This window comes from Schistocerca cancellata, chromosome 2 (assembly GCF_023864275.1).
Source record: "Schistocerca cancellata isolate TAMUIC-IGC-003103 chromosome 2, iqSchCanc2.1, whole genome shotgun sequence".
NCBI classification, from domain to species: domain Eukaryota; kingdom Metazoa; phylum Arthropoda; class Insecta; order Orthoptera; family Acrididae; genus Schistocerca; species Schistocerca cancellata.
In genome coordinates this window covers 1,151,428,539-1,151,677,198 of record NC_064627.1, presented here as the reverse complement: position 1 = coordinate 1,151,677,198, position 248,660 = coordinate 1,151,428,539, and the positions used below count along the sequence as shown (strand labels likewise).

Below are 248,660 nucleotides of genomic sequence, written 5' to 3'. Positions count from 1 at the left end.
CAAAGGTATGTGAATGGAAGGAAAACTGCCAGTTTTATTGGGATGCAAACAAAAATGAATCTGAACAAATTAAAGAATGAGAACCTTAACCAATAAATAATTTATTTGACTTCGAAATTTGAGGAAGAGTCAATGGCTGTACACACCATAGGATTGATTACTGTATTTCTTTTGAAACATATCAAGCATTAGTTGGATGACGCTGTCTGAAACTGCAGAGTGGGTGATGACTGAAAACACTATCATAAACCTTACTGAAAATGGAGTGAAGATTTTAGGTGAAAATGTACCTGAATAGCCATTTGGACACTAAGCGCGGCTCGGAAGAATAAAAGTCTAAACACTGCGTGAAAGAAAGACGACCTACTTTCTTAAGGAAACCGAAAATCCTGAACTCAAATGCCGACCGCTGAAATTATGCAAGTATTCGTTTCCTATTTCCGCACACGTCGCCAACGTGGAAAGAGTATTTTCGCTGATGTCGGCCCAGTGGACTGATGAAATAAATCGACTGCTGCTGGGGACAGTGAAATGAATCTCACATTATAACAACAAGATCACTTGCACGGCGTTTTATGAACACTATAAAGGGAAGACTGACTTGCTGAAAAATGTGAAATCTCCTGAAAAGTGTGGTGTACCAACTGCTTTTGCTGCAACAAGTTCCATGTAATTGTGTTCTAATAGAAAGTAGTTATACTACATAAACCTTTTACATCTCTTATAAGCATCCATCTCAGGGTTTCCCGACGAGGTCCCGTATGGCAACTCTAATGAAGCAGACAAATTGCAAATAAAACACTGTGCATAGAGTACATAAGTTAATATCAATATGAGTTCCACGACGAATATCTAGAGATTCGTTTGAATCTTCCTAACATTACTGATATATGAGTGATGTTGATTTCTACGAACTGTTGGGTGTTTACTGCGTGACAGTGCAGTACCAAAGAGGAAGAAAGCAACAGTATCCAAACAGTGATAGACGTCTTCAACACGGAACATCGTTTAGGTACTTAGAGAATGTGATAACTGTGTATTTAGATTTATTAAGATGAGTTTCTGGGAAATGAAGGACGCTAGTGCGATCAACTGTAGAGATTCGACCCAGCTTTTGAAGTTCTTATCGGATAGGTGCGACAACAGACATCGGACGACTTCAGATACGCCCTGCTAGCACCGCAACAGCCTATTTGAATGTGTAACAGAAATGCTTATCGAACTTAAATGGGACTCTTTGGAAGCAAGGAAAATTCAACGTCCCATCGTCATCGTGGTCATAAGAGGGGAAGTGCACGCTCGGAATATATGACATGTATTCGAATTGGTGGATACAGACAACTATCAGCTGTATAGTGAGATGATAGGAGTGAAAATTTGTGCCGTTCCGGGACTCGAACTGGGAATTCTGGATTATCGCGAGTGGGCGTCGTAAGGCTACCCGAGCACGGCTTACGACCAGTCCAGAGCTTCCGTACGTCGTGAAACACGTGTCTAGCACCAGTACCCGTACGTTAACTGAGCATATTCCCGTACAGGGGACACATTGTAACTGAAAGTCGCTAGCCCGGTGTCGATGAACAAATTCGATATTGCAGAGCCTATGTTCTCCCGAGATACGGTGGAAAGCTCGCTAGGACATGCACACATGTCTTCCCTGTAGGGAAATATACATACATTTTGAACGTACAAGTGCAGGTTGTAGACACATGCTTGATGTTATATGGAGGTTTGGGTGTGGCTGTGAGTTGTGCTTCGATAGCCCACTTATGACGCCGGCACGGTAGCTCAGCGTGTTCGCTCACAGGGTTAGCTGCTCTTTGTAATAATACAACTGAGTGAACGGATCAACGATGAGCCTGCACAGGTGTCGTGAGACGCCCACCCCGGACAAATGCAACGAACAATAACGACCAAAATGAGATAAAAGAGAACTGCTAGCGGACCGCTTGTTATAAGCATAGGAGAGAGGTCTGGGGAGGGGGGGGGGGGGGGGGGGGGTTGGGACCCGGTCGGGTGGAAATTTTCACTGTCGTCATTCTGTTATAAAGTTGAAGGCTCTCCATATTCGCAAATGCGAATCCATTTTCTGAATTTCATAACGGCTGTAGTCGCTATAGTGCCCTGCATGCATGTCCGAACGAACGTTGTATCGCACTTCCGAAGAACACGGACACTACCACTTCACATACACCCACGAAATGTTTCAAGGATGAGGAAGAAATTGGCGGTGCCCTTTTAAGGGAATCCTTCCTGGCCTTCACCTTGAGCGTTTTAGGGAAATCATAGAAAATCTAAATATCGGTGGCCTCACACGTATTTGAACCGTCGATCTTTGTAATGCGAGTGCGGTGGAAAACCTTGGAAGGAAGACGACAGTTCTCCCGAAATCCTAAATAGAGATTCTGCATTTATGGAAGACTTTGCGACCACTCTGCTGCCACCATCGTATATTTCGTGTATGGGTCATGGGAATAGTGAGAGATTAGGGCATCTCAGACTTCAAGAAGAATATAATAATTCCAGTCACAAAGAAAGCAGCTGTTGACAGATGTGAAAATTACCGAACTATCAGTTTAATAAGTCACAGCTGCAAAATACTAACGCGAATTCTTTACATACGAATGGAAAAACTGCTAGAAGCCGACCTCGGGGAAGATCAGTTTGGATTCCGTAGAAATATTGGAACACGTGAGGCAATACTGACCCAACGACTTTCTTAGAAGGTAGATTAAGAAAAGGCAAACCTACGTTTCTAGCATTTGTAGACTTAGAGAAAGCTTTCAACAATGTTGACTGGCATACTCTCTTTCAAATTCTGAAGGTGGCAGGTGTAAAATACAGGGAGCGAAAGGCTATTTACAATTTGTACAGAAACCAGATGGCAGTTATAAGAGTCGAGGGCCATGAAAGAGAAGCAGTGGTTGGGAAGGGAGTAAGACAGGGTTGTAGCCTCTCCCCGATGTTATTCAATCTGTATATTGAGCAAGCAGTAAAGGAAACAAAAGAAAAATTCGGAGTAGGTATTAAAATTCATGGAGAAGAAATATAAACTGTGAGGTTCGCCGATGAGATTGCAATTCTGTCAGAGAAAGCAAAGAACGTGGAAGAGCAGTTGAACGGAATGGATAGTGTCTTGAAAAGAAGGATATAAGATGAACATCAACAAAAGTAAGAAAAGGATAATGGAATGTAGTCGAATTAAGTCGGGTGATTAGATTACAAAATGAGACGCTTAAAGTAGTAAATGAGTTTTGCTGTTTGGGGAGCAAAATAACTAATGATGGTCGAAGTAAAATTCAAATGGCTATGAACACTATGGGACTTAACATCTGAGGTCATCAGTCCCCTAGAACTTAGACCTACTTCACCCTAACTAACCTCAGGACATCACACACATCCATGCCCGAGGCAGGATTCGAACCTGCGACCGTAGCGGTCGCGTGGTTCCAGACTGAAGCGCCTACAACCGCTCGGCCACACGAGCCGGCAGGTCGAAGTAGAGAGGATATAAAATGTAGACTGGCAATGGCAAGGAAAGCGTTTCTGAAGAAGAGAAATTTTGTTAACATCGAGTATAGATTTAAGCGTCAGGAAGTCGTTTCTGAAAGTATTTGTATGGAGGGTAGCCATGTATGGAAGTGAAACATGGACGATAAATAGCTTGGACAAGAAGAGAATAGAAGCTTTCGAAATGTGGTGCTACATGAGAATGTTGAAGATCAGATGGGTAGATCACGTAACTAATGAGGAGGTATTGAATAGAATTGGGAGAAGAGGAGCTTGTGGCACAACTTGACTAGAAGAACGAATCGGTTGGTAGGACATGTTCTGGGGCATTAAGGGATCAGCAATTTAATACTGGAGGGCAGCGTGGAGGGTAATAATCGTAGAGGGAGACCAAGAGATGAATGCACTAATCAGATTCAGAAGGATGTAGGTTGCAGTAGGTACTGGGAGATGAAGCAGCTTGCACAGGATAGAGTAGCATGGAGAGCTGCATCAAACCAGTCTCAGGACTGAAGACCACAACAACAACATCAGGGCTTCTACGTAGAAATACAGGCAGCCATTATTCTCCCGGTCAATATGCGCCTGGGTTAGGACAGGGAATCGCTTTGGACATAGAACAAAAGAGTGTACATGTCATATAGTGATACAAAATGGTGCTTACGTTTGAACTTTTCAAAAGGCGTCATCAAACAACTCTGTATTTCTATCTGCAGTGACAGACAATGCAGACTACAACAACGTCAAAATTGCAGCCACAGCTTGATCATGGCCGACATCTGACGTACGTTTTGGACGTTAGCGATAATCTAACAATTAAGAGGCATAAATTCACGGCAAATGTCGACGCTAGTCATTCTTGTACGAAGATTCTGAGACAATGGAACCAGATGAAAAAGTTATTTCTTTTTTTTAAGCGGCAGAGCCTCCATAAATTCAAAGAAGGACGTAACCATTTGCACAATAGGTGTCTAAAAATGCCTATGATCTTTTTGTATGGGCGTTAAATTTTGTAGTGGAACCACATCCAAGAGACCTTTGCACGCTGACTGTTGCAAAATTTACAACAGTAACCATCTGCACTTAGGCAGGCACATTTAGTTAAATATGGCCACAGTAAACGTCAAATAGGTAGCCCACAACGGTCTGTCAGACCAGTTACATCGTGTGCTTCGAGGGAGCAATCATACAGTTTCAGTTATCATCTCGAAAACCTAAAGTTAGTTAATTACTTTTACCGTTGCACTCAGGGACATTCCTGCAGTCCTTTTATTTCGAAGTGAGAATTGCAAATTTGCGACTCCAGTATGAATTTTCAGTCTGCAGCGCAGTGTGCGCTCATTTGGAACTTCGTGGGTGACTGAAACTGTACTCCTGACCGGGACCCGAACCTGGGACCTTTGCCATCATCACGTGGTCTACCAATGGAGCTATCCAAGTAAGACTCACAGCCCGATGTCAAAGCTTTTCTCCTATCAGCACCTCATCTCCTACCTTCCACACTTCACAGAAGATAATCTGGACACCTTGCAGGACTAGCATTCCTGGAAGAAAGTATGTTTCCGATACATGGTTAGCCACAGGCTAGGGGACTTTCCCAGAATGTATTTCCACTCTGGTTTGAAACTTCCTATCAGATTTAAACTGTGTGCCGGGCCGAACCGCGAGCCGCTGAACTTTGCCTTTTGCGAGCAAGTACTCTACCCACTGAATTACCGGGGCCAAATTCCCAGCTTCGAGCCCTGGTCTGACATGTAGTTTTAATCGACCAGGAAGTTTCAACTTCATGACTATGACTCATATGTTTACATATCCTAAAAGACCACTGCAAACGAAAGTGCAGCTCAACTTGGCTTACTGTCAGCCTGAACTATGTTAAATACAAACATCTGACCTGAGTCAGTAAAATTGCACAAATCATTATGAATATATTTCACATTTCAGTTAACGCTATGATACACGACTGAGAGAGATAATTCTGAAAACCCAACAGCAAACACTGAAAATATCTTCCAAAACGACTTTAACCCTGAAGATCTGAACACATTTCATCTCCACAATTACTAATAACCACAAATTATTATCATTTCTACATCAAAAAATATAATTTAAGCACAATGGCAGAATACGAAGATGCAGAAATATACCTTTCAAAATAGACACTAAAGCTGCATTTGGTTGCACATTCACAGTCGATCACGAACACAAAAAGAAATTATATAATTTAACATGAGTCTGAAGTGCAATTAGTTGAGGCAATATTTCAGCAAATAAATGAAAAGTAGGTTCTAAAACTAAGGATAACCTCTAAAATCCTGCTTCTATGTTTTCTACAAAATTCAGTCGCTCAAGTAGCCAAAAGAGGGTAACTTAGTTTCTAACGTAGCAGTTAAAAATATTATCTTTAACGGCTAGTTCACGTTTTACGTTACATTTCGTGTTTTGTTTGCCCGCTTGACGAAACTTCCTTTGGGTGGTGATGCCCTGCAACCAAAACGAGATGTGAGACAACGTCTTTTTACTCGTAATTGTGCCTCACGACGATTTTAAGCGATGTAAACAAATTAATATTATTAACTGGAAGATGTTTCGGTTACTTACATTGAAGAATCCTCGCCATTACGTTCCAATGGTGCGGATTCTTCATTGTAAGTAACCGAAACATCTTCCAGTTAATAATATTAATTTGTTTACATCGCTTAAAATCGTCGTGAGGCACAATTACGAGTAAAAAGACGTTGTCTCACAACTTGTTTTGGTTGTAGGGCATCACCACCCCAAAGGAAGCTCCGTCACGTGGGGACACAAAACACGAAATGTAATGTAAAACGTGAAGTAGCCGTCTGAAGACGAACCTATCGGTTCAAAACCGGTAACGACGCTGTTTAAATAAATAAATAGCACTGTAAAAAGTGGATGGCTGCTGCAATATTCTGTCATAAGAGTCAACCTATAAGAAGGATTATGCTTTGACGCCCGCCACCAACAAAGTCATTATAGAAGGAGCACATGCTCAGATTGGGGAAGGAAGTCGGCCACGACCTTTTCAAAGGAATCATACCGGCATTCGCGTTAAGTAGCAATAGAAAACCCACGGAAAACCTGAAACTGAATCACTGAACTAAATACGATTCCACTGTGCTACCACTGCGCCACCACAGTACGTAAGTTATAGGCGGTGGCACTTGTAAGCTACAGGCGTATATATACTATTTTCCTCTCTATCCATTCGTCATGTTACCCCATTAAAATGTCTCTAATACTGCTAAAAACATTTTTGCTGAACTGTTTGGCCTGTAGTTATTCTTGCTTAGTACCTTAATACTCAGTCGCGTTAAATACACTCCTGGAAATGGAAAAAAGAACACATTGACACCGGTGTGTCAGACCCAACATACTTGCTCCGGACACTGCGAGAGGGCTGTACAAGCAATGATCACATGCACGGCACAGCGGACACACCATGAACCGCGGTGTTTGCCGTCGAATGGCGCTAGCTGCGCAGCATTTGTGCACCGCCGCCGTCAGTGTCAGCCAGTTTGCCGTGGCATACGGAGCTCCATCGCAGTCTTTAACACTGGTAGCATGCCGCGACAGCGTGGACGTGAACCGTATGTGCAGTTGACGGACTTTGAGCGAGGGCGTATAGTGGGCATGCGGGAGGCCGGGTGGACGTACCGCCGAATTGCTCAACACGTGGGGCGTGAGGTCTCCACAGTACGTCGATGTTGTCGCCAGTGGTCGGCGGAAGGTGCACGTGCCCGTCGATCTGGGACCGGACCGCAGCGACGCACGGATGCACGCCAAGACCGTAGGATCCTACGCAGTGCCGTAGGGGACCGCACCGCCACTTCCCAGCGAATTAGGGACACTGTTGCTCCTGGGGTATCGGCGAGGACCATTCGCAACCGTCTCCATGAAGCTGGGCTACGGTCCCGCACACCGTTAGGCCGTCTTCCGCTCACGCCCCAACATCGTGCAGCCCGCCTCCAGTGGTGTCGCGACAGGCGTGAATGGAGGGACGAATGGAGACGTGTCGTCTTCAGCGATGAGAGTCGCTTCTGCCTCGGTGCCAATGATGGTCGTATGCGTGTTTGGCGCCGTGCATGTGAGCGCCACAATCAGGACTGCATACGACCGAGGCACACAGGGCCAACACCCGGCATCATGGTGTGGGGAGCGATCTCCTACACTGGCCGTACACCACTGGTGATCGTCGAGGGGACACTGAATAGTGCACGGTACATCCAAACCGTCATCGAACCCATCGTTCTACCATTCCTAGACCGGCAAGGGAACTTGCTGTTCCAACAGGACAATGCACGTCCGCATGTATCCCGTGCCACCCAACGTGCTCTAGAAGGTGTAAGTCAACTACCCTGGCCAGCAAGATCTCCGGATCTGTCCCCCATTGAGCATGTTTGGGACTGGATGAAGCGTCGTCTCACGCGGTCTGCACGTCCAGCACGAACGCTGGTCCAACTGAGGCGCCAGGTGGAAATGGCATGGCAAGCCGTTCCACAGGACTACATCCAGCATCTCTACGATCGTCTCCATGGGAGAATAGCAGCCTGCATTGCTGCGAAAGGTGGATATACACTGTACTAGTGCCGACATTGTGCATGCTCTGTTGCCTGTGTCTATGTGCCTGTGGTTCTGTCAGTGTGATCATGTGATGTATCTGACCCCAGGAATGTGTCAATAAAGTTTCCCCTTCCTGGGACAATGAATTCACGGTGTTCTTATTTCAATTTCCAGGAGTGTAAATTAAATTTGCGATGAGGCTCTCGGAGTTAAACATACACAGTTTTTTCTTATATGCTTGTGTTGTAATTACAATAGTTTAATTGTGTAGAAAGTAACACGGAACGAGACATTAAGTTACTGGATTCCTAATCGAGAGGAGCTTAGTTGGAACTGCTGGCTGTGCAGTAGTTGTAGTATTAATATTAGTAGTAGTTTTGTCCATCTGTAGATCGCTTTTGTAAGGGTATTGGACATGTATGTAAAACCAACAAAAGTAACTTATTCGAACATATAGGCATTTATATACTTGAATGTCTAGTGTGACAAGAATGGGACAGGCAGTCAGCAGTCGCCTTATAGCAGGAACTATCCCGGCATTTTCCTGAACTAATTTAGCGACACCACGTACATAAATGTAAACTAAATGGTTGAATGAAGACTGAAGTCCCCACCCTCCCGAATATAAGGCCAGTCCGTTTAGAACAGTGCAACGTCATTCAGTTTCACGGTAGTGTTCAACACTCTCTTACAAAGACGTTATCCAATAATGTAAAAGGCTATTACCACACTGTTTTCACTCCCAATCACTGCACACACTATACAAAAATTCTTTCATAACACACACACACACACACACTGCTAGCTGATGTCGGAACTGCACGGACGATGTGTGGTTTCCATTCTGTGTACCACAGCTTCCCATTTCCTAGCCTGAAAAACTGAGTCAGCATCCCTCTATAACGAGTAATATTTGAGCTCAGAAAGAGGATAAGGTATTACGCAGTGTATAGCTTTGGCAGTATGCTTTCACAGAAAATAAAAAATTAGAGAAAAAACATAGCGCCATGGTGTTATTTAAATTGATTTGTTTTATTATCATTATTATTTGTATGTGTTCATTTTTTACCAAATCTCTATTTTATTTTATTTACACTGTCCTCAAAATTTATGGAATGTATTGCTTAACACGTACTTTTTGAGTAATTTTTATTAGTTTTTTAGCAATCTCTTTAACCTCCTTCGGAAATTGCTTGTAGAGCTTTATTCCTTGGTAGCAAATTCTGTTTGTAGTTTTTCCTTTATTTTTTCTTCGTTCAGTCCTGCTCTCTTCCATGCTCATGAACTGAGTTGTCTGTAATTATCAATATTATTTTTGATGTATACAGCTGAATGGTAAATGTACTCACATAGTATGCTTAAGATCCCCAATGTTTTGAGAAGAACTTTACAATGACATCGACTGCTATTTTTGTTTATTATTCTTATGGCCCATCGTTGTAGTTTGAAAACTTTGTTCACATTTTATGTATTTATTCGCCATTAATAATTCTGTATCCTATAGCTGTATTCTATGTCAGTAGTAAGTACCAGACACTGGCCGTTAGACACTGATGACAATACTCTAAGGGCATAGCATGCTGATGATATTCTCTTTGCTAGAATCTTGTATGTCCGTGCCATTTCAACGAGACTCAATATTCAGTCCTAGAATTTTGTGTTTTTTATGCATTCTATAGAGGTGCCAACCACATTTAATTTAACTATGTCATTTTCCATCTTCAGATTGAAACTCAAAGCATTTTTTACTTCACGTTTCATGACACTTTATTCCATACTAACAAATTGCAGACTACCTTGAGTATAATGTCTGTTTTTTTTCTGCAAGAAGTTCTCCCGTTTTCTCAGAGACTGTAATACAGCTATAATCAGATAAGAGACTTTTTCCCCGTGACTAACACTATTGGAAAATCATTTATGTATAGCAGGAACAGCATTGTCCCTAACGTGCTACACTGAGAGACTGATATATTAACGTATAATGGTTTCGGTAAGTGTTTCACTAGAGGTTTTAACCTATTTGAGGTATGTGTTATCCCAGTTCTTTGTACCCTGTCTGTTAGGACTGTTAGCTATGTCTCTTCTTCCTAATGCTTCCAGTGTATTTAGAAACATCTTATCTTCAACAATATCAAAAGCTTCAGAGCTTCAGAAAGATCTAAAGATATGCCTGTGACACACTCATCTTTATGAAGAGCATCAAGTGCCACTATTTTAAGTCTACTATGGCTGGTTCTATGTTTCTACCATTCGAAAACCAAACTTTAATTTACTTAGAAGGTTATATTTATTCAGGTATTTGTTGTTCCACCTTTCACAACTGATTCTTTTATTTCTGAGAATGGTGACAACAGAGAAACTGACTAATAGTTTTCTCTGTATCTGCATCACTTTGCTTTAGCAGACGTAAACTGTTATTTATTTCAAATACTCAAGAAATTTCTCTGCTGCGAATAATTCATTTAGTATGTTTGTTAAGAGAGCTTACATACCCCGTGTGCATTGTTTCAGCCCAGACATTGGTACTTCGTCTGGGCCTAGGAATTTTTTCTAAAGATCTTCGCAGTGCTTCAAAAATGCTCATTCACATACTTTTCTAGGTGGCGTGGACCAATTATTACTTTGTCCTCTGTTTTACTAGTATGTTGTTTTGCCTTTGTTCATCTTTCCACGCTAATTTGTAGTTGTTCTCTACACTGTATATTATTTTTTTCTGAAATGACTTTTAGGAGGAATAATCACCTGAATATTTTTTAGCTCTGACAGAAATTTAAGAACTCTAGCTCATTATGACTCTTTTTCATGGAACTGAGGTACTTAAGCGTTTGGGAGGTACCCACTGTTATCCATTTGTTGACACTGATTATTGATACTGATGCAGGTGCCTTTGGAAATGTCTTTTTCAAAGACCATTTTAAATAACGTTGAGAATGTAGAGAATTTTGCATCTACATTGGTGTCTCTGTACACAACTTAACAAGTCTTGTTTGCTAGATCTCTTGAAAAATCCTGTATTTTGATATCTGATAAATGTCGTTTGTAGAGCAGCTATTTGGGGATTTTTTCGGTACCTGATTTTACTGTTGTTACTTGGCAGAAAGGTAGGACAGTACAAGATCATTTACCGCGACATCACACTTTGTCATGTTGATATCTGTGGCCATAGCGTCGATTTATGATGCAGAAATTGTAGTAAATCTTTTCACACTATTGACCAACACAGACATGTTAAAACTTGAAGAATGTTTATGAGAATGTTACTAGTTTCACTTATGATTTTTGTATTCATGTTTATGTTTCCACTCAAAATTATGTTGATTCTTTACTTGGAATTTATCTGGCTGATCGATACACAGACGAAATAATTAAGTTCTTGGTGATGTCAAGTACTGTTAATTCAGTAGCTGAGGTTTCAAATTTTATCTTCACTTACTGTTCTAAGGTCAAGTCCTGTTTCCAACTGTCGCTTTTACGATATAAACGGATGCCATTCACCCTTTGAAGTAGTCCTACCGTAGGAGTGTGTCATTTCATACAGTGATGCTACTGTGTGTTGGATTTCTGTGTCTCTACACCACTGCTCAGTAACACAAACTACTGCACAGTTGAAAGTTTGGAGCTGATCTCCAAATGTCTGTATTTTTATTTTTTGTTCATTGCATGTTTTTATGAAGGATTCGTATTTCTGTGATGTGACCCATGCCACATTTTTCAATAGTTTCTTTCTCTTTGTGACATGTAATATGTGTGTCATTTGGCGTATTAGAATCTATCTTGTAAGTGGTTATTTCAGAGTATTTCATACTGCCGGAGATACTTTTTAGGCAGGGGGACCTGCTGTCTGGATTTTTCCTAAAAATAACCTACTTCTCCCACTCATGACAAGAGGTATTTGATCCTGGGGCCCCCCTCCTCCACTTTTATGAATCAGCTCTACCATTCTTACTTTGGTTTTCCACTGAATGTCTAATTCACTCCAAATGATTTCTTCAACAAAGGCACAACAGGTTTCTATATATATATATATATATATATATATATATATACTCCTGGAAATTGAAATAAGAACACCGTGAATTCATTGTCCCAGGAAGGGGAAACTTTATTGACACATTCCTGGGGTCAGATACATCACATGATCACACTGACAGAACCACAGGCACATAGACACAGGCAACAGAGCATGCACAATGTCGGCACTAGTACAGTGTATATCCACCTTTCGCAGCAATGCAGGCTGCTATTCTCCCATGGAGACGATCGTAGAGATGCTGGATGTAGTCCTGTGGAACGGCTTGCCATGCCATTTCCACCTGGCGCCTCAGTTGGACCAGCGTTCGTGCTGGACGTGCAGACCGCGTGAGACGACGCCTCATCCAGTCCCAAACATGCTCAATGGGGGACAGATCCGGAGATCTTGCTGGCCAGGGTAGTTGACTTACACCTTCTAGAGCACGTTGGGTGGCACGGAATACATGCGGACGTGCATTGTCCTGTTGGAACAGCAAGTTCCCTTGCCGGTCTAGGAATGGTAGAACGATGGGTTCGATGACGGTTTGGATGTACCGTGCACTATTCAGTGTCCCCTCGACGATCACCAGTGGTGTACGGCCAGTGTAGGAGATCGCTCCCCACACCATGATGCCGGGTGTTGGCCCTGTGTGCCTCGGTCGTATGCAGTCCTGATTGTGGCGCTCACCTGCACGGCGCCAAACACGCATACGACCATCATTGGCACCAAGGCAGAAGCGACTCTCATCGCTGAAGACGACACGTCTCCATTCGTCCCTCCATTCACGCCTGTCGCGACACCACTGGAGGCGGGCTGCACGATGTTGGGGCGTGAGCGGAAGACGGCCTAACGGTGTGCGGGACCGTAGCCCAGCTTCATGGAGACGGTTGCGAATGGTCCTCGCCGATACCCCAGGAGCAACAGTGTCCCTAATTTGCTGGGAAGTGGCGGTGCGGTCCCCTAGGGCACTGCGTAGGATCCTACGGTCTTGGCGTGCATCCGTGCGTCGCTGCGGTCCGGTCCCAGGTCGACGGGCACGTGCACCTTCCGCCGACCACTGGCGACAACATCGATGTACTGTGGAGACCTCACGCCCCACGTGTTGAACAATTCGGCGGTACGTCCACCCTGCCTCCCGCATACCCACTATACGCCCTCGCTCAAAGTCCGTCAACTGCACATACGGTTCACGTCCACGCTGTCGCGGCATGCTACCAGTGTTAAAGACTGCGATGGAGCTCCGTATGCCACGGCAAACTGGCTGACACTGACGGCGGCGGTGCACAAATGCTGCGCAGCTAGCGCCATTCGACGGCCAACACCGCGGTTCCTGGTGTGTCCGCTGTGCCGTGCGTGTGATCATTGCTTGTACAGCCCTCTCGCAGTGTCCGGAGCAAGTATGGTGGGTCTGACACACCGGTGTCAATGTGTTCTTTTTTCCATTTCCAGGAGTGTATATATATATATATATATATATATATATATATATATATATATATATATATATATAATTGTAGATGGACTTTACTTCCTGGTTGCTATTGTCTCTCTTTTCACTAAAAGACTCAAAACTGTTTTACACCTCTTCATCCAATTACCCTGGCACTCCGCTTACTCGTACATATAGAATTACTCATCCACTACAAATTTTATTTACTTGGGTATCATATAGTTTTTTCTACCATTATAGCAAGCGCAGGTAGAGAACTGCGTTACGGATCATTCACAGTACAATCGATTTAGGTAATGACGGAAGATAAGAACGTCTGCCGTAGAGCTACGAAGTATCGCCTACGCAGTAATCCGTTTTGCGCTCCATGTGACTGGAAAATACTTGAGATAACGTGCAGACTGTGAGAACAGCAAAACTTTGTATTGCCGGACCTTCCTCAAACATATCGAGATAAGGGAGATCCGGCTTGTGGCAACGCGTACAGTCACAAAAAACACGCGTTTCTTATCTCCGTCCATTGAAGACGCCGTGGCGATGTGAAGCCACACTATAAACGACTTACATAAACCACCTGTAGGTTCGTATTAAGTAAACGCTTACTGTTACTTTATAATTATGCATACATTGTAAGCTTCCTGTGTGTTTGAAAAGAACTTACTACTCTTATTGCAGGTAGTGATAAATAAGCCCTAATACCTCAATCAAAAATAGAATATATATATTTAAGGCCCAATAGAACAATGTTAGCAACGCTATTTGACTTGAATATACAAGGCAAATAGTCACACACAGCACACTTATATAAATTCAGTGCAACGGAGAGAATGGACCTGCATTTCGAAATATTCTATGTGATCACCAGCAGTGTTGTGCTGTGTAAGTAGGAGTAGGTCCTCTGTGTCTCCCACTTCCTGTAATGCGTTGCTTTCTCCTTAACTTCGCTGCACGTGCTGCCATCCACCACAGCATCCAGGATCTGAAACCGCTTCCTCCCTCGTGTCCGCTTTCCTTCTAAGACTGTTTTCTATAGGACACTCCTTCTTTCTTAATATATGTTCAGTCCTGTTTTCTTCTGTTTATTACACCCAGTAATTGTCTTTGCTCTCCCAATCTTCATACTACACCTTTGTTTTTCACTGTATCCATCCAACGTACTCTTTCCACCTTCCTCCGCGTCCACATTTCAAAAGCCTCCAACCTTGCTCTGTTTCCTCCCTCAGCGTCCATATCTTAGAACCATACAGGAGGGCAGTCCATAGGAAACATTTTATTGGTATTTCACTCAAATCTTCGTCCATATTGGTGCAGCAAATTTTCCTGTTCTTTAAACGACTCTCTCGCCATTGCTATTCTGTTTATAATTTCCGTGCTACTCTTCCAGACGATTTCTATCTTGCTTCCCAGATATTTAAAGAGCTGCACATGTTCTAATACTTCTCCGTTCAGCATCATCTTTGCCTCTTTATTTTCTCCTAGTGCCATTATATTTATTGATTTTCTTTCCATAAATCTTTCCTAAGTTAGAGTCAAAGGTGTCCACAATGCCTTGTAATTCTCATTTACCTTTTGCTAGGAGGATCATGTATCCTGCAAACGTCAAACACCATATTCTTCTTCCTCCAGTGTTTACTCTCTTGTCATCTAATGGGCAGTCTAAGTATATATTGAGAAGATTGAAACACAGCCAGCAGCCTCGTCTTACTCATTTCCTTAGTTCTAGGCCTATGCAGTAAGCACTTCCTCCTTTCACTTTCATTGGTACTTATTGATTTAAATATAAGGAGTTCATAAGTTGCTGGTTTTCAGGTCCACTAGTGTTCATTAGGAGAATAAATATTTTCATAAAAGCAACAGATTATTTTCAATATCAGGGTAAGCTCTCCGCTTATGGTGTCCGTTTGTGCAATGGGGCTCTCTCCTGGTAGGGTGTGTACCCGTATGCATTCAGACGGGATGATCGTTTAATAAGTGGTCAAATTTCTATCAGACATATTAGCGTAGTAGAATTGCGAAGCTAGGCAATCCCATGTCTCATTTCAGCGTCCAACAGCACGTCATATATGATCTTACTTTATTCAGAAATCTAATTAGCATGTATAGCGCTTCTGTGGATTATTGTTTATGGTTCTCAGTGCCTACTCTTCAGTTAAGTAGGACTTAAAAACTGGCTGTGAATGGCGTATTTGAGCTGCAGATGGTGGCTCATTGCCGTGGCACATTTAAATAAGGCAAGTGCTCTGTGATAGCTCCACCATAGACCACCTGCGCCGACACACCGACAACAGCCCAGGAGAAAGCCGGCCAAACCCTATGTGGCGAACGCCCAAGACGCCCACACTGGAGTCACTCTACAACCACACAACGGCAGGTGGGGGCGGGGGGGGAAGGGGGTTGCCCTCGCCTCGCTTAAGATTGGACGCCTTGCGAAGAGCCTGGCGGAAAATGAGAAGCGTGCCGAAAAATTGATGAATCCCTGCAGCTGTAGGGAAAAAACGCGTCAAGAATAGGTCAGTGAAGGCATGTGAATTTTTCTGCCCTGGCACCAGTCATTTTACCTGCCGTAGAAAGCAAGTACGTGCCGACAATCCCAGGAGCCCTGCAGACGCAAAAGCGTCAAGAATTCGCACAGGGAGGCGTGTGCAACTTAAGAACAGCGAAAGAAATCAGCCTGATAAAAAAAAATTCTGGACAATAAGGATGTTCCCTTATAATCGCGAACGCCAGCAGGTTCTTAGACGAAATACAAACTTGAGACTGTCCAGGACTCATGCAGAGAGAGCCGTTACAAGGAAGTGTTGTGTGGTTGGGTTGGGAACAACGTAGGTATGCAGAAAACATCGAAACAACGAGCGACCAACGCTGGGAACTGCCCTGACGGTGAAATCGTGGGAAAGACGCTAGTTCCCGACTCTCATACCATTCCACAGAAGACAGGGAATTTCCGCCCCGAATGGAGAGGCGTGGTCATGAAACGGCGATCAGTCATTCGGTGGCACTGTAAATTTAGTCAGCCCGTGGCGCTGTCGAGACGTGGAAAAGGTTTGAGGAGTCGTTAATCTGAGAGATGGACGAGGAGTGAAGACGACAGTGAGTGAGATAGGGCGGATGTAATAGGACTCCACGAATAACCACGTAGAATGTTGAGATGACTTTTGCCCTTTCCCTCCCATTAATAACAGTCCTGTCCTCGCCCACTCAAATCGGCACTGACTTTTGTAATTTTTGTTTTGTGTGCAAAAGTTACTAAAGTAAATGCACTCCTCTAAACAGTCTGTTCCATTCGCTTATCAATTCACTAATCTCATAATCTTTTATGTTTGATTTCATTTAATTAATGATGTCAGTTGTTAGCTCCCAACGTGGGATAATCTCATTAGTCGCTTACATGTCATCTCCTGGCACAAAACAGAGACGAATTCTCAATTCACTAAATTTGGGTACCCAGCGTGGAGCGATCTCATAGGTAATTTTTGCACGTGAGGTAATTATGTTATGGGCTACATTGGCATTGTTGGAAATTTTCGCAACACATGCTGTTACACAAGGGACATTTTCACAAAAATTACTTGACTTACAACTTTCGTATTGTGGTAGGTAAATCTTAGTAATCAGAAAAGCAAACATATGAAACAGTTTTTTAATATCAGTCTCAGAGCTCTTACAAGTTATTTAAACAAATTATGCTTATGAAACAAAGTAACTTCAATTTCAGAGAAAAGTAAATAATTTTGACAGATATACACTTAGAAAAAATTTCTGCCACAAGCTGCGTTATACTATGAACAATGTTTGCAGAAAATTTCAGTTTTCTATCTCCAATGGTTCAGCGGAATATGTTCCTTTTTCACTGAAAAATGAAAGTTCTGGGAAATGCACGTAAAAGATTTTATAAGGATTTACACCATAGACCAGTACCTTAATGCTAACCATAACTATACATTTGGTATTCTTGCTCTTCGTGTGCCTGTTTCCTTTTTATTTGATGTTTCTGGCTTGCCCTTTTGGCTATATCCTTCACAGACAGATCAGAATGTGCAAAACGCTCAGAATCTATCTTCTTCAATAGCTTCTAGGTGAAGCAACTTTGCAACAAATCCTAGTCCAGTAAGGGTCCTTATTCTTCCAATGTTACCATCATTAAACACCAGACATACAACATTTGTGACAATTGTAACAACAGTAGATGAGCTAAATGTTGTTTTTGGGCATCTCTTCCAAATGAGACTGTTGAAGCTCTCATTCGGGTTTTGTATTCCACCACTGGTACACTTCTTTAACAAATCTGGATGAGCTAGAAACTGGAATGTTGGTTTTATGTTGTTTAAGACTGCTTCAGGAAGGCTGTGTTACTTGAATAGGTTTTGTTTTCTGCTTTTGCCTGCTTATATTTGCACCAGGATGTATCGTACAATACATCTGCTGGCTTCTAATCAGTTGACAACTTGTGAAGAAATATTGCCCACACCGCCTTCTGCATTGCCTTCAAATCACCAGTGTTTTGCTTTATTGCTTTGCCGTAATATTGTATATATGGTTGTCGGGCGAGACGTCGGATGTCATAGTGAAAACTCCACAATATTTCATCAGCGCAGCTGGCCGACATCTTCAGGTGCGACGAACACACTGCTAAGGCAGGACCAGAGCGCCCTATTTATGCCAGTCTTAGGCAGGAAGTGAGCATGCGTGGAGGCGCCAAACTCGGTGGCCAATAGCGACGATATGAACCGATAGCTGGAAGTACAGCAACGCCAGCAACAGGATGAAGAACCAAAAACTTCGGCGCACGCGCGGTGGCTGCCGTCGTCGCTATTGGCCATCGAATTTGGCGCCTCCACGCATGCGCACTTCCTGCCTAAGACTGGCATAAATAGGGCGCTCTGGTCCTGCCTTAGCAGTGTGTTCGTCGCACCTGAAGATGTCGGCCAGCTGCGCTGATGAAATATTGTGGAGTTTTCACTATGACATCTGACGTCTCGCCCGACAACCATGTATACAACATGTCCGTCGGGAAAGCCTCAAGCAACACTTGCCGTAATGTATTTGCAAAATGTGGATCTCTTTGTCAGTCAGGCGTTGTGGCCCACCCAGTGGCTTTCCATTTTTGAGTTTTTCACATTTTTGCTCTTGTTTCAGTTTCAGAAGTCTCCCGGCCATCCTCTTCTCAATATGCCCCACACACTCTAGATTTTCAACGTTGCATCCATTTCCACATGCCTTGCTCTCTACATCGGATTTGAAAGCACTCGAATCCCCAACACCACGATATTTCACATATCTAACTCCATGCCTCATTTCACTCCAATGAAATATTAATTTCATTCCTGCTGGCTCCATGCCGCCACTATAACCACCATAATTCTTGCTGCAAATTACTTTTATGTTTCATTTGCCATTGTATCTCTCTTCTTCCTCATTGTCTAAAGTCTTCCTCTGTGAGCAAATAGAGCAATATTTGGACATCACCTGCAAATCCAAGACCTTTACTGTGTCAACACTTGTAAATGATGAAACACCATGTCTGGAGGTATGGCCACTTTTCATGCATTTGCATTCACATGAAACACACAGATCTGTTGAAGGCAAAGGGTCATTTACTTCTGTCTCAATGTCTTTGTTAAATAAAACTACCCCTTTCACTGCTACTGACAAACTGCTATTGCATTCTATTTCCAAGGCGTTCAGAAGATGGTTGTTTAGTGTTGAGTATCGAGGCAGACGGAGATGACATATTCATTATTGCACAAAACAAACTGCTACCTTCCCTTCCAACCCCAACACATCTCATCCCATACCAGAATATTATGCTGGCTTCATACACCCAATTCTTAGCAGCTGATGTTCTGAATTGAATGTCAGTTTCACAGCTGTCAAAAAACAAGTGCATATTACACACAATACCATCACTGTCATTGGTATCATACAATCTTAAAGATTTACTGCCACAGTTACCACATGCACACGAATTATAATAAAGGAACACACAATTTCTAAATCGATTATCCTAAAATCGCTATTCACTTTGTCTCTAATGGATTGAAACTCTACACCAGTTCCAATTTTCTGCTCGTCGTCTTAGCTTCACAATTATCTTCCGCTGAATTATGTTGACTCACTTGTAGAAACTGTTTATTCACACTTAAATGGCCAGCTTCAACCACTTTCTAAAACACTTTACCACTATATCTTGGCATTTTAAACGGTAAATCATACAAAAAAAGTTTGAACACAGTCGTAATTCTCGCAATAGCAGCAGAATTGAAATGTTTATACACTCCTGGAAATTGAAATAAGAACACCGTGAATTCATTGTCCCAGGAAGGGGAAACTTTATTGACACATTCCTGGGGTCAGATACATCACATGATCACACTAACAGAACCACAGGCACATAGACACAGGCAACAGAGCATGCACAATGTCGGCACTAGTACAGTGTATATCCACCTTTCGCAGCAATGCAGGCTGCTATTCTCCCATGGAGACGATCGTAGAGATGCTGGATGTAGTCCTGTGGAACGGCTTGCCATGCCATTTCCACCTGGCGCCTCAGTTGGACCAGCGTTCGTGCTGCACGTGCAGACCGCGTGAGACGACGCTTCATCCAGTCCCAAACATGCTCAATGGGGGACAGATCCGGAGATCTTGCTGGCCAGGGTAGTTGACTTACACCTTCTAGAGCACGTTGGGTGGCACGGGATACATGCGGACGTGCATTGTCCTGCTGGAACAGCAAGTTCCCTTGCCGGTTTAGGAATGGTAGAACGATGGGTTCGATGACGGTTTGGATGTACCGTGCACTATTCAGTGTCCCCTCGACGATCACCAGTGGTGTACGGCCAGTGTAGGAGATCGCTCCCCACACCATGATGCCGGGTGTTGGCCCTGTGTGCCTCGGTCGTATGCAGTCCTGATTGTGGCGCTCACCTGCACGGCGCCAAACACGCATACGACCATCATTGGCACCAAGGCAGAAGCGACTCTCATCGCTGAAGACGACACGTCTCCATTCGTCCCTCCATTCACGCCTGTCGCGACACCACTGGAGGCGGGCTGCACGATGTTGGGGCGTGAGCGGAAGACGGCCTAACGGTGTGCGGGACCGTTGCCCAGCTTCATGGAGACGGTTGCGAATGGTCCTCGCCGATACCCCAGGAGCAACAGTGTCCCTAATTTGCTGGGAAGTGGCGGTGCGGTCCCCTACGGCACTGCGTAGGATCCTACGGTCTTGGCGTGCATCCGTGCGTCGCTGCGGTCCGGTCCCAGGTCGACGGGCACGTGCACCTTCCGCCGACCACTGGCGACAACATCGACGTACTGTGGAGACCTCACGCCCCACGTGTTGAGCAATTCGGCGGTACGTCCACCTGTCCTCCCGTATGCCCACTATACGCCCTCGCTCAAAGTCCGTCAACTGCACATACGGTTCACGTCCACGCTGTCGCGGCATGCTACCAGTGTTAAAGACTGCGATGGAGCTCCGTATGCCACGGCAAACTGGCTGACACTAACGGCGGCGGTGCACAAATGCTGCGCAGCTAGTGCCATTCGACGGCCAACACCGCGGTTCCTGGTGTGTCCGCTGTGCCGTGCGTGTGATCATTGCTTGTACAGCCCTCTCGCAGTGTCCGGAGCAAGTATGGTGGGTCTGACACACCGGTGTCAATGTGTTCTTTTTTCCATTTCCAGGAGTGTATTTCTGCACCACAGCTGCCAAAGATATCTAGCGGAAGACAAAGATAACACGACGTAAACGGATCCACAGCGTTCTACACTCTCCCGATGCTTTTATGACAGCAGGAAGCAGTAAAAGATGGCAAACAAGAAGAGCGTAGTCTAGAAAAGTGGGCGTGGTGCTGAGCTGTGAGTGAAAGAAGACTGCTTTTTTATCATTTGTAGTTCGAATTAAACTGTGAAAATTGGAGACAGTATTTCTAATATGCTACAGAACTATCTGGTGGCAAAAATGATTTTTTAACATGTTTGTCCAATTTTCCCTACGCCCCCCCATTATATTGACCTTATAACATCTAGCACAGTTTGTAACCTCGTAGTGATAATCCAACCGATATTTCTCCTTACAAACCCGGATAACTTCACCGTAAATGTAATCCAGTAGCTTCAGTACAAAATGGTTCAAATGGCTCTGAGCACTATGGGACATAACTTATGAGGTCATCAGTCTCCTAGAACTTAGAACTACTTAAACCTAACTAACCTAAGGACATCACACACATCCATGGCCGTGGCAGGATTCGAACCTGCGACGGTAGCGGTCGCGCGGTTCCAGACTGTAGCGCCCAGAACCGCTCGGCCACCCCGGCTGGCGCTTCAGCACAAACAGTTATCTTAAGTTCCATGAAAATTTACGATCGAAAAATGTATGACAGTTCGGAATGAAATGAAGTTATAAATGGTGCAGTAGCCAGGTTCCAAGCAATGATGACTTCGCAACTTCATCGGACCTTTTCCACTGCGCGGAAACACTGAATACTAGCGCGCGGAACGTTACTAGCAGAAAACGCCAGCTTGCTTCGCATGGAAATCCTTACTTCAGCACTGAATATAAACTGGATTGACCTCACCAGACGCCTTGTTCGTAGTAATGGCTCTTCAACAACACCCAAAGCTGAGTTCATCAGAAGAGAATGTGACATCGAAAGAAGCTGTCCAACTTACGACCGGAACCAGACTAGACGTAGCACTCAAAAGTGCAGTACTGTAATGGTAAACCCGCTTAGAACGAAGGAGCCACATAGCTTGCAAACCGCCAGTGAGTGCTAATGGCTGAGTGCCAACAGACATGCCAAAGACTTAATACTGATGCAGTGACTTAGTAAAGGGTTTGCGAAAGTATCTGTATCGATTTTCTGAGGTGTGGGGTTGATCTGTTATTCGGTTATTCTGCGCAACGGATTAATCTGAGATGTACCCTTTACCCTGTGGCTCCTGCAAGATGCAATTTCCACCCCCACATGCTACAGAAGTCAGACAGACGCTCCTAATGTTCTAAAGAGAATTGCCTGAAATACTTTCAGCAATAAATATCTTCTGGAGTCGTCCACTTTAAGGAAATGACACAAAAATTCACAAAATTTCTTATGTAACTTGTGGGATACTTGGGGACTGGAGTAATGCTAGATAGTGTAAGAAAAACATGAAACTAACGAAAGTTATTATTTATTTTGCAAAAATTCTGAGAAATCACAATGGCACTTTTAGTTATGAATTGAACAAGTTATATCCTGGTTCTTTTTGGAATGTGAAGTTCCCTCTCAAGGATAGGATTCGCTAATGAAATTTCTATACAAAGTTTAAGATGGTTGTTGACGTGGCAGAATGGCTAAGAGGCGCGCCTGCTCAACTTGAATAATTATCCTTTAGAATGTTGCTAGGTACAGTCGAGGCTGTCGCGTGTGAAATGCAGTGAAGTGTACTGTTGTGGAGAAAATACGGGGCTCGCAATAGCTGTAGCGCACAATACCGTAAGATGCGATGACTGCTGTCTGCACCGCTCGCTGCTGACAAATAAGGTAACTCTCGTTCTATCTGGATTGACCTTCGCCAATCAAACTCTCCCTATGCCTTGATGAAGTCAAGGATTCCTATTCGCGCCTAGTCTAACTATTGGCGTGGTACACCAGTCAGATAACCGGTCCACTGCGATGCCACTCAAAATTCGCTCACAGGCGTTTAACTATAACTCTGTCGGTTCACACCTCACAATAAGTGTGTCAGCCAACACAGTGAACAACGCTTAATCGCAAGGACTCAATATAGAGTAGAACTTCGACAGAGGTGCTCTCCCAGTGAAGTACTGAGGAGAGACTTGTTCCTCGTTCCAAGAGCGACAACGGAACGGCGCCTCTCCACGCCAGACGTGAAGGGGTATATCTTTCGGTCTCTTCCATTATTCCTTCAGCTCAAGGCGTCAGAAATATCGTCTGCCAATCAGCATTGCTTTTCTAAAACGGGAGAATGACGCTTATTTTAAGGCGACCAATCCGGAAACCTGTAGCATCAACGTTTGGCGTTTGCTGTCTCCCCGTGGAAATCTCTGAACTGCGCGCTATGTGTAAAGAATGCGTAGGCTGGCCGCTCCCACACAATGTAGCGGAATTTGCTTTTAAGCCGAACACGGAGTCGTTCCCCCCTTTTACTTGGGCCCACGCTATCTGCTGCACAGGCGGTCACCGGCCGACATAGGCTGCTTCGTCCTCTGAAAGGACCGGTGTCCCGTTGTGCGGTTTATCTCCTGAACTAAAAGCTTCTGTGACTGTCGTGTCTGGAATGCATGTGTGTCCGCCAGCCTCGAGTATTTCAACCACGGTGCACTTACTTGTTAATTGCATATCGTTTACATGAATTCATACAACATTGACTTTATCTTATCGAGTTTGTGTTCAAGTGATGCGTCTTGATGTGCGGAATATGATTGTGAGGGCGGAATATGTAAGCAACGAAGGTCAGGAGACCACAGCGTCTCACAATATATATGGGAATTGGTTAGTGCAAGATCTCAAAGATAGTACTAAAATAAATACTACTTTTCACAACAAGTAAAATATCATTTATCGATGTGAAAGAGGCGATTATCAGGCACCTTTCAGTTTTCTATGTAAGTTTTCATGATAACACCTAATTCCATAACAGGTTCTGCAATGCTGAAGCACTAAACTCTCATCTCGAAGTATCGAAAATCAAATCTACATATGGCCATATCAATTTATATATCCTGATGTAGCTGTACATAAATCGTTTATGGTGGATATCGGATGGATGTTTTCTTTGGAAAGGACATAACCTTCGCCTTTCATTCTATACCTGACTTGGGCTTGGTTTCTCATATTCTTGTCGACGATGAAATCTTAAAACACTAATCTTCATTACGAGTACATGGTACTAGGGAACCAGCACTATTGTATAAACATAAAAACTGTATTGGCATCTTGTTTCTGTAAGATGCCTTGCGTTTCCAACACTATCAATTTCCAAGGTCTCCATGAAGCTCAGAAAACGATTTATCCCGAGAATTGTTTTTTATAAGGGTAACAGACGAATACTAATTGTTCTACTTGGTTTGCACTTAAAGGGACTCTCTGTTCTCGTCTACAAGCGAAAATGCTACACTATTTTGCACGATTTTACTATCTAGGGTTGTAGGTTCAGAAATCGTTCAAATGGCGCTGAGCACTATGGGACTTAACAGCTGTGATCATCAGTCCCCGAGAACTTAGAACTACTTAAACCTAACTAACCTAAGGACATCACACACATCCATGCCCGAGGCAGGATTCGAACCTACGACCGTAGCAGTCGCGGGGTTCCGAACTGAGCGTCTAGAACCGCTCGGCCACCGAAGCCGGCGGGGTTGTAGGGTATAACCGTCTTTCGGAAATGTCAAAGAGCAATGACGTCATTATTCAGAACGGGAAATGACTGATATTTTTTCAAGTTGTGGAGCTCTTACGTCTATAGGCCGATCTATTTATTTTTTAGTGGTAGTTACTGTCACGTAGATTCTGGTTCTAACGAGCACAATGTTAGGTATAAAAAATTACATTTGCCACTTTTCACTATTATCTAACTCTCAGAGTGAAGTAGAATGTTTTGGTACTATAAATCTCTGAAGACGTTACCCATACACGTGAAAAAAACAAAAAAAAAAAGGTTTATCTACAAAAAATACGCTAGTATGTCTGTTGGGTGACTGTAAACCTTAGTACCGTAGTGGTTCATGTAATTCCTAAACTGTCCTTACTTTCAGAAGATAAATAATACTTTTCAATCATAAGTCTTAGTATAGTGGAAATAGGCGAAGAATAGGTTAACTGGGGACTAGGTGGGCCCACTCCTTCCAAGTTACAGTTAGGTCTGCAGTCCGTTGGGTAGATACGGCCTGTTGAGATGTGACTGTGGCAGACATGTGCGTCCATTTACGAAGATTGATTCGTAGCGAAACCGTGATGTGTGTGTTCCCTGTTAGCCTTTGGAACATTTTATGAGTTTACCTCCAGAGTAATCTTATCAGTTTGGCTATACGACAGTGTAACATTATAGATATTAAAACTATCTGTACTGTCTGAAGTTTAACTTAATTAAATAACTTTTTCTTCGTTTCGAAGTATCAACAACTCCATAACGTAAATAGTGTTTGTGGGGAGAAATAGATGGGAAAGGATGGGGTATTAGTCAATTTTACCCTAACCGTTCAGGTTAAGTAGGTATTAGCAACTTAAAAAGAACACAAAACTGCTACAAAGGTATTTTTGATCGACAGTTACACCTTTATGTATTTTAGGTGGTTGATGTTATAAGAAAGGTAACGTCTGGTGCTTGTCACAGACTTCGTTTACAGTTCATCTGAATAGCTTTTTGACCGATTACAGAAATTCTTGACAGAAACCACGTAACACCAGGCGTAATACGTAGGTTGGAACTTAAATAGTGACAACACTGCTGTGGAACGCTATGCAATAGAATCTACTATTGTCACTGATAGCACAAGTTGTTGACATACCTACCTCACCTCTGAGCAAATGAACTCGCCCTTCCCACGTCACTGGCGTGCGCACAATGGAGGGAAACAGAGGAACTTGTGGGTGAGCGGTCTCACGTAACCATGTCAGTATGTTTTCGAAACAGGAACAACTGATTTGGATCAAGATTGACTCTATATCAGTGCTCAGTCTTACTGTTCGTTTTTGCAGCATCGCCTGCGATCAGCTTTGCGAATGAAGCGGTGACACTTTCTGCGCAACCCACCCATCATTTTGCACGACAATGCGCGGGCGCTTACAGCGCAAGCTGTGGCTGCTCTGTTCGGTCGATGGGACTGGGAAGTGCTGTACCATCCACCATACTCCCCAGACTTAAGTCCTTGTGACTCTGATTAATTCCGAAGATGAAGGAACAACTTCGTGGCATTCGCCTCAGAACTGTTCCAGAGATTCGACAGGTAGTAGACCGCTCCATTCGCACCATAAACAGAACAGGCTCTGCTAACGGTATACTACGCCTTCCACATCGCTGGCAATGGGTTCTACAAAACGCTGGTGGCTACTTTTAAGGACAGTAACAGCTGCAAACATGTAACCCTTTTGTATCGGTTGTGAATAAATAGTTGCCACTATTTAAGTTCCAACCCTCGTATTTAACTGTGAAGAAACATGCTTTAGAATAAACCTAAGAATCGGTCTGAGAACGTAGCTCGTAAGAAAAGCGACACACAGTGTACCGTCCGCAGAGACGGGAAAAACGTTTACTTGTGCTACGTCAGTGACTACTGAAATAGCGTATACGCCTCTTATGCTTGTTTTTCCACGAAGAAATGAAACAAGAATTGGAACTGCAGCTACAATCAGGCGAATGGTCTGGTGAGCAAACTACAGTCTACATGACATCAAACTTATTTTTAGTGTGGACAAGAAAATTTGAATTTTCGAAGTCTAGGAAAGAGTCCCTGTTCTTATACCAGATGGATATTCAGCTGATACGGAAAACTTGGTTGTTATAAGTCTGTGGAAGTAAGACTGCAGTATTGTTGCTGCCTATTCTGCCTAACTCTTACCATACGTTGAATCCACTACATTCGTGGTTCATGAAACACAGGTCAGAATGAGATTTTTCACAGCGAAGGGTACCTGATGTGAAACATCCGGGCAGATTAAAAGTGTGTGCCGGACCGAGACTCGAAATCCAGAGTTTAATGTGGCAGAATGTGTCAACCCACGTGTTGCATTGTGGGTGCGAACTTGGCTGCGTTGGACCCCGAGGGATGTTGCTACTCTGTGGAAAGGATTTTTAGAGCACCATGCGTCTAGAGACCCAAGATGAACTCCGCCACCACCGGCTTTAAGGGAACTGCAATATGGTCTTCCAATAGCAACTGTTTCCTCGAAAGCAAATTTTCTCCCCACAGAGACAGCTGACAGCCACACGTCGTCTGATATGTATATTAGAATTGAAGTACTGAAAGTGGCGTATAATCTCTATCTTTATTAGCAGCTGAAAAGTGCACTGAACAGATAGAATGTAGCCCGACTAACAGAATCAACTTGTTAATAACACTTTTTTAACTAAAATTTGGCAAAGCTCAGGTGCTCTTGGACAGCAGTGATCAAAGGATTCGTATTTTAGTACTCTACAGAAGAGCAAAAGAAAATATAAAGAGAAAATTTCAGAAGAAAGAAGGGACAGCAATTTTGAAAGACACAATATAGAATGAAAAATGAGAAGGAGCTGAGAGGGAGACAGAGGAAACACGAAAACTGAAAGAATAAATGAATGGATGCAGAGTAATCAAGACCAGTTGAATAAAAAATAGTGGCAGAAGGATATGAACTGCTTCGTGAATACTGTAAAAATCTTTTTAAAAATTCTTCTTCGTCAGTACTGTATACTGCTAGGAAAAACTATTTTTTCATCCCCTACTGCGTCCCATTCCTGGGGCAGAGTGGGAAAAGTGGGAGGCTGGATTGTAAAACGAGAAGGAAAAGTAATTTTATAACTTTGGCAAGTTTTCTTTACTACATATTATGAATTGAACTCCATAAAATTCATAGGTGCATTATTTAAGTTATTTACAATCTTACAGTAAATTGTATTTCAATATTCCGTACCACCTTGACTTCCTTTACTGATTTACCTGAACTGCATTACAGGAACAGCACTATATTCATTTTTTTAAGTTCGCTCCGTTCATTTCTTTGCAGTACAAAAGTACAAATGGCACAGGAAACGTAAATCAGTAGATCGGAAATTATGGCCATGACAAACAGTATCTGAAAATAGCACCTGAATAGAAAATCTTCGAAGAGTTGCTTTCAGACTACCATTCAGAGATCCGGATACAGGTTATATGCCCGATCTCTTAATCATATTACTGAATGGATAGGTGATGGCCTTAGAGTTTTCTGTCGATTCTATGCCTCTTCACAGCAGATTTTTGGATGTGCACCATTTTGAGACTTGGAATTATTTATGACTATCAGTGCTCGTGGCCATTGACTCACAGAAGGGCTGTTAGTGACTGAGCTTATCAGCCGAGGTGGATTCTGTCACTGTATGAAGACTTATGTGGAATTGTTGAACTCCAGAACATTGATGCAGTTCAAGTGATTTGTTGCACGGCTCAATTCATTCAGTTTACGTTCATTACTTCCTGTGTACGCTCTGCTTGCTCAGCAGATACAACCATTTTGGTTTCTTGGTTCTGTGCTGTGTTCAGTAACAACCTGCGTGAGGTCAACATTCAGAATGAATTTATGTTTGATGCCAATGAACTGACGGTTAACATTTAGCCTTTGGTTATAGCCCACATTATTCTCCTACAGGACCATAATCTTCATGCTTTTCTTTCAATATTCAATATCCATTTATTAATATGTTTGTTTAATTCTCTGATTCGTCTCCTCATGACAGAGCCATGCTTCTATAAGGGCTTAAAGCCACAGTGCATGAAGAACCCGCGCTATACACCTTCTACAGATGAGCCATATAGAATTTTAAGGTCTCTGATGGTTAGGTAGCAGCGAACTATTCTCAACTGGTGATTAATATCCCTTTACTATATTCTAGCGCCTCCAGTAGCGTTACACACACATCTAATCTTTAGCACTCTGCCTTGGCATCACATTTCAAAAGCTTCTATTCTCTACTTGTCTGTACTGTTTATCGACAACCTTTCACTTTTATACAAAGCTACATTCTGGACAAAGGCTTTTAAATAAAACTTCCCAACACTTCAATTTATATTTGATGTTACAAAATTTCTCTTTTTCTCGTTATTGCCAGTCTGCATTTTATATCCTCTCTACTTCTCTACTTTGGTCATTATCAGCTTTTTTGCTGTCCAAATAAGAAAACCAAACTACTGCTTTTAGTGTTTCATTTCCTAATCTAATTTCCTCTACATTGTTTGACTTAATTCGACTACATTACATTACTCTCTTTTTTTTCGTATTATAACCTCTTTTCAAAGATACTGTCAGTTCTGTTCAACTGCTTGTTCAAGTTCTGTGCCGCCTCTGACAGAATCATAGTGTCATCAGTATACATCAAACAAATATCAAATTATTTGTTTCTTTCCACGAACCTCTTACCAAATTTCTCCTTGGTTGAATAATATGGACACTTGGTTACAACCTCGTTCACTCCCTTTCCAGTTACTGCTAGTACTTCATGTTTTTTCTTCCATTTAACTGCAGTCTGGTTTCTGTACTAGTTATAGATAATCTTTCACTCTTTGTATTTTATTCCGGCTACCTTGAGTACGTTGAAGTGTGTATTCCAGTCAATTGGCAAAATATTTAATCTACAAACGTATTAAACGTAGTTTTGCCTACCGTCACCCTATTTTCAGCGGAATTTTCTAGGAGTAGTATGGTTTCGCATGTTTCTACAATTCTTTCGAACCCAAATTGATCATCTTCGAGGCACCTTAGAGCAGTTTCTCCAGTGCTCTGAAAACAATTGGTGTCAGTATTTTGAAACCATGACTTAGTGAAGTGATGATTCAGTAATATTGACACCTGGCATTACTAGCCTTCTTTGAAATTGAAATTACGACATTCTTCTTGAAGTCTGAGGCTGATTCACCTGTCTCATGCATTTTACGTAGTGGGTGCAGTAGTGCTGTCATAGCTGACTCTCCTAAGGAACGCAATAATTCTGCGGGAATGTCGTCTATTTCAAGGGCCGTGTTTTGGCTTCGCTCTTTCAACATTCTATCAAACAATCTTCGCCGTACCAGATCTCCCTTGTCATCATCATCTACTTCCTCTTCTCCATCCGTAATACTGACTTCCAAATTCATAATCCTTGTATAGCCCTTCTATTTATCCGTTCCACCTTTCAGCCTCCCCTTCTTTGCTTAGTGCTGAGCACCAATGCTAAGAATGAAACAGTGTGAATTGATACTCTCTAGTGAGTGCTTTTAACTGATGTTCTGGCTACGAGCTTCGCCAAAAACAAATAAACCAGGTTTTAACAAGTGGGCTGATGTTACTAACAGCTAACAACGCGATGAAAGGGATGTGCTGAACGGCAGACTTCTCATAGAACAAATTTAAATAATAAGAATTTCCTATTGCGAATGCAACAATTTTTCAAAAATGAGAATCAGTACCTAATATGTCGAAAATCAGGCATATTGAAAACATCGATATCTCGCATGTGACATATCTTCAGCGTCGATATAACTCATACGACACGGTTATGTACTAGTACCTCACTTCAGAAAATTTCTCCATCTCTTGTCTACCTGATTTGAAGCTTTGGCCCTTCAAATAATATAAAATCATGAGCCATTAAATGCAGTGCAAAAGTTGCGGAATTTGTGTGGATCTCAGAAGATATGCCAGTTCTGTTCTTATGCGGAGCGTGCTGAGCTGTGTGTGTGTGTGTGTCACCGAGGAGAATCGAGATGACCTTGCAGCGACACCAAGGCCTGCCCCCACCCACCACTTCCCCACCAAGTGCCCTCAGTGCGCATGCCTGTAAGCAGCGGCTCGACGCTCCTAAGTCGCAAGTCCTGACGCCCTCAACACACGCTATGGTGAGTCCTCTCTTAGCGAAAGTATAGTACGTTCACATTGGTTACTCGTACTGTCTTGCGAGATTCGACGCGCGTGACAAGCGTACTGGCGAAACTTGTTCAGACAGGTAACAACAGTCTTTGCAGTCTTAAATAACTTCTCCGTATTTGTACCAGTGTAAAGTCTCCGGAACCACAGTTTTTGCGGCGATTGGACTCAATGGGAAGAGTAAGGGCTCCAAGCGGCAGTTGAGTCAGGGAGGGCGATACGCCGTTGCGGAACGTCGGTGCATGGCAGCCACTGTGCCATTGGCGGAACGGAAATCGCTGCTGTCAACACAAAGGAGGCGTACATGTGGTGTCTATTCTTTCGGAAATGTCAGAAAGAACAGAGACCATAGATATACAATTAAGTCGAGGACGGCCGATGATCTCTTCAGTCCGTGTGCATACCAGACTCGAACTGTTACGGGAATCGATGAAATGCCGCGAGTAATGAGAATAGTTGGCAGGGGGAACTAAATTAGTAGTGTGTGTGTGTGTGTGTGTGTGTGTGTGAGTGAGTTGAGAATATGTGTCTGATGGTAGGGGTGTTAGGGCACTCGCTTCAGTTGTACCGAGTCCGGATGGCTTAGTGATCAGCCCATCACCTTAGTAAGCAGGAGAACCTGATTCGAAACCCGAACTGTCACAAATTTTTAATTTTCCTCATTGATTTAAATAAATGCCTACTTGCAGCCAATGTCTGTAATTCCTTCCTGTCCCACGTAGTTTTACTGTTCACACGACCTGGGAGGAAGTTGTGAGAGCTGTTTGAGCTTGAAACTGCCCACTGTACGGGCTTGAGTTCTCTCGCTGTGCTTTGCCAACGCCTCGAAGGGAAAGAGTGGCGTTGGCTACGCGCCGCTCTCTTGTCACTGCGATGCGAGCGCTGATTCGCCGATTGAAAGCCAGTGGAAAATATCTAAATAATCGTACATAAATAATACGTCTAGTTTATCTATAACTTACTTTTGAAGCTGATGTGGAGTATGTGCACGGATCACAAAATTTCCAACACGTCTACATTGACTTAAATCTTTCTAACTACTGCGAAATTATGAAATATTGATACAGTGTTCCAAATATAATCTTTTTTGTGTTCCATGACAATAAATTAAGTAGACAGCTGACAGTCGTGTTAGCGGCAGACAGGCGTTGACGTTTTTACAGAAAATGGGACCATAGCTATTAAATTTAGAAAGCGAGGAGAGGAAAAAAGGTAGTGTACTACAGGATGATTCACGAAGATATGCAAATATTTTAATATGTTATTCTACAAATAAAACTAAAGAAAAAAGTTAATATAAAAATAAGTCCGCAAATGTTTAGCTACGGAGGTACGGCTAATAAAATATTTTACCTGAAATTTAGTAACTTCGCTAATACGAAGCCATCGTAAAACTGTACGAGGTTGAAGTAAAGCACGCTTTCCATTTATTTTGTTGTTATTGATCTGGTGAATTTAATAAAACACATCCGAGACGTGTATCTGCTGTAGTTTTGCAGAACATCCAGAGAAGCATAGAAGTAATTACGTAAAATTGTTAATTTATTAGCTACTTGGACAAATTTGTTTCTTAAATTCCAGGCAATTGCACAAACTTTTCAACAGAAGTTGTAGAGAATTTAATTTTGAAAGGCATCCCTATTTCATAAATAATCTACAAACTACATCAGTTACTATGTGATTTTACCTAATTATACTGTTGTTAGTATGTTCTTTTACTGAACAATACAGAAAACTAATTCATTTCAAGAATAGGAAACGACTGAAACCACTTACTAACGTTTGCCAACAATGACATGAACGTTTCTACATTCCTAATGGAAAGTAAACAAATTTACTTGTATAATAGTCTTTGCTTGTCGGGATGTTCTGGAAAACTACTGCAGATACTCGTCTCGGACGTGTTTTATTGGATTCACCAGACCAATAATAACAAAATAAATGGAAATCGTGCTTTACTTTAAACACGTACAGATTTGTGATGGCTTTATATTAGTGAAGTTATCAAATTTCAGGCAAAACCTTTTATCAGTCGTAACTAAACATTTGCGGATCTAGGTTTATATGAACATTATTCTTTTGTTTCACTTGTAGAGTAACATGTTAAAATATTTGAATATCTTCTTGAGTCACCCTGTTATATCTGGGGCAGTGTGAGCAGATCCCTGACAGCTCGCAGCGCCGCTGCCAGCTTTCAACTGCGAAATGCTAACGGCTGCAGGCGGAAAGAGCGCCATGTCATTTTACAACCCCTCCCCTTTCCCTCCTTCATACATTAGTTTCCGTTACTTGGGCACTTGTTTAGACCTTTACAAATAAATCTAAATCTGGCGAAAATGGTTTGGTTTCGCTGATATTTACGATACACCCTCAGTTTAAATTTTGCATTGTGTCGCTTGAGCTCTAAGCTGGCCGTGGTTCAGCTAGCACACAACAAAAATCTTTAGCCAATGTGGTTCTTTTAATACTAATTTGTCAAAAGTTACATTTTTAATTTTAGTTTTCGATTTTTCTTTCGGAAATAACTATTACTTCAGTATGATAACAGATAGATATTCAGCGATCACAGGCCCTGCAGACCACACGCTGCTTCCACAAACTGCCTCCATTCCTTCCTGTTTAGTGCCCGGATCCTCTAGGTGTCTTCAATTCCCAGGGCTTTTCCAGTTCGTCCATCCAGCGCTGCCTTGGTCGTCCAGTGGGGCGTTTGGCGTTTGGTTTCCCGGCTAGTGCTATCTTCGCCTGTCTTCCAACTGGCATATGGGCTACATGGCCCACACATTGTATTCTTTTGCTCTTTACCTTCTGTAGGATTGTTGGTTGTCGCATCAGAACGTAGATTTCCTTGTTTTTCCTCCTCCTTCATTCTCCATTATCTAAAACTGGTTCGCATATCTTCCTCATTACTCTTCTTTCAAATATTAATAGTTTTTCCCTTTTCTCGCTTAGTCATGCTCCATGTTTCTGAACCGCACATAACCGCTGGGCATATCACTGTGTTGTAGATTTTCATCTTAGTGTTGACTGAGATCGATTTAGAGCCAAACGTCTCTCAGAGGGAATGCATCTATTTCATTCCCACTTCTATTCTTTCCTTGACGTCCATTTTTATGTTGTTGTCCGTTGTAAACCAAGATCCCAAGTATTAGAACTGGTGTACTCCCTTGAACCTCTTGCCATCTGTCTCAAGAAATTCTTCCTGCTCTTGTCTTCTTCCTAATTGCATGCAATCTGTTCTGTCTTGATTCACTTTGAGCCCTACCTTCTGTGCATAATTGTCCATTTTCTGGTACATTCCTTTCAACTCGTGCTTTGATTCACTTAGTAGTACTATGTCATCTGCATATGCGAGACAATTGAAGCGTCCATCTCCACCCCAGACCACTCCTGTTGCCTAAACTTCTTTTATTACTTTCTCTAAGATGACATTGAACTGAATACATGAGAGAGCATCCCCTTGTCTGAAGCCTGTCTCAATCTCGAATGTTTCTGATGTGGCTCCTCGGAAACGTACTGCTGCTTTTGACCCTTCTATACACGCTTGCACCATTCTCACTAGCTTCTCAGGGATTCTGAAGTCACATATTCCAATATTGAGCAAGCAGTAAAGGAAACAAAAGAAAATTTCGGAGTAGGTATTAAAATCCATGGAGAAGAAATAAAAACTTTGAGGTTTGCCGATGACATTGTAATTCTGTCAGAGACAGCAAAGGACTTGGAAGAGCAGTTGAACGGAATGGATGGTATCTTGAAGGGAGGATATAAGATGAACATCAACAAGAGCAAAACGAGGATAGTGGAATGTAGTCGAATTAAGTCGGGTGATGCTGAGGGAATTAGATTAGGAAATGAGACACTGAAAGTAGTAAAGGAGTTTTGCTATTTGGGGAGCAAAATAACTGATGATGGTCGAAGTAGAGAGGATATAAAATGTAGACTGGCAATGGCAAGGAAAGCGTTTCTGAAGAAGAGAAATTTGTTAACATCGAGTATAGATTTAAGTGTCAGGAAGTCATTTCTGAAAGTATTTGTATGGAGTGTAGCCATGTATGGAAGTGAAACATGGACGGTAAATAGTTTGGACAAGAAGAGAATAGAAGCTTTCGAAATGTGGTGCTACAGAAGAATGCTGAAGATTAGATGGGTAGATCACGTAACTAATGAGGAGGTACTGAATAGAATAGGGGAGAAGAGAAGTTTGTGGCACAACTTGACCAGAAGAAGGGATCGGTTGGTAGGACATGTTCTGAGGCATCAAGGGATCACCAATTTAGTATTGGAGGGCAGCGTGGAGGGTAAAAATCGTAGGGGGAGACCAAGAGATGAATACACTAAGCAGATTCTGAAGGATGTAGGTTGCAGTAGGTACTGGGAGATGAGGAGGCTTGCACAGGATAGAGTAGCATGGAAAGCTGCATCAAACCAGTCTCAGGACTGAAGACCACAACAACAACAACAACATATTCCATTGTATAGGCTATTTCTGTGGATGCTGTCATATGCACGTTGAAAATCGACGAACAGGCTCTAGGTATCTTTATCATATTCCCAGTGTTTTTCAAACAATTGTCTTACTGTGAAAATGTGAGCTATTGTCGATCGATTTGGTCGAAAGCCAGCTTTGTACTCCTGTATGTTGTTCTCTATGAATGGTTGCATTTTTCTGAGGATAATGATGGACAGCAACTTATACGTTACATTCAACAAGCTGATTCCTCTGTAGATTCCACATTCCATTTTGCTTCCTTTCTTGTATATTGGGCATATTATAGAAAATTTCCATTCTTCTCCCATATCAACTGGGTCAGTTTATATATCTCTAAATGTAAGCTCTCACCTCTTTGATTAAATCTGATGTTATTCTGTCCTCCCCTGGGGCTTTGTTGTTTCTCAGTCCTTTGATTGCGATCTTCACGTCTTCTTCACTAACTTCCCTTTCTTCTTAATCTTTCCTTTCCTCCGTAGTGTTTTCTGGTAATATCTCATCCGGGTCTGGGCGATTAAAAAGTTCTGAGAAGTATTCTTTCCATCTTTCTACAGTTCTTTCCTTGTCATTTATCAAGTTGCCTTTCTTATCTCTAATGAAAAAAGCTGGACTCTGAAATCCACGTTTTCGATTTTTTATGTATTCGAAGAATTGCCTTGAGTTCTTGTTTTGGCTCTCTGCCTCAACTTGTTCTAGCAAACTGGTTTGATATATTATCTTCTCTGCTCTTAGGATTCGCTTTGTCTCCCTTCTGATGTTGATAAAATGTTTCCTTTTCTGCTCATTCTCCCTGTCAGCTAGCCACTTCTCCCTCGCCTTCCTTCTCTTTTCTGTAGCCTTCTGGCATGTCTCGTTGAACCATTTCCTCTTCTTCATTATCTTCTTTCTTCCCAATGTATCCTTCGCTGCACTTAGTACCGTGGACTTTACTTCTTTCCGCCTTTCCTCCACGTTCTCTCTTGCTTCCAGGGTCTCTAGGACCCCAAAACGGTTTTTGATTTCTATAGCATATTGTTCTTTAATGGGACATTCTCGTAGTTCCTCAACATTCAGAGCAGGTTCTAGAGTACCCTTCTTCTTAGGCATGTAGGTGAACACGAGTTTAAGCCTGCACACAATGAGGAAGTGGTCTGATGCACAGTCGGCTCCTCTATACGACCTGACGTCCATGACTCTATGGCTATAGCGCTGGTCCACCAAGATGTGATCTATCTGGTTGGTGGTTCTTCCATCTGGTGAAAACCATGTTCCCTTATGCATTCTCTTGTGTTCGAAGTAAGTCGAACTTACTCTCAGGTTCTTTGAGATAGCTAAGTTGACCATCGTCTGACCATTCTCATTGGTCCCATCATGCAAACTGTGCCTTCCTATAATTGGTATGTAGAATTCTTCTTTTCCTGATTTTCCATTAAAATTTTCTAGGACTACCCTGATATTTCTAGTTGGTGTGCTCTCAATTGGGTTGTTCTAGTTGGTCATAGAACTCTTCCTTTTCCTCATCTATTTTTTCCTCACTTGGGGCACGAACATTGATGAATATGATGTCTGACACTTGGTTTACAAGTACTATGTAGGATATTCTCTCGTTAACAGCTTTGAATACCTTCACCGAATTTGCTGATTTGTTGTGTATTATAAAACCATCGCCGAATTCGTGTTTATCTACACATCCGCCGTAGAATAGAGTGTATCCATCCTCTTTGTGAGTAGCCTCTCGTAGCCATCTTGTCTCTTGTACCGCCACCAGGTCCAGTTCATATCGGTTAATTTCTGAGACCATAGTCTGGATTGTTCCTGGTCTATAGAGGCTCTGAACATTCCAAGATCCAAAATCAAAAATTCTAAATCGTATACCGTTTTCCCTTTGCAGTTTTCGTATTCCATTGTATCCATCCACGTCCGTGGCAAGTTTGTGTTTCGTAACAAAGAGTTTTTTACAGGACTAGGTTGTTAGCCCAATGCTCAAACCCCTTCCTTCATCCGGGCTTGGGACCGGCAGTGGCTGTTGCGAGGCAAGTGGCCCCAGGCGGAGTTTAGTGTGGTAATATCATTAACAAATTCTTCAGGAGTATAGCTAAATTCAGTTTCTTTGCCGAAGTGGCTGTGAAGTCTGTAAAACAGAACTTCATCGTTTTGTGTCTCGCTATTGCGGCCGAATGTTGGAATGATGTCGCTGTAGTGTGTGCCAGTTCGGCGGACAACTCACTGTAGGGGAGGCAGTGACAGGGTGGACCACTACTTTCTTGATTTTTTTCCAGGTTATATTTAAAACATTTCCATTAATCTTTTTTGTGTGGAAACATTGGTACATTGCTTCAGCACATTTACACCTAAGTAATTAAGACCTCTCACTGCTTGTGTATTCATAAAAAGAATATTTAGTACAGAAATACCACGCGGCCCAGTCTGCCCCACCTACGGGGCAAGGTGGCCCAACAGTTGTGATTTTATCATTTAATTTGGTTACGACATTGGTTATTTAATTGAAAATATATCGACTTTAATAGTCACAGTTCGTTTTAACACAAATGCTTACAGCTTTATCACAAAAACTACAATAATACATCGTGCGATCGTTGTTATATTACCGGATTGACAGAAATGCAAGCCAGACTATTTATCATTCTTCGTCTGAACGCCTGATGAGATCTTCACATTTCGAAGATTAAAAAAAAAATTCTTTCACGTCAGTTTTAAGACTGGGCGATGTGCCCCCGCCTACAGCTTGCACACTGAATCCTTTCATCACCTGGATTATTGTGAGAAAATGGTTTAAGACACGTAAGACACAGTGCGTCCTCATCCACATCTTCTGCATCTTGGACAATCTTCTTAGAAAAGCCTATTTCGTTTCTGCGCTTTATTTGAGGAGTTTTTTTCTATGTAATCGAGGCTGACCATGCCAACGTTTTTAGAAAATAGGTTTCCTTTTCTGTCAGTGGACCGTATTGCTGCGCGTCTTTCGCTGGAGCGTCTGCCAATATTGCTGAAGTTCTGTTTTGTTTGTTTGTTGTCATTTTCCGTGGTAGCATTTATTGAAATGCCCTGAGAGGAGTTGGGAAGCACGGCTGATCAGGTGATGTGACGTTTAGCTTAACAGGCGTTATTACTGACAGCAGAGGCCTATCATTGGGTTCTTGAGCAGTTGAACGGTCAGTTTCAGCAATTAAACCACAGCCAGCAGCTTTAGGACCAGGGTAATCTCTAATGTACGGAGGCAATGGTTAAAATTGCATGAACCTTACCAGTTTAAAATCAATGCAGGACACAATCTGATTCCCGAAAAAAAGCGTTGGATGTGATCTGGACATTGACTTCGTTGGAATTATTACATAGGTGTAGCCGGGGTACTTACAGGAAGATAGCGAGGCATGTTGGGCGTGTGGCCCGACGTGCCCTAAATTTATTTTCAGATGATTCACCACTGAAGCAGACGTGGGACTGCGGCTGGTCGTAAACTTGTAGAAATAAGGAATACGAACAGCAGCACTTTTGTAAAATTCAGGGTGATTATAATTAAAGGTTAACTTTCAAAGCACTGTAGAAATAACACCACTGGTCAGAATGACGTCAAATTGCAACTGAATATTATCGGAGAAGGGGGGAGAAGTATGGCAGAAGAAAAAAAAAATAGTGTGAAAATTGATCAGTAGATGGCGCTTTATGTGTCAGTATACGTAAGTAAAAACACCTGTCATGTGCACGGCCCATTGAAGTTGGTATAAACACGCTGGGTACACGGCTTTTCCTCCTTTCGCGTCTGTGACTTTCGTCATGACTGTCGCAATGCAGGATCGCGCTCCGCTTGTAAAGCTGTATTTCAAGAATGATGACTGTGCACTTCCGGGCACCGAAGGAGTTGAAAAACGGCGTTAGTCCGATGACTGCCTTGGGTCTGGAGAAAATGATTTGGAAATTCGAAAAGGCGCATTCTTTAGATGTCCAACCTGGTAGATGGAGAAAACGAATTGATTCGACGTAAGAGTAAGCAGTGACCACAACAATGCAGGAGGAGACGAGTGGTGGTGTGCGAACGTGTTGTGCGCGGAGAACTGCCCGAACGTTGGAGCACGGTGCTTCAAATCCTACGAAACATCCTTCTTTGCTATCCTTTCAAAATTACCCATGTGCACGAGTTGCTTCCAGTTGACCTGCCAGCAAGAGAAACCTTTGCTTTAGAATTTGTTGCTCTCATGGAAGTGCATAATGACTGGCTGTGGAAGATTTTGTGGACGGACGAAGCCCACTTCAGTCTGACAGGATATGTCAATACACAGAATTGTCGAATATGGGCAACGGAAAATACACACGCAAATCAACCAGTACCACTTCATCGTGAAAACGTCACTGTGTTGTGCAGGTGTGTGGCATTGTTTATCATAGGGCCATATTTTACTCGAGGAGACCGGTGCTTCTGGTCCTGTTACCTGTACTGTCATTGGTAAGCGCTATGAATGTCTTTTGCGCAACCCTATCGTTCCAGCTCTCCAACAGCGTGGATGGGATCATTTGTACACAAGATGGCGCACCTCCGCGCACTGCAAATCCAGTTAAGTGGCTGCTGAAGTGCCATTTCAGAAATGCTGGAATTATCAGCCACCATTTCCCTACAACCTGGCCGTCCCAATCACCTGATCTTAATCTGTGTGACTTCTGGCTGTGGGGCTATTGTTGTGTTCAGTGTTCTAATAGCAAACTTAGTTGCATTGAAGGCACTCATTGCGCAACACATTCTGAACATGCTGTTTTTGAATTTCAACTTGTTACAGGAAACGGTGGACAGCATATTGGACATATTTTGCTCCAGTAGCTCGTAAATTAATAATCCGATTTGATTTTGATTGATTTCTTTCCCTCCTTTATTGTAATTTCCATTCCCCATCAGGGGCGGGCTGGCAGCAGCATAAGCGCTGATCTTCAGCCATGAGACATAAATAGACTGGAAGACATTTAAAACAATATAAAGAAGAAAACACGGTGCAAAATAGAAACAAAAAAGGCGGAACATAAGAAAAGAAAGCATAAAAAGCGGTGACTGTAAAACGGAGATATAAATCTAAAAAAGTATTTTATACAAAAAATACACACTAGATTAAAAGGCACCAGGCAAAGTAGTGCCAGAGCATAAAAAGTTGCAGAACAATTAAAACAGCCACGTGACGGATGGTGTAGCACGGAACAGTCATGGGCAATAAACAGCTTGAGCACACAATTATAACCACGTCACTAGATGACATTATATAACAGCACTGAAACACAACAGTAACGCAGCACACTGATAACGAATAAAAACCTGGCAGCATCTACAAGGGTGGGGGGACAAGGGAAAAGGGAAATACAGGAGAGGAGGAGGGGAGAGAAAGGGGGCTGAGGTGGGGTCGCGCCGAAGGAGGGCTGGGGAGAGAAGGGACAGGACAGGAAAACAGCCGAGGAGGTGGGGGGGGTGCAGGGACTCAGGGGGAAGGAGAGAAGTCCACTCTGGGAGGAGGAGAGGGAAAGGGAGGGCCTGGGGAGGGAGGGGGACAAGGCCAGGTTGCAGTTGGAAGGAAGAGTAGAGGTCATGGAGAAGTTCAACTTCCGGAAGGGGGAGGTTCTGGAAATTTACATGATGAAGGAGATGGAGGGTGTGGAGGTGGAGAGAGGGAAGGATACAGCGATAGAGGCACGGCAACAGATGGGGGGTGGAGAGGAAGGAGGAAACCAGGGGGTGGGGGGATCAAGCCTGCTGACAGTGTAAAGGATGTGGAGACATTGGAGGAACAGGAGGAGGTGGGGGAAGGGGATGAGGTCATACAGGATTCACGTAGAGGAAGCAGATACAGAAGGCAAGGTGGAGCAATGGCGTTCTAGGATTTGGAGGGCCTTATAAAAACAGGAGGGGGGGCAGAGATCCAGCGAATGCTGGCATAACGTAGGATAGGACGGATGAGGAATTTGGAGAGGTTCATAACAAGGAACCACTGGTTACACCAAGTGTTAGTGTTGAACTGGTCAAGGTGGGTTTGGAGGGTGTGTTGCAACTGTTGAAGTATAGAGAGCCAGGAATGCGGTGTCATCAGCATAATGGAGGAGGTGGACAGGAGAGGTTGGCTTGGGAATATCATCAGTGTACAGGAGATAAAGGAGAGGGGAGAGGATGGACCCCAGGGGATACCAGCAGTGGGATAAAAGATACAGGAGTTGGTGTCATGGAGGGTAACATAGGATGGATGGCGTGAGAGGAAGGAAGCTATCAGATGCACAATATTGATAGGCAGGGAGTTCTGATTGAGGCTTTTTATGCGGTTTTTGGCCTCAGGAAAATTAAAACACGATTTTTCCCATCCGATGTGATATGGCCTTGCTATGGTGGATAGACTTATGTAACTAACAGTATCACGCCTGTAAACCCATGGACACTGAGTAGTACAGTTCATTTCATGTCAAACGTACACCTTAGGCATTGATGTATGATTCATTTGTCACTTGTGGAAAAAAATGGAAATGAAGTCCCATGCTTCTTTACAGAGCGTAGGGGAACGATGCGGGAGACCTGCACACCTGCACCGCCTTACTAGGCAAGGTCCTAATGGAGGTGGTTTGCCGTTGCCTTCCTCCGACCGTAACGGGGATGAATGATGATGATGAAGACGACACAACAACACCCAGTCATCTCGAGGCACGAAAAATCCCTGACCCCGCCAGGAATCGAACGCGGGACCCCGTGCTCGGGAAGCGAGAACGCTACCGCGAGACCACGAGGGCGGACTTTGTCACTTGTAGTCAACCACTATTCAATCATGATGCTTACAGCACCATCTATTGCTACATTTTGTAACTATGTATTTTTCTTCTTCCATACCTTTTCTCCCTTCTTCGACAATATTCTGTTGCAATTCGACGTCATTCTGACCAGTGGTGCTATTTCTACAGCAGTTTATCTTTAATTACAGTCACCATGTATATTAATTACATGGCCTGTTAGGACACTACATTGTTGTCATTTTAAGACCCCAATGCAAACTGAATGGTGTTATCCAACCCTCAGTGCATTAGCACATGTATCATGTATATTCACTGGTGTCATGGATTTCTGTTCACCTGATGTGTGCACTCCTGCCATCCAACTTCAACTGTTGCAATATTACAAGGACACAGTTTTTCGTTTCTTACCAAGATTCCCATCTCCTCAAATTTCACCAGGTATTTGAAAGTAGTAGGGTAAGTGGTTTTCAAGGACACTTTTGATATCAAATTGTTATGCAAAACGATTAAATTGATCTATTACTTACGCCCCACACTCACACAACCTCAGATGACATCCTGGGTTTTCCTCAGCTGGCATGTGGGTCCCCACCGCCACCCCATCCCCTCTCCATTCCCCACCTACCCTAAGGGTTGGAGTTTCGAATTTTGACTGAAATTTAGGATTTTGGCAGGAATTTCAGAAATGGGCCTCAAGGCTCTGCTGAACTCCCATCCGACAGCCCACATGGCAATTGTCGGGAAATTCAAAATGGCGGCGCCGTTTCACTTCTGGAAGGAAAGCCCAAGTGCACCCACAACACACTTATACCATTAGAGGTGCTTGAAATTGGCAGTAGCCCTTAGGAATGCAGCGTCTGATCACATCGGCGATATAAGGCAGGCCCAGCAGGTCTGCGGCCTCAGTTGCAGTCAGCGTGAAACGACAGACTGGAATGTCCAGTGCTGCCCAGCAGGAGCAGCACAGGCAGAATAGGAAGAAGTCGCGGAAGAGTAAGTACCCCTGTCTTAATGACTGTGCTTACCGTCGTGTGAGGGGTATGAAGTGTTCGTGCTGCTATTGTCGCAAGTAACAGTTTTTGTCCTTCACTCATCAGTGGATGCAACGCCCCCAGGCTGTCGGGGTCTGCAGCAGCGATGTGTCCCAGCCTGGCTGGACCGACAGCAGTGGATGCGTCCTGGAATGCTGTTGCGCACCTGGTCACCTTGCTGGAACAGGACAATGAGCTGTTACTATCAGCTGAAGACACCCAGCCAGCCCCTGACTCACAGAAGTGCACTGTGGGTCCCAATTAGCGTGACACAGGTCTATACTGGACCCATCACAGGCGTCATCACAGAATAATCATTGACAGTGCATGGACAAAGTGAGGATGTAGTGGATGAGAGGATACCAGTTAAGCTATGTGCACACTACTGCTCACTTCAGTATACAATTTAACCGCTAGAGGTTCGTTCGCAATGGCTCTAAGCACTAAGGGGCTTAACATCTGAGGTCATCAGTCCCCTAGACTTAGAACTACTTAAACGTAACTAACCTAAGGACATCACACACATCCATGCCCGAGGCAGGATTCGAACCTGCGACCGTAGCGACAGCGCGGTTCCAGACTGAAGCGCCTAGAAACGCTCGGCCACATCGGCCGGCGCTAGTGGTTCGAAGCATTTACACATTGGTATAGAAGCATCTGCAGATAGTGACTGGCGAGTTGTGACAGAGATCAAGAGTGCAGCTAAGAGTGTTAAAGTGCGACTTATGGAGGTGGAATGGGACGAACTGTGTCATGGGAAAGCCACCATCAAGCAGCAGTTGACCACCGAGTATCATCCGAGCCATCTTCCTTTGTACATTTACTGTGCTGCTGTAACTCTATTCATTACAACAGTGTACAATGAGTCTACATGTGAAAATGGGTGGCACGTCCATTTATCTACATCACTCCATCATAGCTTGTTCAGATGATGAAATTCATATTGTCGGAATGACTGAACAGATGGTTGCCTTGTGTTAAAGCTGTGTATAGGGGTACTGCAGAGTATGTCCACACAAACAGTGTGCATGTAGACAACTTCGAGCAGCGTTTCAGCACGGTGTCAAGGGAAACCGATGTACAGCAAATAAGTTTGACAGAACTACATGTTGAATTCTGTGCTTACAAGAAGGCTTTATTTTCTATATTCTGTACTGGTGTTAAGATAAAGTAAGAACCTGTTGATGTAGTGCATCCCATGTATAATTACTGAATAAAAATGTATGTAACCATGTATGTGTTTTACTTGTTACCACTGAAGCTGTTGCTACCAGTATTTCCACTGCAGACATGCAACAGCAGAAAATTATGCTATTTAACTAAATTCTCCATGAAAGCCCATTGTACGTCAGTACTTGACGTAGTCATTATAATGACAGGGCATAGTGTTCATCATTTTCTATTAAAACCCATTGCATGCCAGTATCTGAAGTAGTAGGTGTCATGGTAGGGTGGGTGAAGCATGAAGACTTTGTTGTAAGGCACTGGAACTGTTGCGGCATGCAACAAGACCAGAAGAACAATGGCACACTCCTTCCTGACTACATACGAGTATGTGCAATAATTGTAGGTCCATCGAACTGTGGTAAGACAGATGTTCTCATGTCACTGCTAACACATCCGGATGGAGTCTACTTTGAGCATGCATGTGTATTTTCAGAAACACTATTTCAGCCCAAATACCAACTATTACAGGGGATATTGTAGGGTGTAGATGGTGTGACATACACGACATTCAGCGAGAGCAGTGATATCCCTTCACTCGAAAAAATCAAACTCAATGTTAATATTTGATGTTATTACTGTGGGAAACCAGGAGCAAATTCGACGATATTTCAGTTTTGATCGCCATGTGGCTGTTTATGTATTTATCTGAGTCAGACATACTCCAGAATCCCAAGACAGCTGCAGAGGGATAATGCGAACCTAATTACAGGTCAGGCATTCAAACAGGTCAATGTAAGTTTAAAACACATTTACCACGCTCACTTAGGAACCAATATGGCGTTCAATGATTTATGTGAAGTTATGTGCAGATTGCTGGAATCACACACAGTATGGGTTTCTCATTATTGGTAAAATAAAAAAGTTGAATGATGGCAGATATAGATCGAAGTTCCAAGAGTTGCTGTATATATACATGGCCGTGGGAACAGGTCAGGACATAAGTATACACATCACCGTGGATAAATTCGCATGCATGCTGGGAGCTCAATATGATAGGATGGATGTGCATTCGCTCGCACATGGACAGGAAAATTCATACTATTCTACATAAAGTTGGAGGTGAACACAAGTGTAACATTTCTGTCACTAAATGTAACTAGGTTTTCTCTTTTGATGCTAGTCAATTGTCAGGATGAGCATTACTGCAAAGGGCATTTGATTCTAAAGCATTATGTCAGGGTGAAAAACACTAAATAAATTACTTTTTCTCTCTTAACAACATGTGGGCAGCGTGGGTTCTTCCTTAGCTCGGGTATGAGGTAGAATGAAACGACATTTTTACACAAGATAACTTTTATTGAAGATTTGTACAACTGTTCCCTTACTCGATTGTTCTGGCTGATAGAGCGGCAGCTGTGTAGTTTGCGAAGCCTTCTGCTGCGTCAGCAGCGGCGTCAGATTACGCTTGGCGGTGTGTATCTCGTGTCGCCGTCTCGCCCAGTTGACTGGAGACGTGCCTCGTGCGGTGGCCCGTTTAATTATTGAGAGCGAAGTCGTGCATCGGATGGTGATACCTTGGATGCGGCGTCCCAGTGTTTCTCTTCTCTAAGCGGCCGCGTGTGTCAGTGTTGTGCGTCGGCCAGCGGAGCGGCGCGGCGGGGGAAGGCCAGTGTCCCGGACTCGAACACCGGACTCCCGCTTGCCAGTCTTTGGCTGTCAGATCTTCATCCCAGCTGACAGGTGACTGCTGATGTGAGGCCGCCTCCTTCCCGTCCTCACGAGTCACCCGGGTGCGTAAAATCAGACTTCAAATACCTTCTAACTTCTGTCTTCTGTCGCCGAGGCTGCTGCTTGCTATTCCATTACAGCGGCGGACTTGGTGCGTCTGTGTACGATGTAGTCTCTTCCTGCATGACGGTCTTCAGCACCGAAACAGAACAGAAAACTACTACTCCTGTCGGGCCCACTGCGTCTCGCGCATTTATTCACTTCAGTTCACTGGAGGTGAACGACTTCACGATCATTGCCTCTTCTGGCACGTTGGAAAGCTTCTCGAATAATCTTCTTAACGTCGGTCATTGGCTCTTGGAATGTAGGCGAGGGCCTGTGATCACATGTGACAATTGAGAAACACGTGAGCCGGTCGGACGATGCCCTGACGGCCGAATCGACAGCATCCGCTTATGTGGGGAGGGCGATGGCTTCTACTGTCACGTTGAAAAGCTTCTCGGAGAATCTTCTTGACGTGAGCCGGTCGGGCGATGCCCTGACGGCTGAATCGACAGTTTCCGCTTCTCTCCTAAACGAGCTGACGTCAAGCGCCGGCCGTTGCCACTGCTGCTTTGCTCGCTGTTTGCCAGTGTGCAATTCTTCTAAAATAAACTAAGTTTTTCATTTATTTTCTAATTTCTACTTCACTTCATATTGATTTCACTAATTTATTTACCTATCTTAAGTACCACTCAACACAAGGAACTAGAGATGTATTGTCATACCCTTCTGAGACTGAACAGTACATTGAATGATCGGGTTAATGCAATTGAAAAGAAAGTAAACGACTTAACTGAGGGGGAGATAGCTGTTATTGAGAAGGGGTTAATGCAATTGGAAAGAAAGTAGGCGACTTAATTGAAGGGAAAATAGCTGTCACCGAGAACTGGAAGCAGCATAAGAAGAAGAAGAGCGGATATATAAAACGTCACGCTGTACTGATGTTCGGTTAGTATACAACCACATGTCGACTAAGCATGAAGTCTCGAGGCATGGAAGGTCATTCGAGAGAAGTTACGGTTGCTGAGATTAGAGCATTTTAAGCGGGAGCAGAAACTGTGAGAAAACTTTAAAGCCGTTACTGAATCCCTGAATGAACTCTCACCGAAATCCCACAACGACGACAATCACGCTATGGCCAATTTCATAAACCGTCACAGCGACACTAGGATGGATAAAACATTTGGTATCAGTGAAAAACAATACAAGTTGGGCATGCAGCCTATAACATTAAATGAAAAACAATATGGATAGGGGATACGTAATGTCATAGAACACTTGGTCTACTGAACCTTGTTTTCCTAACACGCACAAAAACTGTAAATTATTCGCCAAACGATCCGGAAATGTATCGTGAAATAGAGCCTTTGGCTGATCTGCACAAGAATCTGAAAAGCTGAAGCAATGTGAAATACAAATCTATTATAAAACCCATATTAGATGGTGAAAAAACAATAGCAACAGTGATGGTATTGACATTCAGCATAAAATAGTGAGTAATCGACTCCCACAGTATATATATTATATTGATCCCAGTGAACTAATAAATCGGCTATGATTGCTCATGGCATCAGCTACCACTGTAATATAGCTGATTCGAATGAAGTTGTTTCAATAATTTCTGAGCTTAGAGGAAGAGGTATCATTGAATATGCATGAAGACTGTAGTTCACGAACTGCACAAACCAGCATGCATAACATATCTACGTAGATATATGAAGGTTTGTACGATCTGAGGAAGGCAGATCTTCTAGACACGTGGGAATATTCACGTATAAATAACGGATTCAATATATTTTAATGGTCATTGATACTTATTCTAAATTGGCCTGGGCAATACCCATGAAAGCGAAAACAGGGAAGGATATAGCGCACGTGTTTGAGTAGTTGAACAGGCGGGGACATACCAAAGCGCAGGCAGCCTTCAAACAGATCACGGTAGCGAGTTTTACAATAGACATTTCAATACTGCTTGAGCGGAAAGGAATACATCGCTACTCCACATTGATCCATCTGAAGGCGAGTATTGTGGAAAGGCTGAATAGGGCAGTGAAAGCGCAAATGTTGATGCTATTCAATCTTCGTGGCTCACACAAATGGATCGATATCCGTCCGCAAATAATTGCACAGTATGATCGAAGCACATATCGCACAATAAAAAAAAGACCGATCGAATTTCATGATAACAGACTTCTTGATACAGCACACAAAAGTATTAAAATGTTAGATCCACGCAAACAATGATTTAATGTAGGTGATTTATTATGTATTTCAAAACACAGCATTTGACAAATCATACGTGACAAACAGATCAAATGGGATATTCACAGTTTCCAAAGTGCGGAGAACGAATCCTAGACCCTACCTCTTAAAGGACAGCAGTGGTAATGAAACTGCAGGATGCTTTTACACAGAAGAGTTATACAAGAGCTCAGAACCAGACGTGTATCTCATAGAGAGGGTCATATTGCCTCGAGGGAATAGAGCGTTAGTTAAATGGATTGGTTATTCCACATCACAAAATAGCTGGGTCGATGCTGACGGATTTCTATACAGGGTGATCTTATCCGCCATGTAGAAATTCTAGGGATTGATTGACGAGAGGATATGGAGCAAAAAAGGTCTAATGAATTTATGTGCAGAAATGCAGGGTTTCGATGCTAGAGACCATTAATTCCGTCATACTTTGCTACAGAGAGTGCAGTCTGATACGTGCTGTACCACGCAGCCACAGTCACAGTATGCATGGTTTTCTCCTAGAGGTTAGAGCTCTTCCTCGTATATTGTGCCCTAGCGCCCTCTCCTGCCATAGCACTTGGTAATGTTGTATCCTATTCACTTCTCTTGCTGACTCAACTTGTAACGTATTGATACAAGGTTGTACACAATGGTAGGCATCCTTCCTCTACAACACCCTCATAGTAATAAGCACGGAACCTTGCATACATGTCAAATGCTAGACTGTATACACTCTGGTCCCACTGTATCAGTAAACTGTCGTACAGATAGAATTCAGAATTCAATTAGACCCCGACATTATTTAAGTTACAGGTGTCGAATTGCTCCTCATCTGTCACAGTGAAGTGTGGCATTTTCCTTATAATTTGTCCTCTTGAGCTTGTTGAACGTATGAGTTGCTATCCGTTGCACTCCGTATCAGAATAAGTTCCTGTTTGGCATCCATAATAATTCGCTGCAAGTCCTCAAAGTAACCCATAATGCTTTTTAGAGGTACTCTTCTGCTGTTCTGCCCATCGGCCCGTCTATGAATCGTGCTGCATTTTCTAAACCATTCAAATCCGAGAGTGATGATGAGACATACGTTTTAAGGGTTGATGCTGTGCCTACATTACGTGTACGATCAATCTCTTCGCCCTTAGGTTCATGTCAGACTTTCTGGAACAGGAATGCCAAAGCGTTACGTGTAAGCCTTGACCCCACGGTACGACTGCCATCCCGTTTCTTAAATTAGCCATCGAAATACACGAAACTTTTGCATGGAAGAGTTAAAGCGTTGTGGTGCTGGATGACAATCCTAATTTCGTCGTTCTAGTTAAATGTCGTTGAAGCAAATGGTTTATGTGAGGAGTATTCCTGGCCTGCGATTTGCTCATCATATTCCACTGGTTGGATATACTGAGCGACGGCGCTTCTGCTGCCAAGTGATGTGTTCTGCACTGTCTGGACTGCTTTTACACCTCACGCCCATCCTGTCTCAGATGCAGTCGTACAATGACTTCCTCATCACGAAAGTCGACAGGTTGGCTACTCTGGTCCACAACACACAGTTCAGGTAGTTCAATGTATCTACTGTCACTGGAAAGTATACAGTGTTGGTAGGAATTTCAACAATCTTACACCCTGCTCCAATTGAAAGGATGAATCCGTAAATTGAATGAATCAGTCTATCGTTGAAATATGAGTTCGTTGCAATGTTACACTCAACACGCATTATACTGACAGGAAGAATATACATGGCCTGATAAGATTTGTGAAATTTACTGGGCTCCGTCTTCATAATCTGTCCCTTTGTGGAACCCAGTACCAGTGGTGAGCATATTTAACGTTTCTGTTTACAGTTAGCTCATGAATTCACCACCCTTATTTCACGTATAACTGTACTGAAGTTTGCGCAGAACTCAATCTCGTTTCCAGAGTGTTTTAAAACTTCTTTTAAATCGTCAATATCGTATGCATCAAGTTCAGTTTCCACAATTTGATTTTTACTATTAATTTCCAGGAGAAGTTTATTGTTATCCACTGTGATTATTGGGTTGGTGTTGTATGTCCCCTGTCCCATCAGCGCGCCGGCCACTGTGGCCGAGCGGTTCTAGGCGCTTCAGTCCGGAGCTGTTTGAGGAACGTGTAAACTACCACACTGGATTTGGAGATGTACTTTCACGATGATAGCACAGCCTCTTCATTTTGCTGCTGAACCGAGCCACCGCTACAGTCGCAGGTTCGAATCCTGCCTCGGGCATGGATGTGTGTGATGTCCTTAGGTTAGTTAGTTTTAAATAGTTGTAAGTCTAGGGGACTGATGACCTCAGATTTTAAGTCCCATAGTGCTTAGAGCCGTTTGAACCATCCAGTCAGCGCTGTACTGCAATCTCCAATGCGTAAGTCAGTTAGTGGGAAGTAGTTTGCACGTAACAAAGACGATCGTCTTTTTAAAGTCAGAGTGTATGGCGTTGCATCTAAACATCTGCTGGCCAATACTTGATACCCGTCCTTACGTATCATTCGTAAACGTCAGGAGAAACATGAAGCATAGATGACCACACAGGAATGTATTAAAGTCTTGGTACTGTCGAAAATTGTAGAACACATGTCTTCTGCCTGTGAAGCATCTTTGGAATTCTTCTGGAGGTTGCAAATCGTCGAATGATTCGAAACAGTAAGCGTTATTGGTATTCTCTTTTTAACATCTGCTACGCAGTGAGTTCCAGGTCATTCTGCTACATCCAGATTCACCATTCCGCGTTCTCCTCATTTCCACATAGTCTTCGGCAATGTATTCCACATAAAAACACCTCGGAATGTTGAATTGCTTCTTAACGAACGTAAGCAGGTCTGTTAGGATTGCTAGAGGGCTTTTACGTGGGTTGGAACTTAAATAGTGGCAACTGTTTATTTACACCAGTGACAAAAGAGATACATGTTTTGAGCTTTTACAGTCCTTCAAAGTAGCCGCCAGCGTTGTGTAGAACCCGTTGCCAGCGATGTGGAGTGCGTAGTGTACCGTTAGCAGAGCCTGTTCTGTTGATGGCCCGAATGGAGATGATCTATAGCCTGTAGAATCTCTGGAATAGTTCTTAAGTGAATGCCACGTAATGATTCCTTCACCTTCGGAATCAAATCAGAGTCACCATCACCAGCGACCAGCTCTGCGAAAGAAGCGGCGACTCTTTCTGCGCAACCCACCCATCATTTTGCACGTCAATGCGCGGGAGCATACAGCGCAAGCTGTGGCTGTTCTGTTCGGTCGATGGGACTGGGAAGTACTGTACCATCTACCGCACTCCACGGACTTAAGTCCTTGTGACTTTTATTTCATTCCGAAGATGAAGAAACCACTTCGTGGCATTCGCTTCAGAACTGTTCCAGAGATTCGACAGGCAGTAGACCGCTCCATTCGCACCATCAACAGAACAAACTCTGCTAACGGTATACTACGCCTTCTGCATCGCTGGCAACGGGTTCTACACAGCGCTGGTGACTGCTTTGAAGGACAGTAACAGGTGCAAACATGTAACTCTTTTGTATCAGTTGTGAATAAATAGTTGCCGCTATTTAAGTTCCAACCCTCGTATTAGTTTATTAAGAGATCTATTCCTTTCTTATGTGGTTTCAGGTATAGCCCATTTCCGATGGCTGCTGCCTCCATCATGCGGTTATGTCTTCATGCCTCCTGCAGTTACTCCTGGGAGTTTTGTGCTTTCTTGAGTGTCCTGGCAACAGCTGCAGTAGGCCCAGCCAGTGAACCCACCACTGAGAGACCTTCTAGGGCAGGAATGAGGAAGGGAATTTTTCACCCGGTTTTGGTAGGACCCTGGATGGTTTAATTCATCTTCTTTTTCTCGCTCCTTTCTGCGTCAGGGCGCTTTTAGCTTCATACATCGCTGTCAGGATGCAACTTTTGATGCTCCCTTCGGTTGTCATACTCCTGCTTAGCTACCTACTTGCAGCACTCACAACTTGGCTCAATGTCTACTACAAGACATTGATTATAAGAAACAACAACAGAAAAAGTCTGTGCTGAATTTGCCTACAGCGAGGTATTAACTGTACATAACAACGAAATAGAAAGTTAATACCAGATGGAAGTGATGTCTCCTGGCGACCATTGTCGACACATATCCCTGCTGGATTCGCATCCTCAAATGGTTCAAATGGCTCTGAGCACTATGCGACTTAACTGCTGAGGTCATGAGTCACCTAGAACTTAGAACTAATTAAACCTAACTAACCTAACCACATCAAACACATCCATGCCCGAGGCAGGATTAGAACCTGCGACCGTAGCGGTCGCTCGGCTCCAGACTGTAGCGCCTAGAACCGCACGGCCACTCCGGCCGGCGATTCGCATCTTCCTCTTGTTCGATAGCGACATCTAGAACAATTGTGTACGAGGAAAAACATGTACAACAATTGTGTACTATGAAATACATGTCTAACGCAATGTATAACAATTGTACTTACGTTCTTGTTGCATTTCGGTCTCCAAGAGCCAGTCAAGGTCGATCAGATGCCGTTCTAATGCTGCAACAGCGACATCAAAAATATTATAAGCACTTGTTACCATTTTAATACATCAAGAGCTGTTTTATGAACGTGCAAACTACCACACTGAATGTGGAGACGTACTTTCACGGTGACAGCACAGCCTCTTCATTTTGCTGCTGTTTTTGGTCTTTCACCACCCAGCTGCTGCTGCTCTAATGGTGGAACAGCAGCAGAAATGTTACAAGCACTCGTTACATTTTGAATACTTTATGATATGTTTCCTGAAAATGTAAACTATCACACACACAGTTTTGAGATGTTCTTACATGATGCCAGCACAACCTCTTCGGCTTGCCAGTGACTTTCAGCTTCCAGCTCACGCTCTAATTCAGCGAGCATTTCGGGAATGAATGCTGCAATGGCAAAAGGAAACAACTTTTATAACCACTTGTTTCGAGAATGTATCACAATCTGGAAAAAAATTTGAATACTTTGCTACGAAATTTTATAACTGTCGCAGTTTGAATCATAATTTTTTTTATAAACATTTCCATGGCAGTTGCCCCATGTTCGGCCATTTCCTATCGCCACTGTCACTACTGGCTGACAGTTTCATATCGATACGGCGAGAGTCACACGGACACAACTACGTATTGCCAAAGACTGATGAATTTTGTGGAGGGGTTTGGGCTTTATATTTCTTCAGACTCCACCCTCTACTTTGCAGAGGACCAACAGTAACTCAGAATGCCATGCCAGCAAGTTATGAGTTGCGTTCTTTTTCTTCGAGCAAGCTTCGTGCAGGTGGTTGAGAAACAGAACGCTGCTGTGAACACACAAAAATTCTGGGACAAACAGATAAAGGGAGCTATCAGAAACATCCTTTGTTTGCTGGCAACTGACTGCATGTGGCTGGAAAATTTGACACATCTGCTATCTTTAGAAAAGCGTCATTTATTCATTCCGGGACAAACAGATAGCCTGACACCAGATGCATCCCTCGTAATACATGTCGTAGTTCATTAGGGCACGGCTGTGGGAGGAAGATGCTAACCTTTGAAAACAAATCTATTATTCGTGGTGGATGCCAACCACTGCGCAGAGTGGCTTACACCGCAGTCACCCGCCACTTGTCTCTGACTGCTGGCCGGCTGCTGTAGGGCCCACTGTGGCGCTGCGTGGAAGCGGGGGGCAGGGGGGCAGGGGGGCAGGCCCACTAGCGACAGGCTGCTGCCCGAGCAAGGGCCCTCGCAAGGCAGTAACAACCGTGCAGAGTGCCTAGAGTAGCACATAGCACAGTGACCACAGCATACAATTCGATCGGAAGACAAATAAGAGTATCCCCGTCTTGTTGTTGTTGTCGTGGTCTTCAGTCCTGAGACTGGTTTGATGCAGCTCTCCATGCTACTCTATCCTGTGCAAGCTTCTTCATCTCCCAGTACTTATTGCAACCCACATCCTTCTGAATCTGCTTAGTGTATTCATCTCTTGGTCTCCCTCTACGATTTTTACCCTCCACGTGCCCTCTAGTGCTAAATTTGTGATCCCTTGTTGCCTGAGAACATGTCCTGCTAACCGGTCCCTCCTTTTTGTCAAGTTGTACCACATACTCCTCTTCTCCCCTATTCTATTCAGTACCTCCTCATTAGTTACGTGATCTACCCATCTAATCTTCAGCATTCTTCTCTAGCACCACATTTCGAAAGCTTCTATTCCCTTCTTGTCCAAACTATTTATCGTCCATGTTTCACTTCCATAAATGGCTAGACTCTATACAAATAGTTTCAGAAACGACTTCCTGACACTTAAATCTATACTCCGTCTTACTAAATGCAAATCATGTCCTCTGCACTGCATAATTCCACGATTTCCTGTCCTCTGATCTTTGTTTTAGATTTCTACCACCTATCCTCATTTTATAAACAAATTCCATCACAATTGCCGTTAATATTACGTCCTCTGAAGTGACAATAGAATTTTATAGCGAAATTCCATTTTACCGCGAAAATTCAGAAGTGCTGCCAAAATTCGAAATTCGCGCCAATAGGTTATGTGGGGGAGGGGCACAGGTGGGGAGGGGGATGGAGCAGGGATGCACGTGCTGCCCCAGGAAAACACGTGACATCAACCAGAGCTGGGGGTGGGTGGGTGTAATTAACTGAACAATTTAATTAATTTGCATATCAATTTGATATCAAAAGTGTCCTCAGAACCCCCTTACGCTACTACTCTTGAATAGATTTTCCGTTCATAAAGTAGCCTATTTGCCCTTAATTTGATGTATTATCTGCAGGCAGTCAAGTGGAAAATTATATAACAATAGGTATAATCAGTAGTGCACATGTAGTTTGAATATCTTATCCGGTTGCAATGACATGGAGGAGGTACAGTAAATTATAAACAGATATGTGGCTGTAGATCGTCAGCCTCGCAGCTTCCGTGGTGTCGTTGCATGTTCCCATTCGTGGCTGCGACTGCAAAACTATGCAGTTGTCACGCCACATGTTGCCCCAAGGATTTACTCAGAACCATTAATCAGTGGACCTGGCTTAGCTTTATGCACTGCTACACTACTATACCGATCGAAATAGTGGTCGACATCTTCTCTTCGACCCGCGAGACAGGGTAAAATTTGTCATATCTCCTGCTCCACCATTAAATGCCACGGAGTAATAAAATTACTTTGGAAAAAACTGTCACGTTTGATCAGTAGAGTGGAAAAGTACAGTTCAAGCACTCACTACATCGCCTCCAAATGGTCTCTACCAACTCCTGCCGTTAATCATTTCTATAAACGAGACAAAACTTCAAGGTCGAAGGAAAAAGAAAGACATGTCCAAAAAAAACACTTCCAATTTCCATGGCAACAAAAAGGATTTATTGTCTTGTATTAGACGTCGCCCCTACTGCCACATTCATTGCAGCCGTATGAGGTGGCACTGTGGTAGGACAGCAGATAAAGTAAAGTTGTACGGTAAATATGGCTGGGAGCCCAGGCTCTGTCCCCTTCGTTGGAAAGGTGTTTTCTATGCTTTGCACCCATAGGCACCTTACCATCGCATGTTGTTTAAGTGTAACTGTTAAGTGTAGGCGACTGCAATGAGTGTGTGTGTGTACAGCGCGGTGTCGCATGTCTGGTGGGTGACAACGAGAGGAGGGAGACGGCCTCCTCCTCTGGAACGGCACCAAAAGGTCAGCCAAGCCTAACGTCTGAGTGTGACTGGCTGATGACCGACAGTGTGGCGTGCCTCAACTTCGAGAGACACTACGGATGGGTTTGGAACTCATTCCAGGACATCAGCACCGAGACTGGTGGTCAGGGACACGACGCCGCCACCCCTCATGACCCCTCAGCTGTGAAGGCAAAAGGAAAATTGGTAACAGCATGCCGAGTACCCAGATGGTCACCCATCCAGGTACTGACCACGCTCGACGGTTCTTAACTTCGGCGATGTGACAGGAAGCGGTGTACCCGCCGTGGCACGGCTGTTGACAGACACTAGATTTGTACCTGGAAGGACGGCCGTTCAAATGTCTGGTGCTGCCGGACTCCATCTGATCCCCTACAGCGAAGTGGGCTGTTACTGTTCGTCCCCATTAAAATCAGATTAAAAGAAAAGTAGAAGCATAGAACCATAAAAAAATTAATGGCTCGACTGAAAAAGCAAATTAGTACAACTAGGTGATCCGTGTTACGGATTCCTGTTCCCTTCAGACCAAAACGAATGTCCCGCATGCGACGGGGCGGTAAATGATAAAGTGCGGTTGCAGAGTGTTCTTACGAATGAGCATATACAAATGTTGGTTAAAAATTTTATTGCAAATTTTGGCTCTCACGTAAGTCTCAGGGGATGATTTGCACACTTGGTGCATTAGTAGACTTCCACACCCGCGCATTTGTTATAGTTTTTGAATTAATTATTCACTCAGACATAAGTACAATTTATGCTAGGAAACAAGAACTAGGCGATTATTATACTAAAATCAGTTTTTCACGACACAGTTCAATCACTATTTATTGGCGTTGTTCTTTCCTTTCACACAATGAAATTAGCACTGGTGAGACGGTTTACAGTTTTACTCTAATAATAATTTGACTCCGAGCCGCCAACAGCAGTAATGTAGGCTGCTATAAACGAAAATTATTCAAATAATTCGAACAGAGCCACAAGTCTCACTGTCCTCTTTGTTCTAACAGTTTTGGCGCGAAATCACAGATCGCCACATGTTCACTTATGCCGATGTATACCTCGCAATTCGTACTCACACAAATAATCGTAGCACTTCCAGTTCACCAAATATATGCGTGCACACTTGCGCTATTAAACAATACTCTTTGTCGAAATAAATCGACGCGAAAAACATTCTTACTGAAACGACCACATGGGCCACGCAAAACTGGGACTTGCTCGCCGCCCACCGGCGCCCCGACTGCCGTACGACTGACCAACGACTCACCCCTGGCCAAGATGGCCGCTCGCTTATATAGGCTCTGATGTCCAACCCCCTGGTTATTTGAGTACCAGTCTCACCAGTTAAGATTACAAATTTTGATACATACATCCCTCGAGAGAAATAAGTACACCATCGGAACCGCGCTAAAAAGTAAATCTCATTTACTGCATTACATTAATTTGTAGGATTATTCTATCGCCGATAAATCAAGGTTTAGTTTTTGCAAAATTTCGCAACTTGGCGTAGATTTCTTTGTTTACCTCTGTGCTGCAAAGTTTTAACATGGAACTGCATATACCACTGTTTTTAGTTGTAATCTATAGCGATCTACACATTGCACTGCTCAAAATCTTCATATCTATAATAATTAATTAATTATGGGCGATAAATGTTAATACTGATTTGCAAACAATGAAAACTATTGCAAGTTACATGTATAGTATAACTTAACGAGTTTAAAATACGTGTGATGCCACCCAAAATATTATATAGTGCCGTTCTTCACGTCATGAATTTTCTATTGAAATTTATAAACAATTTTGCCTCAAACTTTGTTTATTGCTCTTTAGGTGCTTAATTATTTTTGAATCTCCGATCCGCTTGACGAAACATTTTTAATGAATGCTCGCTCATCCCTGTAAGTTGTTATTTACTATTTTTATTAATGTGTCAGTATTCGTGATATTAACCGATTTTGAGGTTACTATAACTTTTGCGTCTCCTGACTTGAAATAAAGATCGGTCTTTCAGAAGGTGCATATTGCCGACCACAATCCACTGCCGCATCGCTCTCCGCCGTAAGCTACACAGTTTTCGCGTAATGCGTGAAAAACCAAACAACGCCCCAAGCTGCGGGCCACGTGGCCGCCCGGCGGCGAACACCATCCCACCGACTCGTTGCACATCTCGCGCGGGCGCGCCACGCGCTTCCGCTAATCGCGCACCGTGTAGCGCGCTCGCTCTCCACAAAGCAGTCCTTGTATACTAGGAATATTCATCTGGTACCTGGGTTTGTACCGTCACAGACAGAAAGGGAGCTCAACAGAAAGTTATTTGTTGCTCTTTGTAATGTCTGACTAGTACTATACAACATTTATGCGTTCTAAAAGCGTGCGTGGGTAGGCCTGAAAATGGGAAAGTAAGCAAGTCCTGAGACACTGGGGCCAGGTGAAACTCCCAGTACGCTTCTGCACTTGCAGGGCGTCCAGTAAGTAGGTGCTTCATGCAGAGTCGGCAGTACGCTGAGGTGAGCGGAGTCAGGGGGCAGCGATGTGCACGTGTACAAATGGCGGTAGCATCGCGCACACAGCGTAAAAAGGATAGTTCGCTGACAGGACCTGTAATTTGTACTCAGGTCAGACAATGAATGCGGAATGGTGATTGGAGCTAGATGCGTGGGACAGTCCATTTAGTAAAGCGTTTAGGAAATTCGTTGTTCCGGGATCCGCAGTGTCAAGAGCTTGCCGATTACACCAGGTTTACCTCTCACTTCGGAAAGTGACCGAGAGCACCGGCGTTTGCTTTGGGTTGTCGCTGCTGACAGACAAGCAGCACTGCGTGAAATAACCGCACAAATCAGTGTGGGCGTGCGACGAACGTATCCGGTAGGATAGTGCGGCCAAGTCTGGCGCTAATGGACTACCGCAGTAGACGACCGAGGCGAGTGCCGCTGCTGACAGCGGGACATCACCTGCAGCAGCTCTCCCAGGCTCGTGGCCGTATCGGTGGAACCATACACAACTGCAAAATGGTGGACTGGTCAGGTGGGTCCTGACTTCAATTAGTCACAGCTGATGGTAGAGAGTGATGTGGCGCAGACACCAGGAAGCCGTGGACCCAAGTTGTCAACAAGGAGGTGTGCAAGCTGGTGGGGGATGGAAATGGTTGTGTCCAGCGACTTGGGGATTATTTGCAGCCATTCACGGACTTCATATTCCCAAACAACGATAGCATGTCACCGGGCCACAATTGTTGACGGTACGCTTGAAGAACATTCTGAATAATTCGAGCGAATGATTTGGCCACCCAGATCGCCCGCCATGAATCCCATCGAACATTTATGGGACCTAATCGAGAGAGCAGTTGATACAAAACATCTTGCACCAGACGGTTGTAGCGGTAGCACGGCTCAATATTTACGCATGGGACTCCCAGCGACTTGTTGTGTACACGTCATGCCGAGTTGCTGCAGTAGCCCGGGCGAGAGGAGGCCGAATACGATAGTGGGAACCATCGCACGACTTTTGTCACCTCCCTGTAGAGTACAGTGGATGAGCACATCCAAAGACCAAACATTTTATGACCCAACAGGACACAGAGTTAGCAGATGCTACTGGTACAGAAAAACTAAGCATAACTCTCAGATGCTTTAAGAAGGAACACTTGAATAAGCGTGTGTGTTTTCGCAGAGTTGAAAAAAAGAGGGCGCTAAACATTAGTAACGCAAGTTGTTAAAAAGTAATTTGATTTGGAGAAAGAAGAAATGAAGCTCGCCAGAAAAAAATATAGCACATGTGTAGAGGTAATTTTAGAATCAAGCTATGGTTTCCTAAAGCGTGGTATTTTGTTGTTACGACTGAGGAGATGCCCTTCAATATCCGTTAGTCATTCAGCATTTTGAGCTTCACGATAAGCAAAGATGGTCAGATTAAACTCCCGGTTCGATCTAGACGCATAACTGCAATCACACACAAGCAGTACCTGGCACCCGTATTTGTTTCCATCTTGTGTACATAGTGTTTAACACTCAAATCGCTTGACACCAGCACATGATCATACACTGCCTAGTAATAAAATGGTCTAAAGAAACCCAGAAGACATCTGCCTCAAACTGTCCTGTCTGCTGCAAAGTAGTAATTGCAACGCAGGGAAGGGATTACGAGCTTATCAATAATGAAATAATTCTATTTTTGTGTGTGATGGAAAAAATTTAATTGTTTTGGTCACACACTTCAAAGTAAGCTATTAAGTTTTCCTGCATAGGGTAAATTTCGTCAATTTGACTGCATCCCATAACAGATAAGATTTATGAATGTAAACGCAAGTATGATTTACTTAAATTACGTTATACAGCTAATACAACTTGGTCATTTCGTTTTTATTGAATTGCAAATGGATAATTAAGTGACTAATCAGTGTTAAAGTGTCTGATTATAATTTGTCTCACGCAAGGACATTATTTATAGTGATCCCATGTAATTAATGTACAGAGCTTCATAAGAGCACTATCATAATAGATTCACCACTATGTTAAATTAACTTTCAAATACGGCGCTAATAAATTGTTCAGTACTTACTCGTCCCCGTGGCATTACATGATATCACTGAAAGTCAGGAAAGACAGACCGCATGCCTAAGAAGCACTTTCCGTGTTTCCCCGCAGATCGCCGTGGACTGCTGGACGCTGTGGACGCCACTGGTGCTGGGGGCCGCGGCAGCGTCCGTCCTCTGGTGGCGCCGCTGGGTCGGGGTCTTCGCTGACCGCAGAGTTCCGTACGTGACGCCTTTGCCAGTAGTGGGCAACATGCTGGACGTGGTGTTCTGCACCAAGTCCATGCCCGACATTCTCAATGAACTCTATCAGAAGTTGGACCCACACCCCTATGCAGGTCTCTTCTCGTTTACGATCCCTGTCCTACTGATTAGAGATCCCGAATTGATACGCTCCATCACTGTCAAGGATTTTGACCACTTTACTGACCATATGAATTTCATCAATGCAGAGAAGAGCAATCCACTCGCACAAAAGATGCTTGTCGCATTGAAAGGTAAGTATTGATTACACTTATTTTCTCTACGTGGCATATTGTATCTATTTTACTTCGGACGGAAAGTTCCAATAAATTACGTCCCAGCAGTTAAATGTTTTTGTTTGTTTTTAGTAAGAAAAAAGGAAAAAAGAAAATAAGCAATAAAAAAATCAAAGCTGGAATATCAAAAATTATGAAAATGATATATTGCCACTCACTGTATAGATGACATGTTGAGTTGCAGATAGGCACAACAAAAAGACTGTAAAAGACTGAGCTTTCAGCCAAAGCTTTCTACAGAAAAGAAAGCGCACGTACGTTCACACAGGGGGGCACACCTCGTCCACACGTGACCCCTGCCTCCACACTCCAGCCGCTCCGCCCAGAGTGCGCTACTGGTTCCACCTGTTGCTAGCCTAGTTTCCAAATGACTGCCTGCAACTAATACTTCGAACTAATGGGAAGCAGGTTAATTTCTTTCTATTGAAGTACTTGGTGACAATTGATGAAAGACAAAACTAGGAAAGAAACAGAAAACCTTGTCCTTGTAATGTAGATGGGTGGGGTGCACACATCGAGTAAATAGAAACTCGTGAGACCAGTGAAGATAAATGGTACCCATCCTATTGCACTGAGTTTCGTGTATCACCATTCAGTTTGAAAAGGGGCCTCAAGATGATACTAACGTAGTGTCAAAACTGGTCGTGTAATTAATTTTTTTTATGAATTGTACAGCTGTTGGTATTTCTTATTTCTGCAATTTTATGGACTGACAAGAGCGGCTGAGAGATAATGGCTATGACTGCGCGAGATGTTTCTGCTTTTGTGATTGTATGTATGTGTCCTTTTCTCAAGAAGGATTTGGGTGAGATCTCAGTGTGTAAATAGTCTTTTTGTCGTACCTGTCTGCAACTCAACGTATGAACTTGACACCGAGTAGCAATCTACTCTTTTTACAATTTTTTGCTAATAAAGAGTTAGCCAATTCTCAGATAATTATCAATTTTTTTTGGCCATTATCAAATGGGTTCCAACAACATATTGTCACGTTATAACCACAGTCAAGTTCAAATACGAAAGCAGGATTGACAATGAAGGACACTTAGTATTGAAAGCGGATTTATTACGCACATCAATGGACAGACAGAACTGTCTCCTGGACACAAAGTTTTTCTGTTTATACAAGTATCGAGTATTGGATTATACACATGCAATGAAAACATATGAAATTTCGACAACCTTCCAGGAATGACAAACAGTAAATAAATATTAGGTGGTGACTGGATTTTAACTGGCAAGCCGTGACACGCCAGCCAGCAACGCTAACCGATACTCCACATTGCATGCACGACTGCTTGTAGCTTTGTTTCGTGGCCTGGGAAAACAGTGACCCATTGTTTCAGAAGTTCTCACTGGAGCCGACTACAGCAACCTGGATACTGGGCTTGTCACTGGTACTCTTCATGGTAGCGCTGGATGATCCACGGATTTTGCTCGTGTCACATTCCATACACTATGGTGAGCATAGATGGTAGCCCATCTCACTGAGGTTTCGTGTTCATCGAGCAGACCTTTAATAATGAGAAACTCATACCGTCGATCAGATCTTCAGCAATGAACTGGGGCTTCATACAGCGGACGTGTAAGACGTCGCTGCACTTTCTGTTCTTCGTGAGGGGTCATAATACTCGTCTTCGTGTGTGACGTCCAGCAAACAATGAAGGATATGATATGACCTGAAGTAGCACTCTAGTAACTTTTGCAGTAACAACACTTTCTGCATAGGCGTAAAACTCCATAACATGTCACTGGCCTGTGCTTGGCGCTATAGCGCTCTCAGTCCATTTCCTGGATGTCCAGGAACCGTATGAGAGTCGCTGTCCCACTTCTTCGGCCCTAGTGACGGCTTGTTTCACGTAGGCATTTGAATATTATCTGACTGAAACAGAAACATTGAGTCCATTATCGTTTAAGTCTCACGAATGTGGAGCAGAAAGAATGGTGTCAAGCCCATAGTGTTTTGCTTCACTGTGTTAAACGCGAATATCACGGTGAATAATATTGCATCACAGTATCTCTGTCTGACACCAACGTACATTGAGAGTATATCTTCCAACATCTTATTAAAGCATTCGGCGAGGCAGTTCAGCAGGTAGGCAGTTGTCAATCTGAGAGTGACCTCGCAACGCGAAATTACTTTAAGACTAGTATTGTCTCGAAAATATTTCCGAGATCAGAGTTTATCGCAAGGATGCTACGTGCTTCAAAATGCTGTATTCTACCAAGAATCTTGCAATTTACGGAGCTGAGGCAGCCTGCACAGCATTGGTGAAAGCTTACCGGGTGAGGCACTCAGTGTGCACTATTATTCTTCGATTCCTTTCTGTCGACTTTGGGAGCGCCCCAAGAGGTAATCAGGTAGAATTGGTGTCAGATGTCCCAAAGGCAATTGCGACATGTGCTTCCATCACTGGCATTCCTTACAGTGACGTGGGACGAAGAGCAACCATTTCTGAATCATGTTTCCTGTTACGGAGCGTTTTGTTTGTTAATTGGAATTCTCCTTTGGTAGGCGCCTCCCTGTTCAAGGCTTCTATGGTTTTCAGGAGTGCTGGATCTTCCCTCTTTTCAGCAGAAACGTCGTTTGATATAGTGATGCCTAATATTTCATCCACATTGCTGAGTTGTGCTAAAGGTTTCTTTGAAAGGTAGTCAACGTCCTTGCTTTCCACCCACTGTGACTTCGTGCTCCTGAACCCTCAGTATCCGTTTTGCTACCCGACTACATAGATCCCTTGGGCTAGTCAACAAGTATGTAGAATGATGATCTGTCACAATGCTGTATGGTTTGCCAAATAAATATGACCGGACCTTGATGATGGCCAAAACAAATGTAAGGTTATATTTCTTGGTAGAAGAGTAGGTCATCTTGGTTTTGGGGAGTACTCTGAAAGCATTAGTTACCACCTTTTCAGCACCTTCCTGAATTTGTATTAGAACTGCATCTGTCCCATAACTGCTAGCATCAGTGTGAAGTTCTATATTGTCATTCTCTTCGTACAGTGCTAGAACCGGAGAAGATGTTAGTGTCCTCTTAAGAACACGGAAAAATCTCTCTTTCACTTCCTTCCGGGAAAATTTGGCGTCTCCCTATAGTACTTCTTGGAATGGATATCCCTCAGCACAGGAGTCCTTTATGGATCACGAGTAGTTCGACCACATTTCGAGAAAACCAAGGAGTCAGAGAATATGGTTGCCCTTATTTTCTGTGGATCACAATAGTCTCCAATGCTAGTCACTAGCTGCCTCAAGTTTTTCATTTCTTGGGTGACAGAGAGGCACTTCTTTGGATTCAGTTGGAGGCTTCGGGTTGATCACACGTTAACACAACTGTCAGGTGGCTTAGATGTGTTTCAAATGTCTTTGGAACAACAATGTTGTAATACAGAAAACAAAGACAAATCGTCTATTTGAAGTGTTGAAGCAAGCTGTTTCTCATGTTCTCAAAGGTGGCTGAAGCATTACATAGTTCAGATGGCATAACTTTGAATCACAGAGACAGTCAGGTGTTTTGGAGGTACCCTTGTAACACGCCCAGGAGTACGAATGGGTGGGGGTGGGGGGGTACCTTATACTGAATTCTCGTTTCGTGACCGTTTCTTTTCTTGACCGTGCGCCCTGTCCACACCTCACGTACCTGGTAATCCCGCAGCGGTCGTACTGTTCTGCTCCACACTGCTGCTGGCTTGCCTGAAATCATCTATCGAAATATGCAAGCTGGTTTAGGGGAGCCACTCAACGTTAAAACACAACACTGTCCCATGTCTGGTATGAACAACTATATTCTGAGACGAATAAAGGAAAATCGCAGTTTGCACTGTTTACATACCAATTCAGAAGTGTTATCCCAATTAATGGATGGTTCAAATGGCTCTGAGCACTATGGGACTTAACGTCTGTGGTCATCAGTCCCCTAGAACTTAGAACTACTTAAACCTAACTAACCTAAGGACATCACACACATCCATGCCCGAGGCAGGATTCGAACCTGTGACCGTAGCAGTTGCGCAATTAATGGATGACTAACAGTCCACAAAACATCATTTAGACGAGCGTACTGCCCCGCGGCACGTTACCCTTTTACCGCCCTGCCAGTGTCCAGCAATGATCATTTGTCTAGCTAAAAGCTGTAGTAGAAAATACTAGACCCCTACTGTCTAATGCAGGTCGCAACATACATAGAATTGTCCGGTAAACGGGTTGTGGCTAGTACTGAAATAAAAAGTTTTAACATGGCAATGTAAATATTCGGGTGTATTTTTACGATAAAGATCACAGTTAATACTGCCAAGTCTGTACTAAGTGTCGACACAATGTAAAGTTCCCATGTACACCACAATCACACACGTAGCCAGTTTATGGTATTTACACCCGTTACCGGAGTTAATAGAGTTCACTGCATCGGTTAGTTATGAAAGTGCTCGCTCAAATGTTGTGCACTCTGCTCTGCACGTAATACCTGTTCCAGTCTTCGATCGCACAACACGCCTCGCGGTTTTAACTAACAGTCAAGAGCAATGATTTTGATATTCCGTCCGAAATTCCACACGACTTCCACTATACCGTTCACTTAAATACGCTTTATACTACTTCGCGAAGTCTAATTAGCATTTTTCCGCGATTTTACAGTACTTTCGTCGGAGCTGCTTTCAATAACATGTTATTAGTTCGAACACTCAGCCCCGACTGACTCCTAGATCACACCAGCGGCTTTGTTCCCAGCATAGATTGGCGCGAGCCTGCATTTTTCTGATTGGCTGATATCACAAACAGCAAATCAGGTTGCAGTATTTTCCCGCGCTAACCCGCGCTTTACTTCAATGACGAATCATAGTAAAACATTTCTTTCTATAGCAATTGCTAAATAAATAAATTTAGAAAAGTATCAAATATAAAATTACTCTTTCTGAAATTACCGATTAATTTGTGTTCTACTCACGATTTATTAGTACCATAAACTGACTGCACATTTAATTATAGTAAATTCCCTGTATAGTTTAACTGGTACTGCGTGAATAAACAAAACAATTTTCATTTACTTCTGTCCTTCTTCGCTCATACAAACACTCACACTGTTAATTACTACACATATAAAACAATTATAATTATGAAAATACATTAAATGTTAATCAAACATAACTTTACAACATTGTTTTGACTACGACTGCTGGCACTGTCCGTCAACTGCTGACCTCTGCCGCCTACTAGTACAACTACGTGCAGCTCTGTGACTCAGGTCCATGTCAGCTGGTGACATCTGTCCATGACTCATGCCTATAACGATATCGTCCTAACAAGTGACAGGAGCGATGCCAAGGCGGTACGCCTCAGTACGCGTAACTGACACGACGCGGCTGATTGTTGATGATGCGGAAGCCGAATGATCGAACGAAAGTTCTTACGCTCCTCACACATACAGATATCTGGTAATAGTCCTCCTTGTCACTAGTAATGATGTAACACTGTTCGTAAAGTTAATTTTTCAGTTCTCAGTTCTCACTTGTACGAGCGTGCGCGTAACCGTCGCGGCGCGGCTGATTGTTGATAAATGCGGAAACGCGATGACCGAACGCACGTCCTCACGCTTGCTGCGAGACACTGGCACTTGACTGCACTCTTTTACGGTAACTAATTGCTACTGATTCACGTCAGTTCATTCTGGGAGACCGAACACGGCGCGGATGATTGATGCTGTACGGTAAGACACGCAACGAGAGGATACACAAATACGTTATCAGCAGCACTGCTCATTTTAAATTACTTCTTGACGCACATTCCTCTGAATCATTTACTTATTTTATCACTTTACTGTACATCTACATCTACATGTACATCCGTACTCCGCAAACCACCTGAAAGTGTGTGGCGGAGGGTACCTTGAGTACCTCTGTCGGTTCTCCCTTCTATTCCTCGGTGAAGGTATGTTCTCGAAACTTGAACAAAAGCCCGTACCGAGCTGCTGAGCGTCTCTCCTGCAGAGTCTTTCACTGCAGTTTATCTATCATCTCCGTAACGCTTTCGCGATTACTAAATGATCCTGTAACGAAGCGCGCTGATCTCCGTTGGATCTTCGCTATCTCTTCTATCAACCCTATCTGGTACGGATCCCACACTGCTGAGCCGTATTCAAACAGTGGGCAAACAAGCGTACTGTAATCTACTTCCTTTGTTTTCGGATTGCATTTCCTTAGGATTCTTCCAATGAATCTCAGTCTGGCATCTGCTTTATCGACGATCAACTTTATATGATCATTCCATTTTAAATCACTCCTAATGCCTACTCCCAGATAATTTATGGAATTAACTGCTTCCAGTTGGTGACCTGCTATATTGTAGCTAAATGCTAAAGGATCTTTCTTTTTGTGTATTCACAGCACATTACACTTGTCCACATTGAGATTCAATTGTCATTCCCTGCACCATGCGTCAATTCGGTGCAGATCTTCCTGCATTTCAGTACAATTTTCCATTGTTACAACCTCTGGATATACTACAGCATCATCCGCAAAAAGCCTCAGTGAACTTCCGATGTTGTCCACAAGGTCATTTATGTATATTGTGAATAGCAACGGTCCTATGACACTCCCCTCCGGCACACCTGAAATCACTGTGTAACACCACTTGCAGCAACTCTTCAACCTGAATACTAAAAAAGCCTCTCACATGCAGAGCTACACACTACACAACATAACAGTTCCGTGTCCTGCGCTTGACTCACTGCAGACACGGCTGCCCGCAAAGATACTCCACAACTAAGCCAGCGATATGACAATACGCTTACACCCTTTTCCCAGTCAGCCTTGTTAGTCTTGATCTGCCAGCAGCCTTTCTGCGTTACCTTAGTTGAGAACTACTAAGCAGTCTATTGTATCACCAGTGCATGGCAGTGGATAGACTTGTGATTTTGTTCGGTCATCAGTAGTCAATGCAGAAATGCCACGCCATGTGCTGTCCTTATTCTCTACAACAACCACTGGAGAGGATCAAAGACTCTCTGGAGGTTCAGTGATTTTGTCCTGCAACATCATCTCCACTAGCTCCCTAATCTCCGCTGTTAAGCTGGCGACGCCCTATTTAAGCACTGGATAATTAGTAGATGAGACCAAGTGTTGATACTGTGTCTTACCAGGACCACGTGATCTGTCTTTTCTCCACTCCAGGTTCAAAAACATCCGAAAACTTGTGAAGAACGGCAAACATTCGCCGATGTAATTCCTCAGACTGGCCAGATCCCAGTTCGACAGCAACTTCCTCCAGTGTTTCGTCTTTAGTTACAGTGGAGTATGCTTCTTCATAGATACCACTGTACTGCCCATCTGAGAATAGTTTGGTTGCTGCCATGCATGTTTGTTTAAGGGTAAGCGGCAACTACTCGTGAGAATTAGTGACCCAAATATTCTTGACCACCTGCAGTGCTTTTAATACTATGGATAAAATTCTTCCTATCTGTAGTTTATTTACATAACTGATATGTAGGACAGTTACTCTAAATTAGTTCTGTGTGACTGTAACATCTCAATCCCGTCACGCAGTCGTTTAACTTTAATAGAAATATGTTTCCGTAGTAATGCTAAACAACAACCTCTGTTCTCCTTAAAACTGTAAAATAATATGTTAGGTCTAATTATGATTTGTTCATTTGTTTATTAAATAAATAGTTAATGAGAAAGTCATGTGACCTGTGCAGTAGTGACACCTAGCAGCTAGGTCAGTCGCTTCTGCATGACAGTACAATATATTTCCCCACAGAGTGAGCATCTACGCTACTACCATACATATGGTACTTACAATTTTAAGTTTATATGACTAAGCTTCTTTTGGCTCATTTTTGTAAGTGTACCATTTTTACAGTGTCGACTCTACATGACTTAACAAACTGTGTACTATGTTATTTGAATATTTAATTTATGTTCAAACTGATTTCTGTTGCCTTCAGTTTGTAATTTTCGTATTTTTGTGGGACATTTGGCCTCTGTATATTTTAAGTCTGAAGACAGTTACTAAAAACCGAAATTAATTATCTGATGTATTAATTAACTGATGTATTGAATAATTCTTTGTTATTCGTAACATGAATAAATACGTAGTGGCTATAATTAAACATTCCCTACTTGAGCCACTACGTAACTTAACAATTACTGAACAAACCAGACAGGAACTATTCTGCCACATAAAAGGTAATACTAAGCGTGGTATCTAACATGTTACACTTCCGCTGCTATTCGTATGGAAAAAAGTGTAAGGTAATAATGGATCACACAATGCTGAAGTCGTTATTGGGATTAAAGAATCCATCGAATAGGCTTATATGATGGCCACAAAAGTTGAAAAAGTTTCATTTTGAAGTAATTCATAAACCAAGCAAGACACAGTAATGCAAATGACCTCAGTAATAAGACTCCTATAGAATGGATGGTAGGCCATAGCACTGCAGAGTGGCAAAGAGCACAAGCAGCTGATATATTTTGAAAACTATTTGTAATGCAACCACAGTTTGTCACACCTAATGAGATGTTACGCAAGATGAGAAACTTTGGGTCATACATTGTGTTTTCTGTCATGCTGCGAGATGTGTAAAACAATGATATGATCATTTGTTATCAAGTCACTAAAAATGTAAAACCGGGGACCAAAGAGAAGCTGAACATTACTTGTGGTGTGTGTGCCTAGAGAAGATGTAGAACAGTATGTTAAAAACTGTATGCCATGTGCTGACTGGGGAGATTAAGAAATTGATGTGTGCTGCTCCTGAAGTTATCAGAAAGCAGTAAACCCTTTGGAATGATCTGGATGCGTATTACAGGACGTTTTAGCCAGACACCAGTCGGAAACTGTTATAAATCGTTTCTCATGCTATGTGTGGATGGTCGTTATACAGAATTAGCAAGCGGTAGCTAACTTATCAATCAAAGATTTACCTTCAGATAGCCAATTGAGAGGGAATTTAAAGAGATTCTGACTTTGATCGATGGAAAACCAATGTAGTACAATCTGTCGACAATTTTCTAAGGGCGTAGAGAAGATCTGAGAGGCCATTAAAGATACCTAAACAGAGATGCGTGACGGGGCGCGACAACCACAGACTTGCGGCACCGCATGGGATTCTAACAATGCAAAGATATGTATCAGTCGTTCTGTGCATATAATACGACACAGATCACGGTGTTTTGTCACTGATAAATTTGTATACGTTTATGCTGGTGGGGAAGAAGCTCCTCAAGCGCCGCCAGTCCCAACCATTGTCGCCAGACAGAAGTACAGCACATCCTGTGGCGTTCATAAGATGATTTCGTGGTGTCCTACTTCATCCGTGGAGCGTATAGCAAAAGATAAGCTACGTAGCTGGATATATTCAGGGGGATGCAATCCTCTGGGCTACTGGCATGATGGACATTTTCCAGACTTCTGAAGGGTTTGAGAGAGCGTTTTTGTCGAAGTACTGATCTAGAGGTATACAAGAGCGCTTAGGCGCTTAGAAAAAGAAAGTTTTTAATGTGTACGTGTTCTCTTACAAGAATAGTAGTCTCTGACGCTACTTTGAGAAGTACTTAAAAAATGCTTGGTAAAGGGATTAGCCAATTACTCATAAAGATATTCCACGTATCTTGAAGTCGAAATTCCGCCCAGGATAAGCTACAAACTCATTCATGCAAATGATAAAAACGTGGATGAATTTATGTTCGTACTCAGTTCAGTCTATTTCATCCAGGAGGTTTTAGAGTCATGTTGTGGACAAGGAAACTGTAATAAACACTTCAAAAAAATTTTTGCATCTCCTCGGTTCCGAGAGTTGCGGAACCTGTACAGAAAACTGGAACAGAGATCAACATAAACATCGTTTCCGCCCTTTTTATTGCACATGAAAACAAGACATTGCCTGCATTGCATGTTGTACCACCATACAGCGAGACCTTCAGAGGTGGTGGTCCAGATTGTTATACACACCTGTAACTCTAATACCCAGTAGCACGTCCTCTTGCATTGATGCATGCCTGTATTCGTCGTGGCGTACTATCTACAAGTTCATCAAGGCAACGTTGGTACAGATTATCCCGTTCCTCAACGGAGATTCGGCGTAGATTGCTCAGAGTGGCTGATGGGTCACGTCGTCCATAAACAGCCCTTTTCAATCTGTCCTACGCATCTTCGATAGGGTTCGTGTCTGGAGAACATGTTGGCCACTCTAGTCGAGCGATGTCGTTATCCTGAAGGAAGTCGTTCACAAAATGTGCACGATGGGGGCGCGAATTGTCGTCCATGAAGACGAATGCCTCGCCAATATGGTTGCACTATCGGTCGGAGGATGGCGTTCACGCATCGTACAGCCATTACGGCGCCTTCGACGACCACCAGCGGCGTAGGTCGGTCCCACATAATGCCACTCAAAACAGGAGGGAACCTCCACCTTGCTGCACTCGCTGGACAGTGTGTCTAAGGCGTTCAGCCTGACCGGGTTGCCTCCAAACACGTCTCCGATGATTGGTGTGTGTGATGTCCTTAGGTTAGTTAGTTTTAAGTAGTTCTAACTTTAAGGGACTGAGGACCTAAGCTTTTAAGTCCCATAGTGCTCAGAGCCATTTGAACCATTTGGATGTAGGTAGCGGTCATCCACCACAGTAGTAGTCCTTGGGTGGCCTGAGCAAGGTATGTCATCGACAGTTCCTCTTTCTCTGTATTTCCTCAATGTCCAAACAACATCGCTTTGGTTCCCTCTGACATGCCTGGACACTTTCCTGGTTGAGAGCCGTTCTTGGAACAAATTGGTGCTGCAGACGCAGTGTGATGCACCGGAGCCGTGTGCCAAATACGAACGTCTTCACTCTCTGTAGGGCCACAAAGTCGTCTGCAGCCCTGTCTTCTTGTGACAGTGCATTCTCGTGACCACCGCTACCAGCAGTGTTGTGTACGTTTGTTATATTTCTGCCAAGTCCTATTGCAGTACCACAAACCGAACTTCCAGCTTGTCATAGGCCAATAATCACACAACATCGTCCAAACTCTGTAACTTGCTGGTAATGGCTCTCTTGACTAACAGCAGCTTACTGCATCCAATCACAAAGGTAACTTGCTGGTAACAGCTCTCTTGACTAACAGCAGCTTACTGCGTCCATTCACAAAGGTAACTTGCTGGTAATGGCTCTCTTGACTAACAGCAGCTTACTGCGTCCAATCACAAAGGTAACTTGCTGGTAATGGCTCTCTTGACTAACAGCAGCTTACTGTGTCCAATCACAAAGGTAACTTGCTGGTAATGGCTCTCTTGACTAACAGCAGCTTACTGCATCCAATCACAAAGGTAACTTGCTGGTAACGGCTCTCTTGACTAACAGCAGCTTACTGCGTCCAATCAGAAAGGTAACTTGCTGGTAATGGCTCTCTTGACTAACAGCAGCTTACTGCGTCCAATCACAAAGGTAACTTGCTGGTAATGGCTCTCTTGACTAACAGCAGCTTACTGCGTCCAATCACAAAGGTAACTTGCTGGTAATGGCTCTCTTGACTAACAGCAGCTTACTGCGTCCAATCACAAAGGTAACTTGCTGGTAATGGCTCTCTTGACTAACAGGAGCTTACTGCGTCCAATCACAAAGGTAACTTGCTGGTAATGGCTCTCTTGACTAACAGCAGCTTACTGCGTCCAATCACAAAGGTAACTTGCTGGTAATGGCTCTCTTGACTAACAGCAGCTTACTGCGTCCAATCACAAAGGTAACTTGCTAGTAATGGCTCTCTTGACTAACAGCAGCTTACTGCATCCAATCACAGAAGTAACTTGCTGGTAATGGCTCTCTTGACTAACAGCAGCTTACTGCGTCCAATCACAAAGGTAACTTGCTGGTAATGGCTCTCTTGACTAACAGCAGCTTACTGCGTCCAATCACAAAGGTAACTTCCTGGTAATGGCTCTCTTGACTAACAGCAGCTTACTGCGTCCAATCACAAAGGTAACTTGCTGGTAATGGCTCTCTTGACTAACAGCAGCTTACTGCGTCCAATCACAAAGGTAGCTGCGCTCACAGCCGTTATAGCGTGTACCTAAAGCAAACCTGATTTGTATTCTCACAGTGGCGCCACTAGCGGAACTCTTACGCGACTAGTCCGAAACTGCAAGAGATATCGTCTTTCAGGTTGTGAGTTAACAGGCCAGTTGTGGCGCCCTGAAAATATTCAGATTGCAGAGTTGGCGGCCACCGCTCGGGCCACCCGGCAAGCCGCGGCTCGCCAGCAGCCGCGAGGCGCCGCACAACGGCCGGACCGCGTGGGGCTGGCAGCTCCGCGGTCACGCTGTGTCGGTGAAGGAGGCATGCCGGGAGGACCAAAGATGGCGGGCTTTGTGAAACTTTCATGGCAGACATTTCACAGTTCATACAGACATTAGTAGTAGTCAGAGGAATCGTGATACCTCAAAAAGAAACATGTACATTACCATTATTTGCATCAAGATTTTGATGGTGTAATCATATTTTCAATACTTTATTAGTTTAAAGTGTAGTATCTGACTGTAAATTCTACGAGTAACACCCAGTAACGAATTTCCGAAATCTAAACTGCTCATCCAATTTTGTCGATTGGCGTGTCCTTAGAAGGCTATTAATATAAACCTAAATTGGTATGAATTACAGCCATGTAGCTTGAATAGTACATGAGTTATTGGAGGCCAAAGTGGTCAATTACTATTAATCTCGTCAGGTCATAAGTACTCCACAGTTGCACAAAAAAACGGTACCAGCATGCTTATAAATATACTTATTCATCTGTGTCTTTGTTTATATCCGATATATACTATTCATGAAGAAACTGGTCAATTTTTTACTGTGTTTTAGAATGAACAGACACATTAGGTTACTGGCTTACTTCTGTTCTATTCCTCTGAGATATTTTTATTAAATTTGTTTATGTATTTAATAATGTGTGTTTGAGCGTGTTTATGGTCCAGCTGTAGGAATATTTATTTAATTTCAAGTTATTATAATTTCAATATTTCGAATGTGTTTCATTACGTTTGTGAGTGTGCATTGACTTGAAGACAGGGCGGGAGCGCTCTAGCCAATCACAGCGACTGTTTCAAAGCGGACACGAGGGAGTTCCGGACAGTATGGCGCGATGGACGACAGTGGCAGGAGAAACTTCGAGAGTGGAACAGTTTGTGCTTGGTCGCGCGGAGAGAAATACCGGGTCATCAAAAAGTCAGTATAAATTTGATAACTTAATAAACCATGTATGAAACTGGCGAAATACCCTCAGACTTCAAGAAGAATATAATAATTCCAATCCCAAAAAAAGCAGGTGTTGACAGATGTGAAAATTACCGAACAATCAGTTTAATAAGCCACAGCTACAAAATACTAACACGAATTCTTTACAGACGAATGGAAAAACTAGTAGAAGCCGACCTCGGGGAAGACTAGTTTGGATTCCGTAGAAACACTGGAACACGTGAGGCAATACTGACCTTACGACTTATCATAGAAGAAAGATTAAGAAAAGGCAAACCTACATTTCCAGCATTTGTAGACTTAGAGAAAGCTTTTGACAATGTTGACTGCTCTTTCAAACTCTAAAGGTGGCAGGGGCAAAATACAGGGACCGAAAGGCTATTTACAATTTGTACAGAAACCAGATGGCAGTTATAAGAGTCGAGGGACATGAAAGGAAAGCAGTGGTTGGGAAGGGAGTGAGACAGGGTTGTAGCCTCTCCTCGATGTTATTCAATCTGTATATTGAGCAAGCAGTAAAGGAAACAAAAGAAAAATTCGGAGTAGCTATTAAAATCCATGGAGAAGAAATAAAAACTTTGAGGTTCGCCGATGACATTGTAATTCTGTCAGAGACAGCAAAGGGCTTGGAAGAGCAGTTGAATGGAATGGACAGTGTCTTGAAAGGAGGATATAAGATGAACATCAACAAAAGCAAAACGAGGATAATGGAATGTAGTCGAATTAAGTCGGGTGATGCTGAGGGAATTAGATTAGGAAATGAGACACTTAAAGTAGTAAACGAGTTTTGCTATTTCGGGAGCAAAATAACTGATGATGGTCGAAGTAGAGAGGATATAAAATGTAGACTGGCAATGGCAAGGAAAGCTTTTCTGAAGAAGAGAAATTTGTTAAATAGAGTATAGATTTAAGTGTCAGGAAGTCATTTCTGAAAGTATTTGAATGGAGTGTAGCCATGTATGGAAGTGAAACATGGACGATAAATAGTTTGGACAAGAAGAGAATATAAGCTTTCGAAATGTGGTGCTACAGAAGAATGTTGAAGATTAGATGGGTAGACCACGTAACTAATGAGGAAGTATTGAATAGGATTGGGGAGAAGAGAAGTTTGTGGCATAACTTGATCAGAAGAAGGGATCGGTTGGTAGGACATGTCCTGAGGCATCAAGGGATCACCAATTTAGTATTGGAGGGCAGTGTGGAGGGTAAAAATCGTAGAGGGAGACCAAGAGATCAATACACTAAGCAGAATCAGAATGATGTACGTTGCAGTAGGTACTGGGAGATGAAGAGGCTTGCACAGGATAGAGTAGCATGGAGAGCTGCATCAAACCAGTCTCAGGACTGAAGACCACAACAACAACAACAACAATAAACCATGGAATAATGTAGATAGATAGGTAAAAATCGACACACATGCTTGGAATGACATGGGGTTTTATTAGAACAAAAAAAAAAAAAAACACCCCATATTGCTGGACGGGTGAAAGATCTCTTGCGCGCGTCGTTTGGTGATGATCGCGTGCTCAGCCGCCACTTTCGTCATGCTTGGCCTCCCAGGTCCCCAGACCTCAGTCCGTGCGATTATTGCCTTTGGGGTGACCTGAAGTCGCAAGTGTATCGTGATCGACCGACATCTCTAGGGATGCTGAAAGACATCATCCGACTCCAATGCCTCACCATAACTCCGGACATGCTTTACAGTGTTGTTCACAACATTATTCCTCGACTACAGCTATTGTTGAAGAATGATAGTGGACATATTGAGCATTTCCTGTAAAGAACATCATCTTTGCTTTGTCTTACTTTGTTATGCTAATTATTGCTATTCTGATCAGATGAAGCGCCATATGTCGAACATTTCTTGATCGTTTGTATTTTTTCGGTTCTAATAAAACCTCATGTCATTCCAAGCATGTGTGTCAATTTTTACCTCTCTATCTACATTATTCCGTGATTTATCCAGTTTTCAAATTCATACTGACTTTTTGATCACCCGGTATTTCGGAGTGCCGACTTGTGCTCTTGCGTGATTTCCGTGGCTTCTGCAGTGAAGGCATAGTATGCGTTTAGAAGTGAATATGTCGCGAGCTGTGTTGTTCATAACTAATTTAGTGGAGTAGGAATCCATTGTTTCCCTGTTATTCAACTTATATTTTATGTAATTGCTGGATCATCGACACCAATAAGTGTTTTGCAGTAATAAAAGACATTCTTATAGGTACTTCTGCTATCGTACCTATCATTTGAAGTCATTAAAATAGTACCTGCAGAATTTATTTGCAATCTTTAATTTATAAATTTCTATGTAACATTCAAAATTCGCAATTATTGAGTGATAGGAAGCTTCGACCATTCGATTCATGTGTACATTCATGTTGTATACTGCAGACTCAGCAGTATTTGCCTTGTAATGCGGCAACTACGTATCCCAGCCCCTGGACAACGAAACCAGCCAAAACTTTTAATATTTCAACTCCGAGTCTCGGCGTACGTTGTTGAGGGCCACCACACGACATCATCATTTTGTTTTCTGAAAGCCTGCAAGATGTAGTGAGACCCCTACCAACTTTCGTTTCTATCGCACTACTCCTTATTGGTGTCGCCATATTGTTTTCCCTCAGTATAGCATCAAGATAACAGCGTCGCAAGCTACTGTCCCCCCCGTCAGGAGAAGACGTTTTACAGACGTGTGCCCTGTTAGCAAGCATGTAACTCAGGCACGGTTGGAGCGTTGATTATCATGGCTGCACATGAAGTGTTCACAATTCTGACCTACACATCATCAAGTGATTACAGAGAGGCAATATGTTGTGGCGTAGCAAGAGCCACGCCACTCGGAGGTAGCCGAAAGGCACGCGATGTAATGCAGACGGGCGTGAATTCTGGAACAGGATAACTATTGAATGGTAGCCAGAAAAGTACGTAGCTTATAATATATACTTAACTTTAATTCTCTGATGAATACAGCAATCTTCATGATACAAGTGAGACTCGTTAAGATACATGCAATGTTACAAATGGCGCCTTGCTAAGTCGTAGCCATTAACTTAGCTGAAGGCTATTCTAACTGTCTCCCGGCAAATGAGAGGAAGGCTGCCTACGTCTAGTCGCTAGCAATGTCGTCCGTACAACTGGGGCGAGTGCTAGTCCGTCTTTTTAGACCTGCCATGTGGTGGCGCTAGGTCTGCAAGTACTGATGGCGGCGACACGCGGGTCCGACATGTACTAATGGACCGCGGCCGATTTAAGCTACCACCTAGCAAGTGTGGTGTCTGGCGGTGACACCACATTCCTCCCCCGCAAATCGGCGAACGGTCGTGTTATAAGGCTTCCGCCCGCCGTGGGGAGGGCCCCATGTTGACGTATGCGATGAGGTGGGGAGCCTAACAACAGGCGAGGCTGTGCCACCCGCACCCGGCCATTCGGTCCGAGGGGAGCTAGGAAACGCCTGGAAACCTACTCCAGGGTGCACGTCAACATGCGGCGCATGCGCCCGTAATGAGACAGGAGGGGCCGAAGGGTCGACCTCCATTGCGTCGGGGTATCCGACGCGCGATGACGCCATGTGGTCCGGAGCGGGCCAGAGGTCCAGGGCGGACGACAGCTGGTCACGGGAAGCGATCGGCGGCGCGTGACCCAGGGAGGCGGTTGGCGGCTGCAGCGAAGCGTCCTCTGCGGGCGGCAGCGGCGGCGGCTGCAGCGGCGGCTGCGGCGGCGCGACGCCATGGGGCAGAATGGAAGGCATCGTCGGTAACACCTGGGGATGAGGCGAGCCAGTAGATGGGTCCCCAGGGCGCTGACCGGACGGCTCCGTCGCTGAAAGCAGACGGGGAGCGGCAGAACCCAGGCGACGACAGAGGCGCAGCTGATTGAGATGCCGACGCACCTCACCAGAGGCCCCCAAAACCAAATACATCGCGCGGCCGAGGCAGCGAAGAATGCGCCCTGCGAGCCAACGCCGTGAACCGCGATAGTTGCGATATAATACAACGTCGCCAGGAGCAAAAGCAGGAGTGTGCCGCTGCACAGGAACCTGATGCGGCGGATGCAGCAAAGACATCAAGGTTCGATGAGGACGACCGTGGAGCAACTCAGCCGGCGAGCGACCATCGCGGGGCTGAGAGCGATACGAAGACAAAAAGAGCAACAACGCGTCCTCCCGAGAATGCGACTCTTTCAACTTCAACATCTGTGACTTGAAAGTCCGGACCAAACGTTCAGCGGCACCGTTTGACGGAGGCGAAAACGGCGCGGATGTCAGATGTTGAATACCATTGGCCTTGCAGAATGACTGAAATTCTGCGGACATGAATTGTGGACCATTGTCAGAAACAATAGTCTGCGGAAGACCTTCAATGCAAAAGATAGCAGACAACGCTTGGATGGTGGCAGAGGACGTCGTGGAAGACATCCGGACAACAAAAGGAAAATTACTGAAGGAATCGACAACAACCAACCATCGAGCATTCCAGAATGGACCAGCAAAATCTATATGTAAGCGTTGCCATGGGGAAGTGGCTTTTGGCCAAGCAAAGAATTTCCGCGGCGGTGCGGATTGTTGTTCGGCACACGCCATGCAAGAAGAGCACATATTCGTAATCGCAGCATCGATTCCGAACCAAGTACAGTGCTGACGAGCAAGTTGTTTCGTACGCACTATACCCCAATGTCCTTGGTGGAGAAGCTTTAAGACAGATGACTGTAACGAACGTGGGACCACGACCCTAGACTGATCATTATCAGAACGCAACAACAAAACACCACGTCGTACAAAAAGTCTCTCCTTGTGAGCAAAAAATCGGCGAACCATCGGATCCTCGATCCGTGACTTCGACAAGGGCCATTGCGTAGTAACAAAACGCAAAACGGGAGCAAGGACAGGGTCTGCAGCTGTGGCTGTAGCTACACGACGAAAATCAATCGGAAACGATTCGACCACGTCATCAGTTTCCGCATCAATGAACATGCAAGCAAGTTCGGAAGAATCGAATGCTTTATCCTCGGCAACAGGCAAACGGGACAACGCATCTGCGTTTCCGTGCTTAGCAGTGGACCGGTACAAGATATCGTAGCGGTACTGCGAGAGGAAAAGAGACCAGCGAATGAATTTCTGCGCTGTACGTGGAGGTACAGGCTTGTTCGGATGAAAAAGCGATGTCAAAGGTTTGTGGTCTGTGATGATGGTAAAGTAACGACCATACAAGAAATCGTGAAACTTTGTAACACCAAACACGAGAGCCAAAGCTTCTTTCTCTATCTGGGAATAATTTCTTTGCGCTGACGAGAGCAATTTGGACGCAAAGGCAATAGGGCGATCATGCGAACCATCTTTGTGCGCAAGCACAGCACCGATCCCGAAATCCGAGGCATCTACCATCAACAAAAGGGGTTTCTGGGGATCGAATGGCGTAAGGCAAGTATTTGAAAGCAACGCCGTTTTCAATTGGCGAAAGGCGCGTTCGCATTCCGTCGACCAGACGAACGGAACACCTTTACGGCGTAAGCGATGAAGCGGAGCTGAAATGGAAGAGGCATGCGGAATGAAGTTATGGTAGTAATTTATTTTTCCCAACACACTCTGTAGCTGCTTCAAATTCTGCGGCGAAGGCAAGTCCTGTATGGCACGGAGGTGCTCTGGACTCGGATGTATGCCTTGAGCATTGATTACATGTCCCAGATATGGCAAGTCACGAGCAAAAAACACACATTTGTCCTTCCGCAAGCGAAGACCATTCTGTCGCAAGACCTGAAATAGTGTTCTGAGATTTTGTAAATGTTCTGCTTCTGTCTTTCCTGAGATCACTATATCGTCCAGATAGTTAGCTGCAGTAGGGACCGACGCACAAATAGTTTGTAAATATTGCTGAAACAATGCAGGGGCGGATGCACACCCGAATGGCAGTCTTTTGAATCTGTATAGTCCAAGATGCGTGTTAACCACCAATACGCGCTGGGAGTCTTCGTCCACCGGTATTTGCAAGTACGCATCTGCTAGGTCCAACTTTGAAAAATATTTTCCCGGGCACAGTTTGTCAAAAAGATCTTCCGGGCGGGGCAAAGGAAAAGTAGCAGGCACTAGTTGTGGATTCACTGTTGCTTTGAAGTCCACGCAAAGTCTCAATTTTCCGGAAGGTTTTTGCAAAATTACTAAGGGTGAGGCCCAGAGAGAAGCCTGCACACGTTCAATGACACCTTGGGATTCTAAATCGTGTAATGTTCTTGCGACCTCATCACGCAATGCGTGGGGAACATTGCGCGCTCTGAAAAATTTCGGTTGCGCGTTGACTTTTAGTTCCAAATGTGCTTCATAGTTCTTAGCGCAACCAAGGCCCGGTGCAAAAATGTCTGCAAATTCCTCACATAGACTAGAAACACTGGCTGAAGGCACAGTCTGGTTCACTGATAGGACCTGATTTACAATAGACAAGTTAAACAATTGAAATAAATCTAAACCAAACAAGTTCACTGCAGCAGAAGAACGAAGAACGTAAAATGACACAAGTTTTGTTTGTCCCTTATATGTTGCAAGAAGGCTGCACTGTCCTAACACAGGGATATGCTGTCCTGAATAACTAGTGAGCTGAACTTTTGCGGCACGCAACGGCGGTGCGCCCAGTTGTTTGTACGTGGCGTGATTGAGCAATGAAACTGCAGCTCCGGTATCGAGCTGGAATGGTATCACTTGTCCGGCAAAGTCCAAATCGACAAAAAGTTTATTGTCCTGCTGACGACAAGAGCGACTGTTTTGTGCAACGTGAACAGACACTGGTACAGAATCACTTGCGACGTGACGGGATTGCCGTCGACGTCGACGCACACTTTTTGTGGGACGAACACAGTCACTGTTAGAAAGAGTAACACTGGGCGGAGTGGCATTAACTACGTGAATGTCCATGGGCGAAGGTTCCCGAGCCTGAGTGTCCGTGGTTCGATTCCGGCGCGAAGCAAAGGGCCTGGAACGGTTGTGATTGTCTGATCTGAGCTTTTTCTGGCAAACACTTTGAACATGTCCTTTCTTGTGACAGTAAAAGCAAATAGCTTGGCGTGACGGGCAATTTTCACGCGAATGTCTAGTAGCACACCGCGGGCATGATTTCACTGCATTTGCGGGCTGGCGAGGCACACCTGGTTTAGAGCGCGGCGTCAGCTGCGTCGAAGTGCGCGAGGGCCGGTTACCGGGCCGCGCAGCGCGTCCAGCGGGCCGGTTAATGTTACACACTGCTGGCGAAGCTTCAAAAGATTCCTGAGCACAGTCAAGTGTGTCTTGCCTATCCAATATGTCTATCACTTGTTGAAGGGAGGGATTAACTAGTTTCAAAATCTGTTCCCTTATGCGAACATCAGAAACGTTCTGTGCTATTGCATCACGCACCATTGTATCTGAATAAGGAAGGCCACAGTCACACTGAAATTCACAATCCCTAGTAAGGCCTTGCAAAGTTGCAACCCACTCCCTATTAGTTTGACCGGCCGTACGTTTCGTACGAAAGAACGTATACCGTTTTGCAACCACATTAACTGTTTCTTTGAAATAGGCATCTAAAGCCGACACAATTTCTTCGTAGGACAGAGTAGCTATGTCGCGTCGGGGAAACAATTTCACTATCACACGGTACGTTTGCACGCCGACACAAGACAATAAGTGAGGCTGCCGCTCGTTACCTTGAATTCTGTAGGCTGCTAGATGAAAGCCGAACTGTCGTGACCATTCCGGCCACGATTCTTGAGTGGAATCGAACTGGCGAAACGGCGGTGCAACTGCATGTTGTGGCTGCGGTAGCTGTGAGGAAGCGGCGGCGGCCGCATCGTTTTGCAGCGCACGTTGACCCTGGACGAGCTGTCCCAGGGCGTCCAATAACGCCTGCGTCTGCTGATTCTGCAAGCGATAAAATTCGGACAGTACATCTGGAGATTGTGGCGAAGCCATGACACAAGCAAATCAAATCAGAGCAAAACAAGTAGGAAGAACACGTTGACTCGTCGCCAAACTGTTGTGGCGTAGCAAGAGCCACGCCACTCGGAGGTAGCCGAAAGGCACGCGATGTAATGCAGACGGGCGTGAATTCTGGAACAGGATAACTATTGAATGGTAGCCAGAAAAGTACGTAGCTTATAATATATACTTAACTTTAATTCTCTGATGAATACAGCAATCTTCATGATACAAGTGAGACTCGTTAAGATACATGCAATGTTACAAATGGCGCCTTGCTAAGTCGTAGCCATTAACTTAGCTGAAGGCTATTCTAACTGTCTCCCGGCAAATGAGAGGAAGGCTGCCTACGTCTAGTCGCTAGCAATGTCGTCCGTACAACTGGGGCGAGTGCTAGTCCGTCTTTTTAGACCTGCCATGTGGTGGCGCTAGGTCTGCAAGTACTGATGGCGGCGACACGCGGGTCCGACATGTACTAATGGACCGCGGCCGATTTAAGCTACCACCTAGCAAGTGTGGTGTCTGGCGGTGACACCACACAATACTGCACGTTGAATTCCACCTGGAGGTAACGGCAGCACAGACCCGTGTTATGAGGCATTTCCTGCCTTCGGTAGTCGGCGATGTTTCCTTTTAAGCTTCTTGCTTTAATTTTCGCCACAGATAAAAGTATAGAAGCGTTAAAAGTTTGGTGGGCGTGCAGATCGTTTTGGGCTTCCTGAACTACTCTTCCAATGCTCTCCATCGACTCTATTAAGAGGGTTTGTCAGCTCAGTTGGGGAAAGGGAGGGACACCCGTTACGTATATACCGCACCGATTGCCTTTGCCGAGTGGGATTTATTGCAGTAACTGCGTCACCAGCATATCTCAAAAACTCGAGACGCTTGTAATTATTTAGATTCCTGTCCGTGAAACAGAGACCAATGATGCAAGTCTTGGGAAACACACAGCAAACGTTGACAGACCAAGAGCGTCGTTCTATCCACTGTTTTGAGTCAGCGCAGATTTTCAACTGACCATTAACGCATGTTACGAAGATTGACTTGCCCATGGTTTGTAAACGATGCTTCTTCCTTACACAAAATTTTACATTAATATGGGACTTCATTTTGCTCTTTTCGTAGATAATATTCGGAGAACTGTAACCAGTTTTCGAAGTACCTGACGTGAAGTTGTAGAAGCACCGAAATGCGACCGAACGTAGCGTCCGCGCAACACTCGTCTGAGGGAGCCCCTCGGGCTTCCTAACGCCTCTTAGAGACATTTGTATTGAGTGTTACTGCTGCTAAAATGTTAGTATCATTTCCATAATCAGTTGTTCCTCCTTTTCTCCTCTGCGTATTTTAATCTCCACACTTACAATTACGAGAATTTTTCCTTACAACCTTTCTAAAGAGAGATCTTGAGCGCTTGGCACCATCTGGACACTCTCCAGCACACAACCGCGACGCTGCTGTAACAGCAGAACACAGACTGATGAGCTTCAAGTGCACAGGTGAACGCAAGAACCACACCTGAGTTTCGTGCTTTCTTAAATTTGATGCAATAGGTCAGACCGTTTGTAGAACATCTCCTCTTGACGACGGACAGAGGTTTTCGGTGCTGTTTTTATTTGTGAATGTCGGGAAATCCGCCACATTGTCCGCTATAAGTTGACGAAAGCTACACATCGATATATTTAATAATTATGGATGTCTGCCTTTGTAAGGATTAGGGGAGGGCAGTATATCTTCACTAGCGAAGTAGACAGTGGGTAGTGATCAACGAAATCGTTTGCGGGTAATGTTTCATAGTAACTATTTAATGAAACTCACCTCAACACTAAATACATCAAGCAACTCACACAACTCACAACAGGAAATGGTTGACGACTGATTCACCTCACCCACTGTGGCTGTCTTATGCAAGCAACAGCCTCACCGAGCTCAAAATACGAATTTTGTTCTTCCAGCTGAGTGTTTCAACTCGTAATGATCTATTTCTCCTTAGCTGTGCAATATAAACAATTATGGCAAACATTTAGGAAATCATATTTTATACTCTCTTTGAAATGCGTTGTCATTAACTTTTTCTTATTGCTGCCATTAAACGGTCGTTTGTCTAACACCTATTTAATCTATTTCCGGTAATTCTTTTAGCGGATGTAGATATGGCATTGACATTCGATGTGTACTCACTGTAAGGAACCTCCACGCTCAATTTTTTTTTTCAGACGTATGTATGAGATTTACTAATGCGATAAACGTGAAATATAAAATTAAATCTGACTGGGAAATAAAATATTTTGTTATTAACCAAAATTGTGTCTTAGAACTGAATAAAACTAATGATGAAACACTTACAACAATCAAATGTCTTCATTACTGTCATCCACCTTTTAATGAAAGCATGATCCTCACTAAGCAATACCTGCTATTCGAATGTTATGTAGTTTAATCCATGAACAAATGTGAGTCCTGAAAGCACGTTGATCAACTGTTCTATTTTTAGGAAAAGAGTGGCATGAGATGAGAACCACGCTGAGCCCTGCTTTTACTACGATGAAAATTAAGAATATGTTCATGCTGATAGCAGACATTGGACAACAAGTTGTTGCTTACTTAGAGAAACGAACAGGTGATTTTGATGGTGAGTACGTACCTGCTTTACAAAATAAGTGTATCTCTGTAAAATATCTTTAATCAGTAGCTTTACAAAGGAAACTGATGATCCAAGAAAAATTTGTTGTTAGTCATGGTATGCAGACACACGATTTATGTTTCCTTAATACAAGGGATGTTCAAAAAGTAAGTTCCGGTTGGTCTTGAAATGGAAACCACGATGAAGATGTGTGGGCAGTGACTCTAGAAAGCCCGTCAGTCGCTTCATGTCGCTCTTAGCAGCTTTGAGCACACAGTCGGCACGTAAAGATGGCTAGAAAATAGTATCTCCCGCCACGCAAGGATGCCTACCAAGAAATTTCGCTTGATTCCACGCAACCCCACGTAACGCAACTGTCATTCATTTACTACTTCAAGACAATCCTCGACCGTAGACTGCAGGGACAATGTAGAGGCTCCTGCAGCGTATCCAACGGCTCCCTCTGATTTTCATCTCTGCTCACATGGAGCACTGCCTACAAAGACAACAGTTTGGCACAGACAACGAGTTGCGGACCGCGCAGAATATTGGTGGACAGTACAGGTACCTGTCTTCTGCGGCGAGGTTACTTGAAAGCTGGTTCCGTGCTACGACAGGTGTCTTGTTGGAGCGGCGACTATGTACAGAAAAAGCTGGAAGATATAGCTAACTACTTTTGAGTACATTATGGGAGTGACAGTGATCAATGCGTTACAAATATTTACTATAAAAACAGTCTTGATCACGATTTATTTATTAAGGTGACCGGTTTCGACCACTACTGTGGACATCTTCAGACCGTTGAGTGGGAACCTCTTTCTGCTGATTCTCCAGCAAAATGAGGTTCGTACTCAATGGGCTGAAGATGACCACAGTAGTGGTCGAAACCGGTCACCTTAATAAATAAATCGTGATCTAGACAGTTTTTATAGTAAATATATAGCTAACTGTCGCAAATAAAACGTCTCTCATTTTCACCGTGGTTTCCAATTCGCGGCCGTTCGGAAGTTACTTTCTGGAGAACCGTCATACTTCTCACGACACGCGATTGTGATACAGCATTTACAGGAGAGCAGGTGTGGGTGACGAATAAAATCTTTTAAAGCTACTGTATCTGATAGAACGTTACATGCTCGGCGGTTCTTGTTCATCTTTCGTATCACGCCACTTACCTACACTATGTGATCAAAAGTACCCGGACACCTGACTGAAAAAAGTTCGTGGCGCCCTCCATCGGTAATGCCGGGATTCAATAAGGTGTTGGCCCACCATTAGCCTTGATGACAGCTTCCACTCTAGCAGGCATACGTACAATCAGGTGCTGGAAGGTTTCTTGGGGAATGGCAGCCCATTCTTCACGGAGTCCTGCACGGAGGAGAGGTATTGATGTCGGTCGGTGAGGCCTGACAAGAAGTCGGCGTTCCAAAACATCCCAGAGGTGTTCTATGGGATTCGGGTCAGGACTCTGTGCGGGCCAGTCCATTACAGGGATGTTATTGTCGTGTAACCACACCGCCACAGGTTGTGCATTTTGAACAGGTGCTCAATGGTGCTGAAAGATGCAATCGCCATCCGCGAATTCCTCTTCAACAGTGGGAAGTAAGAAGGTGCTTAAAACATCAATGTGGGCCCGTGCTTTGACAGTGCCACGCAAAACAACAAGGCGTGTAAGCCCCCTCCGTGGAAAACACGGCCACATCATAACACCACCGTCTCCGAATTTTACTGTTGTGGCTACACACGCCGTCAGATGACGTTCACTGGACATTCGCCATACCCACACCGTGCCATCGGATCGCTACATTGTGTACCGTGATTCGTCACTCCGCACAACGTTTCTCCACTTTTCAGTCGCCCAATGTTGACGCTCCTTACACCAAGCGACCCGTCGTTTGGCATTTACCAGCATGATGTGTGGCTTATGAGCCATAAAATCCAAGTTTTATCACCTGCCGCCAAGCTGTCATAGTACTTGCAGTGGATCCTGATGCAGTTTGGAATTCCTGTATGATGGTCTGGACTCTCTTCAACTGTCGTCGGTCACTGTCAGTCAACAGACGAGGTCGGCCTGTACGCTTTTGTGCTGTACGTGTCCGTTCACGTTTCCACTTCACTATGAAATCGGAAACAGTGGACCTAAGGATGTTTAGGACTGTAGAAATCTCGCGTGCAGACGTCTGACTCAAGTGACGCCAGATCACCTGATCACGTTCGAAGTCCGTGAATTCCGCGGAGCGCCCCATTCTGCTCTCTCTCTCTCTCTCTCTCACGATGTCTACTGACTACTGAGGTCGCTGATATGGAGTACCTGGCAGTAGTTGGCAGCACAACGCACCTAATATGAAAATCGTATGTTTTTGGGGGTGTCCGGATACTTTTGATCACATAATGTATAATCATTTGCTTATGACAACCCTGCGGTGTGAGAAACGGAATTAAGATCTTAAATATACACACCTATGCTGGGGTTAAGAATACAACAGGAATATCCAAAGATGCAGCAGAATTTCCTAAGCCGACACTCTGAAGTTGTTGCAAACAGCAGGGCATTATGTGCCATGATGCGTACATAAGTGTAAGTAATACATGCAATTGGATCTGTCTTAAACAGGTATGATTGTAATAATAGAAGCGTAGCTCGACTTTATTTTTCAACGAGATACTTATGTAAGGACAGGCAATAGTGGTACTACATAATGTTTTCCGCATGGTGTTCATGTCGTTGTTGAAGTTTCCGCTGGAAGTGAGAACTTGCTCGTACTGGAGATGAAAGACTTCTTCACACGCATCACCAATGATGTCATCGCAACGACAGCGTTCGGTATCAAAGTAGACTCGCTGTCGGAACCGGACAACTTGTTCTACCGGATGGGTCGCGACCTCACCACCGTCAAAGTGATCGTCGGCATCGGATACACGCTGTTTCCGAAACTCATGCAGGTGAATACTCCCATAATGTTGTGCGTTATGTCGACTTATGCTAGTCAGTTTCTTTGCGCTCTAACTGCATGTTGTACATTTTGTTTTTGGTAGCTGCTAGGAATACCATTCATGGACCGGACTGCAACAGAGTTTTTCAAATCCACGGTGATCGAAACCATCGAGACTCGTGAAAAGCAGGGAATCGTTCGCCCCGACGTCATCCATTTGCTCATGCAGGCGCGCCGTGGCGAACTGAACTCAGAGGAGGCGGGCAAGGAGGGAAGCACCGAAGACAAAGGAAAACGTAAGTGCAGCTCATTATTCGTAGAATTTGAGTCATAGTTTTGTTGGTGTCGACATGAAATGTTGGTTCATTACAGTTCACATTTAAAATGCAGTAGTTTGTATCTCTGTCTTGGAACCAACGATAGTACGATTTGTTGTTCTTGTGGTCAATAAATGTCAAGTCACAGCCGGTGTTAATGTTCCCTGGCCTTGTTACTCTTAGAGTGTCGACAAAAACTCAGGCCGCTGTGTTGATATTTGATACCACTGATAATTAGAACTAACTACCCTTTCCATGGTAATTACAGTACTAGGTGCGCCATAATTCTTCACACTATCATTAAAATAAGTGATGACAAAAACAGTGCAAATAGACTTCCTTCAGTATTCTTCTGATATTGAGCATCAAGTATCTTATTAAGTAATAACATGTCTGCATGTAATCTTGTGCGTAATGGTAAACTCGAGAAACGTTCAAGCTGCAATATTTTCCATCTATTCTGATTCCATTAGGACAACGTAAGCCGTCCATTGCAGAACACTCTTGAGACTCCGTTCAGGACTTTTTTCTAGTGGAATTCTGGCTTCCAAAGTGTATGGGAATTTAGGACAACACACTGGCAGGTACAGTTAGGGAGGGCTCTTGGATCAATTTAAATCTTCGGCACTCTGTTGCTTCGAACTGTCGCTTTAAATGGCAGTGAAGTCATTTCCCCATCACCATCTCTACGCCTGCTCCTTCTCCCATCTCAGGGTCCGGAATCTTTCCTCTCTAACTAGGCTCTAACACTACCTCCAAACGTAAACTCCAGACAGTACATGTACTTCAACCAACTTATTGTCCGTACATTGCTTCTTTAAACTTGTGAAGGCGCAGTTAGCGACAACAAATACTCTGTTCAAGAATCACAAGAGGCGGAGGTGTACTTGGAAAAGGCCAGTAGATGCGGGAAGATTACAGTCAGAGCACATCAGGGGCAGGCAGAGACTCCGAAATCAGGTACTGAATTGTATGGTGTACCGAGAAGCAGATTTAGGCTCACATCACTACTTAATAATGATGAAGAATAGGCTGAAATTCAAGAGACCAGTCAGGAAGAATCAAAGCGCAAAGAAGTGGGATACAGAAGTACTAAGGAGGGCGGTAACTTTACGAGCGCATTGGGAATTCCACTTTTGAAGGCAGAGGAGAGAGCGAGTAGGTGGAGAGAGTACATTAAAGGCCTCTTAGAGAAGGAGGACTTGTCTGGTAACGTCGTAGAAGAAGAAACATAAGTCGTCATGGAAGAGATAATGGATTCAGTATCAGAAACATAATTTAAAAGAGCACTGGACGATTTGAGATCAAATAAGACAGAAGGGATGGATAACATTCTATCGGAATTTCTATCATCATTGGGCGAAGTGGCCACAAAATGACTATTCACTTTGGTGTGTAGAATATATTAAACCGCAAGAGCCGACAAGTGTGAGAATTATTGCATAGTCAGCGTAACAGCTCAAGCAGCCAAGCTGCTGACAACAAAAGTATGCAAAAGAATGGAGAAGAAAACTGAGGATCTGCTATATGATGATCATTTTGACTTTCATAAAGGTAAAGACACCTCTTACGTTGAACTTGATAATGGAAGCAAGACTTAAGAAAAAACAAGACACCTTCATAGAATTTGCCGAGGTGGAAAAAGCGTTCAACAGTATAATATGGTACAAGATGTTAGAAATTCTAAGAACAATACAGGTAAGCTATAGGGAAAGACGGGGATATACGATATGTACAAGGACTAAGAGGGAAGAGCAAGAGTGGGAGACCAAGAACGAAGTGTTCCGATTAAAGAGGGTGTAAGACAGAGGTACAGGCTTTCGCTCATCCTGTTCAATTTATACATCGAAGAAGCAAAGACGAAAATGAAAGAAAGGTCTAAGAGAGGAATTAAAATACAAGGTGAAAGAATGTTAATGATAAGATGCGGTGATGATATTCCTATCCTTAGTGAAAGCGAAGAAGAATTATGGGTCTGTTGAACGCAGTGAGTGTAGAATATAGATTCAGCGTAAATTGAAGAAAGCCGAAAGTAATGAGACGTTGGAGAAATGAGGGCAGCGAGAAACATAAAATCAGAACTGGGTATCACGAAGCAGACGAAATTAAGGCATTTTGCTTCTAGGCAGCTAAATAAACGCTGATGGACGGAGCAAGGGGGACATAAAAAGCAGAGTAGCGTTTGCAGAGAGGGCGTTCCTGGCCAAGACGAATGTGTTACTGTCACACACAGGCCTTGACATGTGGAAGAAATGTACCTTTAGAGCACAGCATTGTATGGCTGGGAAACACTGACTACGGGAAAACCGGAACAGAAAATAATCGAAAAATTTTAGATGTGGTGCTAGAGACGAATGGTGAAAATTAGGTGGACTGATAAGACTAAGGAATGAGAATGTTAGCTGTAGAATCGGCGAGGAAGGGAGTGTGTGAAAAACTCTGACGAGAAGAAGGGTAAGGATGATGAGAACCTATGAAGACATGATGGTACTGGAGGGAGCTGTGGAGGGTGAAAACTGTAGAGGAAGACAGAGGCTGGGTTACATCCAGCAAATAACTCAGGACATTGCTGCTCTGAGATGAATAGGTAGGCACAAGAGAGGAATTGGTGGTTGGTCGCATGAAACCAGTCAGGAGATTGACGACCCACCTCTGAGATCTCTACATGAGTGTCAGACAGAATTAAAAGGGTCAGTGAAATGAAAAGGAGAGCGATTCCGCCGAAATGTTGCCAAGGCTGTTTGCAGTATGCTGCAGAAGTTGCTCTGGGAAGCCCGTAAACATCCTCCATAGAGTCCTGACCTCTTCCCTCGTGATTTACATATTTTGGAGCCCGTAAAAAGGACGTTCGTGCCTGTCAGTTTGCTTCGGGCGAAAATGTGCACGCCTGAATAGAATCGTAGTTCCATAGGCAACTGTAAACATTTTTCCATAAGGGCATTAAGCGTCTTGTCTCATAGTGGGAAAAATATATTAACAGTTATGGTGAATACTTTTCAAATCATTTACTGTTTACTTAGTTGTTTTGCGTCTCTCTCGTTTTCACTTGATAGCTCCTCACATATCAACAAGTTGATATATGCAAAGGCACACGCATCACTGTAACAATGCCAACTGCCATTACGTCAGCAAGTTGAGGAGGAAGCATGCGGTAAGGCGGGAGGTGAGGAGATGACTGGGTGGTGGGAAATGGCGGGGAAAGGTCATCCCTCTGGGAGATGTTGCCGCACATGTGGAATTACTTTATAGACAACGAGGGTGATGAAATAACGTTCCCTTTGGACAAGCTATTTGCACTTTCTAGCGTATTTGCAGTAGAGGTTCGTGTCTTGTAATGTTGCTGACAGAAGATTTCCTATTTACCGTGTCTTGCAGAGGATAAGGAATCTGCGTCCTTCCGTCGTTACACGATACAGTAAAAAGGTATATTCATCAGTGAATAACCAGTAGAACGAGTTTAGCCATGAACACATCGTTGGCCTGCCAGAACCGTTTTCAGTACACAATGAGGTGACGAAGGCCACGGAATGGCGAGATGCACACGTGCAGGTGGCGGTAATATCGTGTACACGAGGTATAAGAGGACACAGCATGGGGTGAGCTGTCATTTGTATTCAAGTGGTTCATGTGAAAAGTTTTCCGACGTGATTATGGCCGCACAACGCTAATTAAGAGACTTGGAGAGCGGAATGGTAGATAGAGCTGGACCCATGGGACATAACATTTGGCAAACCGTTAGGGAATTCAATATTTCGAGATCCACAATGTCAAGATTGTGCCGACAATACCACATTTCAAGCATCGCCTCTTACCACGGACAATGCAGTGGTCGACGGCCACTATTCAACGACTGAGAGCGTAGGGTTTTCAGTGTTGACGCAGACCCAAGACTGCGTGGAATGTCCGCAGAAATCAGTGTGGAACGTGGGACGGACACATCCGCTAGGACAGTGCGACGAAAATTTACCGTCAGTTGGGCTGTGGCGGAAGGTGACCGACACGAGAGCGTTTGCTAAGAGCACGATATCGCCTGCAGCGCTCTGCTGAGCTCACGACCATATCGGTTGGACTCCAGACGACTGGAAAACCGTGGCCTTGTCAGATGAGACTCAGTTTCAGTTGGTAAGAGCCGATGGTAGGGTCGGAGTGTGGAGTAGACCCCACGGAGCCATGGACCCAAGTTGTCACCGAGGTACAGTGCAAGCTGGTGGTGGTTCCATAATGGTGTGGGCGGTACTTACGTGGAACTCTGCTCTGGCCCAAAACCTATCATTGATTGGAAATGCTTTTGTTCGGCTGCTTGTAACCATTTGTTCCCAAACAACGATGGAACGTTTATGGATGACAGAGTGCCATGTCGCCGGGAAACGGTCGTCTGCCATTGATATGAAAAACTTTCTGGACTGTTCGAGCGATTTATTTGGCCACCCAGTTGGCCCGATATCAGCCCAGCCAACATTCGTGGGACGTGATCAAGACAACAATTCGTGCACAAAATTCTGCACTGCCAACACGCTCTCAATTATGACCTTCTATAGAGGCAGCATGGCCCAGTATTTCTGCTGGGCCGGCCGAAGTGGCCGTGCGGTTAAAGGCGCTGCAGTCTGGAACCGCAAGACCGCTACGATCGCAGGTTCGAATCCGGCCTCGGGCATGGATGTTTGTGATGTCCTTAGGTTAGTTAGGTTTAACTAGTTCTAAGTTCTACGGGACTAATGACCTCAGCAGTTGAGTCCCATAGTGCTCAGAGCCATTTCTACTGGGGACCTTCGCGACTTGTTGCGTCCAATGCCACGTCGATTTGCTACACTGTGCTGGGCAAGAGGATGTCCTTGTCACCTCAGTGTACCAGGTGTTTATAAATGAATGGCGCAGATTTAAAAATTAGCAATGAATGTACGTATTGCTTTACATGGGGAAACAGTACAGCACAAGAAGTGCCAACTGTCCAAGTTTTTTATGCGTTACCCACTGTTCGCTTGTTATGATTACTGCGCAGGAGTAGCGTCTATTTCTAAGATGGCGTCCCAGTAGGGCTTCACGTGAGTTCCGTTTTGAGTTGTCCAGATATGTGCTTACAGTGCAGCGTGAGTTTCGTGCACGGTTTAGGAAAGATGACGCAAGAATAACATAAGTAGGTGGTACCCACAGTTCGCGCAAACCAGAAGAATTTTTGATCGGGGGTCCTGGTCGACCTCGTGGTGTGTCTGATGCAAACGTTGACAGAGTACGCGAGGGGTCTCACCGAAATCCTCGCAACTCACCGACCAAAGCAAGCAGTAAGTTGTTAATGTAAATGATTGTGGTATGGAAGAGTTAGCGTAAAGGCAATTGGTTTGAGCCGTACAGGTGGGATTCGTGCAGGCCCTTACACCAGCAGACAAAGTGAACAAGTGGGATTCGTGCAGGCCCTTACACCAGCAGACAAAGTGAACAAGTGGGATTCGTGCAGGCCCTTACACCAGCAGACAAAGTGAACAAGTGGGATTCGTGCAGGCCCTTACACCAGCAGACAAAGTGAACAAATGGGATTCGTGCAGGCCCTTACACCAGCAGACAAAGTGAAAAAGTGGGATTCGTGCAGGCCCTTACACCAGCAGACAAAGTGAAAAGGCGTGAGTCTTATGAAGAGCCTCAGTTCTGTAGAAAGAGTGATGAAGCAGCTTGCTATATAACAGGCAAGTTAAATGCACACAATGTCCGTATCCCGGTAAGCGAGAAATCTCTTATCCTGACACAGTATCAGCGTGACTTTCCAAAAGTGGAACGGTTTCTGTGCAGTTTGGCACGAGAAAGTGCACAGAACACGATGATGCAACTCATTTCGAGACATATTTCTTGGTTGTTATCTCAGCTGAACATCAGTTATGATGAACACATTTTGCAACTAGACGCTGCTCCGCCCCATTTTCGCAGTAATGTACGAGAGCTTCTGAATAGTGCTCTGCGCCAATGCTGGACTGGACGTGCTGCGACAGTAGACAACAAACTTCTCCAGTGGCCGCCCCGTTCACTGGATTAAGCACCCTGCGATTTCTTTCTGTGGGGGTTTGTGAGAGACGGAGTTCGTGTACTGCCAATGCTTGTGTCCCTTGGGGAAGTATATGATGCACTGCGCACCGTAATGGGGGACATGCTACACCCAGTGTGGGAATAATTTTGTTACTGTGTAGATGTGTGTCATGTGACCGAGGGTGCACATATTAAAGGAGTGTGATCAATGCGTGTGAAACTTGAACACTTACCGCTGCTCATACTGTAAAGTTTGCCCATATCAAATAATAAATCGATTTACTATTAGCATTTAAAATCGTATAACTCACTCGTAATCATGTGTTTGAGTTAGCACCTAGCTGTGGGCAAAGGGTGCATTGAAATTGACTGAAACAAAACACTGACTCACTGACACACACACACACTCACACACACACACACACACACACACCTACTTCGGCTAGTCACCCCAGGCAGCACTGTGCGTCAGGGGCCTAACCGGAGTGGGGGAGGTGATGGAGTGTGCCGGAAGGCACAGCAACGACGACAGGGGCGGGCAGTGTGAGAAGCTGCTCACGTGGCGGCGTCGATGGGGGCAGACCGAGAACGACCGCGTAGCTAACTGCCCTGATATTGAGCACAGAGCTCTGAGAATGGAAAGCTTTACAGCGGGATGTTAGCGGCTTTATAGCCTCACCGTTCAAATTTTTCCGTTTAGCATGTTCCCCTCCACCTGAGTTCATGTGCCAACTGTATGTTCGACACCAACAGCTTTAGCCGTATATCTCGACAATACGTCCAACCTATTGAGGTTGTAATGCGCATTATTTTAGGGCTGAATCGATGGTAGAATTCAAGTTACCCAAAAACTATTGAAAATTACTGAATACAGTCAAAAACTTCAAATAAAAATAAAGTTGTCTTCGACATGAAGATCGGTTTGAACACCGTCGTACTCTACTAGACATGATCGTATTAGAAGCGGTATGCATTCGGCTTCCTCTAATTTGAACAATTTCAAATCGAAAGGTTACTGAAGAAAGTATCCCTTACGCTCCAAAAACAGAAAAGAAAAATTATCCGATTCGATGAGGAGCGGGAGAAACATTTGGTCACAATGTTCAGCACACTTACCTCACCTTCATTCCACGTGTTGCGGATGGATCAAAACACAGGACATCGGCAGTGTAGCGCAGTGAGTGATGAAGTGAAGGGCTGACTTAGGGAGGCGAGCCGGCCGGTGTCCTCTGCGGGGACATTTTAGCATACCTGTCGTCCAATAAAGATGGCCACGGCTGTCCTTATAATAATGCAGACAGGATTTTAAACGCGCAGTTTATTATAGCAAACAAAAAGCAGTCTCATACGATATCTTTAAATGTTTTGTAACAAAAATATTGTTTCTGATTCAAAAAATTGTGTATGGTTTCACTCGAAAGGCAATAATAATAATAATAATAATAATAATAATAATAATAATAATAATAATTTTAAATTAGAGAAGTTAAATATAAGAGTATCAGTTATCCTAAAAATATTTCCCAGAAAATTATGTTATTTTCGGAATTCTGTCTCATGATCAACATATTTTTTCAGACTTACTTTCCGGTTTTGGAACTTCTTATAGTTTGTAAAAAAAATTTCTTCGTGTCTTGTCTTTGTTTTTTGGTCTTTTTTCCGCAATTGCAGATATTCAGGTTATACGGGTTAATTACCGAGTTTTACGACTATAATACAAGTCTTGTTAAGACCAGATGCGTTTCACTCTGTTATTTTCTTCAAATGAAACACATTTTTGCCAAACGCTTACACGCCATTTTTTGGGGGGAAATGAATGTGTGACAGGTCTGGGATACTCTATACACGGACAATTGCGATTGTTCAAGAGTCCTACAACAGATTCTAATCTCGCCTTACCGCAATCTATGCAAGAAATTTTAATAGACTTTTAAGTCTGTTAGTGGTTCAATATACAAACGTCCATTATAAATCAACAAAAACACGGATATTTTAATTTGGTGGCAAAATGCGAAATCCTTATTGGGAGATGTATATTCACATCGAAAACTTAGGATATACTCAAACCCTTATTATTACTGAGAGTAGTAATGGAAATGCCAATATTACTGTTTTCTAAATGTCATGAAAGTGACGAACATACTGGTAACTCAGTTAAATTCTTTACAATAATGACAAATGTTGAAATTACACTGTTGTAACAATTTGCAACAAACCGCTTATGCAGAAAATTGTAAGAAAGTATGATTCACAATGGTATGCAAGAAGGAAACGAGAACTGATGTGACCTGTCACCCTACAAATGCCCATTACTGTGAAGATGTACAACCACTGGACCACGGGATCAGTGCGTTTCTGACAGCATTCGTAACGGCTCGTTTACAAAATTTCTTTAAACAATACAAACGAAGCATTGTGACGTGCCTATCTGGTGCGTGAGGGGACAGCTGTTGTTCGTGCTTCAGGCGAGGTCTGTCCAGAAACCACGTCTGGCCTTCATGCAGAGAGAGAGGTGGTGGAGGGAAAGAAACAGTCGCTGAATAACGAAGTAAGACAGTGTTCTTAGACCTACAATTGTGAGAAAGTCACATTAATGTTTGTCCTCCTGAGAAAGCTATCCAAATGACAGTTGCAATTGTGAGTCCTACCAGGTGTGAAATCTGCGCCGAGTGAGGCGAGACAAATAGCTATGCGTCAATGATGTTTGTGTAAGAGTGAAACGACGATTGATCGTCATGAGGAAAGAAGTGTTTGTCTAACTGTAGTCATAAACGGAATGGTATTCAAAGTGGACGATATCTCAACTGTCAGATAATTTTCCTCAGATTTATGGCAGTGCTCTTTGGGGCCAGAAACATCTTTCTCAAAATCACAAAATGCAACGAATAAATAGTTCTTTGTACTCGCATTTTCGTAAAGATGCAGAAGGAGAAAATCCCAATAAACAGATTGGCAACAGGTAACGAGATATGTGTTTTTCAAACCAAGAAAGAAACGATTTTTCGATACCCCAGCTGTCGGACAACGTTACGCAGATTTATCGGAAAGCTCTTTGGGTTCAAAATCTCCTCTCTGCCACACTCTGCCTCTCAAGCGCAGGGGAGCAGGGGTGTTTTGCTTCAGTCCGAATGGGACCCATCTAAACATCTGCCTTCAGCCCAGACTTGGCAACAAGAGATTTGTACCTCCTCATAGTAACCAAAAAGTTACTAGGCTACCAGACCTTTCAACCTGACAAAGAACTTCCAAATGCTGCTATGGGCTTTTATGCAGCCGAAACGTGTTCCCTGATTAAGAGATAAAATAAATGTTCAAATCTGAATTTCGATTATATAGGCGTAATACAAATACCTTATTTTAAGATTTTTCTAATAAATTTCCTTTAAAAATTCAAGTATTTAGTAGAGCCCACTGCAGATTTCATTCCGAGTAGCCCTCGTATTAACGATTTTGATCAGAAACCTTCCTGGTTATTTACGCCGAGGAATTGCCAGAAAAAGTGGACCAGTATTTAGTCACAGCAGGACAAGTTATTAGGCAGAATTGTCTACGACTGTCAACTGCCTCTAAACATTGAGAAAGGTTAAGTTGCGTAATTTACGAAACGGGTAAACGTAATATCTTCAGCTTTAGGATTAATGAGTTACAAATAAAGTAGATTAATTTTGAAAAATATTACTGGCAGAAACAGGGGCAAGGGACTGTAGTGAATAATTATATTGGATCAACCATGGTTACAGAAAATGGTTCCAGATTAGAAGGAATCTACTTCATTTACAAAACAGTCCTATTAATAACTCTGCGGACTGTTCACTTGTTGCGCTCCGTAAGTCAAGCGTTTGCAAAGAAGTGTGGCACGAATAACCAAGTGTTTTACATCGAGTTGGGGCGAGACACAGGAGAGTATAAAATTGGAACAGACAGAAGTGTCGTCGTAACTGCCGTCTGCTTCACATTTGCTGTGCAGCAAGCTACGTTAATTTAAGTATTAACTGTATTTTTCTTACTTGTCACTTCTTCTTCCACGTGTTTTTGCTTTTAGGAAGCTTTAATTTTCGAGTATTAGTAACAGTGTTCCATAGATTTCAGAGAGAGTCCCTTTAGTCAGCCATAGTGCCATTAGTGCTTGTGTTTGTTTTGAATACAGTTCAGAGAGTGTGTAAGTAGGCTGTTTAGGTTTTTATGTTGGTAACGCCATGTAGCGCTCTATATGAAAATCACTGGCTGTGCTGTGTGCAGTCTGTGGCTCGTTTGCATTATTGGAATCTGCTATTGTAGTGTTGGGCAGTTGGCTGTGAACAGCGCGTAACGTTGGGCAGTTGGAGGTGAGCCCGCCGGCAGTGGTGGATGTGGGGAGAGAAATGGCGGAGTTTTGAGAGCGAATGATCTGGACGCGTGTCCATCAGACACAGTAAATTTGTAAGAGTGGATGTCATCAACTGCTATATATATTATGACTTTTGAACACTATTAAGGTAAATACATTGTTTGTTCTCTATCAAAATGTTTCATTTCCTAACTATGCCTATCAGTAGTTAGTGCCTTCAGTAGTTAGAATCTTTTATTCAGCTGGCAGTACTGGCGCACGCTGTATTGCAGTAGTTCGAGTAACGAAGATTTTTGTGAGGTAAGTGATTTGTGAAAGGTATAGGTTAATGTTAGTCAGGGCCATTCTTTTGTAGGGATTTTTGAAACTCAGATTGCGTTGCGTTAAAAATATTGTGTGTCAGTTTAGTGTTGATCAGAATAGGTAAAGAGCGAAATGTCTGAGTACGTTCAGTTTTGCTCAGCTGTTTGAAAATCAAATAATGTTCGACGTTTATCAGCACAGTCATTCGGGGATGTTTCAATAGGTAGTGCTTATTTTCGATGTTTTCAACAAGAAGTGTCTAGTAACAACATTTTAGTCAGCTATCAACCGCCTTTAGTGAATTAGCAGTTTAGCTAAAAGTTGATTAACTCTCTACTGTAAATTGTTGATTTCTCAGCATGGATAGGATCTGTGCCGGCCGTGGTGGCCGAGCGGTTCTAGGCGCTACAGTCTGGAACCGCGCGACCGCTACGTTTGCAGGTTCGAATCCTGCCTCGGGCATGGATGTGTGTGATGTTCTTAGGTTAGTTAGGTTTAAGTAGTTCTAAGGTCTAGGTGACTGATGACCTCAGAAGTTGAGTCCCATAGTGCTCAGAGCGATTTTTTTTAACAGGATGTGTGACTGCTGTGTACGGACACAGGAGGAGCTGGCCACTGTTCGCGAATAGCTGAACGTGCTGATGGCCGCGGTCAGCCGTCTTCAGGCTGCTGCCTCGGAGTGTAGCGTTAGTGGGGAGTATGGTGCGTCGCATGGTACACCCCAGGTGTTACATGCTTCGCCCACTGTCCCTGCTGTCGAGACATCTTCGCGGGTACCGGGCGCGGTTGGGCCACCCTCTCCCTAAGAGGAGTGGCGGGTTCAGCGGCGTTCGCGGCGCACGAGGTGGAGCGTCAATGTGGAGGCTGGCCGTGTGGCATCGCCCGCTCTGCCTGTGAGTGGACATGTGGCCGCCCCTTCAGCAAGGTCCGAGCAGGCACTCGGGGGGAGGGGTTTATTAGTGATTGGGAGCTCCAACGTTAGGCGGGTGATGGAGCCCCTTAGGGAAATAGCGGAAACGTCGGCGAAGAAGCCCAGTCTTCACTCTGTCTGTCTGCCGGGGGTCTCATACGAGATGTGGAGGAGGCCCTGCCGGCGGCGATAGAGAGCACTGGGTGCACCCGACTGCAAATTGTTGCTCATGTAAGCACCAATGACTCCTGCCGTCTGGGTTCAGAGGTCACCCTCAGTTCGTGCAGGCGGTTGACGGAGTTGGTGAAGGCGGAAAGCCTCGCTCGTGGGGTGGAATCTAAGCTGAGTATTTGTAGTATCGTTCCCAGAACCGATTGCGGTCCTCTGGTTTGGAGCCGAGTGGAAGACTTAAACCAGAGGCTCATACGATTCTGCGGAGATCTGGGATGCAAATTTCTCGACCTCCGCTATCGGGTGGAGAAATGTAGGGTCCCCCTGAATAGGTCAGGCGTGCACTACACGCCGAAAGTGGCTACAAGGGTAGCGGAGTACATGTCGAGTGCACATGGGGGTTTTTTAGGTTAGAGAATCCCCTCCCTAGGCCCGACAAGACGCCTCCTGAGACGCGACAAGGTAGTAGTAGGCAAAACGCAACAGGGAATGACAATATTAATGTGGTAATAGTAAACTGCAGGAGCGTCGATAGAGAGGTCCCAGAACTGCTCTCATTAATAAACGGTCACAACGCCCCCATAGTACTAGGGACAGAAAGTTGGCTGAAACCAGATGTAAACAATAATGAAATTCTAAACTCAGATTGGAATGTATACCGCAGAGACAGGCTGGACAGTGAAGGGGGAGGCGTGTTTATAGCGATAAAACGTGCAATAGTGTCGAAGGAAATTGACGGAGATCCGAAATGTGAAATAATTTGGATGAAGGTCATGGTTAAATCAGGCTGAAACATGGTAATTGGATGTCTCTATAGGCCCCCTGGCTCAGCAGCTGTTGTGGCAGACCATCTGAAGGAAAGTTTGGAAAATATTTCGAGTAGATTTCTCGACCATGTTATAGTTCTGGGTGGAGATTTTAATTTGCCGGATATAGACTGGGAGACTCAAACGTTTATAACGGGTGGCAGAGACAAACAATCCAGTGATATTTTTTAAGTGCATTATCTGAAAACTACCTTGAGCAGTTAAAAAGAGAACCGACTCGTGGCAATAACATATTAGACCTTCTGGTGACACACAGACCCGAACTATTTGAAAAAGTTAACGCAGAACAGGGAATCAGCGATCATAAAGCGGTTACGGCATCGATGATTTCAGCCGTAAATAGAAATATTAAAAAAGGGAGGAAGATTTTTCTGTTTAGCAAAAGTGACAAAAGCAGATTTCAGACTACTTGACGGCTCAACACAAAAGTTTTGTCTCAAGAACAGATAGTGTTGAGGATCAGTGGACAAAGTTCAAAACCATCGTACAATATGCATTAGATGAGTATGTGCCAAGCTAGATCGTAAGAGATGGAAAAGAGCCATCGTGGTACAACAACCGAGTTCGAAAACGGCTGCGGAAGCAAAGGGAACTTCACAGCAAACATAAACATAGCCAAAGCCTTGCAGACAAAAAAAAAATTACGCGAAGCGACATGTAGAGTGAGGAGGGCTATGCGAGAGGCGTGCAATGAATTCGAAAGTAAAGTTCTAAGTACTGACTCGGAGAGAAAATCCTAAGAAATTTTGGTCTTATGTAAAAGCGGTAGGTGGATGGAAACAAAATGTCCAGACACTCTGTGACCAAAATGGATACTGAAACAGAGAATGACAAACTAAAGGCCGAATACTAAATGTCTTTTTCCAAAGCTGTTTCACAGAGGAAGACTGCACTGTAGTTCCTTCTCTAGATTGTAGCACAGATGACAAAATGGTAGATATCGAAATAGATGAGAGAGTGATAGAAAAACAATTAAAATCGCCCAAAAGAGGAAAGGCCGCTGGACCTGATGGGATACCAGTTTGATTTTACGCAGAGTACGCAAAGAAACTTGTCCCCCCCCCCCCCTTGCAGCGGTGTACCGTACGTCTCTAGAAGAGCGTAGCGTTCCAAAGGATTGGAAAAGTGCACAGGTCATTCCCGTTTTCAAGAAGGGACTTCGAAGAGATGTGTAGAACTATAGACCTATATCTCTAACGTCGATCAGTTGTAAAATTTTGGAACACGTATTATGTTCGAGTATAATGACTTTTCTGGAGGCTAGAAATCTACTCTGTAGGAATCAGCATGGAATTCGAAAAAGACGATCGTGTGGAACCCAGCTCACACTATTTGTCCATGAGACTCAGAGGGCCATAGACACGGGTTCACAGGTAGATGCCGTGTTTCCTGACTTCCGCAAGGCCTTCGATACGGTTCCCCACAGTCGTTTAATGAACAAAGTAAGAGCATATGGACTATCAGACCAATTGTGTGATTGGATTGAAGACTTCCTACTTAACACAACGCAGTATGTCATTCTCAATGGAGAGAAGTCTTCCGAAGTAAGAGTGATTTCAGGTGTGCCGCAGGGGAGTGTCGTAGAACCGTTGCTATTCACAATATACATAAATGACCTTGTGGATAACATCGGAAGTTCACTGAGGCTTTTTGCGGATGATGCTGTAGTATATCGAGAGGTTATAACAATGGAAAATTGTACTGTAATGCAGGAGGATCTGCAACGAATTGACGCATGGTGCAGGGAATGGCAATTGAATCTCAATGTAGACAAGTGTAATGTGCTGCGAATACATAGAAAGAAAGGTCCTTTACAATTTAGCTACAATATAGCAGGTCAGCAACTGGAAGCAGTTAATACCATAAATTATCTGGGAGTATGCATTAGGAGTGATCTAAAATGGAATGATCGTATAAAGTTGATCGTTGGTAAAGCAGATGCCAGACTGAGATTCATTGGAAGAATCTTAAAGAAATGCAATCGGAAAACAAAGGAAGTAGGTTTCAGTACACTTGTTCGCCCACTGCTTGAATACTGCTCACCAGTGTGGGATCCATACCAGGTGGGGTTGATTGAGGAGATAGAGAACATCCAACGGAGAGCAGCGCACTTCGTTACAGGATCGTTTAGTAATCGCGAAAGCATTACGGAGATGATAAACTCCAGTGGAAGACTCTGCAGGAGACGCGCTCAGTAGCTCGGTACGGGCTTTTGTTGAAGTTTCGAGAACATACCTTCACCGAGGAGTCAAGCAGTATATTGCTCCCTACTACATATATCTCGCGAAGGGACCATGAGGATAAAATCAGAGAGATTAGAGCGCACACAGACGCATACCGACAATCTTTCTTTCCACGAACAATACGAGACTGGAATAGAAGGGAGAACCGATAGAGGTACTCAAGGTACCCTCCGCCACACACCCTCAGGTGGCTTGCGGAGTATGGCTGTAGATGTAGATGAGAGGTAGAAGACAGACGTAGACTGTCTGACGAGATATTAGATGTAAGCTGGAACGAGGCAGTGGCGCTAGACCTCAAAGATGATGAAAAGCAGTTCAGGTCAACTAAATAAACAATATGAGGGTCAACACATTACAGAAATTTCTGATACAATCATAGTGAAAAATTAGTACTTGTAGATACGAACGAGACTGAAGATAGCAGTGTAAACACCATGACATAGGAAGAAATCAAAATAATCAAACTAAAGATCAAGAAAGCAGCTCGTACAGACGGGATTAATTTTAGAATTCTTCAAATATGTCGCTGATCTCCTCAATGAAAGAAGCGAGGCGACATTTATGCCCTTCTTCAAGGAAAGGACATCATTGCGTTACAGAAAACGACAGGTTCATTACATTAGTTTGAATACTAAGAATAAAATATATGCAAGGAACACAACTATAAGAGATCACTAGAGTTCTTAGATCGACAAAATTATTCCGTAATGGTCTTTCATGCATACATGCAGTCTTTAGAGCCTATCATACAGCTCGAAGTAAAATACGTGAATATGATAATGAAATATACATTATAATCCTCGATTATATCAATGTATTTGAGAGGATGGAACACGTTGGCTGTGAGAAAAGCTGGTACTTTAGGAAGTTTCAAAACATATGATTAAATCTCTTAAAATCCTACATAAACACACCTCTGTTCTCGTAGGCAAGACTTAAGGCTCATAATAACCAGTTAAGGTTTTAGGAGAAATTGTTGTCTGACCCCTGTATTATTCATCTAGTTCTTACAGAAGCTGGTGAAACAATCGAGAGCAGTTACTGTAGCACGCATTGTGCTCCAGCAAAACACTGAGAGATAGCTCGCTAGTTTCGCACGGATGAGCGCTGAACAAAACTTGTCTTACGGAAACCCAGATGAAGTTCTACGAGGGAAGGGCAGTCCTTTCTCTTCTGTATGGCAATGAAATATGGAACCCGAATGCCAACAACGGGAGCCAAATTAAAAAAGGTAAGCACCGCTTTCGGATCAGGCAGCTGGCTTGTTCCGACCAGCAGTACGAGGAGCGATCTGTGATCGTGGCACTCGTGATCTGCATGTCGACGGTTCCTCCAGCCGTTACTGCCAGTAGCAGGCGAATCCTACTTCGTTATTCAAGCAGCTCCTCATTCGGTCTCACAAGGGATGAGTAGACCTGTTCCTGAACTCTGTACCCCATCAAAAAAAAAAAAAAAAAAAAAAAAAAAAAACTGGAGAGTTACCGGGAATCGAACCGGGTCTCTGTACCGGAAGCTGCGAAGCTAACAAGCAAGCGGAGTTTAAGCTACAAAAGTTAAGTTTCTCAGAGGAGTCAGAGATTGTAGCAGACTGCGTTATATAAGCAATGAAGACATAAGAAGATAATCGAAGAAATAGAATAGTACTGGGAATGGATAGTGTGTAACTGCCCAAAAAGGTATAACATTGACGGAAAAACTAATGGTTTTTGGAAAGAGTACTAAAGCGGTGAGCTGGTGAATAGGAACAGGCTCCCCGGCCTCATCCATGATGATAAAAACATTATTTTGATTAAATATATGTTGCAGGAAAGGAAAGAAGGAATAGTGTTTGGTAAATAGGACCGAAGGCCTGCCCCATACTCATTCAGACCTCCATTTTGTGGCTGATTTATCCTGCCCCTATTCCCCTTGCTACGATTTCTTTGTGTGCTCATATTTTCTGCGAAGCGGAATTCTTGAATCTTTTCAGTTTATTTAGTGTACCTGCCTCGTCTTTGCTGAAGACGCTCTCATCGTACCCCATCCTCACGTCCTTCCGAAGCAGCCTGAGGTTGTCCATTGAAGTTGCAGAAACTGTTACATTACGAGTCCTGTAGGATTCCGATCGAAGTGATATCTTTAAAAAATATGTGAGCACTGGATTTGGGGAGGTACGAAAGTGACACCAAAGTCAACGACAAAGACAGCTGAACTCTTAGGAACAGACGTAGGCCGGCGTCTCTACTCATGGAACGAACCCACTGCACCGATGAGTGGTGTTTCCGTCCTTTGACGATCCAGAATGGCTCTGTTGGTCTGGGGCGTCCTTGAAGGCTGAATTTGTTCAGTCGGGACTCTACGTGTAGTTTTCTGTTTGCGTGTCTGGTATCGATGAGAGGGTTTCCAAGCTTAGATTCCCATATGAGAGACTATCACGATCAAGAGAGACATACGCTCTCACTCCATGACGCATGGCAGCGAGATGTGCTTAACAAATAACTCTGCTGAATTTCGTAATCAGAAACTCTCGGCCATCGACTAGTACCGCTTTCCTGACTAAATCCCGCAGATGAAATGTCTTCCATGCTCGTGCATAAACGAGATCGGCTATTGAGGTTAGTAAAATTAGTGACGTGGGCTAATGCATGCAGATCAGGACGCTGCTTAGCATAACAACGAAAATTTCTGTGACAAAACACATTGTCGCTGTTTTACATCTTTTAAAGAATAGAAAGGGAACTGCCTTAGTTTTGTTATTCTATTTTGAACCAGCGGAGTGAAAGACTTCAACATGTAGTCTTTCGCTTCTCCCACGGCACAGGTCTGACCAATGACGATATTGCGGCACAGGCAGTACTGTTCTTCTTCGGCGGTTTCGATACGGTGTCGACGCTGATGACCTTCTGCAGCTACCTGCTGGCGACTCACGAGGACGTCCAGAGGAGACTGCAGCAGGAGGTGGATGACGTCATGAAGAAGAATCGCGGCCAACCCGACTACGAACAGGTCATGGCCTGCCAGTACCTCGACATGGTCATCTCCGGTAAGCTTTAACTCTGTTTCTGAGGAGATATGGAAGAAAATTTAATACGCTGCTCATATAATTCGCTGGCGATTTTCTACAGTTCAGTTTGAACCAAGTGAGGCGCTGACACGGAGAATGGAGTAAATCATGAAAAACAAATTTTGCAGGAGAAGCAAAAAAATGGTTTTGACACTATGAAACACGAAGTTGTATTTGCAAAACGACTACAAAAATTCTAAATTAACTTTAAAAATATATTTACAGAAATCTGTCACATTTGTGTAAGAAATATAATCATGGTGTAGAAAGACTGCGGTAAAATGCACGATATTTGATGTCCATGTAGTCCAACTTCGCCAGGAGGTCCTTTTTTACCATCACTGACGATTGGCTTTTATGAAGCTGGTGTTAGAGAGCGAACTACAGAGCTGCTCTTGACAGATTTGCCCTTTATCAAGACGTTATGCTCCCTCCACGGTTCCATTTCATTGGACGAATCTTCTGTTTCTATGATGGGTAGCTTGTCCTTAAAAATTCTACTTCAGGACGCAGAACAGACCTTCGCTGGAACTGTATGCAATAATGTATCGCATACCGAGGCAAAATCACGGAAATCTTTACAGTATTGAACAGTTGTACATACTTTGCTTCTCTAATCATATCGGCTATTTCGTCAGATGTCATTGATCGTGAAACCTTTTTTTCTATTCTGTATTTTTACGAAATATAGATCACAAGGCATGTACGAGTGCCCCGACACTGAAATTTCCAACTGACATTATCAACTGTACTGTTTACCACTGCGTAGACAAAAGCCTTTAAAACCATCCGAAACCACACAGTCATGGCCAGAGTCAGGGACAGATATTTATCTTCTGCTCAAAGTAGGATCGTCGATATTACACAGTCTTGTTTGTTTTATATGCACAATGTTGATTAAACCAAGGAGGAAATAACCTTGATTTATCCAATTTTCATGCCAAAACTCTGAGTGCAGCTTCCGTACGTCATTCTCTTCAACTGCATTTACAAGTAGCCTGCACAAGAGAAGTATACAAGTCGCTTAGATCTTAATGAAACACAAAAGAAGTCGTTACTCCTGAATGTATCAAATAAATTTCGTTACAGAAGGAAAACATGACTTACCAGTTTGTATGGAAGGTTTCGGAGGTATTTTGTCATACTAAGAACTCCTAGTAACACTAATACCGGATTAATAACATTGTAATGAACGGTTGGCCACAGAGGAAAAGTCAGTAACTCTGTGGCTTGTTCACTTTCCCCTATATCAATGCCAGCTCACGTTTTGTTACTACAAGTACCATCTTGCGTCGTTTGTATGAACGCAATCGCTCACAACTTTGGCATTTTGCTATTTCTGTGCCACTGGCGACATGTTTTACTGCCTTTCCGAGTAAAAATCTGAAAAATGATTTCTGTGTTTACTTGGCAACAGTTACACTTTGACTGGCCCGCCCGGTTGGCCGTGCGGTCTGACGCACGGCTTTCCGAGCGGGAAGGAGCGCCTGGTCCCCGGCACGAATCCGTCCAGCGGATTTGTGTCGGGGTCCGGTGAACCGGCCAGCCTGTGGATGGTTTTTAGGCGGTTATCCATCTGCCTCGGCGAATGCGGACTGGTTTCCCTTATTCCGCCTCAGTTACACTATGTCGGCGATTGCTGCGCAGACAAGTTCTCCACGTACGTGTACACCACCTTTACTCTACCACGAAAACATAGGGGTTACATTCGTCTGGTGTGAGACATTCCCTGTGGGGTCCACCGCGGGCCGAACCGCACAATAAACCTGGGTTCGGTGTGGGGCGGCCGAGGGGTGAAGTGGACTGCGGTAGTCGTCGTGGGGTTGTGGACCACTGCAGCTGCGGCGGGGACGGAGCCTCTCCGTCGTTTCTAGGTCCCCGGTTACAATAAAATACATTTCGACTGAGTTTTGTATACCGAAAGACACTGAATAGTATACTTCTAGAAATCGTTGTATATAGGGACTGTCTTAGGATTTGTGGTATGTTAGCAAATAATACACGTAAATATTCTTGTACAAAGTCTTTATTAACTTTTGCATATGTATTTACACACAGAAAACAACTCTTTCCTTATTTTTGTTAGGTGTAGTTTTAATAAAGTCCAATTTAATTTTTAACTCATAACATAAATCCACATCTGAATCATCTATTTCTTCCTCCAACCAGCAATTTTACATATAAAGAGGAGGTATATGCTCGAATTCTTACACATATCTAATTTTCGTCCTGTAAAATACTTGTTTTAGGACATTAACTATTAGCTCAGTTCCTTCCTGCTGTTCATCTAGACAAGATCATCCGGGGATTTTAATTTTACCTCGTATCTCATCCATGACGCTATTGTTAAAGCGTTCTTCGTCTTCCTGTGTGTATGTCAGCAACTCTTCTGCTCCACATTCTTGCGGGATTTCTGTATAGAACAAGTTCGCTAATTTGGGAATGAGTGATCATTAAATGTAGTTATTCCATCAGTTTTAAACTCAGCAAATGACTGTTCTGTTGCTAGGTGCACAACATCCAGCTCGCCACACTTAGATGGAATATAGCCATCCTTTTTAAGCCGATCCAAATGGGAATAGAGTTTAATGAACATATTTTTTCGTGTGTCCTTTAACATAGTAAACGTTCTCGATTCCGCTGATTTCAGCCAGTACATCGACACGTTACTAGTTTCCATTGCCGTTTATTGTAAATGCCAATATTTTGTATTCTCCCTCCGTAGTCAGACTTTTCCATACAGAGTGTTTAAATCCGTATGTAAACTTGGTCATGTGCCCTTTTCAGTCGTAGTTGCCAATGTCGTGGCGTTAACACTGGCACATACAGGGTGTTTCAAAAATGACCGGTATATTTGAAACGGCAATAAAAACTAAACGAGCAGCGATAGAAATACACCGTTTGTTGCAATATGCTTGGGACAACAGTACATTTTCAGGCAGACAAACTTTCGAAATTACAGTAGTTACAATTTTCAACAAGAGATGGCGCTGCGGTCTGGGAAACTCTATAGTACGATATTTTCCACATATCCACCATGCGTAGCAATAATATGGCGTAGTCTCTGAATGAAATTACCCGAAACCTTTGACAACGTGTCTGGCGGAATGGCTTCACATGCAGATCAGATGTACTGCTTCAGCTGTTCAATTGTTTCTGCATTCTGGCGGTGCACCTCGTCTTTCAAGTGCCCGACAGAAAGAAGTCACAGGGGTTCATATCTGGCGATTAGGGAGGCCAATCCACGCCGCCTCCTGTATGTTTCGGATAGCCCAAGGCAATCACACGATCATCGAAATATTCAAACAGGAAATTAAAGACGTCGGCCGTGCGATGTGGCCGGGCACCATCTTGCATAAACCACGAGGTGTTTGCAGTGTCGTCTAAGGCAGTTTGTACCGCCACAAATTCACGAAGAATGTCCAGATAGCGTGATGCAGTAATCGTTTCGGATCTGAAAAATGGGCCAATGATTCCTTTGGAAGAAATGGCGGCCCAGACCAGTACTTTTTGAGGATGCAGGGACGATGGGACTGCAACATGGGGCTTTTCGGTTCCCCATATGCGCCAGTTCTGTTTATTGACGAAGCCGTCCAGGTAAAAATAAGCTTCGTCGGTAAACCAAATGCTGCCCACATGCATATCGCCGTCATCAATCCTGTGCACTATATCGTTAGCGAATGTCTCTCGTGCAGCAATGGTAGCGGCGCTGAGGGGTTGCCGCGTTTGAATTTTGTACGGATAGAGGTGTAAACTCTGGCGCACGAGACGATACGTGGACGTAGGCGTCATTTGGACCGCAGCTGCAACACGGCGAACGGAAACCCGAGGCCGTTGTCGGATCACGTGCTGCACTAGCTGCGCGTTGCCCTCTGTGGTTGCCGTACGCGGTCGCCCTACCTTTCCAGCACGTTCATTCGTCACGTTCCCAGTCCGTTGAAATTTTTCAAACAGATCCTTTATTGTATCGCTTTTCGGTCCTTTGGTTACATTAAACCTCTGTTGAAAACTTCGTCTTGTTGCAACAACACTGTGTTCTAGGCGGTGGAATTCCAACACCAGAAAAATCCTCTGTTCTAAGGAATAAACCATGTTGTCTACAGCACACTTGCACGTTGTGAACAGCACACGCTTACAGCAGAAAGACGACGTACAGAATGGCGCACCCACAGACTGCGTTGTCTTCTATATCGTTCACATCACTTGCTGCGCCATCTGTTGTTGAAAATTGTAACTACTGTAATTTCGAAAGTTTGTCCGCCTGAAAATGTACTGTTGTCCCAAGCATATTGCAACAAACGGTGTATTTCTATCGCTGCTCGTTTAGTTTTTATTGCCGTTTCAAATATACCGGTCATTTTTGAAACACCCTGTACGTGGGTCATCGGCTGCGGAGGCCCACCTTTAGGAGTGGCCGGTGCACCGTGTGTTCAGACACACATGTACTCTGCTCAGCATTGGAATCTAACATTAGTTAAGCCACAAGTCGCCGCCTGCCCTTTTTCACCAGTGTGCTCAGCCTACGATGTGTGTATTAACGGGTGGGCGCCTGACCCCATGACCTCCGGACTTAGTCTGGCCGTGGTTCCTCCACTTGTTGCAGACACTCCACTCGCCGCAGCACTCCTCCAACACCCCACAGGTCGTGCAGTTCCCGAGATGGTCGTGCCGAGCCTCCGGGCCATCACAGTCTGGCCTCAGTCAATCTCAGATGAATCGAAAAAATGGTTCAAATGGCTGTGAGCACTATGGGACTCAACATCTTAGGTCATAAGTCCCCTAGAACTTAGAACTACTTAAACCTAACTAACCTAAGGACACCACACACACCCATGGCCGAGGCAGGATTCCAACCTGCGACCGTAGCAGTCCCGCGGTTCCGGACTGCAGCGCCAGAACCGCTAGACCACCGCGGCCGGCCTCAGATGAATCGCTCGTCTCCTCATCCTACACACGAACTGCACGCTCACTGATACGAAACGCGTCTGTGTAGATCTGACCAGCAGTCATGCCTCGCCAGCTGATGTTACTGTCGCCTGGACGGATTTATGTCGATAGCAGGTCGGTGGTCATAATGGTCTGACTGATCAATGTATATTTATATACTACATACATTAAAAATATACAGACCATGCTGTCCAAATATCCATTCGAGTATTTTGTGAAAATATGAAGTAAATGGGTCAAGAAGTGTTCGAAGTTTTGGCAACAACGTTTATCATTTATACGAGGTGCATTCAAGTTCTAAGGACTCCGATTTTCTTCCTAATTAACTACTCACCCGAAATCGATGAAACTGGCGTTACTTCTCGACGTAATCGCCGTGCAGACGTACACATTTTTCACAACGCTGACGCCATTATTCCATGGCAGCGGCGAAGGCTTCTTTAGGAGTCTTTTTTTACCACTGGAAAATCGCTGAGGCAATAGCAGCACGGCTGGTGAATGTGCGGCCACGGAGAGTGTCTTTCATTGTTGGAAAAAGCCAAAAGTCACTAGGAGCCAGGTCAGGTGAGTAGGGAGCATGAGGAATCACTTCAAAGTTGTTATCACGAAGAAACTGTTGCGTAGCGTTAGCTCGATGTGCGGATGCGGTGTCTTGGTGAAACAGCACACGCGCAGCCCTTCCCGGACGTTTTTGTTGCAGTACAGGAAGGAATTTGTTCTTCAAACCATTTTCGTAGGATCCACCTGTTACCGTAGTGCCCTTTGGAACACAATGGGTAAGGATTACGCCCTCGCTGTCCCAGAACATGGACACCATCATTTTTTCAGCACTGGCGGTTACCCGAAATTTTTTTGGTGGCGGTGAATCTGTGTGCTTCCATTGAGCGGACTGGCGCTTTGTTTCTGGATTGAAAAATGGCACCCACGTCTCATCCATTGTCACAACCGACGAAATGAAAGTCCCATTCCTGCTGTCGTTGCACGTCAACATTGCTTGGCAACGTGCCACACAGGCAGCCGTGTGGTCATCCGTCAGCATTCGTGGCACCCACCTGGATGACACTTTTCGCACTTTCATGTCGTCATGCAGGATTGTGTGCACAGAACCCACAGAAATGCCAACTCTGGAGGCGATCTGTTCAACATTCATTCGGCGATCCCCAAAAACAATTCTCTCCACTTTCTCGATCGTGTCGTCAGACCGGCTTGTGCGAGCCCGAGGTTGTTTCGGTTTGTTGTCACACGATGTTCTGCCTTCATTAAACTGCTGCACCCACAAACGCACTCTCGACACATCCATAACTCCATCACCACATGTCTCCTTCAACTGTCGATGAATTTCAATTGGCTTCACACCATGCAAATTCAGAAAACGAATGATTGCACGCTGTTCAAGTAAGGAAAACGTCGCCATTTTAAGTATTTAAAACAGTTCTCATTCTCGCCGCTGGCGGTAAAATTCCATCTGCTGTACGGTGCCACCATCTCTGGGACGTATTGACAATGAACGCGGCCTCATTTTAAAACAATGCGCATGTTTCGATCTCTTTCCAGTCTGGAGAAAAAAAATCGGAGGCCTTAGAACTTGTATGCACCTCGTACATTACACATTTATATATATATATATATATATATATATATATATATATTAAGAATGTGTTAAGAAAGGGTTTTTGAATGTCGTTATCGTACCGTGTAAAAATTTGAAGTAAATCAGTCAAGAACTATTGAAGATTTTTGCTAGTAACATTTCCTAGTTATACGTATATGACACATTTATTTGTATATAATATACATTAAAAGATATATATATATATATATATATATATATATATATATATATATGAGGACTGTTCCCTGAATGTGTGGCCGTACCTTTTTGTAACATCATATATATATATATATATATATATATATATATATATATATATATATATATATATATGGTGTTACAAAAAGGTACAGCCACACTTTCAGGGAACATTCCTCACACACAAATAAAGAAAAGATGTTAAGTGGACATGTGTCCGGAAACGCTTAATTTCCATGTTAGAGCTCATTTTAGTTTCGTCAGTATGCACTGCATTTCCTCGATTCACCGCCAGTTGGTCCAATTGAAGGAAGGTAATGTTGACTTCGGTACTTGTGTTGACATGCGACTCATTCCTCTACAGTACTAGCATCAAGCACGTCAGTGAGTAGCATTAACAGGTTAGTGTTCATCACGAACGTGGTTTTGAAGTCACTGCAATGTTTACAAATGCGGAGTTGGCAGATGCCCGTTTGATGTATGGATTAGCACGGGGCAATAGCTGTGGCGCGGTACGTTTGTATCGAGACAGATTTCCAGAACGAAGGTGTCCCGACAGGAAGACGTTCGAAGCAATTGATCGGCGTCTTAGGGAGCACGGAACATTCCAGCCTATGACTCGCGACTGGGGAAGACCTAGAACGAGGAGGACACCTGCAATGGACGAGGCAATTCTACGTGCAGTTGACGATAACCCTGATGTCAGCGTCAGAGAAGTTGCTGCTCTATAAGGTAACGTTGACCACGTCACTGTATGGAGAGTGCTACGGGAGAACCAGTTGTTTCCGTACCATGTACAGCGTGTGCACGCACTATATCAGCAGCTGATTGGCCTCCACGGGTACACTTCTGCGAATGGTTCATCCAACAATGCGTCAATCCTCATTTCAGTGCAAATGTTTTCTTTACGGATGAGGCTTCATTCCAACGTGATCAAATTGTAAATTTTCACAATCAACATGTGTGGGCTGACGAGAATCCGCACGCAATTGTGCAATCACGTGATCAACACAGATTTTTTGTGAACGTTTGGGCAGGCATTGTTGGTGATGTCTCGATTGGGCCCCATGTTCTTCCACCTACGCTCAGTGGAGCACGTTATCATGATTTCATACGGGATACTCTACCTGTGCTGCTAGAACATGTGCCTTTACAAGTACGACACATCATGTGGTTCATGCACGATGGAGCTCCTGCACATTTCAGTCGAATTGTTCGTACGCTTCTCAACAACAGATTCGGTGAGGCGGACCAATTCCATGGCCTCGACGTTCTGCTGACCTCAATCCTCTTGACTTTCATTTGTGGGGGCATTTGGAAGCTCTTGTCTACGCAACCCCGGTACCAAACGTAGAGACTCTCCGTGCTCGTATTGTGGACGGCTGTGATACAATACGCCATTCTCCAGGGCTGCATCAGCGCGTCAGGAATTCCATGCGACGGAGGGTGGATGCATGTATCCTCGCCAACGGAGGACATTTTGAACATTTCCTGTAACAAAGTGTTTGAAGTCACGCTGGTACGTTCTGTTGCTGTGTGTTTCCATTCCATGATTAATGTGATTTGAAGGGAAGTAATAAAATGAGCTCTAACATGGAAAGTAAGCGTTTGCGGACACATGTCGACATAACATATTTTCTTTTTTTGTGTGTGAGGAATGTTTCCTGAAAGTTTGGCCGTACCTTTTTGTAACACGCTGCATATATATACCAAAATATGTAGTCTATGTCAGCCCAAAAGTTTGTTGAGTATTGTGTAAAAACTGAAAGTAAATTGGTCGTGAACTTTTCGAAATTTTTGGTAACAACGTTAAATAGGCTCGTATTTATGTAATAGAAAATTTTTTAAATGTATACTTATGTACGACGTGTAAGTAAATCGGTCAAGAACTCATCGATATTTTTGCTAATTATGTGATCTCTTTATATATATATATATATATATATATATATATATATATATATATATATATATATATATATATATATATATACTTACATATCACAGGTATTTAAAAATACTTAACCTACGTCTGTCCAAACGTTTATTAGAGTATTGTGTAAAACTCTGAAGTAAATTGGTCAACCACTTTTCGAGATTATTGGTAAAAACGTTAACCAAGGCCCTGTCTTCGTATTGAACTCCAGATACATTAAATTAATATAAAAGAATAATAATATACAAATAATAATATTCACTTAAGAGATTTGTGTACATTGCAAGCTTATAACAGTCTGAAATGTTGACAGCAGAGTTGAAATTTATATTATGCAGGAATACTGTCAAATTATATCGTTAACTATCAGCCTGCCCCGGTATCATATGGTTGCCACTAACATTAAGTATCCATGGGCAGACCAATTGTTTATAGTACTTAGTGATGTACACAAACCTTCTAGAGCATTAATCTATCTGTCATTTAATACCGCATCATTCCCCTACAGAAGCACTAATATTATCTTCCACATAGAGACAAAGAAACGCGACGATTACTTAAATTTATAATGTGTACAGACATATGTAAAAGTTGCTCATGAAAACCTTATCAGTAGTTGCTGAGATCAGTCTTCACATGAAGATAACCGCCTCCTCACAACTTGCCTCGGTGCCACTAGACGTCACTCCGGACACCAGTTAAATGTGGAACAGATAACAATGCATATATTGCACACTTATCGTTTCTATTAGAAATAATTTGTATGTGCAAACCTTCCTCGTGAATCCGCCTATCTATCAGTGTAAACACTATCAAAATATCTATAGCAGTTCCTTAGGTTACCCATCGCACAGAGAAAGAAAAACTCGTCGTGGGACTTTGATATACAATATGAACATACAGTTAATATGGATGCTGGCTAAAAGCGCAAACTGCCCGTTTGATTTGACAAAGGCAGCGCTGTTTTCCTGTTGGCAGAAACGCTGCGGATGTACACGCCAGGCGTGGCGCTGGACAGGGTGTGCGTGCGGCCCTACCGGCTGCCGGACACGGGGGCCTGCCGGGGCGTCCAGCTGAGGCCAGGCGAGGTCGTCGGCATTCCCGTCTACTGCATCCACCACGACGCCAGGTACCATCCAGACCCAGAGACTTTCGACCCGGAACGCTTCAGTCCAGAGAACAAGCACCGCATCAAGCCCTTTACGTTCCTGCCCTTCGGATCAGGACCTCGTGTATGTATCGGTAAGCAAAGTCGTGTATTTTGAAAATTACTACTTCACCTCTCTCTTCGTTTAAGGGGTAGGCGAGTCGTCTGTTCCGGTCACAGAGACCGTTGTTAATAGCATTTCCTTGGTCTTCCGCTGTCTGTTTTAACATTTGGTCTACGTGAATAAATTTTTTTTCGTTCTTGCAGTTAACGTCACAATCAGAAGTTAGTCCCTGAAGATCCGTTAACCAAGATTTATTGAACTGTGTAGGGCCACACCGGAGACGAAAGAATTTGTAGCGAGCGGCTACCACATTTACACTGTCACGGAAGTGGGAGTTTAAAGCATCAGTCACTTCGTCGTAAGTATTAATTTCTGGGCGGGTGGTGGGAAACAGTTAGACGAGCTCACGGTACACCACAATACCCGCGTTGGCAATGAAAAAAGCAAGCCGCTCTGTACCTGGTATGTTGCATGCTGCGAAGTGTGCCTCGAGCTGGGCAATGTATTCTGGCCAGCGTTCAACATTAAGACTGAAGGCACGAAATGGCGGCGCCGACTGTGACGGCGTCGGTACAGGCGGCGGCGTCGGAAGCGCCGTAGTAGCTGCGGTCTGTAGTGTGACCAGTCCATTTACAGCAGCAACGGCTGCGTCATTTGCTGAGCCTGAAAACGTACAAGGTCGGACAGCGAAGCCTGTTCCTGTGGCGAAGCCGTGGTTTGCACAAATGAAAGTTTTATAGCGAAAGGTAGGAGAAGTCACACTGGGCTAGCACGAAAAGAAAACAGTACCGAGGGAAAAACAAAGGTAAGAGGAGAGGAGAAAAGTTTTTAATCCCATCCTCGACGCCACTTTTTGTATCCCGCCTGGTAGGTGGCGCGTGCGTCTGCTCCTGTAAACTGAAGGTTAGGCCGAATGTAGGAAGCGAGTAGGAGCAGGAAACGGTGAAGTACTGCGGTACTGCGTATAAGTTGAAATTCTTTTACTGTTTTTTTTTCCTTTATTGAATTTCGATTCCCCCCAAAGGGGGCGGGCTGGCAGCAGCTTAGTACGCTGCTCTACAGCCTACAGCTTTTTAAAAACGTAAGAACAAAAGAAACAATAAAAGCAGGCGATAAAACGGTGAATTAAATTGTAAAACGGCGGAAAATTGTGGAAGGTTAAAACATAAAGCAAACTGGTTGGGAAGGCTAATAAAATACACAGGAATCAGACAAGTAACATAGTAGACACACAATTAAAAAAACATGGCGACAGTCTGGTTTCTGTTCGCAAGAGATAAAAAAACACATCTTGCGACAGTACGATGTCCGTTCGCAACACTTCCCAAAAGACACACAAGACTGAACACTCACTGTAAAACACTGCACGAAAATGTCGGCACAAAGATGACACTCCCTAGCCAAGGGCAGATGGGGGGGGGGGGGAGACTGGACAGATGACGGGGAAAACAAGGAGGGAGGAGGGAAAAAAAGAAAAGGGGGGGACCAAATGAGGGAGAGGACTCATAAGGGGGAGAGGGGCAGGGCAGACGCGCGAGGAAATGGGAAAAGACAGAGGAGGGAAATGCAAAAGGTCTCGGGGAGAGAAGGGGGGCAGAGAGAGGGTAGGTGGGGAAAAAAGAGGATGCAAGGGGGGGGAGAGGGAGCCCAGGAGAAGGACAGAGGAAAGAAGGGGGAGTGAGGATCAGAGTTGATAGGAGGGATAAATGGAGGGAGAGAGGGCATCATCCGGGAGGGGGAGTTGATGGAAGCGACCTTGGGAAAGGAGATGAAGGGTGTAGGGGCAGAGGGTAGGGGGGGACACATCAGTGAAGACGTGGCAAGGGGCGAGGATGGGAGAGGAGAGGAGCAACCAAGGGGTGAGGGGGATCAAGGTGGCGGGAGGTGTGGAGTATGCGGATATGTTCGAGGAATAGGAGCAGATGGGGGAAAGGAATCAGATCATAGAGAATCCGCATGGGGGACGGGAGGCATAAACAGAAGGCGAGGGGGATTGCATGACGCTCAAGGATCTGGAGGGACTTACAGAATTTGGGGGGGGGGGCAGATATCCAGGTGGGACTGGCATAACAGAGGATGGGACGGATTACAGATTTGTAGGTGTGGAGGATGGTAGAGGGGTGCAACCCCCATGTCCGTCCAGAGAGGAGTGTGAGGAGTCAGAGGCGGTTGTGGGCTTTGGATTGGATGGAGCAGAGATGAGGGATGCAGGTGAGGTGACGGTCAATGGTGAGGCCAAGGTAGGTGAGGGTGGGGGAAAGGCAGACAGTACAGGCGCAGACGGTAAGGGAGAAATCCAGGAGCCGGAAGGAGCGAGTGGCATGACCTATGATGATTGCCTGGGTCTTGGAAGGATTGATTTTCAAGAGCCACTGGCTACACCATGCAGCAGAAAGGTCAAGGTGATTCTGTAGAAGTCGCTGAGACCGTTGGACGGTAGGAATGAGGGTGAGGAATGAGGTGTCATCGACATACTGCAAGAGGTGGACTGGAGGGAGGGGGAGGTTGGGGCATATCTGCCGTGTACAGGAGGTAGAGGGGAGGGGAGAGGACAGAGCCCTGGGGCACACCTGCAGAGGGGTAGAACGTGTGGGAACTGGCATTATGGATGACAACATAGGAGGGGCAGAGGGAGAGAAAGGAGAGGAGGCCATCAGGCGGATGTAGTTGACAGGAAGGGCGTACATTTGGAGTTTGAACAGGACACCAGGATGCCAGATAGGGTCGTAGGCCTCTTCCAGGTCGAGGGAGACAAAAATGGCGGAGCGACGGGAGTTAAGCTGGAGGGAGAGGAGATGAGTGAGGCGGAGGAGTTGGTCACCGGCAGAGAAGGAAGGTGGAAAGCCACATTGGGTGTCGGGGAGGAGGTGGTTTTGGTGGAGGTGGTGATGGATGCGCCAGGAAAGGATGGATTCCGAGCGCTTGCTGAACACCGATGTGAAGCAGATAGGAGATAGGAAGAGGCATCAGATGGAGGCTTCTCGGTTTACTTGTTAATGAACATGTACAAATTATAATATTACTTAACTTTGGCTGAGATGAGCACATAGGTGCGAAGCCGTACAGGTATCAACCCTAAGAGCTACTACTAGTGAGACAATCTATTATTGAAATAACTGAAGTAACAAAGTCTGTAATGGTTAGGCCCCTATGAAGTAGAAGCTGAGTTGCTCGGTCGTCTCCTCGGAATCAAATGCATACAGGTAGAACCCGGAGCGGCGCTCGTAGAGCTGCACGGCGCCGGCTGGGGGGCGCTGTCGTCGGCGTCGCAGTGCCAGCCTAGCAGGGCGCACCTGCGTTTTGGCATCGTAGCTATCGATACCACATTCTTCGATTGCCTTAGGCCATGTTCTGCGGTACCCACAGGTTGAACATGGTCAGACTCGATGGCCTAACAGTAAAAAACACCTGCCTTTAAGAGGAGAGTTTGCGGTATCGAACGCCAGAAAATTTTCTGTCTGCCTTTAATGTAGTCTATGCCTCTCATCGCTGTAAGAAGTCGCTAGAAACAGCCAGCGGCTCAGATTCCATGTTTAACTGTAAGCTCCCCTCTCCCCCTTTCCCTGGCTGGACAACTGGGGTGGCCTGGAGACCCAGAAGTCGCCCAAGTGGCGCCCGATTGAAAGACTTGCAGTCGACCATTAAGCCACACTAAATTGTTATTACTGGTATTAGGTTTAACATATGTCCTCGTACAGTCTTGTGGGTACTGTCATCCGCACTCTCTAAAACGATCCTATGTAACCTGTTTAATACACTGAGAAATTAGCGAAGTATGGGTACAATGTTCCATATATAATGTTTCTTCTCATGTAACTCGACATTTTTCAATAAATCTGAACATGTATAGCTAATTTCCTTTACTTAAGCAATGAGGAATTATGTATCTCAATAAGAGTCTCACAGAAGATTAAAAGTAATAGCAAAACAATAAAAAAATATTTTTTTCTGTTGACGTAATAGGCATCGTGGTTGCGTGACTTCAAGTCATTTATCATTCAGCAAAATTTTGCATTTGTGTAGCATTTTGTGGGGATTTGCATTCTAAGACTCTCTTAAAGTTAGAGACTAGCTGTTTGTCGTGGTCCATTTTACAAATTTTCTGAGGTAATTGGTTCGCTGCAGTGAAAATTATGGGAAATTTTTTATTACAGTCAGTCCACTCTGTTTACCTTTGGATACTCCTACGTCACTGTCGACAGTTCTCCTTGTTGGCAGCACAGATGAATAAATCGTAAATTATTGTCAGAAGACCTTCTACATCCAAATATCCTGCAATTATCTCATTTTGCACAGTGGGCTGTGTACTAGAAATAGGGGATGACTTCGACAGCGCTGACACGCGACCACATTCAGTCCAAATTTCTTTTCTAGGCAGCTCAACGATGTCTACGTTACCTCTGCTTCTGTTAGTTATTAAGTATCAGCTTCAGGCCAGTGGTAAGTAGATGGATAGAAACTGTACCATGGTCTCAGGAAATATCAGGAATATTCTGGTGGTAGAAATACAACATTTTACACCAGTGTCTAAATACGTAGCGGCTGCGGTACACCCGTTTATGTCGTCACGTATCGTTTCTTTAAGATGTTTCATGAGCCCCAAGTATATGTATAGTCGTACACCCACTTCTTTTCTGTGTAAAATACTTACATGTGTTATTCAACATTGTTGTCAAGTCCAAAGGTGCGGGTACTTTGTTCTCTTCCCATTTGAGTTTTGTTTTCTTATATAAACACATATGTCAGTCAAATAAAATAAAGTAAGGTTTACAAATTCTATACATGCGTTGTTTCAGTGGGCTAAACAAAAACAGATACTGCTAGAAATTTTGTCTGAAAAGAGGTCACACCTGAAGTCAGCGTTGGCAGCTTTTATTCTGCGACACACGTTCGCAGTTACATGACTAACAAACGTGTCTTCAGATCTCAAGATTGTGACGTACAGCAACAGTTACGTGACTATAAATGTGTCGTCATATTTCAGGATAGAACTAGGACAGATTTCGAAAATCTGTGGCTTGTGCGTCGGGTAAACTTTGCAACATAATGACGATGCAATACCTTCGTTAATTAATATTTCATACATTGTACATTAAGCTGGAGGCCATTTTAAAATATAATTCACATTTATAATCATTGGACCGGTTTTATATGCATATTAACTTACCGACCGCTGCTTCGAACGCGTAGATTCTATGGCCCGCAGAGGTTTTGTTTTTATTTAAAAGAATTTTTTTTCTTGTTTACAAATTGCAACTCCTTCTTTCCATAGCAACTTTCATCCCTTAACAAATATTTCTTTATATATAATCGAGAAGTGAAATACCAGCTATCATAAGAATAGCTTTACATCATGTTTAATGTAAGCAAATATTTTTTTAAAAATTTTCGTCTCCTATGCACTCCGTTAGGGGTTGAATTTCCAGAAACAATGAAACACGTATTTTTTATTTCTAACCGAGAAGTCAAATACCAGTTGTCGTAGATGTAGCCTTAAGATCCTTTAGTAGTGCTTTAGTAATTATTTATTTTCAAAAAACTTTTATCCACTATTTTACCCTATAGCGGTTGAGTTCCCAAAAACGTTTAAACACATATTCTTTATTTTCGAATTGAGAAACCAATTGCCAGTTTTCGTAGTTTTAACTTCAAAATTCCCTTAAGAGACACATACTTTTAATACGCCTTTCATGTCCTATTTCACCTACTTATGAGTGGAATTTCGGACAATCCATTCTTAAGCGATGCCACAATATAAGATCCACACTCTCTCCAAACTTCAAGAGTCCTTCCTTAGCGGTCTGGTCTGGGCGACGATATGTCAGTGATTCAGTCCGACCCTATTTAACACCTTAGGGACTCAATTTCCAAAAACAGTGAAACTCATTTTTTTTTAAATTTGTAACCGCGTGGGCAGATAAGAATGTTCGTAAATGTGACATTAGCAGTTTTTCAGTAATGATATATTTTCAAATAAAAGTTTTTACCCACTATTTCGCTCCCGTAGGGTTGAATTTCCAAAAATGGTTCAACACCTACTTCTTTATTTATGACCTACTCATAGGAACTAAATACCAATTTTCTTAGGTCTACCTTCAAAATTTCCTTAACAACGACATTTTTCAAAAGAACACTTCATTCCCTATTTAACCTCCTTTCAGTTGGAATTTCGAAAAATCCCTTCATAAGCGACGCCTACAGTATAAAATCCACACCTTCGCCTAATTTCAAGTATCTATTCTTAGGTGTTCGGACTGGGCGATGATGGGTCAAGTGTTTTAGTCTGCTAGTCAGGACATTGCTTTTTTGTATGTAGAGATTATAGTACCAGAAATAAAAAAACAAAATTAGCCTGATTGTAACCAGAATAAAAACTGCAATATCATTATCATTATACGTATGAAACGATAGCAGTTTGTTTGGCGGCTATGAATCTGAGGAAGTATTTCGTCTAGGCAAGGTGTTTGAAAAGTAATGAATGATTTCACACTTATGTTGTAATTCTTATTAATTAAAACATTGCTTCTCGAGAGGAAAACTCAAATAATTTGGTATCCTCTTTCAGTCAAAAGAACTCAGTTACCTCAAAAAGCGGTTTAGAAGAAGTGAAACACTTTCACTTTCATATTACAGGCTTGGAGAGTTTTGACTAAGGAAAGATTTCCCTCGAAACTTATTACTTCTTACTATCGTTAAGGAATAGAAACTTCCGTCATGATCTCAATAAAAAGAGAACCAAAAGTGATAGCTCGATTTTTAAGTTAACATCTGTGTGAGTAAATCTACTCACAGCGTTTGATATTAAAAGATACAAGAAAGGAATTCATTCATAAGCTGTAGTCAAAAGTGTGCGCAGTGGCACACCAAATACAACTTTATCGTATGCTAACTACAGGTTAGAAAACCACAGAATTTATTAAACAACTATCAATGCTATGACTGCTTTGTATCTTTCGATATAGAAACTAACATCACCATCAGAATTATACCACAAGTTGTGAAAGAACTGAGGAAAGGTTTACATATGGATCTTCCATTTCCATTGCTGCAAAAATAATAGTTTACCAGTCTCTGATCCCTTTGAATAGGTAGTTTCGATGCTCTTTTTGTGGACTCAGTGTTCGAGAAGGCATACCCGTCCAGTAGATACGTTTCCGGAAAACATTCTTAATGATTAGGCCTTACTTCCATGTGACCTGAGTATCTTCCACTTTGTTCCACGCGTAATAGAGCCCACCGCTATCTTACACGTGTTCCCTGTTCGACTACGAAGCTACTACTTTCTCGTATCAGTTAGTTGACAAGTTTTGTGATCGCGGCCACCATATGCAAAATGTAGAAATAGTTTGGCGAACAGTCAAAATGACGGATAGTAAGGTCGCCGATAGCGGGAGAGAGGTTTACAAACGAAATTTTCCTTTACGTTTTACAACCATGTACTCTACCTCCAGGTTGAACAGCCTTTAAAGCCAACGTTGTATATCCCGTCACGTACAACTGAAGGGGCCGGCGGAAGAACGTGTTAACCATCAGTTTAATAAGGATTACTCTGAGTCTTCCGGCAACCCCTTCAGTGTTAATCTAGCACCAAGGTCTGTTTCATTGTACGCGCTGGTCGACAGGGACAGCTATTGCTCTGTACTGCACGCGACTGATGGCTAAGTTACATTTTTTTTCTACCTATGAGTCGAGTTCTATTGTAGCAGGGAAGACCATTTGTCATACCCTGAGATACAAAACCAACTATTTTTCAACTTCTTCTTATTCATTTCACCCATCAATTAGTTGGTCTACATTGCTTTTACCCAGTTCACAATTCCAAAATTATCTGTTACAGCCCTTCCTCCAGTAGCATCTTCATGTGACATTACTAAAACGTTTTTTCCCCTACAGCATAACGAAGGGTTTTTTTCCACTTCTCATTCCTCTCTGGATGTCATCCATCCTAACTTTATGTCGCAAAATCTCCCCTCATCTTTGTCTCCGAATAACTGTTTTCTACGCTGGTCATTCTTGATTTCAATTTTTTATCGAGAGTAGTGGAAACATACGAACAATTGTCTTTTCGCCTGTGTTAGTGCTTCACAAGGTTAACTTCTGCTGCAGCAGAATTTCGTATCACCGTGTTACAGAGCACTTTCTTTTCGTCTGTTCCCTCTGCAGTTAGAGTTCTCCTCATCTATCAGAACTCCTTAAGCTTTTGTTTTTTCTATTCTGAGGCTCCTAAATACCAAATATTTTATTTCTGTCTTGGGTGAGATGTATAGTTACAGATCCCACTTTATGTATTCTTCAGGAGGTTTCCTCACAAGACATTCAGTATCTTCTCGATCTTCTGCTGGGACTACCAGGTCATCATCAGACAGCAAATTATGTAGGCTTATATCTTTACTGATGTCCTGATTTGCTAGACAGTGTTTTAATGTTTCGCTGTCACATTTTTCGAATAATTTTGCAGAAGCGCAGCTACTTTCTCTTAGACCCTTGTTTGCAGGGAAGTAATATGAAAATCCTGTGAGTGTCTTAATTTTACTCATATTATTTTTCCATAAGCTTTTTATGGCATTCGATGTATACCGTTTAGCTCCACTGCCGTCTATAGTTCAGACGTTGGTACACAATCGTGTGCTTTTTAGATCGATTAATACCAAGTGTAGATATTTTACGTATCTTAAGCTTTTTTTTGGTTGATTAAGAATAAACAGTTTATTCATACAGAATTTTCCAATCCTAAATCCACCTTGGTGTTCAAGTTCTCGTATTTCTGCGTCAGTTCTTTCCGTCACGATTCTTCCATAAAGTCCAGCTGACGGAGTAGTAGCACTCAGCCCTGAATAACTTCTTGCACACAAACAAAGTTTCTGTATGCTCCTTTCTATTCTGATAGTAACGATTCTCCATATATACGTGTGGTAAATAAATTAACAGATCAACTGAGTGACTAAAGGAGTAAATATAAAGATGTTCTGTAAAAGAAAAGTTTACATCAGTGTAAGACAGACAGAAGTGTAATCAGGAAGAAGTGTAACGATGCTAAATCGAAATACGAAACTTAAAATGTGGAGAAATGAAACTGGAAACAGCCATCGTAAGGGCAGATCCAGCACACAGGAACAGCAAGATAAATTTCAGAGAATATAAAAGCAAAGGCGTCAACATTAAATGTGCAAGAGGAACTTCACTGTCAAATAAAAAGTCAAATAAAGAGTCGTGATACGAATTTTCTTTGGTGTTTAGCATGATATTGCCAGTTTCATTTTTTGAATGTGCAGACAAGAGTTAAACCCAATAAATGTTGCTCATTAAATGGATCGCGTGACACTCAGTATTAACGGAATAGATTTTTTTTTGTAAAAAAAACTGAACTTTCCTATTGAAACTGGCCGTCACGTGAAACATGTGATGAGCAGCAAATGTTTGTGCTGACACCAACACTGCTTTGGAAAAACGAAATGGCAGATATATATACTAAAAAAGTAGAGAAAATGTCCCTGAAGGTCCTGTGTGTGTGTGTGTGTGTGTGTGTGTGTGTGTGTGTGTGTGTGTGTGTGTGTATCCTGTATTTGACACTTTTAATTTTTTCCAGCCCAGAGGTTCGCGCTGTTGGAGACCAAGGTGGTGCTGCTGTACCTGGTGTCCAGGTTCAGCTTCCAGGTGGTCGCCAAGACGCCGGTGCCTCTGCAGATCCAGCCAAACAGCCTCACACTCTCTATCAAGGGTGGCGCCTGGATCGGCATTCGGCGAAGATCTTAAGGAAAAAGCTGTTACACTTCTTCACACAGAAGAGTGAGAGGATAGGAAATCTGATACTTCATTAAATTTTATGTAAAGTTTAGTAGCAGTCCCATCATATGTCACGTTCCGTATACATTATGTACGGCGGAATGCACCGTACGAGCATTACCGTGTACGTCGAGTGCCGACTGTGTGCTGAGTAACGGTACACTCTCTCGTAAAACTGAAATAAATTGTGATAATGTCACCCAACTTTATAAAAATAAACAGAGGATGCTTCACAAGGAGACAGTAACCCAAACTGTACATGAGCATTAACTTCACAAACACGTTCCTTTAGCGTAATAGGTTTCCTTCGAACTGTTATTATTTTTATTTGTACCGAACATGTTGCGTATGCTTCATTCAAATCGGGCCGCTTCCATGGCATAGGTTGCTAACGCGCGGTTCTGCGGCGGCTTTCGGTTCCGTGCTAGCCGGTTCGGAATCTGTTGACGCAATCGTTTATTGTCACTATCATTCAGCCGGAAAGGGAAGGAGAGAAATTGGCATAGTGTTCCTGATAACATACACAACGAAAGCGTTGCGCTGGATTCCACATTTTACCGCAGTGTATCACGAAGTGATGAAATAGAACAGTTTTCGTAACCGGTCCGTCTGTTGGGGCAACAAGCTCGATGGACCCTTGAGTTTCTACAAAGGAGTTAAATAAGAATACAGTATCTTTAAACTGTGCTATAGTGAACGGGCAAGAGTGCAGACTGTGATGATACCTGTTAAGCAATGACGGCTCATTTATAACAGGAACACTCTTCAGCACAACAAAATATTCTCTCTTGCGTGAAGCCGTTGCTGAAAATAATTAGATGTACTGCATGAATAAGATAGTCCATTGGAAGATAGAGAGCACATATATGACTGTAGTAGTGGAGAGTTACATTTGTTTTGCACGAATTACAAATATTTCTGTCTGGACGACAAAAGTAAATATCGTTACTGAGTAAAGGCTCTTTAAAGAAATAAATGCTTTGTACATGTAGTAAATACTGTTTTGATGATTTTATGTTCATTATGTATTACTTTCCCTGAAAAATGTATCTCTTCTGTGATAAGATTATGTTTATTGATGTTCCCTAAAGGCATCAGTCGACTCCTTACATCAGTGTGTCGGTGAGAGCTTTATGGTTTCATTCTATACGAAAGATGATTTCAACGACATGAAATCAATCATTTCAATGCTCTTGTCGAAATGGGAGAAAACTATAGCTACATCGGATTACATGTGCCGTTATGCATCGATGCAATCTTCGTATTATTGTCTATGACAACGTGATTAATTTCGTCACAACGCTACTGACGTCTGAAGTTCGAGGACAATGACTAAGACAAATGCAGATACTTTCAAAGATTTGATTTTCTTACATTTTTTGTTGTAATTAATCGTCATCGCATATCTTATCACGCTTGGTATTTACCGAAGCATTTCGCAGCCGGGTTTTCTAACTTCCTGTGTAATTACGAGTATTTTTCAAGTGCAATCACAATGTGTGTACGTACTGCTGCAGAGCAATCACACTATGTTGGCAACCAGGGCCGATTTTACTTCATTTGTGTTTTTTTTTTCTTTTAATGTCCAATTATCGCTGCAGTCGTACTATTTTCTCTTTCTTTTCTTATTCCTTCATTATTACCGCGTAGCCATCATTTATAATTATATGACGGTCAGAAACTGCAGCATCACGAAGCGTCTGTCTAAGCGTGATGATGTGATTACGTGCGCCAAGAAATTTACCTGCCTTAGGCTCCTCTCCCTTCAACACAATTTATCCTGTGCTGTCACTTTTCATATGAAAGCATTATCCGTTATGGGCTATACAACTTTCGAATGTATTTGCTGTTGGCAAGTTTCGATAGATCATGATTAGAAAGTCGAAGTAGACTAGTACCAAATAAAATTAAAAGTTGTACAGTTTTTAATGACAATATTTCTATTCGAAAAAACATACTGAGGCTGTGTACCTAGGTGCAAAAATTTATCGAACTATTAATTTTAAGATCTCTTAAACGGCCTCTTAAAATCTTTATCTTACCTTTGGAGTGCTTCGAAATTCAATGGAAAATCAAAATTTCCTAATTTGTGGTAGTAATTTAATCATACACCCTAAGGGAAGAAAAACGACGCAGTACGAACGTATTATCCGAATGGGACACATAATCCGTAGATGTGATGTATATCTGCAGACAAATAAACGATCAAAAATTCAGAAAAAAAGGATGATTTATTCATGAGAAAGGGCTTCACAAATTGAGCGAGTCAACAGCTGGTCGGCCCACCTCTGTCCCTTACGGAAGTAGTTATTCGACGTTGATTGACAGAGTTATTGGTGTCCTATTCAGGGATATCGTGCCAAATTCTGTCCAATTGGCGAGTTAGATCGTCAAAATTGCGATCTGGTTAGAGACTCTGAACATTAGGCTCCAAACGTTCTCACTTAGGGAGAAATCCGGTGACCCAGCTGGCCGAGGTCGGATCTGGTAAGCACGAAGACAAGCAGTAGAAAGTCTCACCGTGGGCGGGCGGGCGGGCGTTGTCTTGCTGAAATGTAAGCCCAGGATGGCTCGGTATCAAGGGCAACGAAGTTGTGCGTAGAATATCGTCGACGTACCGCTGTTCTATAGGGCCGCCGCAGATGACAACCATAAGGGTTGAAAGCAGACGGCACTACCAGACTGCCACTCCTGGTTGTTGGGCTGCATGGCGGCCGTCAGTCAGGCTGGCGTCCCACAGCTGTCCAGACACCTCCCCGGACACGCCTTTCGCTCTGAACCTCACTGACTGGAGCAGAGCTGCCCTCAGTGTTGAGCCCCGCTTCGAATTCAGCCACGATGACCGGTGAAGGCGTGTCCGGAGACACACTCCGGGTAACGGTGGGATGCGACGTGGCTGTCGACCACCACACGGCCCGACGACCTCTCGCTCCACGGCAGGACACCTCTGGTTTCCGTCACCGCTACCCTCAGAACACAGAGGTACGCCAACGATGTCCCACGACTTGCTTTGTTACACTTCATAACAAGCCGTCCTGAGCTTAGCAACACAACGCATGGCCGGAGATGGCAAGAGATTCTACTGCATGCCTTCGTGCTTGCCAAAACCTACCTTGTCCGGCAAGGTCAGTCCGTCTCTCCCCAACGGAGAACATTTGAATAATTACGGGCAGGAGTCTCCAACCATAACGGGATTTTGACGATCTAACGGGCCAATGGGGACAGTATTTGGCGTGGTATCCCTCGGGAGGACATCCAACAACTCTATCAGTCAATTCCAAGCCGAATAATTACTTGCATAAGGTCCAGAGGTGGACCAATGCTTACTGACTTGCTCAATTTGTGAAGCTGTTTCTCTTATAATAATCCAGTTTTTCTGAAATGGCAATCATTTGTTTGTCTGTACATGTAGATCACATCTACCGATTTCTGTCCATTTCGAATAATTCATTCTTGGTGTGTCCTTGTTGTTTTCTCTCAGAGTGCATATGCTGATAAGCCGAAACATTACAACCACCGCGACGTTGGATGCAGCCCAGTGATGTTGCGGGGACGTGACATGGTAACAGAACGATGTAAGACGTGCAGTCACGGACGAGGGATCACCCTAACGAACATACGGGCTACAAATGGGGAAATGCGTTGAGATAAACGACTTTGACAAAGGAAAGACTACTATTACGCAGAACATGTAAACGAGTATCTCGAAAATGGCAAATCTGGTAGAATTTTCACGTGCTACTGTCGTGAGCATCTAAGGAAAGAGGTAGAAGGACAGAGAAAGTACCGCTAGGCGCTAAATGGTTGGAGTCCACGACTCTTCACAGAACGTGGGGTTCGGAGTTTTGCGTGGTCTGTAATGTAGGATAGGTGGTGATCGGTGCCATCTCTGTCGAAAGTGCAGAATGCTGCAAGTGTTCTGAGCACACCGTCCGTCGTACGTTGTTGAGCGTGGAGCTCTGCAGCTGACCACCCTTACGCGTTCACTTGTTGACCCAACGACATCGTCAATTACGATTTCGGTGGGCACGACTCTATCGGGATTCGACTGTCGAAAATGGAAACGTTTCGGCTCTTCGGGTGAATCACGTTTTTACTACACTACGTACACGTTCGTCTCCACAAACGCCGCCATCGACGTGAGCGGCGACTGTAAACCGGCAGCGCGCCACAGACAAAGGCTGGTGTGAGCAGCATCGCGCTACGGCGTGCTTCCTCCTGCGCTCGCACGGGGCCTGTGTCAGTCATCGAAGACCCGCTGACAGCTGCTAACCACCCGCATCCCTTCATGATTGTTGTCTTCCCCGATGGCGATATCATCTTTTAGCAGTATAATTCTCCATGTTTAGGATCCAGGACCGTGCTACATTAGTTTGAGGACCACTCTAGTCAACTTCCGTTGATGTCTCGGCGACCAAATTCTCCTGATGCACATCCCATGGAACCCACCTGGGTAACTATGGAGCGCCATCACCGCGTACGCTGATTACATGACCTGTGCTTAGGCATCTGATGCCACATACCTCCAAAAACCTACCAACAAACTGTCGGATCCCCGATACGTAGAGTCACTGATGTATTTAGCCCCAAAGACGGACATACAACTTATTAAGCATGTGGTCATAAGGTATTGGCTCATCTGTGCATTATTCTTCCAAGTACAGATGTGGTGAGATTTCCGTCATCTTGCGTCCATGCGGCTATACAGTCAGAACAGAAGTAAAATATTTCTCGTTTCGCCATTTTTCTCCCGATCGAAAATATATGATGATCTCTGACAGAAGTCGGTTACACAGATAAGACTGAGAAAAGGTTCCCAGTGGATTGGAACAACAGAAACATTACTGACGGGAAACTATTCTGGTTGACTTAAGTTTTCCGCTTCCACCCCGCTCCCCCTCCTCCCAGCCCCTCAGGGGAGCCAATATCACACACTGAAGAGGTACATTAGGAAACAGAAATTACATCTGTATGTTACACGATCATTAGTGGCAGACTCAATTATGCCATATTTGCGGTGGATGTATAACATTTTGGACAAGTTCATGCACAAAGTACGGTGTGACAGATCTATGACATCTATACTCTGCGAATCACTACGAACTGAGCGACAAAAGGTACCTTTTACTATACCGTACTGGGAGGTTTCTTCCGGTTCTCTTCACGGGTGGAGTAGTTATTTGCCAGATTTTATCTCTGCAGTCTCTAAGGGATACGTAGCGGGGTGGAGAATATACGCAGTACATGACCTGAAGTTCTCTAACGGATTCTCGGGGGATGTCCGGCGTATTTCTTTTAGTGTCTGCCAGTTGTTATCAAAATTTCGTATCCTCTGCCGCTGGATGCACAAGTCTGCGACCATTCGCACCGATTTCCTCTTCACGCCTGATGTCTCTTATCATTTCAACCTGCTGTGGATATTCAGCATTATTCAGGTGAGTACTATATAGTGTTTTCTGTATGTAATGTTTTTTGTAGGCAATCTAGTTTCGTAAAATCCTACCAAGTAATCGTAGCCAGCCATTTGCTTCATATGCAACTGGGTGTATACGGTCGTACCACCATATTCTATGTCTTGCACTTTGTCGCTCACTAATATTTCTATTAGATAAGCGACTGATAAACGCTGGAGTCAAGGATTCCACTATTTTACGCATATTTTTCCATCCTGCCCAGCACAGGTAGAATGTTTATGACCGCTAGCGCCCAGAGACCAACGGAACGAGCAGGCGGTTACGTAGTAACGGATAACCAAAAGAAGTTCAGAGCGTAGCAAAGTCGTCTTAAGCGTATGCCGCATATTCGACAATCCAGGGTGTAATCCAAATCACAAACGTACATCAGGCGAGGTCAAAACCGTACTGCTCAACGGTGCATAAGTAAATGCTTCAGATTTTTTATTCGTGTCAAAGGCAACAATTACAAGGGAATTAAAAGAAATTAACAGTTATAAAACATGTAAGTAGACAGTGGACATTAACATGTAAACATGAAAAAGTACAAGGAAATCTAGAACTAATTTTCTTTGGTCTAAACGTGAGCTACATTCAAAGCATTACAGTTAGCACACAGGCAGAAGTAATTGTACATGAATGAACATTCATAAATACACTCAACTATAGACTAACAGACATTGAATTAAACTGTCTTCGCCCAGAAACGGGCAACGTCCAGGGCGTTAGAACTGGCCAGCATCAACTCACGATGACGGGCACAGACGGCAGCTGCGCGGGCGAGACACCGTCTGCTCCTCTCCACACTCACAAGTTGAGGGTCCTCCAGCGTATCCTCATTTTTCAAGAGTTTTCTTACACCACTCAACAGCAGTTTGTAATCTGCTGACGGTACACCGGCTCTCATTATCACCGGGAGGTAGTTCTTCTCTTGATTGTCTCCAGCCTACAGGAGCAGTCTCTACTCTCTTTCTCCATATGTCTAGCCTTTGATCTGTGTTGTTGTTGTTTACATAGACCCTTACAAAACTTTTTCTGGACTTCAAGCCAGACGTTGCTGGCGAATGCCCAAATAATGGGTGAGTGTCAGATGTCGCGGCTCTATGTCCTTCTGCTTGAGCAGCTGCTTGACGCCTGATGTCGGGCGGAGATGTATCTGACAGGTGATACAGGCACCCAGTGATTACTCGGCACGTCTCATTCAAAGCGATGTCCACGGGCCTAGCATGGCAGGAGTTACGCCAGACAGGCCGTGAGTATTCGACCGCAGACTAGCACAACGCCAAAGCCCAAGTCAGAATAGTGACTGGCTGTGCAATCCAGTTAGATGCCCTTAGTTTTCGTATGATATTATTCCTTGCGGACACTTTCATTTTGGTGTTCTGACAATGCGTTTTGAACGTTAGGGCCCGATCTCAGGTCACCCTAAGATACTTTGGGGAAAATGAATGTTAAAATTGAGTGCCATTCTATGAAATATTTAGTTGTTGGTTGGTTTGTCTGTTTTTAGGTAGAAAGCACTGACTTGCGTTTTCGTAGGGTGAGACCTTAAGTTATTATTTTTGTAGAACCGTCCTAGTTCTTCCAGTGTTTCAGACAGCTTATTTTCGACGTCATGGAAATCTTTTCCCTGGCTGGCTAATGCGAGATCATCCGTATACAGAAAACTCCTCGTGTACAGCGGGAGTGGTTGGTCATTCGTATACATATTAAAGAGTGTAGGGGCCAGAACACTACCCTGGGATAGCCCATTCCCCTGTAATCTACTGCGTCCTCCTCGAAATTCCACGTAAAATCTCCTGTTGCTAAGGAAGTTGGCTATTAAGGTGGTTAAAGTAGAGTCATTAGTGATGTTATAAATTTTTTCAGGAGTAATTTATGGTTCACAGTCTCGTACGCAGCAGGCAGGTCAACAAAGGCCACACATGTTACCATACGTGATTCAAACCCGTTTTCCACGCACTGGGTGAGACTAAGGATCTGTGATGTGCAGCTCTTACCCGGTCTGAAGCCAGCCTGTTGAGGTACGAGTGCAGAGTCAATTGCTTCTGTCATGCAGTTCAGAGTCATTCTCTCCAAGGTTTTATACAAATTGCAAGGACGAGATATGGGACGGTAGTTCTGAGGGTCATTGTTCTCTTTACTGGGTTTAAGGATAGCGATGACACGAGCTTTCCGCCAGACTTTGGGGGTCCTACCAGAGCATAAGCAGTTGTTAAAAGGATCTAGAATCCATTTTAGTGTTGCAGGACCAAAACGTGTTAGTTGCTCATTACTAAGGTCATCCTGCCCAGCAGTCTTTCCTGTTTTACACTTACTAATCGCCCTCTACAACTCTCCCGAGCGGAAGGGTCTAGACAGGTTGGTAACAGAAGTACGCATCTTATTAGACTTTGGCTTGATGTCTCGGTTACCCGAATTCCCATTTAATAATAGTTGACGGGCAATATCGTCGGCTGTTATGTTTGCATGGAGGGTCGTGCTAGCAGGGTCATTATTAAGGCATCTGAGAAGTTTCCAGGCTTTCTGGCTGTTCTTGCTGAAGCCAGTTTCCTCCATAAGCTTGATCCACTGATCCAACTTGGCGCTTGATATTGATTCAAGTAATTGGAATCAACGAGATATTCCACAGTGAGATTTTCACTCTGCAGCGGAGTGTGCGCTGATATGAAACTTCCTGGCAGATGAAACTTCCTGGCAGATTAAAACTGTGTGCCCGACCGAGACTCGAACTCGGGACCTTTGCCTTTCGCGGGCAAGTGCTCTGCCATCTGAGCTACCGAAGCACGACTCACGCCCGGTCCTCACAGCTTTACTTCTGCCAGTATCTCGTCTCCTACCTTCCAAACTTTACAGAAGCTCATTCTGGAAACATCCCCCAGGCTGTGACTAAGCCATGTATCCGCAGTATCTTTTCTTTCAGGAGTGCTAGTTCTGCAAGGTTCGCAGGAGAGCTTAGTCGGGAGGTCACATATATCGACATTTCTGCCAGTTAGTTCGTTAGTTCTTTTGGTACGAAAAGCTACTGCCAAAACAGTATCCAAACCTTTTGTCAGAAATTTTCTACGAGGAGATGGTCACATTTATATAGTCATTTCCGACAACGGTCCACAGTTTCGCTCAAATATTTGGTACGCACTTTACGACATTACAAAATTAGACCCATCTTTATTTTACACTATTAGCCTCAGTCTAGTCCTTCAGAACGAATTATGCCCATAAATTAACAAGCCATGCAGAATATATTGTCATCGTCAGCGCCGGACTTGGGCCAAACACATTCACACATTCCGAGAGATCCTCAACGAGTTACCACACGATTCTAAATCGTTATCTCTGTTACTTACACTCAAAAATCAACAACCACAAGATCGTATCAGGAATTTAATACCATCTACAGCTTCAAAAACATTACAACATAGGGAAGCAGTAGATATCGCGCTAAAAAACATCAGAAAGGCTGTAGAAAGAAGAAAGAAATCTCAGTAGGGACAAGTAAACATCAAATAGCTATACGTTGGACACAAAATTCTGGTAAAATCTCATTCTTCATCTTGTAAAACCAATTCTTATATAAGGGACCTTACAGGATACGTAGAATTATACACGACAACGTTGTGAAAACTGAACCGATTCAGACGCACAAGAGCAAGGGACTTCATCAAGTCTCACATATCAGACCATATGTAGAATAATCCTATGTACTAAAGTTAGACCCAGACGATAGAACCTACGTGTCACCTGTCACTACAGCGCACAGCAACAGCTAGCGATAAACAGTGTTATTGCATCTCATGCCAGATCGACTCCCGTCGCGCAGCAAGCCACTTTTGACAAGAATCGGGTGACTATCTTCGAGCAACGAACTTCATTTACCGCGCAACAACTCGAGCGATTTGCTGCCATGACGCATACGCTAAACAATCTGCTATGAACGTCGAAATTTCATGTAGAGACTGAATAAGAATAAACAATTTCTAATAAAATGAACATTTAGATTATTTTTTACACCAGTTCAGAGATGTTACACAGGTAGTCAGCAACGTGTTGTTTACTTGAGAAATACAGTCATAGTAATACAGACATTTAACACTTTCTACCAATTTTGATTACAGATACAGACTGGTTGTGAGAGAGTGATGCTGTGTTTACTGAAACGTAATATTTACAATGATAGCTATGAAGTGTTCTTTATGTGGAAATAAGTGGACGAAAACAGGGCAGGGAATTGTTATTTTAAGCTTATATTGAGACGAAGACAGTGGATATGATTAATGTTGTAGTAGGATAATGATATTTATGTTGGTGAGGTACATGAGATGACAATTAAATTAGATTTATGATGCATACTGTAACAGAATGAGGCAAAAAGTATTTGGTATGCAAATAGAATAGCTAATTCACAGGATAAAATTAAAGCCATATGGTCAGTTGTGAAGGAAGTGTCTGGTCAGCAGCACAAGGTTGATGATATAAAGTCAGTTCGCAGTAATAACATTTCTGTTACTGATAAATCAGATATATGTACAGTATTTAACAACCATTTTCTGAGCATTTCTGGTAAATTAAATAAAAATTTATTTTCTACAGGAAATCATATAAATTTCTTAGCAAATGCCTTTCCGAGATTGACGTCTGAAATACTCCACTGTGATACAGACAAGAGGGAGATTGAGTCAATAATTAAATCACTGAAGACTAAGGACTCTCATGGTTATGATGGAGTGTCTAGTAGAATATTAAAGTACTGTGCTGCACATGTTAGCCCTGTATTTAGCCATATTTGTAATTTTTCCTTTACGAATGGTCAGTTTCCTGAGCGATTAAAGTACTCAATAGTAAAGCCGCTTTATAAAAAGGGAGAAAGGGGTAATGTAGATAATTTTAGACCTTTTTATGCCATCAGTGTTTGCAAAATTTATCGAAAAGGCTGTGTATGTAAGGTTCATTGATCATTTTATATCACACGATTTGTTATCAAATGTACAGTTCGGCTTTAGAAGTCGTTTGACAACTGAAAATGCCATATTCTCTTTTCTCTGTGAAGTACTGGGTGGGCTAAACAAAAAGTTTCGAACGCTTGGCGTATTTTTTGATTTAACAAAGGCATTTGACTGTGTTGATCTAACAATATTGCTCCAGAAGTTGGATCATTACGGAATAAGGGGAGTAGCTCACAATTGGTTCACCTCTTACTTTAGCAACAGGCAGCAAAAGGTCATTCACAATGTTGATAACGGCTGTGATGTAGGATCTCAGTGGGGTACTGTCAAGTGGGGGGTGCCCCAGGGATCACTGTTGGGGCTGCTCCTGTTCCTTATTTATATAAATGATATGCCCTCTAGTATTACGGGTAACTCTAAAATATTTCTGTTTGCTGATGACACTAGCTTGGTAGTAAAGGATGTTGTGTGCAACATTGACTCGGTTTCAAGTAGTGCAGTACATGACCTCAGTTCATGGCTTGTAGAAAATAAACTAACGTTAAATCACAGTAAGACTCAGTTTTTACAGTTTCTAACACACAATTCAACAAAACCTGACGTTTTAATCTCACAGAACGGGCATATGATTAGTGAAACTGAACAGTTCAATTTCCTAGATGTTCAGATAGATAGTAAGCTGTCGTGGAAAGCCCACGTTCAGGATCTTGTTCAAAGACTTAATACTGCCACTTTCACTATTCGAACGGTATCGAAAGTGAGTGATACATTCACACGAAAATTAGTCTACTTTGCTTATTTTCATTCACTTATGTCGTATGGTATTATGTTTTGGGGTAACTCTTCCCATTCTAGATGGATATTTTTGGCTCAGAAACGGGTGGTTCGGGCAATAAGTGGTGTGAGTTCACGAACCTCTTGTCGACCTCTGTTCACGAGTCTGGGTATTTTGACATTGGCCTCTCAATATGTATATTCCTTATTGTCGTTTCTTGTTACCAATATTAGTTTAGTTCCAACAATAAGCAGCTTTCACTCTGTTAATACTCGGCAGAAATCAAACCTCCATTTGGATCGGACTTCCTTAACTCTTGTGCAAAAAGATGTGCAGTATACTGCTGCATCCATTTTCAATAAGCTGCCACTCGAATCAAAAATCTTAGCAGTAATCCACGTGCTTTCAAATCGAAACTGAAGAGTTTCCTCATGGGTCACTCCTTCTATTCTGTCGAGGAGTTCCTTGAAAAATGAAGCTGATTCTCATTCTACTGCTGATAGCGTTTGCTTAAACTTATGGACTTATTTTCTTTCAGGTTCATGAACATTTATTTTTATCTGTTATTACTTTTATATTGTAAGTTCATGTACTGACACGTCCCATGACCTTGGAGATTTGCTCCTCAATTTGGTCCTACGGAACTTGACATGTAAATAAATAAATAAATAAATGATTATCACGATTAATGTACAGAAAGAGTGAGTGAGCGGTGGTTTAGCCATAGGGAACCTTTTTCTTGTTATAGTCCATTTTATGCACTGTGAATGCATTTCGTGTTTATAAGCATAAAAGGTAAGTTTTTGAAAAGATGTGGCTGGATGATAATGGTGAATGAAGGTAACGTGACTTAAGGCAACACAGTTGTTTCTTTGATGTGGAGCTTATAATTATCTGATGCAAATTATCTAACTCTTTTACTAGACATATACTGTCCTTCTTTTCATCAGAGCAACACAACATGTAACAGTTATACGTTTCAATGATTCCAGGAGAATATACTTTTGTCCCCATTTGTCCATGGAAAATATTTTACTAAGTTGTGATTCAGTTTTGATTGCTGCTCTGTACTGTAACACACTCTTTAATACACTCCTGGAAATGGAAAAAAGAACACATTGACACCGGTGTGTCAGACCCACCATACTTGCTCCGGACACTGCGAGGGCTGTACAAGCAAGGATCACACGCACGGCACAGCGGACACACCAGGAACCGCGGTTTTGGCCGTCGAATGGCGCTAGCTGCGCAGCATTTGTGCACCGCCGCCGTCAGTGTCAGCCAGTTTGCCGTGGCATACGGAGCTCCATCGCAGTCTTTAACACTGGTAGCATGCCGCGACAGCGTGGACGTGAACCGTATGTGCAGTTGACGGACTTTGAGCGAGGGCGTATAGTGGGCATGCGGGAGGCCGGGTGGACGTACCGCCGAATTGCTCAACACGTGGGGCGTGAGGTCTCCACAGTACATCGATGTTGTCGCCAGTGGTCGGCGGAAGGTGCACGTGCCCGTCGACCTGGGACCGGACCGCAGCGACGCACGGATGCACGCCAAGACCTTAGGATCCTACGCAGTGCCGTAGGGGACCGCACCGCCACTTCCCAGCAAATTAGGGACACTGTTGCTCCTGGGGTATCGGCGAGGACCATTCGCAACCGTCTCCATGAAGCAGGGCTACGGTCCCGCACACCGTTAGGCCATCTTCCGCTCACGCCCCAACATCGTGCAGCCCGCCTCCAGTGGTGTCGCGACAGGCGTGAATGGAGGGACGAATGGAGACGTGTCGTCTTCAGCGATGAGAGTCGCTTCTGCCTTGGTGCCAATGATGGTCGTATGCGTGTTTGGCGCCGTGCAGGTGAGCGCCACAATCAGGACTGCATACGACCGAGGCACACAGGGCCAACACCCGGCATCATGGTGTGGGGAGCGATCTCCTACACTGGCCGTACACCACTGGTGATCGTCGAGGGGACACTGAATAGTGCACGGTACATCCAAACCGTCATCGAACCCATCGTTCTACCATTCCTAGACCGGCAAGGGAACTTGCTGTTCCAACAGGACAATGCACGTCCGCATGTATCCCGTGCCACCCAACGTGCTCTAGAAGGTGTAAGTCAACTACCCTGGCCAGCAAGATCTCCGGATCTGTCCCCCATTGAGCATGTTTGGGACTGGATGAAGCGTCGTCTCACGCGGTCTGCACGTCCAGCACGAACGCTGGTCCAACTGAGGCGCCAGGTGGAAATGGCATGGCAAGCCGTTCCGCAGGACTACATCCAGCATCTCTACGATCGTCTCCATGGTAGAATAGCAGCCTGCATTGCTGCGAAAGGTGGATATACACTGTACTAGTGCCGACATTGTGCATGCTCTGTTGCCTGTGTCTATGTGCCTGTGGTTCTGTCAGTGTGATCATGTGATGTATCTGACCCCAGGAATGTGTCAATAAAGTTTCCCCTTCCTGGGACAATGAATTCACGTTGTTCTTATTTCAATTTCCAGGAGTGTATATGGTAGCTCAATGAATTTCATGAGATTTCTCTTTGTGGTAGGTTCTATTTTCTTGTTTATATTACTGAATAACCTTACTTTTTCTGATCTGTATACAGTTACATGCAATCAAAATTTAATTTCTACTGAAGTCTGTTGAACCAATCTGCCTTCTCTTTGTCTGACAGATCAAGATTACTGTATGAAACGGTGTCATAATAATCGAAGTGTCTGGAAAATTTTTGAAATGAAGTTGACATGAATAGACAATATTACAGTAAGAGAAAAGACATTCAGGAAGTATATGGGATATTGGGATATTAATGAAGATTTTTTTCTTTACTTTTCAGCTTTAGTCTCTTTTTCCATGGGATAGGATTCGATTATATTACATCTATTTTTCTACTAACTTGTATGACATTGTAGACTGTCTTCTTGTCTTTACGTATGATGTAACGTAATAATATGCACTGCTTTAGCTTAAGAAATTTTCAGGGTGTATTTACCTTTCATACTTATGTCATTTGTTGAGTTTCTTCGTTATGCATATTCTCTGTAAAAATTTTTACTGTAGAATGCAGCGCCATTAGTATGATAATCATGTTAAATATAGTAGTGCTGGGAGCTCTCATAAGCCATTTAAGGTTTATAAGAAATCATGAAAGATGTATAAGGACGAAACAAAGAGAAAAAGGTAAGAAAGAGCAAAGAAATAATTACTAAAATGAAATATGGAAATTGTTACGTGTGGCAGATATGACTAATGATTAGACAGGGCAAAGATGACAAATGGTTAGGTAGCGCAATGGAGCTAAATAATACGAACTTATGAGAATGTATGGAACATATGACAGAAAGAAATAAAGAGTACAGTAAATAGTGGTATTTGTTGAAAGTTTGATGAAACTATAGGGAACAGGATTAAAAGGTGCACAAATTAAAGAATGAAATATAACTAGATAGCATACTAATTATGGCCATTTTAGGTATAAACATAGACTGACGTTTGACTAACTGCATAAGATATGCTTTGATGTCAAACTTGATTACTGCCTAATCCATGGTTTTCGTAATTGTGTATTTGTGTTCTCCTTATATCTGTGGGTGAGACCACTATCCTTATATGTTTATTTCTTGTGTGTAATCACTAACATTATGTGTCTCTTTCTACCTGATTCCCTATATTTTGGTGTATTTCATTTATGTTCAACCAAACATATTAATTTGAATAGAGTTAGAATCCTTTGTGGGATCTAGGATCATTCTGTACAGATATCGTAATTGCTTACTACTAAGCCTTTTACTGTTCACTGTTTCACATGATTTACTTGTCTGATGTTTCTGTTGTCCATTACTGAAAAACCCTGACGCTAGTTTTTTCTTAATTTTTATAGACATAGAAATCTGTTATTACCATTTTACTATATGTGCATTCACGTATACAACGATGTAAAATCTTATTACTCCTGTCTTAATATAAATAACTGTATATTGTAAATGTAACAAATTGTAACTAATCGACCATTCACCACAAATGACTGAGACCTGCTAGGGCAGAAGAAATACTTCTACTGATTATACGCCAAAATATTCTATCAGATGTTGACATACTTCACTGATACAAGCTGCAATTGACTTCAAGTCTTCAACATTGCAAGATGGCTTTGGAGTTATCAATGGAGCTACAGTGTGATTCAAGCAGATACTATGACATTTTACTGTTTATGCGTGTGTGGGGTTGTCAGCTGAGAACTGTGTTTAGTCTCACTGGTTGTGAATCTGCTTCCACACACGTCCCACAACATTGACATTATTGCAACGAGCTAAAGAAAGTTTGGTCGTTTCTAACAAGGACACTCTCATGCCTACTTTCATCATGGAAATTATCATCGCCATATGTCAGTGTGCCTCAAAAATGTAGACCTTGTGTGATATAGACACTCTGACCTACTTCCTGTGCGATGCCAAAACAGTGTAGATTACAAATACTACTTCAGTACAACATGCGACATATAAACTATCAAAATAACCGTGTGCATGACGTTTCATGGACATTATAAAAAAATTAATAATCTACTAGTGGTGAATTCTATAAATTAATCATTCATATGTTCTTCAATTTTGTATCAATTTTTTACTTATAGTTCTATAACTCATATTCTTGTAAAACTATTCTCCTCTTTGTATTGTTGACAAGTTTTGAATGTTCCTATCCATAATGTTTAGAATTTTGTCCTCGTCCCATCCCTATTTGGAATGACCCTCAGAGAAAATTCTACTGGGGGTGGGGGGGAGGTGAAGGATATGTACGATGTTTCTGTCATTTTGGTTTTTTGTATGTCATCGTCGAGCACATCAGAGAGAGAAGAAGTTACGTTATTGTCAAACAATATTTGCTCTTGTTGTGGCACAGTCTTTTCCTCTGCACAGTCTGATTCATTCTTAGTTGAAGTGTGATAGGTGATGGACGTATTCAGTAGTGCTGTGTCTAGTAGTGATTCTGTTTGTTAGATAAAGAATGTGGTAAATAACAGCAAGGGTGAAAATGATGTGCTCATTGAGCGGTCAAAGGAATACGTATTTCGAATAATATTATTATTTTTGAAGAGAAGAAGTTTGAGGAAAGACTCCAACATTGCCCAGCTAGGAACGATTATTGTCAGCTAGTTAACTTGCTCAGACCTGAATCTTGCACCAACATGTTAATTGATTAATCTGTTTTATTTTTATTGAAATTCTCTGTTATCACTGCATCCTTTTTAAATCATTGTTCACTTTGTTAGGCAGAGTATTGTTCAGACCAATGCTATGTGTGAAGATCTGTATTGGAATATCATTTCATAGGAATAGTTATTCTTCCCACCTCACTGTCTACAATTTCGCATCACCTCATGGAGTCGTTTGAATATGTATTTAGAAACAGAAATTTTGCTTAGCCGCTGCCTGCTTGCTGTTTGCTGTTGTGCTTTCGAGAAATCTCCAACAGTCAAGACCCGAGGTAAGTGTAAATTTTGTTTAGAGTCAAATAACTGTTTTACTTGAGTTGTAAGGTGTCAGGCAAATCCAACACCTTCCATGAAAACCGTGACATGATAAGAAAATCCAGTAGTATGTCACATAGCTCCGAATAACTCGTGACATTAAATTAACCAAAGTAATACGAGTAACGAGTGAGCAAATGGAATACCACAGACTAACATAAGAATGCCTAAATCCATGTCATACCCTCCCACCGTGAGACAGACGCAGTTCCGAGGGGAGAAACGAGAACAGAAGCCGAGAGCAGAACCATGTTAAGCTGGAAGGTCCTACGATAAGGAATGGACACCCACGTCGCCAGCAAACCGTTAGGACTACCCCCAAGCCCATGTTAAAAACTAGAGCGCTCCAGAAGAACAGTATAGATCTTACGATAACGCAAAAAGGGCCACCCCCCAGCCACAAGTTTTAGCGTGAGACTTTTTCGCGTCTCTGTTACGTCAGGACCACCCCCCAGCCCATGTTGAAAGATAGAGCCCTCCAGAAGAACAGTATAGATCTTACGATAACACTAAAAGGACCACACCAGCTGCAAGTTTTAGCGTGAGACTTTTTCGCGTCTCTGTTACGTTGCAAACTTTAAAAACATTGCCCCACCACGAAAAGTATACCGTTTGTCATTGGATGGACAGAATTTTTGTAGGCGGAGCTTAAGGTTAACATTGAGACGCTGATTGGTCAGATGAAAACACAGCCAGATAGTTTTTTTAAACCAACTTCGGTAAATTGTAGTAAGGAGAAGTTAGGAAGAGAGTTGCTTCCGAGACAGCGAGGTGAGCGGAGCTGTGCTGCCCGCCGCCCCCTGACGGACACCGACAAGGTAATGAACGCACGCGATGCCGCATAACAGCGCATAAAGCTTCACTCAGAACTGCAGAAGTCTCATCTGTTACACCCCCTTTTTTGCGTAATACTAGTGTCGATCGTCAATTAAAGCTCATGGTGTTCACATTTGCCACTTGAAGTAAAAATCTGAAATGCGATGATTTTTCTGTTATATAGTTATTGAGAAGCCACATCAGCCACTGTAATTTACTACAAGTTAGATAAGTAATTAAGATAATTGAGGGTCACTGTAGACCATTTTGATGGTTTTCTCTTTTGTGAAACTTAATTTAAACCTAGATTATAGATGTGATATGGCATAGGTCATCCTTCGATCCATTGTAGAACTTGGAAACCCATTCAGGGAATATTCGTTCACATTTTTGTTGAACACAGTTGGTTTTTACCATCCTGTATTAAAACATTTCCTTTTATCAATAGTGCAATTTATAAACAATGTTTTGTGAGTAGAATAAAATTTCCAATGGTAAACTTAACTGCTTTTTCGACGTTATTTTACCAGCTAACTAAAAATAGGAAAGCCTTCAACCCCTTCCACTAAATGTAGTTAGTATTAACATTTTTTTACAGGGAGTGCAGTGGAGCTGACGCTGAAATCATTAAGTATTTGGTTATATCATCGCTAGTCTCACTGAACTCTTCTGAACTCTACATGTCATGTGTGGTCTGACGTCTCCTTACCAGCAACAGGTCCCAGGTTCAAACTAGTCAATTCCCTAAAAAAACACGCTCAGAGCGTCGTTGTGCGAAAGTGGTAGGGAGACACGATATAGAACAGACAGACACCACGCAGAATGTTAGAGAGTTGCGCATTTAACATAAAGACAAGTTGCATTTAGATCAGTTACAGTACAGTTCATATGAGATTCTGTTTAGTCAAAGTGTAGCGTATGAGTGTAAGCTGGATAACTGTTTGTGAAGACATAATTTTTGGAAATACGTAGATTTTATAGAGTGGGAGGTAAAGTTCTTGCTAAATTCCATACAAAAACAAAATATAGTGGGGAGGTTATAGATTGATTTTAACGAGTCAGCCGCAATTCTCCACCGGCTAAGGCCCACGAGAAAGACTGGCCATGCCGCATACGTCACAGCGCGTGACACGGGGCTCTCGAGAAATATAGGCTCCCGTAACAAACTGGTGACGTCACACTAGTCGGATTTTCCGCTACACTTCGCGAATACTCTGCTCCATTCAGGGCCTATGGGAAATAATATTTAATTGAAAAGGTATCAACAAATTGTCTTAACTTCGTCATGTGCTATCGAGAACTTCCACGCACTTAAACAAGGCGCAGTCAATTCTTATTAAACTCATCTGACATAGTTACTCCCATCCCGTCGGAGACGGCTACTGGCGCTATTAAGATTAGCAGTTGGAAACCATTTGCGGCAGCGTTAACGGAGTGGGAAAAGACCTACAGTTTCTTCCAGCAGGATGGAGCAGCTGCCCATACGGCCGGACGGACCTTAGAGCACATTTCCACAATCTGCACGCCTGACAGTGACTTTAGCAGAGGTCAGTCTGGTGGCAGCCCTAGCTAGCCACTCACATCATCTGACCTGTCAGTGTGGAGCCCTCCGCTCTGAGGCGTATTGCAAACAACGTTCATAGTCTTCAAGAACTGCAACAGAATATTTCCGATAAGACTGCATCAGTTCCAGCAGTCCAGCCTTCACCAGTTGGCTAACCAGGGCTGAACAGTGCCAAGGGATGAATGGTGGTCACTTTCAACATATGTTACACTCAGGTCAGTAATGCATTTCTTTCCCTCTGCATCTATACTCTGGAACTCTGTTTGATGGGCCACTTTTATTTACCACACACTGTAGTTCCTGCCAAGTGATTAATGCATACTGTAACCAGCAACACTCCTTTCAGACTCTACTGGGTCAGATCAGCAACACAGCAAATTCCACTTCACTACGGAGATAGGAAAGAAGGGGTCCTGCCTTTCCTCGACGTGAAAGGTAAGCAAAAGCCCGATGGTAAACTGAGGCACAGAATAAATAGAAAGCACACCGCCACAGATGGATACTTACATTCATTATCCTCCCACCACCCAACACAGAAAACAATGCGTCCTGCAAACTTTAACAAAGAGGGTCCACAGGATTATCGATGAAGAGCATCTAAACGCTGAACCGCAAAACCTCATGTCCATTTTGCAGCCACTGGTTATGGCATCAAGACGACAGACAAAATTATGGCGACAGAAGATGAAGGCAGGGCAGAATGAAGCGAAAACAACTGCCGTACAACCATATGTTGAAGGTGTCACTGAACTTGTGGGCAAAATTCCCCACCAAGCAGGTATCAAGCCGATTTTTCGAAGCAGCAGCAGAATAAAAGAACTTCTTGCCTCACCGAAAGATGCAGTTGGCAGCCCGCATGCTGCTAGAGTTTACGAAATCGGGTGGGGAGTGTGACTAGAGCGCGTAGGCCATACTGGACGGTCGATCGGCACGGGGATATGTCAACATGAGAGATATATTAGACTAAGACAGCAGGCCAAGTAAAAATTTGGAAATTTGTGGTAAGGTTTTATGGGACCAAACTGCAAAGGTCATCGGTCCCTAAGCTTACGCACTAGTTAAGCTAACTTAAACCGACTTACGCTAAGGACAACACACACACTCGAACCTCCGACGGGGGGAGCCGCTCGGACCGTAGCAAGCCGCCCCAGACCGCGCGGCAACACGCCAAGTCAGCGGTGACGGAACGCCAGGATGAATGCGGGAGGGGGGGGGGGGGAGATGAGGGAGGCGGTGTAACATGGGTCAAGCGGCCGGGTACAGGCTTCCGGCGCCTTGGCTGCCAGCAGTAACGCTGAGGAAGGGCAGTTCACGTGAAGCGGCAGAGACGGGCGAGCAGCAGACCACAGTGACCGCACGTACTCACAGTACCGACACGCCTCAGTCGGCGTCAGGTAGCAAGTAAACGGCGCTGCACCACAACTGCCGACTGTTTCTCATTTGCCTGTCTCCACCAGTGGCAAGCAATATCCAATAACGCAAACACCAATCAAGAACGTCAACTTCTACCAATACAATTAAATAAGGCAAGCACCAATAAAGAACGTCTAACATTTGTTCCCCTCATTTTCAATACCCTATAAGATTACGGTAACAACCTCTTTCGCCATTATAAAAGAACGAAGATCTCTCTCATTCAGCAGTTAGTCGAACCACTCTGACTAAGGCCATTTGAAACAGTGGCCGAAACTTGAGATTTTTACACATTGACAATTCGGTTACGTACCATCCATCCATGACAGCATGCCACGGTGTACCTGTCACTATATTTTCGATCCAGTCGCAAACCTGGTTACGCATCTCACAGAAAGTACGTTGATGAGTCTAAGCATCATTACTGCCTGCTCAAGAGGATGTTGGTCCGCCCTTGGAATGCAATGCAGCAGCGATTCTAGGTGGCATGAATTCGATAAATTCTCAGTAGATTTCCAGAGATGCACCGGGTGTCTGCACACAAATGATGCAAATTACGGGCCGGTGGGTTGTGGGCGAGGAGTTGGCACCTGGTCCCGCCCCAAATGCCTTCTGTAGGATTAAGATCAGGTGAGTTTGGTGGCCAAGATACCAACGTGGATTCACTACTATGTTCGTTAAACTATTGCACTAAGATCCTGGCCTTGTGACACAGACGGTTAACATACTGGAAGATGCCACCGCCGTGGGGGAAGTCATCAACCAAGAAGGGACGTCAATGGTCCGCAATACAGGAGTGTTCACGTTCTTCACAGCAGTCATGGTGCCTCCGATTACTGCCACAGTCTCACGAAAGCCAAGGTAAATGTCACCCATAGCGTAACACTGCTTCCAGTGTCCTGCGTCCACGACTCGGTGCGTCTATTGAGCAGCTGGATGACGTCGTGTCCGTACATGACCATCGATCTGCTGCAGAATTAAACTTCATTCATCCGACACGTTTTCATTGATACGTGTTAGAATCTTGATGATCCCGAGACCAATGCAGTAGTAATGGACGATGTCGTAGGTTCGACACGGAAACACTGAAACATAACTGTTGTTTCGATAAGTGTGTTGTTTCTCTCTTTAAATAAATTTGGTATCGCTAAGTAAGGCATGTAATAGTATCTTTTCGTCGTATGAAAGCTGTGAGTACCCTTGGAAAGGCAATCACCTAGCTGTGTATTAAATGATCAACTTATGAGATGAGACCTATTCTTTGAAAGACATTTGTTTTATATAATTTACGTAACTGTAAAAATGCGCATCGATTACGCAGTCAAAGAAACATTTTAACAGAAGCTGAACTGAGCGTTCCGCTTAGATCCAAACAAAAAATATGACGGTAAATACACACGTAGCTCTTCAGATTTTATCGTACTTCTGCTCGTAATGTGAAAGCGTAAAGAAGGCCGTCTTTAAGCCACACAAGTGAGCGGTCTTGCCAGCCTGCAGACAACAGTTATTAATTAATAAAATTCAAGTAATTTATGTTCGATTCTGTAAATCGGAAAGTTGTTGTTATGAAGGTGTTGAACGGTGCAAGAATTGTTTTGAAGGAAGGAGAAAAGTAATGACTGTAATTTGTGACAAAAACGTGAACCAAGAAGCTAGCACAGGACAGGCTGAAATCTGATCGCACCATACAGTCAGAAAATTACTCATGTTAGTTATACTGTTTATAAATAAGCCCTAACTGCTTGTGAGAATTATTTGAATATATCCAGTGTTTACCAGATCTCTTGCTCTATTCTTTTCCTTTTTACTACAGCAGAGAATACTGCGGCATCCTGGTCGTAGACAGAAGGCCGCTCTTTATTTTCCATACCACTCTTAGCTGCCACATTTATTTATGATTTCATTTGCAAATGCAATATTTTTATTGTTTATTGTTAAAGGTCCCTTATGTAATTATAAAATTCATACTGATTACATAAAGGAATCCGGGTTGTTCTTTTCTAAATAATAGAAGCCTTTACCTAATCAAAAACTCGCCTCTTTCTGACAACGTTCAGGAGCCGACCAGAAGACGGACGTCTTCGACCTCTTTCGTGTTTCCTGTGGCAAAGCTGCGCCACACTGGGAACACGACATTTTAGTATGGAACACAATACATATAATTACCAGATTAAAATTGAAAAAATTGAAATACATTAAATTAAATTTATTTATTTATTCTTTTATCGAACTAGAGGCACCATTACTTCTTCAAACAGTTTTTATTGTCGAACTCCGCCCGATGACTACCATGGTTGAACCCTAATTATGTCTCACTCCTTTTTTTTCCATCTTACCACTCACCATCCTGGTGCGTGTGAGTGCATGACAGTTTGAATGAAACAAATATATGCATACATTGAAATCATGGTCACCCATGGACAGTAGGAGTAGTGTAGGATAGTACAAACTTAGCCTGTTAAGCAGAATAAGGAAAGGGAAACAGGGACCAGACATAGTCTAACTTAAGATAGTAGGTGCTGTCAGTTTTGTCAGTGCAGAATGAACACCCCCACCACTCAGTTTGAATAGGCGGGAGGTTGAGCAGGAAGGGCAGCCATGTCAAACAGACGGGGGCTGAGGTGAAGACGGAACGGAGGGAGTCGAGGTGAGCTGCTCGTGGATTGGTAAGAAAATCCATCCATCCCCTTTCTCTTCATCCACCTCTCCTCCCTCCTTTCTCTATCCATCCGACTGTCCCTGTCCATCATCTCCACCCCTTCCTGTCTCTGGCCATCTTCACCATCCTCTCTCTCTCTATCCATCTTCTCAATCTTCCACTCTCTGTCCTACTATCTCCTATTATCACACTCACCCCAGTAGTAGGCTGGTGGTTCTTACCCCTACAGTATTCCTTCCAAGACTGTAACTAACAAGTTTACCATATTTGATTGTTTCAAGCGTTTAGGGTAGGCTTTTTCCTGTAGCTTTCCTCGCATACGGACATGTCAAATATATTTCGAATGTACTTACATTTCGCGTGTATCTGTACACATAGTTCACCTGTCTGTCCAGCGAATTTCGGCCTGCAGTTTCATTTTCACGCAGCTTAGTGTTTTTGAAGTCGTACCTCCTGAGGTATGCGCGCTGTTCAAGGATGTAATTTTGCAAGCTATGTGTTCCTATTGCGTGCCAAATGTGTTGTGTAAAGAGTTAGTAGTAAAGAAGTAATAGATTAAAACGTCATGCATGATGTGGCAGTTCAATATGTCGTACAATGATATATTTTGTACGTAAATTCAACAGCGCATATGGATAACGTATGCCAAGAATGTTGTGAATAGGATTAGTAGCAACAAAGTAATAAATTCAAACGCCTTGAGTAATGCGGTGGTTTTTTTTACGTTTTTAGTGTTTACGACGTCGTACCTCCTGAACTAGGTGTCGTAAAATGATGTAATTTTCTGCTACATCGGTGGTACACGAGAATACTGTCTGCGAAATATGTCACGAGTACAGTTAATAGCAAAGAAGTAATAAATTTGAAGGTGGTGGCTCATGTGGCAGTTTTAATGTATAATAGATAAAATGTAGTAAGCGACACATTTTTTTCAATAATTTTGTGGATATCGTCAGCGAGTAAAAGTATCGTAAAGGTTTGAAATTATGTGTAAAGTTTGTTGCAAGTCCCTAAGTTCCTCATTCTCAAATACTGGATGACTTAAGTGTGGGTACACTAGTATTGTGGGATATTCTATTTTTTGATCCCCGCCCCTTTGAAATGTGGGTGGCTCTTAGCCCCACGTTTATTCTCTGCAGATAGTAAATGATATGTGTAACACGGTTGGTGGAAATCGGTCCAGTGGTTTAGGAGAAGATGTGGAATATACATACCCCTGTACATACATATATCCATACATTTTTATAATTTGTTTGGATTTGCTTGATAATGCTCATGTTTAAAATGACTACCAATATGCGCTGTGCTGATACATACAAAATGCTAGTCTTTTCTAGAGCAAAACGCTAGCAACGAAATCTCGTTTTCGTTTCTGTGTTTTAAATCGCGGCCTTCCTCTCCATCCACTTGCTGCCCCTGCCTCTCTCACTTAAATGCGTCTTGTTCCCCGTTGTTTCTCTAGTTTCCATTCCTCATCATCCTTCTCTCATTCTCACTTCTCTTCTTGGTACTGTTTTTCTTAGGAAACTTTGTTTCCTACACCCCATGTAGGACACTAGTCTGACCATTCTCTAGTATAGCTCCTGTGTTTGGGGTCCGTACCAGAATGGACTGAAGGAAGAGATCGAATCAATTGAGAGGCAGGCTGCTAGATTTGTTACCAGTAGATCTGAACGACACACAAGTGTTACACAGATCCTTTGGAAGTGAGATGGGAATCCCTGCAAGGATGGCGACGTTCTTTTCGCGGAACATCGTTGAGAAAATGTAGAGAACAGGAATTTGAAGGTGACTGCAGAAAGATTCTACTGCAGTTAACACACATTTCGTATAAGAACCGCGAAGGTAATGTAGCGAAAATGAGGGCTGTTACGGAGGCATACAGAGAGTAGTTTTTCCATGCTCTGCTGGCGATTGGTACAAGAAAGGAAGTGAGTAGTGGTGGTGTATGGTACCCTTCGTCATGCACGGTAGGGCAGCTTGTCGAGTACGTATGTAGACGTAGATGTACGCCTGTTCCAGTTTTTAATATCTTAAGGTAAAAATTAGGTGCGGTTTTCTTTAGAACGACATTGCATTGAAATACCTAGTGGACTGTGCAAAATGGGGCAGATTGCTTCTGTGCTATATTCTTACCTAACGAACTAGTACGAAATCAAGTTCCAAAAACTATAATTTTAAACAACAAATGTCGCTTCTTGCAATCGTATTTATGCAATATTGTGGCACGAAATACACACAGAGAGACACACACACACAATGGGAGGTTCAGGGAGGGGGGGGGGGAGGGGCACGTCATGTATCATTATCTCTATACATTCACTATTGCGGAAGAGCCTTCTAATTTGTGGACCAAGAGAATACGAAGAGAAAGATGGGAACATCACTAATCAAGAAACTAAGCTTATTTAATCCATGACAGTTATGCTGAAAATACAGAAAAGAGGTATTAATTCACGACACGCTCTTATTTTGAGCTCTATGAACATTGGCTACTCAGGACGATCTTGCACTGCCGGTTTTTGCGATATACCAAAATTTAAGTCGTTCTCTGAAACAATGCACACAAGGATTCCACTGCGCTTCCTAAAGCTGTAACGATTACAGAATTCAGTAAAGCTGCTATCAGACTTCGATACTTCACGGAATGTGTGACTTGTAGCCACGAAGAGTAGAAGGCGTTGCTTGGTTGTGCAGGAGAGTCCCTTTCCTATCCTTCCGCGGACCGCGCTGCACTGCGTCTGTCATCGAGGAGTCTGGAGCGGCCTGTGGCGGCAGCGGTGCCTTCCCCAACCCTCCCCTCCCTCCCCTCCCCTCCCCTCCGATCTCTCCACAACAACAGCCACTCCCCCACCACTACGTGGCCAGGGGCCTGCGCTGTGGCTCAATCGGCAGCCGGTCGCCGCCGAACTTGGTTACTTCGGAGGCGCTCTTGTGACGCTGAGGTGAGTGCTATCTTAGCGAAGACGTACGTTTCTGTTAGTTAGTCGTAGTGCTGCACCAAATTCAACACAGGCGATAACACCAAGAACTCGTGCAGTCGTCCAGAAAGTTAGAAATAGGTTTGCACCTCTACACAGGTTTTCCTCAATCAGACGAACGGAATATCTACGGAACGTCAGTTTCGCTGCGACTCGACGCACTATGGCGGCGTGCGCGCTCTCTCGCTGCGTCTGTCGACACCTTACGGAAGTCTCCGAAATCGCCACAGGCTGCGTCAGAGAAGTAAGTGTGCGGTTCGGACGGACGATGAGTAGCGGAGCCAACTGACAGCGGCACTTCCCACGTGCGTGGGTAATTTCACCTACACGAAGTTGCAGAAAGAGGCAAAGTATTCCACATCTGTACACTGACGTGACAAGTCGTGGGACAGCGGTATGCACACGTTCACGTGCCGCTAGTATACGTTCACGTGGTACAAAAGGACAGTGCATCGACAGACCTGTCAGTTGTCCTCCGGTTAATCATGTGAAAAGGTTTCCGACGCGATTACGGCCGGAACCCGGAATGGTAACTGAAGCGAGACGAGTCTGAGATTCTATTTCGGAAATCGTCAGGTATTTCAGTATTCCGAGATCCAAAGTGTCAACAGTGTGCCGAGAACACCAAACCCCAGACGCGATCTGCCACCGTGCCCCGGACAACGCACTGGCCGACGGCCTCCACTTAACGACCGAGAGCAGCGGCGTGTGCGCAAAATCGTCAGTGCTAACAGACAAGCAACACTGCATCAAGCAACAGCAGGAATCAGTGTGGGACGTACGACGAACGTATACTTTAGGAGAACGCGGCAAAATGTGGCGTTAATTGGTTATGGCAGCAGACGGCCGTGGCGGGTGCCTTTGCTAACAGGACTGCACCGTCTGCAGAGCCTCTCCTGGGCTGTTGCTCGTATCGGTTAGACCATAAACCACTGGAGAACTGTGGCCTCCTCAGATGAGTTCCGATTTCAGTTGCTAAGAACTGATGTTAGGGTTGGAGGGTGGTGCAGACCCCACGAAGCCATGGACCCAAGTTATCAGCAAGGCACTGTGAAAACAAGTGGTGGTTCCATAATGGTTCGGGCTGTGCTTACATGGAATGGGCTGGGTTCTTTGGTCCAACTGAACCGATCATTGACTGGAAATGGTTTTGTTTGGCTAATTAGAGGCCATTTACAGCGAAACAACGATGGAATTTTTATGGATGACGCTGCGTCAAGTCACAGGGTCGTAATTGTTCGTGACTAGTATGAAGAACATTCTGAACGTTACGAGTAATAATGCGGTCACCCAGATGAGCCCACATAAATCCCTTTGAACGTTTATGGGACATAACCGAGAGATCAGTTCGGGCACAAAATCCTGCATCGGCTACAGAGGCAGCGTGGCTCGGTGTTCCTGCAGCGGACTCCCCAGGACTCTTTCAGTCCACGCCACGTCGAGTTGCTGCACTACGGCGGTCTAAATAACCTCCGAGACGGTGTTAGGAGGCGCCCCATGATGTTTGTGACCTCATTGTATAACTGAGGTTGAGAGAGGGACTTTCATTTTTTACAGCTGAGTCCTAATAGCCCATCGGTAAGAACAAGGAAGAATCCGTATGTTATGATACTTACAGTGTTGTGTTTACAGCTTTCACTATAAAAAAGACAGTTGTTCACTATTCCTTTTCGGCCTTTACTCTTTAGTAATACACTCGGTTACAAGGTTCGTTCGGAACAGCTACACAATCTTCTCGCGTTATTATTCGAGTGACAGCGTCGTGTAGCAACAACAATTCAGCAAGTTTCCTTATCGTCATCTTCAGAGGAAGACTAATGGGCATAGCACACTGGACTCGCATTCGGGAGGACGACGGTTCAACCCCGCGTCCGGCCATCCTCATTTAGGTTTGCTGTGATTTCCCTAAATCGCTCCAGGCAAATGCAGGGATAGTTCCTTTCAAAGGGCACGGTCCTTCCTCTTCCTTTCCTAATCCGATGAGACCGATGACCTCGCTGTCTTGTCTCCTCCCCCAAAAACAAGCCAACCCAACTAATGGGTACGAAAGAATTTGATGACGAGTGGGAAACTTACGACACGCTGCTATAAGACACATTGCCTGTTAGCTAGTCTCATGGGATCTTCGACTGACGTTTGGTTAGCAATCTTTCTGAGGGTTAGCCAACACGAGTGGCTGGCGTTGTCAAAGGTTTACCTTCCACTGCTGGAGGCGCACTGGAGTGGAGCCTATGGCAGGAGAATATACCTACCTGTCGCCTCAGAGTCTGCCGACTTTTCCTGGTTGCCTAAGGAGTGACTGGTGTTAGAGAGCTGGGCCAGCCCAGCCCAGATACTGTTACGAGAAAGAACGGTCCGACACTGTTAAGCTGCTCTCTCACAGGTACGGCGTAAAAGCCAGGACTCCCTCAGTGCCAGCACGTGGTTAACAACACGCTGGTAAGTGAGGAGCACTGCAGCTCTTAAGCAGAAGTTCACTTCTATTCGTGTCAAAGCAATACGTAAGAAAGTGGCCCCGGGTTTATCATATTCAATCTCAGTTTATTGAAGAAAGATATTAATCATTTTCTTTCAAAAACTCGAGAGCAGTTTAAAACATACCGTCATCAATTTTGACATTACAGCATAAATATATGTTCCTGACATTTTTTGATCTTCTGGTAAACCAGGTCTATCTATGTCTGCAGCCCCACACTGTATACACGAACATTCACGAAAAGCTGTCTCGCCGAATTCTCGAACATTCATTTCCATGTGGGACCAAAGCACAAAGAATGAATTGGTACATACGCTGCGCTGCCCAATTGTTATCTAGGGTTATGAACATAATTTAGTGTCTACATCATGTACGTAGCAGTAACGCTACATAATCGGAAGTGTATCGGCTGTTTTATCTACACTTCAAGCCACAGAACCTTCATAACGAAAATGATGATAAGGAGAGCCATGAAGTGCTGGAATAGGTCATACGTGTGTGTGTGTGTGTGTGTGTGTGTGTGTGTGTGTTTGTGTGTGTGTGTGTGTGTGGTGCATTTAGTATCTGATCTTTATGTTCTGATTCTAGTTTTAAATTAATTAAAAAGTTTACAGCTTCAGAAAGACACTATCGTTACTATCCTATTTTAACATTTTAAATGTTCGGATAATAAGTTGCCGTCTCTTTAATCTAAGAATAGATGATGAATGCAGCTAGCCACTATCTCTGTGTAATGTCTTGTCTGTATGGATGTGTATCTGTTGTCTTTAAGGTCCCTTCACCTTCACACGTAAGTCTTGAAACGTCCCCTTAGAACAATTTATACACGACTGTCCTTAACCTGACACACAATATTTTTAGCGCAACGCAATCTGACTTTCAAAAATCCCTACAAAACAATGGCCCTGACTAACATTAACCTATACCTTCCACAAATCACTTACCTCACAAAAATCTCCGTTACTCGAACTACTGCAATACGGCGAGCGCCACTACTGCCAGCTAAATAAAAGATTCAAACTACTGAAGGCACTAACTACTGATAGGGATAGTTAGCAAATGAAAGATTTTAATAGAGAACAAACACTGTATTTACCTTAATAATCATAATATATATAGCAGTTCAATTTCAAAACTTCCGCCATCTCTCTCCCCACATCCACCACTGCTGGCAGCTCACCTCCAACTGCGCAACGCTACGCGCTGTTCACATCCAGCTGCCGCTGCCCAACACTACAATGGCAGACAACAATGCAAACTAGCCACATACTGCACACAGCACAGCCAGTGATTTTCGTACAGAGCGCTACGTAACGTTGCCAATAAGAAAATATAAACAGCCTACTTACATAGCCCCCATGCTCCCCACAAAAAATTTTAAAAAATATTTTTGGGCAGTGGCCAATAATGATTTGAAAAAAATTTTTCATAATTACAATAACAAAGATATCAAATGCACACACTTATTAACACAATGTTGGTCAAAAGCTAAAATTTTCTCACAGTCCATAAAGATAGTCCTGATCATTCATCATAATAGTAATTACAGTTTTTTTTTTCACAAAGTCTCATTAGTAAAAGAAATTGCACACAGAAATAGTGGATTTCCATGCAGTCTTGAAGAAGTAGTGTTGTCCTTCCAACGGAAAGACAGTGCTGACACTTTACATGCTGACAGGTAATGGGCCACAACAGAGCAAACCCACAGCAGAGTCATTCGACATTTTGAAGAATATTGGTAGGTAGGTCATCATAGAGTAGACCCACTGTAGTCCTTGTAGAGAGTATGGTATTGGTGGGCCACCAGAGGTGCAGACCCACTGCAGTCCTTGTAGAAATTGTAGGCAGGCCCACTGTAGTCCTGGTAGAGATTGTGGTATTGGTGGGCCACCAGAGGTGCAGACCCACTGTAGTCCTTGTAGAAATAATGGTATTGGTGGGTCATCAGAGATGCAGACCCACTTTAGTCCATGTAGAGACGGCCAGCAGCCATCTGCTGTGACTGAGCGGGTGCACATTCACCATCGAAGAATCTTGCGGAGAATATAGCAAGTCCATTACCACCACTTGTGCACTCACAAAGTTTTTGGAATTGGCTTTAGAAGTCTTGCAGACAGTGTAGCAAGTCCATAAACCACCACTTGTACACTCACAAAGTTTTTTGGACGTGTCCTTAGAACCAGCAATGCTGTTATCCAGTCCCTTGCTGAATTATTAACACATGTGCAAACACTAACAGTCCCTACTTCTCACATATTGTCCATTACTATGACCAACAGAAATGTGTGCAGTGAAATTAATGCTTACAAGTTACTTAATTTGATGAACTGGTGTCAATTACAATATTATAACATGAGAATACAATTACAAAGGTACAAAATACACCATTAAAAACATAATAATACAGATAACATTTGTGGTAATATGGGCTTTACAAAAGAATAGAAATAAACATATACATCAGTGTTACAGGAATTATGACATAAGTAAATACATAAAAGATCAGAATAACTTGCGAAACATCAACTTTACACATGAGCACTAAAACAAAACAGAATAAATAATGTCTAAGCATATTTACAAGGTAAATAACATATTATTAATGCCAATTATGTTTGAGGATAACAGTATTCCTCATCATAGTGAATGTAGCTTAGTACTAGAAAAACTGTACAGCATAAGTCTTATCAGATAAACATATAAAGACAGGAAGAACATAAATACACAAGGGTACACAAACACATAGTGGTATAACACAAGGAAAGGACAGGGTTTGTTTTACTGCAGTATTTTGCAAACAAAATTTTCTTTGCTTCTTGGAGATCTCCCTTCATCCATCATTATTCCCAAAAAGTCCTATCTATACCTCCTTCCTGTATTCTATTCATATTTCTTTCAAAATAATTATTTCTCATTGTACAATACTCATTTTGGCCCAAATCTTTTTCATATAACTTCGCAATGCATTCTTTACCTATTCTCCATAGTCAGTTTCTTATATAGTCTACCCCTCTTAAGCTTACTTAAATCTACTAAGCTCAGATGCTAAACAAAGGGACGAGGCAATGCAGCAACACAAAACAATTAACACAAACATCAATGACAAAAATTTTAAATAGGCAAAGTAAGCAACAATATTACAACTAATATAAGGCACTGTGCAGGAAACAAGAAAAATAAATTAGTAGTAAAACTGGCTTAACAGCATAATACAACGTCAAATTCAGTAACACTATGCCTGGCAAACAGCAGTAACTTATACCTAAACATGACATAGCTCAAGCAGAAAAAATATTACAGTAAAAACAACAATGCAGAAAAGGGAAATGTCTATTCACATCTTAATGTCTATGTAATTAAAGTGGTGCACCACAACAACTTATTGTAAAAAAAATATTACCATGTACTTGAAAAGAAAATTATGTGTCCAGTTACTGTTACTAGTCCCTTCTTATTGTTCTTTCCTTTCCAAGTGCTCCCTTTTTTTTTAAAGAATGTGGATTACAAAATTATTATTTAATAGATCTGTTGACAGAAAGTGTTCACATTAGCAAATGCATTTTATTTTATAAAACTAATGCTGCAACACAGCTGGAAACCAGATATTAAACAAAATGAGCAATCTCTCAACTACAAAGACAATAGATGTAAAATGTTTCTAATCATTTCATTAGGCATTTTAGTAAATACCATAAATTATGAGCTCCACAGTATGCTTTCAACAAGTAAATGTCAATAGCGAGGATAATGGCCTCCCCTTTTTTTTTCTACCTGTGCTTCCGGAAAGGCACACCCTAATGGCTTGTTCCCCAGGTGTCTGACACAGCTGTGTGCTGACAACGCACGTGCAGGTGGTCACTTAACTTTCTTACGGAAATATTTACGACAGCAGTTTCCGCTACAGTGACAGTCTCATATAAAAATTTCACAGGTCGAGAATTTACGTTGCAAATGTGTAGAAACAAACTCCTATGAATATAACAGTGTCCAAAAAATTTTCGTCGGCATTGTGATACATTCACGCATTTACACACATTTCATAACTCTTAAAGTACGATTCTTGGTTTCCAACATCCTTTTTCACAAGTCAAGAGTCCCTAACTTCTATTCATTATTCATATACATATAAACACGTAATCACATTCCTCATATATGGTAGCATCATCTTATTGATGTAAACATACCTCAACAGCATAATACACATCGTCGTCGTAAAAATAACATCATAATACCTCAGTCAAATCTCAAAAAAGTCGTAGCTTTCTGCAATAATTTCAAACCATAAAAAATATTCTCTGCTCATTTCAATAGTGTCATCTGCCTCAAACGAACTTTAAAAATCATGATCTCATACCAAATACATCATTCAAAGCTCTCATAGTATCACAATGGTACCGAAAAAATATGAAGAGTTCACACAGTACAGACAAAATACAATTTCGTAAGTGTGAAGTAATCCAACTCTGTAATTGCGTAAACATGTGTCACTGACCTAGTAAAAAAAATTTGTCTCTCTCAGTTAAATGATCAGATAGCTGTGTAATTTATGTGTTAGAGAAATATGGTACCAACATGTAAAGTTGTATAAGCAAATACCATATTAGCTAGGGCTCCTTGTGCTTGCCAAACACATGGTACACAAAGTAAGCGTGTACCCCCCTGAGGATTATTGTAATTATACCCTCAGGTGTTACAGATTACAGCAATGGAATGAAATGTATCATGGAAAACTTTCTTTGTAATTCAAAAATCTTTAAAAATAAATGTTTTAAGTACAAAATTAATCACTCAAATACGTGTCCTGTAGCGCTAAATGTGCGTCTTGCTGTAAGATCATCTCTGTGGAAGTCTCGTAGTTATTGTCCTCCGAAAGCTAAGTTCTGCAGAAGTCAATGCACTTACCTCATGATAAACAAAAGTGAAATGCTTTGGGTATAGATTTCTTAGTTATTATGCTTATTGTTGTGATGAAGAAATTACTGTGCTGTAACGTATTGTTGTGCTACAGAAAAGGCTGTCTCCTTGTAGCTATACCACAAAAGTTACTATTAAACATGTTTTACTTTCCAGAAGAATTCAGAAAAACCGTGCAGATATGAAACAGATACACCGCAAAAGCAACAATGTAAATTGTCACTCATTAGTAGCGTCGTCGTCTGTTCGCAATAACAATGCAGTCGTAATTTCTGTTTGAATAAGTTCTCTTGGTTCTTGACTGGATATTTAACTTTAACCATTGTTGCACGTTAACAGTTTCTCAGTGTGACAAATTGTACAAGTAGCGTGGAGTGAAAAATTTTATAGCAAAGACTAAATTAAAAAACAGTTTATCTCTCAATACACGGTTTTACATGTGAAATGTAGTGCGATACTTTAGTCTTCATAGTACTCAGAGTTTCAACTTCGACACAATTATCATGCGGTATTCGTCCGTAAAGAATACTGGAATTTTGCTCAAGGTTAGCGCCAATGTTATTTTTCCCTGAGCCACCGGGCGCAAGTGGCTGCCTGCGGTGCGAGTCATTGTCTGTTTCTTTGTTGGCGAGCGTCGTTATTGTGATTTGGAGACCTAACTTCCACAAATTCACCGTGATGAGAGGGCTCTGCCCTGTTTAAAGCTCGCCAGTTCCGATGGAATTCAGGTCTGTCGTTTTGTCGGTAGTTCCTGAAGACTCTTTGTTGTCGGTTAAGTGGTGGAGAATTTCTCACTGAATTATCACTGCACGGTGGACCGTTGCATCTGAAGTTATTCTGTCTCCCGTGATAATAATAGTTATGTCTATTTCTATGATTGTCTCTGTCATATTCATTACTATGAAAATGCGATCTTTCTCTGTAACTATTACTACTCTGCCAACGGTTGTCACACGGGTGGTGTCTGTTTTGGTCACGATTTGTGTTGTGGGAATAGCCTTGCCGTGTCCAGTTATTATTTCTTTCATCGCGGAATTGCGACGGATGTGACCTGTAATGATTGTTTTCCTGTTTTCGCATTCCGCGACTGTCTGTGTCAATTTCTAATTCTTGTAAGAGTCCCTGAAAAGCTTCAATGTCGTCTTTGCAACGTCCTGCTAAAATAATATGTCGTAAATGTTCAGGCAGTTTGCTTAAGCAAATGCGGATGAGTTCTGAGGGGCTGTATGGGTTTAACAGGTACTGATTCTTGTGCAACATGTCTTCAAAATATTTCACAAGACTGGAAAATTCAGATTGTTCGAAATGTTTCATCATTATGATGCCATGTTTTACTCGGTCTTGTGTGGCTTGAGACCAATATGCTGAGAGGAACGCATGGTAAAATTCTCCTTCACTTGGCAATCGTGAATGACCGATCGCATTCTTACAGCTGGTTCATTCTCTAAGTAGCCACACATAAATTCTAACCTGTGCTCCAATGACCAGTTGGGAGGAAAACAATGAGAGAATTGATGGAGCCATGCTTGTGGATGAATGTCGTTGCCAGAATTCTTAAATGTTTTGAATTTACGTGTAGTAATGAACAGCTTATAGTCAAAATCATCATGTCGGCGAGTCACATATCGGTCATTGTTACGTCGTGTCGGCGGTTCCATCTCAAAATTCGGTGCACCTTGCCAATTCCTTTCATAATTACCGAAATGCCCTGTGTTATTATTTTGTGACTTTTCCGTATTTCTAAGTTCCTCTTCCCGTATTGGGGCGCGAGTGTCCTCTGAAATACGTAATTCTTGTATTACCTGTGTCAGCTGATCTTGTACTTCCCGGATTTCTCTTTTGTACTGTGTATTGATTTGATTTTGATTTTGTTTGAATTTTCTTATTTGTTCATACTCTTCTGTGTCAGTGAAGGCTACGGGTCTTGTGTCATTCAGATCATCATCTACCTTTGTAGATAAGTTAGTGACCTGATCCGAAAGTTCGGCTACTTTCTCCAATAGTGAACACATTTCCTCAGTGTGTTTTTCTGAACCAAGTTTCAGAGTGTCCATTTGTGTTGAAATCGAATCTACTGTGTTCTTTAAGTTTTCCTGAGTTTTTGCCAGTTGCGTAACCAAATCAGTAGATGCAACTGAGTCAATTTTAGCCCACAAGGTCTCATGATTTTCATGAACAATGGTTTGCAGCTCTTTTATGGCTGCTTCGTGATTCTGTAATGCATTTTCATGCCGCGAAAAAATAGGCTGAAAATGCTCACAAATCTGTGTTTTTACGTCATTACAGACTTTTTGACATTTCGATTCAATGTTATGTAACTCAGTAGTTAAATCTTCACGTGTTTGTTCAAGTGTGGTGTCTAACTTCCGAAGATTTTGTTCCATTGTGTCTAACTGTTGCTGTGTTTGTCTCTGATTTTGTTCCATTGTGTCTAACTTTTGAAGATTCTGTTCCATTGTGTCTAACTTTTGCAGCTTTTGCTGTGTTTGTCTCTGATTTTGTTCCATTGTGTCTAACTTTTGAAGATTCTGTTCCATTGTGTCTAACTTTTGAAGATTTTGTCCCATTTGTTGCATTAATTGTAATAACAATGCATTAGTGTCTGTAATCTGTTCCTCTACGCTTTTCGGCAGTGCATTTGCACCAGCAACATTCACATTTTGACAAGCAGAAAATGTGTCTTGACTTATTTGAGAAAAGGGTGAGGACGCAAAACCTGAATCTACAGTATTTGCAAAATTGTGTCCTATCATTTCGGATTCCTGAGGCGAGCTGTTGCCGACCGATCGATCGATAATGCTTCCCTGTTCACTACTTGTTTCACTGCCTACACCATTATTTGACGCCCGCTCCATTTCCCTATGCATAGTTACCAAATTACTACTTCGAATGTCTGTTAATTCACTACCCAGTGGTGCTGATAAGCTACGCTCGTCGTCACTATTATTTCTCAGTTTACTTTGGAGCCTAGTGTTACGTTTTCCACCCGCCATTATTGTCACAATATTTCACACGATAACACAGAAAAGCACAATTTGAATAGCAAAAATAAGAGAACACATTAACATTGTTATGTGTCGACAGAAGTGCCGACGCAGTGTTATTATGAAGGGGGCCGAATAGGGCACGCGTCAACTCACGCCGTCCTGCGTTAAGTCTGAAACAGGATACTTCATAAATGCTATAAAGAAAAGAACGGAGCTTCTCGTATACTCAACTTTATTCTCCTGTGTGGTACATCTCCATGGTGAATACAAGTAAGACTCTCTCCAGATGTGGTTAACTGCGCCTTGCTAGGTCGTAGCTATGGACTTGGCTGAAGGCTATTCTAACTGTCTCTCGGCAAATGAGAGGAAGGCTTCGTACGTCTAGTCGCTAGCAATGTCGTCCGTACAACTGGGGCGAGTGCTAGTCCGTCTTTCTAGACCTGCCATGTGGTGGCGCTAGGTCTGCAAGTACTGATGGCGGCGACACGCGGGTCCGACATGTACTAATGGACCGCGGCCGATTTAAGCTACCACCTAGCAAGTGTGGTGTCTGGCGGTGACACCACATTCCTCCCCCGCAAATCGGCGAACGGTCGTGTTATAAGGCTTCCGCCCGCCGTGGGGAGGGCCCCATGTTGACGTATGCGATGAGGTGGGGAGCCTAACAACAGGCGAGGCTGTGCCACCCGCACCCGGCCATTCGGTCCGAGGGGAGCTAGGAAACGCCTGGAAACCTACTCCAGGGTGCACGTCAACATGCGGCGTATGCGCCCGTAATGAGACAGGAGGGGCCGAAGGCTCGACCTCCATTGCGTCGGGGTATCCGACGCGCGATGACCTCATGTGGTCCGGAGCGGGCAAGAGGTCCATGGCGGACGACAGCTGGTCACGGGAAGCGATCGGCGGCGCGTGACCCAGGGAGGCGGATGGCGGCTGCAGCGAAGCGTCGTCCGCGGGCTGCGCCGGCGGCGGCGGCTGCGGCGGCTGCGGCGGCGCGACGCCATGGGGCAGAATGGAAGGCATCGTCGGTAACACCTGGGGATGAGGCGAGCCAGTAGATGGGTCCCCAGGGCGCTGACCGGACGGCTCCGTCGCTGAAAGCAGACGGGGAGCGGCAGAACCCAGGCGACGACAGAGGCGCAGCTGATTGAGATGCCGACGCACCTCACCAGAGGCCCCCATAACCAAATACATCGCGCGGCCGAGGCAGCGAAGAATGCGCCCTGCGAGCCAACGCCTTGAACCGCGATAGTTGCGATATAATACAGCGTCGCCAGGAGCAAAAGCAGGAGTCTGCCGCTGCACAGGAACCTGATGCGGCGGATGCAGCAAAGACATCAAGGTTCGATGAGGACGACCGTGAAGCAACTCAGCCGGCGAGCGACCATCGCGGGGCTGAGAGCGATACGAAGACAAAAAGAGCAACAACGCGTCCTCCCGAGAATGCGACTCTTTCAACTTCAACATCTGTGACTTGAAAGTCCGGACCAAACGTTCAGCGGCACCGTTTGACTGAGGCGAAAACGGGGCGGATGTCAGATGTTGAATACCATTGGCCTTGCAGAATGACTGAAATTCTGCGGACATGAATTGTGGACCATTGTCAGAAACAATAGTCTGCGGAAGACCTTCAATGCAAAAGATAGCAGACAACGCTTGGATGGTGGCAGAGGACGTCGTGGAAGACATCCGGACAACAAAAGGAAAATTACTGAAGGAATCGACAACAACCAACCATCGAGCATTCCAGAATGGACCAGCAAAATCTATGTGTAAGCGTTGCCAAGGGGAAGTGGCTTTCGGCCATGCAAAGAATTTCCGCGGTGGCGCGGATTGTTGTTCGGCACACGCCATGCAAGAAGAACACATATTCGTAATCGCAGCATCGATTCCGAACCAAGTACAGTGCTGACGAGCAAGTTGTTTCGTACGCACTATACCCCAATGTCCTTGGTGGAGAAGCTGTAAGACAGAGGACTGTAACGAACGGGGGACCACGACCCTAGACTGATCATTATCAGAACGCAACAACAAAACACCACGTCGTACAAAAAGTCTCTCCTTGTGAGCAAAAAATCGGCGAACCATCGGATCCTCGATCCGTGACTTCGACAAGGGCCATTGCGTAGTAACAAAACGCAAAACGGTAGCAAGGACAGGGTCTGCAGCTGTGGCTGCAGCTACACGACGAAAATCAATCGGAAACGATTCGACCACGTCATCAGTGTCCGCATCAATGAACATGCAAGCAAGTTCGGAAGAATCGAATGCTTTATCCTCGGCAACAGGCAAACGGGACAACGCATCTGCGTTTCCGTGCTTAGCAGTGGACCGGTACAAGATATCGTAGCGGTACTGCGAGAGGAAAAGAGACCAGCGAATGAATTTCTGCGCTGTACGTGGAGGTACAGGCTTGTTCGGATGAAAAAGCGATGTCAAAGGTTTGTGGTCTGTGATGATGGTAAAGTGACGACCATACAAGAAATCGTGGAACTTCGTAACACCAAACACGAGAGCCAAAGCCTCTTTCTCTATCTGGGAATAATTTCTTTGCGCTGACGAGAGCAATTTGGACGCAAAGGCAATAGGGCGATCATGCGAACCATCTTTGTGCGCAAGCACAGCACCGATCCCGAAATCCGAGGCATCTACCATCAACAAAAGGGGTTTCTGGGGATCGAATGGCGTAAGGCAAGTATTTGAAAGCAACGCCGATTTCAACTGGCGAAAGGCGCGTTCGCAGTCCGTCGACCAGACGAACGGAACACCTTTACGGCGTAAGCGATGAAGCGGAGCTGAAATGGAAGAGGCATTGCGCAGAAAGCGATGATAATAATTAATTTTTCCCAACACACTCTGTAGCTGCTTCAAAGTTTGTGGTGCAGGCAAGTCCTGTATGGCCCTGAGGTGCTCTGGACTCGGATGGATGCCTTGGGCATTTATGACATGTCCCAGATACGGCAAGTCACGAGCAAAAAACACACATTTGTCCTTCCTCAAACGAAGACCATTCTGTCGCAAGACCTGAAATAATGTTCGGAGATTTTGTAAATGTTCTGCTTCTGTCTTTCCGGAGATCACTATATCGTCCAGATAGTTTGCTGCAGTAGGGACCGACGCACAAATAGTTTGTAAATATTGCTGAAACAATGCAGGGGCGGATGCACACCCGAATGGCAGTCTTTTGAATCTGTACAATCCAAGATGCGTGTTAACCACCAATACGCGCTGGGATTCTTCGTCCACCGGTATTTGCAAGTACGCATCTGCTAGGTCCAACTTTGAAAAATATTTTCCCGGGCACAGTTTGTCAAAAAGATCTTCCGGGCGGGGCAAAGGAAAAGTAGCAGTCACTAGTTGTGGATTCACTGTTGCTTTGAAGTCCACGCAAAGTCTCAATTTGCCGGAAGGTTTTTGCAAAATCACTAAGGGTGAGGCCCAGAGAGAAGCCTGCACACGTTCAATGACACCTTGCGATTCTAAATCGTGTAAAGTACTTGCGACCTCATCACGCAATGCGTGGGGAACATTGCGCGCTCTGAAAAATTTCGGTTGCGCGTTGACTTTTAGTTCCAAATGTGCTTCATAGTTCTTAGCGCAACCAAGGCCCGGTGCAAAAATGTCTGCAAATTCCTCACATAGACTAGAAACGCTGGCTGAAGGCACAGTCTGGTTCACTGAGAGGACCTGATTCACAATAGACAAGTTAAACAATTGAAATAAATCTAAACCAAACAAGTTCACTGCAGCAGAAGAACGAAGAACGTAAAATGACACAAGTTTTGTTTGTCCCTTGTATGTTGCAAGAAGGCTGCACTGTCCTAACACAGGGATATGCTGTCCTGAATAACTAGTGAGCTGAACTTTTGCGGCACGCAACGGCGGTGCGCCCAGTTGTTTGTACGTGGCGTGATTGAGCAATGAAACTGCCGCTCCGGTATCGAGCTGGAATGGTATCACTTGTCCGGCAAAGTCCAAATCTACAAAAAGTTTATTATCCTGCTGACGACAAGAGCGACTGTTTTGTGCAACGTGAACAGACACTGGTACAGAATCACTTGCGACGTGACGGGATTGCCGTCGACGTCGACGCACACTTTTTGTGGGACGAACACAGTCACTGTTAGAAAGAGTAACACTGGGCGGAGTGGCATTAACTACGTGAATGTCCATGGGCGAATGTTCCCGAGCCTGAGTGTCCTTGGTTCGATTCCGGCGCGAAGCAAAGGGCCTGGAACGGTTTTGATTGTCTAATCTGAGCTTTTTCTGGCAAACACTTTGAACATGTCCTTTCCTATTGCAGAAAAAGCAAATAGCTTGGCGTGACGGGCAATTTTCACGCGAATGTCTAGTAGCACACCGCGGGCATGATTTCACTGCATTTGCGGGCTGGCGAGGCACACCTGGTTTAGAGCGCGGCGTCAGCTGCGTCGAAGTGCGCGAGGGCCGGTTACCGGGCCGCGCAGCGCGTCCAGCGGGCCGGGTAATGTTACACACTGCTGGCGAAGCTTCAAAAGATTCCTGAGCACAGTCAAGTGTGTCTTGCCTATCCAATATGTCTATCACTTGTTGAAGGGAGGGATTAACTAGTTGTAAAATCTGTTCTCTTATGCGAACATCAGAAACGTTCTGTGCTATTGCATCACGCACCATTGTGTCTGAATAAGGAAGGCCACAGTCACATTCAAATGCGCAGTCCCTAGTAAGGCCTTGCAAAGTTGCAACCCACTCCCGATTAGTTTGACCGGCCGTACGTTTTGTACGAAAGAACGTATACCTTTTTGCAACCACATTAACTGTTTCTTTGAAATAGGCATCTAAAGCCGACACAATTTCTTCGTAGGACAGAGTAGCTACGTCGCGTCGGGGAAACAATTTCACTATCACACGATACGTTTGCACGCCGACACAAGACAATAAGTGAGGCTGCCGCTCGTTACCTTGAATTCTGTAGGCGGCGAGATGGAATCCAAACTGGCGTGACCACTCCGTCCATGTTTCGCCGTCGGGACGAAATTGACGAAAAGAGGGTGCAACTGCGTGTTGTGGCTGCGGGAACGGCGAAGCGGCGGCGGCCGCATCGTTTTGCAGCGCACGTTGACCCTGGACGAGCTGTCCCAGGGCATCCAATAACGCCTGCGTCTGCTGATTCTGCAAGCGATAAAATTCGGACAGTACATCTGGAGATTGTGGCGAAGCCATGACACAAGTAAATGTAAGCAATTAGAAAGAACAAAACCCTTTTTTAACTCGTCGCCAATGTTATGTGTGTCGACAGAAGTGCCGACGCAGTGTTATTATGAAGGGGGCCGAATAGGGCACGCGTCAACTCACGCCGTCCTGCGTTAAGTCTGAAACAGGATACTTCATAAATGCTATAAAGAAAAGAACGGAGCTTCTCGTATACTCAACTTTATTCTCCTGTGTGGTACATCTCCATGGTGAATACAAGTAAGACTCTCTCCAGATGTGGTTAACTGCGCCTTGCTAGGTCGTAGCTATGGACTTGGCTGAAGGCTATTCTAACTGTCTCTCGGCAAATGAGAGGAAGGCTTCGTACGTCTAGTCGCTAGCAATGTCGTCCGTACAACTGGGGCGAGTGCTAGTCCGTCTTTCTAGACCTGCCATGTGGTGGCGCTAGGTCTGCAAGTACTGATGGCGGCGACACGCGGGTCCGACATGTACTAATGGACCGCGGCCGATTTAAGCTACCACCTAGCAAGTGTGGTGTCTGGCGGTGACACCACAAACATAGCACTGAAAATAATATCTAGTTAATTGCAGCTGCGAAATACGTGGTGCAAATCTACATGCATGCCACAACTGTTTTACTGTGCAACAATGAAAGACTGCAACTACAAAGGAGATTCTCTCTACAATTACACGCTAGTAATAAACAAAAGCTACACTAAATACACAAACTACAAGAAAATATCAGAAGATTCCAGTGAGGTATCCTGGCAGGGTCGCCATATGAAACGTCCCCTTAGAACAATTTATACACGACTGTGCTTAACCTGACACACAATATTTTTAGCGCAACGCAATCTGACTTTCAAAAATCCCTACAAAACAATGGCCCTGACTAACATTAACCTATACCTTTCACAAATCACGTACCTCACAAAAATCTCTGTTACTCGAACTACTGCAATACGGCGAGCGCCACTACTGCCAGCTAAATAAAAGATTCAAACTACTGAAGGCACTAACTACTGATAGGGATAGTTGGCAAATGAAAGATTTTAATAGAGAACAAACACTGTATTTACCTTAATAATCATAATATATATAGCAGTTCAATTTCAAAACTCCCACTGTCTCTCTCCCCACATCCACCACTGCTGGCGGCTCACCTCCAACTGCGCAACGCTACGCGCTGTTCACATCCAGCTGCCGCTGCCCAACACTACAATGGCAGACAACAATGCAAACTAGCCACATACTGCACACAGCACAGCCAGTGAGTTTCATACAGAGCGCTACGTAACGTTGCCAATAAGAAAATATAAACAGCCTACTTACAGTCTATACAGTAAAGTAAGGCCCTCCTAGTTCTTCGCTGATCCGTGATAAGACAGGCGAAAAAATTATACTAATGGAGGATTATTAGTATTATCTCTATTTTCATTCGCTCTTTCTCTCCTTTATCTTTCATTACGTGATAAAAATATTCAGCCAAATAGAATCTTGGTAATCAGCGGCTGGCTTGCTGTAAGAGATCTTTACATTTATTATTACTGTTAAACACTGCAGTCAGTTGGGAGAATCAATCGTTTGGACAATTTGTTTCTTTTACAAAAGATTGCGAATTCCAGATGTGTACGAAGCCTTTTTGGACGATTTAACACAGACTCAGTGACTGCAGGCTCTCTTCGACACAGCTGAAACTTCCCCACTAATTACAGGGCCAACGTGATCAACATATTATTCAGAAAAAAACTCATTAGTTCATTCACTCCAGAACAAAAAAGTCACAAACCTTATTTATAGAGGAAATCGTGTATAAAATCCATCTCCATTACATGTCCAGATCTCCGGTGACTCCACGTCTTAATTATTTTCCTTTTACAATCTCTTTCTCTTCAAAACAAACCGCCAGCGGCACAAATGTTAATTGGCTCGCTTTAGCGAGAAGAAAAGCAGAATATGTATCTCTCAGAAACACGTCAATCCCTCAACAGATACTCCAGAAGCTGTCCTAGTTACCACTCTAACAACCATGGAGAATGCATATATGCATCTCTGTTATTTCAAAGAATAAACGCACTAGAAAATACTTTGGCGTCGACGATCCGTCGCCGCATATATTACGAGAAAATCAGATCAGATAACTTTTCCAAAGTGAATGAATGTGGATGGTTTGATTGAAAATGATTAATTGGTGCGTGGTAGAGGGTATTTGCTTTGGGGACATTACACTATATACGAAAAATTTTGCGAATTAACCTTAACAATAAATGTAATCTTAAATATTAATTAATATTTCATAACTGAAAGTGGGTACACTATTTCTCCATACGAAGTATAGGATGTTGAGACTTGCTTAGAAAGCAATTCAGACGTATGAGGCTGCTGGTTTGTCTATAAAACTGATTTCCAAAAACACCTATTTGTCTCACAATTTCGTTTCTGTGTTTTGAGCGTTTATGATTCTCAGTGCCTCAATATTAATACATCGATTATTTTTCAGTCCAGTATGACCAGTTTCGATCTCCATCGATATCTTCAGTTCTAAAGACAAAGTGAAACTTAATATGCACTTTCTGTTATTTTATAAATTGTAGGGAAGTACGGGTCGCTGACGCAATTGCGTAGGCAAATCCAACACTCATTTACAATATTTTCTGCATTTTGTAAAATAGTAGACAGTGTCTATTTAGTTTTATTTTGTTTTTAGATCTAGGGAGGTCGAAACCAGTCATACTGTTTGCAAAATGTGCAGATGCGAGTGAAAAATGATAGTGTTTTACATACCAATACAGTTTCTGACATGTGCCATAACGAATATGTCTTCTACACTGAAAACTTCAGCATAGGTTATTAAGCAACAGTTAAGGATAACTTGACTGGGATACTCTCTTTCAAATTCTGAAGGTATCATGGGTAAAACACATGGACCGAAAGGCTATTTACAACTTGTATAGTAAACAGACGGCAATTATAAGTCGAGGGCCATAAAAGGGAAGCAACGGTTGAGAAGGGAGCGAGACAAGTTTTGAAGCCTATCCTCGATGTTATTCGATCCTTACACTGAGTAAGCACTAAACGAAACCGAAAAAAATTTTTGGTAGCAATTGAAGTCCAGGGAGAAGAAATAAAAGCTTCAAGGTTTGCCAATGACTCTGTAATTCTGTCAGAGACAGTAAAGAACTTCAAAGAGCATTGGAACGGAATGGACAGTGTCTTGAAAGGAGGATATCAGATGGACATCAAAAAAAGCAAAATAAGGATAATGGAATGTAGTCGAATTAAATCAGGTGATGCTGAGGGAACTAGATTAGGAAACGAGAGGCCTAAAGTAGTATATGATTGTTGCTACTTGGTTAGTAAAATAACTGAGATGGTCGAAGTAGAGAGGATATAAAATGTAGACTGGCAATGGCATGAAAAGCGTTCCTGAAGATCAGAAATTTGTAAATATCGAATATAGATGTAAGTGTAGGGAAGTTTTTTTTTCTGGAAGTACTTTAATGGAGTGTAGCTACGTATGGAAGTGAAGCAGGTGCGATAACAGTTTAGATAAGAGGACAACAGAGGCTCTTGAAATGTGCTACAGAAGAATTATGATGATTAGATGGGTAGATCATGTAACTGATGAAGTGGTGTTGAACAGAACAGGGGAGATAAGAAATTTGTGACACAAACTGACCAGTAGAAGGTATCGGTTGATTCTGTTGATAGGACTCATTCAGAGACATCAATCGATCAGAAATTTAGTGTTGGAGGGAGATGTGGGGGATAAAAGTCGTAGAGGAAGAGATGCGGTAAGCGGATTCAGAAGGACATTGTTGTAATAGTTATTCGGAGATGGAAACGCTTGCGCAGGATGGAGTAGCATGGAGCGATGCATCAAATCAGTCTTGGGACTGAAGACCACAACAACAACGAAGGGTAACTACTATTAATTTAGACTTGGTCTAAAATACACAGATTTTCTGGAAGAATGCAATAATTATGTTAGTTTAAATATGGTCTTGTCATTGGTGCCCGTAATCCATCTATTTTTTGTTTTTTGCCAATGGTATACTTAAGAATTTTATTTTACTGTATCAAACAGCAACTTAAAATGTTTTTTATTCTTTTGACGAAGACCGGTTTCAGTCAGTAATGACCATCCTCACCTAGTGAGCAGTGTGTCTTTCAACACAATACAGCATTACGTATCACAACATACTATCATAGAACCAGGGAACTGTACAGATAAAATACGGTAAAACGTACCTTTTCTATACCATGTCCTAAAGTGATGAGGCCATGATGGCATCGTCAAATCATATAAATATACTCAGCACAGCATCGTCACATGGATCTAAAATGAGGTGTAGAATAGGCCACATCTTCCACACAGTAATGTTTGCAACTAGCTACTGAAGTACATTTCCTTGGTTGTATGATAATATATTATGGTAGGTAATGCTGTATTGTGTTGAAACACACACTGCTCACTAGGTGTATATATTTTTATATTGTAGATCTGAGGGTCATTACTGACTGAAACCGGTCATCGTCAAAAGAATTGATATTGTGATCAAAGACTGGAATAAAAAACATTTGACAGTATTGGATCACTGTCCATATAAGCCACTATGTCGCAGCTGGTGAAACAGCAACTTGCCATGATTACATACAACGCTTACAACTACACACTGTAACTGTTGTAAATTGACTTTCTAAGCTGGAAAAGTAAAAAATTCTGTCAGTACAGTAAATTATATTTCCAATTTGAAGCTAATAAATGGTTGAATACAGAATATTCATCCTCCCAGGATCACTTGGTACCTCAACAACGCCAGTTACGTTAGGCGACACACACCGCAAGCCCGTTATTAAGAAGAGCATTCCGCGTTTCCCTACAGATGGCTGTCGACTGCTGGTCGATGTGTGTGTCAGTGGTGCTGGCCGCCACTACGCTCTTCGTCTTATGGTGGCGCCGATACGTCGGCAGCTTCTCTCGGCGCGGAATTCCGTACGCCACGCCTCTGCCTGTGGTGGGCAACATGGTGGCGGTGCTGCTCAACAGGAAGTCCGTGCCCGACGTCCTCGTCGAGCTGTACCACAAGATGGCGCCGCACCCCTACGCAGGCGCCTTCTCGTTCATGATCCCTCTCGTGATGGTCAGGGATCCCGACCTGATACGCACCATCACCGTCAAGGACTTTGACCACTTTACCGACCACATGGACTTCATCAACGCAGACAGAAGCAATCTCCTGTCACAGCGGATGCTTTTTGCATTGAAAGGTAAGCACATTTACGATCGTACGTCCTCTATGCAGCCTGCAGTGGCGCTATAGCCTCAAAACTCCTCTGTCTCCTATTTCTGGCGTTAGAAGCTTTTGTCACTGCTCTTCAATGACTTTCCTGTTAGGAAACAGCCAAGTGTGAAGTAGTTAAAAATTGTGGACCCCCACTACAAAATATGGTGGAACAACATGACACAATGATCTCTCCCAGTGCTTCTTGTTTGGTTATTCCAATGGACAATTATTACATTACACACTGTGATACATGTGGCCAGTCCATGTCCTTTTAAAAATTGGTTTAAATAATACACTACTAGCCATTAAAATTGCTACACCAAGAAGAAATGCAGATGATAAACGGGTATTAATTGGACAAATGTATTATACTAGAACTGACATGTGATTACATTTTCACGCAATTTATGTGCATAGATCCTGAGAAATCAGTACCCAGAACAACCACCTCTGGCCGTAATTACCGCCTCGATACGCCTGGGCATTGAGTCAAACAGAGCTTGGATGGCGTGTACAGGTACAGCTGCCCATGCAACTTCAACACGATACCACAGTTCATCAAGAGTAGTGACTGGCGTATTGTGACGAGCCAGTTGCTCGGCCACCATTGACCAGACGCTTTCGATTGGTGGGAGATCTGTAGAATGTGCTGGCCAGGGCACCAGTCGAACATTTTCTGTATCCAGAAAGGGTCGAACAGGACCTGCAACATGTGGTCGTGCACAATCCTGCTGGTAGGGTTTCGCAGGGATCGAATGAAGGGTAGAGCCACGGGTCGTAACACATCTGAAATGTAACGTCAACTGTTCAAAGTGCCGTCAATACGAACAAGAGGTGACCGAGACGTGTAACCAATGGCACCCCATACCATCACGCCGGCTGCTACGCCAGTATGGCGATGACGAATACACGCTTCCAATGTGCGTTCACCGCGATGTCGCCAAACACGGATGCGACCATCATGATGCTGTAAACAGAACCCGGATTCATCCAAAAAAATGACATTTTGTCATTCGTGGACCCAGTTTCGTCGTTGAGTACACCATCGCAGGCGCTCCTGTCTGTGATGCAGCGTCAAGGGTAACCGCACCCATGGTCTCCGAGCTGATAGTCCATGCTGGTGCAAACGTCGTCGAACTGTTCGTGCAGGTGGTTGTTGTCTGTTGACTCAGGTATCGAGACGTGGCTGCACGATCCGTTACACTCATGTGGATAAGATGCCTGTCATCTCAACTGCTAGTGATACGAGGCCGTTGGGATCCAGCACGGCGTTCCGTATTACCCTCCTGAACCCACCGATTCCATATTCTGTTAACAGTCATTGGATCTCGACCAACGCGAGCGGCAATGTCGCGATAAGATAAACCGCAATCGCGATAGGTTACAACCCGACCTTTATCAAAGACGGAAACGTGATGGTACGCATTTCTCCTCCTTGCACGAGGCATCACAACAACGTTTCACCAGGCAACGCCGGTCAACTGCTGTTTGTGTATGAGAAATCGGTTGGAAACGTTCCTCATGTCAGAACGTTGTAGGTGTCGCCACCGGCGCCAACCTTGTGTGAATGCTCTTAAAAGCTAATCATTTGCATATCACAGCATCTGCTTCCTGTCGGTTAAATTTCGCGTCTGTAGCACGTCACCTTCGTGGTGTAGCAGTTTTAATGGCCAGTAGTGTATCAGACATATGAGGCTATCGGAGACCACGCAAACGGGCCTGTGTAAACATTCCATCTCCGGTGTCGGAAGATGAATACTGCGCGGTCTGTGTGGTTTTGTAATCTAAACTTCTGCTGCCTTTGAACGCTTGGAAAAACACTGACAATTTTCATAGAGTTTACGTGGCTCCAACTAAAACACATGAACTCTTAGTAGGATGAAAGTTGTAGGACAACAGGATTGTTGGTATACAATTAACCACATTAGTTCCTATACTGACTTTACTACAGTATTTTTGTGAATATTAATAAAATTACATGTTTATTTGCCGGTAAAGACTTGGAATCTACACACTAACTATCACACTTAGATTCTTGAAATTTTACGCACACATTAATAATATAACCATCTGAAAAGCAGACATCAGTTACGTCATTTCAGTCAAAAGTTTTTATTCTAGAAGTGTTTCAATTTGATAATCAAAATTAAGACTATTTTTCTATAAATAATCAGTATGTATTTTTCTTCCTGTTGGCAGTACATTAGTGTATGTAGTCTAGTATTCCCCCAAATAGCATCCTGAAACATTTTTAAAAAATTCAAACCTCTAGCTCCAACAGATTTTTTTTTGTGCATAAAATAAACATTTCAGAAAATTTAATTCTCAGGAAATTTAATTCATAGTGGTAATTAATGTTTGCTTTACTTCTGTTATTCCTGGTGCCTTCCAGCTGCATATCTTCTTGGTTTCCGAATTCTTCATTTTCCCTCCTTTCTGTATTCCTCGTTTAGTTGCCTCAAGGGCCCACTAACCAGTTTTGGCCACTCTCGTGGATTCAGCTACCATCAGTAATTGCCTCAAAGTGAAGCCGGAATATGTGCCCAGGAACTCTAGATCTTGAAACTAGTAGTAAAGCACTTTTTTGGAGGAATAATAACTTTCGAGAATCACAAAGTAGCAAAAACTGAAACTACTGAAATATTTACAAGCAAAACACCGCTCGAAAACCAAAAATATACGAGACAAAGGGTATCTTCTAACAGGATTACCACCTCGAGAAACAGCTGTGTACTGTATCTTTTTCGAATGGCATTCTAATGACAGTATTTCACAAGTGATAGCAGCGGAAACATGGGTGTGGTCGAGCTCTTTGTGATCTTTAAGTTGACTTTTAAATAATTTCCCCATGTCCGGTTGTATTATTTTAACCACTGTTTTGCTCAAAAAACTCTAAGCATCGCTTTAAGATGAAAAACAATAAATCGATTTTTTGAAGCGAACTCGCAAGTGACCTTAATAATGTATAGAAGTAGAGCTGAACGTTGAGACTCTGTCTATGGTGGCCAGAGTCTTGTATTAATCGAGGAAATCTGAATTTCACTTGATATTTTCGCGAGAAGGTAGATGAATAAATATGTGTTGCCCCACTTCCTGATTTACAATGACCGTCATAGTTTTTTTTTCCCGCAGGACAGATTTCTCAAATTTGCTAGCCTACTCGTCTTATCTCAGGAAGACGGAGAAACTACAATATGTTATAAAGGAATAACGAAAGATCAGTACATAGGAAAGCAAACGATACATTTTGGTTTCATGTTCTGAACACTTAGATGCTTGCTATCTGTGGACGACAACTGATGATTGTTTGTATGCATTTATCTACTCTTCCGACAGAGATTCTCAATAACTGTAGGGAATCAGGCAGCATGGAAAAAAATCAAATGTGAGAGTATCAAAGTTTATTTAAATTTGCCATCCAGGTAACAGGGGATATAAATGAAAAGTTTTCAGAGACAATTGTATTGTTACCTCGAAATCCTTAAATGCACTCTTCTCGCAGTACTAATGTATGGCAAGCCTACATCACACTTTCGTAAATTAATATCGAAATACAACAGCGCTTTTTGGAGGACGATTACCTCTGGAAATAAATTAGGTTTACGACATGTATTGTGCCTGCTTATGGCTAGTATGTGATCTGAAATTTTATACGACATATCTGCGCTGGGTAATACACATGTCCAAATCAAATATGGTTTATAGAAGGGAGCTGACGCTTAATGAACTGGGTATACCTTCGCCTGTGATGCTGCTAAGTGTCCGGATTTGTGCAGCGAAGGTAACGGACGCTCTGGTAGTGATAAGAAGAACTGTACACCTTAGTTTCGCAGTCGCTATACGGAATACCAGCATTAACTGAAAATGACATCTGTTTTGTAATGAATCCAACAGCAGCCTTTTATCAGTAACATATGAACATCTGTGTCAATTTGCATTGCTTTTGTGAAGGCGGCCAATATTAACTTGATTTCGCTATGTGTTTGTTCACCCAATGTAGGATTTTTTAATGTATCCAGTACGTGCCTGTGTTGCTTAACTATACGCGTATTGCTAAACGCACGCATTCCATCATTCCATTCAGTGTTGCTTCTCTGATTGCCAGTAGCGCTGCAGTAGTGCTGTTAGTTGAAAAAATCTTCTAGTCTTTTATTGACTGAATGAGCGACGAAGAGTGTGATGTAGTGTTACTTTTTGAGAGAAGTGTTTAATGCGAACAATATTGTTCGTCGTTCACCAATGTTCAGGATGCTATTCCGTTACCAGAATCACTGACAGATCTTAAAAAGTGCGATAACCTAATAGCGCGAAACAGTAGGCGGAGAGGGAAGCAAAGAAACCATATGAAACTGACTGTTTTTTTATGATTGAACTACTACTTAATTGTGTAGTTTCAGTGACAATAACAGAACGTGTGAGAAAGAGCCAAGAAGTGAAACAAATGCGGGTGAGCACAAAGCGAAACTTACGTAGTACAGACTTATACTGACTGAGAAAATGTTGTTGTAAAGTAGATGCTACTCCCGCATAAACGTCGAATATCAACGAACATAGCCGGAGGAGCATGAAAATATTTATCAGCATTCACTCAAACGTTATGCACTGTGCGTATGGAAGACATGAATTCCGTTCATCCAAGTCGCTGAAGTCTACTCTTTATTGTTCGACTCTTTCTATTATACTGTAACAGCTAAGAATAGCTTCTGTTATTACACTTTTGAATATGATAACTCGAGTAGCTGCGATCTGATGATGTCATTAAAGAGCCTCCTCTTTCGACTGCTGGCTCTGCACGGGCTGACGATCCATTTACAGAGAAACACATAGCGAGTAACATCTGCAGTCTCTTCATTGCGAGGCTGCTCGCTTGTTTTCCACCGTTTCCGGCTTCCACAAGAGAAGACACTCTAGTGGAGTTACAGAAACTACTGGAGATTAGATGGGTAGCTGGGCTAACTACTGAAGACGTAAGATAGACTCGGGGACCAAAGAGTCTGGTGACACAACTTCATAAAAGGAAGCGACACTTTGGCAGGATACCTCAGGAGGCACCTAGATGTAGTTAATTTGGTAACTGAGGTAAGTGTAGTGATAAAAAGTGCAGAGAGAGAACGAAGTTTGAAGAGAGTAAGTAGGTCCAAATGGATATATGTTGCAGCAGTAATGCAAAGGTGAGAAGACTTGTACAGCGTAGACATTAGTATACACTGTGTCAACCTGGCTATCCGGACGCCCCTATGTACTGCTGAATTGGCCACTAGATACTGCGAGAGGGCAGTATAAAAGGAGGCGGGCAGTACTGCGTTGTCATAGAGAGACACTAACAGCAGACTAGACAGGGAGAGCCCAGTGATTTCCAAAGTGGACTAATCATTGAATGTCATCTAAGTACGAAATTCATGGGGGACAATTGAACCCTTCTGAAACTGTCCGAGTCGACTGCTGAAGATTTGATTGTGAAGTGAAGACGCAGAAGAACAACCGCACCTACACCAAGTCCTGGCAGACATCGTGTGCTGACGGGCGGCGACCGTCGAGCACTGGGGAGGGTGACGGTAGAAAGTCGCCTCAAGTCAGCGGAAGGTATCACTGGTGAGCTCCAAAGTGCTCCAGGAAGAGAATGCGCGGCTGCGGCGTGCGAGCGACACACACAGTGCCCTGGAAGCCACCCCTGTCAACAACAATAGTTTGGATAAACATTCCCCTCTCATGCTCTGCCTCTTTCGCTTCTAGTCAATGATGTGGACCACCGATAACAGCAGGAGAAATTTTAACCAAATCTTCTCCAGCATCGGTCCGAGAAAAGTGCTTTTTAATCAGTGACGTTGGCCCACAGGGGGTAGCCACAGGAGTTTTAGCCAGTAACCCCCTTCTTTGACATGTGCGGTAAGATTTCTCTTACTATCCAGTGACGATGGCCAACCGATGGTAGCCCTAGATTTTTGTCCAATAATCCCACTTCTCCAGCACAAGCGCGCGAAATCTGCCCTTTATGAGAGAAGGCGACACTGGGCTTTGGCAGTTCGCAATCTACCGTGGACACCACAAGATCTTGAAGAAGATCCCAGCAGAGGGGTCGAAAAGTCGATTTTTTGTAGAAGTATGACGGGCATAAGAGCCCAGAAGATTTTAACTCTAATGTCTTCTACTGGGCACGTGTTCATAGCCCTTAAGGTATTCACTTTAGAGCCAATTTTTACTCGACAATTGTTTCTTGTTTTGATCCATACTACCTCCTCTCAAAACATGGAAAGCAAAGAGCTTGCAGTAGAAGAGATTTGTTTCATAGTATATAGCGAAGTGCTCACAGCTCTTAAGGTATGGGTTCAAAGCCCATGTTTACCAGACATTTTGTTTCTAATGGTCGCTCCTGTCACGTCCCTGAATACTGATCTTTTCTCCTGGGACACCCTGTACCAATCACAAAGAAAAGAACTGGCTTTTGAAGTGAATAAACTATAATAAAAAATTTGAAAGTTGTGAATGAAATTACGAGTGCTCGAACTTAAACAGTGGCAACTACTTATTCACAACCGATACAAAAGAGTTACATGTTTGCACCTGTTACTGTCCTTCAAAGTAGTCACCAACGTTATGTAGAACCCGTTGTCAGCGATGTGGAAGGCCTAGTATACAATTAGCAGAGCCTGTTCTGTTCATGGTGCGAATGGAGCGGCCTACTGCCTGTCGAATCTCTGGAACAGTTCTGAAGCGAATGCCACGAAGTGGTTCCTTCATCCTCGGAATCAAATCAAAGTCAAAAGGACTTAAGTCCGGGTAGTATGGTAGATGGAACAGTACTTCCCAGTTCCATCGACCGAACAGAGCAGCCACAGCTTGCGCTGTAGGCACCCGCGCATTCTCGTGCAAAATGGTGGGTGGGTTGCGCAGAAAGTGTCGCCACTTCTTTCGCAGAGCTGGTCGCAGGTGATGCTCCAAAAACGGACAGTAATACTGTGCATTGACGGTCTGCCGTGGAGGAAGGTAATGCGTTAGGATAACACCATCACAGCAGTACACGAGGATCACCATAACTTTCACCATACTGGTGCTCTGACGCAGTTTCGACTTTCGCAGCGACCCATAATGAAGCCATTTGTTGGACTGGCGCTTCAGTTTTAGCTCGTATGATATGGCTCACGTCTCATCCACTGTTGGCGTAAGAAAGCCTCTCCTTCGCGCTCACAGCGTTCCGAGTGCGTTTGAGCAGCTTCGTAACGCATCCATCTCTGCATTTCCGTCAAGTCATGAGGAACCCGTCGTGATGCAATTTTTCGCGTGCCCCGGCGTTCCTTCAGGATGCGAAACACAGTCGTATGCGCTAATCTGGTTTTGTGGGCGATCTCGCGAATCGTATGGCGTCGATCACTGTCCACTAACTCGGCAACAGCACGGACTTCTTCCTCAGAGGCGCTAGGACGACCTGCCCGATGCATGTCTGCCACAGTTTGCCGACCTTCGTTGAAGGTGCCACTGTTCTGTACGGCAGTGCCGATTCCCCGCACGCTTCTTGAAGACCTTGATGACCCTGTCGTGCTGTACGGCCTCTGGCACATTCAATCTTGATCCAACTCCGTCGTTCCTGTTTCGAAAACACAGTGACACCGTTACGTTAGACCGCTCGCTCACAAGTGACTGTGTTTCCTTCGATTGTGCGCACTCCGGTGACGTGGGACGGGCGAGTCCATTTGCTCGGAGGTGAGGCAGCTACGTCAACAACTCGTGCTGTCAGCGACAATAGTAGAGTCCATTGCTTAGTGTCTCCACAGCGGCTTTGCCACTATTTAGGTTCCAACCTACGTATAAAACGGGTAATTGCATTTTATGGATTTCCAATTTCTCTCAGATTCATAGATTCCTAAGAAGACTTTTACTGATTTGTGACAAAATCTGCACTAATAGCCCTTGATATAAAAATTTATTGAACCTACGTCATTATTACGCAGAATATATGCATCAGTGCTACGGCGTTGATTAGAATACGTCATGTAGTAGAAGTGAAAGAAGGCTAAACATGAAGATTCCATTTAACTTGTTCTCCGCAGTCCTAGAACAGTTTTACAGCTATTTCAACTGGGATACAATTTTAGTAGAACAAATCAGATCTTGCTATTAGACTGGAGGGCAGATAAACTTCTACAACGAACGAAAAAATGTGACAGAGGACCATTCCACCATCAACAATGGAGCGTGAATCTTTGACAATGCCATTCACTCATGCTGATGAAACATAAAAAACTAAGACAAAATGCAACGAGCAATACGTAATACAGTAGCTTTTCAAGTGTGTATAAAAGTAAAATCATCAAAGCAGCGAAAAGAAAGTGGTACAAATCATGAATGAAATCGTAGAACCACTTCATGGTTTTTTGTAAGCAGGGTAGTGGAAGACGACGGCCGGGTGGACATCGAAACAGATAAATAGGATATTAAATATGGCCTGGGATCCTTCTGGTAGACTAAATAAAGTTTTCTAAATCAGGTTTCCAATTTGTATGATACGTGAAGTTTAGATTTAGTATTTAATACCAGTTTTGAATGGTGGAGTGGGATCTGAGTTCTTAATATCAGAACTACTCAAAAACTCCAGGCTGTTCATTGGCCACAATGGAAATTACTAGGCGAGATAGGAAAAAATAAGGACCGAGTAGAAACAAGAGTGGCAGACGATAAAATGACCGTAATGACATTTAAATGGAAGACAGAACATGTTGAAACGAAAATATATTGGACGCAATTTTTACCTAGCGAGCATTACTGCTACTCTCTCTATTTCTTATGTGTTTGTGAGGATTTCTGTGTGTTTGGGTTTAGCGTCTCGTTCGCCAGTAAAACCTCAAAATTCAAGTAAAGTACTTGCGGTCTCCCTGCCCATGGAGTACGCTGGCTGTCAGAACGTGCAAAACACAAGTGGTCCTCTACCATCGTGGTCTTCTCACATGTCCCGCTCCATATCTGTTTATCGCGTGATAATAGTAGTAAATCTGGCAAATATTTTGGAAGTCACAGTTTAAGTTCTCGGCAGTAATGCGTGGCCAGGCAGTGCTGATTCCTCGCTGCTACAACTAATCATTGGACCTGTATTTATTCAGTCCACTTCCGGCCATTCCCTTGGTGGCGAACAGGATAAACCAAGTGCTCGAGCATCTGGCACTCATATTCGATTTTACGTACTGGAATCAACAAGAATAAACAACTCCATGCACAATTTGTTTTCTTATGAAAAAGAGTACCGATCGTACACTTATGGTTGAAATGGCTCTGAACACTATGGGACTTAACATCTGAGGTCATCAGTCCCCTAAACTAAGAACGACTTAAACCCAACTAACCTAAGGACATCACACACATCCATGCCCGAGGCAGGATTCGAACCTGCGACCGTAGCAGCAGCGCGGTTCCGGACTGAAGCGCCTAGAACCTCTCGGCCACAACGATCGTACACTTACTTTGCATTTTACTAACGTAGTTATTTGGAAATAGTAACAAGTAAGGCCATATCCCTCAACGACATACAAAACAATACTTTGTATGTTACACCAAATTATGAACTAAAGAGAAAATAAAGGTTATAGGAGGATCTAAGACAGTCACTTTTTCCTATTACCATCACCCCACAATTTTAGTAAGTGCATGAGCCCGTTAAGTAAAATATGCTGTCTGAATGTTATATCGTTTAATAAATGAACATTTGTCAGAATGCACACCCTGTTTACTGCCTTCTACTTTCAGGAAAGGAATGGCATGATATGCGAACTACGCTCAGCCCTGCTTTTACTACGATGAAAATGAAGAATATGTTCATGCTGATAACAGAGATTGGACAGCAGATCATTGCTTATTTAGACGGTCAAACTGCCGATTACGGAGGTGAGTACCTTATTTGCGTTCGCTGGATGCCCGATACGACATGCGGCCACTGTTCTTTGGTCTGGCATGTCATGCAACGCGAATCTCCTTTACTATTTATAAGGGGTCTGTCTACAGCCGTTTCTTATAATAACCCAGTGAATAAAAGCTGGAATTAGTTGCTTAGAATGTAGACGGTAGTTGTGAGATTGAAAACACATCAGTGACATTTAGAGGTGCTACAGAATCTCGTGAGCCGACGCTGTGCGTGCCTCGAGGCTGATGATGCCAATTTAAAGGTAATCTACGTTGTTATGCGGTCGTAAATGTAAATAGTGCTTGGACTTAAAATTGTGTTCTTGTACACGAATGAACTGAAATGATAAGACATTCTATTTCAGCTGCAAAAAGAACAGTGAAAATGTTGACCCCATGGTGTTTACATTATTGTTGAAGTTTCCGCCGAGAAGGAGAATTTGCTCACACTGGACATGAAGGACTTCTTCACACGCGTCACTAATGACGTCATTGCAACCACAGCGTTCGGTGTCAAAGTGGACTCGCTGTCGGAACCGCAGAACTCGTTCTACCGGATGGGCCGCGAGCTCACAAACATCAAACTGACGGCCGTCGGCTATCTGCTGTCTCCGAAACTCATGCAGGTGAGAATGAACACCACACTGCTTTGTACGTCGTGTGTGGCTGTAAAATAACTGGACTGATGCCGTCGCAAAGTAAGCACGCTTACGACAAATGTTAATGAGCAATAGGTGTGAAGCGTAAGCTTTCTCCCAAGGAATCACTTGAGTGCGATGTCGCATGTTCAGTCTTTTCGTAAGGCTCATTTGAAATTGTTGTGTTAACAATTATCACACAAAAAATATTAGCTGCTAATGACTCACCATGTGCATCTGGAGGGCGACAGAAAATGTGGGTCCGGGAGGTGCAGGGATCAACGTTCTATGGGCTGCATGTGTTACCCTTCACAAAACGGAAGTCGTCAACATTCAGAAACAAACCAGTACCTTGCACCATGAATACAGAGTGAAAAATAACGAGTCACAAGATCGGAGGCAGACTCCTTCCGAGTTACAAATCGTACAGGATGTTCACAGCTAGGTATCCACTTTTAAAGAATTCTTAGAGAATCGTATTGGTGTAACGGGGTGACGAGAACTGATGGAATGTGACGACATTCAAGCTAATGCGAAACAGTCTGTCGTGGAGTTTATCGTGAAACTGTCTATCCTTTGAAGCGTAACGGCAGATAGTGCAATAATATGTTTTGTAGGCACGGAATATCAAACACACAGAGGCTGAATTTGCCCAGCGTTTCCAGGTGGTACAAACTGCAATGTCACGCCCATTTCAGGAGGGATTGTTTGCTCTAAAGGAGTATGATTTATATACACAGCCCATAAATCAAGCAAAAGCAAGTTATTTTGACCAACTATTGTGCAAAAGCAGTGCTCATGCCATAGTTGTAGTTCTCTTACGTCAACTTTTCCCACTTCTGTTTGCTGTGACGTAAATATTCTCTACTGTCCTCGCAAGATCACGCACAAGAGGCAAAAATCATAGGAGGCAGAGCACCTTTAACTTTACGCAGCACAATAAATAACTTTTCAGCTAATTTATCATCCACATTAACAGTTGGCATAATTTTCTACTAACGCGTTAAGGTATGGATGTTAGTTGATCATGATACAAGTCTCTTGGTACGTCTAACTTCTAGGGTTCCTTTCATATGCATTTTCTCTTTAAATCCCAATTGGTCGGAGTTGACAACAAATTCCTTACTGAACGACAGGATAAGCTTGTTTACATCCTCTACAAATTTTGGGACCGATTCCGCAGTTTGCTGTGCATTGTCATGTTGACGCTTTGTTTGAAATTTCATCTCAAGTCTTCCAGTTCTGTAGCACTGTTTGAAGTTATGCAACCATCCACTGCTTCCCTTGAAATCACTGTAATCTATGTCACGCGCATTTTGATGTGCATAACGTAGTAGGCCACTATCATCCACATACCGTAAATTGTATCGAGAATCACTGAAACGTGCAAAACACAAGTTTTTGTAACAAGTGCACCTTGTCCCACCTTGAATGTCTGTACTTCTTCTTATGCACTACACGGTTATATTACTGCGGACTGTTCATAACTGTTTTTTACTATGCTACGGATGATCTTTAATATACGTAATTATATGTAGTATCCTCTCCTTGGACAACGATTGTCCATTACTACGTTTCACTGGAGACGGGATTTGTGACTCCCTTCCCGACATGGTTGATGAACTACATGGCTCGACTTTCGCTTGTTAAGCAACTGTCGTCATCATTGTACACCTCGTGTATATTGTCTGCACTGTGGATCGTACACGGCACCACACATTCTACTGACTCAACTTGCAGAAACGCAGATATTTCATCTGCCATTTATTGCTCACTCTGAAATTCCTTGGGCTCCTTTGCGACGAAATGTCAACTTCGGGAACTGTTGTTGCACATATAATGTAATGTTTCCTTTGCTTTATCGTTGCCACTCCTTTGCTTTGCATCATCACTAGCACTGTAGCACTGTTGTGAGTTACTCGTCGGCTAAGCAGTTCAACTAAGTTCCGTAGCCTCAAGCTGTGCTCACCAATGGATACCTCCAGTCCCATCCCACGTTACCATTAGCAGTCAATATTGAGGCTGAATTATAGACAGTATGTGGTGCGTAGAACGCCGTAAACATAATTGTCCTTTTGTGAACTCGTATTAGAGGGGTTCCTTGTGAGTCGATTGTTACAACTTTGGTGTCTGTAGACATACCAGTGTGGCAGTGGCATTCGTTTCTGTAAGAGCTGTTCTTTTGTTCTGCCGGAAAAATGATAATAACAGAGCAACGAATTGTCGTGTGGTTTCACATGAATTATATTTTATTAAAAGAAGTGTATGGCGAAGAATTTATCATGGACGCTAGTTTTTGAGTGGAACAAACGTTTCCAACATGGCTGAGAAGACGTTGAAGATGACTCACGCCCAGGATGCAGTTCAACATCAAAAACGGATGAAAATATCGAAAAAGTAGGTAATGTGATTCCATCTGTCCTTGAGTTCAGTATTCGATCGATTGCTGAAACTGTAGGATTTGATAAAGAGTGCGTAAGGCAAATTTTACATAACCAACTTAACATGAGAAACGTGTGTGCTGAAAAACTTTCACTATCGAACAAAAAGTATCAATTGAAAATGTTTGTACTGACAATTTGAATACGACTGAAGATATCCCATCAACATTGACAAAAAGTGTCGATTGAAAATGTTTGTGCTGACAATTTGAATACGACTGAAGGTATCCCATCAACATTCTGCCACGGTAAGTCCGGTCATCCTCACGTGAGTATCTCGTCTGCTCACCTCAGGATGGCCGAACGTCTCTGGGCCAAAATATCGTGGCAGAATGTTGATGGGATCCGGCTGCAAATCAGAAGAAATACGTCGGGGAAATTGCAGAAGTCTCGTGATACTAATTTCTTGGAAAGAGTGATAACATGTGACGAATCTTGGTTTTTCACTTATGATCCAGGAACTAAGAGCTAATCCATGCATTGTCAAAAAAAAAAAAAAATCGAATAGGCAAATCAAGAGTCAAAGCGATGATGATTGTTTTTTCGATATTCACGGAGTTGTGTATCTTCACTGGTTTCTTGAAGGTGAAACTATTAATCAATATTACCAGCTTGAGGTTCTTGCTGAATTCCATAAGAAAACAAGAGAAAACCGGTCCGAATCGTTGAAGAAACGAAGAAACATTCATGGGTTCCGCACCGAGACAATGCACTAATACTGCATTGTCTGCTGAGAGGTTGCTAGTCAGGTAGAGCATCCTAGTGTTAGAACATACATCTTATTCACCTGAACTAGTGCCACATGACTTTCATCTACTTCCCAAGGTCAAATCTGCATTCAAGGGAACAAGATTTCTGTCCGTTGAAGCAGTGAAAGGAAAAGCGGCACGCGTCGCCAAGAAGCCCATAGAGGAAGAATTTCAGCACTCTTTCCACGAATGGGGAATTCGCATGGAATGTTGTAGGGGCAGAGGAAGGAAGTATATTGAAGGTGACAAAAACTAAATGTCTTTTTGAAATAAAATTTGTTACAACAATAATCCCGTTATTTTAGAGCCACACTTCGTACACTATGTGATCAAAAGTATCCGGACACCCCCAAAAACACACGTTTTTCATATTAGGTGCGTTGTACTGCCACCTACTGACAGGTACTCCATATCTGCGACCTCAGTAGTCATTAGACATCGTGAGAGAGCAGAATGGGGCGCCCCGCGGAACTCACGGACTTCGAACGTCGTCAGGTGATTGGGTGTCACTTGTGTCACGCGTCTGTACGCGAGATTTCCCCGCTGCTGAACATCCCTAGGTTCACTTTTTCCGATATGATAGTGAAGTGGAAACGTGAAGGAACACGGTACAGTACAAAAGCGTACAGGCCGTCCTCGTCTGTTGACTGACAGATAGCGCCGACAGTTGAAGAGGGTCGTAATGTGTAATAGGCAGACATCTATCCAGACCAACACACAGGAATTCCAAACTGCATCAAGATCCACTGCAAGTACTATGATAGTTAGGCGCGAGGTGGGAAAACTTGGATTTCATGGTTGAGCGCTGCTCATAAGTCACACATCACGCCGGTGAACGCCGAACGGCGCCTCGCTTGGTGTAAGGAGCGTAATTATTGGTCGATTGAACAGTGGAAAAACGTTGTGTGGAGTGACGAATCACGGTACACAATGTGGCGATCCGATTGCAGGGGGTGGGTACGGCGAATGCCCGGTGAACATCACCTGCCAGCGTGTGTAGTGCCAACAGTAAAATTCGAAGGCGGTGGTGTTATGGTGTGGTCGTGTTTTTCATGGAAGGGGCTTGTACCCCTTGCTGTTTTGTGTGGCACTATCACAGCACAAGCCTGCATTGATGTTTTAAGCACGTTCTTACTTCCCCCTTTTGAAGAGCAATTCAGGGATGGCAACTGCATCTTTCAACACGATCGAGAACCTCTTGGTAATGTACGGTCTGTGGCGGAGTGGTTATACGACAGTAACATCCATGTAACGGACTGGCCTGCACAGAGTCCTGACCTGAATCCTATAGAACACCTTTGGGATGTTCCTAGAAGTTTGGAAGGTAGGAGACGAGGTACTGGCGGAATTAAAGCTGTGAGGACGGGGCGTGAGTCGTGCTCGGGCAGCTCAGTTGGTAGAGCACTTGCCCGCGAAAGGCAAAGGTCCCGAGTTTGAGTCTCGGTCCGGCACACAGTTTTAATCTGCCAGGAAGTTTCAAGTTTCATACCTTTGGGATGTTTTGGAACGTCGACTTCGTGCCAGGCCTCCCCGACCGACGTCGATACCTCCCTTCAGTGCAACACTTCGTGAAGAATGGGCTGCTATTCCCAAGAAACCTTCCAGCACCTGATTGAACGTATACCTGAGAGAGTGGAAGCTCTCATCAAGGCCAAGGGTGGGCCAACACCATACTGAATTCCCGCATTACCGATTGAGGGCGCCACCAACTTGTAAGTCATTTCCAGCCAGGCGTCCGGATACTTTTGATCGCGTAGTGTATGTCAGCAATTTCCTTTGCCCTCTGACTGAAACTCATGTATTTTATTTTTGGTAGCTTCTAGGAATACCGCTTCTCGACCGGAGTGCAACAGAGTTCTTCAGATCCATGGTTATCGAAACCATCGAGACCCGTGAAAAGCAAGGCATCGTTCGTCCCGACGTCATCCATTTGCTCATGCAGGCGCGTCGTGGCGAACTGAACTCAGAAGAAGCGGGCAAGGAGGGAAGCACTGAACCCAAAGGAAAACGTAAGTGCAGATCATCATTGTTCTTAGATGTTTGCTTGACGTATTTGATGCTGCCGACAGAAAAAATTGCTCTGCTTCAGCCTACATTTTAAATGCTCCATGTATTTTCTGTTCCATTTCTAGATACAACCATCACACAAAAAATATGATTGTAGTTTTTTTGTTGTAGTCATCCGCGGTAATTTACAGTGCATCTAAACATTCCGTTGCCTGATTATTGCTATAATCCGGCAAAAACTCATGGTATCATGTTCTTGTTGCCGGTAATTAAGATTAACTAAAGCTTTATATGAAAAACCGAGAATTGGCCGGGTATTCATTTTGCCAATTTTTTATTCGAAATTCAAGCAAAAGATCAACTGTGTCTGTAGTGTACACTTTCTCTACGCTGCCCGCAGCTGCTTGACGAGTCTACAACGCAATTTTGTCAACTTACCTACAGCAACGCCTCTTTATAGCCCTAAAGCCGTTTGTGCTTTGCCTTTGAATGCTGTCGAAGGCATTCTCAGGTGTCGTGAATTTCCTTAAGTTGACTCGACTATAGGAGTGTCTTAGTGGTAAATAAAAAATGTATTAAAACTTCGTGCATGACGCGGAATGTTTTTACGCGTTTATGTGTGTCTACGTCTTGCATTATGCATCGTACAATGATATATTTGTGTAGATACGTTCAGCGGCACGTGTGTAAACTGTCTGCAAAATCTATTAGGAATAGAGATAGTAGCACAAATGTAGTAAATTTAAATATCATGCATGATGCGGCAGTTTTCCACGAATCTTTTATGACGTCGTATCTCCAGAAATATGATAGGGAAGTAGTTCTTACCCCTACAGCTATTATTGCCTAACAGTAATGGATATGTGTACCAAGTTTTGTTGAAATCGGTCCAGTGGTTTAAGAAGAAATGTGGACCGTACATCCATTTTTCAAATGGTTCAAATGGCTCTGAGCACTATGGGACTTAACATCTATGGTCATCAGTCCCCTAGAACTTAGAACTACTTAAGCCTAACTAACCTAAGGACATCACACAACACCCAGTCATCATGAGGCAGAGAAAATCCCTGACCCCGCCGGGAATCGAACCCGGGAACCCGGGCGCGGGAAGCGAGAACGCTACCGCACGACCACGATCTGCGGAATACATCCATTTTTATGCTTGCGTGCCTCAGACTGTAAAAACGCAACCTTTACAGGATTGCTTTGTCTGTCTACAACTCTTGTCTGTCCGTTCGACTGTTCAGAACCTTTTTCTCGGGAACGAGTTGACGCATCACGCTCAAATTTACGTCACATATTAAAGTCTATGATCCCTTGACAGCGTAAAATTTTAAGCTTGTAAGTCAGTTCATTTAGAAGATACGGTCATTGGTGTCACATATTTTGATACCCGAAAACTCATCCTTCAAAACCGATAGGGTACTTCTTATTGACCTAGGATCAAGAAATTCGGCAAGAACCAAGGTTTCACAGTACAAGTAGGGAAATAATTCGATAATTGTTAATATGTAACTATACGACACGAAAGGAGATGTTTTTGTCGTTTTTATCAGTTGTCTGACTGTCTGTCCTTATATTAAGCCCCATTTTCTAAGGAAAAATTTGCCGTATCAAGTTCAAATTTATGTCACATTTTAAGGGCAATGGACCCGTGGCGGCGTAAAAGTTTTAAGACAGTGCAATCAAAAATATTGGTCATTTATGTCGCCTATTTTGATGCTCGAAAACTCACTAATGAAAACCTATAGAGTAATTCCCGTTGATTTAAAATCATGAAATACTTCTTTTCGCATTTTTAAAATTAAAACATACTCGAAAGTCTTGGAATCCGTGGCACAGATGTCTCGCAGTATCAACGTTGATAACTGGCAATAATCGTCAATATCCTCGATTCCAGACTGGGTAAACTGTCCGTCCGCACACATAATGAAGTCTGTACGAAACCCTGAAACCCCCACTGCGCGCGACCTACTCGCACCTCGCTAATTTTTTAATAATACCGGTGATTATAATTAAACTTTCCCTATTTAAGACGTTGTAACACGAAAACTAATTGCTCTACGGGGACCAGACTTGGTAGCGTTAATGCCAAGGGCATGGGAAAGAGAAATAATGCAAAATCTCTTCAACTGAAACACTTGTAATGTGCTGCTACGGTACATCAAATCATCATCTACCGATTCCACTGCTGCTACAAATCGGGCTCAATATGGCGCCCATCAGTGTCCAGACGAGTCTGAAAGCGCAGGAGTGCAACCTGCACAGCAGAACGAAGCACGTCCGCAGGTATGCTAGCTATCTCTTCTGATACGCTGCGCTACAGATCACAACACGTGCGAATGTTCCCCTGGTGAACCATGTTCTTTGGGTAGCCCCACAACCAGAAATCACTGGAAGTGAGATCAGGTGATCGACCGATAATTCGATCGTTTCCGTATATGTTCCGGAGAAGCAGATGAACTTCAGGAGCGATGCGCGGTGGGGCCCCATATGGCATGAAAACTGTTGAGGTCAATGCGTCTCTCTCCTACAGATAGCTATGACATGCTGGCGAAGCATTTCGCAGTCACACTGCACGTCTTTGGTCCTTGAGTACCATCCTGTTCCAAAAACAATGGACCAATGATCAATGCAGCCGTGAAGCCACACCATATGGTGACACGTTCACCAGACTGAAACACTTCATGCACAATGAATGGAGGTGAAGAGCCCCGCATTCGGCAGTTCTGTGTGTTCACCTCACCCTTCAGAGAAAAATCAGCTTCGTCTGTCCGGAGCATGGTCCCGCTCGTCAAGTTCAATCCTTGCGAGAAAGAGGAGAGCGAAGTCAACATGTTGTTGTGCTTCCTGTGGTGCAAGCTGCTGAGAATCGTTCGAAGCACCTTCCGCACAGTGGACCACGGGATGTTCAACTGTCGGGACACGGCACCCCAACTGCCTGGCGATCGGGAATTGCCCGCAGCACTGTCTGCTGTAGCGACAGCGATTTCATCAGGAGCCACCTGCGGTGCAACCGGTCGTCGGCCTCCTTCCTGAAGCGACGCCCAGTTCTCAAAGTGAATCGAACTTCTTCATCATGCTCTTCACAGCATGTGGAGAAAGAGGACCCTTCCGTAATCCTTCCAACCGGCGATATTCTCGAAGTGCAGCTGCGGCATTACTGTTGTTTTGATAACAGAGCTCCACAAATAATGCCCTGCTCCTCTTGTCCAAGCTCGTGTTGACTCATCAACAAGTGCAGTGCTTCTGGTCAGGTGTGTGAGACTGTGAATCACCTGGTGGACATAGTTGGAATTGGACGTTGGCGCTGTGGCGCATGGAAATCATGCACTCCACATTCTGGACATACTAATATTTGCTGTAAAATTAACTCATTAGTGGATGTTCATTAATCTCAGACTTTCTTCCTGTATCATTGACTCGGGTGGTCTGTTATTCGCGAGTGTGCTTACGTCGTTCGTCCAAGCCTCACGCGCTGAGTGTGTTTACAGTTTGCGGCTTGCAGTTGCAGCTGTAGCGGTTACAAAGCTAAGTACTGACGAAGTTATTTGTGCACTGTTAGACAGTTACTAAATTTAATAGTTTTCAGCTGCGGTTCCTGCTGTTTGGGGCGAAATACCGATTTAATAAACATTTGGGAACGTTCGATCGCTGTGTTTTTTAGTTTTTTGAGCGTTGCACTCGTTTAGTAAATTTCGTGCTTTACTTCTCAGATGAAGTTTCTTATTATTTCTAGTGAAATATGTCAGTAAAATTTTCATTCACTGTTTTAACTTCGTTGAGAGTCCCAATGGCCGCTTGAATTTTTGGTTTTACCTAATAATTTTGTGAAGTTTCGATGGTATTGGTATTACTTGTGGTTTAGTAGTATAAATAAAAGTAGGTGCTTTTTAAGTAGAGAGAGAATTTGGACACCGCTATTGTTAGTTCTATAAATAGTTCTACTGGTGTAACTGAACTTACGTAACGTAGACATTTAGTTTTTTTCACTAACTGTAAAATTTTCCCATGAGTGAGAAGTGTGGGCTCTCTCGTAGGTTTGTGAGTAGTGGATTACGATGTGGGATTTGTTCTAAGTATTTTCATTGGGGAGAGTGCAGTGGGGAAGCCAGTGGGCATTCTAGCGAGATACTCTCCTGGCAATGCAGAATCTGTAGTAGAGAGAAGTTGACAGAGGAGCAGGAGAGTAAGATCTGTGCCATAGATTTGACGGTAGAGGTGTGGACCAGCAGTTGTAGGAAGTGTTGCGGAGTGATTGCCAGGTCACCAGCGTTGTGAAACCTAGTGCAGGATTGCCTCAGGTGACTGACAGCATAGGGGAGTTATGCACGAATTTTACGAAGGAAGGTCAGATAGCGATAGTGGGTGGAGCATGGAATAGTGTTGATAGGGACGGCAATACGATTTATGTGGCGACCTGGTAAAGATAGTTTCTCAAACTGGTGGCACTAACGTGCATTTCGTGCAACTGTTTCGGGGTAGTCGTTGGCCTCGCATTAACATGGGGTTGGAGAAGACACTGATAGCAGAGGACATGGGTCACATCTCAGTGATGCCAGTTGGGTCCATCAGTAGATCGGGTTTCACTGGGCATGGCATGCACCTCGGTAGATGTGGGAAGGGGAGGCTGGCAAAGCTTATATGTGACAGTGTAGTGGGTGGTGGTGAGATCACTCATCGAAAAATTCCTATAGGAGTTGGTGTTAGAGCTGCACCTTTTGTAGATTGAATTCAGCTGATAGGTGAACCTGCTTAAAGCCCTCTAACTAAGGGCTCACCTTCAGAGGACGTAATGTTTCCAAGTAGAGAAGGAATTAGCATATTTCATCAAAATAACAAGTATTATAGATAAAGTCAGTGAACTGCTTATAGATGTTGACACTGAGATTATTGGTATATCAGAGCACCACCAAAATAATTTGACAATTCAGAGACTTCCTTTACCAGCATACAGATTAGTTGGCTGTTTTTCAAGTTTTTCAAGGAGTTCCCTCCAGGGTGGGGGAGTGACCATGTACCTAAAAAAACAGTATTCCATGTGAGCCAATAGATGTATCACGACACTGCACTGAACAGATATTTGAATGTTCAGCAGGGGCAGTTGAATATAGTGAAACTAAACTTCTAATTTCTGCTCAAGCTAGAGAGGGTTCTTGATTCATTTTATAGAATGTACCAGAAATTAGTTACATGTGGTGACTTCAATATTAATTTTGTATGTGATGGTGCTCCCCATGAATAATGGACCTTGCCATTGGTGGGGATACTTAAGTGCTTCAGAGATACAGATAGCCGTACCGTAGGTCCAACCACAACGGAGGGGTATCTGTTGAGAGGCCAGACAAACGTGTGGTTCCTGAAGAGGGGCAGCAGCCTTTTCAGTAGTTGCAGGGGCAACAGTCTGGATGATTGACTGATCTGGCCTTGAAACACTAACCAAAACGGCCTTGCTGTGCTGGTACTGCGAACGGCTGAAAGCAAGGGGAAACTACAACCGTAATTTTTCCCAAGGGCATGCAGCTTTACTGTATGATTAAAAGACGATGGCGTCCTCTTGGGTAAAATATTCCGGAGGTAAAATAGTCCCCTATTCGGATCTCTGGGCGGGGACTATTCAGGAGGACGTTATCAGGAGAAATAAAACTGGCGTTCTACGGGTCGGAGCGTGGAGTGTCAGATCCCTCAATCGGGCAGGTAGGTTAGAAAATTTAAAAAGGAAAATATATAGGTTAAAGTTAGATATAGTGGGAATTAGTGAAGTTCGGGTGGCAGGAGGAACAAGACTTCTGGTCAAGTGAATAAAGGGCTATAAATACAAAATCAAATAGGGGTAATGCAGGAGTAGGTTTAATGTTGGATAAAATAATAGGAATGCAGGTAAGCTACTACAAACAGCATAGTGAACGCAATATTGTGGCCAAGATAGATACGAAGCCCACACCTACCACAGTAGTACAAGTTTATATGCCAACTAGCTCCGCAGATGAGGAAGAGATTGATGAAATGTATCATGAGATAAAATAAATTATTCAGACAGTGAACGGTGACGAAAATTTAATAGTCATGGGTGACTGGAATTCGATAGTAGGAAAAGGAAGAGAAGGAAATGTAGTAGGTGATCATGGTATTCAAGGTCGACTATATAATGTCAGTTCGTAGTAAAAATATTTCTGTTACTGACAAATCAGATATATGTACAGTATTTAGCAATCATTTTCTGAGCATTGCTGGTGAATTAAAGAAAAATTTAGTTTCACAGGAAATCTTATAACTCTCTTGGCAAATGCCTTTCCGAGATGGATGTCTGAAATACTCCTCTGTGATACGGAGAAGGGGGAGATTGAGTCAATACTTAAATCACTGAAGAATCTCATGGATATGGTGGAGTGCCTAGCAGAATATTAAAGTAGTGTGCTGCACATGTTAGCCCTGTATTTAGCCGCATTTGTAATTTTTGCTTTAGGAATGGCCAGTTCCCTAAACGATTAAAGTACTCAATAATGAAGCCGCTTTATTAAAAGGGAGAAAGAGATAATGTAGACAATTTTGAACCTATTTCTATTCCATCAGTGTTTGCTTAAGGTTGTGTGTGTAAGGATAACTGATCATTATATATCACACGATTTGCTATCAAATGAAGAGTTCGGGTTTAAAAGGCTTATCTCTGTGAGATAGTGGATGGGTTAAACAAAAGGTTTCGAACGCTAGGCATATTTTTTGATTTAACTAAGGAGTTGGATTGTGTTGATCACAAAACATTGCTCCAGGAGCTGGACCATTACGGAATATATATTAAAAATGAAGAAATTCCTCCAGCTGTATTTAAGGTGTCGATTTTATTTTGGCAACTAGTTTCAACGGTGTAACGACGTCATCTTCAGGCCCATATACTTGACGCCAACTGCGTACGGCTGATACTAGAAGTCAGTGTTGAGATACGGACGTGCTCCGTGTGGAAGGTGGTTAGACTAACCAAGTAAGAATGTAGGGAAATCAGTAAAGAGAAAGAAAGTGTTGTTGTTAGGTAGTTCCCATCGAAGTGGTGTTGGCCAACTTTTGCAGGATGAACTAGGATCAGAAATCCAGGTCACAATATTTTTTAAACCTAGTGCTGGTTTGCAGCAGGTGACAGAGGATTTAGAATAACTTTGCAATGATTTCACTGAGGAAGACACCGTGGTTACAGCGGGTGGGGCAGGTAATAATATTGACAGAGATCCTGGGTGAAGTATAGAGTGTGACCTGGCAAAGGTTGCATCTGCATCGAAGCATACTAGTGCTGAGGTTGTATCTGTTCTTGGGTGCCATGACCGACCTCATGAGAACTCTTCCATCAAGAGAGTTGATTTGGAGTTGGAACGGTTGCTAATGTCGGGTGCAGAGTCACACATTGGTGTGGTTCCTGTTGATTCTCTCAATAGCTGGGATTATACTAGGCATGGCCTTCACCTCAACAGGAAAGGCTGGCTGTGAAAATAGCAGGAAAGTTAAGGGGTGGGGGGGAGGCACTGTCATACGTGATAGAATACCAGTGGTTATAGGGTTCAGAAAAGACCCTTTTTTAGGGTAGGGAGGACAGAAAGAAACCAAATTTTAAAACACGTTACGACTGAGACAAACCTTCAGTTTGAGAAAGAAACCAAAAAACATAATTCTAGCTTATTACATCAGCATAAACAGCTATAGGTTAAGAATTTTCAACAATCAGCAGAAATTTCAACTGTACCCAGTTTTAACGCAGTCAATGTGAAATGTCAGCTATCTTTATTGTTTCAAAACATTCGAGGACTGAGAAATAAGTTTAATGAATTAATTATCTGCATAGATGAATTAGAGTCCTCAAACCCAGCTGACATAATCTGCCTCTCTGAACATCATGTTATCACTAGTATAGAACTTTTAAGTGTTATAGAATTTAGGTTAACATCTCACTTTTGTAGAGCAAAAATGGAGAAAGGAGGAATTTTCACATTCATCAGGAACTGTCATAAATTTAAGAACGTAGACATTCATAAATTTTGCCTAGAACAGCATACCGAAGCATGTGCAACAGAAGTAGAATGCCACAAAAAATCCTTTATACTATTAAGAGTATATTGCGCACCTGCAGGTAACTTTAATCTGTTCATAAACCACCTTGAAGCTGTACTGGCCCATTTAATAACCAAAAACAAAGATGGGGTGGTTGAGGGTGACTTCAGTGTATATTTTCTTAAAGACTCTCCCAATAAGAACTTATTTGAGTTAGTAACACTATGATTCCACTTAATTCCCACTATGAAGATCCCCACTAGGATAGCCAATTACTTACAAACAGATATTGATAATATCTTTATAGAAAAGTCCAATGAATAAAATTATATTACAAAACCGATAGCCAATGGCCTCTCAGACCATGACATGCAGTTCCTTCTCTTATATGTTAATACTGAACAGGATATAAAATCTGTTAAATCTGAGCTCAAGATGGTTAATTACTTTAGGATACTCCTCAGAGACATTCACTGGAATGACGTTTACAGTGCTCATGGCACAAATGAAAAATATAACAATTTTGCTAATAAAGTACTTACCTTATTTGAACGCTGTTTACCCGCAAAACTAACCAAAGTTAGAGCAAAGTCTACAAACAAGCCATGGATTACTCAAGGAATAGAGGTATCTTGTAAAACAAATAGAAAACTGTATCTGTCAATCCAAAACAGTTCTGATGTTGATGCTATAGCACATTACAAGAAATACTGCATCATATTAAACACTGTAATATGGACTTCAAAGCAAGTATATTACAAGGAAAAGATAGTCATATCAGATAACAAAATAAAGACAATATGGGATATAGTGAAGGAGGAGACTTGTAGAACCAGAAATTAAGAGGGACAGATAGCATTAAGAGTAAATGATACATTAGTGACAGATGTGTATTGTATTGCAGAACTTTTTAACGATGTGGTTGTTAGGTTATGTAGATGCTGCTACGGAATACCTCAGACCAGACATTTCAAGTAACTTCCATAATATGAATTTGACCCTCACTACCCCAGCAGAAGTAATGTCCATCATATCATCTTTAAAATCAAAAACATCTAGTGGGTATGATGAAATATCAACAAAGTTAATTAAAGAATGTCATTCTGAGTTAAGTAACATATTAAGCTATCTGTGTAACCAGTCGTTTATCAGTGGAATATTTCCTGAATGGTTGAATATGCTGAAGTTAAGCCACTGTTTAAGAAGGGAGATAAAGAAATAGTATCAAATTTACACCCAGTTTCACTTTTGTCTGCATTCTCAAAAATTTTAAAAAAGGTAATGTACAATCGGCTTTTTAACCATTTTATCACAAATAACTCACTGTCAAAGTCGCAGTTCGGATTTCTAAAGTGTTCTGACATTGAGAAGGCTAAAATGTGTACTTACATGTGTACATACTTACAGTGAAAATGTAATTAATTCATTAGACAAAGAATTGCAGCCAACTTTTATATTTTGTGATCTGTCAAAGGCATTTGACTGTGTAAATCACAATATCCCTTTAAATTAATTAGAATATTATGGTGTAACACGAAATGCTGCAAAATTCAAATCTTATATCTCTGGCAGGAAACAAAAGGTGTTACTAGGAAAGAGACATGTATTAAGCTATCAGGCATCATCTAAATGGGAACTAATGATATATAGGGTCCCACAAGGTTCCATCTTAGGGCTGTTACCTTTTCTTGTGTATATCAATGACCTTTATCAGTAACATTACTAGATGCCAAAATTGTTTTGTTTGCTGATGATACAAACATTGCAATAAATAACAATTGAAGCGAAGTCTTAGAAAGATCGGCTGATAAAATATTTGTGCACATTAATCACTGGTTCTTAGCCAATTCTTTGCCACTTAACTTTGAAAAAAACACACTACATGCAGTTCAGAACTTGTAAGGGATTTCCCACGAGTGTATGCCTAACATACAATGAGCAGCAGATAGAAGAAGTGGACAGAGTTAAATTCTTGGGATTACAGCTTGATAATAAATTCAGCTGGGAGGAGCACACCACAGAACTGCTGAAGCGTCTTAACAAATCTCTGTGTGCAATGCAAATTGTGTCAGACATAGGAGATACGAAAATCAAAAAGCTGGCATACTATGCTTACTTTCTTGCCTTTATGTCGTATATGATTATTTTTTGGGGTAATTCATCAAGCTAAGCTAAAGTGCAATAAGAGTTGTATGTGGTGTGAACTCAAGAGGATCCTGCAGAAGCCTGTTTAGGGAACTGGGGATACTAACTACTGCTGTCCAATATATTTATTCCTTAATGAAATTTGTCATTAAAAATATATGACTTTTTCAAACCAACAGCTCAATGCATGGGATCAGTACTAGAAAAAAGAATAATCTTCACAAGGATTTAAAGTCACTTACTGTTGTATAAAAAGGTGTGCATTATTCAGGAACACACATTTTCAATAACTTGCCGGCAGCCATAAAAGGCTTAACAACCAATGAAATTCAGTTTAAGAGAAGCCTTAAGGATTTATTGATGGCCAGTGCAGTAATGTGTTCATTGTAAATAAGTGTGTGTGTGTGTGTGTGTGTGTGTGTGTGTGTGTGTGTGTGTGTGTGTAACTTGTGCACCATTTCAGTTGTAATCTTCCCGTATATAAAAATTTCCAGTACAAAATTGATTGAGAATTAAAACTGATAAATTTTGGACCTAAGCAGCGCTACGTCTTGGTCCTGTGAAATCAACCTGAATAAGCTGAAAAATTCTTACCTCATAATGGTGTCACCGGATAACGCTGTCTATATATCCGCTCCTAAATGGCACAGCTTAGTGCAATGCTGACCTATCTACTACTACTGAACAACATTTCTCTGAGATTTGCATTATTAGAAAAAAAACTGACTTTGCTTGTTGACACAGCTGCATAGCTGGTCCTCTGATTATTAAACAACACATGACTATGATGTGGGAAAATTTGTAAAATATTTAAATTCAGGTAAATGACTGGTAAGAAATTATGTTCTGAAAAACCTTATTATTGAAAACATTCCTACAAACCATTACATAAAAAGTTGAACATTACAAGCCTGACTTAATTAGTTCTGAGGAATCACCAAAAGATTGAAACAAATTCGTATTATCATGTCAGACAACAAATTTAAGTATGTGCATGGCGATGAAGAACAATAAAGTTTACCTTACACTACATGGCAATGAACTGCGCTGCACAAGCGGCGACAGCTGTTGCTGTTACACGGCTAGCAACTGTACCGTAGCGGTTTTTTTTTTAATTCGTGTCAGAAGCACCATGGATACAGGAATATAAAAAAATGAATAGCACACAGAAAAAAATTAATTACAGGCATATGAAAAAATATACATATAAATATATATATACAAATATGTGTGCACGGAAACAAAATGTTATAGGCATTTGGCCCATAAGCGGGCTACGTCGACAGCATTTGGGGTTGCCAACATGAGATCCTCTAAAGTGCAGTGTGAAGGACATTCAGGGCAGTTATACATGTGCTGGGTCGTCTGCACCTCTCCACAGTCGCAGAGATGAGATGTAGTAGAATATCCCCACTTCAGAAGGTTATCTCTTGACCGTGCAGTGTTCGTGCGTAGCCTGTTTAGTGATCTCCAGACCACCCAGTCCTCATCGTAGCCTGGTGCCAATTCTTCCTTTGGTTCCATCCAGTGCCCTTCTCCCGACCGCTTCCATCTCTCCACCCTAGATCCAGGTTGGTCGCTAAAATCTTCGGTTGCTCTGAGAAAACTGCGTCTAGATTTCAAGCGTTTGGCGGCTGGCTGAGTTTTGCGGAGGAGGTGGCTCTCTGCCATCTCAGCCCTCGCTCTTTCACTATAGGCTGCCGCTTCTCTTCGCACTGCAGGAGGTGCAATCCCAGCAAGGTGGTAGAGCTTGTCTGTGGGCGTCGGTTTCAGACATCCAGTGACGAGCCTGCAGGTCTCGTTCAGAGCCATGTCGACCTGTTTAGCGTGAGTAGAGTTGTACCAGACACTGCTTGCATATTCGCCTGCTGGGAAGCAAACTGCTAGTGCTGTGGTCCTCACTACCTCTGGCTTTGCGCCCCAGGAGGAGTTCGTTATTTTCCGAAGAATATTATTTCTGCCGCTCACCTTCATTTTGGTGTTAATACAGTGCTGTTTATACGTCAGAGACCTGTCTAGGGTTACTCCTAGGTATTTGGGGTTAACGCAGTGTTCGAGGAGTGTGTCCTTCCAGAAGACACGCAGCTTACGGGATGCCTGCTTGTTACGGAGATGGAAGGCGCAAACTTGTGTTTTGCTAGGGTTCGGCTTGAGTTGATTGTCGGCGTAGTACTGACAGAGCATGTCTAGGGCATCCGTGAGCTCTGTCTCAACATCCTCAAAGGAGTCACCCTGTACGGCCATAGCACGGTCATCGGCGTAGATATAGTTTTCCGTACCAGCTGGCAGTGGTTGATCGTTGGTGTATATGTTAAAAAGTAAAGGTGCCAGTACGCTGCCCTGAGGGAGACCATTTTTCTGGGCCCGCCATCTGCTATGCATCCCTTTGAATTCCACAGAGAACCTACGGTTCTCTAACAGACTTCTAACTGTGGATGTGAATTTAAAGTCCCTGGTAATGGCATACAGCTCCTTCATTAGCAGACGTAAGTTGACGGTGTCATATGCGGCTGTCAAGTCTATAAAGGCGACACCGGTTATCTTCCGGTTCTCATAACCGTCTTCAATCAGCTGCGTGAGGTTAATTACCTGAGATGTAGTGCTTTTCCCTGGGCGGAAACCTGCTTGTTGGGGGATTAGGTAGGGTTCTATGGCACTGGAGAGGCGATCCTGGAGTATTCTTTCAAAGATTTTAAAGATATGGCAGAGAAGTGATATGGGTCGGAAATTTCTGGGGTCATCAGCATTTTTGCCTGGTTTTAAAATGGCAATAACTTTAGCCTTCCTCCAGATTGTGGGAATCTGACATGTTTCCATGCAATTGTTAAACAGTTTCAGTAGCCATTGTTTAACGTTGGGACCAAAGTGTTTAATCTGATCAACAAAAATCTCGTCCAGGCCCGGGGCCTTCCTTAGCTTGCATTTCGCTATGGCTTTGTCCAGATCTGCCATTGTGAGAGGGGTGGTCAGAGTTGAATTTTCTTGGTGTTCAATCCTATCTATTTTGGTCTCCGACTTCCTGATTTTGGTGTCGGGTTTCCCATTCTTGAGAAGCTGGTGGGCTATTTGGTCGGCTGTGACGGGAGCATGTCCTGGAGAGAAAGTCGGGTCATTGTTGAGACGTTTAAGGAGTGTCCAGGTTTTCTGACTGATCCTTTTCATGTCCAATTCCTCTATTGTCCTCAGCCATTTCTCTCTCCTGGTTTTAGCTAGTGACTCGGTTAGCTGCTCGCCCGCAGTGATAGTTTCCGCGGATAGAGGGTTTGCGTCAAACAGTGTCAGGTATTGCTGCAACTGGTCCTCTAATTCTGGCGTGAGGCCTTCAACATAATTGCTTCTGCATCCTCTAGGGATCGATTGCTTGGAACACCACTGCACAGCCTTCACGAAATAGTCATAGAATCTTGGTTCAGGTGGTAGGTTGTTTACAGACTCTTCCATGAGGTTTTGAAAGGTTGACCATTCTGCTTTCTTAAAATTGTACCTACGGCGAAAAGGTACGCTATGGGGTTTAACAACAGATGTGATCTGGCACATTATTGGACGGTGCTGGGTGTTTGGTATTGGTGAGCAAACTCCTTTTGAGCATTGGGCCGTTACTTGATGGCTAAGGAAGATGAGGTCCGGGTTATAACCTCTCCCCCATCTGCCCCTGTTGTAGGAAGCAGGCAGTTTGTTGTCATGTATCAGTTTTAGGTTGTTTAGCTCGGCCCAGCAGATCACAGCCGTGCCATTGTCGTCGTCTTCTTGGTAGCCCCACTGCGTACTGTGGCTGTTGAAATCACCGATTACAAAATTAATTCTGTCTTTATTAAAATTGTTTACGTTGGAGCTGGAAAAGCCCACAGTTGGTAGTTTGTACACTGATGTAACAGTGCAGTCACTAAGTTCAATGGTTAGCACTTCAGTATCATTGATGTCGTTTATACTGCTTGAAAGGATCTGTATGTTTGGCCTGGTAAAGATTGCGCTGCCATACTGTCGGTGTGGCCTTTCAGCTACTAGTCGCATGCCGTTTATCTTGGGTCTTTTGAGTGTGCTATCTCTGTGAGTTTCTTGTAGACACAGGACGTCACATTTCTCTTTCTGACAGAAGTCTTGTAGTAGACATTCTTTGCATGCAGACAGGCCTTCAATATTTACAGAGATAATCGTCAGTGCTGGGCCTGATAAGGTCCTTTTCTGTAGGATTGTCATGTTGCTTCTGGAGTGAAAGGATCAGCCGGTATACAACCGCCCAGGGGACGCCCGAGTATGTGTATTGCATTCACATACTCTTCGTGGAGGCTCCTTTCTTGTCCCCCACCGTAGCGTTGAGCCACTACGACTGCACCGTAGCAGTGAACTATTGCGACTGCTCCATAAGAACGAACTATTGCGACCGCTCTGTAGGAGCGAGCGATTATTACTGCTGCCGACATTGCTCTGACCTCCAATTCTATTGCAGCAGAGATGTTTTATATCGCAGGCAGCGCGTGAGCAATACATCGAAATTACGTTTGCTTCAGTAGGGCAGTCAACAAAAAACCTCTTATACAGGGTGTTACAAAAAGGTACGGCCAAACTTTCAGGAAAAATTACTCACACACAAATAAAGAAAAGATGTTATGTGGACATGTGTCCGGAAACGCTTAATTTCCATGTTAGAGCTCATTGAAGGAAGGTAATGTTGACTTCGGTGCTTGTGTTGACATGCGACTCACTGCACTACAGTACTAGCATCAAGCACATCAGTACGTAGCATCAAGAGGTTAGTGTTCATCACGAGCGTGGTTTTGCAGTCAGTGCAATGTTTACAAATGCGGACTTGGCAGATGCTCATTTGATGTATGGATTAGCACGGGGCAGTAGCCGTGGCGCGGTACGTTTGCATCGAGACAGATTTCCACAACGAAGGTGTCCCGATAGGAAGACGTTCGAAGCAATTGATCGGCGTCTTAGGGAGCACGGAACATTCCAGCCTATGACTCGCAACTGGGGAAGACCTAGAACGACGAGGACACCTGCAATGGACGAGGCAATTCTTCGTGCAGTTGACGATAACCCTAATGTCAGCGTTAGAGAAGTTGCTGCTGTACAAGGTAACGTTGACCACGTCACTGTATGGAGTGTGCTACAGGAGAACCAGTTGTTTCCGTACCATGTACAGCGTATGCAGGCACTATCAGCAGCTGATTGGCCTCCATGGGTACACGTCTCCGAATGGTTCATCCAACGATGTGTCAATCTTCATTTCAGTGCAAATGTTCTCTTACGGATGAGGCTTCATTCCAACGTGATCAAATTGTAAATTTTCACAATCAACATGTGTGGGCTGACGAGAATCCGCACGCAATTGTGCAATCCGTCATCAACACAGATTTTCTGTGAACGTTTGGGCGGGCATTGTTGGTGATGTCTTGATTGGGCCCCATGTTCTCCCACCTACACTCAATGGAGCACGTTATCATGATTTCATACGGGATACTCTACCTGTGCTGCTAGAACATGTGCCTTCACGAGTACGACACAACATGTGGTTCATGCACGATGGAGCTCCTGTACATTTCAGTCGAAGTGATCGTACGCTTCTCAACAACAGATTCGGTGACCGATGGATTGGTAGAGGCGGACCAATTCCATGGCCTCCATGCTCTCCTGACCTCAACCCTCTTGACTTTCATTTATGGGAGCATTTGAAAGCTCTTGTCTACGCAACCCCGGTACCAAATGTAGAGACTCTTGGTGGTCGTATTGTGGACGGCTGTGATACAATACGCCATTCTCCAGGGCTGCATCAGCGCATCAGGGATTCCATGTGACGGAGGGTGGATGCATGTATGCTCGCTAACGGAGGACATTTTGAACATTTCCTGTAACAATGTGTTTTAAGTCACGCTGGTACGTTCTGTTACTGTGTGTTTCCATTCCATGATTAATGTGATTTGAAGAGAAGTAATAAAATGAGCTCTAACATGAAAAGTAAGCGTTTCCGGACACATGTCCACATAACATATTTTCTTTCTTTGTGTGTGAGGAATGTTTCCTGAAAGTTTGGCCGTACCTTTCTGTAACATCCTGTATAATGGACCCCTTACACAGTGCAGTAATGTGTTCATTGTAAATAAGTATTGTAGTAATGTTATATGTTCATTACCTTATAAATAAAAAAACATGTTTTCTAAATTTTAAATTCAGTGCATTAATGCGATCTTAGTATATGAATGTTTGTAATGCCATCCCTGCTTAGTCATTTTGCACTTCCTCTCTATCTCATTTTTGAGACGTTTGTATTCCTTTTTGCCTGCTTCATTTACTGCATTTCTGTATTTTCTCCTTTCATCAATTAAATTCAGTATCTCTTCTGTTACACAAGGATTTCTATTAGCCCTCGTCTTTTAGCCTACTTGATCCTCTGCTGCCTTCACTATTTCATCTCTGAAAGTTACCTATTCTTCTTCTACGGTATTTCTTTCCCCCGTTGTTGTCAATCGTTCCCTAATGCTCTCTCTGAAACTCTCTACAACCTCTAGATATTCCAGTTTATCCAGCTCCCATCTCCTTAAATTCCTACCTTTTTGCGGTTTCTTCAGTTTTAATCCACAGTTCTTTACCAATAGATTGTTGTCAGAGGCCACATCTGCCCCTGATTCCTACCTTTTTGCGGTTTCTTCAGTTTTAATCCACAGTTCTTTACCAATAGATTGTTGTCAGAGGCCACATCTGCCCCTGAAAATGACTTAGAATTTAAAACCTGGTTCCTAAATCTCTGTATTACCATTATATAATCTATCTGAAAACATCCGGTGTCTCCAGGCCTCTTCCATGTATACAACCTTCTTTCATGATTCTTGAACCAAGTGTTAGCTATAAGTTATGCTCTGTGCATGTCATGAACTGATATATATATATATATATATATATATATATATATATATATATATATATATATATATATCAGTTCATGACATCCAGTCTTACAAATTTGCTGTCTCTGATGGACACACGTCCAGATCATCCGCTCTCAAAACTCCACTCCCCACATCCACCACTGCTGGCGGCTCACCTCCAACTGCGAAACAGTACGCGCTGTTAACAGCCAACTGCCCAACAGTACAATAGCGACTATTTCAACAATGCCCACCAGCCACAGACTGCACACAGCACAGCCAGTGATTTTCGTACAGAGCGCTAGGTGACGTTACCAACATGAAAACCTAAACAGCCTACTTACAGCATGTACCAACGAAAACAATAAAAAAGTCAATTGAAGTTCAGTTCTCAACGGCAGTACGTCAGTAATATTGTGTGATCCACACAGCTCCATGTAAAATTCCTACAACATTTCCGCTGAGATATAGAAAATGATGCAAAAGGAAACAGTCTCTATAGCACGCTATTATGGATGGAATAAATCATCATTTCTAAGTGTGAAAGGAAACAAAAATTTTTACCTAACACATCTCTACCTGATGGACTGTGCGGCTGGTCCCGGCGGAAGTTCGAGTAATCTCCCGGGCATGGGTGTGTGTGTTTGTCCTGAGGATAATTTAGGTTAATTAGTGTGTAAGCTTAGGGACTGATGACCTTAGCAGTTAAGTCCCGTAAGATATCACACACATTTGAACACATCTCTACCGACAGTGCCATGGCTATAACTCTCAACGAAATATTTCAGAAACAAAAAGAAAATTTTCGTCTATCTACTACCAACTGTCGGCACAACGGCAGACGCAAGCATTTTATCGTGTTGTCATCACTCAGGCTGCGTCGTAATCGTGACTTATTTAGTTTCAATGTCGAAAAAAAATCTGTCACACACATAATTTGATCCACACATGGACATCAATTTTGCAGTCTCATTATGGAGACGTGGAGACTCTTTCCGAGGAAGAATTTCGTAGAACTCCTCGACAGTTTTAACGTACTAGAATGTGCCTTTTAATCGGGAATAACGCTGCAGATCGATCAGTTCAACCTGTAAATGAACGGGGGTGCTTTCAACTGATACACCAAATCTCTGTTCAGTCACTGTGGAAGTGGGACATCGGCTTGTCAAATACTTAACAAAGAAAATCGTCAAACAGCCGTGCAAATTGCCAGGTTAGTTTATTTTATTTTCGCTACCAGTTTGAGCAAATCAATATGTCACATTCAGGCACCATATGTATCCCACGGTAATTATTGACATTGTCATACTGAAGCCATCTGTTTCTGGACGTCGTGAATCAAGTGCTTCCTTCGAAGACTGGACAGCACCTCTGAGTTCTTTGTCAGTTACAACAAATGGTCTTGAAAACAACTGTGCCGTTAGCAGTGTCCTGAAAACAACTTGGAAACAGTTCCTGTATTTCTTCCAGCACCGAAGCGAAATGTTCAAAACTCCCATTTTATTTAACACCAGAGAGATTAACAAAATAGGCGGTGTTTTTTTTTATTTTTTTTTAAGTTATCCCTTCCACAATGTAATTTTCATTGTAAGTGCATCCATCTTCCTCATTTAAATCAGACATTAACTGCTTCTCATCTTGCAACGTGTTCTTATTGAGGGTGTTCAGGTGTGCAGTCACGTCAACTACGAATACGAGGCCTGCAGTCTATTCCGGATGTTCAACCTTTGGAGAAGAAGTAGGAGATTAGACTTTAACGTCCCGTCGACAACAGGGTCATTAGAGACGGAGCACAGCCTCGGATTAGGGAAGGACGTGGAACGAAATCAGCCGTCGCCTCTCCGAGGAACCATACCGACATTTGCCTTAAGCGATTTAGGGAAACATGGCAAAACCTAAATCAGCATGGCTGGACGCAAGTTTGAACCGTTGTCCTCCCGAATGCGAGTCCAGTGTGTTACCCACTGCGCTACCCCGCTCGGTTTTTAGTGTTGGTTCCTGCTTTCGTTTTGTCCTTCATAAGTTCAACTATTATAAATGGTCTTAACTTAAAAAATTGTTCCAGGCGTCCCCTCGACTTAACCAACGTACGTCACAGTAGTACACCACGTCTCTATACTATGCTTGAGCCGGCCAGGGTGGCCGAGCGGTTCTAGGCGCTACAGTCTGGAACCGCGTGACCGCTACGGTCGCAGGTTCGAATCCTGGCTCAGGCATGGGTGTGTGTGATGTCCTTAGGTTAGTTAGGTTTAAGTAGCTCTAAGTTCTAGGGGACTGATGACCTCAGAAGTTAAGTTCCATAGTGCTCAGAACCATTTGAACCATTTTACTGTGCTTGCAGTTCCATCAAAGACTTTTTAAACTGACGATGTAATAGCCCGTGTGACTTTAGATAATTTACTATTCGCACCAGCAGTTTCAGAACGTGCTCCATCTCTGAAAATGTAGCACCAAGTGTTTCTTCATATGCGAAACAATGAAATCCGTACAAATCATCTGTTGATTGTTGTAGTTTTCTGCGCAGCAATGCACCTCTTGCGCTCCATCGGTGGTAACTGAGACGAAGATGTTCCAGTTGATGCCAACGGCTTCAGTTGCCATTTTCAGCAACTCGATCCCTCCCCTTGAGCTTTTCATTGACAAAAGTTCTAACGGTTCTTTTGTTACGTACGTGTTGCTGTCGATTCCGCGAACATAAATCGCGTGATGTGCCGTGTCCGAAATGACATGTCCAAAGCAATCGTGACCGCAATGAACTTGTTGGCATTGTTAGTTAATTGCCTGCAGGCACTCGGTGCCATGACAGCAACGCGGCGAGCTATTGTTTGTCACAAAAGAAGAATTCCGGAAAACTTTTGTACCTCCAATGGCGTCACGAATTCCGCTGTCCCAGCAATGCGCTCTTTAATGAATTCGCCGTTGCTGAATGATTAGTTAGATCGGGCACTTTTGAGCTCTGTTTTGTACTTTGCTTTTAACGATAGGCCGCTAGCTTCTTGCCGTTCAAAAGTAAGAAGCAGTAGACTGGGCTCTAAACACATTGGATTTCTAAAAGAAAATACGTTCAAATAGATGCAGCATAAACACAATGATTTTCACGTTTGGATCGGCTTGCTGTGCAGGACTGCCCCGAACCTTTCTAAGTCCGCCAACTTGTTTTCGTGTTCACCGCCAACCAAATCCTTAAATTCCTTGTACATTGTGTTGCAACGTCTTTCTGTGGTGCATTTGCGGTGTCATTCGATTATGTGACTGAATAACAGACACTGAGAAATTTGATCCTTCCGTTCGAAAATGTGTTGCAACTCCTACTCACACATAAATGTTTGTGACAATACATCGCTAGACTGCCTCTTTTTCAGCGTGTTCTTTTACGCTTCCTTTAAACCACGAGCAAATAGCGAGCAACACACAGAGAGTGCACAGGAGTAATGCTGCACCACATGCCAGAAGAATCAGCGCCTCATCGCTCCACTACGTGAACTGCCGCGTAGTACCGAGTACTTCCGAGACGTACCGATCAAAGCCGACACACACTCGGGCCATGACGCAGCCGCACTCTGCGCACGCGTGTTGTTAGGCATGCTACGGCAGGTCCTAAAACAAAGCAACAGTTCTTAATGTACTCCACAGCGTACACAAACACGGGAATTACGAGGCACTTCTGAAGCTCTAAGCGTGGCGCCGCCGCTTTCTGCGGGATCCTGCCTTTCAGGTTCAGACCTCAGACGCCGACAGGACTCCTGATGAGGCAGCACTGGACATCTTCTAAAGGACAACCAGAGGAATAGTTCGGCAGCTAGGATCCGCCACATGCGAAGCTCCCTGCAAGCAGCAGTCTCGCAGTAAACGGTGCCTGGTCGGGAAGCGTTGCCCGAGCCAACAAGTGAGCTTTCCATTTTCCATTTAGTTGACCTTCGGCGTGAGTACAGTATTTAGCCATCAACGATTACATTCCCAGAATGAGACTTTCACTCTGCAGCGGAGTGTGCGCTGATATGAAACTTCCTGGCAGATTAAAACTGTGTGACGGACCGAGACTCGAACTCGGGACATTTGCCTTTCGAGGGCAAGTGCTCTACCAACTGAGCTACGCAAGCACGACTCACGCCCCGTCCTCACAGCTTTTCAACAATGACCATTGTTTAGCCATAAGAAATTACGTACGAATAAATTTGCTACAAATTCTACTCCACATGACTTGGTGTTAAGACTGCCGGCTTCTGTGATCCGCTAACAACACATAGCACAGAATAGGGCCATTAGTAATGCATTAGCCCAGTGGTTCTCAGACTGTGGGGTGGGACTTCTAGGGGCGGGAGAAGTAGGGGGGTCGCGGTGTACCAAAAAAATCTTAGTGACAAAGCAGTTACGTTAATTTTTTTTTTCTTCGAACAAAGAAGATGCTGTTGATCGGGACTGAATTTTGCCCGACGTTGGTGTTACGCCAGACGCGGTCGACGACGATCAGAACGGGGCCATGTTTTCAGCATGGTTTGAAATGATCGGGCGAGCTGGGTAACGTCGGCCATCGGCGGAATCGACCGTTGACGGCTGCGGTGTGACGGCTGCAGTCCGTAACTACCGCGCGCATTGCAGGCGTTGGCTCGTGTACCTCGATGCCTCATTACAGTCTTTCAGATTTCGCGAGGAAGACTTACTGCAGTATGAAGCGGTTCCTGGTTAGCGACACACATGAAGACACCAGTCGTCCACAACTGGGGGAGGGGAGGGAGATACTCCAAAAGCGAAAACGACAGGGCGGGCAGCGGGGGCCGTGCGGTTCTAGGCGCTTTAGCCCGGAACCGCGTGACTGCTACGGTCGCAGGTTCGAATCCTGCCTCGGGCATGGATGTGTGTGATGTGCTTAGTTCTACGTTCTAGGGGACTGATGACCTAAGACGTTAAGGCCCATAGTGCTCAGAGCCATTTGAACCATTTTTTGAAAACGACAGGCTGTGATAAGAACTATTCCCGAAAACTACTGTCAGTGGTGAAAAAACGTTAGCTGTGCGTAATTTCTTTAACCATTTTAGCTGCTGACAGCATGAAGCCTAACAAGCCTTGTATCCAAACATCCTGAATTGACGGGTTCCAAATAATTTCTTGTCATGAAACTAAATGTTTTAACGTCTACCTCGAAGAAGTAACCTAGAAGAACTATATTAAAACTACGAATGTGTCTTCTAAAGCCCTTTTACCCTCTTACGAGATTCGTATAGGACTACTAAATGCAAGAAACCACACACACAGTTGTAGAACCTCTGGTTGTACCAGCAGCGATTGATATAATATCAACAATGCTCGATGGCTCATTTGCTCAACAGTGTGTAGAGGAATTTTAGACATTTCTGATGATATACTAGAACACTTACTCCATAAATTGAGTAACAAACGTTTTGCACTTCAAGTGGACGAAGCGACTGATATTCGTTAAGATGCTCGTTTGATTGGTGATGTTCGTTTCGTTGATGAGTCGAACATTCGAGAGGAACTGTTTTCCGTGAGCCGATACTGAAAACAGCAACACATCAAAGCCTTTTTGACATGATCAGTACTTTTTTTTAATCAAAACTGGATATTAAAGAACAGGTGTATTTGAGTGTGCACAGATGGAGCTCCCGAAGTGTTTGGGATTGCGAGCGAAAATTAAAGCCGTAGCTGCTGATACAGTCTGGTCTTACTACGTGATACATTGGGAGGCTGTGGACGCTAAACAACTTAGCCCACTCCATGAAGCGTTGTAAACAGTTATAGAAACAGTTGATGTTGCAAAGGCAAAATCTATAAGTTGAAGGCCTTTGAAACTGCTATGTGAGGAGCCGGCCGAGGTGGCCGAGCGGTTGTAGGCGCTAGAGTCTGGTACCGCGCGACCGCTACGGCTGCAGGTTCGAATCCTTCCTCGGGTATGGATGTGTGTGGTGTCCTTAGGTTAGTTAGGTTTAAGTAGTTCTAAGTTCTAGGGGACTGATGACCTCAGAAGTTAAGCCCCATAATGCTCAGAGCCATTTGAACCATTTTTTTGCTACGTGAGGAGATGGGAGCGGAACACACTCAGCTGCCCTTTTTGATTAATACTCAATGGATTGCAAGGAATAAAGTACTAAATGAAAGTTTCAGCTGAGGAATGAGGGATTCTGTTTCTTAGAGGTGAAAAGTCACTCTCTGGCAGGCTGGGTTACCGGACTGTCATTTTTGAGGAACTAATTATTCTTAACGCTTCACTTTAAGGTATTCAGGCAACTGTACTATCTTGGACTGAAAAAGTTAAGGCGTTTATCAAGAAATTGGAACTGTGACAAAACTGAGTGGAAAGTGGCATGCTAGATATGTTCCCCATTCCAGTGTCACTGTTAGAGGAAACAGATAATCCAACACTTACAATAGAAATTAAGAGACGGCCTTCTTCATAAGGCTACACTGTAAGATCATCTCGACAAGTACCTCAGCGACGATTTTGATAAATTTGATCGGATTAAAAATCCATTGAAAAATGCAGCTGGTTCATCTGTCTAAATATAAGGGAGCAACAACTTTTTGTTACCACTAGTGATGCTTCGCTGAAGAGTAAATTTAAGGAAGTGTCTTTGTTGGGGTTTTGAGTACGTATTAGCAAGGAATTCACAGTGAAGAGCCTGGTTCGTTTTGCAATAATATACTTGTGCAGGACTGGCTTTTCAATTCTGGCAGCTATGAAATCTAATTATCGTTCAGAGCTAAATGAGTGGCTGTTTCTGCTATTACACCACGTCTTCAGAAACTTTCTTCTCAAAAGGAATCTCGTGCGTCACACTGTGCACTGTAACTTAAATTTTTAATGCCCTTATAATCCTTGTTTGCGCAATGGTAAATATTTTTCATTTCATAATTTTTGAGTAAATGAAAATGTGATGAAAGTAAACAGTTTGCTCTGTACATTTGTTATAACAGTTCAACTAGTATTTTTTTTCTGTTGCGTAAAATTCTTCTAACTTGCATTTCGTTACGAGAGAGTATAAGGTACAGAAAATACATAACAGTGACTAGTTTCATTAATAAAATAGGCTGGTGGGTGGGGAGTCTGATAGTGTTTTTCCTCGCAGGGGGGAGGGCTGGAGGCAGAGGAAAGATGTTTGAGAACCACTGCATTAGCCGACTGTCTATGATTACGACGTAGCATTTTCTTGAACGAACGGTTGCTGAGGAGCTTTTGATTATTTTGACTATGGTATTTTGTATAGTGACTGTCTCGGAAGCTAACAGACACTTTCGCCGGCTCACGACTGGACGCTGTACACAGTTTACCTGCTCCTTAGGAACCGTAACATACACTGTGATTAGTGACCGTTTCCCGGTGGCGAGGCGCTGCAGGCGGCTGTCGGAGATCCAGGGGTAATTCGGTTACAACTCCAATAACCATCCGACAGAATACACGACACAAGTAGACACACTAAGCGATAAAAACTCGGCAGAGACAAGTTTGGCGTCGAAGACAACAGCTACGTACAGTAAGTGCAGACAGAAGCTGCGGCCCTGACAGGCAGCCCCGTGTAAAGCCGGTAGCCAGGCTTCAGTGTCGAGATCGTCTCCTTTCGTTCTGGCGCGTTGTCCGAGTTTTTAAGTGTTACGTGTTTTTGTTATTAATATTGGAGAGTGTTTCCAAGATTTGTGTCTGACAGACGAAATCACGATTCTGTAAGTCCCTCTTTATACAAATGGTTGCAGGAGCTCGGCTGTTCGGTGTCAAATGTCGATCCAGAACACCTTCAGCCGTGAGCAACAAGGTCTAGCCGAACATTACCCCATCTTCACGCCTCTTGATTGACGTTTGGGAAGAATCCCACCTCTGGTCCACTCAAAGTAGAGGCCAGCATTCAGTTAAGAAGAAATCTACGGATACCAGTTATGAAACGTCCCCTTAGAAAAATTAGTGAATAACTGTGCTGATAAATCTCTTACATTATTTGATTTTCAAACAGCTGAGCAGAACTGAACGTACTCAGACATTTCGCTCTTTACCTATTCTGATCAAGACTAAACTGACACAGAATATTTTTAGCGCAACACAATCTGACTTTCAATAATCCCTACAAAAGAATGGCCCTGACTAACATTAACCTATACCTTTCACAAATCACTTACCTCACAAAAATCTTCGTTACTCGAACTACTGCAATACAGCGAGCGCCACTAGTGCCAGCTAAATAAACGATTCAAACTACTGAAGGCATTAAAGACTGATAGGCATAGTTAGCAAATGAAAGATTTTGATAGAGAACACACAATGTATTTACCTTACAAATGTTCAAAAGTCATAATATATATAGCAATTCATGACATCCAGTCTTACAAATTTACTGTCTCTGACGGACACACGTCCAGATCATCCGCTCTCAAAACTCCGCCATTTCTCTCCCCACATGCACCACTGCTGGCGGCTCACCTCCAACTGCGCAGCGCTACGCGCTGTTAACAGCCAACTGCCCAACACTACAATAGCATATACTCCAACAATGCAAACCAATCACAGCCTCCGCACAGCACAGTCAGTGATTTTCATACAGAGCGCTACGTGGCGTTACCAACATAAAAACCTAAACAGCCTACTTACAGTTATTGTATGTTGCTTTGACTGGACCACGTCTGTCTGGAACGTGAACAGTCAGCGCTGAAACTGGTTGCTCAAATAAACTGGAGATTTAGACGACTGAAGGTGTTTTCCTTCGACATTTTAAATCACGATAATGTGTCACATTCCCTCGCTCTATGAGACTCTGCGATGAGCTCTCAGATCAAGGGCGTACCCCCCCCCCCCCCCCCCCCCCCGGGCGGTCATATTTGTCTCAGGAAACAAGGACTCGAGACAACATAAAGCACTTCTTATTAAATAAAACAGTAAACCAGTGAAAAACTGCTTTTAATAAACATTTTAAATACAAGAAAGCACTTGTGAAATCCGAGAAAACATGCAGCATTTCTTATTAAATAAAACAGTAAAGTAGTGAAAAACTGCGAATACCTTCTAGGGGGGCGGCTGCCACCCCCCCCCCCCCCTGCCCCTCGCTGGGTGCGCCCATGTCTCAGAATATGATCATTAGTGCTATAATTGTTGTGATTAGGAGCTATTCACCTTCACCTGATCGAATACGGGTCAAATCTCGGCACGAAAATATCTTCTGCCAGCGTTCGTTAATGTTGTCGGTGACTAAGATTTGTAGTACGAGAATGATATTTGCTAAATGCCTGCGACTTCGAGCACAATGAAGATGGATGTCACTAACGTTCCTAGCGCTGTTATGCTTCCATCAGAGAATGAAAGAGCGAATGCCTCAGTTTATTTAGTCCGCACTGATTTGAGTTTGTGCAGACCTTTTCAGTCTGTTTTGCCTCCCATCTCGCAGGTCTGAGCAACGACGATATCGCGGCACAGGCAATTCTGTTCTTCTTCGGTGGTTTCGAAACGGTGTCGACGGTGATGACCTTCTGCAGCTACCTGCTGGCGACGAACCAGGACGTCCAGACGAAGCTGCAGCAGGAGGTGGACCAAGTCATGAAGAAGAGCGGCGGGCGGCCCGACTATGAGCAGGTCGTGGGCTGCCAGTACCTCGACATGGTCATCTCCGGTAAGTTAGAGCTTTCTTTTTTTTAAAAAAACGGAAACCAAAACAAACTTAAATCTTACACTTTTATTTTGATGGCGTACTTTTTGTCATTCAGTGCAGAAAGAAGGACAGTATCAATCGGAATGCTATCTGTCTTTTTTATGGCACTGCAGATCTAGATTTCAACTGACCGTTGATCTATCACCAGTGTGCCATAAAAAGAATAATACAAGAATCAGATACAAAATCAGCACATTGATCAAACGCCCTGCCACAGTTATACACAATTATAATTCCACTATTACAATTACAGAATTACATACCGTTATAAATAGTCATGTAGACAAAACGTAATTATAACAACCCATATTCCAATCTAACTCAGGAATCTACAAGTATTACACCAAATGAGGCTGTTGTTTACACATACATACAGCTAACTTCAGTTTACGTCATACCTAGTATCAACCACCATATACACTCCTGGAAATTGAAATAAGAACACCGTGAATTCATTGTCCCAGGAAGGGGAAACTTTATTGACACATTCCTGGGGTCAGATACATCACATGATCGCACTGACAGAACCACAGGCACATAGATACAGGCAACAGAGCATGCACAATGTCGGCACTAGTACAGTGTATATCCACCTTTCGCAGCAATGCAGGCTGCTATTCTCCCATGGAGACGATCGTAGAGATGCTGGATGTAGTCTTGTGGAACGGCTTGCCATGCCATTTTCACCTGGCGCCTCAGTTGGACCAGCGTTCGTGCTGGACGTGCAGACCGCGTGAGACGACGCTTCATCCAGTCCCAAACATGCTCAATGGGGGACAGATCCGAAGATCTTGCTGGCCAGGGTAGTTGACTTACACCTTCTAGAGCACGTTGGGTGGCACGGGATACATGCGGACGTGCATTGTCCTGTTGGAACAGCAAGTTCCCTTGCCGGTCTAGGAATGGTAGAACGACGGGTTCGATGACGGTTTGGATGTACCGTGCACTATTCAGTGTCCCCTCGACGATCAACAGTGGTGTACGGCCAGTGTAGGAGATCGCTCCCCACACCATGATGCCGGGTGTTGGCCGTGTGTGCCTCGGTCGTATGCAGTCCTGATTGTGGCGCTCACCTGCACGGCGCCAAACACGCATACGACCATCATTGGCACCAAGGCAGAAGCGACTCTCATCGCTGAAGATGACACGTCTCCATTCTTACCTCCATTCACGTCTGTCGCGACACCACTGGAGGCGGGCTGCACGATGTTGGGGCGTGAGCGGAAGACGGCCTAACGGTGTGCGGGACCGTAGCCCAGCTTCATGGAGACGGTTGCGAATGGTCCTCGCCGATACCCCAGGAGCAACAGTGTCCCTAATTTGCTGGGAAGTGGCGGTGCGGTCCCCTACGGCACTGCGTAGGATCCTACGGTCTTGGCGTGCATCCGTGCGTCGCTGCGGTCCGGTCCCAGGTCGACGGGCACGTGCACCTTCCGCCGACCACTGGCGACAACATCGATGTACTGTGGAGACCTCACGCCCCACGTGTTGAGCAATTCGGCGGTACGTCCACCCGGCCTCCCGCATGCCCACTATACGCCCTCGCTCAAAGTCCGTCAACTGCACATACGGTTCACGTCCACGCAGTCGCGGCATGCTACCAGTGTTAAAGACTGCGATGGAGCTCCGTATGCCACGGCAAACTGGCTGACACTGACGGCGGCGGTGCACAAATGCTGCGCTGCTAGCGCCATTCGACGGCCAACACCGCGGTTCCTGGTGTGTCCGCTGTGCCGTGCGTGTGATCATTGCTTGTACAGCCCTCTCGCAGTGTCCGGAGCAAGTATGGTGGGTCTGACACACCGGTGTCAATGTGTTCTTTTTTCCATTTCCAGGAGTGTATTTATTGCCCATACATAAAAGGATGCCTTAGGCTAAGAAAAAATTGATATATATATATATATATATATATATATATATATATATATATATATATATATAACAGGGAATTGTGCTACTAACTAAAATAAAATACAGTTTTGTCTGGAGGCATAGAAATTCAAAAATCAGAAATCATAGTCGCCACTGTATATGTATCTAGACATTATTTAAAAAAATTTTGTAACACACGTAATAATGTTTTTTTTTTCAGTTGTGGGCAGCCAGACAAAATTGTATTTTATTATAATTAGTGCCTCAATTCCCTGTATTTATGTGCAATTTTTTTAGCGTAACCCATTCTTTTACATATGGGCAATAAACAGACAGCGTTGGCAATACAGTATCACGTCAACCGAGGATATCTGTGTGGATTTGTAACAGGAGCTTCTGTTGGGATAATGCTTGTACACACTTGAGTTAGATTGGAATATTTAAGGTACATGACTCCTAATAACAGCAGGTAATTGTGTACAACTACGACATGGCGTTCGATCAGTGTGCTGTTTCTATGTCTGATTCTTGTGTTATTTGTTTTTATAGCACTGTTGATAAATGCACTGTCATTTGAAATCTAGATCTGCAATGCAGTGAAAAAGACAGATCATATAACTACCGATGCTGACCTTCCAGTTGTGGGCCACATCACGGTCGTGGTTCACAGTCATACCCTAGGAACCGAACATTACACTGTAATTCAGTTTGAAAAAATTACGAGGAGGCTATCGAGTACCGTCTCAGTTACAGATTTATTTAGTACGGCCGTTTCCTCACTTTCTAACATTGGTATAAGCCACTTGATAACATTTATACTTCGAATAAGTTTTGTTATACTGTAAACTGACAGACATTCATTAATAAACTACTTGAAATGGAATATGAACATGTCTTAATGGAATATGAACACGTCTTAACACGCCTTATGTTGGGGATTGACAGAGGATCGTAAATGCAATAAGTGAAGTACCATGTGGAAGATGAAGACACTGACCCATAGCAGCCGAACAGTGTGAAAACTTAATTTTATGTCCTCATATGATGGAAACGATGACATCACATTGTCTGTCCTATTATATCTTGTCATTAATGGACGAAGGTGTATCAGTATCAAGATTACGAATGTCGCAGGTTTAGGAGCACCTCTGGAATCAGCGGTGACTGCTGACCACGGAAGTTGGCTAGTTGGAAAACTATGAAAACAGCCATACAACCGACCACAGAACAAGCGGAAGTTAGTTTCTGTACTATTTTGCCTTGGATTATTCGAGGTATTTTCGGAAAGTGGAGATTATTGTCATTGGCAGTTTCAGGAAGAAACCGGGGTGCATCGGCGGTTATGCGGAAGAATCTATTTTTCACCACTTGTAGAATACCAGTAATTTTCTTCATTTATTCTACGACCGAATTTGAGGCTTAAAGCTCCATCTTCAGGTGCCACTAAATAATTGTGGGAACGTAAATGTATGGCGGTCGGGCCAGTAAGTCAGGTGAATCACACCCACGTCAAACGCGTGGGAGCGTAGGACCAGCAGCCACAGCGGCCACATGGACAGCACGACATGAAAGTGATTACACTCCGTTCATCATAAGGGTAAACCTGATGTAAACAAACGCAAACGCGATGACAGGTCAGCAGCCATATCTCTCGTACTCTGGTGTTGTTCTGCTCTTGGGAATTACTACGTCACTGTAAATGAAACTTAAGACATTCTGATGTGTTAACAGCCATCAACATTTTTCTTAATCATACTTTAGCCACATAATTTTTACTTCCAAAATCGTGTACAGTCGCAGTCTCTGTAGGCGCTCCTTGTGCTCGGATTGTCTCACTGTCCGTATGTACCGCGAAAATGGATGACACTGCTTCCTGTTTCGTACTGAAACACGCGCGTTGAACACCGTTAATGGCTACAAACAAGTTCCTCTGAATGTTTTCCACAACTTACACAGGAAAATGAGCTTTGAAGTTTATTGAGTAACATGATATACTGAATATTTATTTGTAATAGTGATGTAATAGGTAGCGTCGTTGCTTGTTAGTTAAGTGGGCTGGCGGGCATTGGTTCGAAACCCGTTATGATCAACAATTATTTTCGTTCCGTTTCAATATGTAAATCATTTAAATATAAAATTTATCAATACGTGGTAATTAACTCATACTTAACCATCTTATTTGAAGAAAAAGGCATGTCTTCTGATTTCTAATTACATATCATACGCAGAATTCTGGTTTTCATTGCAAATACACATTCTTAATTATCCACATATTATAAAAGATTGTTACAGATTTGGAAGTTAAGAAAACATTACACAATTAAATTTTTTGGGGAAAAATGAAAAATCAGATACTCTTTGTTTGAATATGACCACTGTTTTACAGGACAGATGTGGTCTCACACGACCATGAGTGATAAGCGTCATAGAATCACGGAAAACCATATTCACAGAGTCGAGCACACTCTATAAATGCTGCATTTTTACAGTTATCACCGTACCACGGCTATCTGAACCCAGTAGAATTGATGCGGAGCCAAGCTAAGGGAGTTGTCGCGACAAATAACAAGACATTTAAGCTGCCAAACTTACTGGAACTAATGGAGGAAGCTTTGTGATACGTCACTGTCGAACGATGGCAAATGCGGGACAGCACGTCATAAAAGTGGAGGAAGAGGAGATGTGTACATTTTGGTGGCTTGGAATTCTGTTGTTGATCGCCTCGTTATCGGCGTAGCAGTACTGAAATGTAATCGCTTTCCTCAGAGTCCGATATGGAGTAAGTTCAGAGATGACCAGACGGCTATGATATCCTGGTGGCTTCAATATTTAATTGCATGGTGAAATTGCAGCTGTGCGCCTTTATGCCGCACATAGTTCAAGCAGAAAAAGTCAGGAATTTGCATTTCTCTTGTTTAAAGTTACAGTACTTTGCTAGCTAAGATTGAGAGCATGTTTTCCTTCAGATTGCCTAAGAAGCCTAACAGCTGAGTTTTACCATTATTTCCCTCTGTTCGAAAACTAAATGACATTTACGTCTCTACTACAAATGGTCACATCATTGGGGGTTAGTTGGACCAGGTGGCTGGCCAGCGGTTTCCGAGTCAAATGTGCCGCTAAAGTTGTTGTCCCCTATCATTGCTGAGTCGACGTTCACGTAACGCACAGCATAAAACGTATCCTCATTATTGTATTTGAGTGTACTCGAGACTCAATGGTTTCTGCTCCACGTGAAACGAAATCCGATTATGAATTTAGTGTTGTGGAGTCAGTCTGTCGAACCCGAGACTCCAGATGTCAAAGCTGAAGCCGAGACCCAACACACCATATTTTGTCGGCAGGCCGAGTAAGTTCAAGAGCATGAAGGGGCAGTGCAGAATGATACAGTGGTATTTGGTAACAGATGTGGAATACAGCCAGAACAAGTACACAGAAAACAGAATACAAGTTTATGCAGAATACTTATAACATTGCTGCTAGACTGGACCCCGACGCTTGGCTAACATGGCACACTCTGTCCAAAGCTAAAATTCTCTATCTATTTATATCAGTTTTCCCCTCGTTTCTGATGTAGTGTCAGGCAGACACGGAAAATATGGCAGGGATAAATTCCCACACGTCCGCTACTTGCAAGTCGCCACTCTTGGCTCTCGCCTCATACATCTCAATACCTCATAGCAATGCTGCAGTATTCTGTTTCATTGTTTCTCCACTCAAAACAAATTGTACATGCAACTCTGCCGTCGAAGCTCTGCTCCTGTGAGTTCCATATTTACCTTGCCTGCCCCGCTGGCTTTTGACTGTTACCACACTCTGCTAGCGGCCCCAGATTTCATCGCCCAACTGCGCCTTCATTGAATTCTGTGACTAGTTCCCTTTCCTTCGAGTAGGACTAATACTAGCACAGCACAGCTCCCTCCTTTCTATAAGATTCGTACTGAATCGAGATATAACAGATGTGGACCGTGGCTTGTTCACACAGACTAAAACTAATGAGAACATGAAAACACTAACTCTACACCTGTACATTGTTTACACTGGTTACCCATGTCGTTGGCAACTGATGTGTTGGCACCTCCTCGACTGGTCCACGTTTCCACATTCTCCACAAAGCTATACTCAAGAAAAATAGAAAAACGGCTCACACTGTGGTTGAAATGTTCACTGTCATTATTCTGTTGCTCCGATACTGTTTTAACGTTCGAAGGTGTACTACAATACATTATTAACCGTGATAGATCCTTCCTGTACATTAATAAAAGAATGTTACGTTTCCAAAAACTATGGGTTTAACGTGAAGTTTAAATATGTCCGATTCTTCACTGGTAATATCTCTAGAACCCCTTCCAGATAAAATAACTTCCTATGTGACAAAGTTAAAGCTGTTTCACCCATATGTGATGCTGGAACATGGAAATCCTCCCCCACAATCTCACAAACCATACCATTTATAATTATTCCACTTACCCACAGTTGCAACCTCCTTATTTTATCCGCTCCCTGATTGGTATAACAAGTGACCATCACCCATATCGACGTAAATACCGAATATAACCAATGCCTCCCTACCTTCTGGAAGTAGGAGTGTGTCCAATTAAAACCTTTTTCTCATAACTGGAGACATTCGTAATCCCCAGGAACAATACAACTTCGCATGTACTACTATCCGTAAAAACTGGTCGATTAGGGCAAATCATCACTCGTCCGTGTGTACAATACTCCAACTATGACAACGGTAATACTCCGTGAGTTTCTCTGTTCGCCGAAATGAAAAGTACATCTCGCGTCCTAATCTGCACCCATTTACCGATCTCCTTCCATTTCACTGGGTATGGATGGATAGTGTAACACTCATAACGTGAGTCAGCTCCGGCTATTGGAAAACTGACATCGATGTCAACTCGCGCCCCATCCGTCCTCACCCGTACCAACGACACATGAAAGAATATTGGTGTAGTGGCCCGTGCTACCTGCACAACATATTCTATATCCGGTGGAAGTTGCCTCTTCGCTAATTGCAATCCTCTAAAAAGATCGTTTGGCGAGTTTAACACTGGACTAAGATGCCCATTTACCATATGATATACTGCTTCCTGTAACATTGTAACTTCTGTACGTGCTTCACTTAATCGGTCTGCTAATTCCCTGAGCAACCTGGCAGTAGTCAACATACCATCCAATATGTTTAATCTTTTCTGCATCATCCCCAAATCGCTACTTATAACTTCCCGTGTCTCTCCCGCATATCGAGTCAACCCCTCCGCTAAGGTTCCTACGAGCTTGGTGTTGTTCAAGACCCTCGTTTCTAGGCTTGACAAACGTCTTGCGTGCCTCTCTGTGGTTCCTCTAACCTCACTGACCGCGTGTTCCACCTGCATTACTGACTGATTCAGTGCTCGGACATCATCGTCATCCACTGTACTGAACACCGTTTTCAATACTTTCCCCCTGCATTTATCCATCCCCTCTTGCGCCTAGTTACCATCTGTGGCACACTCTCCACTAAAAGAGACAATTGCTCCCTAAGTTTACTATAAGTCAACTGTAATTCTTGATATTCCCCCAGGACTTCTTTTAGTATGTGATTCCTTTCCCCCCTCAGTATACATTTCCGAGAACGATTCCTGTAATTTTCGTACTTCATTCCTGATCTTCCATACCTCTATTGTTGTTCATAGCGACCACTTATGACTTGTTACTGATATATCTGGCTGCCATGAATACAGTACCCCTGTCTGCAAGGACTCGATCATTATCTGTTGATGTCCAGTTCCACCACAGATCAGCATCCCCATGGCTATCATCCAACACGTCCACATATGTTCTGACCCTGCGAAGAAAAAGAACAAAACTTGCCTGTACTACCCCTTTTCCAATCCTAAAAAATTCCCGATAGTTCACTCTGCCCCTAGAAAGTAGTCTCCCAAATACAATGACAAAAAAACTAAAACAACAAACAACAAAAACGCAATTATTATAGGACACACCAAAATGCGAGAAAAAGAGATAGAAAAAAACGCACACACACACACACACACACACACACACACACACAAAACGCAAATTATCACTTGATACAAAAACAAAATGTAAACATGCCATAAAATATTACACATTATGTGTCCACTGTTGTTCTTCCGCCGAGACCTTCTTCCTCCGCTTGCTTTGCCTAGTTTCGGTAGTCGGGTCACTTCCTTGCAATTGAGGTAATCTGTCCAACATTCCTTTAAAAGGCTTTACTCTATTACGAGGATAATGGATGTTTTTGTTGGCAGCTGCACTTTAACATTCACAGGCGAAGTCATCTCCACAACCTGGTATGGTCCGTAGTACTTCGTCAAGAATTTTTTCGTCTTTCCCTTAGGAGTATATGGATTCGTGATTAATACCCATTGACCTACCCTGTACTGTGGTAGAGGTCCCAACCGCCTATTCGGTTCTTCCTGCCTCTCTAACGCTTTCGTATCGTCCTTCTGTACCCTCTTCCAGACTTCCCGTATTGTCAGTGCAAATTCCCTCACTGCATCCCATTTAGCTCCCAATTTCGGACATAGAACGTCAAATGGCGATGGCATCTTTCTTCCTTATACTACCTCGAACGGTGACATTCCGACCCCTGAATGTATTTTAGTGTTATAACTCGATACCACATACACAAGATAAATGTCCCAGTTATCACGGTTTCCATTCACATAATAACTTAGCATTTTCGAAATTGTCCTATGTACTCGCTCCGTTCTCACATTCGCCTGCAGATGAAATGGACTGGTCCGTAATTTCTTAATTCTCAATAAACGACACAACTGTGACATTAATTCGGACACGAAGTTCGTTCCCAGATCCATAATTGTGGTATCAGGCACCCCAGACTTCAATAACCAGTTATTGACTAAAGCTTGTGCTACCGTACTTGCCTGTTGGTCTGGTATTGCGAACATGGCTAGAAACCGCGAAAAGTGATTAACTATAGTTAAAACGTAACGATTCCCTGCCGGTGTTTTGTTGAACGGCCCACAAATATTTAGCCCGATAAACTTGAATGGTTTGGAAGCCTCTGGTAACTATTGCAATGGAATTCCTGTGCGCAACACATCCGCTCGCTGTGCATATGTCACACAATTTGCTACATAATGTTCCACATCCCTTCTTCAAGTGCGCCACCAAAATTGTTCTGCTACTCGTCTTTCCATTATTTAAGAATTCCTCTCTCAAACTCTTTGGTACCACTACTCCTGGTCTGCACCGGGTAACTCTACACAACAAATTTCCCTCCACAATAAGATGTGGTTGAATTCTAAAACTTTGGCATTTCTTATCCTCTGCTTGTGCTCTTTGCGACAATCTTACCCGTTACTTCTACTGTGTGTAGTCTGCTACTTAATGCATCTGCATTCCCATGTTTCTTCCCTGGCTTATGAATTACTTCAAAGTCAAATTCACTTAATTTTGGAGCCCACCATGTTAACCGACTAGAAGGAGACCTTGAGTCCCAGTAACCATCTCAACGCTGCATGATCTGTCACGACCTTAAAGTTCCTACCATAAAGGTAACAACGAAAATACGTTACTCCATTTATTACAGCCAATATCTCCTTTTCCATTATGGAATAATTCCGCTCTGCCATATTTAACTTTCTAGAATCATACGCCACCAGCTGCTCCTGTCCATTCACCATTTGTCCCAAAACACATCTTACTGCGCCATTTGAAGCGTCACATGATAAGATGAAGTCTTCTTCAAAATTCGGAAACACCAATACCGGACCAGAAACTAATCTCACCTTTAACTTATTGAAAGCTTCCTGACATTCCTCCATCCACTGAAATTAACCCCTTTCTTTAAAGGCTTTGTTAATGGCTTGGCTATTTTAGCAAAATCTTTTACAAATTTACGATAATGTGAACATAACCCAATATAAGATTGTAATTGCTTCGTTGTAGATGGTGTCGGAAAATTTTGAACTGCCTCTGTTAACTGAGGATCGGTTTGAACCCCTTGTTCACTGATTACATGACCTAATTATTTGACCAGCGTCTACACAAAATTACATTTTTCTAAAGTTAATGTTAACCGTGCCAACTGCAATCTTCTTAAGACTTATCTTAAACGCGATACATGTTCTGGTATATCCTTCGAAAATACTATAATGTCATTTACGTACACCATGCATGTCTTCGGTTTCAGTCCTCTTAAAATCTCATCTAATAATCGCTGAATTGTGGCCGGTGCATTCTTCAACCTGAACGGCGTATGTTTATAGTGATAGTTTCCCCCGGGAACAGTAAAAGCTGTCTTTGCCCCATCCTCTGGCGCTACTTCCAACTGATGGTATCCACTCCGTAAATCCATCATTGTAAAATACTTACATTGTCCCAGATTGTCCACTGTGTCCGTGATAGTCGGAATCGGATATGTGTCAGAAATGATTTTCGCATTCAGAAACCTATAATCACAACAATTCCTGTATTTCCTTGTACCATCCACCGACTTCTTAGGTACAAGAACTACATTGCTTGAATATGGACTATCGCTGCGCTCTATGACTCCATCCCATAGTTGTTGTTCTATAAATTAGCGGTTGCTCATGATGTGCTATCCTATATGGTTTCCTAAACCCTGGTGTATTATTCTCCATTGGTATGTGATGCTTCGTAATCGGTGTTGCCTATAACCTACCCTTCATTACAAATAAATCGCTAAATGTCAATAACATTTCCTCCAATGCGACCCTGTCATCTCCCTGCAAATGCTGTAATTGTCCCCTCAATTGCGATGCATTGACCTTTTTTTTTGCTTATGGCTCGCCTCTAAATCCTACCTATCGAAGTCATCTTAATCAAAAAACCCCATCGTGGCCAATAACAACCCTTTCGGCAAGCTAAAATACGCTCTGCCTAAATTATCTATACTTACAGGAACCCTATAATCTCCTTCCACATAACTTGCGTGAGCTAAACTCCTCCGCACAAAACAGTGCGCATTATCCAACTCCTCATTACCCTAGAGTGGCTCCACCATCTACAACGTATCCTTTGGTAAGTCTGTATTTATCGAAACCCAAACTACCTTCCCTGTACCTGCCGGTATGTTATCCTGCTGATCGACCTTTAATGAATCTGTTCGCAGTGTAGCTGGTGTGACCTTCATGTTAAGTGCACCTTGCGACATTCGTTCATCTGCAATCGTTTCCCCCAAGCAAAACATTCTTCCACCGAGATCCACTGTTTGCTGCCAAAGATCTATCTTCGCATGATATTTGTCAAAGAAGTCCAGTGCGACAATCACCAAATACCCCTCACTTACACACGGTAACACCTCTACCTCCTCACTAAACATAGTTCCTGCGATCACGAATTGAAGTACCGTCGTACCCATTGACTCTACTTTATTATCTCCCACCTCACGTAACCTATTGCGTGGTGGCTCACGCCTCCTCCTGCTAACCAGGCCAAAACTAATAACAGACACGTGTGCTCATGTGTCAACCAGAAACCTTTGTTCCCTTCCGTTTACCGAGCCTAATAAGCTTAATAAACCTACAAGCGCTTTACCTAGTTTCACTGGGACTGCTCTTCGACGGTTGAAGCATCCCGTTCTCGTTTAACGGCTGCTATCGCCGAGGTTCCCCCCTACTTTTACTCCTGCAGTTCACTGCCCCATGACCCATTTTCCCGCATGAGTAACACCGCAACTGACGCTGACATTGCCTCCTAATATGACCCACCTGGCCACAACCAAAACACTTAATTTCTGTTGCGAGAACTTTACGCTCCACCCTTTGCTTCGTCGCATAATCTACCTCCTCTAAGTACGTGGCAGTCCTTAGAGCCGCAGCAAGATCATGAGATTCTCCATTCCACCTGACTTGACATCTTCCATGCTACTCTATACAAAACACATCTAACGCCCTGTTCTCGGCCTCTTGTAACAGCACTCTATTAGTCTTCCCATTCTGTGACAGTTCAAACGTTTGCACACTCAGTTTTAGAATCCTGTCTGAGAAAACTTCCACAGTCTCATTTCACCTCATAACTAACAGCCGCTCGGGATTAGCCGAGCGGTTTAAGGCGCTGCAGTCATGGACTGTGCGGCTGGTCCCGGCAGAGGTTCGAGTCCTCCCTCGGGCATGGGTATGTGTGTTTGTCCTTAAGATAATTTAGGTTAACTAGTGTGTAAGCTTAGGGACTGATGACCTCAGTAGTTAAGTCCCATAAGATTTCACACACACGTAACTAACACACTTAATTTTTCACAAAAAAACTTGGTACTATTCTGTTTTTGGTACCTCTGGCGTAACTCAGTCTCAAGCTCTGAAAACGTCCCAACATTGTTCAATGTTTCATGGTACAATACGCACGACTTGGCATCCCCTATCAAGGGTAACTTCGCCACTCTCAATATTCCAACATCTGACCACCTATTGGCCTCAGCCATAGTGATAATTTCATTAAGTAATGCCGACACATGTTCCATTGCTTTACCCGAAAATGGATTAATCACTGCCGCAATTGCCGGGTCAAACGGTCTATGAGACTCCACGACCTGTAATTTACTTTTACCCGACGTCCCTTCCCCTACTTGCAATACTTCAAATCTCCCTGCTAATTCTTCATATTTTTCCTTGCCCTTTATCCTCACCTCTGCTAATACCCGAATTTGCTCCATTAGAGCGGCTACAGCTTCTGCTGTAGTTATTGCCACAGCCTCTGCTGCTGACTGTGCGTCTGCCATTCTTGCTTATAGCTCCACTGTTACCATTAATTTCAGCCTGCTACTCCTTAAACTTAGTTCCTCCGACGAATCATCGTCCATCAACAGTCTGAACAATTTCGAGCCAAATGACAAAATTTCTTACAAATAAACCAACTCTTTGGCGCCGACTTTGTACATGGTAATCCGTGATCTGTCATGTTACAAAAATTACATCACTTAGGTGCTATGTTATCATGTCCTGCCTTTCCCCTGAATCCAGATAAATCTACAGGCTCCTCTTGCCTTACAAAAAACACCTTTAAAAAGTCTGTCCTAATTCATACATAACCATTGACCGATGACCTCGCTGTCTGGTCTCCTTCCTCAAAACCAACCAACCAACATAACCATTCAAAACACAAAAGAATGACACATAAACGATAAATCAAATGTCACTCACCCATCCAAATCGTGTTTGTGTGCAGGTGAACAGTCCTGCTTCCCTCCCTATACCGGTATGGACAAACACCTTCCGAACGACAAGATGTAACAAGAACTGCATGACCAACCATCATGAATGCAACCAAACACCTCAGCTACCCCTCTGCTCAGGCACACCTCAACACTACTCGCTCAACATGAGATGTGGGAGTGGAAATCCGGTAACGGTGTTGCAACTGGCACCACTTTTGACACCACTATTGTGGGGTCAGAGTGTCAAACCCGAGACTGCAGATGGCAGAGCTGAAGCCGGGACCCACAGTGACGTATTTTGTCAGGAGGCCGACCAAGTTCACGAGCACCAAGGGGCAGTGCAGGGTGATACAGCGGTATTTGGTAACATTCGTTTGTTCAGACAATTTACAGTACTCGATGGGTGAAGCGTAGTGTCGGCGTGCTGTTCGCACACTGTCCCGCGAGTCCAGCCGGCTCAGCAGACTCCTGGTGTGCCGATGCCACTGCTGCTGTCACCAAGGCCACCCCGCTGTAAGTCGGCCGCGCTCTCCCAGTCGCCGCCCACTGCTGCGTTGCGACTTGCGCCGCGCTGCTGTCCGTTATTCCGGAGACTGCTACAGTCCCTGGTCCTCGCCACCTTCCGCCCTGTTTGGCCTGTTCTGTCCAACCATGGGAGGAAGGTGGGTGTACTGGTCACACGTGGTCCATGGGCTGCCACTGCTTCCAGGACAGGACCAGACGTGAACCAGCGCCCTCCTGGATGCTGTGCCATTACTTGCTGCTAGTGGTGCTTGCCGAATGGCAACACCCACCGCCGTCTCTGGTGCAGTGACTGCACTGCCATGCCTCCTGCACTGTATGCCCTGCCCAGACCCCAGTTTGCGAGGTGGAAAGCTAACGTGGCCCATAGACTGGAGTGGAACCGAGCCCCTCCTGGACCTGTTGCGGACTGCTGTCACTGCCCTCTTTCAGGCAGACTGTGCGATCTTCAAGTTCCATGCTGCTATTCTGTCCCACCCCTGAGTTGTGTCCTCAGATGTGGAATATAGCCCGAACAAGTACACAGAAAACAGAATACAAGTTTATGCAGAGTACTTATAACATTGCTGCTAGACTGGCCCCTGTAGTGAAGCCCAGCACAGGTCTGCCCGGACATTTGGCTGACCTAGCACGCTGTCCCAAGGTAAAACTGTCCATCTATTTATATCAGTTTTACCCTCGCTTCTGATGTAGTGTCAGAGAGAGACAGAAACTATGCCAGAGATAAATTCCCGCATGTCAACCACTTACAAATCGCCACTCTTGACTCTGGCCTAGTGCCCCGCCTCGTACATCACAATAACTCAAAGCAACGCTAAAGTTTTCTGCCTCATTATTGCTCCACTCAAAACAAATTGTGCGTGCAGTACTGCCGTCACAGCTCCGTGCCCGTGAGTGCCATGTTTACCTTGCCTGGCCCGCTGGCTGTCGACTGTTACCACACTCTGCCAGCGGCCTCAGATTTCATCGCCCAACCGCGCCTTCATTGAATTCTGACAAAATTTCCCTTTTCTTCGACTAGGACTAATACGAGCGCAGCATTAGTATATTCACTTCCGTGACTGACTGGTCCGATTGCCACACATTTATGCTCCCATTATTATTTGGTGTCACCTGAAGGTGAAGCTTGAAGCTTCGAAACCAGTAGCAGAATAAATTAAGAGAACTGCAGGCAGCTGAAGCGAAGTTTTATTCCATACATATGTTCCTCAGTACTGGATCTTCACCTGGTCAAATACTTTCTATTTTGGCGCGCCTGAAACCTTTTGATGTCCACAATGAGTGCACTGATTTCCTGTCCGTAAGTTCAAATGGCTCTGAGCACTGGGCGACTCAACTTCTGAGGTCGTCAGTCGCCTAGAACTTAGAACTAATTGAACCTAACTAACCTAAGGACATCACACACATCCTTGCCCGAGGCAGGATTCGAACCTGCGACCGTAGCGGTCGCTCGGTTCCAGACTGTAGCGCCTAGAACCTCACGGCCACTCCGGCCGGCTGTCTGCAAGTGATTACTGGCATGAGGAACGTGTGGAACATTTTGATCTACTTGATCGAAAGCCCAATTTTTTTTATGGGGGCACATTTGGTACATGTGTCTTTCTCTCTTCTTGAAAATTATATGGGAGTAGAGAAATGTACCTAAATGCTTAATATTGGTGTTCGATGGAATGTTAATCTCAATAAGTGAGACTGTGGAACCATGGAGATTTCTTCTGAGGTATGTCGCTTCGGACAGCTACCTCTAGCAATTCATCGTCACCTACGCTACGACATTGTCTTTACTCCGCTGCTGTCGCTGAACTCTTGAGCGCTCCATTCCGCTCCGCAAAACTAGTGATATTCCGATACCATCAAACTATCGCTACCTGCTCAGAAGATTAGTACTCAAGTCGTCCTGCGTTATTACTTCCATGAGTACTACAAAAGTATCGATACCTACTCATATCGATACTTTCTATGCAAGTGAAGTACTGCTGAATATACACGAGGGTGGTTTGATAAATCCGGTAAATTTCCATGAAAAAAATTAACATTTTTATTGCAATTTCATGGTTGGTAAGCTTGATCATTGCAAGAATCGTATAAAGAATTTCAACAGTGTACAGCGTGCATTTCATTGTTGACAGCCCTCTGAATTCGTCAGTGTGTCGACTGCTATTGAAAATGGAGAAAACCGTGTTTTGTGGCGTTATTAATCGTTTTCATTTGAATGGTTGGACTGGCGCACTAATCAAAATAGAAATGGATCAAGTTCATGCGGCCTCTGCACCATCATTGACGAGCATTTGCTTCTGGATTAATGAATTTAAACGTGGTCGGAGCAGCACCAAAGATGAAATCCGTCCAATTGAAGTCACCACAAAAGAAACCATTGACAAAATCCATGACGTGGTGTTGCGAGACCGCCAAATAAAAATTCGAGAAACTGCAAAGACATAACGCATTTCAGTTGAGCGAGAGCATACCACCCTGCACGGAGAATTGGCTATATAAAAGCTGTCTGGAAGATGGATGCCGCCAGGGGCGATTCTAGATGTCGGTCAAAGGGGGGGGGGGGTTCTAATAGATGGGGGGGAGAGGGTTTGCGGGTATGGAATATAGCTGAACAAAATGAGAGATGGGATCCTCTACCGAAGAATTGGTAAAATTTGGTGTTGCTTAAAGTAGTGTTTGGTAACTATTTTGGACTTCAGGGTAAAAAATGTGTATTAATAAATAATAAGACGCCTATTTTAAATTAAATGATATTTATTGGTTTACGTAGTAACCTATTTGCCGCTATTATTCTTTTGATAAAATGTGTTTGGAATACATTGCAACCTATATTGCTACATAATTATAAAAAATAATGATTGAATCTGTTGGAGTAATATATTCACTGATTTCTGAAGTCATTTTATCCATTGTAATATGATACTCCATGGGGAGGGGGAGGGGGCTATAGCCCCCATAGCCCCCACACTTGCCAACGCCCCTGGACGCTGCGACTCATCTGGCACGACGTCTCAGCACAAAATGTGTGGCGATGTTTAATCGCAATCCTCAAGGCTATTGCACCGATTTGTGGCTTCTGATAAAACCTGGATCCAGCATTACACACCAGAGTCAGAACGGCAGTAAAAACTACGGCCAAAGGCTGGTGTGCATCAAAAAAGTCAAAGCCTCTTTTGTTGGGTAGTGGGTGCTGTTTTTTGGGATTCCCAAGGAACAGGGATCGTTAGAAACTTGCGTTGGCTGAAAAAGGATCAAGACTGTCAGACAAAAAAGTATTCTACCAGTAGGATGATGCATCATTCCACACATCGACGGTATCAATGGCAAACTTGGATGAACTGGGCTTCGAACTGGTTCCTCACGTAACGTGGATTTAGTGCCAAGTGACTTCTTCCTGTTCTCGAACTTGAGACTTTGGCTTGCTGGGAAGAAATTTTCATCAAATAAGGAAGTGACCTTTACAGTTGTGTATTTTGCAGAGTGTGACAGAACTTATTGTTCTGATGGGATGAAAAAGCTGGAGGACTTCTGCACCGAGTGCATACCCTCGAAGGAGACTATGATGAGGAGTGAGGAGAACTATTTGTGAAACAAACATTTTTTCCTTGCTTTTTTACTAGACTTGTCAGATCTTCATCGTATGATATTTTACTCGGTGCCTTATTTTATGCATCTCAATGAAACAAATTTCCTCTCTCTCTTTCTCTTTCTCTCTCTCTCTCTCTCTCTCTCTCTCTCTGAACAAGCCTCGGAAGACCCAATGGTCCTGATCGACCACCATATCATCCTGAGCCGACAGGCATCACTGGATGCGGATGTGGAGGGGCACGTGGTCAGCACACCGCTCTCCTAGCCATTGTCAGTCTTCGTGACCGGAGCCGCTGTTTCTCAGTGAAGTAACCCCTCCATTGGCCTCACAAAGTCTAAGTGCACCTCGCTTGCCAACAGCGCTCGGCAGACAGAGTCAGCCATCCAAATTCCAGTCCAGGCCCGACATTGCTTTACTTCGTTGATCTGACGGTAACCGGTGTTACCATTGTGGCATGGCCGTTGGCAATAAGACCAATTAAATACTTTCATTTCCTTTTGGGAAGTTTCCCCAAAACAGAAATTTACTCACCAACTTTTGAAAATAAACTCTCACTAGGCACAGATGTTGCAAGGACGAAAGGATATTGTTGTGCATATTTGTACAAACAGGACAAAGGACTTTAATATCTTCCCATTCAGCAATTTTTTTAACATATTGCAGAGTTTGACATACAAAGAGATACTTCGCCACTTCGGTATGTTTCATTTTTCTTTTTGTTGCTGTGCGCTAGATATTTGATGTTTCCAAAATTCGGATTCCTCCATTTCATTTGGGCTACTTTGTTGCTCATAAACCACACTTCTGAGTTTTATGTGGATCGCCCTCGTGCTGCTGGATCTTGAAAATTTAGGTTTTGAAATCTTGGCTCCAACAGGGGAGCAGTGGCTGCTTGTCCATTCAATTCAACGAACCCACACATTTTCTTCGGCTCTCTTAATAAAACGTCCTTGCATTCATTGACATTTGGTGATATTGGTATGATAATTCTGTTGACAAACCGTCAGTCAGTAGAATAATTTTGAATATTGCAAATACTTTTCTCCAGACCTTTCTGTTGGACACAATCAGAAGACTTTACTAAGACGTGTGTTAACATCTCTACAGCAGCTAGCGCGTCAGCAATCACTCACCCACTCACTACTCCGATACGCTGGTAACATTGATTCGATACAAGTACTTTTCTTTCGCTGCCAGATACGTATCCAAATAATTATTCGATTTTATAAAATTCCTCATTATCCAAAAAAAGTTCGAAATCTTACTTGTGTGTACTTGTATCGTAAATTTCCTGCGCGAAACTGGACCGAATTTTCGTTCCGCCATGCGGTCAGTGGTGCTCGACGGTAGGTAATCGAATCAGAAACGTCTGCTTTCAAAATGCTACCGATGCCTGTGTTGTGTGGTTCCATTTTAAATTTATGTTATTATCAAGTCTCACTTTTTGAATCCTGTGATACATGGTGAACTACTAGAACTTCAGTTGTCACTTATTTCTATTTCACTTATTTTATTTTACTTATTTATTTATTTTGCAGCTTTCGATTTTTTCCTCATTGCTGGACCAGGCGATATAAATTGTATTAATGTTTGATGGCCAGTAAACACTGTAACTGTAAAAGTGTGTATCTGTTGCTATTCAGAATGTCATTAACAAATGACATTTGACGCCCATGTGATTTTCGATGTAGAAGGTTTACGTCATGTAGCGAACGCCTGAGTGAATGCTCAGAGTGATACCTGTTGGCAGAAACACTACGGATGTACACGCCGGGCGTGGCGCTGGACAGGGTGTGCGTGCGCCCCTACCAGCTGCCGGACACGGAGGTGTGCCGGGGCGTCCAGCTGAGGCCAGGCGAGATCATCTGGATTCCTGTACACGCCATCCACCACGACCCAAAGTACTTCCCAGACCCAGAGAGTTTCGATCCGGAACGCTTCAGTCCAGAGAACAAGCACCGCATCAAGCCCTTCACATACTTCCCTTTCGGCGCCGGACCTCGCATTTGCATTGGTAAGCTATTTTCTGTTAGTAAATTTTGTTGCTTTAATCTTACTTCTATCTACACCATTTCAATGTTAGAAACCATCGTTTAGCGCTGGCTTCGTGCTGTATTTCTGTAAATGCGAAACTTAAATTTCCAGCTATCAGCATTGACCTTACATTTCAATCTTATCAGTTTTGAAACGATAATGACATGTCAGATAAACGCTATAGGCTGTAACTAAAAGCTAAGTACAGTCAAATGTCTAAGCTAGAACATTTTTAGTAAAATCACATAGCATTTAAGAACTTAAGCTCTCATCCATCGTACTCTAAAAGAACAGACTTTTCGTCGAAAATACTGTCGCTCTATTAGTCAAGAACATTTTTGCTGACTAAGGCTGAATCATCCCATTAAAAAACCGTTACTTATACTGTCTTGTTGCCCTGTGGCAGGATTAACTCATTTATTTACGTACGTTTACCTCCTCCACATGCTACTTCTGTTTCATAGAAAATAGTTCTGTTGCTTCAACAGCTGTCTATGAAAATTGAAACCAAGTGTATGGTGCTTTTATGCTAGAGGTCTGATCGATGTACTTCATGGAAACCGTTTCGCATTAAAGCCAACTACCTCACAGCGAAGAAAAGGTGGTTCCGTCTATCAACGTGTAATGCCAACTTTAGTTATAATCTCAAAAAATTTATGAAAAGCTACAAGTGGGTCCATGTTCTGACGTCTGTATATGTATATTCTTCTCCTGTTGTAAGCTCACGCTTGTTCCCACGTTTGATTACAATTTGTTTTTCCGTAGGTTCAAATTGTTCAAATGGCTCTGAGCACTATGGGACTTAACTTCTGAGGTCATGACTCCCCTAGAACTTAGAACTACTTAAACCTAAGTAACCTAAGGACATCACACACATCCATGCCCGAGGCAGGATTCGAAGCTGCGACCATAGCAGCAGCGCGGTTCCGTTGGTTCCACATTGAGCAAACACAGCTACCGTTTTTTTTATCCACGCGTGTTTCGCTGAAGTTACCTGCTGTAATTACAGAGAAACTTGTCTCGGTGAAAGAAAGAAGAAAATTTGTGATTGCTCAAGGCGTATGCAGTCCAAAAACAAATTTATAAGTCAACTGTTTTTTTTTAAGTAAGAAAAACAGGAAATTAAAAGCAATCGTAAGCCTTAGGCAGACGTGTACGCTATGAGACCACGACCAAATTTTGTTCAGCGTAATTTCTTTCGAAAACATCAAATAATTTGTAATTTGAAGGAATCGATCATGTTCTCGGCAGTTTGTGACGTCACCATTGCTGCATCTCGATCGATTCAACGATATCTGATCGATACAGTAGCAACTACAACCACTGCGAGCTGCGACAACGAGCAAAAATTTTATTAAAGTTTCATGGCATTGTCTCGATGCAAGAATTTCAGATTGTCTCAACAGGAGAGACAATGAAAGAACATTTTAACTTCTCGTAACTCTGCTCATTTAACTTTTCTTATACACTCATTCTATTGAGCTAACAGAGAGCCAAGCAATGCCCGAGAAAAGGCGGTATCCTGATTGTGGAGCGGGGAAAAGGGATCTAACAAGTACTTTCCTCTCACTCACAAAGTAGTTCAACACAGTTCTTGCTCAATAAAATTACTTTCGCAAATAATCGAGTGGACCGATAGTGGAGGCACGAATTCCCTGGGAGGACGTGTCAAACATGTTCATATGTCTTCCATTTCGCCATTTCCCTCCAGGAATAACTGACAACAGTATTCGAACTCGGTTCACAGCCCTTTCAAGCCAACTCTGTGCCCTGTCTCAGCACTGTGAGCAGTTAGTTAGTCGGTCTCATGTCGTAATGACGCGGAACGAGTAATGTTGCGTTCACATTGCTAATTAATTTGTAAAACACACACATCCTATACAATTCAAAGTTATATATAAATGTATATGGGTTAGTAGAGTTAGTAATTCCTACCTACCACCTTTTACACATTACTATAATAGAATTTCTTTTACAGAATAGAAGGACTTGTCAAGAAGAACTCTATTCAGTTTTTCTTTTTTTTTTTCAAATTTTATTTTGCTGTCTCTCAGACATTTTGTACAGGGTGTCCGAAAAGTCTTTCCCTGATTACATAAATTGATAACTCAGGCTAGAAGTCGGATACAAATATGAAACTGGTGTCTAATTGTTTACAAACTATCAAAGTTTTTTTCCACACATCAGTTAACTTCCACATGAGCACTCTTGGTAGCACGTAGCACATCTAGGTGATATTCAGTTTCCGTCCACACATTAGCCAACATCACTGTAGGGATCGATTCAACGACTGTGGTTATCCGTTACCGCAGGGCTTCAAGATCTGGTACACGGGTTCGGCAGACCTCGCCCTTGTCATAACCCCATAAAAATACGTCTAATGGGGTTATGTCAGGAGAGCGTGGAGCCCAAACCGTTGGCCCATCACGACCAATCCGTCGCCCAGGAAAGGTCATATCGAGATAGGCACGGACGTCCAAACCCCAATGATGCAGTACACCGTCTTGCTGAAACAAGACATCGGGGTGATACTGAAGTAGCTGAGGAACAACATACAGTTGCAACATGTCCAGATACACTGCAGATGTGATGGTAACCTCAGCGAAGAAGAATGGCCCGATAATTCGATCGTGCTATAGTGCGCACCAAACATTCACCTTTGGACTGTCTCTGATGCACTCCATGACCTCGCCAGGGGGTTATGAACCCCAAATGCGCACATTATGGCGATTCACTACTCCACTGACAAAAAAGGTCGCTTCGTCGGAAAAGGCAATTGGTCTGAGATAACCATCATCGTCCTAAATACGTGATAGCATTCCGACCGCAAAGTCATATCGACATGTACTTTCATTGGGCAACAAGGCCTGAACGATTTGCACTTTGTATGTACGAAACAATAAACGTTTGTGTAAAATGCCTTACAGCTTCCACCCTGTCTGCTGAGGTTCTTGGTCGACCAGACCTCGGAAGGTCAGCAACCGATCCTGTGTTCTTGAACTTCTCATACCAGGCTTTAACGCTCTTGACATCAGGTGGATTCCTTCCAAATGTTGTCTGGAAGTGTCTTTGCACTGTAGTTGGTGATCGTGTCTCATGGTATCACAGGACACACTGTGCCTTCTCCTGATTGGTTATCATGGCTTCTTGGGCGCTGCACCTCATCCACTACTTAAGCACTGCGAACCTAAAACAGAAAAAAACTTAGATAGTTGTAAACAATTCGACAGAAGTTTCATATTTGTATCTAAAATCTAGCCTAAGTTATCAATTTATGTAATCAGGGAAAGTCTTTTCGGACACCCTGTATCTCTGTGTACGTGATCAAAAATTTAGCTTTAGCACTGTGCACCATTTTTTGTGCTAAATTCAACTTTAATGTGGAGTAATGAATGTCATTTTTCCTTCCAGTATTGCAGTTATGAACACTGTTGTTCCTTCCTTTTGAACTGTAGTGGATTATTTACAACAAACATAGTGAGGGAATAAATTACACTGTGAAGCATTAGTGAGAATGTCTAACTCCTTAAAGAGATGTCTACGAGTTGATCATGGGTGAATGCCATGTATTATCCTCACTGCACATTTTTGGGCTTAAATATGAGCTACCCCAGAACATTATCTCGTATGACATTATTGAATAAAAGTATTTAAAATATGTCAGCTACTGATCTGTCTCCCCCCAAGATTTACTATGATTATAAGCGCCAATGTGGCTGACCTGAGTTGTTTGAGGAGTTCCAAAATTTGTTTTTTCCAGTTTAAATTCTTATTAGTATGGACACTTAGAACTTCGAGGTTTCCACCTTATTACACCCTATTTTGAAGTTTCCACCCTATTACACTTATCATTGGTGTAGTACTCCTAGATGTGCAGAATTTGTTATGTTGTGTTTTTTTAAAATTGACGCTGACACCATTCACAGGATACCAATCAATGATATTTTTTAACAACACTGTTTACCATTTATTCTGTTTCTGTACGCATGCTTGGATTGATTACAGTACTAGTGTCATCTTCAAAAAGAACTAATTATGCTTGCTGTATATTATATGGGATATAATATATATATATATATATATATATATATATATATGTATGTATGTATATATGAGGGTCTGCAGCTCGTGGTCTAGTGGCTAGTGTTGTTGTCTGTGGATCACAGGGGTCCCAGGTTCGATTCCCAGCCAGGATGGGGATTTTCTCTGCCTGGGGACTGGGTGTTTGTGTTGTCCTTATCATTTCATCATCCTTGTCCTTATCATTTCATCATCATTCATGACAGTGACTAAATTGGATTGTATAAAAATTGGAGTGTGTACAAATTAGGACTTTGTACGGGCGCTGATGACTATGCAGTTGAGCGCCCCACAAGCCAAACATCATCATCTTATATGAAGAACAATAGTGGACCTAAGATTGAGCCTTGAGGAACGCCATATGCGATTTCTCCCCTGTCAGAATTATGCCCCAGACAGTATTGTATGAATTACTAAATACTACTCTCTGTGTTATTTTGGTGCATTATTCATTGGTTGGCTATCCATCAGTCTCATAAAACTTTAATTTATCTTGGGGAATTCTGTGATTTCCACGATAAAATGCTTTATCCACATCGTAGAAAACGTTATCTGAGATTACTGTATAATCTCGCACAATAGTCAGAGTCTGAATACATACTACTGGAGAAGAATATTATTATGTGATAAACAGAACAGTTGGCAAAGTGACAGCTGTTATCTTTCTTCTGAGAATGCTTACCTGTTAAGATCTTGAAAGACTTATAATCGTAATCTGAAGACTATGCGTGTTCTAATGATTAAGCTGAATGGGAACTTCCAGAAAAAAAACGCCTATGCTGACGTTCAGTCTTAATGTCTACATTCACCCACTCATGAGAAATACCTATTCTAACTGGCTGTTAAGTTCTACCAAAAATATATGTATGTCCTTTATGACAATTGTTTTATTTTTTCCAGCCCAGAGGTTCGCGTTGATGGAGGCGAAGGTGGTACTCCTGTACTTGATGTCCAAGTTCAGCTTCCAGGTAGTCGCCAAGACACCGGTGCCTCTGAAGATACAGCCAAACAAGCTCAATCTCTCTATCAAGGGTGGCGCCTGGATTGGTGTGCGGCGTAGATTTTGATCAGAAAATTATTACATGTCGTTCCACATTAATGTGAGAGGGAAGAAAATCTGACTTTCTTGAATTAATTCGAAAACACTACTCTGTACACACGGCTGCAATAACGCAATTGACAACTGTCTGTTAACCTCACAAATATGTGTCTGACCACGTTATACACTGGTCGAAAAGAATGCATTATTTATATTGATATGTCATTCTGTAACACACATTTCCTTTTTTCCCTTCTCCACTTTTTTTAAAGGAAATTAACACAAAATTCACATGTTTCCCGCCTCCGTAGGCGCCGTCTGTAACGAATTCTTTTCAGTCGGAGGTAGGCGGTTAGAAAACTGTTACTGAAAAACGATTAGCACCAGTATTCGAACAGCAAGGCTTGAAAAGATAGGGGCATAAGGCTTCTGATAACGAGACTACAGGAAAATCCTGGTTTAAATTAGAATGTCCTCGCAGGAGGAATGATAACATGCGACATTGTTGACGATCCGTCCTTCAGCAGCCCCGCCCCCCCCCCCCCTCCCAGTTGTGCTTTCCTAAAGGAGCAATACCCGCACCGGCACTGTGGTCCACTCTCTCCTTTGTCTCATCGTCATAAACAACACAAACACGACTTTGCACTATAAAGAATGTTAAAGAATGTTTGTGTCAACTAGCGACAGCTAAATACCTTGAAAATGACGCATCGTACGGAAAAAATGTTCTGGATGAAAGAAAATATTAGTAAAGGGGAGATCTATTCAGCGACGTATGGTCGATACGACAAAACATACAACCACTGGGAACTGCGACAACGAGCATCTCTGGACTTGCAGTGAGTTTCAGCGTTGCTAAGTTCCTAGCGAACGCCGACGCGGGAGTCGAGGGGTCTCCTGAAAAGAATCGAGAGCCCAGTATTTACAGTCGCGTCTCGGTCAGAATTATTCTGCCAAGTGCTGCTAGGTGTATCGAATACTAATTCGTGAAGACGGTATATCGTCTGAGCTACAAGTGGCCACATTCTAACCACCCCTCCTGTGTGGGGGTCACCAACTTGGTATTTTCTAACGGAAATCACCGAGTTTTTGTTGCACATTCGGATTATACTCCTAACAAATACTTACGGTTTACTCAAACAGTTCTTTTCCATTCAAGGTAAGTGACGCTGTAATCGACAAATATCAAGCGTGTCCATTTTTGCAAATACGATCCGATGCATTTGATTCTATACTTCATTTACGATATAAATGTAAACCTTTATTTTCTAACGGTAGATATTTATGAAACTTCCTGGCTGATTAAAACTGTGAGCCGGACCGGGAGTCGAACTCGGGACCTTTGCCTTTCGCCGCTGCTGAGTGAAAATCTCATTATGGGTAGATATTTATGTTCGACATCTACTTTAGCGTTGCAAATTTGATTGTACAGTACAGTATGGTTAGTTGCTTCAATGTCCTTATAGAAACTATGCTTAGCATGAACCAGGAACAACGACGTGGATGTAATAGTTTTCTGTTCCCATTGGGAGATTTTGGTGAGTCGCCTTGTCTCGTATTATTGGCGTGCTTGACTTTGGTGAGTAACCACGGAGGGTGCGGCTGCCACAGTCGCTTGACAGATGTTGCACCTTATTGCTGTTGTTCTGACAGCCTCGTTGTGGCCAGCGCGAGAGTTAAGGCAGTTGGATGAAAACACGCAGACGCGTCCCAAACGTGAGTGTTGCTTCGGACTGGGCGACAGAGTTCGGAGAAACCGGGAATAGTGGGTCAGTCTGAGTGAGAGAGGGTCTTGAGCTCACTATGTTGTTGAAATTTCCTTACTGCAAAAGGCAAGGATTGGAATTAGTACAGAATGACGAACACTGTGAGAGTTTTACAACTTCTGGCGTTATTCGGAGAATGTCCTCAACCTAGCACACATTTGCCGTAAATGAGTTGTATTCACGAAAGACCAAGACTTTACACAGAGACGGTGTCTGTTAAAACAACTTACCAGCACTGACTACGTTAGCACCCACGACTTGACACGCAGGAGTCCTCAGCCACCCAGCTGGAACTCCATCTGCTGTTCCGAGCTGCTGCAGATAACCCTGCTCGGCAAATAGCTTCTGCTGTTTCTCCCAGTACTGCTACCTCCCCACTTCCGCTAGGACCTGCCCGGCCTATCTGTCCCCTACTCCTGTCACTCCAACTGCCGTGACTCTCTCCTTGGAGGGTCTGCATCGGAGTTTTAATCACTTTCCCTCTGGGCCCCGTCAGTTCCTTACTTTGCATTACGCTGAAGTCCCCTTGCCAGCACTGTTTTTCAGAAGGTGAGTCGTTAGGGATGGGGGGGGGGGGTGGAGAAGGCGTCTGTTGCAAATTCATATCCTGTTCTTGCTATAGGCTCTTCATGACGTATATGTGCCCCTTCCACATACTCTCTCTCTTATCCCCCTCTCAACCTCGCTTTGAAACGATATTTTATGTCTTGCAGTGTTATTTTTAAAGCGCGGCTGGCGTCTTTATGGCGCCACCAGCTGAAAACATTTCTTTCTACGTGACTTGAGGCATCTGATATTGTGTGTAAGCCTATTGCTGTGCTCTGTCGTTTACAACTGCCTCTCTGACTTGTAACTTTTCCCTTGTTATGCTCGTGAAGCTTTCACCTGTTACTAACTCTCAATACTTGGCTGTCACATCCGGGATACAAGACAACACACCGAAATCAGTCACCGTGATGGTGCAGTTCGAGGGCAGCCACTGAAATCGATCTTATTTGCAAGAAATGGCGATGTCTGTTCAGATTATTCGTACTGTTCCCTCACATTTTCAACACTCATGCAACATTTCAGCATCAACATCAACCGTTAAAACACAAAAGTAAAGGAAATGTAGAAACAGTTAATTGCAAAAAAAAAGTGCTCTTGACATTTGAGGATTACAGCGTACAGCGACAGCTACCACGATTGGGAAACAATGGTCGGAGTAAATCGTTTTTATGTTTGGCGTACAATCTGGATATGAAATCCATTTGAAAATTAGAAGTTGACCCCATCCATGGAGGAGGGGTCGTAAGAAGTTGTAGGATATGTGTGGCCGCTACTATTATTAATTTGCCATCTAGAACATTTTCTTCGTACGATGCATCGCTAGTCTTAATTTAAAACAAAAACCCAGAATTTCATAATACTTGCTCAATCTATACGATTTCATAAACGTCATCAGAAATGTATATAAAATAGGTCTCACGTTGTTTTAGTAGTGCTGTGTCGACCTCGCACACGGTACACAGCTCAGTCCAGAGAGGGCGTGACCAGGGAGGTAGTCTTCAGCGTGGCACCGCATAATTATGATCAGCTAACGTGAACCTTATTTTGCTTCCGCTACACGACTCACAAATGCTCCGCTCCATCCGCCAATAGCCATATCGACCTCTACAGAGGGCGCTAATGTGGGGGACCACTTGCTACAACCTCCATTAGATAGCAGTGGACATCCCTCTACCATTCGCGGATGAAGCGCACCCACCGCTTCTCTCAGCAGACCATCAGCTGTCGACCAGTTCCAGCTGCCCAACAGTTACCGGTAGTTGCTACAGTTACGGCCTAGTAGCTATTCCCAACTCATCATCCAACCATCAGCGCTGATTGTCAAAGTGTTCGTCTTTATTCGGTCCTGAATCATAAACACTTTACACTATTCCAGACTACACAACTATCACATTAATCAGCCAACACCAGTGTTCACAACTTTCATTTCAGTGCCACTCGTCTTCGTCATGCAAAGCTGATTACCTACTGTGTAATTTATTTTAATAAATGACTGTTACTTCTTTCATATTGTGTTGCCTATATTATTTATGTTATAGGTTTAAACGCCCCGCGAAAAGACTATTGACAATCGTGTAAAAACGCCACCTGCATACAGACACTACTTTTCTTCAGTAGGAGGTTCGCTTTCTGTTACCTTCGATTTTGGCCTCCAAAATTGATTGGTGAATACAACACTTATCCATAAAATAATAGGAAATACAATGAAACGCCAAAGAAACTGGTACAGGCATGCGTATTCAAAATCAGAGATATGGAAACAGGCGAGTATGGCGCTGCGGTCGGCAACACCTATGTACGACAAGTGTCCGGCGCAGTTGTTACACCGGATACTGCTGCTACAGTGACAGGTTACGAAGATTTCAATGAGTTCGAACATTACGTTATAGTCGGCACACGAGCGATGGGACACAGCATCTCCGAGGTAGTGATGAAGTGGGGATTTTCCCGTACGACCATTTGACGAGTGTACCGTGAATATCAGGAATCCGGTAAAGCATTAAATCTCCGACATCGCTGCGACCGGAAAAAGATCCTGCAAGAACGAGACCATCGTCGGCTAAAGAGAATCGTTCAACGTGACAGACGCACAACCCTTCCCCAAATTACTGCAGATTTCAATGCTGCGGCATCAACAAGTGTCAGCGTCCGAACCATTCAACGAAACATCATCGATATGGGCTTTCGGAGCCGAAGGCCCACTCGTGTACCCTTGATGACTGTAAGACACAAAGCTTTAGGCATCACCTGAGCCCGTCAGCATGGGCATTGGACTGTTGAGACCCTGCATGGCAGCAGGGGACTGTTCAAGCTGGTGGAGGCTCTTATGTAATGGTGTGAGGCGTGTGCAGTTGGAGTGATATGGGACCCCTGATACGTCCAGATACGACTCTGACAATTGATGCCTACGTAAGCATCCTGTGTGGTCAGCTGCATCCATTCATGTCCTATTGTGCATTCGACAGACTTGGGCATTTCCAAAAGGACAATGCGACATACCACACGTCCATAATTACCATAGAGTGGTTCCAGGAACACTCTTCCGAGTTTAAACATTTTCGCTGGTCACGAAACATCGCAGACATGAACATTATCGATATATACCTGGGATGCCTTGCAGCGTGCTATTCAGAGGAGATCTCCAGCACATCGTACTCTTATGGATTTACGGACAGCCCTGCTGTGTTTCATGGTGTCAATTACCGAGTGCATGCGACTTGTTGTGGTGGCACGTCTGCCCGCTCTGCACGATATAAGTTTCTTTTGCTCTTCGGTGTAAAATTCTTCACCCATTGCCAACTGTAATCTGCGTCTGTACCAGTGCGATAACACACATAGAACTCCTGTTAGAGAAATAGTTTCACGTGTTAATTACTTGCTCACAAAAAAGTTGTTCCATGACGATTGTAGCACTGTTTGACTGCCAGCTGGACATTAATGCTAACTGGAATCGAAAAGTTACGTAATATTTCTCTTCTAACCAATATTTACAGTGCTGTCGCTGTTTTTCTGCTGCTCACAAACGACTCCTCGCAACAGCATAAAACTAATTAATTCGTATCTACAGTGCTCACATTATGAAGATTTCTTGGAGATAATTCTAAGGTAAGGTAAGCAACAGGTCACAAAATGCTTGAATATTTTCAGTAGTAATGCGTTTTCACTTGACTGGAATTGCTACTTGGCGAACGTCGTTCAGAAAATGTGGAATACTTTTCCTCGTGCATATTCGCCCCGTATTCCAACATGAAACACAAACTCTTCTGCTCGGCTGCTGATTACGTCATCCATTCTCGTTTACCAGTTCCGGTCACAAATCTTTGCTAGTGTCGTTCGTGCAAACAACGTTGACGTTAATCATAGTCTGCGCTGTAGGCCAAACAAAAAGCTGCAGCTGGAATATTAGTATGCAAATTATCTACATTTTCCACAGGGTGAGCTACGATAGGCGCAACAAAGTCAGCCTGTTTATTACATACAGGGGCTGGACAAAAGTATGGAAATCACCACAAACACAACACATTGTCTTGTCTACTAGGATGTAGGAAAACCGTTGGCGTTCAAAACAGGTTCCATTCGTCGCGAAATGGATAAATCCAGGCCCTCTATGGATTTCAAGAGAATCTTACACCATTCCTCGTGGAAAACAGTGCCACGTTAACTCTTTGGAGCACGGTGGTATACATAGTATACCACCTTTTGAAAATTTTCTTGGCTCTTTGCACAGTGGTTTAACTGCACGACCACCACTCTAATATGCTCACCTAGTTCTCTACTTATCAGACAGATGGCACTCACTGCCTATAAGGAATCAGTTCCCGCCAAGAATTGCATAGATTACAACTGTGAAAGCTGCGTGCTGAGTTGTGCATGGTTTTTGCGTGTGAATAGTGGTTTATAACGAATTTCTTGTTGCGCCTGTGTTTTTTCCATATCTTGGACGTCACAGCTACGGTATGAACCCATGTATACATTCATATGCACAATCTTCCGTTATTTATATACAATTTATTTTGGTGGTATATTATTTGTACCACCGTGCATGTAGCAGTATTCTATTGCATTTCGTTTCCTAGTATAAAATTCGAAATCCTCCGCTACAAAGTTTAGTTTTTAATTGTGTTGTGACTTATTTTAGCTCTTTCTCCATTTTGTTTTGCTTACGTATTCTTTACTTGGATTCAGGCTGTTGTTTGAAAATGAAAATGTCAAGAAGAGGCTTACGAGATGAAGAAATCGAACGATTATTGTGTGAAATTCCATCAGACGAGGATTCCACTGTTGACACCACAGATGACGAATCTGATTATGAAGCAAGCATTGTTGCGGAGGCTATTGTGTCGTCTGAAGGCGAAGTTTCAGAGAGCGAGGAAGAAAGTGAGTCCACTCCGCCAAAACGCGCTGCTGACACAGCGCCAACTTGGGGACAACAATTCAATGCTACCTCAGGAATGCAGTTCGACAGTGAATCAGGACCAAGTGCTTTTATTAGGGACATTGATGATCCAGAACCTATCGATATATTCGAAAAAATATTTCCAAAAGAGCTAGTTGAGCTAATCGTTTTCCAAACAAATTTATATGCGACGCAATCTGGCAAGTCTTTCACTCCAACAACTGACAATGAAATACGAACTTTCCTGGGAATCAACATTTTGATGGGTATAAAGCGTATGCCAGCATACAGAGACTACTGGTCTAGTGCCCCAGAACTTCATGATCGTTATATTGCATCTCTGATGGCAGTAAATCGGTTTGGATGGTTACTGAGGAACATTCATCTGAATGATAACACATTGCATCCAGAAAAAGGACACCCAGGTTATGACAAACTGTACAAGCTGCGACCAGTGATCAAGATACTATCTGAATCTTTTTCCAAGTGTTACCAACCCAGCAAACACCTAGCAATTGATGAGTCAATGATCAAATTCAAAGGCCGCAACAGTATGAAACAATACATGAGAGATAAACCCATAAAGCGTGGTTACAAAGTGTGGATGCTGTGTGACAAGACCTCTTACAACTTGAAATTTGATATTTACACCGGAAAAGTAGGTGACACAGTGCAAACAGGCCTTGGGGAGCATGTAGTGCTGAGTTTGTCCTCTGAACTCGTAAATAAAGGCCATTATCTTTATTTCGACAACTATTTCAATAGCTATAACTTGTTGGCTGGTTTACAGCAGAGAAACATATATGCCTGTGGGACAGTTCAACCAACAAGGAAACATTTACCCAAATTAAAAACAGACAAAGAATTAAGCAGAGGTGAATTTGACTGGAGGGTCAGCAACTGTGGCATCCTCTACTTGAAGTGGAAAGATAAGAGAGCTGTTCATCTCCTTTCAAATTTTCACAGTCCTGAAGTTACTACAGTGACTCGCCGTGAAAGAGATGGTTCACGCATAGAGCTACCTTGTCCTCAAGCAGTGATGGATTACAATGCACACATGAACAATGTCGACAAGTTCGACCAACTGAAAAAATCATATGAAATAAGCCGGAGAAGTAAAAAGTGGTGGCACCGAATATTCTTTCACCTGCTTGATGTCAGTATCGTCAACAGCTATATAATTTGGAAGGAACTAGGCGATAGAGAAAAAATGACTGCCAAAGTCTTCAGGATGAGTATCCTGCAAAGCTTAGTAACCCAGAAAACACCATTGAGGCCATCTAGACTTCATGAGAGTCAAGTCCACGTAAAGAAAAACAAGCCATATGTTTCCTCACGCCAGCGTCTCGACAATTCATCCCACCAGCCAGAGCGTACTACCGCCAGACGTTGTGCGAAATGCAGTACAAAAAAGAAGCAAGTGCGCACTTTCTGGATGTGCGCTGAATGCAAAGTGCCTTTGTGCCTTAGCAAAACAAAAAGGTGCTTTCAAGATTTTCACAAAAAGGAATAAGAAACATATTTTATTTGTAAGGTTTGTAATTTGATTTTGTATTGTAAATGACCAATTGCCAGAAATAAAATTATTTTACATTAATTATACTAATTATTACTGCTTAGAGTAGAATTTAAAGGTGAGTTACAAGCACAAACCAAGATATCTCAAAAACTTTAGGTACGGCCCTAAGTGGCATGGTGGTATATTATATATACCACCATCTAAAACCAAAATCAATACAATAAAAAATTTTAATTCATGTTTTCCTTTATTAGCAACCCCACCAGACATAGAAAATGCATGTTTTATTAAAAAATTAATTAAACATAAAATCTGTGCATCAAAGAGTTAAGGTAACGATGGGCAGCGATCATGCGCACTTCTCCCGAAAGCAGACAGAAAAGTCTCAGTAATACTGAGATCTGGCGACTGGCGGCCAGGGGACACGCTGCAGCTCACCCACGTGCTCGCTGAACCACTCCTGGGCGATGCGAGCTGCGTGAGTATAGGGGGCCTGCATCGTCACTGGGGAACAGTTTGCCCTGTGATGGACCTGGCCAGATACAACTGTCACACAGCCCTTGGCAGTGTCGCGGCCTTGCAGAGGACCCACACAGCTCACGGAATACGGCGATGTGGCCGCCCTGATCATCACCCAAGCCCCGCCAAGTTTCATTCTTGGGCCGTTAACTCGGCCAGAAAGTGGCCAGCTCCCCTGCAGCTCCTAGCTTCTGCAGGTGCCTTTATGTTGTTTCTGATACTCAAAGTGTTTGCTAGTGCGGCAGCTGCAATGGCTTTTGGAGGGTGAGAGTTTTTCGCTGTTCCTGTATTCGGGGTAAATCTTCGGTACGGTACCTGTTGAAAACACTTTCGC

The 248,660-nt window shown here is 43.4% G+C and overlaps 2 protein-coding genes across 2 annotated transcripts; both read left to right on the top strand.

Annotated features, from left to right (window-relative positions):
* Positions 1-30,981: 30,981 nt before the first annotated feature.
* Positions 30,982-126,127, top strand: LOC126161287 (cytochrome P450 9e2-like). The gene is made up of 8 exons (XM_049917026.1): positions 30,982-31,113; positions 60,903-61,287; positions 84,974-85,111; positions 87,834-88,042; positions 88,136-88,328; positions 105,943-106,164; positions 115,857-116,120; positions 125,676-126,127. Exons 1-8 carry the CDS (start codon positions 30,982-30,984, stop codon positions 125,840-125,842), a joined length of 1,710 nt encoding a protein of 569 aa, XP_049772983.1. The 3' UTR covers positions 125,843-126,127.
* Positions 126,128-151,905: 25,778 nt separating this feature from the next.
* LOC126161286 (cytochrome P450 9e2-like) lies at positions 151,906-240,103 on the top strand. The gene is made up of 8 exons (XM_049917025.1): positions 151,906-151,974; positions 172,467-172,851; positions 182,601-182,738; positions 183,174-183,379; positions 188,398-188,590; positions 215,017-215,238; positions 234,175-234,438; positions 239,439-240,103. The coding sequence occupies exons 2-8, from the start codon at positions 172,467-172,469 to the stop codon at positions 239,603-239,605; spliced, it is 1,575 nt and encodes a 524-aa protein (XP_049772982.1). The 5' UTR covers positions 151,906-151,974; the 3' UTR covers positions 239,606-240,103.
* The last annotated feature ends 8,557 nt before the right edge of the window (positions 240,104-248,660 follow it).

Bases quoted from the DNA above. Each gene is read 5' to 3' on its own strand.
- LOC126161287 (XM_049917026.1), top strand. From the start codon at position 30,982: ATGACCTTGCAGCGACACCAAGGCCTGCCCCCACCCACCACTTCCCCA. The intron at 88,043-88,135 runs GTGAATACTCCC...TGTTTTTGGTAG, and splicing joins TGTTTCCGAAACTCATGCAG to CTGCTAGGAATACCATTCAT. The intron at 88,329-105,942 runs GTAAGTGCAGCT...CCCACGGCACAG, and splicing joins CACCGAAGACAAAGGAAAAC to GTCTGACCAATGACGATATT.
- LOC126161286 (XM_049917025.1), top strand. From the start codon at position 172,467: ATGGCTGTCGACTGCTGGTCGATGTGTGTGTCAGTGGTGCTGGCCGCC. The intron at 172,852-182,600 runs GTAAGCACATTT...TTCTACTTTCAG, and splicing joins GATGCTTTTTGCATTGAAAG to GAAAGGAATGGCATGATATG. The intron at 215,239-234,174 runs GTAAGTTAGAGC...ACCTGTTGGCAG, and splicing joins CCTCGACATGGTCATCTCCG to AAACACTACGGATGTACACG.